At 40.6% G+C, this 288,358-nt stretch overlaps 1 protein-coding gene and 1 long non-coding RNA gene across 2 annotated transcripts; both read left to right on the top strand.

The window, feature by feature from the left end:
- The first annotated feature begins 45,440 nt into the window (after nt 1-45,440).
- LOC123377190 lies at nt 45,441-48,350 on the top strand. Its single transcript, XR_006582121.1, has 3 exons — nt 45,441-45,559; nt 46,058-46,227; nt 48,291-48,350. It is a non-coding gene; the product is annotated as an uncharacterized LOC123377190 (long non-coding RNA).
- Nucleotides 48,351-63,343: 14,993 nt separating this feature from the next.
- SI (sucrase-isomaltase) lies at nt 63,344-277,332 on the top strand. Its single transcript, XM_045029086.1, is given in 117 exon segments — nt 63,344-63,413; nt 63,517-63,590; nt 68,180-68,300; nt 70,020-70,129; nt 74,372-74,523; nt 81,529-81,700; nt 86,341-86,440; nt 87,584-87,696; nt 89,827-89,952; nt 91,044-91,175; nt 91,361-91,480; nt 94,264-94,377; nt 100,650-100,734; nt 105,322-105,439; nt 106,452-106,623; nt 108,407-108,523; nt 109,053-109,207; nt 109,729-109,813; nt 111,326-111,382; nt 112,068-112,192; nt 113,246-113,334; nt 117,128-117,177; nt 120,797-120,967; nt 121,960-122,109; nt 123,171-123,377; nt 124,373-124,527; nt 129,866-130,034; nt 132,013-132,109; nt 132,231-132,343; nt 132,445-132,570; nt 133,863-133,991; nt 136,206-136,313; nt 138,470-138,532; nt 140,032-140,166; nt 142,881-142,965; nt 144,061-144,199; nt 157,131-157,264; nt 157,821-157,855; nt 157,946-158,062; nt 161,198-161,346; nt 163,823-163,904; nt 163,986-164,042; nt 165,298-165,422; nt 165,718-165,806; nt 168,865-168,914; nt 171,900-172,070; nt 173,370-173,519; nt 175,025-175,231; nt 178,430-178,584; nt 182,949-183,117; nt 184,503-184,599; nt 184,706-184,818; nt 184,924-185,049; nt 186,728-186,856; nt 186,994-187,104; nt 187,521-187,583; nt 190,569-190,703; nt 192,681-192,765; nt 193,465-193,603; nt 194,642-194,775; nt 195,958-195,992; nt 196,092-196,208; nt 196,732-196,860; nt 196,863-196,882; nt 197,347-197,431; nt 197,542-197,598; nt 198,543-198,667; nt 199,409-199,497; nt 200,383-200,432; nt 207,017-207,187; nt 208,472-208,621; nt 211,677-211,883; nt 215,205-215,359; nt 217,042-217,210; nt 219,149-219,245; nt 219,352-219,464; nt 219,570-219,695; nt 221,379-221,507; nt 221,645-221,755; nt 222,170-222,232; nt 225,220-225,354; nt 227,063-227,147; nt 227,847-227,985; nt 229,024-229,157; nt 230,340-230,374; nt 230,474-230,590; nt 231,114-231,262; nt 231,727-231,811; nt 231,922-231,978; nt 232,923-233,047; nt 233,789-233,877; nt 234,763-234,812; nt 241,361-241,531; nt 242,812-242,961; nt 246,016-246,222; nt 249,541-249,695; nt 251,378-251,546; nt 253,484-253,580; nt 253,688-253,800; nt 253,906-254,031; nt 255,722-255,850; nt 255,988-256,098; nt 256,518-256,580; nt 259,749-259,883; nt 261,816-261,900; nt 262,600-262,738; nt 263,747-263,880; nt 265,066-265,100; nt 265,200-265,316; nt 265,830-265,978; nt 266,443-266,527; nt 266,638-266,694; nt 267,650-267,774; nt 268,514-268,602; nt 269,463-269,512; nt 272,070-272,243; nt 276,731-277,332. Coding segments are annotated over 117 exon segments (13,467 nt in total). The 3' UTR covers nt 276,809-277,332.
- The last annotated feature ends 11,026 nt before the right edge of the window (nt 277,333-288,358 follow it).

Here is a 288,358-nt window from a genome sequence, read left to right as displayed (position 1 = left end):
GAAAACTGGTGGGAGGAAGGTCAAAGGGGAGGAAAGCCCTGTAAGGGTCTTCTCACAGAGTTCCCCGCAGATCATTCTGTTGGGTAAACTCCCAAGGACTTCAGTGGGTCAGGCCTATATCTGGGAATGTTAATAGTCCCAGTGTAAACTGAAATTATGCCTAGATACTACAAAGAAGCCGTATGCAGAATCAGGATGTTGGGTTCTCCAAATAATAATAATTAATAATAAATACATTATTGTAAAATAGCAGAGCACAATGATACATAAAACATGTCAACAGTTCAGAATCATGCATTGCATTTTGAAGATAATAGTTGTCACCTCACTTTTTAAATTTACCTTCTTTTCCTAGTAGTAAAGTTCTTTAAATATTCTTAGAGTATTTCACATATTCTGTTAGTTCTAAAGAAACATTTTAGTGTAACTAAGGGTCAAATCCTCCCATGGCCTTCCACCAATTTCACAGGAAAATCCCGCTCACCTAACTATATATGTATAGCATATAATGTAGCACCCTTTCCAAAGAGAGATCCACTCTAGTGAATTTGGTTTGTAAGGATTGGAGTTTGACATGAATATGGATCACTCTGCCTGAGGTTCCTGATCTGTGCCCAGATGTGGAGTAGGCAATAAGAGTTTATTTATGAACAGGGTTGTACTCTTGTTTTTCCCAGTTTCACCTTAATAGGAATTTTGTAGCTACACTGAAGTTAGTGGGTATTTTATGTGCAGAGGAACTGCAGGATCAGTTAATGGTATTTGAACATAAATAATTTAAAGTGAAACAAATCTACTATAGAAGTAATTGTACTAGAGGTGAGATTGTTTACCTGGTAGGCTGTGCAAGTGTTTTTTTTAATTAAATTTTGCCAGCTATTTTCTTCATTATTATTTGCTATAAGGAATTTTGGATAATTGGGGTTCAGCTATTCAGGACTTACTTGTATTCATTTATTTGGTCTGTTTAAAACACACACACAAACAAACAAACAGAAACAGCCAGACCAGCATATTTGTAGTATAACATGTAAATCAAACAGCCTAACTAGTTTTAAGATGGACCTCAACAAGTTTATGAAAGGGATGATATGACTGGGTTGCCTGCGAAAGTGGGGGACCGGACTTGATGGCCCCGTGTGTGTGTGTGTGTGTGTGTCTTCTAGCCCTATGTTCCTAAATCCTCACCAAGAAACCATTTTTTTAACCTAGTGGTTCTTACTCTTTTCTTTGGAGACCTAAGGACCCGATTTGCATAGGAACATAGGAATTGCCACACTGGACCAGATTTGAGACCCATCTAGACCAGTATCCCGCCTCTGATAGTGAATACCATCAGATGCTTCAAAGGAAGGTGTAAAAACCCTGCAGTAGCAGATGTGGTGTAATCAGTCCCCATAATAGGTCTCATCCTGGATAGGTACACACCATGCTGAGCTCTTAGAAATCCCAGCCTGATGTCACAATGGGAACACTTCTTAAAAATCTGACCCTTATTTTGGTGCCTAGATGTAAGCTGAATTCTTTTGAAAATCTGGCTCTAGTTATGGTTGAAGAGCACTTAAAATGTTGTCCCTGAGCTCTTTGGAAAGCCTGTCACTATGTTTCTCTCATATTAGGACTGCTGTGCATGGGCATCCTAAAAATCTTCCTGACAACATCACTAAAAATATGCACAATCCCTGCATTTTTCTAGATTAGACAGCATGGATTTTTCTCTGATATAATTTTACTATGTTTGTCTGCAGTATCCCATAAAGCTTGCTTATATCTGAAAATGGGCATAATAGTATAGTAGCTGTGTCAGCCCCAGGATACTACAGAGATATTTTTTATTAGACCCAACTGCTGTTGGTGAGCTTTCAAAGCTTACACAGAGCCATTCTTCAGGTCTATCTCACCAGTGGAAGTTGATCCAATAAAATATTAAATCACTAATTGTGTCTGTCTAATGGGTATAATAGTCAGTCATAGAAATCTGGCATGTAAAGATGCTACGGTATCGGACTGTAAACAGGGCAAGTGATGCCTATTCTTTGCTAGCTAGGCAGCCTTCACTGAAAATATCTAAGGCTCTAATTATAATCACTCAAAAGCACCCACTAGACTTTCAGTCTTTTTTCAGTTTCCCTCCCATTTTTCAACCAGCAATGGTGAGGAATATGTGTATAATCGCTTTAGAAAACCTTCTCAATTTGAACACTAATGGACTGTGATCTTGCTGCTGTTGAGGTCAATGAGAGTTATGGCATTAATTCTATTGGTAGCTGGACCAAGCTCTGACTAACAGACAGTACCAAAATGCAAAATGTCAGCCTAAAAACAAAATTGTTGTTGAGTTATAAGACTATGAAAGTCTCTAATGAGACAATGTGAGTGAGGTAATATCTTTTATTGGATTAACTTCAAGCTTTCCAGCTACACAGCTCTTCAGGTCTGGGAAAGATACTCTCAGTGTCACGCTAAATCGAAGGTAGAACAGATCATTTAGTATAAGTAAGTTTACACACATTCTAAGGGACTATTCAAGGTGAAGTGGCCCATTCATACATCTGCAGTCATAGGACAAAAATGGGCTTGGTGTTACAGGCTGTTATAATAAGCCATAAATCCAGTGTCTTTATTAAAATCTTGATTTTTAGTGTTTAGCAAAGTTATGAATTTAAGCTCTCAGGTTTGTCTTTTGAAGGTGTTTTTCAGGTTTCCTTTGAGGACTAGGACTGAGAAGTCAGATAGAGAGTGATCATTTTTTGAAAAATGATTGCCCATGGGTGAAAGGATGTTTTTGTCTTTTATCATTTTTCTGTGTGAGCTCATTCAAGAGCATAGTGATTGTCTGGTTACACCCACATAGTTGTTACTGGGGCATTTAGTACACTGGATGAGGTACCTCACATGTTGTGATAGGCATGTGTAGAACCCCTGGATCTTGAAAGGTGTGTTGTGGAGGGTATTGATCATCATAGCAGTGGAGATACATCTGCAGGTTTTGCATCTATTGTTCTGGCAGGGTGTGGTGCTGCTGCTTTGAGTTGGTGTGTCCTGGTCTGTGGGGAGCTTGCTTCTGATGATGAGCTTGGCAAGGCTGGGGGCTCTTTGAAGACGAGAAGAGGGGGTTCAGGAAAGATTTCTTTCGGGATGTGGTCCCCACTGAGTCTGGGTTTTAATTGTTTAATGATACCGCATATGGGTTCCAGTGTGGGTAAGTGACAATCAGGGTTGTGCAGCTGAGGGTTTGTTTTTTCCGTATAGAAGCATATTATCTCAGGGTTATGGTATTTCCAAAATATCATGACCCATTCCATTCACTTCTCTAGTGAAGTGTCCTTGTTTGATGAAGGCAGTTTTAAATGTGTTAAGGTATGTATCCCATTTCATTTCAGAACATATTCTGTGATATCTGAGTGGCTGGTTGTAGATAATAGATTTCTTGATGTGTTTGGGGTGGTTGCTGGATCTGTGAAGGGGAGTGTGGTGATCCATGGGTTTCTTGTATATAGTTGTCTGTAGGGTTCCATTAAATCTGATTGTGGTGTTTGATGCTGGAGTGGGAGTGTTCTAGAGAGAGTTTGATGGATTGGTGGCGGTTGGTGAAGTTGTGGTAGAAATCTGCGAGGGAGTTTAGCTCATCTGTCCAGAGAATGAAAATATCACTGATGTATCTCAGATATATCATTGCTTTTGTGATGCATTTGTCCAGAAATTCTTCTTCAAGATGGCCCATGAAGAGGTTAGCCTATTTGAGAGCCATCCTAGTACCCGTGGCCATTCCCATCATATCTTGTAGATATTTGAGGCAGGCAGCAATGTCATTGTGAGGGAGATGACAGCCATGGTGGCAAGACGGAGGAGTTTGAGGGAGTTTGTTAATGTTGCAGAGTTCCTGGAGGAAATCAGTTGTGTCCTGGAAAAGGACCTCTGTTTCTTAAAGCAGGTAAGCAGATCTTCTTCCGTAGTCTGTAAAAAGAAACAGGTACAATTTTTCAAGCCAAATTTCCAGACACCTTCCAGTTTGTTTGTATTCAAAGCATTTCCATTTACATGCACAGATGAACATTTATAAATTTAGGTCAGGCAACGGCGCATCCAGTACCTTGATTTGCTCATGTAACAGGATGCATTTTTAAATTTGGCATGTGCAGAAAACAAGCCAGTTGAAAATATGACAATGCATGTCAGATTTTTTGGCAGAGTGGTGCTTTACATGAACAGACTCCATCCTGCAAGATGTATTAACTGGACTAGCTAGCCTATGCACTAGTTCTGGTGTGCAAGCAGGCTTCATAGGGCAGCAGTGGTAATTCCACATTTTACAATGCCTTATATGCTGCGAACACATCTGCAATCTATCCACGGTGTATTAGAGTATTCAAGGAACTATATGGGATATGCTGGATGTGTAAAAAGGATGTATCAGGAGCAAAGCAGAGATGCTTCAGTTGTTGTTGTAGACCCAGATCAGGAATAAGTGCCTCCTTTGTTGTTACCACTGATGGGGCTAATGCAGGTGAACATTCTAAGTGGTAACATATAAAATCTGTACCTACATATTGTATCTTTGTAAAACTAGAAATGGGCCCAACCTGTAAAGTCTGAGGGCTTGTCTGCACAATTGGGGTAATATGCATTATGGGGGTGTGATTTCTAAAGAGCACTAACATGTTGCACATTAATTGATCAGCGTAGGCCATGCTGGTGCACAATGCATCACGGACTATGAAATCTGGTCTTTTGTATGCGTTTACCCTATATTATACAGATTTCATGGGGGAGACCAGCGTTTCTCAAACTGGGAGTCCTGCCTCAAAAGGGAATTTGGGGGGGAGGGGTGTCACAAGGTTATTTTAGGGGGTCACGGTATTGCCACCCTTACTTCTGTGCTGACTTCAGAGCTGGGTGGCCGGAAAGCGGCGACTGTTGACAGTGCCCTGGCAGCAGCAGTGCAGAAGTAAGGGTGGCAATACCATACCATGCCACCCTTACTTCTGCATTGCTGCATTCAGAGCGGGGGGACTGGAGAGCAGTGACTGATGACTAAAAGCAGTGCCCTGCCAGCAGCAGCGCAGAAGTAAGGGTGGCAATACCATTCAATGTCATCCGTACTTCGGTGCTGCTGCTGGTGGCGGCTCTGCCTTCAGAGCTGGGCTCCCCGCCAGCAGCCGCCACTCTCCACCTGCCCAGCTCTGAAGGCAGCACCGTCGTCAGCAACAGCACAGAATTTGGTAGGCCCCTACCTATTGTGGTTTAACACAGTGCAGCATTAAAGCACGCTAATGAAACATTGTTAGGAATCAGGGCCTGCAGCAGAACTAATCTCCAGACAGCCTCATCAATACAGCTTGCCTGCAGCAGGCTGCCTGTTTAGCTATGCCACCTGATTGGTTGCAGAGGCCAGCAGGCTGACTCTTAAGCCAGCAGCAGCTACAGCTTGCTGGCTTCTCAATGTTCATACCCACCGCTGTGCCTTCTCCTGTGATATCTGGTTCCTGCTGCTCCTGCCTTTCCTCTGTCCTGCACCTGCCTTGAACCCCTCCTTGCCTGATACCCTGCTTACTTCAATTCTTGCTCTCCAATTTGACCCTGGGCTCTGGCTGTGGATTCTGACTCATCCCTCAGCCCTGGTATCTGGTTTCTGCCTTCTGGTTTGACCTTTGCTTTGTCTCCTTGCTACTGTCTATGGCTTTGACCCTGATCACTAGGCCAGCTGCCCTCTCTGACCACTAGGCTAAACTGCCCTTTTTCCAGTCAGCTGACAAACATTTAGTGTGTGCCAGCAGGATGCACTAGACCAGTTAATGCACAATATGTTTGTGTGTTTTAGGAATGACACCCCCACATTGCACATTACCCCACCATATAGACAAGCCCTGAGTGTAGAGATGAACTTTGAAAAGTTCTAGTATGTTCAAATCTGTGGTTTTGCTTTGGTGCGGTATAAATAGAGCTGTAAAGTTTGGATCTAAAGCTGAACATCTCCCGGGTTTGAATGCAATGTTCTGTTTTGCACCCATCTCTATTAGAAGCCTTACATTCCTAGTACATGTAGTATAGGAAATCTCTGAGACATACTAGCATTTGGGATTCTCACATAGCAAACATAAGAGTGATAATAGCAATACATTACATCTTCCACTGCTTTGGATTTCATCTCCATGGGTTCAGGGTGTTCTCCAGCCCAAAATGTGGTAGCCTTTCAACTGGCTTTGCAGCACTTAAAAATATGTATTTTTATATTGTGTGCTTATTTCTTTTCTTTTCATTTTAGGTATGACATTTGTTAGACTGTATTCCAGGTTAAATGGAGAAAATAAAATACTTTCCTAATAAGAGGGGTGTCCTAGTTAATTAGAGAGAGGATTTTCAAAGGCACAGACCTTATTGACTGTCAATAGAGTTGGGAACCTAATTATTCTTTGTACATTTGACAATTTCCCCCTTAACTTTTGTAAAGAGTTTTGATTATAAGTGCTAAATATCTTGATTATTTAGATTGTTGCAGTGCCAGGAATATGTTAAATGCTCTCAAAAACAGAGGAAAACAAAGTCCTTGCCTCAAAGTAAATGACCTGAAGTGTTGTTATTAAGGTACAGTGAAACAGGTAGGTCTGATTCTCAGATGATGTATATCAGTGGCACTCCATTGACTCTGCCCATTTATACTAGCTGAGTATCTGGCCCTTAAGTTGTGTTCCTTTTAAAATCATTGGAAAATGCACATGATGTACTCAAGAGAATTCCCAATTCGTCAAGGAACTGTCCTGGTCTCATTCAGGTCAATGGGAATTTTGCATTTGACTTCAGTGGAAGCTGCATCAGGCCCAGAGTTTTGCAGGATATACTAATGTGAAATGGTTCCCTAACTGTGGAGCAGTATTTAAATAGAGCTCACCAATAATAATGCTTGTGTAGTAAATTGAGAGCCTAAATAATGATTACAATATATTTATAGCAATGAGATTTTTTTAAACAGATTCTGTAGATGCAAGGAACTGACTAAAGGCCTCATCCTATACCATTGAATTAAGTCAATAGGAGTTTTGCCATTGATTTCAGTAGGAGCAGGATTAGGTGCTATAACAGCACACTCGGTTAATGCATTCATAATATGCTGCAGTTCAAAGGCAAGGCTGTGAAATAATGTTCTCTTCAAGCAGCTCCCTAAGCCATCTACTTTAAATGATTTCTGATCACTAAATTGCCATGTGCTTTATGTTGGATTAAAAGTAGGTCACAGTAATATGGATTTGTCATTGCAAGTTCAGCTCCTATGTACTAAAGTCCATGGCACAATCTAACCACATACTGTGGCATGCATAGCAGTCTTTGGGTAAGTGTCACAGACACAAAATATGCTTCTCAGCCTTTAAATAGAACAGACCTTCTATTTCATGGCTACTAGAGCAGCATGAAACTGTCATGCTGCCAATCTATCATCATTTGCAAAGTGTAATGTTATTAGTGGGGGTGGGGTGGGGGGAGGAGGAGAAGTGAGTTATTTCATTTTCAGTCTTATGCTCCATTCAGTGCAGAAAAAAACACAAACAAATTAATCACAGAGATGAAAACAATTACATGGGGTTTTAAAATATGTGGTATTGGGTGAAATCTTTCTTTCAAGTTTCTTGGTGATGCTTTACCTTATTAATCTATCTGAGGGAAGTAAGCATCTAATGGGAAAGCACTTTACAATCTGTTTTTACATAAATGTTACAGTGAAACTTTGTGTGATATTTAGCAGCCTTGTTCAGGTAAAAATAGGTCATTTCCATATACATGTCATGTTTTTATGCAGAAAATGTGCTGAATGCACAGTGTATATTTTGGGCAAGGAGAGTCATTTCCTATGTTTGTGTATATTTACCTGAGTGGGGACTGCTGCAGAAAGGGGGCAGAAAAATCTATTATTATTTAATCAACTCATATGTAAAATAGCACATTAACTCCTGAGTGCAGTATCTCGTGGCTATGCAAAGTTACATCATTTTCAAATAGGCCATTTTTTTTAGAGGGAAGCATCAGATGTATAGCATAGGGTTAGATGAGTGCTGCTCTGCTGAGCATCTAGGGTATTCAGAGGGTTTAGTAAAATGGTGGGCTTGTCTATTTTCTTTTCATTAAAGAAGGTGCATAAACTTCCATGTCCTTAGGAGGACAGTCACTTTCACAAGACGCTCAAGTTTTATGAGCCTGTTGACTGCATTCTAAAATTTGCAAATCTGATAGTTCCATGTGGTTAATTCTGCATCTCCCAAAGCCTGTACAAAGGAACCTGATTATGAGATGAAATTCACCTTTTTGCAGGAGCTCACAAACAAAGCCTATAGATCACTTAAATCCTGCTTAAACCCTGTTTTGAAAGCTTAAATAGTGCTTAGGTCTTGCAGGTGCACCATACAGGGGCAAATTAAATTCAATATAAATTTGGCTTATAGATAAATTGTTCAGTTAAAAATGCCTTGAATACAAGAGTCTTGCTGTTCTCTTTAATATTTAGAAAATATACAGTTTGCTTTCAAGATCAAACATACAAGACCCTTATCTGTTTGACATATAGGACCAGATCCATTGCTAGTATAGATCAGTGCAGCTCCATTGACAGGAGTGGAGCTATCCTGATTTACACTAGGGAGGCGCTGACAAAAAGACATTTAACATCAGTCGGGTATGTCTAGAGTAAGCCCAAGGTTAGTAGAACTCAAGTTAGACAACCCTGTGTTTTTTAAATAGGGCTTCAGTGTTTACACTCATTTGTAACCCCAAATTAGGAATTGTTGAACCCTGAGTTCCAACCTGGGGCTCCAGAATCTGTACTGCAGTATGCGGGAACAAGTCCAGCCACTTATATCCTGGTGCCCTCCCAATGTGCCCAGTCTAGCCCTTTGTTCATGTTGCAGTGTGGGAGAACTTACCGTATTTATCGGCGTATAACACGCACTTTTTTCCCCTGAAAATAGGGGGCAAATGATGTGTGCGTGTTATACGCCGATATAACCTTAACAGGGCCGGCTCTAGGATTTCTGCCCCAGGCAGAAAAGAAAAGCGCCGCCCCCCCCCAGCGGCGCGGAGCGGCACCCTAGCCCCTGCCCCACTCCCGAGCAGCGCGGCCCTAGCCCCCCCCCCAGCGGCCCGAGCCCCCGCCCTCTCCCCCCCCCCAGCGGCGGGGCCTGAGCCCCGAGCCCCGGCCTGCGCGAGCCCCCACCTCCCGAGCGGCGCGGCCCGGCCCTAGCCCCCTCCCGAGCGGCCCGGCCCGAGCTGCCTTAGCCCCCGCGCCCCTCCAGAGCGGCCCGAGACCCCGTCCTCCCTCCCTCCCCCGAGCGGCCCTGGCCCTAGCCCCCGCCCCCCTCCCGAGCGGCCCGGCCAGAGCCGCCTTAGCCCCCGCCCCCCTCCCGAGCGGCCCGAGACCCCCCCCCCGCCCCCCCCCCCCCCCCCCGAGCGGCCCTAACCCGCGGAGCACCGCCCTAGCCCCCGCCCCCCTCCCGAGCGGCGCGGCCCGGCCCGGCCCGAGCCCCCGAGCGGCCTTTTTTACTGTCCTTTTACATTATTTACCTTATAAGTGGTAATAATATTAATAAAACAAGTTCTGAGCTACCCTTATTTTGCTTCAAAGTCCTTTATTTGAAATTTAAGTTTTTTTCCTGAAATTTCCCCCTTAAAATGAAGGTGCGTGTTATACGCCTGTGCGTGTTATACACCGATAAATACGGTAAATGTCCATCAAACTTGACTGTCCAGAGGACAAAGAATGTCAGCCCATGGAATTGTGGGAAACTTTTGGCAGACTCCTAGAGCATGAGTCCAATGGGATTGCAGCTACACTACAAAGCGATAATAGGACTTGAACCTTAAGTCCTGGCTTGACTCAGGCTTGGACCCTCCATTTCGGTGGGATCCTGGGACCCTGGATCCGAACCTTGGGTTAGCACTATTTGTCTGTAGATGGAAGTAAGGATAGGCTTGACCCTGAGTTTGAACTGGGGGCTTTCATTGCAGTGTAACCATGCCCTCTGTCACTGTTAATAAGAGCCTGTTTGTCATTCTCACGGAATGATAGCCTTTTGAATTTGCATTACATTTGGGGAGATTTGATATGCAGCCATTGGTGTTCTTTGTTAAGGTGTTTTTATTTTTTAACAATTAATTATAAAGGAAGAAAGAGATGAAAGATTGTGAGCCAGATTCTCACTGGTGTAAATTGGCAAGTTAATGGAACTGATTTACACTAGCTGAGATTTTAACCCTGTAGGTGGCATTTCTCCCCGTACTACATTGGCGGTTGTTGTACTCGTGGGAATGCAGTAAAATAAAGCTTTAGTTGCTTTGTTGCCTACAGAATTGTAGAAATTTCAGCTATTGACTAGCATGTGAATAGCTCATTAATCCTCCACAAAGAGTGTACCAGGTTTATGTTTGATTTTTTGCAAGAGTATTCTCTCTGACTTAACCCTGCTCATGTCTTTCTGGGTAAAAATAAAATAAAAGAAATGCAAATTCTCGGATTCTTTCCTTTTACAAATGTTACGTATGCCAAATTTAAATTAGTTGTTAAAAAGTCCAGTGACATTCTAGTAGAATGTGCCATTGAAAAATTACAGGGATTAGAAATCGTATGATTTGTGTAAAGCAAGATGTCTCCAAGGCTGGTTTAAAATAATATTTTTTTGTTTAAAAACATTTAATGACTAATCAGGTTGAGTATTGGCCTCTGTTAAAAAAAATTATGTAAATGGTTATAACTCCTATCTGTAAAATAGAGTAGCATTAGATATGGGTCTTCTGGCACAGGAGCTGAACTCGTAAAACAGTTTTAATGGTTATAAAGGTAGCTAATGAGCAAAGACCGAAGACTAGGAAGTAACGAGAATATGGTGGGGCTAGCACAGAACTGAATGATATTCTGTATATGAACGTTGCCATCGTCTGTATCTGAAAACAGTGCTTATTTTTTCCCTATGTCCCTCTTGGGGCCCGGAAGAACCACCATTAACCACTTTCCACAGTTTTTTCAGTCTCTGATCTTGAGGCTAATGTTATGGTCAGAAGCCATTATGGTACAAAATATTTAATAATGCCGGTTCTCAGGCACTGATTCACCAATATAGCACTAAGTAAAACAAAAAATATAATACCAATTAAAGCAAAGTGACATATGTTGAGGTGTAAAACAAGATATCAGATTGTCAGTATAATAAAAATTAAAAAGTGGTATGTACCATTTCTCAGAAAATGAAGATGGTACAGTGGTTTGGGTGCTAGCCTGACTTCTTGTGTGACCTTGAGAAAGTCACTTACCCTGTATACCTCAGTTTCCCATCTGTAAAATGGGAATAATAACATTTCTCTACCTCACAGGGGTGTTGTGAGGATAAATACATTAAAAATTGTGAGGAGCTCAGATACTGTGGTGATGGGACCATTTAAGTACTATAGATGGAAAAAGTGTGTGTGTGGAGGGGAAATCTGCCATTTGTTTCCTGCTTTAGCAGGAGATTTTAAGTGGTGTGTAGCTTCTACATAAAGTGTATGTTGTATGAGTCCTAATGGTGCAAAATTGTGTGTGCATAAAGATGCATTTGGGGCTATGTAAAATATGTGAAAGGATTCATATTGCTCTAAAAATATGCTGAAGAAATATAATATTGAGAATGAGTGGGGAAAAAGCTTAGACATTTCAATACCATGGTGATGGCCACAGTATAAACCTGAATAGAATATAGATCATGTTAGAAAATGTATTTTTTTCTTATGGAAAATATTCATGAAGATGAAAAATATGTTTTCATTAATATTTTCAGTGGAAAATTTACACTTTTTATAAAAAAACTGACAACCCCAAAACTGAATTTTTTGAGACTTGGTTTTCCAACAGAAATTGAATATTTTTGAGGAAAGCAAAATCTTGGTCTTTTTTTCATTTTGTTGAAAACCCATTTTCTTTCAAAAAAAAGTTTCAGAAACTTTTCTACTAGCCCACATGGAATTTTTGTGCAGAACTACGATCAACATTACAAGTTGGCTATTACCCGGGTGAGGGGTGGGGAACATTAGTCCTTTTGTGCTTTATGGCACTTGTCAAATCAATAGTTGGCAAAGGGCTTGCAGATGCAAAAATCTAACGCACAGAGACAATGAATGTAGATATAGTCAATGGGTGGCTTATGAGTGCACACTCCAACTGGATGGATGTCAGCATCTTCATTGACTTTGTCCCTTACTACACTGGATTAGTCCCAAGGTAAACTATAATATGAACTCATCTTTCTTATATTCCATCTTGTCCCCATTAAAAATAATAATGCACATAAGAAAATTTAAGTATGTGACAAGTAGAGCTGTAGGAAAATGGCAGCAATTCTGGTTTATGAACAGCTTTTTCAGGTGATTAGAAACTATGAAACCAGAAACCTAATAACATTACTACTCTGTGCTGAGTGATCCATATAACTGTGGCGGGGGGGGGGGGGCGGAGGGATTGAGCAAATAAAACACAGACTCTTTTTCTTACATCTGCAAAGTCCAGATCTACCAGACATTGCAGGCTTTTATTGTTATTGACGTACCAGCATTCACTCTATATAATGGCATCCCACTGCAGACTTGAGCTGGCCTGGAGGAGCAAGGTAAGTCTGAATTTTCTTCAGTGTATCATGGTTTTGTAAGTCCTTTTAAAATATTATTATTTTACACAGTAAGAATCTATCCTGCAATGGCAAGGAGATGGACTAGATCACCTAGTAAGTCGTTTTCCATCTCTAACTTGTAGGCTTCTGTAATAATATTAAAATCTTTGCAAAACCACACAGGTCAAGATTTTCAGAGATGGATTTGGCCCTTCATTTGTGCATACAAATGATTCAGAATACAAATCGGGTATTTGCATATAGATACATTAGGTTTGTCATGGTCATGTGCACATGCAAATAACCATCTGCGTGTAAAAACATGGTATTTCCATGCACAAATTAGTCACAGCAAATGTACAGAGTTGCCCAATTAACTTTGAAAATTGGGGCCATGACACTGGAGAAAATTCAACCTGACATTATCCATGTAGGCCAACTCCAGCATGCAATGGGGTTCTTTTGCTAGAGTCATGTTCTTAGCAGTGTGTGCTTTTTTATTTGCACATTAAGCATGAATCAGCAATCTGCATCATGCTTGGACTTTGTAGAGCTGAAATTTAAAAGAAAGATAATTTTAATGTATTGAATTACCCTCATACCTTAGTTTATTGGCTGGCATTCCACACATTACTACACTTCGACTGTAGTGTTCTTTACAGTTACCTATCACTTTTAATAGCTGAATCAAGTTGCAGGGAAGTACTGGCATCATGGGCCACTGTAGAAGAGGGAGCCAGTGATGACAAATTGGGGGGGGAATAAAGGTTTAATGTGTTTGTTTTTTTTAACCTTTCAAAGTGGCTTCCCAACTTGTAGCTCAATATAAGAACAAATGAAGCTAACAAAGATAGGGGGAGTGCACCCCTTGGAATAGAGAGTTGTCTGAATGACAGCCTCAGATCCTAGCACTCCCCAGGTCTGGTTTTAAATTCAGACCTGTTTCCACTCCCAGTCCCTGATTTTTCAGATCTTTATAATAAGCTGAACCAAACCGTCAGACACCCTCAAATCCTGGTGTCTTTAAAATCTAGATCTAGTATTTTGCAGCTTTGGTCCCTCTTAATTTAGAAAGATGCTTGCCAGCCAAATGAATGATTATGATTAAGTTTTGAATATCTCAGTTAGTGTGTTAGCACAGCAAATATTACTATTTAAATAATATTATGCTTCTGAGACATAATTAGTTCTGTTTTCTATGATTTATTATTTATTTATTTTATTAATAATGCATGAATTTGGCTATGGGAAGTTTAGTCTTAAAAAGCAGAATGTTTTCATTCAAAGGCAAGCAATGGAATAGACCAGTGGTTCTGAATTGGAGGTACACTTACCCCTGGGGGTACGCAGAGGTCTTCCAGGGGGTACATCAACTCATCTACATATTTGCCTAGTTTTACAACAGGCTACATGAAAAGCACTAGCAAAGTCAGTACAAACTAAAATTTCATACAGACAATAGCTTTTTTTATACTGCTGTATATACTATACACTGAATTGTAAGTACAATATTTATATTCCAGTTGATTTATTTTATAATTATATGGTAAAAATAGGAAAGGAAACAATTTTTCAGTAATAGTGTGCTGTGACACTTTTGTATTTTTATGTCTGATTTGTAAGCAAGTAGATTTTAAGCGAGGTGAAACATGGGGGTACGCAAGACAAATCAGGCTCCTGCAAAGGATACAGTATCTGAAAAGAGTCAGAGCTACTGTAATAGACAGCCTTAAATAAAGTACATTTTTTCTACATTATTTTTCTAAACAATCTCAACTGCTATCCAAAAGGATCATCTTGGCTTATAGTTATTAAATCCACATTATTCTCATCTCATATAAAAATAGTTGTTTTAATTTTTATTGTAACCCTTTAAACCCATTAAAACTAGTTGCAGCCTTAGGTATGAGAAAATAAAAAAGCAGATACATGTGAGCTGTGGACATGCAAAAACATAGTGATTGATGGGTGGGTGCTAAAAGCAATGTTCAGTGTGGAACTAACTTATTTAAGTCTATTGAAAGTCTCCCATTAACTTCAGTGCAAATATGTTTGCTGAAGTCACGCACTAAGATTTTGGAGACAAGTCACTAATCTGTCTATCTTAAAGAGAGTAAAATTACGTCTTTGTGTTTATTTTTTAATAAAGGATAAAGAAATTTTTGCTTTCTATGATGTTTTGAGTCTTCCAACCCTCTCTTTGACATTGTTAGCTTTGGACATTGGGGCTTAGAGTATATTTGTTGATGTGTCTGTTCAGTTTTTCTGAATAAAACTGGTATGTGTTTGATATGAAACAAATTATTCTGCTCTTATGGGGTAAGATCCAAAGCCCACTGAAGTCCGTGGGATCCCTTCCTTGGACTTCACTGAGCTTTGAATCAGGTTCTTGTCGATTACTGTCAGTCTGCCTCTCCCTTTGAAAGGACTGGAACAAATAAAAAATGGATGTAATGTTACTTCTAAATTAAAGTTGCATTTCCGGGTATGAGGGGGTAAATTAACATGCAAGTTATTTAAGAAATCTTAGCAACAGTGGTAGCTTTTTGTTAAATTTGCTAAAATGGCCCATCAGAGAGATTATATTAGTGTGTGACAGCTGTGCTATATAGACAAGCTATCTTTGCTGGAGAATGCATTTGACTGAGTTATCCTGAAATGAAAATTCTGACATTTGGCTGCAACCTATAGTAGTGAACTGACAATTTCATCGATAAATCAGATAGGGAAGTATGCATGTCCAGGGCCTGATCCAGAGTCTTTTAAGGTCAGTGGATAGATTCCTCACAGAAAGCTAAATACAAGACTCATTTAGGTGTTTACAGGTTCTAGTACAGTAATTTATTACAATATAAATACCAGTGCAAAAAAATTGCTAAATCTAGTGACTAAAATAAAAGTGACTGAGGCATAAAGAAAGGTTTGGCATTATGAGCATAAACTTGGCTGGAAGATGACAATCACTGATAAAGATACTGCAAATGATTTGGAAAAACAGAAAGAAGTTAAGATACAACCCTATTTTTGGTGGCTGATGATTTGTTAGATCCTGGAAGAGAGGTTTAGGGAGATATTGGTGTAACACCAACAGACTCCCACTTGTCGGCGGGCGGGATTGAACCTCAGACTTCTGGAGCTTAGTGCATGAGCTTCTACTGTATGAGCTAAAAGCCAATTGGCCCTTACCTAAGGCTGTAGAGCAAACTCATTAATCTCTAAGTAGCTTCGGTGCCACTAGAGGGGACAGAACACCACACTCAGAAGGTGTGTGGGTTATATACTTCTCTTATCCAAGGAAGCACGTCCTGAGCTTCAGAGACTTCCCAGTTGAAATCCCGGACAAGCCCTCACTTGTAACACCGACAGACCCCGGTCGTCAGCGGGCGGGATTGAACCTCAGACTTCTGGAGCTTTGCGTGTGAGCCTCTACTGCATGAGATAAAAGCCAACTGGTCTTTAGCTGAGGCTGTAGACCAGACTCATTAATTTCTAAGTGGTCTCGGTGCCACTAGAGGGGACAGAACACCACACTCAGAAGGTGTGTGGGTAACACTGGCAAAATGTGGAGTCATTACAACTGGAGGTTGGAGATGTTCCAGAGAATAAAGCAGCTATATGACTCAATCAAGGTCACTTAATGAACACAGTGACTTGAGTGGAAAACATTAAAATAGTGTAATAGAACTCTAAAAGGGTTAGCATGGTTATAATGGGAGAATTTTGCTAATCAGAAATGGATTGGAGTTATTAGAGGGTAAAAAAAATGGTATATGTATATTTGCCAAGAGCCTGGATGGCTCAAGGAGAAGGTAATCAGATTCTGAGTCTTTCATTTGTAGATGACTTGAATTGAGTCTAGGTTGGTTAGTGACTGAAAGTCAATACCATCTGAAAGCTATTTGGTGGCCTATGTGAAATTGGTTGTCAGTTTTGTTTCATTTCCAACTAGTTAATAGACTGGCTCTGAAGAAAATGCAGGTTCTTAGTGCCTCTGAAGACAAAGTCCTAAGGGTCTCAAGTTGGGCACCCCAAATCAGTGACTACTTTGGAAAAAATGGTCCAAGCGTTCTATCCCTTTTAATTTGTGTTAATACACTTGAAAATATAAATCCACGTGGTTGAAAAGAACAAGTATTTGTGCTAGACTTCTACATTAGAAGGCTGTGGAGAGACTTAAAGATTGCCCCCCTCCCTCCATATACAAACAATGTAAAATGACAAGTTATATTTGTTGCGTGTCTCAATATATTTATGATAACCCTCTACAAAATCAGTAGGCCAACATTGTACATAAAGGTGCCGTAATAGAGGGAAACAATCTATTATGTCTGAGGATCAAGGGTCATCCGAAACTGGCAACACCAGCTTTTAATGTGGACTCAAAAAATATTTGATAAACAGATTGATTTACAGGAGAAGAATGCACAGTGTTTGAGAGAAACAGTGACATAGACTGAATATAGTCTTAGGAAGATGAAAGAGGAAGGGTCAGCAAAAGGAAAACATTGTGGTGATAGCGAGACAAGTGCTGAAAAGAGCTGCATTATTTCACTTTTATTCATCTTGTATAGTACTGAACTTAAAGGGGGTTGTATCATTTCCAAGATAGCTAGCATGGCTGATGACGAAGTTTTGGCATTAAACTCTGTAGCAGAACACTGAAAACGTTCAAAATTATATGCATAGATTGGGTTTATGGGTAGCTAGGTGACTCATGCAGTTCTTCCTAAAGAAGCATAAGGTAATGAATCTAAGGTAGAAAAATTAGAACAGAGACCTGGATTTTCTAAAGTTACTGGTGCTTTAGAGTGACTCCATTTTGCATGTCTAACTTGAGACAAAGTGCTGAGTACCCAGCATCCCAAAATCAGGCCCCAAATCAGTAGTCACTTTGGAAAATCTTGGTTAGAGGGAGAAGCTACCTTCAAACTATAAATTAGATGTAGAAGGAACCTGTGGAACTCTTCCTGTTTTTTTTCAGCAAATGAGATACTGGGGGGCAAGGCTGAGGTGTTAGGAAGGGATGTTGTCCATGGTTTTATAGTGTGGTCTGCAGAATACAAAGGCTGAAGAAACTTTAAAAAATGGGAAAGGATTAGGTAGTAATTGTGTACGAAAGCATAAATCAGGAATCATTACAGAGCTGTTAGGGTTAGGGGCTGGGACTCTCAAATTCTCATCTAGGTTCTGATACTGATTTGCTGTGTGGCTTTTGGCAAATCCCTTAATCTCATCTCCACAGTTTACCAATCTATAAAATGCTTATCTCACTACCTCAAAGGGGTGATAGAAATGTACAGTGATCTTGCCTTGAAATATCAAGGCAATTTTTGCTGTGCAAAATATTCACACAAAAACTCCAAACTGCACGAAAGTTCTAAACTTTTATTATGTTCACCAGAAGGTTAGCATCAGGGAAGATCTGAACCTGACCTGATGAATATCGTGAGCAACACTGAAAGAGGAATCACACACAGGAAGTTTTGCTCTGGACTGACCTTTTAAAAGCATACTGTTTAGCAAAGGAAATAAATTCCCATTGTTAGACGTTGAGGGAGGGCTAAATTCAGCTCACAAGGCCTGATCCTTCCAAGTAAGGATTCCAATGGGAATAGAGAGAGTTCAGCACCTCGCAGGATCTGACCCTGAGATACTTCCAATGTACCTGGCTGTAACCTAGAGCAGAATTTAGTTCCAATGCTTTTCATATATTAAAAAGGCAAAATTTGTAACCATTTAGGATTTGAGCTAGTCAAAAACGGCACCTGTGGCTGCTGCTCCTCAGAAGCCCTGTGGGACTCCCTACTATATAGCCATGCGGAATACATTCTGCTGAGAGAGGGCACTTCCATTATGTGACTGTTCAAACTGTGACTCACCCATCCCAAATGCCACCCAGAAAGAAAAGACTATGAGACCTAGTAACCCCCTATATGAGCTCTGATAAGGAGCTCTGTCAGAGAGAAGAGAATGGTAAAACCTCATTGAGGTGAAGGTCCTCATTGTGAATCTTCAGAAAACACACCGTTAGAGGGGAGGTGCGAATGGATGACAGGTTCCACCCCATCAACAATTGAGGTGGAAAGATCCTTCTCACTCTGACAGTTAGATGTGGGCCATACAGTGCTGGGTGAGGGCTCTCACCCCTCTCCAGAGACTGGGTCTTGGAGTCCCACCTCCACCAATTTTCCTAGGGTTGGAAGCGGAAGCCACCCCGCAGAACAACCATTTTTTGTTGTCTGAACCTGTTTTTCTTCTGTTCTTGGAGCTGCATAGGGGGTGAGGCCAAATAAGGGCATGTTTTTGTTTTAGGATAGTAACTGGCTTATACATTGTCAGCAGCAGGGAGAGGATGTAGCCCGGGATACAGAGTTGCATTGCTTGAGAGCCAGAGACCTCTCAACCACACTCCCCATCTTCCCAGTAGCCCCATTCTACATTCCAAGCAGCTCTATAACTGACCAGCATGGAAGTGTCCTGTTCATATTTATCAGCTTTATATAGCACGTCTACCTTTCTCCTAGATTGGTTGGCTTGCACTTGTGGCCTGGGACCTACATGGTATGGTAGGTGTGACCGGAGTCCTAGTGGGGAGCCAGCTGTGGTCACTCAATTAGAGTGAACTGCAAAGAATGGGGCAGACAATCCCCACAAAGCTGGTGGATATTTCAATATGTATACGCTGGCTTGGTGAATCTAACAGCTTCTTTATTACCTTACTGGTTACTCAGAAGTCCAAACAACACAGTTCCCTTAAAGTGATCCAGCCTCAGGCCTCCATCCAGGTACCCACATCAAATATGAACATTTCTGTAAATCTTACTTCATCATATAAAAGAAAAGGTTCTACCAGTCCCAAAGGATCGGACACATTACCTCACAGGTTAATGAATGTTTCAGATCTTACCCAAATAACACTACAGCCAATTCTTATTAACTAAACTAAAATTTATTTAAAAACATATGAGAGAGATTATGGTTAAAAGATCAATATACATACAGACATGAGTTCAGTTCATTGAGATTAAGATTAACAGCAGAGATGGTGAGGTTTGTAGTTGCAAAGAATTCCTTTAGAATTCAGTTCATAGGTCATAGTCCAATGTCCATATCTCATATTCAGGGCATACCAGCATAACTGGGACCTCAGGCTTGCGACTCAAACTTCCCCTGATGAAGTCTAAGCAGTTCTGAGATGACAGAATCAGGACCCAAGGATCGTTTATGCAATTTCATGTCTTTTGACAAGTTGGAATTCCTCAGAGAACAAAAGGTAATTAGGATGACTTTGAAGGAGGTCCATCACCAGTACTTAGTTATACAAATTAACATAAGGCCATTTGCTTGTTCCTCCACCATTCACAGTACATTTCAAAGAGAGATGAATACTAAGATACCCCATGTTTACAATTCATTTACATGATAGGATGTTCTTTTGACCTCTAAATTATCAGAATACAGCATAGACAGGGACTGTTGATCACATTGTCCATGCATATGTAAATACACAAAAACACAAACATTATCTCCCCACATGTCTTTTGTGGGTTATTTATTGTGCAGGATGTTTAACCCTTTCTAGCCATGCGTCACAGTAGGCTACATTTTATTTTGTGTGGATAGATTCCTTAAGATCTAGTTTAACAGGAGTATAAGAATTATTTTCTATTGTATTTTCTATTACAGTGTATTACTGGCAGTGTGTCTTTGTAGAACAGATGCATAATAGGTGAAGATTGAGTAACTGAAAAGAGCTCAGGAGTCCTGACTCCCAGTCCCCTGATCTAACCACTATTCAATACACCCTCACTGGGAATAGTCTCAATATACACAAATGTATGTAACCTGAATTCACTTTTCTATTTATTGTAGCAAAAGACACTTCATATTAAGAGTCACTTACTGTAACTGATCATAAAAGACTAGAGCTCTAGCAACACTATTGTGAACTGTCCTTTCTCTGCCTTTTATTAAATACAGACGTAGATACCATTTACAATTCAAAATACATGCAATATAGATTCATGAATTATAAAGGAAATGCTGCAGAGACATGTCATCGTGAGTTTCTGAGGTGGTAGCCGGAGCGGAATAATAGAGCTTTTATTTACTATCTCAGCAGCTGTACTTCTAGATAACAGCATGTCACTTTGCTTTACTCTGCAAATAGGAATAGAAACATTTCTTCATAAGAAGGAACATATTAAGAAAATAGCATGGCCCAAGAGGGCATAGGACTGAAATTCAGGAGACCTGTGTTCTGTTCCTGGCTCTGCCTTTGGCTTTCTGGGTGACCTTGGGCTTCACCTCTCTGTGCCTCAGTTTCACCATCTGTAACATATATCCTTTGTAAAGCACTTGGAGAGCAGCAGATGTGAAACTCTCTATAAGGGGTAAATATGAATAAGTTTAGCCTTGTTACAGGGTATGCTGGTATTTTATGGCCATAGGGGGAAATCTAAGGGGCTAACCTACCTTAGTCAAGGAGTTTGGGGGCAGTCAGAGACCCAGAGAATGGACAGAGACTGAGTGATAGAGTGGTGATGTGGTAGCAGTTGGGGCGGGGAGTGGGGGAAACAAACCAGACCACTGTTCCTTTTAGGGCCTTGGATCAGGAGCCTTGTAGTGGGGGGGGGCCAGGCTCCCCTCTCAGTGAACCAGGGCAGGTTCTGGAACAAGGGCAACATGTGAGCTGCTTCCTGCTTTCCCTCCCCCACCTCAGAAGAGGGCTACCTGGTAACCTCTTCCTGGTCAAGGGGAATGAGGGGCTATGGGGTTTTGTTTTGTATTTCTTTTTTCTCCCCCACTCTACTTCCAAGCTGTGGATGAGCACTGGAAAACTGCACCCTTGGGGGGAAAGTTCACTTTGTTATGAAGGTTTTGTTCCAAGTTTTGTCCATATGGGTGGCAGTAATTTAAAGAGTCAGCCAGGAGAAGCTAGCTCAGGGTCACATAACTTAACATTTGTTTGTAAGAATGTAACAATGTCTCTCTTGCTGACTGACTGACTCAAGTATTAGGAATAGCTCAGGATTGAAAAAAAAACAAACTCACCTTTCCAAGAAAACAGCACATACATGAAAAGCATTACCTTTTTAACACCATTGTGCATATTAACTGAGGGGTTAGGGTAGACAAGCCCTTAGCCTCCCCACCCGCTATGTCTGCCGGCTTCAAATATGGGCCAATATCATTACTGTTTTTGATGGTTATTTCATGATGTCTGTGAATAGCTGCTGGTCAGTCAAGTGTTTGTGAACAGCTGTCCACATCACAAAAAATACCATCATAATTTTGCACTGCTTGGTGCCCTTTGGGGCAACTTCAGCAGTGGTTAAAACTGAATTAGTATGGAAACTTCTGTCTCACCTTGAGTGAAATACACAGCCGTTGCATGGGCAGCCAGCACAAAGGTCCTGCTTTAGCTTTGAGTCCCACACATACAATGCGCCAAGCCAAGAATATTGGTGGAGCATTTTTTCTCTCAAATCATAATCTTTACATTAGATTACACATTTTTCACCGATACAGTAATATAGTCAATATAGCTCCAGTCTCTCAGTCATTCTTATTGCTCAGTTGTCTCAATTTATAATCCTGGACATTAGAACTTTCTGCGATAAAGCAAACAGTCTTATATAGAATTAAAGTGATTTTAACTTAAAAAAAAACCCAAAAAACCCTTTGCAAGAGCATTGGCTCTTCAGGGCCAAATTTTCCAAAACATAGTGTCTACTTATTAACTTGCCCTTTGCATGTGGAATGTTCAGTACACAAATGACCAAACATACAAAACTTGGTCTTGCATGTTGACCATGTGTTCAAAGCTCTTTGCCACAAATAAAAGCTGTCTAGAACAATTCCTGAAAGTGTGGCCCTTAAATCTCTGGAAAAAAAATTGAACTTTAATTTTCCAGCAGTGTAGCTCCATGTGGTCAGGATTAGAGACATCAGGGTAAAAATATCTTTGCCTTGTTTACACTACAGCTTTCACCATTGCTACCACCACTGTACTAGTGAATTACGAGTCCCAGTCTCCCCAGTGGAGGCACCATTAGTGGCTAAGTATGGTCATACATTTTATGGTAGCTCTGTTTTTTTTTTCTTTTTACAGTGCCGAATCAATATAGCAGTAAATAAATTTTGGAGGAGGGGATTCGGGTAGATGTCTAGTAACTATGCCATAAGTCAAAGAATAAAGTAGCGGCTGTGCAATTTTCTACCCTCAGTTCTGTTAGCAGACACAAATAAATGATTATTATTATTATAGCTAGAGCATGTGGCAATCTCATGCTAAAGGGTCATTCTCAAACTTTCTGAAATTATTCAAGTCTGTTGTCTGCTCAAGGATGATCAGCCAGTTTTGAGTATGGAAGCAGTAACAATATCTAAATTTTGGTCATATGCACTCTAAAAAAATTGAAATTGAGTGGAAGTTTCAATTTTGGGGAGTGCATATGAATTGCTTCATTTACTATAACCTTGGTGAGATTCCACTGGATGTGTGAAGGTGCACGTGGACTGAGGCAGGCCTCTGAGTGATCAGGCAGGTAATTTTGTTGTTAATTGGATTAATGATTTCTTGGAGGTCATAAAAAGACAGAAGAGCATGCCATTCCTGAGCACTCCTAATGGTTTTACACGGCCTTGGCAGCAGGAAGAGGACCTGATTCTGGATAGGAAACTGCAGTGCATAAGAAGGAGGGAGAAGTGCTGTCAGACCCTGAGGAGAAGGTTCTAGAAGAGCTGGAAAAGGGGCTGCAACCTGGCATACTTGATGTCAATGTGTGCCAGGGTCTCCTTTACACCACAAAAAGGGGCAAGAGTCAGGGATGGGGGTGAACTGCACCAAGTACACATCCATGCTCGCAGTCCTGTGGAGGAGCGACTGACTGATATCCCTGACGGGCCAAGGGACCAGGGTGGATTACAGCTGCTGAGGCAGAACAAGTGGCCACCTTGGGGTCTTGTTGCCTGGAACACCACAATATTTTGGCTGGAGACAGCTCTTAGGAGATCAGTTAAATGCTGTATCAGAAATATTTCATTGTTTTGTACTGCAGTTTGTAAGTGAGCATCTTGCAAAACAGGTGTATAAGAAACAAAGGTTGATAAAGAGAACAAAGAACCCATTCTCTTGCTATAGTCACTAGCCACTACTTTCTCACTAGGCACATATTAATATGCACAACTGTATGAGATCTGTATTGACCCATGTATTTATTGTGGCAGGACCCTCTTCCTGTTAAATGTCATTTCACTGTTACAATTAAAAAATACATCACCAACAGCATTGTTAACTGCACTCTATATGATTTTTACGTACATTAAGGGCACACCTGAACAATGAAACTGACTCATCCGTTACAGAAATGGCTGACCAAGCTGCACCTTTGTTACCCCTGCACAATTGACTCTAAACCCTTGGGCAGGAAGTCCTGGCAGCTGAAAGAGTCAGGAGCCCTCAGTTGTTTGCTGCTTCTCCCTTTCTTTCACACAGATACACCCATACAAGACATCCTGCATGGTTTCCCAACTGATCCACTATTCATGCCCCAATGTCTATAAGCAGTCCTTTGCTACTGCCCCCAGCAATTGGTGCCAACAACCCTTGTCCCTCAGTAGAAGAGATGGGATCATCCTGAAAACAAATCCTCATCCGCCAATATCAGGAATTGTTATTCTGTGTGAGGAAATGTGTCCCTGTCTAGCAACTGCTGCAGTGCCAGAAGACCTGGTAGATCTATAAGATGTTGATCCACTTTTGCCAGCGCCTACCTCCACAAGATGCTGCCAGTCGTCAGATTGTTTGGCATTCTCTATCCTTTTATCTGCCAACCATCCATCCATTTGGGACCAGAGATCTAGTTTAAAGATGCTTGAGAGCTTGTCTATTAGTCTTGGATATTAATGCACGGCAGGCCAGGGTGTGAATCTGCAGCATAGTAGCTTGCTGCACAGTAACAGCCCGTGTGGACACTGCTACAGTGCACAGAAAGTTCCATAGTGCACTTTGATGTACTTCCATTTTAAACAGCAGTATGTCAGAGTGCATTAAGTAACTTTTAATACACTGTAGCAGTGTCGACACAGGATGTTACCACACTGTTGATTCACACCCTGAGGGTCAGATAGTATCAGAGTTAAACAAATTCAGGGAAGTCAGAGACGTATGGCTAATGATCAGACACTTCATGGAGGAAATGAAATCTCCTCATGGCCGACCGCTTTCTTGGTTCTGACCACTGCAGTGGCCACAGCAATATTTTTGACTAAGGTGGAAGAGTGAGCTGGAAACAGATGATTTTTTTTTCAGGCTATGTCTACACTACAAATTACTTCAGTATAACTTACGTTGCTCAGGAGTGTGAGTAATCCATACCCCTGAGTGACATAAGTTGTGCCTACCAAATTCATGGCCATGAAAAACACATCACGGATCATGAAATCTGGCCTCCTGTTGTGAAATCTGGTCTTTTGTGTGCTTTTACCCTATATTATTGCAATTTTACAGGGGAAACCAGAGTTTTTCAAAGTGGGGGTCCTGACCCCAAAGAGAGTTGCAGAGGGGTAATGGTATTGCCACCCTTACTTCTGTGCTGCCTTCAGAGCTGGGCGGACAGAGAGTGGCGGCTGTTGGCTGGGCGTCCAGCTCTGCAAGCTACAGCGCAGAAATAAGGGTGGCAATACCATGCCCTGCCATGCCACCCTTACTTCTGTTCTGCTGCTGGTGGTGGCTCTGCCTTCAGAGCTGGGATCCTGGCCAGCAGCTGCCACTCTCCAGCTGCCCAGCTCCAAAGGCAGCACTGCCACCTGCAGCCATGCAGAAGTAAGGATAGCAGTACCACAACCCCCCTTACAATAATCATGTAACACCCTCACAATTCCTTTTTGGGTCAGGACCCTACAATTACAACACCATAAAATTCCACATTTAAATAGCTGAAATAATCAAATTTACTATTTTAAAAATCCTATAACTGTGAAATTGATCAGAATGTACCGTCAATTTTGTAGGGCCCTAGATATATGTTATACTTACCTAAGCACCGGTGTGAACAGCCCTATATTGGTGGGAGAACATAGCTACCGTCTCTCATGTAGCCAGGAGTTATTAAGCCAATGAGAGAACTCTTCACTAGAAGCACTACAGCAGCACAACTGCAACCGTGCCGCTGTAGCTGCAGTAGTGTAGACATAGCCTCGGTCTGGTTTGACGTATTTTAACAAGCATGGACTGGGTGAGAAGAGCATGTGCTCTATTGTTCAGTTATTTTCAGGCTGTGTTTGTGAGTGTCTCTGGTCACGCCCATGTGCTGTCATCCCCAAGTCATAGGGAAAGCCAAGATGGGCTCCATGAGGGCCCAGTGGATAATGCTGAGTCCAAGGATACAGACACTGATTAGTAGGATACCTGCTGTGTTTGTATTCAGACTGACAAGACCTATGAAAGAAACAGCACATTATAGAACGTAGGGGGTAGGTGTGGGAAAGGAGCGGGAGTGCCATTCAGAGCTGTCAGGGTTTGTGTTTATATTTGTGTGTGGGAAGGAGAGGGGGGTTGGAGGTAAGAAAACCATGGGGGCATACTTAAAAACTGAGGTGATCCAAAGTTCATTGGCCCAATGCTTGAACTCACTAATTAGATAGACCATCCACAGCTGTTGCCACCTAAACCTGGAACGAATGTAAATCAAGTGCACATGTGGAAGGCCAAAACCTTCCAAAGGAGTCACCTGGGTCAGAAAAGAATGAAAAGCTCCAGGGAGGTGTGAGCTGTTTGTGCTGGAGTGTCAAGAGACTGGGAAGTATAGGTAGTTTCACAAGACTATGATGTGATAGTTCTGTTCCTTTCAAGCAGGTTGAAGGAACAGAAGCAACTTTACCCTTCTGGAGCATGGGGGGTGGGAGGAGGAGGAGAAGTAAAGCACCAGGGCTTTGGTCCTTTAGAGTGGACCAAGGAGAGGGTCGGGGTGGCAGTGGCTTCAAGAAGCAGATAGATCCAAGTAGTATGCCTGCTACACAGAGATTGAAATAGTTTTACTGGTTGTAAGGGGAAAAGGAGAATCCTCAGCACAGCTGACCTTAGGAAAGGCTAATTGTGAAGGCAGGAGCCAACAGCTGGGCTCCTCCTGACCAAAAGAGAATTGCCATTGGCTGATGGATACCATCTGATGTGAGGAAGGCCAGGCATCACTTTTGCTGCTCTGCAATACAGCTACACTTCAGCTTCAGATGCAGGTACGTGTAGAGTAGAGCCATTAATTATATATGGAATGATTAAGAATAATGAGAGAGATGACATCTCTAGTCTCATATTGTATTCAGAGCTTAATGCATAATAGTGCAACTTCTATTTATTCACTCAAAGGCTGTGCTCCTTTTAGAGACTATCCACACTTAGCTTTTTGCCTTCAAATAGGAATAAAACAGAAAATGCTAAGAAACAAGCAGAGGTAGGTTTAGAAGGAGCATTACTGTTGATGTGATTAAAGCGGAAAACCTAATTCTAAGACCAACAACATAATAGTTGTGTGATAGTTCAAGGGATTGGATAAATAACTTTTCACCTTTTTTAATAAATTATATGATGCTTTGTTTTCAGATTACTATAGAAACTAATTAGACTGTGTAACGCACCGTGAAGTTAAACCTGACACAAAATTGATATTCTAGGAGACTGTTTCATGACCCAGTGCGGGGAAAAAATGGGTCTCTGTGCAATTCCTCCTCTACAGGTGTCTATGTCACAAATCCACCAATATAACTGTACATTTATACCTTATAATGGGTACCTGTTTGGAAGCTTCAGCAGAGGCTAAATATGGAATCAACATGGAGACTGAACTACCATCTCATTTTTAAAAGTATTCTGTCCAAGTCAGGGCTGAGGCATGATGGGGGAAACTTGTACTGTACCTGTTCTCTGTTTAAATGTTAAATTTCAGCATGCAGTGTTATCAGGTCAAAACCACTCATGAGCATTGGATTACTAGATTCATTTAACAAGTTACCTGTGCATAACCATTTTTTAAAATTAAAAATCATAATTACTAAAATCTTTCATATATATATATATATATATATATATATATATATATATATAAATTGTGTATATACAAAATCTTTCACATATATATATATATAATTGTGTGGTATCAGAAGCAACACTTCTTTACCATATGAAGAAGAGACATACAATTACCCTTTGTGAGAGTGTATGAGGAATACATTCATAACTGGTCTTTAACAATAGCCCCGATAGTCAGTGGATTTTGAGGCCTGCCACGTGGCCCTGACCTGACTCTTGAGACTGGCACCAGGAGGTAAAGCTGAATCTCGTACCACCATATGTTTGTTATAACATTTTGGTTCATAGCCTTTTCACGTGGTTCATTTGCTTTCATAGAGCTTCCTTTTGTTAACTAGGAAAAAATGTCCCATTTAGGAGCCAATTTCTGTGACCTGGGTATGAGTGAAGGTCACCAAAGATATTTCATAATGGAGGTCCATGTGATCATCTCTGGGTCACGACATGATCACTGCGTGATTACTCTGCAACTTATTTTGTTTTAATATAGCCATTGGACTCTAACCATGGTCTCTTATCTCTTCTTTGTAATACATATCAAAGCAATAATAAAAAATCTGTAGAGGAAAATATTCCAGGTTATACTGTTATCAAAATGGACTCTGACTCATCAATAGTAGTTTGCTTTTATGCTTTCACCTTTTAGGGAGCATTAAGAATAATCATAGCAAGCTGAAGTATCTTCCCCTTTATTAAAGCAGTGCAATCTCTAGAGTTAATATGAAACATAATTTTTGTAATTATATTGAAAATTTGTATTACCCTATTACACTGGACACCTTTACCATGGATACAGTTTTCCCAGAAGCTTTAATACTCAAGATTTTCAATTTTCAGTACAGTGAATTTTCTCTCAGGTAATTATTTCAAACTTCAACCAAAAACCAACAAACACAAAACTCTCCACAGAAAAGTAAATATAATTTTTCATGAAACATCATTTTCCCCCCCTAAACTGAAGTTCTAAACATTTTTTTTGGACAAATTGTATGCTTTACAGTTGATTATACACTTTACTTCAGTAACTGTCATATACATTAATCATGAAAAGTAACTTCAGTCTTCTTTTTTTAGTTTGTTTTTTGTCCTTTTAACTTGGTTGAAAATGAAGGCAACTTACAAGGCTTCTCCAGCCCTGTAAGGGCAATTCCATTCCACTTCCTGTTGAAAAGACACTGTTCCAGCAGGGCAGGTGACTACTTAAGGCTGATTTTTCTGAAAATCACCTCTGTTTATGTATGTGCAGCTTTGTGAGTGCAATGCTTTGTGCTGATACCTTTTGGCTCCAAAGGTAATTAATGTGTATGATAAGGTAAATAAGCATTTCAGACTCAAACCCACAATAAATACCATGGGGTAGATTTTATCGCTGTATGAGGCCAGGGCACAGACTTCCACCCTTTGGTACAAGACTCAGGGAAGAGCCAGCCACAGTCCTGGTGGGAGTGCAAGGCTGCATCCTGGATGCTTATCTTTAGGAACAGCTAACGAGTGGAGATGGGCAGAGAGTAGGCAGAGCCATAGCTTTGCCTCATCTCACCACGCCTCATCCTGTATACCTGGCTGGCTACACAGAGGAAGCATGTTGCACCATTTGTAGGAGCGTAATAAATTACTCAGTCACTTCTTTATTCACAGTACTAATGGGATCTTGGGAGGAACTTCCCAGTGTCCCCTGGTATACCGCCGTATAGAGTCCCTTATTGTGGACCATCAGGATAGGTGTGATTGAATCTGAAGCTGAAAGAGAGAATGATGAATCCATCTCTTCAGCATCCACTCCCAACTCAAATCCCAGCCAGAGTGTGCCCAGCTATAAGAGTGGCATTTGACTCTTACCGCTAAGCATGCTCTGAATCTTGGGACAGACTAAGGTTGTCATGGTAAACATGGAATTCTGAGCTTATCTAAAACTATCGTCATCTACGTGGATACTGAAGACACTAAGAACTGCATGGGGGGCTCCAATGCAGAGCTGCTGAGTGATGCTATGAGAAAATTCCTCAATCAGTGTGCCTCGTATAAGTTACATCACACATCCACCCTGAAATCTCAATTGGACAACTGAAGAATACACAGGTGGAGTTGCAATGATTGGATGTGACATTGTTATAGATCTGAGAGCCTTTGGCCTATTGGTCAATCCAACGATTGCCACCTCATGAAGAGCTTGATCTAAAGCCCATTGAAATAATTGAAAGATTCTCGTTGACTTCAATAGACATTTTCCCTGAACTGACTTCACAGATTGACTATTAAAACACAGATTAAAATATAGATTAAGACTAGTCTGAAACCTTATTTTCATGTATGACACAAATTAGAATTTGAATCCTGGTCTGCATCATGTGCTGCAGCTATGCATTTCTAATTTGGCTATAGAGTAGTCCCTCTTCTTTCAGTATAACTAGCCTACGTTTATATTACAAGTACCTAAAAGTCCTTTATTACATTCTTTAATCTAGGAGGATTGTATAAATAATCTTCTACTTTTTTTACAGGTGTCTTGCACTTCCTCAGTGATTAATGCACTACTTTCTTTCCCTATGGCACTTTTTATTTTCTGTGTACAAATCTGTCCACACACTCTAAGTGATTTTTTGACAGCTTATTTTGAGGACTTTTTGATTTTGCAGTTTAATGAATATGCTGAAATTCACTAAGACTAATAACTGTGTGATCCAGGTTCATCAACAGTTGCATCTTCTTCAGAATGCTTACTTCTATGGTGCAGAAAAGGGCAAACTTTTGCCTTCACACTTATAGGAAGTAAACCACTCTCAAATTAGATTATCTTTATTGCAAAAGGATTGTTCAGGAAGCTAAACTAAACCAAATACAATCTCCACTTCTCTTTACCTTTTGATCACCACTGAAAACAGAACTAATACCAGAGGGGAAGAAATTGTTAATGTATCTACTGCAATTGCCAAAAAAGAGGAAATGAGTTGGCTAAACTGAGTGATATGGTTAAGACCGCACAGGCTGCTAGAGAAAAATAGGATGAGTTGCTATAGCAGAATTTTCATTCAATGGGCTACAGTAGCTGCTTTTTACCCTCTTTACTTCTGCTAATAGCATGATGTAGGTAGAGAATCATTCCCTTTATAATGGGAAAAAAAAACCCTCAATTGTTGACTGGGTCATTTTTGATCCGTGTAGCTCACGTGGAATAAAGCAATGAGAATTAATTGCAACCAGAATGGTCTGAGTGTACTCATATTGAGCCAAATCATGCTCTCCTTACTTATGTGAGTAGTTCCATTGACATCAACAGGACTGCTTGGATGAATAAAGCAAGCAGGATTTGACCCAGAGCAGGCACCAGTAGGGAAGAGGACGAAAGGCAACAAGAGTGATGTTATGGATTCAGACTGTGAAGATAAAAGTCGTTAGTAGATGTGCATGCACAGAAGCAGCACAGAGGTACAAAAAGGAAATAAATGTCTTTGCAGTGAAGCATATTTGAAAGGGCTGATGTCATCAATGTAAGCCTGATTATGAATCAGTGAGGAGCTAGTGCACTGATTATATGAAGGTTTAGTTCTTTCATATCCCATATGTGAAACACCTGCAAGTCAGGCCACGATTGAAACAAAACAGAGGAATCTTTTCTTATAGCTTTTCCATATCAGTTGCTATCCTTTCAAAATGAGTGTGATGCTGATGTTATCTGGAGCCCATTTTCGCTCCCCATAATGTCTGCTCTAATTCCTTTCATGGTTTTTAATTTAAAGTTTTGAAATTGAAAAACTGAAGTGCTGCATTAAGGGCCTGATCCAAAGCGCCCCGATGTGCCTATTTTTACTCTAAGTCGTGGCAAAACTACCACTGATCAAAGTGGGACAAGGATCAGGACCCAGATGATTAAGTTTAACTCCTTATTTTTCACACTAATAAAACTGTTTTCAGAACACTATTTTCATCTACTGTCCAGGTGCATGTGGAGAACAGTGATCATAAGTGAGACCTGATGAGTCTCTCATCTTGCTCTGAAGCAACATAGTAAACAATAGGTTCATCCCTCCTGTCCTCCCCAACTCTAGTGGAAAAAATGTAGATGAAATCAATTTTCTGTCCTTTGCGTTATTAAAGGGAATTACTTACAAACTAAGCATATATCTTTAATTATCTTATTGTAGGGCCATGGTTTATTCCTTCTCGCTGTCATAATTGCATTCAATATTTTTGTTCCTAATTCTTAGCTGCTAACTTTTCATTTTATTTCCAGTTCTCCCTTCTGGAACCCATAATGAACACCCTGTGACCTGGTGTGGCTGGGGCAGCCCTCCCTGGAAATGCGTAGATCAGGGCAGGCTGCAAAAGGGAGCGCAGATATTCCAAAGACTGGTGGGTAACACTGAAGTTAACTCCCCAACCAGGGTCAAACTGTGCTTCTGATCCCCCACACCGGTTATCAAGAAGGAGAAAAGAAATCATACAGCCCCTTTTATTGCATTCCAGTTCTCTGGCTCTCAATCGGCACATGGACCCTGTACAGTGAGAAGTATGTTAAAAAAAACCTCTGCTCACTATACAAAATGTTCTTCTGACCCCACAGGGTCAGCCACATTACCAGGTTAGTATAGGTTTGGATCTTACCCAAAATATCAAGCTGCCAGCCAATCCTAAAACTAAAGATTTATTATAAAGAAAGAAGAAAAAACAAGTAGAGAGATGTTAAATGGTAAAGCAGTCCCATACATACAAAGATTCAAAGTCCATGAGGTTCCTAGCAGTATTGGTGAGTTTGTTGGCTTGCAAGTCCCTCTGGAACACATCCACAGCTTGGATGGGGCATTCAGTCCTTTGTTCAGAGCTTTTTGTTTGTAGAAAGGTTTCTCAAGAGGCAAGAAGCAGGAATGAAGATAAAATGGAGAAGATGCAGCTGCCTTTTTATAATCTTTTGCCATGATGCGGCTTGTGCTTCCTTTGTCCTAAACACAAGCTGCCCAGCACATGGCTTGGAAGCCTTAGCGTTCTGTCCATAGGCATGTCCCTGCCTGCCTTGCTGAGTCATAAGTAAGGCTGCAAGTTTGTCACGGAGGTCACCGATTACCTCTGTGACTTCTGCAGCGGCCAGTGTGCCTGGCTCAGGGGCAGCTCAGGTCCACCCCCAGCAACAGAGTTTGGGTGTGGGAGGGGGCAGAGGGTTGGGGCACGGGATGGGGTGAGGCGGGCTCTGGGCGGCACTTACCTGGGGGGCTTCTCTGAAGTGATGACATCCCCCTTGCTCAGCTGCTAGGCAGAGGGGTAGGGAACCTGCAAGGCCTGCCAAACCCTCCGCCCCAGCACCAGCTGCACTGTGTGCTGCTACCTGCCCTCCCCAAGTAGCCGAGCCACCCTCCCCCATCAGCTGTGGGGCCCCCAGGCACTCCACCTCCCCATTTTTATTCACTGGTATTTTTAGTAAAAGTCATGGCTAGGTCACAGACTATGAATTTTGTTTACTGCCCATGACCTGTCCATGACTTTTACTAAAAATACCTGTGACTAAAACGTAGCCTTAAAAGGTGTATCCCTTGCTTTATACTATTGACCCATTGAGAGAGTTGATGGTCCTTAATGGGCCATCAAGCAGGCTAGGCAGTGCTGAGGCCAGTGTCTGGGGGTGTCACCCAGAAGCATAGCAAAAGTTTTGTAATACAGAAATACATAAGTATCTATAACCAAAATACAAAGGTGATACTAACAAATAAGATGATCATATCTGGCAAATTATAACATTTTTGCAGATATCTTACATGGCATATCTGGCATCACTCATTGCAATTTTACAGTATTGGTGTTCATAATATCCTAAAGTCTCCCAGATTCCATACAACATCATACACCTCATTAACTGTTTTTAAGCAAAGGACATATTTTGACTCTAGTATGTTCTTTTCCTAAATAAATATGCCCAATTTGAATGAATTAATTTAATATAACTGTGGAAACTACATACTCTGCAGATGAACTTCCAAAGGCAGATGAAATACTGGATGGGTTGTCACTGTTAAAAGTTTGTGAATTGAACAGAGAAGCATTTTGGCAATGTTTGTTTTTGATAAAGCTATGAAGAGTCTAATTTACATAGTGATTTGCCCATGTTTACTTGCAATGATTTTTATTTTTTTAATGTTTACTTTTTATAATCATTATAACCTGAAGGGATGCAAAGATATTTCTTGACATTCTGTCGCAAACTGATAGCAGTTCAAAGAGAATATGAAAATATTGCCACATGTTTCCTGAAATACTTCCCTCCAGGAACTGAGGAAGTATTCTAGCATCCCTCCACAGAAGTGTCTTCTCAGATTCTTGCATTTTATTTCACGGGGGTCGGGGAACTCTCTGATAAATTTTGTGCAAAAACAAACTTTTATAACTATCCCCAAATCCTTCTAGTTGTTCAAAAATGTTGGAAAACATTTTCTTCACAATTATCATCCAATAATGACCCATCTGGTGGGGTGTGGGGGGGATATTTCTAATAAGAAAGTGTGCAAAAGTCCTCTGCCTTGTCCTCATCATGCTGCTGCTTTATAAATGCCATCCCCTCCCCCTACACACACACACTGTGCATTACAATAATCTGGTGGCTGCTCTAAATAACTCAGTCCCCTAATGCCCTTAAGGGGTTGGAAATGCATTGTGAACCAGGATCCCCATAGTCTAACGGTGTACTAACCACATGTCCTCTACCATAACCCTTCCACTCCCCACCCCCACCATGCTGATATGTGGTTTGAGCCTCTGCATCAGCTTTAAATCTCTGGGAGGGTTATATATCAGGATGCCTTCCTCTTCTATCCACCAAGGTGTTGCACAGGAGTTTACTAATGCCTTCGGCATGACATTGGCTGACATAGCAATAATCTCAATTGACATACCCCAGTTTTAGGCAAAATCACACTGATAGGGCTAGAGGATGGGCACAGTTACAACCTATGTTTTAAAATCATATTTTTGGCTGGGACATTGTGGAGATGGATTAGTGGGTGCAGTCATTTGACTATAATGATTTTGATGGTAATGATTTGGAAGTGTGCAAAGCAGGGATCAGGGAAGACTCCGAGGATGATTATGTGGTTGGTGGGTGACCAGGTCCTAGACAGCTCTCTCAGTTGTAGGGAAAGAAAACCAGACTAACATTTGACATGGAAGAATCAACAGGTTTTGGGCTTCAGGTGCATGGGGAGGAGGTGTAGCCACAGAAGAACCCTAGTAGTGTTCTTTGTGGAGAAGAGTTAAGCATTTCTCCTCCCTAATAACATTATATGAAGGTGTCAGGAGATCTTATTCTTTAATATCACTCTCATGAGCCCAAGTCCACTGTGAAAAAGGGAGCCCTTTGTAGGCAGGAAGGAAGGAGGTGCCTGGAGCGGCCAATAGAAAGGGGCGGCACTCCATCTGTTATTGGGGTGGCACGTCCAGGTCTTCGGCGGCAATTCGGCGGCAGGTCCTTCAGTCTCTCTCTTCCTCTTCTGCAGCAACACAATCACTCCACTTCTGTCTTCGGCAGCACTTTGGCGGCACGTCCTTCATTTCCTCTCTTCCTCTTCGGCGGCACTTCAGCGACAACTCAATCGGGTTTTCCTTTTTTTTTCTTTGCCACTTGGGGCGGCAAAAAAGCTGGAGCCGGCCCTGTTTTTAGGCTACAAGGGGACCTCTATTGGTTAAAGAGAAACTAACCTCTCAGGACTCTATAGCAGTGGTTTTCAAACTTTTTTTTTCTGGTGACCCAGTTGAAGAAAATTGTTGATGCCCATGACCCAGTGGAGCTGGGGATGAGGGGTTTAGGGTATGGGAGGGGGCTCAGGGTTCGGGCACAGGGTTGGGTGAGGGCAGCAGGATGGCGCTGGGAATGAATGGTTCAGGGTGTGGGAGTGGGCTCTGGGCTGGGGTAGGGGTGCAGAAGGGGGTGCGGGCTCTGGGGTGGGGTTGGGGATGAGGGGCTTGGGGTTCAGGAGGGGGCTCTGGGTTTGGGGGGCTCAGGGCTGGGGCAGGAGGTTCAGATGCAGGAAGGGGCTCTGGGGCAGGGGATTGGGGTGCAGGGTTGGGGCACGGGCTTACCTCCGGTGGCTCCTGGTCAGCGGCACAGCCAGGGAGCAGTCTTCCCTCCTGTCCTGGCACTGCAGACCGTGCTGCACCCCAGAAGTGGCCTGCAGGTCCTGATCCTAGGCGAGAACTGGCCAATGGGAGTGTGGAGCCAGTGTTCAAGGCAGGGGCAGCGCGCAGAGCCCCGTGGCTCCCCTGCCTATGAGCTGGACCTGCTACTGGCCACTTCCGGGTAGGGATTATTAGATTTACAACTAGTTGTTTTTGCTAGCCAGCTGCCAGGGTCCCTGGTGCTGAGCAAGGCAACCCAGTGCCTTGCATTCCACGACCCAATACTGGGTCGCGACTCAAACTTTGAAAACCACTGCTCTATAACTGCTAAAAACAGGAAACCCCTAATGTGTCTCAGAAGCAACAGCCACAGAGATAAATTTGTGTTGTGTCAGGCCTCAGATATGTTGTATCTGGATATATTGTCAGCCTTGGTTGTTAACCTTGAAATTCCTTGCTTTTATTAGCCGGGATAACAACCTTATTAACAAAAAGTACTTGTGGCACCTTAGAGACTAACACATTTATTTGAGCATAAGCTTTCGTGGGCTGCAGCCCACTTCATCGGATCCACGAAAGCTTATGCTCAAATAAACGTGTTAGTCTCTAAGGTGCCACAAGTACTGTTATACCAATATAATAAAAACCAGCAGGATCTTATTAAGAGGGATAAGGCAAAGATGCCACATTTATTGCAAATATAATAATAAAGCAAAAGACAAAAGTAAACAACGTTGTTTGACTAATTTCTATTACTACTTATTCCTTACACACACACACACACACACACACATTCACACAATCATTCATTCAGGTTCTGTATAGGTGTTATAGTTACCAGCCTAGAAGTTGCTCATGCCAAGTTACTGGCCAGGTCTGTGTCAGATGCACCTGATGCTCCTGGAGGTTGGCTGCAGAACCAGAGACTCAAAGTCCTCAGTTTTTAGAGTCCATTTTTATAGGAATTAATTCCTATGTTAGTCTATGGGAACCGTTTCATCCTGCTGTTGTTGGCTCAATTAGCAGATGACACATTCCTGGTGGCTCCACACTGTCTAAAGTGGCACATTCCTTCCAAGTGTTTGGGGTGGATCCCAGTTTACCTTCCGGGCGTTGTCTGGTGGTCCACTTGACACATTCTTCAGCCGATGGATCCTTTCCAGGCTGGCACCTCCCTAACCATTCACGTACATCAAACATTCATCAACATACATTCCATATTTTAACCATATTTTAATTTACTGTCTCCACCACTTTTGGGGTGTGTGTTAATTCCTATGAGATTCCCAGCCCTGTAATCACAGAGGGTGGCAGTCTGTTTATTTACATTGTATCAATTACAGCTTAAGGCTAGCATAGTTTTTACTTCAAGAACAAAGTCGATTAACTTGTTTGTAAGTTTTACATAGTAATAGAGTATCTTTCACAGGACACTTACAATCAGTGTTTTCTGTAGACAGGAGCGTACAAGTTTTAACATAAGAACTTAAAAGATTTTTGTACTTGGTGAACCTGGGGGGATTTTTGTACTTGGTGAACCTGGGGGGGGTCACTGTCACTTGGGGGAATCACTGTTAGTACCTTCTTTAATATCCCTACAGTAATCCTGTTCTTTTTGCGGTTACAGACTAACATGGCTGCTACTCTGAAACCTTATTAACATACATCAGAATGTATTTGGAGGGATCTGCTACTGTCTTTCCTCATCAGACTGGGAAAAATGTTCTCTAAAATATTTGTCCTGGGGCAGTTTCATAAATATATTAACTTAACTTAATTACCTAGCTTTTTATGTATTTTTAAATATCTTTATTTATCAATCAAGCAACATTCAAATGGTAGTGACTCATTATGGAGGCTTTCTATTTTCTTTGGTGTCAATTTGTTACATTTTCTATCTTCGAGTTATGTATCCCAATTTCTTACTATTTCTGCTCCTTTTTCTTGTCCATTCTTTTTCTCCTTCTTTTGCAAATACATGTTTCAGAAAATTATTAGAAGTGATAGAAAAAATTTTAATGGAAAATTCCTTTTTGACCAAAATGAAATTTTTTTAGTGCTCCCTCCCCCTGCCCCGCCACATTTAGGTCATTTTTTTTTCATTATTTCAATGGCAATTTTTTTTTATTTTTTTGTTTGTTTGTTTTTAAGAAACTTGGTTTTGACTGGGGAAAAATAACTTTCTCTCACTTTTTACTTCCCCCTCCATTTTTTTAATGGAGGAAAAAACCCTCTTACTTAAACAAGCCAGAATTACTTGAAATAGTTTGGAAAAAAATATTTGTTTTGATAAAAAAAAGAAATCATGGCAAATTTTGAACTCAACAAAATGTACAGTGACAGAGATTTTCAGCACAATATATTTTGCTTTTTATCCTTCCCCTGTTGAGCATTTGACTTTAATCAAGCTTTCACTATACTGTATGTAATCAGGGTCATAAATGCTGGTCCATTAAACGATGGTGATGAATGTGACTAAATTAGGGAAATATAGCGAGCACTGGATTGAGTTTTGTGCCAACGGGCTTGGCTACACTTGAAAGTTACAGCGCTGGTCATGCAGCTGTGCAGGAACAGCGCTGGTGTGTGGCCACACTCACAGCTACCAGCGCTGGTGTGTGGCCACATTTGCAGCATTTACAGCGCTGTTGGGAGTGCTGCATTATGGGCAGCTATCCCAGCATTCAAGTGGCAACAACGTGCTTTTCAAAAGAGGGGGGTGGAGGGTGGTGTACTGTGACAGGGAGCGGGGAAGATAGAGAGAGTGGATTTTTGGAGCCAACACTGTGTGTTAGCTTCCTGGATTGAAAAATCACAAAATGTTCGCAAACCCTTAGTCTTAATTGCAAACAGCCTGCATCCAACGCTGTTTCTCTGTCAAGCAAACATTCACTCCCTGCCTCTCATTTGATCGTTCACAGCCAGGTACAGATAGGTCCTGTTTGCTGTGATCAGTGTTTTTTTTTTAGATAAGCAGTTCAACGGAGCTCCGATCGGAGTTCACAACAAAACAAAGAGAGGCTGCATAACAAAACAAAGAGAGTAATTTAGTTAAAAGCATTCTGGGATATCTCCTTATTCCCTGGAGGACAATAAAAGCGCTGGTGTGTGTCCACACTTGATGAGCAGCGCTGGATCACCAGTGCTGCAATCGCTACACCCCAACCTGGCCAGGTGTACAGCCAGCGCTGCAGCCAGGGAGTTGCAGCGCTGGATGTGCCTTGCAGGTGTGGACGGTTACTAATTGCAGCGCTGCAAAGCCTCTACCAGTGCTGCAACTTGCAAGTGTAGCCAAGCCCAACGTCTCTATTTTCCCTGCTACCTGGTCATGATATAGTAGATGATATCTCCTTATTGTCAGGTGCATAGTTTGAATGTAGTTTTTAATGTTCTACATGAAGTTTCAAGTGCTTCAGAATAGAAATGCTACTCCATGATTCTAAATAGAAGGAAAAAGTACCTAGGAAGTTATTTGGAAGTAGCCCCCTCGTTCTCTATAGTCTGTATTTACTCCCCTGTTATATAAAAAGGTATTGCATACATTTGGAAGGTTGAATTCATCTTCATGCCTCTTATTTTTTTTAAAAAACATGGTTTTTTTTCTAGATGTATTTTTTTCAACAAAAACACCTTCCCGTACTTATGCAGTTATTTGTTTCCATCTTCCATAGGACACAACGGGCATCATTAGACTGCACAGATCATATACTAGATATGACAAGATATATCAGATTTTGCAAATTCAGCTCTTGATACCTCAGTTGAATATGCGACATCTTTGACTTAAAGACTCCACTGTGCTTTTAAACATACTATATTCAGAACAGGGGATTGGAGTAGATGACTTCCTGAGGTCCTTTCCGACCCTGACACTCTGATTCTATGAACGGTGTTCAAGCAAGAAAACCACAGAAGGAGCACAATGACAGCTGTTTTGAGAAATGAGCCATCTCAAATTGGTACAGGTCAACGAACCTATGGAAAGACAACATAAATGTACAGCTCACAGATTACTTACAGTTATGAAATGATTTGATAAGAATGGTGAACTTGGTGCCATTTGTCCAGGGGTGAAAGTAAAACTTCTCTCTTACCAGTACTGGGGTGGGGGAAGCGGAACAGCTTTGCAACCCCCCCGGAAGGGGTGGGGCCTTGGGTAGAAGGGGCGGGGCTAGGGGGGTCAGTGTCCCCCCCCCCCAGCCAGATCGCCTGTGTTGCCCGGTGCTCCAATGGCGATTTAAAGGGCCCAGGGCTCCGGCCGTTGACATGGTAGCAGCAGCGGCTGGAGCCCCGGGCCCTTTTAAATCACTGGCCCCAGGGTAGCAGCTCCTTTTGCCGCCCCCTCCCCCCTGTTGGTGGGCCGTGGGGGAAAAGGGGCAGGGATGTTAAAGCACTGCCATGGCAGCACTTTAAAGTCAGCGGTATGGGCCAGTACAGGCAGCCACCTTTTACCGATATGTCGTATCGGCCTGTACCGCCTTACTTTCACCCCTGCATTTGTCACAACTGCATCCCTTTCAGTAGCAGTGTTTAATCTCAGATTGTTCATTATGATAACCAGTATATTTCTGATGCTCCTGCAAATCAACATGGTGGTGAGATCCTGTTGTCCGAAGGATTTCGTCATAATCAGGTAGTCAATGACCTGCTGTCAATATTACCACAAGATATTACTCTTTAAGACTGTTAAGCACTTCTTAACTTACAACACATAAGAATCATGAGATATGGTGACTGAATATATAGGGTGAAATCTCCACTTGAGATTTTCATAACCAGTCGAGGAGCTTTCGCTATACAACCCTCATTTATTTCAATAGAAGTTGGGTGGCTAAATTCCATAGCTACTGATAAAAGTCCACTGAAGTCAGTCTTCTTTTGACTTCAACATGGCCTGAAGCAGGCCCATACTTGGCTTGGAAAATCTCAACCTCTACATAGGAAAATGTGCAGTCAACATGTATATGTGGTCTGGCTGGCTTATACAGTTTCCAAATTAACACGAAGACTGCAATAGCGTGTATTGATACTGAGACCCCTGATTTGAATGTCTGTTGTTAGTTACAATGAATGATAGCAATCTTTAAATGAGTTACATGCTCTCTGTGGTGGTGTATAATTTTTCTTCTACATTCTTAAACAGGTTTCTTCATAGAATTATAGAAGATTGGAATTGGAAGAGACCACAGGAGGTCATCTAGTCCAACCTTCTGCTCAAAGCAGGACTAATGCCAACAAAATCATCCCAGCCACAGCTTTGTCAAGCCGGGCCTTAAAAACCTCTAAGGATGGAGATTCCACTACTTCTCTGGTAACCCATTCCAGTGCTTCACCACCCTCCTAGTGAAACAGTGCTTCCTAATATCCAATCTAGACCTCCCCCACTGCAACTTGAGATCATTACTCCTTGTTCTGTCATCTGCCACCACTGAGAACAACCGAGCTCCATCCTCTTTGGAACCCTCCTGCAGGTAGTTGAAGGCTGCTATCAAATCCCCCCTCACTCTTCTCTTCTGCAGACTAAACAAGCCCAGTTCCCTCAGCCTCTCCTCATAAGTCATGTGCTTCAGCCCCCTGATCTTTTTTGTTGCCCTCCACTGGACTTTCTCCAATTTGTCCACGTCCTTTCTGTAGTGGGGACCCCAAAACTGGATGCAATATTCCAGATGTGGCCTCATCAGTGCCAAATAGAGGGGAATAATCACTTCCCTCAATTTTTCTGGCAATGCTCCTACTAATGCAGCCCAATATGCCGTTAGCCTTCTTAGCACCAAGGGCACACTGCTGACTCATATCCAGCTTCTCATCCACTGTAATCCCCAGGTCCTTTTCTGCAGAACTGCTGTTTATCCAATTGGTCCCCAGCCTGTAACGGTGCATGGGATTCTTCTATCCTAAGTGCAGGATTGCACTTGTCCTTGTTGAACCTCATCAGGTTTCTTTTGGCCCAACCCTCTAATTTTTCTAGGTCACTCTGGACCCTATCCCTACCCTCCAGTGTATCTACCTCTCCCCGCAGCTTAGTGTCATCTGTGAACTTGCTGACAGTGCAATCCATCACATCATCCAGATCATTCATAAAGATATTGAACAAAACTGGCCCCAGACCAATGCTGCTTGATGCCTGCTGCCAACTAGATATTGAACTGTTTTCTTTCTTTTTCTTTGTATTAAATAAAATTTATAAATAAACAAATCTAAACATTCATAAAGGGCCTGATTAAATTTTTTTTAGCAAAGCCATAAAATTTCAATTTCAATAAACACATCATTATTAATTCATAATTAGTATTGCTTAATTATAATTTGTGTTTTTGGCCTGTGCCTTAGGCTATGTCTACACTAGTGCTTATGTTGGTGTAACTTATGTCGCTCAGGGGTGTGAATAAACCATCCACTTGGGTGACAGATGTTGCACTGACATAAGTGCCAGTGTGGACAGCACAATATCGGTGAGAGAGCTGCTACCACCACACACGGAGGTGGTTTTATTATGCCAATGGGAGAGCTCTCTCCCATCGGCATAGGCAGACTTCACGAGACACGCTGCAGCAGCATCGTATGTGTAGACATGCCCTTAGTCTCCCTACCTCTAAACAGACATACATTTTTATTTGTTATAAATAGACTAATCAAATATGCTCTTAGCTTTATGTAAGAGTACACGGCTCCTTTCTGAAAGTTGCACTGCTGGTACACCTAGAAGAGAAGAAGAGTGAACTGTTGGGCATTTTCCATGTGCAGGACACCCAAAGAGCTCCTCTTTGGTGAATATCTGAATTTATGTGATTTTTTTTTATTACAAATGTTGTAAGCTCATCAATTTTGTTTGGTCTGACCTGGGTTATGTATGTGGGCATGTGGTAGGATATGGCCCACAATTGTCACCCTAACTTGTTGAGGATGGCAAGAAGGTGGAGTTTTTCAAGGGGGAAACACAAATGAAGTATTTGATGTAAGATATAGTGCAAATGGCTGTATCGAACATGTAGCAACAGTAGCTGCCCCCCACTACCATAAGGACTGTATGATGAGGAGCTGGACTGGTTTAGATCAGAAGATCATAACTACCTTGAAAGTGAGAGCCAGACCAAGCCAGACTTTTCTACAATAGAGGAGGCAGGTTCAGCCAACCAACTGAGTTTATGGAAAAGCTGAGTTCAGCCAACCATGAATTTATGAAAAAGCCTTTCCAAAGGCCAAACCTAATGGCTATTTCTGTAAAGGAGAAGAGGAATCTTGGTTATATTACATGAACGATTGTAGCAGTTAACTGACTTTGACATTTGAAGCCTGTAGGGTTAAAGGTTTATTCTGGTCCCCATCCATAATAGATCCAGTACCAAGGTACTGAGAGAGTTTTGTGGGTTTATTTCCCAGTAAAACTCTTGTTTTGTTCTGAGGGTATCCATGTATTCCTGGAGTGGCTTTAGGATAGAGGCCATTGCTTGGAATAAGGACCGCCACTCCAGCATTCCTCATTACGTTTATGGAACAGAAATCCTTTAAACTGAAGTTAAGGGGCAATTTTTCACAGGTGGCCTGTCCACCCCTTGTTCAGAGCCAGGATTTCTGAAACTGCTGATACCACACTGTCCACTCTATAGGGTTAATAATAGATCAAATCACTTCATTCAGTGAATGCTCTTAATGAAACAATACAGAATCTAAAAATAAATACTTCCCAATTTATTAGGTCCCTAGGGACCTGTTACTGTAGCCAGTATCATACTAATTTGAGGTATATGGGAACTTCCCCAAAAACAGGGTTGCCACTTGTATACAGGTGACCATAAAAAATACTTGCCACATTGCCTTAGATCTGGGTTAGCCTTTCCCATTCTCCCACTCCTGTTTGTTCTCCTCTTTGTAGGATGACTTTTATAATTGATCAAACCCTGATTCCTCTTAAAAGAGTTCCAGGTCAGCTCCTTATTTCCTGTGTGTTAAGTAAGAGAATCCAGCACCAACACACCATAGGAACGAAGTGCCCCCTACATACTTTACATTGGAAAGGCTCAAGTCTTGAGCTATACAAAATATGGTGTCTAGTTTGAGTAGCCACAATCTCCTCAAACATATACTCTGGGGGCACATTATATTGTTGTTATAAATAACGAGTCCATAAAAACCCCAGCAACTGTTTCAATGCCATTCATTGGCACATTAGTTAACATTTTGTTCAGGTTTTTCTATGCCTGATAGTTGGCATTAACAATTTCTTCCTTGGAGTCTCTTTAGGTGGGTCTTTATAACCCTTATCCAAACATACACACAAAAGGGAACAAGTATTGATTGTTCTTCCCTAGGATTACCCGTGATAAATGAGGCTAGCAGTAGTGTACATAAGAGGGGCGTAGGTGTTGCTTTGAAAAGTGAAAATAAACTGTTAATACAACTTTCTTTCTTTTCTTTTTTTTAATGTTACTGAATTCTACAGCTAAGAGCAATAACTTTATTTTTGCTGGTCTATGTTTCTGTTATGCAATTTGGTGTCAATCACAGCAAACACCTTTTGTATATGAAAGCAAGCTGGCTTTTAAAAGACACCTTTCCCCTCTATTTAATGTATCATAAACTCCTCTTTTTGAGGAGAGAAAAATTCTAGGACAAGGTAGAAAAATGTGAAGGAAAAAAATGAAAAAGACAGACTTGATTGATGAGCACTTTTAGATACCACCCCCCGTCCCCAATATATATATATAATATATATATATATACTAGGTTTCATTCTGAATACCCTGTGACATGACTGTCAAACCCATTTTTTTCTTCAGTTCCCCTTGCGTCCATTTCTGAGATCTATGTCATTTCACCTGTGTTTTAGTCTCTGTCTGTATGCTTGTATGGCATTTTCAGGCTCGGTTTTTAGTTCGAACTTTCATTAGTCTGCTTTTCTGGTCTGAGTTTATTTCCCTTTTCATTCTTTATCCATCTCTGTGTTATCCGGATTTTTCTGCTTCTGTTTCTGGGCCACTGCTCCAGCTCTCCACAGCCTGTGACACTCTGATCAGAGACTCAACTGGAGCATGAAGCCACATAAGTTGCAAGACCATTTAGCTGGCATGCTGGGTTCAGAGCCTCAGTCACCCAGCAAGCATGTGATGAAGAGAATATTGTTGGCTGGTAGCTATTGCATATTGTCAATAGAACATTTTCCCCTCCCCAATTTGCTCATTATAGTGGCTACTGTGAGAGTCTGAGGCATTTAATGTTAGAGTTGCTGTAGTTTGAATTCAAAGTACAGCAGCTCTGTATGAGAGAGAGGGGATTGGGCGGAGAGTCTGAAAATGAAAAAATGGGCTGATACCTCCTATAGCAAATAATTCATATAAGACTATACTTGCACTGAGAGATTCATTATATGGAAAGTGTAACGCTTGAACTGCTCAAGAATGAATAAGCCAGGCTTTAAGAGGGGGGTACAGCCATTTAGTTTATTTTATTATTCATTTATCTTAGTTGTATAAGTAAAGCATGGCTGAAACACAAGGCCTACACAGGCTGAGACCATAGCTTAGCCATACTAAGCCATAGGCTTAAAAATGCTGCACATGGATGACCTAGGAATAAGGTCACAAAGTTACAGAAAAGTAGATCACAATAGACTGTAATATATTGTCCAAGACCAAGAGATGCCTGATTGTAACATCTTTGAATGTCTGTCCTGACCACAGGTTACATGTGCCTAGATGCTAAGGAGAATAAGAACTATGAAAAAAGGGCATGCCAATATTCATGGGGTGTAGAAGTACAGGTAAGGAAAAGAGGGTTCACACCTTCATTCATGTACATAAGATGTTATGTGTAGTCAGAATTACAATATAAAGAGTTCCCTGGTTGGGTACAAAGTGGGAAGACCCATGGGAAACCCCAACAGGAATCATTCCTCTTCTGATGATTATCTGGTGAAAGATCCATCAGACCCTAGAATATCTTTGAGGATGTGAGTATGACTACAGTTATACCTCTTGCACTTTTTTTTGTAGAATTTATATATGCATGGATAATTGTAACTTTACTACAAATAACAATTTGTACTTGTGAGCATGTTTGTGGTCACTGCCCTTGGTCTTTGTGTTCCTAGAGTCCAAATTGGAGACAAGGACCAGTAGTGATTTTCACTCTGTTGAGCTTGAAACTGTAGCAATCAGTGGTATAATACATCACTAAATTCACTTTAAACAAATACAGTATGTTGATTGGATTATTGTAATGTTGGCTGTGTGCGTATACAGAGTTAATTCTATTGCAGGATTGTCAGGAGAAGCACCCAGGCAGAAAGGGAAGAACAATAGCCCAGCCTCTCAGCAAACACCCAGGACTCCTGATCTGAATGTCACCCAAATCCTTCTGAGATGGCTGAACTGGTTTAACCTGTCTCAGAAAGCACAGGAGAACCAAGGACTTAGGCTGGATTGAGAGGTATTTCCTGAAAGATAGGGGAGAGACATAAAAGGGAATTAAGTGGTTCAGACAGAGACCCAGACCCCCAGAGGATGGGGATCTGAGATAAGATAGGCCGATTTAGGACTATAGGTAGGGTACACGTGTAGATCTTTTTTTGTTTTAATACCTCTTTTTTTCTTATGTTTGGTTCCTAAATTTGGTTTGAGAAGGGTGTTGTAGGTCACTGATTTCACTGCTGACCACAAGCTTCTGAAGAACGGTAAGTGCCCAAACCCAGCTGGACCTGGTGGGGTAAGCATGGTGGATCCACAAGGTACTATAGGGCAGGACTTGGTGTAAGAGTAGGAGAATCACAGGATAAGGATTCCACCCTAAGGAGGTAAAGGAATGAGGCCTCATACCTGAGGGGATGGGCTAAGAGGTGCACCTAGCCCTGTAACTGTGACTCTGTAGAAAGTGAAAATTGATTCAAATCCAGGACAGTTCAGAAGTTGGTATGTAAGTGTGCTGTGAACATTCTAAACAAGGTCCTCAGCTGGTGTAAATGGGTGCAGCTCCACTGAAGTGAATGGATTTATGTTGATCGATATCAGTTGAAGATCTGGCCCTTTTTGTGCCTGGGCATAGGCAAAAAGACCTTTACCAATAGTTCTCAAAGTCCCTGTTTAGGCCATGATATGCTGATGTTACTCAATAACATTTGCAGAGTTACCAGCTCTGATGTTTTATTTAAACTCCCAGCTCCTGGAGATAAATGATTACATGAGAATCTCAGTGTTCATTTAATAAATTAATAAAACAAAAGTTTCTAGCCCTCATGCTTGCAGAGACAACCTTGAAAATGTAACCTGAATAGTACCTTAAAGGATCAAAAAACAGAAGGCAAATAAAAGCACCACCCTTGATTGGCTTAGAAATCTTCAGATCATTAAAATAATCTCATGGTTTTTGAACGTGTAGGGTGGGCAGTAATTCATGTGTACAGTCTGTGCTGAAGAGAGGAACCTCGATAGAGGCAAGTGCTACGATAGCTGTTATGAGTACAGTGGTGACCATGTCAATTAGACTGTCGCTATGAGAGTGACTATACTAATATAGGTGGTGAGCCTTTGAACATACCCAGTCCGAACTAGAGCAGAGGTTCTCAACCTTTTTCGTTCTGAGACCCCTTCCCCCCCGCCCCCCATGCTATTAAAATCTCCATTGCCCACCAGTGCCACAACAACTGGTTTTCTGTGTATAAAACCCAGGACCAGTGTTATGGGGTAGCAAGCAGGGCAATTGTTTGGAGCCTCACACCACAGGGGCCCCCATGAAGCTCAGGCTTCAGCTTCAGACTAGGTGGCAGGGCTCAGGGGCCCAGGCTTCAGCCCCCTGCGGTGGGGCTTTGGCTTTCTGCCCTGCATGGCAGCCCCCCTGAAACTTGCTTGTGCCCCCCCAGGGACCCCTGGACCCCTGGTTGAGAACCACTGAACTAGAGGTTTCCAGCAGCTTTATCAGTCTGGGCTTGTCTACGCTTACAGCAGCCGCTGCAGCCCTTTAGCACTTCAGTGAAGACATTATCTATGCTGATGGGGCAGCTTATCCTGTTGGGCAGTAGCTATGTAGACAGGAGATGCTCTCTCGTTGACATAGCACTTTCTACACCGGGGGTAGGTTGGTATAACTGCGTTGCTCAGGTATGGATTTTCCACGCCCCTGAGTGATGTTATTATACTTACATAAATTACTAATGTAAACCAAGCCTAAGTGTGAGCTGACTGCTCATGTAGTTAAAATCTTTGCTGTACCTTTTCTCCTGACCATGCTGCCTCCTGGGTGCTTACTAAATATTATAGAGACAGGAAAAAAGACTGAGTCCTGGCACTTACACTTAATGTCTTTCAACTGCTGTGTATTAAAAATACCGTTGTTCCACTGGCTTTCCAAACATTTGCATATTTTTAAATTATTTTTCATCAAATATTTGTCACTCCTGAAGAATTTTAAAGTAATGAAAATTATTATTAATGCTACTACTAATAAATGGCTGAGAATCAGTTAATAAGGGCTTTGTATCTGCTTTGTTTCCTTCTCAGTAGCAGCAAGCACAGGTGCTGCTGGAGGACCATCTGCAGCAAGGATGAGGAAAGTCAGAGAAAAAAGTAAGCTATGGAGCTTTGAGGAAAAAATGCAAAGGGTCAGAGCAGTGACTTCACCAAAAGGATTCAGTCAGAAATGTCTTTCCCTTACTCCAAAAGTGGGGGAGGGCCTGGGACACAGCTTGTTATTTCAGGTTTGGGGCAATAGTCACCAGAACATATACAGTAGCTTGCGTAATTATGATTCACAAAGATCCTTGAAATTAAGATTTACTAAGACATGTACCAAGTGCTATTTAAGCACCAGTTTTTGTTAAATCAAAGCAAGTCCTGTTAGAGTTGCCAACTCTTGTGAATATTATCTCACAAAATTTGCTGCTTTTCTTGAAGTCGTATCTTCTGGATGCATCTTGTGAGGCGAGACTTAGCTTTTATTATAAAAGAAGAATTAAGTATCTCAACCTTCATGGTTGGGGAGAAAAGGTTAAAAACTTTGACCCAAGTACATCCTAAATGCTTAAACCTATTCCCCACCCCCAGATACAGCATGATTTTTAAGCCAATCTCAGTTTCTGGGGCCTGATTCACAATTTATTAATGTTGGGGGTTTGTTCTGGGGGTTGTGTGAAACCTTATTGAATTTGGTGGGTGTGACATTTACCCTGAATGAAAGCCAGCTGTAAGAGGCAATTAAGCTCCTTTGTGAATAGATAGCTGAAACAATAGGTGCCAGCCAAAACATAGACTACATGCAAGACTGCTCAGGAATCTGAGTTGTGGGCAGAAGGATTTGACTGGGGATTGAATGCAAACACAGGAGCTAGATAATACTGGATCAAGCTCTGTGTGAGAGAGAAGCAGATAAAACACCACAGAAGTATGGAGTATTGAAAATGGTGTTAAAATTAAAAACTATCACTTAAACTTGTGATGGTTTTCCTGGTCCTGCTTGCAGGCTAGGGGGCTTTAGCAGGAAGTGTGTGATCAGAGTCAGACTGTGGAGAGTCAGCCTAGAATAAGGTAGGTTGAGTTGTACCTCTCTGTTTAGGGTTAATATGTGTTGTTGAATTCTAAGAAATAGCATACATTTCAACCTTCCACCAAAACTATTATATGTTTTATCTAATTTCTCACTGTGTATGCCATGAACATAGCAAGGAACCCCAGAGAAGCATTTGTTGTATGACCCTGAGAGGGAGCTTTTGGGTAGAGTGCTAGCTGGAAAGGGGCTTCGTACAGTGAGCAAATAAACTGTTTCCTGATTGATTTCTATGGTGTTCTGGGAAAAAGGACTTTGTACATTCTTTGTAAATAAATAGGATTGAATTAGAGAAATACCTGACTCCAGCATCAATTGCTCCTCCTAACGAATTCTTTTTTGACTAACCACTCAGGCCAAACAGTATTTATGTATCTACAATTCACAACATAACCATCTGTATTCCTAATAATTGCTATAATCAGCCTAGCAGCTTTAACTAAAATGAATGTATTATGTAACCTACAGGTTCAGGTTGTATAACAGTTTAAATGGACAAAGATCTATGCTAATTATATTGCTTTTTACAGTAGTCTGAACACCAGGTCATTTTTAATCACTATTGAGCTCTTTGTATCTTGTCTTTTAGCTCAGTCACCTGACCAGGAAGGACAGGGCAAAATTACCCACAGCCCTGTAACCCATATTCCTCCTCCACTGTGGGGTTGCCCCCAATAAGCACACAGATCAGTACTAATTATTTAATCAAAGGTCTGTATTGGCAGAGGGGCAGGACAAGATAATCTGGTTAGGTGGCTCTCATAAAACACAGATGCCTTCTCTCATTTATGCTGATTTCGAGCCCCTAGGATTGGAGGAGCACATGGTTGGTTTGGTCAGTTTTGCCCCCTCTTCTCCTACCCTACTGATTGTATCTCAGCTATAGTTGAGGATCTAGCCCTGTGTCTTTACTTTTCTCCAATGTAGTTCCATGTTCTGGTCTCTTTCTCTTGATTCTCTGCAGTTCTTGTGACTTGAAAATTCCCTCATCTGAGCACATTTTCAGGATGGCTGAGATCTCTAATAGTTGCTAGTATCTACTAAATCTTCACTCTACTTGGGTAAGTCCTCACAGTTTTCTTCTTGTCCCAAAGGGTTTTCCTTAACACTGTTTTTCAAGCCTTGTCTAAACAAAGCAATTTACTGGCATTATAATTACTAGTATAATTTCTCCTGTGGACAGTCATTTGGAATAAAAGTGGCCTATTTTTTGGTTTAGCTTAATTTACTTTGGAAGTTAATTAAAGAAACTGACCAAAGGCTGCTTTTATTCCAAATGACAGTGTCCACAGGAGTAACTATAGTGGTATGAATCCACATCTAACCTTATACTGGTTAGACAAATCCTAAGGCTGTGGCTGCCGCGGCAGCGCTTTGAAGCGCTAAGTGTAGTGAAAGCTCTCCCAGCGCTGTCCGTACTCCACCTCCCTGTGGGGAATAACGGACAGCGCTGGGAGCCGCGCTGCAATTTGCAGCGCTGGAGAGGGTGTTTTTTCACACCCTGCTGCAGCGCTGCAAATTTGTAAGTGTAGCCAAGCCCTCAGTCTCTTTCTTAGGCTATGTCTATACTATGGACTGTACTATGTACTGCTGCAGCTGTGCCACTCTAAGGTCTCCCATGTAGCTGCTATATTCCAGTGGGAGAGAGCTCTGCTGCCGGCATAATTAAACCACCTCTACCAAGCGGTGGGTGGTAGGAGAGTGTCTCCCGCTGACATAGCACTGTCCACACCATAGCTTTTGTCATTCAGGTGTTTTTTTCACAGACCGACAAAAGTTTTACCAACAAAATTTCTACTGTAGACAAAGCCTTAAAGTCTTTTTTGGTCCGTGCTGCAATTCAGTGGGCTCTTTACTGGGCATCAGGAGCAATTGTAAGTGTTGCAAAGCCAAGTGATGATTTTCCTGTACCATAAACCCTTTGAGTGTCTTTGTCACTGTATCCTCTCAATCTTTCTCTGTCAGAGTTCACCCATTTTATTTTCCCCTCTGCCTCCTCTGCTTCTCACCGTTTCTATTATTTCTCCTTTCTCCTGCCATCTCTCCTCACACATCCACACCCTTTTTTGCTAAAACAAAACAAAAGTTTGGGCATCTAGAGGGGAATGAAAGTGAGAAGTAGCAATCAGAGTGTTTCGGATCAAATGGCTTTCAGTTCTCCAGTGACGCATTGTTGCTTCTGTTGGCCTAAAGCAAGAGGGCACCTAATTACAGCTCACCAAATAAGGCACAGAACAAGCTGCACATTTAAATGTCTCTGATGTGCTGCAAGGTGCTAACAAGGGGATCCCACAAAGAAACATTTTCTTTTAGGCTATGGTAGACGTCATGTCCAGAGGCATGTGCTCACAGCAAGGGGTGTGTGATCACCGGGAATCTATCCCTCTGCCCCCGGCAAACACACTCTCATAACCACAACCAAAGAGGATAGGCAAATGTCAAGCTGCACTTTTTTCAGAGTAGCGGCCGTATTAGTCTGTATCCGCACTTTTTGATACTTTAGAAGCAGCAAAGAATCCTGTGGCACCTTATAGACTAAAAGACGTTTTGCAGCATGAGCTTTCGTGGGTGAATACCCACTTCTTTGGATGCACTTCTTCTTGCATCCGAACAAGTGGGTATTCACCCACGAAAGCTCATGCTGCAAAACGTCTGTTAGTCTATAAGGTGCCACAGGATTCTTTGCTGCTTCTACAGAACCAGACTAACACGGCTACCCCTCTGATACTTTGATACTTGATACTCTGTTTTATATGCTCTCCTAAGTGTACAGTCTGAGAGTGTGGGGGACATGTTTTGAAAATACCACCCCTTTGATGCAATCTACTCATTATGAAAGGGTCATATTAACTCTTTGGGGGAAGTTCTATGACCTGTGTTATACCAGAGGTCAGATGATCACAATGGTCCCTTTTGGCCTTGGAATCTATGAATTTGGACTTCCAGAAGTGTTTTTTTTAATGAAACACAGGAATAAATTCTCTCTGACAGGGATGATTGAGCAGTGTCAAGAGAGAGTCCATCAGAAACAGCAACATCACCTTCCCTTCAATTTGATGGTGGAATTTTATCAAGAGGCTCCCAGGAGTCCTGAACCAGTTTTCGTGCATCTTCCTCATTAATTTTCCAACTTGTCATTAAACTCTTTGGGCCAAATTCATGTTCAATATAAGTCATCCTGAAGGCGGTGGAGTTACAGCAGGGATGAATCTTGTCCATTGCCAGTAATATAGTCATTCATATAACCTACACGTTGAGTTCCAATAGCAATGTTAATTAGATTCCGTTGTCCACCTGGTACATTTAGCATATCTATTTTATGTCATGTAGAGTCATTTATTAAAGAATGCTATTGGGGTTACCTGGGCCATCAAGGCTAAGGACTAAAGGAGGTCCCATAGACACTGCACCATGGAAGCTGCAGAGCTTCCTGGAGTTCCAGAGAGGGCGGGGGAACTGTGGTTGCTGTGCTGTACCTCACTTTGGCTGAGTTCAACATGCCCTCCCTTCACACAGAGGACCAGCTCCTCTGCCAGTGGGGAGAGGGGCATGACCCATTATCACTAAAGCAGCTGTTTGTGCTTAAAGTTAACATGCACAATTGTTTGCAAGATTGGGGCCTGGGATTGTGTCTCCGTCTATAGTGCATGATAGGCTTTCAAACTTGATTATGGTCTTTGGGTGCTACTGCAATAATAATAATTAGAGCTGAGCCAAAACTTTTGACTTTTACTTTTAAAGAAATCTAGCTAAATTTCTAAATGAAACATCTCAAAATGAAAAGTCAAAATGTTTAATTTAGAAAATGTTTCAAAGAGCTATTTTGTCCCCCTTCCCATTTTATTTGGCTGAAACTATATGCCAAAATTGACCTGAATTCAGGAATGGTTTTGTTTAATCCAAAAAAAATGGGGAAAAAATTGGTGAATAAACAAATTGCCTAAATAAAAATTCGACTAGCTCTTCCACTACCACTATGAATAGTAGTAATAGCTCAAAAGTGCCTGAAATTATTTTGCAAAAATTTTCTACATTTAGTGTTTGTTTTTTTTTAATCACCTCTTGACAGACACCAGGCATGGAATATTTATTTGTGTGTGTGTGAGAGAGAGAATGTGTATATCGTTGCCCCTATATGTCTCCATATAGGTAAACTGTGGCACAGAGAGGGAAGATGTTTCAGCTTAGGCAGAGCTGGGACTAGACCCCAGGGGTCTCAACTCCCTGTCTGATACCAGACACCTCTGTGTTCTTGGGGAACCAGGGTGCAGTATCCAGCCTGACTCATGAAAGACCCCCCCCCCTTAAACCAAAACCTATCAGAGGAAAAAACTTGCGGAGAGCAGCGAAGGGCGTTGGGAGACACACCTAGACCCCTCCTGAAAAAGGGTGACAAGATTAAGACATCGCCATTAGCATACAGAATGGAGGCAACTCCCCTAGCCTCATCTGCGTGAAAGATGGGACAGGAAGACATCTCAATTTACATACAGAATGGAGAACAGAGAACCACGCTGAACTCTGGGACCAGAAAAAGCAGGGAAGCACTGCATCATGGGAATCTCTGCTCCATATGCTAATGAACACACTCAGCTCAGCAATTATCAGACCAATTCTAGTAATGAATCCTTAATTGATATCCAAATAGTGAAGCAGCCTAGTTGATTGTGAGTTCCCTAGAAGAAAACACCACCCATAGCCAAGAGTGATCAGCTCCTATTGTCTAGCCTAAAGAAAACCCTTGAATCATCAGCTTACCTAAAAACAAATCTAGTGTTCTCCCTTCAAGCATAGTAATTTATCTACAAAAATCCCCACTCACCCTCCAGTTAGTGTTCTGATGCTTCGATCCAAACTATGCATCAGTTCCACTGGGACTCCATATTCTCCTAACTGATCGTGCTGGGGACTATGCCTGTCTCCTGCCCTCAGGACCCTCAGCTACCACCATCATCTGGGAACCCCGACCAGTTCAAAGTTCAAGCTTCAGGGAGCGGTGAGATCCCCTTCTCTCTCTCTCTCCCTTTGTTTTCCTTTCTACCTTAGGTATTAACCTTTAATAATGTGTGTTATGTTGGTTTAGCCTCCTTGTGTAGTTATCACTATTATTCAATAAATAATTTTATGGTTAAGTTGGTTGCTTCTCTCTCTCTTGCTGAACTTTACTCTTTTGTGTTTTTAGCTTCCCCCATTCACTCTACAGCAACGCTTCTTTTACCTAAGCTAAAGATCCCTGCAGCACCCAAAATACTATGGGGTTTGCTCATCAAGCAGGTTACTGCCAGTACAATTGTGTTGTGAGCGTGGGGATAGGGATGTGCTGAATTTGGGATGCATAAGGGTAACAGTTTGAAAGTGCTGCTTGACCCAGTCCATGGAGCCCGGGGCATATAAGGAGAGTCAGCTTGAAAGTGCTGCTTCATCCAGCCCAGTGAGTCCAGAGACATATAAAGGGTCAGCTTGACAGTGCTGATTGACCCGGTCCGCTCAGACTTGCTCTGATAATGTGTGTGTGGGTGTTCATCCGGTTTTGGGGCTGGAGAAACCCAGCCCTGGGGAACCTAGGTCCTGCAGGATAGCTCCATTGGGAGGAGACTTGCAGGAGGGAGAAGTAGAGCTCCATATGAAAACACAGGTTTCAGAGTAACAGCCGTGTTAGTCTGTATCCGCAAAAAGAACAGGAGTACATGTGGCACCTTAAACACTAACACATTTATTTGAGCATAAACTTTCGTGGCCTACAGCCCACTTCTTTGGATGCATAGAATGGAACATATAGTGAGGAGATCTATATACCAATACAGAGAGCATGAAAAGGTGGCAGTTGTCTTACCAACTTTGAGAGGCCGATTACGTAAGAGGAAAAAACTTTTGATGTGATAATCAAGATAGCCCAGTACAGACAGTTTGATAAGAAGTGTACTGGCACATTACAAACATTGAATCTATCTCCCCTTGTAAGTATTCTCACACTTCTTATCAAATTGTCTGTACTGGGCTATCTTGATTATCACATCAAAAGTTTTTTCCTCTTACCTAATCGGCCTCTCAGAGTTGGTAAGACAACTCCCACCTTTTCATGCTCTCTGTATGTGTGTCTAGATATCCTCAATATATGTTCTATTCTATGCATCCAAAGAAATGGGCTGTAGCCCACTAACGCTTATGCTCAAACTTGTTAGTCTCTAAGGTGCCATATGAAAACACAAGTGACACAAGCAGTACAGTGATAGAATTACAGAATCCTCTTCCCCAGAAGAGTAACCCGAATAAGTGAGCATACCCCAAAGTAATGGGTAAATCTGGTAACATGTCCCTTGCTCCAAACACACACATAAAATGAGTATCTAGACAAAGAAAAATCTTCTGCTGATTTTGAAATGACACACAGGACCTGACTGGTGAGGCAGAAAATGGGTGGGGACTAGATTCTGCCGTTGACAACAGAGTTAATTGTCACCTATGCAGAACCCAGACAAAGCTTTCTTCTCTCTCCTGTGCTCCTGGGATGAGTCACTGAACATGGGGTTCTTCAGGACTGACTGCTGTAGGAAAGTGGTTAGCCATCTTCCTTTCTGATGAACCTTGACAGCACATTAACACTCTCTCTGCTGAATCAAGCTCCCAGTGTTTGTTTCAGTGTTACAGCTAGTGCTGCAGTGAGTAATTTGGCAGGCACAATATACATTAAAGGGTATCAGTCATATGTACCACATTATTGATCAAAGCGGCACTCCAGTAGCCATTCATCTTCATCCAAATGTGTTGCAACACCCAAGTAGTTGCTGTTGGAGGTACTTGAGTAAATGCAACCCGAGCTTGGACCGTAGCCAGCTGACAGGTTTGTAAAGGTGTTTAAAGCTGTTTACATTAGTTTTTAAAAATGTATTAGTTAAAGCATGCGAGCTAATACATTTTGAAACACAGCCTATTTTCCTACTCTAGATATACTCACAAAGTTCCAACAGTTCCAGTCACTGAATGATCAACTCTTAATTCCCTAAAACCAAATTAGGGCACAGCAGAGTCCATGTTATTCCAGTTCTCAGCTTCATTGCTTTCTCAGGGTTTTTTACTGTCTCAGTCTATCTCTATCTGTAATCTTCCCATTCCTGCAGCTCAACAGTGCATCTCAACCTGAAGTCCTGGCTTCTGTTACACTCTGTAGATTTATGGAAATATACTCTGCTGTGGATTCTGATTGGTTAGCCCTCTTTCAAGTCCTCTTTTTCAGTTCCTGCTGTGTTGCTCATGCCCTCAAATGGCTTGGAAAATGTTCTCCAGGAAATTGATCCTGCAAGTTACTAGCACTCTGTTCCAAGTCAGGAAAACACTTAGTCATAGGCTTAAATTGACTGCAGTGGGACCACTGACATGCTTAAAGTTAAGCACATGCTTGTGTGTTTTGGTGGATTGGGGCCAGAGTTCTCAGAATCTTGCAGGATCAATCCACATTCAGCTAAAATTAAGTTATACATCCAAACAGATATAGAGAACAAAAATCCAACTGTTATGCCCCAAAGCAGAGCAAAAAGTTGCATTTTTACTAACCCAAACAAAACTGCTTTGAAATGCCATATTGTGATGTTGTTGAGAGGTGCACATTAGAACCACCTTCACTGAGCTTATACAACTAATACACAGGAAGTGTGTTAGAATAGTACACACACAAAGAGAGGGCAAGACAGCTGAATGATTAAAACAGGCTGCATTTCAAAACCAGTGAATCCGTATGAGTGCTGACACTTTTAGATTGAGATGGATCACTACAGGAGCACCACTATGCTGTACGTGTACGATTGATTTTCACTAGCCAGCACTTAAAGAAAAGAAGCAAAGAGTCCTGTGGCTCCTTATAGACTAACAGACGTATTGGAGCATGAGCTTTCGTGGGTGAATACCCACTTCGTCGGATGCATATGCCACAGGACTCTTTGCTGCTTTTACAGATCCAGACTAACACAGCTACCCCTCTGATACTTAAAGAAAAGAGAAAGAGAAACGTTCCATTCGGGCTTCACTTTTCAGTGGTTGCCACTAGGAGGTGGAATGTTCAATAGACTGATTAAATAACACATTTTAATTTGCAATGTGGACTGCATTCAGTATGCACTGCAACGTATGTTTTAACAGACTAGAACAGGTGTTTGATTTCAAAGTGAGGCTTCTGTAGAGGGGGGGAAAACAAAAAACCTTCACATGTCTTCTCAGTAAGAAAAACAGGTAAAACTGTGTCCCCTACAAACATTTTAGTGCTTTTTCCCCCCGTAAGCTTTCATCTTTTTCTCACTCTTTGGATATATATTGTCTTCTTACTGCTATAATATTAATAGTAATGTCAATAATTACTTTACAGATGATTCCTGAAAAAGTTTTAATGGTCAAAATCGTATTAGCTTTGCAGCATTGTATGCAGCGTTGTAGCCATGTTGGCCGCAGACTATCAGAGAGACAAGGTAGGTGAGGTCTTATCTTTTACCAGCTTCTGTTGGTGTGAGAGACAAGCTTTGGAGCTACACAAAGCTCTTCCTCAGGCCTGGGGAAAGGTACTCAGAGTGATGCAGCTAAATACAAGATCAAACAGATAGATTCGCATAAATAGGTTAGAGGCACAACAGAGCCTGGGAACTTAAGTTCAAAATTTTGCTTGACACTAAAAATTGTAGTCTTAATAAAGACACAATCTGTAACCCATTAACCTCCCCTGCATTTTTTTGTCCTATGACTAACGGGGTGTTAACCGTGCCACTTCCTCTTGAACAGTTCCTTAACATATGTGCTAACTACTTATGCTAAACTATCTGTTTGATTTTGAACTTAGCTTAGTCTGAGTACCATCCCCAGACACGAGGAAGAGCTCCGTGTAACTGGAAAGCTTGTCTCTTTCACCAAGTTGGTCCGATAAAAGGTATGACCTCACACACTTTTACAGTGTGATTTTTAAATAGCTTTTTCCATTTATGGAACACTAAGTGGTTTATAATGTAATGAAGGCAGAAATAACAGATAAGAAAAATGAAGTTAGGTGAAAACAAATTGAATGGTGCAGCAAAAAACTGCAGGCATGTCACCTGATAATAGGTGTTGTCATCAGGTTGTTGCTACTCTTCTGCTTGTGTATAGTGACGTGAGTGATATCTCAGAGAAAATGATTATTAATTAACTAGCCATTCTCTGGCTGCAATATACATGCAATATCCATGGCAACCATTTTCAGTGCAAAGAGATTTTACAATCTGCCTCTGAGTATGTATTACCTTCCACTGATAGACTAGTTAACAAATAATGCAATAAACTGATAGGAGTTCAATATAAAGCTGGAGTTTTCAAGTTGAACCTTCAGTGCCAGAGGACTGGAACAAGAGCAATGCACAGACGGTGAAACAAGGAGGTTTTGAGGTATGTGCTTTTATTCATGGTTTTCAAGTTTCAAGAGTATATATCACACAATAGGATTTGTACTGTAAATCCTCATTTTCAACTTCTCAGTCCCGGAGAAGTGCAGAGCTCCAATACCTTGTTTTGTTCTGTGTTCTTTGGCAAAACCTTTAACCTTACTGTAGATCTCAAAATGCTGAATGTTGCCTTGCAATGTTCCTGATCGACATATTTGTGGAAAGGGTCAATTGAGAACTTCAGTCAGGAACAGCTGGATTATAATTTCTTTATTGCATTGAACAATATGGTTTTCAATATAGTAAAACAGTTGCAGGCTGAAAATACAATATTCCCTGGGAAGCCAACAATGTTATGGTATAGAAAATGTCTAGGAAACCTTATATGAATGTATTGTGCAGTGTATAAAAGTATCTTTGTTTGATTATATTCTGAAAATTGTATATTGAATTTTATCCTAGCTTTCACTTTCCCTTGAAGACTGCTGCTGTTTTGAGATTGGTCTTTCTAAATGAGTTAATAAACTACCTCTTCATTCCTATGACCTTGAGGCTATTGAGTGAGCGGGGGGAAGGGCAGGGCAAGTTACATGGAGGCTGCAGGGGTAAAAGCATCAAGTTTAAACTGTTCTGATGTCAAAAAGCTTTTCCCCCAGTACTGCTGATGATTGGAACACCCTGTCTAAGTGTTTTAAAAGATCAGTGCGATGAGCAGTACTATACTATTTCCACTGGCAAAACTGCATTTTGTTCTTATTTTATCTAAATAAAAGAAAGTTATTTCCCTGTATTTAAGCCAGTTTTGTCAGGCAAAATGCTTTTAAGCAAATGAAAAATGCAGTTACTGTTGCTGGAATATTGATCTGAAGGTTGGAGATGTTTTAATGAGTTTTATTGCTGGCATACAGTTAAACATTAATGGTACCATGTTGTTCTTCACATGAGATGGAGCAGTGGACTGTGTAGTAGCCTGAATATTTCAACAGTAAGCACTGATCTACACTAGAGAGTTAGGTCTAAGTAAAGCATCTTACATTGACCTAAATTTGTAAATGTCTAAACTAAAATGCAGCTTCCACTGATGTAACTCACCCACTAGATTGACGAGGCTTAGCGCTTAAGTCAATGTAGTTAGGTAGACTCGGTGTCAGTGTAGACGCTACATCAACTTGCTGTTTTTCAGAAGCCATCCCACAAATGCCCCACACTGACCATTAAATCAGTACAAGTGCTTCTGGTGAGCATGTGCGCCACCAATACAAGCAGCATAGTGTGGACATGCAAAAGCAGTTTAACTACTGTGGTGACTGTACATCGATGTAACTTAGTCGACTTAATTTTGCAGTATTGACTTGCCCATACCGTTTGTCAATGATGGCACTTTTCTAACTTTACTAAATGGACTGTCGCTCTGGGGATCTTGTCAGATCAGCTGGTACATTCACCCTTTGAAATCACATGCTAAAAGATCAGATATGCATACCAAAATATTAATACAAATTCTACAGATAATCATTTTGAATATTGCATACATCTGTGTCAATAGGCATGCCTTGCTCTGCCAGTGTGGACTGTCTGCAGTAAGGCAAACTTTGGATATAGAAACTGAGTCACACAAGGAAATACATGAATTTTATACAGTAGTTACTTCTGCCTTCTCAGAATTACACCACTTAAGTAATTACACCAGCTTAATTCACAATAGTTTCCCCTGACTTACTGATATGTAACTTACACCACCATTTATGTCACCATTGATCTGTAGTATAGTTGTTATTTCCACTATACAAGGCAGTATATAATAGAGCTCCTCGACATTTTTTGTCAATTTTTTTGGCAAAATACATCCTGACAACTTTTAAACTGAAAACCAAAATTTGGGGTGTTTTGTTTGTTGAAAGCTTTAACCAAAAAAAAGTTCCTGGAAAGTTCAAGGAAAAGCTTAAAAGTTTCATGGAAAAAATTGTATAAAATTATTTTTTGGGGTTTCCTAGAAATACACTTACTGACCAGCTTTAGTAATTTACTCTGTTTAATGGATCTGAACATCAGAATATTATTTTGTCTGTGAGGTGTGGTTGTATTTTAACTTCTTTGGTCAAAGGACACATTCTTAAAGCAATTATTTGCTAGATATTTACTTAAAAGCGCATTCCTGAAACTGTTTTTGTGTTTTGTTTTTTACAATGGTGTTTATCTGTGGCTAGATGGGAAAGAAGAAGTTCAGCGGATTAGAAATCTCCCTGATTGTCCTCTTCTGTTTGGTGGTGATTGTAGCCTGCATTCTGGTTGCACTTTTAGCAACAGGACTATCTGGACTCCAAGGTAACAGTTGTTATTCATCATGATTATTGTAGAACTCAAAGGTCAAGCCAGGAATAGTCTCTGAATTTGAATTGCTCAAGGAGCGAATGGATTAGATTTGATTAACAAAACGAACCAAAACGAGTCTAATCAATGCCCGCTGAAGTCAATAGGAGTCTTTCCAGAGGACGATGGATTAGGCTTATAAACAAAATTCAAGCATGAGGGCATGTAACGCTCCGTGTGTTCATATGGTGTCCTTCACAAAATCAGTGCTTTTGTGTGTAGATTGTAAACTCTTTGCGATACAGACTGCATCTTCCTGTGTATTGGTAGTGTCTAGCACAATGGGGCCCTGATGCTGACAAAGCACAGTGGTTGCTCCTTTTTTACAGATAACGTTAATATTTATAATGAGTAAAAAAAACTAGAAAGATTAAGAATTTAAAGCAGTTACAAGGAAATGGAACTTCTCTCCTCCCAACACCTGCACTGTGTATTTCTTCAAGTTACTTTTTTAATGAGGAAAGTGGAATTTCAATATTGCAAATAACAACCAATAGCTCTCCTAAAGAGAGAGAAAATTTAAGAGCTTCTGCTCCAGCCCATAAATCCATGAATATATACTGTGTAGGAATGAAACATACTTCAAATATTTTGACCCATTCGATAACTGTATTGATAAAATACATTAATATCTTATCAGATGATTAAATATAGTTTGGTCCTTTGATGTAAGTCTCCCCATGTTTTATACTTTTAATTAATTAGTTATACCATTTAGAATGGCTTGTAAACCCTAATTTGTAACTAAATCCAAACTGATTACTTTTTTCAGTGAGATTCTGTTAAGTGTGGAAGAAAAGATCGTAAAAGACAAGAGTTTTCTTTTAATGAATCAATAAATTAGAAAAAAAAATTGTTTAGAGGTAGGCTAGCATACAGAGCCAAATGTGCAAGGAGCCTCTGTTTTGACATGGTCACATTCTGCATGCATCCTCACGTACACGTGAAGACTGGGTAATCAAGCCCACAGTTTGTGCATGCAAATGGCAGTGTGTCTAAAAGGAAGTGATAAATTCTGACACAAAGTGAAATGTGCTCAGGTATTGCTGCTCAGTATTGCTGCTCACGGAGGCAGATATTTGCATTTATTTGTATCAGCTTTTGGACCTGAACATACCTACCTGGCCTAGCCATTAAAAAAAGAAACAAACAGATCCCCACTTTATAAGGCTCTAGCTGGAATAATATTTGTAGGCCTCAATTTCGAACCTAAATTAACTAACTAAACAGAAAAAAGGCCACAACTTCCAATGGGCACGTGCAACACCCCTTATGGTACTATCTGGCAGTGGAGGCTCTTGGACTCCTCATGTTCACTAGTGACTAGAGCCCAGGGGTGAAAGTAAGTTAAAGGACTTACTGGTACACCGGAGTCCTGAGCAGGGGTGTGGCCTCAACCGGAAGAGGTGGGGCCTTGAAATCAAGTTTTAAAGGCTCCAGGGATCCAGCTGTGGCTGGGAGCCCCAGGACCTTTAAATCACCTCTGGAGCTCCCAGCTGCAGAGGTGGCCGGGAGCCCCAGGGCTCAGGGGTGATTTAAAGGGCCAGGGGCTTTGGCCGCTGCGGGGAGCCTCGGGCCCTTTAAAGTGCTGCCTGAGCCCCACTGCCGGGGCCCTGAGGTAGCGATGGCAGGGCTCAGCCGGCGCTTTAAAGGGCCAGGGCTCCCCATAGCGGCAGGAGCCTTGGATCCTTTAAATCACTGCCGGAGCCCTGCCGCTGCTACCCAGGGCTCCGGCAGCAGGACTCAGGAAGCGATTTAAAGGACCCTGGGCTTCAGCTGCTGCAGGGAGCCCTGGGCCCTTTAAATCACCAGCCGATGGAAGCCGGTCTGGTCAGGATGCCGTACTGGACCATACCTGCTTACTTTCACCTCTGCTAGAGCCCCACAAATTTAATTATAAAAATCTTCATGGAACATCTTCATATCTCTGGGATATTCATGTCTCTGAGGATGCCCAAACTCTGGATACTGTGGAAGGAGGTATACCCAGGGTAGGAAGCACATATAAGAGCAGCAGAACAATATCATGAATATGGAGCAAAAGTCACTCCATTTTTAATACTGGGTGAATTTTAAATGAAGTGATGTGTGATGAGAGTTACAGGACTTCTTTGAAACTTTATCACATTCTGCATCTTTATTTTCAGCCATAACATTAAAAAAAGTCAGGCATACCTAAGAAGAATTCTGTGCTGTCTTGCGCCTCGTGTAGTTATATACACTTGAGAGAAGTAGGTCCCAACAATATGATTACATCAGAAGGGCAGTGTTTTATACCTATTTTGCTTAGAGGTACATGCCTGCACAAGTTTGACGGTAATGGGGAATCAGGCCTTTAGATTTAAATTATTTACAAATCTAATTAAGCTATTTCTATAATTCAGCACTATTAATAATAATCCATTCATTTCTTTAACAGACTTTTCTCCGAACTGTCCAGCAGTAAGCCTCTCAGAGAGAATTGACTGCATTCCTGATCGAGGGGCAACAAAGGTCTGAAACACATACATGGGAGGTTAATTAGAAAATGGGCCATATACAATGAAACTTGAGATTTGACGACAAAAACAACCTTGTGTACACAAGGAAAACTAAAGCCTGTGATCTGGGAGCTGTAGGATGGGATTTTCAAAATCTCTCAGTGCTGGCTTACCTCTGCTCCCATTGGAATCTGGGAGTTTTGCTACTGATGTCAGTGAAAGCAAAGGTAGATCCGAGCTGAGTGCTTTGGAAAATCTCACCCGTGATATATAATACAACCTTGCCCTGCTGAAACCATTTCTTCCTTCATTATCTGACATTCACATATTAAGATTTATAATGGCATAGTCCCTGGATAGGCTGCCCTACCTGGAACCCTTTTTCAGTTCTCCTCTCCCTGAGTGCAACCCTTTCAAGTGGCAGGCTTGTGCCTCCACTTCTCTTTGGGGTGGGATCCCACCATCACACCACTCTCCAACAGGGTGTCCAGTTTACACCCCCTGTTTGCTTGGCGCTAGCAAGAGTTCCCCTTCAGGATCCTGTAATCGGTAGCGATATGCAACTTCTCCAAAACAAAGCATGATTTATTTTGCCAGTGCTCAGACAAAGGGTGTTAAGATAACACAGACCTATGTGCATATACTGTCTTACCTACTCTTTAGAGACTAACAAATTTATTTGGGCATAAGCTTTTGTGGGCTAAAGCTCACCTTAATTGATAAGTCTCTTTAGAGTTGGTATGGCAACACCCATTTTTTCATGTTCTCTGTGTGTATATATATCTTCCTACTGTATTTTCCATTGCTTGCATCCGATGAAGTGAGTGGTAGCCCACGAAAGCTTATGCTCAGATAAATTTGTTAGTCTCCAAGGTGCCACAAGTACTCCTCATTCTTTTTGCTGATACAGACTAACAAGGCTGCCACTCTGAAACCTGTTACCTACTCTTGACATTCCTCTCCAGCCCCAGCTAGACTTGATTTAGCCTTGGTATCTCCTGTTCTCTTGGGGGCAAAGTTACAGCCTGGTTGCTGCAGTCAATCTGAGTAAGCTTTTGTAGCAGCTGACAACTTCTGCCTTACAGAGGAGGTAGGGGGGATCTTTTCACAGATCAGGGTCTTTTGATCTCCTCCTTCTCACCGGCAAAACAACCCTGTCACCTGGTTGAAACTGAGGAGTTCAGGATGATATTTCAGGGCTGTAAACCAGGTTAATGTGATTTGAGGGGAAGCTCCTTATCTAGGCCATTGTTTTACCCTTCCTGCCTATCTCTTTAACAATGTTGATCTAACTGTGCATTCAGTCAGGGTAGGATCACACAGATACACTGAGGGGCATATGAAATTTATAAAAAGTAATGCAAATATTTCCCAGTGCTCCACAAGCTACATATGAGATTTCTGAATCTGAATCCTTCCTATGTCATCAGATATCACTCAGAGCATGAACAAGGCTCCTCCCTCCCTGTTTAACATGCTGCTTGCCAGAATGGTTACCTTGTTGTGTTTCTATAACTTATCTTCTTTACAAGAATAGGTTGTTGGCCTGTCACTGAACCCCCAACCTGGAGGATCAATTGACTGCTTGTCATCTAGTACCTACCTTTTGCCCTATCTTTTGACCAGCCAAGCCTGGTCCTACCAGGAGCTAAATCTCCCACCCACCTAGCTCAGTCATTGGAACATACCAATCTTCCTACTGTGTCAAGGTGCAGTCCCAGGGAAGACTATTAACATCTGATTAACTATTAATCTTCTCAAGATGCACCAGATCTGCATCATGTGTGCCTGCATCTTGCCTCCATATCAAGTTTTTAGTCTCAATCTCTCTCTTTCTCTTTTTCAGACGAGCACAGAGACTTTCCTGATTAAGAATCTACTGTTCGATACTTTTCTTATGCAATGGAAATATTGTCGTTTCAATTTTTCTATCTTCGCCTTTAAACTCATGACTTTCACTTTTATTCCGCTTTAAATTATATGTTCTCTTCTGACAGAAGCTGGTGATTTGTATCTTCTTTCCCCTCTCTCCCTCCCATCCAGTGGGATTATTTTTGTATGTGATGGTTAATTCCAGCCATTCAAAATCAAAATATCACTAACATGAGAGAGTTCCGTGATGAGTCCCAAAGTTCACAGTTGCCAATGCTCTTGTCATTCGATAGCTTGTATTAGGCTATATGGTTCAATAATATCCTGCAGGTAAACATATTGTACTCCCCTGTTCTTTCAATGGGAACAAATTGGTTTCCTATCTTCCTCAAGAAGTAGTGCACAATATAGGTGCAGTCATGCAAGTCACTTGAATCTTTAATTGGTATCTTTTGATCTAATCTTCCCATGTTAAATGGTGCACTCATCCTTCAGTAGGAGATGAATGCATACATGAGTCCCATGGTAGGTCTAGGGTTGTATTTTCCCCCCACTGTGATTAGAAGGCTCTGTTTGAAAACTAAATAGAAAGGATTTGAAAGATGAGAACCAATGCTGAGCCAAAGATTTGGATGATTGTTGTATATGTGATCCTTAGGCTTCTCTAAGGTACAGACATTTTTTGATCTAATATCCTTTTATATCCCTAAAACTGGTGGTGGTGGTAGTAATAATAATAATAATAATAATAATATCAGAACAATTCATTTATTTTTCTATAGTACCCTAAAATGAAGTATCAGCAATAGTGTCGATCCACATTTTTTGTAATGTTTCATTAGGAAAGTGGCCTTAAAAAAAGGGATGTGGATTAAAAAAATTTCAGTCCACACCTTTGAGCAATGTAGTTACACTGACCAAAGTCCCTGTGCAGATAGTGCTATGTTGATGGAAGAGTTTCTTCTGTCGACATAGTTACAACTCTCAGGGAGGTGAAGTACCTATGTTGATAGGAGAAGCGCTCCAGTTGGTGTAGGTAGCGTCTTCACTAAGCGCTCCAGTGGCACAGCTGCACTGGTGTAAGTATAGACAAGTCCTTAGTTAATAACTGTACTTAAGTGAAGCAAGCTCAGGGAGAGTTTGAAAACCAACAGAGCTATTTGGATTCAGAAATGAATGGGAAGCCAGCAAAAGCAATAGAGCACTTGGTGATATAAACTCTGTTATATGGAATCGGGTCTAGCTATCATAACATTGCTGAGCTCTGCAGTGACAGCTGAAAAGTGTTCTAAAGGAAATTGTTAGATCTGGCTTGAAAACAGAAAACCACTTTCATAAAATTCTTTCCATGTTGTTTAATTCAAAATTCATTTTGTCAACATTTTTTCACGAGCTCTAGGATCTGTTAGGGTAGATGGGCTGTCTAATTCTGCTACTAATTTCCACTGAGATTAGTTTACAGTGTCACTAGTGCACTCTGACCCAAGTGGTCAGTTATATCTGTACTGAGAGAAAATATGTAGACGTCAGAAACAATATGAAGTTACCCCAAACTGCTTTTACTTACATATGTATAGCACTTGGCAGACAATCTGTAAAGAAATTAATTTCTAACAGAAAAGCTATAATATTCAAGCTAACATGCACACAGAGCTAGAGTATATGTTTATGCCACTGTGTTTTATTTTTAGTCAAATGAAAACATTACTTCACTGAAAAACTTTTTGGGGGGGGGAAGGTTAAGCTGAAACATTTTTTTTTTAATTCGGCCACCAAACTGTTATTCACACAACTCTACTCATGTCTCAGATCAAAGAAACAGACTTACATACTTATTAATTCACAATTTACTGTATGATGTGGGCTGATTGCTATCCACTCACATCTTATAGTAAATTAGGAACTAATAAGTCTGTTCTGTTTCTTGCCAAGAGTTTGCGTGTGATTGGTCCATGAACAGATGAGAAAATTGCCAATTGCCTGAATTATTTGTACATTTTTTTTCTAAATTTTGGAAAAGACCACTACATTAATGGAAGGCAGATGAACAGTGAAATATTGTGGAGTGAGTATTTTCTCATTTACGCCGATATCACTGTATTATTTAGCACAAATTTAACAACTGAAAGTTGTTGTTTATGTGAACTCTCCCATTAAAAAGTACAAGTCTTCCATATTAAACTATCAGTGGGGAAAGGTCAAGAAGGTTTGGAGTCTAGTTTTGGTCCAGAAGTACACGCAGATGTTTTGATATTTATCTGAACCATGAGTGAAACTATTGCATCTTCCTAAATGGATTAGAAATCTGATTTTCTTTTTTAAAAAAAAGCTTTCTTGAAATATTTCAATATGTCCACTTCTGGTCTTAGCTGAAATTTGGAAATAAATACAAAAAATCATTTAAAAAAATAGTATCCAAACATTTCAGAACCTTAAAAAAAGACTCCCTTTCAATGTGGTTTTCAGAATGGTTGAAAAGTCAGACTTCCTAGTTTTCCTGAACTAAATCACTGATTTCTACCTTAGATCTAGAAAAGCCATTCTTTGCTTCTATCATGTTCTTATACAGTCAAACAGCTATTGATTTCCCCAAAGGGGAATGCTTGTGAATGTTATAACAAAGTTTGCTGGTATTTGAAATACACATGATGCATGATTTTCCATCTAGATTGTTATTTGGTGCTAATCAGTGCTATTAATATAATCATGTTCTTCTTGCCCTTGAAACAGAGCTTATGTACGCTGCGTGGCTGTTGCTGGAGTCCACAAAATGAAACAAGCATACCATGGTGCTTCTTCTCCAAGAGTCATGGGTATAAGGTAGAAGGAGGTGTGACGCAAACAAATACAGGTAAGCAGCAAACTGAGCTCAAGCGGTAAAGTATGTCCTTGGTGCCCATTCTGCTTGTCTGCGTCAGTTACCTGCATCATGCGGAGGTTAGAAATACCCACCAAGGCAGAATCAAGCTGGTGAAGGATACTTCCCATCTATCCAGAGCAGGGGGAACTATTAAGCAAATTGTGTCCTGTTTCTGGAGCACTGCAATAACACATAGCCCCATACCCAGGGTTTGTGGCAAAGCCATAATTTAGCCCTGAGTAACTACATGACATGGTGGAAACCCTTGTCCTTTCTTGCCCAATCCCCTTCACTTGTTACTCTTACTAGTTTCTCTTACTTGATTAGTTTCAGAGTATCTTACAGTGTTAGTCTGTATCCTCAAAAAGAACAGGAGTACTTGTGGCACCTTAGAGACTAACACATTTATTTGAGCATAAGTTTTCGTGGGCTACCGAAGAAGTGGGCTATAGCCCACAAAAGCTTATGCTCAGATAAATTTGTTAGTCTCTAAGGTGCCACAAGTACTCCTGTTCTTTTCAGGATTAGTTATTGACTTTGATACATAGAATATCAGGGTTGGAAGGGATCTCAGGAGGTCATCTAGTCCAATCCCCAGACAGATTTTCACTCCAGATCCTTAAATGGCCCTCTTAAGGATTGAGCTCACAACCATGGGTTTAGTAGGGCAATATTAAAACCACTGAGCTATCCCTAGTCTTACTGTATCATGGGTAAAGTTAAATAGAAAGCTCCCTGGAGGAGGGGCCATCTCTTCACATTTGTGCTGTAAAGTTCCCTGCACCCTTTTGAGGTCTGAATAAACATTTCTATATATGAACCTACCATGTAGATCTTTATAGTACATGTAATGATTTTTATAGTAAGTTTTCAAAGGATGCACACCAAATGCATTAATCCAGGCGTAGGCAATTTATGGCATGCGTGCCAAAGGTGGCACATGAGCTGATTTTCAGGGGCACTCACAGTGCCCAGGTTCTGGCCAGGGGGCTCTGCATTTTAATTTTAAATGAAGCTTCTTAAACATTTTACAAACCTTATTTACTTTACATCCAACAATAGTTTAGTTCTATATTATAGACTTATAGAAAGAGACCTTCTAAAAAGGTTAAAATGTATTACTGGCACGCAAAACATTAAATTAGAGTGAATTAATTAAGACTCGGGATACCACTTCTGAAAGGTTGCCGACCACTGCATTAATCCTTAGGGATTCTATAGTAACTGCAAGGCGTAGCACTTGTTTATAATAAAAGGTTTAGAAATCCTGACCTGAGGAAAGTTTAAAACAACAAAAAAACTAGTCATGTTTAGTCTTGAGAAAAGAAGATTGGGATGGAGGTGTGAGGGACCTGAGAAGTCTTCAGATACATTAAGAGCAGTTATAAAAGAAGACTGTGATCAATCATTCTCCATGTCCACTGAAGCTAGGCCAAGAAGTATTGGGCTTAATCTGCAGCAAGAGAAATGTGGGTTAAATATTGGGGGAAAAGCTTTCTAACTTTAAGGATAGTTAAGCACTGGAATAGGCTTCCAAGGGAGGTTGTGGAATCCCCATCATCAGAGGTTTTGAAGAACAGGTTAGCAAAGCACCAGAGAGTGAGGGTCTAGGTATCCTTGGCCCTGCTTCCGGGCACTTCTAGCTTTACATTTCTGTGATTCCATGGTGCAATAAAGCAACATTGTAATATTATTTTTTTTCTTGTTAAGGTTTTGTAGCTAAGTTAACGAGGCTGCCTTCACCTTCCCTATTTGGAAATGATATTACCACTGTCCAACTCACAGGAGAATATCAGACAACAAATCGCTTCCGGTTCAAGGTTAAATTGTTTCTTATGCTGTTTAAGATTAGTATTTTACACTGCCTCATAACACAGGAGATGCAAATGGCAGAGGAGACTGGTAGTGGGATCATGGAGAGTTTCCTTTTCTCTCTAGTCTCAGCTTGTTCTAATTCACCCTGAAGACGGTCCAAGTGCTTTCCAGAATCAGAATGGGTGCTCTAGCTGTTTTACAGCACACCACAACACTACAGCAATGGTGGGAGAGGTAGTGAAGAACAATACCATATCTGATTAGAATCTGAATAGTCAGGATTATTATCCGTCTGTTTGACCAGGGCATTTGAGCAACTCCCACTCTCAACAGAGGCACCGGCTTCCTCATTTCCCTGGGGGTGTTCGACCCCCGCTCCACCCCAGAACCCAGCCGCCACTCAACTCTTCCTCCAAGGCCCCCGCTCTGCCTCTTCTCGCCCTCACTCTTCCCTGCCCCCTGTTCCGGCCCCCCAAGTGCACCCTACCCTCGCTTTGCCCCCTCCCCCCAGCACCTCCTGCATGCTGCTGAACAGCTGATCGCAGCAGGTGGGAAACACTGGGTGGGGGGGAGGGGATGGAGGAGCTGATCTGTGGGGCCGACACTGCTGAGCAGTCACTATGTTTTTTAAGCCCTGTCCCGGCCATCCCGACTTTTTTTTTCAAAAGGAGGCATTTGTCAGCTCTTGCTGACTTGATCAGTTGGCAAGAACAAACAGGACAAATGCCCACTTTTGTCAAAAAAGCGGGGTGCAGTGTGGAGAGGGCAAGCCAGCCCCCCATGGAGGGAGGGGGAAGAGTCTGCAGCATTCCAGCATGAGGAGCAGGAGACAGGGTTCCAGCCATGGGTGACAGCCTCCTGAGGGGGTCCCCACAGGGTTCCAGCCACGGGCAACAGTCTTCCATGGTGGGGGTACCTTGGGTAAGCAGCGGAGGGTGTCCTGTGTTTTTCTTTGGGAAATATGGTCATCCTAGCTAGAGGGCCCCTGAATTACTTAATTGGGGTTTTGGGAGAAGCTGGACCCCTTCGCACTACCTTACTTTATGCTAATCAGTGGGATTTTTTTCAAATTTATGTAATTGTATGCAATTTTTTTAAAAAAGTTGTTTTATTGTCACGACATGATGCCAAGTATGCAATTGTGCAGCACTGTTAAAATTGTTCTTTTTATTTGTATTGGGTTGTATCTCTTTCCCTTGGTTTCCAACATTAGAGGACCAACCTCTCTGGGTTATAGGAGCTCTGGAGAGAATCAAGTTCAAGGTCTTTCTGGTACTGCATATTCTAGAACTGCTGCAAAATTGATTTTTGGGTATCTGCAGGAGAGTCTTATAAGCCAAAGACCTTTTCTATTCATTAGTAAACCTTGGAGGCCCCTAAAATGATAATGTGACTGTACTGTGTTAACCTCATCCCCTTTAGGATTACATGTCAGTTTGGTATCAGATTGACTAGGAACAATATGAAAAGTGGAATCATTTTAGAATGAATGCCGCATTCAAAAATATTCTCAGGCGAATATCCTGCATATAAATTTGGATTTTATATAACAGACTGAAAAAAAATAAATCAGTGGTAGGAACTGTAGGGAAGCCTTTTACTTAAAACAGAATCCTACCTAACGTCTGCCCTCTGTTGCACTCACATGACTCCCTTTGAAGTGCATGCATGTAGTCAGGGGCAGCTCTATGTATTTTGCTGCCCCAAGCACGGCAGTCAGGCGGCTTTCGGCAGCATGCCTGCGGGAGGTCCACCGGTCCCACGCCTTCGGCGTACCCACTGCCAAATTGCCGCCCTCCGCGGCTTGCCACCTCAGGAACACGCTTAGTGCGCTGGTGCCTGGAGCCACCTCTGGATGTAGTCATGGGCATCCAGGGGCAGAATCTGGCCAGTAGTCCGTGGGATAAACACTTCCCTAGCTATGCAACTTTAAATCCATATAAATACTATGGCTGAGATTTTCAGAGCTGCTATGGGGATAGAGAGGCATAATACCCGTTAATTTCAATGGACTAGATCATCACTCTGCAATCTGCCTGGATGGACACATTCAGCCTCCTGGTCTCCCCACTACTCTAGGGATTAAGTAAATTGCATTAGGCTGATATTTGGCAGAGCATAGGTCACCTGATGCACGCTTGCAACTATATTGATGGACATTGAGGGGGCACAGCCCAGACTCCAGCCAGGTCCTGCCTCCTCTCACCCACCTGCACCTGCACCTCTTCAGGGTCCACTTCCCCTCCCACACTGCGCTGTATGGGTAGCCATGCAAGGGAGTAATGGGAAGCTTTGCATGGTCATATAGGAGAACCTCGCCCAATGGCAGTTGTGCCTCTAAGTCTTCTTGGTGTGTTTGGAAAATCTCAGCTTTTCTATCAGTGAATTATTTGTGCAAATTTTCCCCGGACACATTTAATTATGCTGAAATGGCTGTTTAATATAACTGGGTAGGGCAAATACTTTTAGTTTCAATTCATATTAATGATAGAATACTGGTGAAATATGATTTTAATTATTTCATAGAATGCTTAGAAAATCAGGAAAGAGAGATACATTCATGCATGACTGCTACAGATGTTTCCTAATGAATATGGTGTTAAATTCAACATCAGTCTAACATAATTAATTACATTAATAAAATCTGTAGCATAATAGACAGAGTTTGTAGGGTGACCTATAGTTAAGGTTGCTAGACACTTCCCATTGTAAGATCCTGTTTACATGTGCTTATAATGTTACTTTTTTTCAGTTGTTTCTGAGAATAAGGTTAGAGAAAAATGCATTGTTTTTCCCACATTAAAAAAGTTAGACATTTTGCTGGGACACTGAAGTAAGTCCATGGGCTGTCTCTTGCTGTTTCTGTGAAATTGGCCAAGTTCTATGCCTTTGAAAAATCTCAGTTTTGTACCTACACAGTAGAGAATTGCTTAAAGTTTGACAGCTAAATTCTCCGTAGATACCACCTGTGTTTAGTATGCTCCATCCCAGGGCTCTAGGCACTGAACAGAACTTTCCCTGCAATTGTTGCTATCCACAGCTGAGAGCCAGGTGACCATCTGTGCTGTGCTCTTAAATGCTCCCCCTGCTGGACCAACACAGTGTGGAGGGGAATAGCCAGATTCAAATGTAGAAGGGGAAAGAGCTGGGCTGGAGAGTGAAGGTGGGAGAGCAGCAGAGGCAGAGAGTGTAAATTAGGACAAGAAGCCTGGTGGAGCTGGGAATGGGACACTGGGATAGGGAGCTGGTGGGGCAAAGGACAGGTATTGCCTGTCTGGGCAAGACACTGGGAGCTGGAGCAGGGCCGCCCAGAGGATTCCAGGGGCCCGGGGTCTTGGGCGGCGAGGGGCCCCCGCTTCGGCGGTAAGTCGGTGGCGGGGGGGTCCTTCCGTTCCGGGACCCGCCGCCAAAGTGCCCCAAAGACCCACAGTGGGCCCCCCCCGCCGCCGAATTACCGCCGAAGCGGGATCCGCCGCCGAAGTGCAGCCCCCACCGTGGGTCTTCGAGGCACTTCGGCGGCGGGTCCCGGAACGGAAGGACCCCCCGCCGACGACTTACCGCCGAAGATCCGGCTGCACTCCGGCGGCGGGTAACGCTTCGGCGGTAATTCGGCGGCGGGGGGGTCCTTCTGTCCCGGAGAGGAAGGACCCCCCGCCAGCAAAGACCGGGAGCGAAGAAGCTCCGGGGGCCTGCGCCGGGCCCCGCGAGAGTTTTCCGGGGCCCCCGGAGCAAGTGAAGGACCCCGCTCCAGGGCCCCGAAAAACTCTCGTGGGGGCCCCTGCGGGGCTCGGGGCAAATTGCCCCACTTGCCCCCCCCCCCCTTCTGGGCAGCCCTGAGCTGGAGAGGGGGAAGAGTTGAGGGTGTGGACTGGGATCCAGTGCAGTGTTGGGGTTGGGTGGGAAAACAAGTAAAGGAGCTGATGGAGCAGGATAAGACTGGGACAGGCTGCACAAGGAGACGGGGACAATAAGCTACTGAATGAGAGAGTGGAATGAATAGTATGTGATCATATAGTTAAAGGCTGTATCAGAATCTATTCATATGGGGTGGCAAATTAAGGTTGCACAGGCAGTCTTAGCTCTGGCATTTCTTAACTTTCAGGTGCTTGACATTTCAAGGTGAACAGGCTTTTAGCATAGTTTTTGTGTTCCATATATATTGTGATTCAGGAAAATGTTCTAGTAGGAAAGTAGAAGTTAATTTTTGGACCTCTAATAATTCAAATGTAACTGTTTAATCTGTGCAGATCACTGATCCTAATAAAAAAAGATTCGAAGTTCCTCATGAGAATGTAAAAGATTTTGGTGGACCTGCAGCCTCCAATTTAAAGTATAAAGTCGATATCATTCAGGACCCTTTTGGTATCACTGTGACGAGAACAAGCGACAGCAAAATGTTGTAAGTAATTTTTGTGCCTTTTATAGATAACTCTACAATAGGTGTTCACGCTGAACATCATGTCATAAAATCATGTAATAAAATAATACCTGTTAGAGATGGAATGAAGACTCCAATTAGGCCATCTAGTCTGTTTCTCTGCCACTGTAGATTTGTTCCTTGTTTGTAGTAGTACTTTGTCCAGTTTAGCTAAGGATCAAATGTGCAGATAAGGAGGTGTGAGGTCTTTGTTCAAAAATACCCACACAACTGCACATTGCTGACATTTGTGTGCATAATTACATTCAATTACACACACAATCTGTGTACTCAGTCTAGTGATTTGCATGGGCAAATATAATCATGTACTTTTGCATAGTGATTTCAAACTTTTCTTTGAAAAATGTAGCTATATTTTCCACATTCATCTTTGTTTTTTTTTTTAATCCAGTTGAAGAATTTTCAGATTTGACTACAAGCTTGAACCAGGAAATGTAGGAACATTTATATGCAACTTACCAAGTTGCAGCTAGCATAATTTTCTGGGCTATATTATGTGGCCAGACATTGTTGTCTCACTTTTGGAGTAACACCCTTGAGCACTAGCACACCACAATTAAGAATAGATTCAGCAGTACAAGGATATCATATCTGTCTGATGGGAGGCTTTTAGAAGGGGAAGTGGACAGGTGCATCTTTTACCCCTGGTTGTTCAAAGGAAGATGGCTGGAAGACCCTTGCCTAAAAATGACAGTGTGCAGGACTGGTAATGAAATATATTAGTTCTTGGGGACAAAGCACCAGGTTTTGTTAAGTGACTGATCAAATAATTCTGTTACAGAGCTCAGCCTGGGAGATATCCTGAGGGCTTTTCTACACTTAACACGCTGCAGTGGTGCTGCTCTAGCACCTCAGTGAAGATGCTACCTATGCCGAGGGAAGGCTTCTCCCATTGGCATAGGTAATCCACCTCCTTGAGAAGTGGAAGCTAAATCAATGGGAGAATTTTCCCATTGACCTAGTGCTGTCTACACCAAAGGTTAGGTCAGTTTAACTATGTTGTTTGGGGTATGGAATTTTCACACCCCAGAGTGATGTAGTTATATTAACCTAATTTCCTAGTGTAGATGAGGCCTGGGATCCATTTAAAATTTCTCTCCTGGCTGACATTAAGCAAGGCAGGGAAGAAGCTTCCAGCCACTTCAGGACATAGGGTTGTAATCTGAATGGATGAAGTCATATGCGTGGGGGTAGGATTGGGTAAGCGGGTAATGCTGGTTTAAGGAAGCATCCCCTTGTTACAGGGTGTTTTCTTAGTATTGCAAGGGCTGGCAGACAGGATGGCTTTTTCTGGGTAGATAGAGTCCTAGCTTGGATACTATGGTGATGAGGGCTGAATAAGCATCTATACAGAGTAAGGATTCCTCAATCTCTTTTTAAAAATAGATTAAAGTTTATGAGCCAGACTTTTAAAGTCTCTTACATCTGTTTGCATGCATCTGTAACCAATGTGGTCTCTGTCCTCAGGGGATTACAGATACTAACTTCTTGCTTGGGCCCCAATCACTAAGGCATGTGGTTTGGTTTAGTATGTGAGTTATCCAGCTGACTTCAGTGGAGACTACTCACACTTAATTTTAAGCACACTCTGAAATGTTTTGCTGGATCCAGGGCCTGGTTAGACCCAAAGGAGACAAGGAAGTGTAGAGGGCCCTGCCACATTCCACATCAGCCTACAGAGCAGGCTTCCACAGCGGAGTGAGAATTTCTTTTGCACACAAAGCCGGGGGGGGGGGGGGGGGATGAAAGAAAGAAAGAACCAGCCTTTCTTATATGTCATAAGCAAAAAAGGGCAGAAACACAATTTTGTTTCCTTTCAGGTCACCCTTAAAGTGTCAAACAGAGGATGACACATCCACTGCCTTTTGTGTTAGCTGATATTCAGTTGAACTTTAACAATTTTGATTTGGGTAAAGGCAAATTAAGTGGGGGTAGGAGGAGATGGGAGTTGCAGAATTCTAAGTGATGCTGCAACAGCCTCGATATTTCAGAGGAAGCTCTGAGTGCAGGAGCTGGAATTGTGCAACCAGAAAAAGCAGGAAATGTACTACAAAATATAATATTCATAAGAACATAGCTGTCACCTCAAAGTTCTACAGTTGTATCATCAGAAGGAACTGAAGAGACTGGTTTACGTTTTGAGAGGCTCATTCAATTTATAAAACCTTTCTAGAGTTTTCTGGTTCAACAGTATTACTCATTTGCTCAGCGTAATATTTTGTCCAATATTACAAAGGTTCAGGCTCTGCATCATGCAACTTCCACTGGCAAAACTCCCAGTCAGGAAAGGAATTTTGTTTCCATAAGGTTTATGGGACCACCTCCTTTGTTTTACATCCACGTTAATTTATTTAATTCTCATTTAATTTACTGTTTTTATATTAAAATGTTTCACAGAAGATCTGAACAGATAAAAGCCACTAACATCCTTGGGTTCAGCAAAGCTGCGCTTGATGCAGACTGCAAGAGATGGCCATGAAAAGATGGACGTAAACTATTTTTGAACTCATGGTCCTGGCAGTGGATTGGCCCCTGGTGTAAATTTCATAGAGTTAAAGGCCAGAAGGGCCCATTAGATAACCTCGTCTGATCTCTTGTATATCACAGGCCATTAAATTTCACCCTGATAGCCCTAAATTGAGCCCAATAACTAGATTAAAAGGTTGTGTGCCACAGGCAGAGAACAGGAGAGACTGAGCGACCACCAATGCCTGAGGCCCCTGCAATTGCAGGGACTGAATAAGGTCAGATATGCCCAAGTGATTGATGCTCCAGACTGCATAATTAGGTAAAAAAAATGTCCAAGGTCCCTGCCAATCTGTCCTGGGGGGGAATCCTTTCCTGACTCCAAATCCAGTGATCAGTTTGACCCTGAGCATGTGAGCAAGACATACCAACCAAGCATCTTAGGCTATAGCTACACTACACCTGTTGCTGTGGCATGTAAAATAGCTACATGCTGCACTAAAAAGCAAGCTGGGTCACACTGCAGTATGTAGATATACATGTTAGTGAAAGGGTCCGGCAAGGGGGAGGCAATCAGGAAAGATTAGACTTTCCCCACTGCCTGAGTTGCTTCCTGTGGCAAGGAAGGGTTCCAGCAGAAGGGAGGCAGTAGGACACTACACACTACTAAAAATAACAGTGCAGATGGAGAGGCATGACTTGGGTGAGGATAGAGCCATGTAGGGGATGTACCTACATGTCTTCACTCTACTAGCCTAAGCAGTCCCTCACTGTCTACATTGCTAGTTATATACATGCTAGGGGGGCTATCTGTGTACATACTCTACATGCTGCCGAAAGAAGCAGGCAGTGTAGATGTACCTTAAGAAAGAGGATTCACGGTATCACCCCAGAGCGCTGGTCCACCTTGTCTGGCTTCCAGCCTCCAGCTGCGTAGCCTCAGGAGATCAGGGCTTCTCTAACCTATGCCTGCTAATAATTGTTCCCAAGGGAATCTAGCCATGTCTCCTCTTCCTCAACATAACCTCTCTGCTGAGGGGGAGATATACAGCTGGCTAAGCCAGCCCTATGTCCATAGGTGCTGGAAATAGGAGTGCTGGTGTTGCTGCCACACCGCCAGCTTGAAGTGGTTTCCATTATATACAGGATTTACAGTTTGGTTCAATGGTTCTCAGCACCCCCCACTATAAGAATTGTTCCAGCACCCCTGCCTATGCCACCTGGGGATTCTCCCATACAGGGAACCCTCATCTGCCCATTTAGGGGAGCTTTCCAACCATTTGTGCCACCAGTGAGAGAGGGCAACAACAGGGGCCAGCCCAATGCTTAATAAAATCACACGTGAACCCTGGAAACTGCATATTATGGAATGTGCTTGTTACAAATAGTTTGAAGTTCTGAATTACCAAATTATATTGCTGCTGAGCACTTGATATCTAGGAAAAGCTGGTGCCAGTCAACATTGACTAGGTGATATAAAAATGTAGATAAAATGTTTAAAAGTTCTTAAGCCTATAAACACATTAAATACTTCAATTCCCCCTTATTTTCTGAAAATGAAATTTACTGCCTAACTCTGAAATCCAGTAGTAGTAAGTGTCATGGCTAATGTGCTTATTAAATCAATCAAAGAATGAGTACCTGTCAGAAGCTGGGGTTGTTATCAGTTATGAGTTGAGGTTGTCATCAACTCTTCAACTTTAATTCATTGGCTATTAATCTTAGGCTATTATTAGTATGGTTTACCCAATTGAGGTTAAAATCCTCCAAAATGATCAATTCACCGCTATTCAATGCACAATAGGCGGATTTAATATTCGATGAATGGTTGATGACTGCTTGAATGGGGACATGGCGGGGGACTGTAAATCTAGTTCAGGGGAACCAGTATGGAAAAATCACATGAATTAAACGTTGCTGGAAGAATGCATCAATTGTCTTTCACTCTTTTTTTTTTTTTTTTAATACATACCACTGCATTTACCATAAGTACCCACAAAAAGCAGGAAATTCAGTTATAGCTGCTTCCTGTACATGATTATATAATCACAGGCCATTATTTAAAAAGGGGCAGCTCCTCAGGTGGTGTCAATTGGTGTAAATCCATTGAAATTCATGGAGCTCAGTTGAGTTACACCAGATGAGGACCTGACTCAATAATTAAAAATAAAAATCTTTTTCCTTGGAGGGGACCAACACTTGTGACTTGTAATTCACTTTTAAAATGAAAATCATTAGAGCTAGTAACCTAATAACTTCCATCATCTTTAATTACCATAATAAGTCCCACCAATTAATAACTGAAATTTCCTAGGCCAATAACTACCACTATTGTCCAAGACAAAGTGCACAGATCACTGGGCTAGTTCTTTAACAGTACATATTTTGTTCCCATGGAATAATTAATATTTATAAAAATCGGTGTATATATGTACCAGACCCTTACTGAAATCATTAAAGCTATGCCAAATTCTCCCAGCTAAGCATCTGGTCACAAGTGCCCTATATTACCACACAGGATTGTTATATTTTATTATTATTATTTATTATTATCTTTACTGACAATAGGGTAGAGGACAAAATAAAAGGATCAAAATTGAAAAAAGCCCAAACTCTGTCCATTGTACTCACTTATTATGCATCATTTATTCTTAATTGCTAATACATAAAGTCTACACATAAAGTACTGCTTTAACTATACCAGTATAATTAAAGCACTACTATCCCCTTATTGCAGGGGTAGGCAACCTATGGCATGCGGGCCAAAGGGGGCACGTGAGCTCATTTTCAGTGGCACTCACACTGCCTGGGTCCTGGCCACCAGTCCGAGGGGCTCTGCATTTTAATTTAATTTTAAATGAAGCTTCTTAAACATTTTAAAAAAACGTATTTACTTTACATACAACAATAGTTTAGTTATATATTATAGACTTATAGAAAGAGACCTTCTAAAAACGTTAAAATGTATTACTGGTAAGCGAAACCTTAAATTAGAGTGAATAAATGAAGTCTCGGGACACCATTTCTGAAAGGTTGCCGACCGCTGCCCTAGTGTGTAAGCACTTACACTGGTATGAATTACTTGACTTGTGCCTCTTCTTATTCCACGCGGAATATAGGCCCTTCACCACTGCCTCTATCTTAAGGCGGGTCCACACTACAAATGCTGCGAGAGGCGGTCACTACATCAGCGGGAAAAGCTCTCCCACTGACGTAGTACTGGGGGGGTTAAGGCTGGTATAACTATGTCACTCAGAGGTGTGGATTTTTCACACCCTGAGTGATGATGTTCTACTGAAGTAAGTGGGTAGTGTAGACCTGGCCTTAGACAGTCTCTTGATGCAGTCTTCCCTTCTTCCCATGTCATTTTGTTAGCTGTCAGTTCTGCTTCTGTTGTGCATTTCCATGTTATGCTAGGTCTACCTCATCACCTCTTGCCCTGGGGGTACCCATCCAATGCCTGCCTTTTTACGTTAGTCAGGTCTTTCCTCAATGTACGTCCTAGCCACCTTCGTTTGTGAGGGATTTTTGGCCTCTGATATTGAGGATTTGTCTAAGGCAGCTGTTTATGAAAACTTAGAGTTTAATAGGTCTCCTAGTTTTTGTGCCATGCAGTAAGACAGACTTTAAATATTCAAAGTGGGATGAGCTGGTACCTCTCCTTCTCCCAGCGGTCTCTCATTTTGCTAGCTATATCTCAACAGCTCCCCCACAAGTACTCCTGTTCTTTTTGTGGATACAGGCTAACACGGCTGCTACTCTGAAACCTGTCAATATTTTTAATGTTGTTTTAGAAATAAAGAGGCAAACTGAATAGCTTAGCTGCTGCTTTGGCCAAAAATTGCTAAGGGATTATGATAACAATCTAATGGATTTGGAGCATTTAAATATTAAGGAGCAAAATTTCATTTCATAATCTGCCCTGAGTAAGGAGCACACCAGGGAGGGAATTATGACTCTCAGAGACATAACTCTGACCCTGACCTGGTCCAGATTTGTACCAGTAGCGAATCATTTCCCCCTCCATGACAGCGTGGCTGCGCTGGCCGGCACAGCAGGGGGCAGAACCACAGCTCTGCCCATTTCACGCCCCTCCTGGCTGCTTACTCCATGCCCATCCGTGCAAGAAGGAGAATAGCAGCCCATACAGGTTGCTGTCCCTGTTCCATACCTGGACCTCCTAGGTACATAGTCCATAGAGGGGAATAGGTTCTCTGAACCTCAGCGAGTTCCTGGGGCTTGTGGCAAAGCCCCTAGTGATAGCTTATTTAAGACTGAGGTCTGTACTCTTTGTTAAATAATGTTTTTGTTTGTTTGGATTTACATATGTCAATTGTACTAAAAAAAAAAAGCCCTAGCGGGAGAAAACCCCATAAAACTGGTAGATAATACATGTGTATTATGGAGACATAGCACGCAGTTTTGCCATAGCAGTCCTTTCGTGTATCAGTAAGCTAATGTGGGGTTTTTTTGTTTTTTTTTATTACATTGTTTAATCAGGTTCGATACTAGAATAGGACCACTTCAGTATGCTGACCAGTATTTGCAGCTCTCAATCAAACTACCCAGCAGCAACATTTATGGAATCGGAGAACACGTCCACACACAATACCGGCATGATGTTAACTGGAGAACGTGGCCCATCTTTACCAGAGACGCTTTCCCCAATGGAGTAAGGGATGATTCATTTATTATGCTTTGGTCTTAGCAATTTCTGATTATGCATTAAACACATTTTAAAATGTTGTTAGTTTTTGCTCTCCACGATGGACTGGATATTTCTTAAAAGCCAGTGATTAGCAAGGTCTAGTTGAGCTTTTCTCTAAAGACTTGTCAGCTACACAATGCGGTTGCTAACTGCCAGATGTTACTGATTGGAAAAAAGCCTCACAAGTAACAGTTAGAAATATTTTGATTTATACGTTTATTTAAAATGCTGAGAATCAGTGGGTAAGTTGAGAAACAATATGAGTCTTCAGTTTCAAGTGCTAAACAAACCAGATAACCAAATGTTCAAAGAGGTGCATGCTGCTGCCACCCCGCACCCCAACTCCCTGCCCTGAGTCTCCTCTTGCACCCCAAACCCCTGCCCTGAGCCCCCCCTGCACTCCGCACCCCTCCTCTGCTCAGACCCTTGCCCTGAGCCCCTTCCTGCACACCGTACCCCCTCCCACACCCCGCACTCTCTCCCACACTCCAACCCCCTGCCCCGGCCCTGCATACAATTTCCCTACCCAGATGTAGCCCTTGGGCCAAAAAGTTTGCCCACCCCTGGTTTAATGTGAACAGAGTTAAGCACATAATAGTAAAGTTGCATTTAGTGGCTGAATCTTTGCAAGGTAAGTCGTGAATGTCAACAACTATCTGTTTCCAGTCCTCATTACTGTCTGCCCTGAATCTTGGTTTCCTGGACACCCATTTTCTCATAAATATAACAGAAAATTCTTGCTAGCAGCTTTGAAACCCTTCTAGGCTTTGTTCCAAGCTTTATTGACACTGGCACACAAAAGACGAACCATACTGCACTTTCAGATTCCTGACCCACAATGCCTTATTAACTAAAAGACTACTGAGTATCAGTGGTGTAAAGTCAGTTGTGCCAAATACGAGGTGCTGATTTAAAAAAAAATGCTATTCATTTTTGATTGTCATTTTTTTCTGACTGTATATTCCCACACTCAACCTCATCTGCTCTTCTGGGGGTGTAGATAATCACATCTCACGGTGCTGGTGGTGGTGGTGGTGGTTGTTGGTGTTTGTTCTCATTACCGGTGAAAGTCCAGTGTATACAAAGCCTACTAGGGGAAATGTCTGCAAAGGTTTGTAAGCCCTCTAATGAACTATAGTTGCAAATAAGCAGCTAAGGATCAGATAGGTGTTGGTATGTAGACAGATTTTAAACATTATGGATCAACAAAATATATATTATTAATGAAGGACTGTTTACTAACAACAAACATATCACTTGCCATATATAAAATCTTTTAGGCTTTGTCTACACTGGACTTTCACTGGTAAAACTTTTGTCGTTCATGGGTGTGAAAAAAAGACCCCGCCCAAATGACAAAAAGTGTGAGCAGCACTTTGCCAGCAGGAAAATTCTCCTGCTGACAAACCTATTGCCGCGTGTTGGGGCTGGAGGTTTTTTGTCAGTGTGAGAGCTCTCTCCTGCCAACAAAGAGCAGCTACACTGCGCACCTTTCAGCGGCACGGCTATAGCGGCATGGCCGTGTTGCTAAAAGATGCGTAGTGTAGACATAGCTTTATGGACCCTAAACTAGGTTATTTATAACTAATCAGTGTAACTTTTAAGGAAGTCCATTTATCATTTTGGCTCAATTCAGCAAAGCTCTGAGGCAGGTGCTTAATTTTAAGCATGTGCTTTGCTGAATCAGGGCCTCTAGCTCTTTGACCATCAGCCTTTAAGGAAAACTTCAGTGGGAGTTCGGTCTGAGCAAGGACTGGAAGATTGGGTTGCTATACAGCTAAATTATGGCTGTCCTGCATGAGTGTTCTAGAGGAAGAGTCAATGCATAGGGTCCCTTCCCCCGCATTGCACTGTACAGCTGGCAGCCATTATTTGGTCACTTAGGCCTCGATCCAGAAAGGGATTTGGGTGTTGCAATGCTGAGCTTTTTAAGCACCTGTACAATGCCTACGGAGAGAGAGAAGCCTGAGAAGGGGATTCACAAAAGCTAGCACACTATGTGGGGAGGTGCCCAGGCTATCCAGTGGGAGATGCCGAGGAGAAGGGTGTGTCGTAAGCTCTACCCCTCTCACAGAGTTTGCTGCCTATGTTTCCTTGCAGTCAACTGCTGGGAATCTCTCTACTGGAGTTAGGTGCTCTTGTGAGAATGGCTTAGGCACTAGAAACAGCCTCTGTGCCTGCCTAACTCCTCACAAAATAGTGTGTGTGGGGGGGAGGGAGGTCATGAAGGGTGAAGGAGGGAAATAGTGGCCTCCCTATAATTTTTAGTTTAGTGGTTAGGGTACTCATCCAAGATATGGGAGCCCCAGTTCAATTCTCCACTGTACCAAGGGATTTGAACAGAGGTTCGCACCTCTCAGGACTGGACTGTAGAGTCACACTCACTTTTTCTCTGGCCCAATAAACATTTAAATGGTTATTTAATACAAAATGGAACAACGGAAGATTGAGAGAGGCCCACCTCAGAATATCCCACTGTCCAGGCGTTACCGCTCAGATGAGTGCCCTAAGAAACTCCTGACAGAGTGAGGGAATTGTACCAGGGTCTCCCACATCCCAGCTCAGTGCCCTACTCACTGGGCTAAAGGTTATAAATGAGGTTGTCTCTTTCTTTCCCCCTCCTCCAGCTGTTTTGTGTAGGGTTAGTTGTGCTCTGAGCACATCTACTGAATCGGGCCCCACGGGCAAGATTGGGAGGGCAATGCCTATCTCCACCTTGTCTGTGAATCACAATAAGGTTTAGGCATGAGAGGCGCATCTGGAAGCCCACCTGAGGGCAGTAGTGCATCTGCCCACAAGCAGAAACTTAGGTATCTAGGGGATTTCTACAGTGGAAATGAAAGTGCCTGGTGAGTTTAGGCACCTAAGGGGTTAGGAGGCAGATGAGCAGGGGTTTTGTAGATCACAGTAGTACCTAAATTTGGGCCTTAGGCACCTAAATCCATTTGCTGATCTGGGCCTAAGGGACAGATTTCAAAAGGTGTTGAGGCACCAAAAGATGCATGTAGGTCCCAAGAAGTTGTTTCGAAAGCACCAGTGGAAGTTAGGGGCCTAAGTATTTTTGAAAATATCACTAGGCACCCAACTTCCATTAAAAAAAATCTGGTCCTAATTCTCTAGCAGAGGCAAGGGAAGGCCAGCCAGTGCTGACTTCAGCAACCAGGCCATAGAGAGGGTCTGTCTGGAGGTATGTCCACGGCCCCTTTCCCACTGTTCTGTAGGGAGTGTAGACTACATTGGCAGAACAAATATAGCCACTGCTTTTCCTAAGTATTATCTAGGACCAGCTCTGAGGCATGCCAGGGGTGGGGATGGTCAGAGGGCGGGGAACAGTGGGGTTGAATAGGGGCGGGGGTTCCAAGGGCAGTCAGGGAGCGTTTGTGTGTGTGTGGAGTCAGGAATGAGAGGAGGGATTGGATGGGGCAGCAGGAGGCAGTCAGGGGTGGGGGTTCCAGGAGTGGTCAGGAGACAGGGAGAAGGGGGTGTGTGGATGGGGCAGGAGTCCTGGGGGGGCAGTAAGGAAAGAGATGAGGGGTTGGATGGGCGGCAGGGGGCAGTTAGGGGTGAGGGGTCTGGGGGTGGTCAGGAGACAGAGAGCAGGAGGGGTGCATGGGGCAGGGGTGCCAGGGGAGGCTGTTAGGGGGGGCAAGAAGCAGGGGGGGTCAGATTGGGGGCGGGGGCCGGGCCATGCCTCGCTGTTTGGAGAGGCACAGCCTTCCCTAACCGGCCCTCCATACAATTTCTGAAGCCCAATGCAGCCCTCAGATCAAAAAGTTTGCCCGTCCCTGGTCTAATTACTAGAGACCCACTCTCTTTGCAAACCCACTCAGCAAAACCACAAGTCTTGATTTTGTTTTGTAAAACCAAAATCAAGGATAGTGCATGTCTCAGTCTGGCCCATTACAAATTTCAGTGGCAGCTGGATAAATGATTCTGGTTTTGGTCCATCTCTTCTGTGATTTGCTTCTCTTTGATTCTTGGTGGGTAGAGCTGTGGGGCCAGATCTTTACTTGTGTTAATCAGCGTAGCTCCATTGAAATCAAGGCAATCGCACAGATTTGCATTTCTTGAGGGTCTTATTCACAGTGCTGGTCTTTCTTTTGCAGGAAAGGAGGACTATGACAAAGTCTGTTATCACTTCACAAGCTCTTTTTGTTGCTAATGATAGAAGAAACAAATATTGATAGTAATGTCATTTAAGAGAATCAAAATTCTCTTATTTACATAGAATACATGGAAATATGTATGCCCTGAATGGCATATGAAGTATATTGCCTACTTGATGTGCACATTTAGCTCACAAAAAAATTATTGTGCTGCATGCACACTCTTCAAAAGGTCTGTCATATCTGTCTACCTATTTTATCTGCATGTTTTAAGCAACTGTCTGTGCACTGATTCTCCATTTACTGGTGAATAGAAAACATCCCTGGCAAGGAGAAAAATGCAAGAAAATATAGGAAAAATTCAGGGGTTTTGTTTGTTTCTTTAGCAGGTGTGATCAGCAGTTTCAATTTGTATCTCTCCAGGAAATTTTCACAATATATCAGTGTATGTGCCTATTGGGGTTTAATTTACTTCTTTTCCTTCTCTTTTATTTTAAGGGCACTCATAACTTGTATGGAGCTCACACTTTCTTCTTGTGCTTGGAAGATAAAAGTGGAACCTCTTTTGGTGTGTTCTTAATGAACAGTAATGCCATGGGTAAGAAAGACTTCTCTATAACTATTTCCAACTGCTACAGCTTAACGTTTTAAAAAAAATACACCTCTACCCCACTATAACGTGACCCGATATAACACGGGTTCACGTATAGCACAGTAGCAGTGGGGCTCTGGCGGCACTTTAAAGGGCCTGGGGCTCCCCGCAGCAGCTGGAGCCCGGAGCTCTTTAAATCAGTGCCAGAGCCCTGCCACCCCTACCCCGCTATAAGAGGGTTTCAGCTATAACACAGTAGGGATTTTTGGCTCCGCTCGACCACGTTATAGTGGGGTAGAGGTGTATCTGCTGGATTGCTACACAGTGAACCAAAAGTGAGTTGATTTAAAGATCAGAATCAGACATGTGTTTTAGCACAACTACACATGTAAAACTTGACAGGAAACTCTGTCTTTAAAAATATCAAGCAGCAGCTATATATATCATAAAGAAGCAATGTTAAATCTACTTAAGGTGAACAATGGCTACTCTAGAACTAGCTTTAGAATCACATATAAGGCCCCAGTTCCATAATGTATTTGTCCCTGGCTGGAGCCCTTTTGAAGTGTATAGTGCTCTGTGCAGCTGTAACCCACACACCTCCTGAGTGTGCTGTTCTGTGCATCTAGTGGCACCGAGACCACTTGAGAGAGTTAAATGAGTGCACTCTACAGCCTTAGCTAACAGCCAGTTGGCTTTTAGTTCATGCGGTAGACGCTCATGCACTAAACTGTGGAAGTCCCCAGTTCGATCCTGCTGACCAGGGCCTGTCGGCATTACACACGTATCTGCCCATGTGTAATGCATTGCAGGATCAAGGCCTCAATTGTAATGACAGGTCATGAAAGGGTCATAGTGTTGCTTTTCATTAGAGCAACATACACAATTGTCTCTGCTTACCAGAACCGTCTAAGCCTTTTGAGACTGTGAAGATGCACTGGCTTGCTAGAGATTCCCTTTTCTTTGCAAAGGCATATCAAATAAAATAAAATCTGAATATTTCACAACCTCCATTTGATTTCAAGGATGATTCAGGATGTCTTTGTTTTTTTCTGAACTCATTTTCTTATCCTTAATGTGAACATTGCATGGATACAGTGAGTGTTTAGCTTATGTTTAAACTTTCCTCTATAATTCCTTTTCTGACAGAATTTGCTCTCCAGCCTGCCCCAGCAGCAACTTACAGAACAACCGGTGGAATTCTAGATTTTTATGTCTTCTTAGGAGACACTCCGGAGCAAGTTGTTCAAGAGTATGTAAAGGTATGTTTATATCAGAGGAGGCAGTACTATTAAATAATGTAGGTTCTGATACATTGTGATCAGGCTATTATCAGTCATTTCATATTTGTTGTGATTATATTGCAATGAAACGTTTCAATGCATGCTTAAAGACAGCATGTATCAGTCTGTAAAGAGAGTGCTTCCCTTTGTTCCCTGGCCTTTTTCCCATAGTGTAGAGATTCCATTAGCAATGACAAACCGCCAGTGCTACTCGAAACCTCTCGAAATGCTAATGTATTTTTTGGTCAAACAATATTAGCCATTATTTTTATGTGGTTTCTCTTTGTTCAGGTCAACATCATTTCAGGGAATGCTCTCACATAACATAAAATGCCTTTTGAAAACTTAGGGTAGTTGTAGCCAAGTCACTCTCAGGATATTACAGAGACAAGGCGGGTGAAGTGGTATCACCTTGTCCATTTTGAAAACTTACTGAGGCAGTATAGCCTAGTTCACAGAGCTCTGGAACTGGGACTCAAGAGTGCTGAGTGAGCTTGGGCAAAGCACTGGACTATAGAGTCATTCTCCCTGTTTCTGTGGCCAGATTAATATTTAGTTCAGTTATTTCAAGTATTTAATTAAGGTAGAGCAACTTCAGTGGGAAAGATGGAGGGAGACTCACATCAGAATATTCCATAGCCCAATGGTTACAGCACTCACCTGAGAGGTAGCAGATCCCCATTCAAATTTCTTCTCATCATCAAACCGAGGGGGGACTTGAACCCATGGTCTGCCATATCCCTGGTGTGTGGAACAAAGGTTATAAAGAAGGGCTGCCTCCTTCCTCTCCCCAGCACTCTGTTTTGTGTTGAGTTAGGTGGGCATGCTATGGGATTGGGTACATATAGGCACCTCTCTGCAGCCTGGATTTAGGCAATTATCTTTGTGAGAGGGTTTGGGCTTAAAATACACCTCCCTCATGGCATCTTCCACTGGTTACTTTAGGCAGCTCCTCCCCTACCGTGCTGGCTTTGTGGATCACATTCTAATGCACCTAGGTGCCTAACAAAAGGGCTGGTCTACACTATACAGTTAGGTCGACATAAGGCAGCTGTTATATCCTTGGGGCAGCCAGTGTAGGAAGCAATCACTTGAGGCCAGAGAGCAGACAGCTAACCAAAACCTCCATTTTATTTACAGACACAGAGAGCTCACTCAGCCGGTTGAAACCGGCTGAGCTATCCCTTAATAGTCTAACTCAGTTGCCATAGTAACAAAACCCATGACAACCAAATACACAACAGCAGCCTTCCCCCCACTGATGTAAGTGCCCTACTACCCCGACATAATTCCTCTTCCACGAGAGGCGTAAGGCTTATGTCAGTGTAGTTAGGGTGACACAGTGTCTGTGTTACCTGCATGGGCTGTTGGCTGTCTTGTCAATTTCACGGCTTCTGGACAGCTGGGCAGCTGGACCTGCTCCCAGCTGGGAGCATTGCCATGCTGAGTGTTGCAACGCCTAAGTCCTTTGGTGGCTCTGGGCCCAAGTTCTATTAATATTACTTATCCACAGTATTTTTATGTATGCTTGCTGCCCTTTCCATAGTGATATTTCTTCCTCTATCGTTTGACTTTATGACTTAAGATCTGATATCCCTCTCCAATAATTGATTGGTTGCTTCTCAAATCATAGGTGTTATTGTTATAATTTGTACTGTGATAGTGCCCAAAGGCATAATTCAGGATCAAAGCTCCCACTTATTAGGTGCTGTATAAGCACATAATAAAAGACCATCTCTACCCTGTAGAGTTTACAGTGTAGTTTGAGATAGGAAACAACAAGTGATTGTCAAATGGAATAAGGGCTAGAGGGAGAAAGAAGATGAGTAATAGGTATAAGGATTATGTCGTCTCATAGTACTAGCAATATACACAACTTAATTGACTCAAATCATTTAAGTTTGTAGTTTTTAAAAGTAAATATGGAAAAACTTTACAGTTGTGACTGCATAATATCCATTATGGTTCCAAGTGCTAGACATGAATCAGAGTAATTTATAAGCAGTTTCAGAGAAGTAAAGAACTAGGTAATCTTGCACTGACAAATGACATACAACTTGCAAATGCAACACCCCTTTTTAAAATTAATTTTCATTTCTTAACTTTCAGCTGGTAGGAATGCCTGCAATGCCTTCATACTGGAGTCTTGGATTCCAACTTAGTCGCTGGAATTATACCTCTCTTGATGAGTTGAAAGTTGTGGTAGAAAGAAACAGAGCAATTGGGATACCCTATGTAAGTAAAATATTTTTGGGGGGTGAATGGAGGTGCTTAAGCCGGTCAGGAATAAATCATAGATTACGATCTACTTTTACAGTCCTGGAGTAATTTATTACAAGTTAGTTCTGGTTAACATATAGAAACTGCTGTTAACAAACCTTCAGTATCTTTTAGGACTTTTAAGGTTAGATTGAGAGTCAAAACTGGGGAGGTTACAGTTATTATTCTTTGTATTACCGTAGCTCAAAAGGTATGTCTAAACAGCCTCCCAGACTGGGTCGACAGACTCGGGTTCGCGTTAATAGCTGTGTAGACATTTAGACTTGAGCTTTCATGCTAGGAATGGAGGTGGACCTCAGAGCCTGAGCCACAACTTCAAAGCACTGTCTAAACAGCTATTTTTACTGCAGTGCCATGGGCCCCCTGTGGACCTGGCCTGAGAGGCTCAGCTGTGTAGACATACCCTTAAAGGCCCCAGTTGAAATCAGTACCCGTTTGTGCTATTTTAACACATACTAAGAGACAGTTAGTGTCTCAAGAGTTTACAATCTCAGTGCATGAGGCAGACAAGGAAGCAGTGTTATCCCCATTTTGCAGATGGGAAAGTGAGATACATGCTTACATGCTGTAGTACACCCAGAGCTAGTGCCTAGCATACTTGCCGCTCCTTTGCAGAGCATCACTGAAGTATGTTCCACAGCACATTCCCCATCACCACCCAGAGCTGTCTTACCCTGCAGTGTCAGAGACATACAGCCTTTACAGGTGCCTACTCTTGTTGAAGGATACTATTGTAAGGAGCGATCTTAAAAGGCAGAGATGGCAGTTAGGACCTAGGCACCTAACTTCCACAGAGTTTCTACGGTAGTTGGGTGCAAAACTGCCATTTCTGCCTTTGATAATTTCCCTGATAAATGTCATAGTTTGCATGATCTCTGTGCTGCTTCACAGTTAGTATGAAAATTATCCTAAGTTCTTACTGTCCATCCATAATAAAATAACACAAATAAGTTTGCTCCAGAGTAAACAGAACATAATCATATCAACAAACTCAGGGCCCCAGGCTATTGTTTCTAATGTACAAAATAAACTATGCTATCTTTCAGGAAATTCAATACACTGATATTGACTATATGGAGGAGAAGAAAGACTTTACTTATGACGAAGTGAAATTTAAGGATCTTCCTAACTTTGCTGTGGACCTGCATAACCATGGACAAAAATACATTATTATACTGGTAATGAACTAATTAACTATTTCACTTTACCGCTGAAACGTTGCTATCAGAATTACTTGTATATAATAATTGTTTATAATATTTTGTGTAGATTGTATGTAGTGTATATATCTATTGCTTAATTCTGCCATTCTTCAGAAAAATGGAAGAGTTTACCAACTCTCTTTTGTGTTTGTTTTCCTTAGGACCCCGCCATTGCAAAATCCTCTCGCCTTAATAATATTTCATATAAGTCCTATGATAGAGGAATGAAAATGAAAGTGTGGATAAATGAATCAGATGGACTAACAGAACTCATTGGAGAGGTAACTAGTTACTTATGGAAATTGCAACCCCCTATATCTGTACTATGTGTTGTCACAGCAGATAAGGTTGGGTCACTGTGTTTGTTATAAACTCCATTTTTAAAATTTTCAGTAAAATTAGCTGTTCACGGAAATTGTTTTATAAAGCTGTATCTAAGAATGTAAAATGTATTCGTTTTTACTGATTTTTTTTTAAGACTTATATTTACACGGTTAGGTGTTAAAAGGGAAACAATGGGATACGGGGAGATTTTTCTGAGGACAGTTTGGCAGCCAGCTCCTGTTGATTGTTCAATGGTATTTGGACACCTGACTTCCATTCTGTGCCTTTGAAAATCTCCCACATAATGTTTAACAATTTAAATTGCTTATTTGTACTTGTATAACTCAAAAATGACTTTGACTTAAAGATGATGAAAATTGGAAAGTAATTAACAAGGTCAGATACATTCTGGACTCGTTGTGAGTGCAGTTTATTGTTACTGTGGATTAGTTATAGGCAGAACCACCTAGAAGTCCCATCCAGATCAGGGCTCCAAAGTGCTAGAAGCTGTATGAAGATTAGTATGAAGCAGGGGTTTGTTCTGAAGAGTTTATAGTCTAATGCTCCAAACTTTTATCCAATTCAAGGTTTATCTAATTCAAAGCCTGTTGAAGTAACTTTGATTCTTTCTATTCAACAGGCTGATAATTAGTCCCCATGTGACCATATTCTCCAACAGAACCACACATGAGTAGACATACATACATGCAGAATAGGGATGAGAGTTTAAAGCCAGACCCAACAAGTGGGTGTACTAAGGCAGGGTGGGAGTTTAGTAGTGCCCGGGGTAACACTGATAGGAACGTGTTGGTACATGAGCCTCTCACACAGACTAAACCCCCAGTTAGTCTGCTTTAATCCATCTGCTTGCTTTTCTTCAGTGGCGAGGAGGTATAGGGAGGAGGTCTCAGAGTAGAAAGGGGCATCCCTGTGCTGGCAGAATGATCTCCAGGGGACCATTCCAATAAACTTGAGGTAGAAGAACTCTGTGGCTGCTCTAATTTGTGCTCTGGTGAGCCCCAGGATCAGGGAACCATGGAAGAGTCACTTAGAACCACCTTTGCCTCTTCCTCCAATTTGTGTCAAGTCCATGCTTAGGGCAACTGAAGACTGAGCCAATTGTGTGCACAACTTGATGGTTCCAACTCATTAAATTTTTTGCTTTAAGTCAATGTTAAGCAACTAAATCAACTACATATCAGGCATGTCAACATATTTTAAATAGTCTAAAGAAATAATAACACAACAAACCTTTGCAGTTGTTAGCCTCTATCACAAGAAAGAATATGCATTTTTAAATTGCCTGCATAACTATTTACTTGATATGTGTACCATTACATTCTATCAAGTTGATAATCTGGTTTTAAAAACTCCCTAAATTGGTATTTATATTGCAGACCCTAGTAATTCTGAGAGCTGTTTGAAGCAGTTGGACTGATGAATCACATTTAAAATACCTAACTAAGCATTTACATGAGCCTATAACAGCTATGATGTGACAACTCATATATTTCTATGAAACATTTTCATTACTTTGATGAAAAGACAAATATCAGTGAAAAAAATCAAAGGAAATTAAAACAACTTCCTCCCTCTAACTGTTTAAAATGTAAATAATATTAATGTTGTGATATAAGCTAGTGACAAATGTGATGCAAAATAAAGGACTGAATATCAGATTTAGCCTGATTTTTTTGTTTTTGTTCTGATTGGGTCCCAAACCTTAAAATACAGTAACTGAAAGACATTTTAGGAGAAATCCTTAATTCAGATAGTGAAATACATACGGTAAAAATATTAAGGAGGAAAAAAAAATTGTGAAGTGAGGTTTTCTTGGTTATATAAAATACAGTGTCAGACCCAATATTGTTCTCACTGGACTCTTGCCATTCATTTCAATGGAAGCGGGTTAGGGGCCAGATTTCTAAATTTTGCCTAAAGATGTAAAATTGGCTAATCAGACTGGTACCTAACTCCCATTGAAATCGATGAAAGATGCCTAACTTGCTTAGGCACTTTTGAAAATACCACTAGGTGACTATCTGCACCTTTAGACAGATACCTTTGCAGATATGGCCCAAAGTGCTTGGAATGTATATTATCCTTATTCTTTCTTAGTCTTTGAGGTCAATGCAGTTACACAGGCATAGAGTAAAAGTAGAATATGGCTTATTATGGTGAGGAAAAACAATTAGCTCAACTTCCACATCTAAATTGATGCAAGAACATGGATATTCTTAGATGCTAATGTTCTCCCTCACCAACTTAATTCTTGATGGCTGCATTTTAGGAAACTGCTCCCAGAAACTGGCACAAAACTGCTTCAAGTGTTTTTGCACTATTATTTAGAAGTACATTTCAAATGGAAGTGGACTGCCAGGCAAATGAGGTTGAAAAAATGTATGCACACACAGGCTTCAGTTCCAGCATCTGTTATAGCTTCTTTGAAATAAGAACTGAACAAAAAAAAAACCAAAAAAACCTACTAATCATTGAATGTAGAGCTTGAAACAGTTTTGAAGATTGCTGTGTAATCCCCCCCCCCACCTCATTTGGAGAACAAAAAATTCCATTGAGTTTTCTGAGATTCTTACAGGACTAGGTCGAAACATGGTTCAAATTATGTCTTGGAGAGAATTATTAGAAACTAATGGAAATGTTTGAAATAAATCATAAAGCTAAATCTTTCTTAATGGAATAGCCAGTTTAACCAATTGCTCTTTACTTTCTTACGCTGTAGGTGTGGCCAGGACTGACTGTGTTCCCTGACTACACCAACCCAGAATGTACCAACTGGTGGATAGAAGAATGTAAGCTCTTTTACGATCAAGTGAAGTATGATGGGATTTGGATTGTAAGTCATTCATGCTTTTTTTTTATATGAAGCTAGTGAGAGTTTAGGATGAAACATCTTTTCAATCTCATCACTTTGTACTGTAGTGATATGTCTTATTAAAAACTAAAATCAAAATTCTACTTATTTCCTAATCTTTTAGCTGGAGAACAAAACACATTGGGTGAAATCTGGGCCTCACTGATGCCATTGGACTTTGATGGGGCCAGGATTTCATCCAATGTATTTAGTGTATTTATATTTATGGATGTTGTTGCAGTGCAACTAAAGTAACTTGACTTAGCTCATAACTGTGTAAATGGGAGAGGAAGCTTCAATGTCTGCAAACAACAACAACAAAAAACCCTACCCTGCAAAAAAGTATTAAGATAATAAAGGAAGGAGAGTGAATGAGATTTCTTGCCCTTTTTAATAACTCTTCCAAACCAGTGTTATGAGTGTTACAATACTAACAATATTTTCACCTTTAGTGAAAAATATGGTAGCTGCTGAAAAACAACTTTTAACTGACCAAACTTGTTTTTTATACTCTGTCAGTCTAGGAATGAGCATATCAAGGTTTACTGAAGTAAATGGGAATCTTTCTATTCATTGACTTCAATGGGCTTTGGTTTATTAGGCACCAGTTTAGCTACAGTAAAATTCTCTCTCTGACCCAGCAAAGCACTTCAGCACGTTCTTAACTTCAAGTCTGTGAATACTCCAACTGAAGTGGGACCCCAGCCTCCAAACTTTGGCTCCAAAATAAACCCTCACTTCATTTGAACATTCAGAAATAATACTTGTTTAATCTTTCTTTCATTATTTCACACTTCTGCATCCTGTTTTCTGGGCAGGAGTGCAAACAGAAGTTACTATTAGTTATATTGCAGCACCCAACATTTTGCTAGGTACTTAGAGGAGCTTACAGTCTCATTTCATGCATGACCCAATGAAGGGGCAAAAAATAAAACACGGAAGTGAAAAGCAATCAAGCTAAATGTTAACATGTCGGTGGGTGTAGTATAGAATAGCAATGCTAGTCAATCCACTGTTTAAAGAGGAATATCCTTTTATCCATATTTGTTACTTTCAGCCGCAGGGATTACTGGAAAGTGGGTTCTTATAAAAACATTAAGCAACAATTTTAATCTTTCTCTTCCTTGCCCATAACAAGCTAGTAAACTTCAGAGAAAAGAGTCTAAGACATATTGCAATTATGACTAATGACCTTAAACTGCTGATTTCAAATTAGAATGGTTAATCAATATTTTCTAAATCAACAAGTGCTATTTCAATTTTCTTGCAAATCATTTTTTAGCCAAATTTCTACCTGGCAAATGATATAGTTCAAACTGGAATAGTGTATTTATTTGTGGAGATTCACTGAGAGTTAACACACTGCCAAGTTTATAAACCATTGACAAAGCCCAGAGCTAGTACGTAGGGATAATCGCCTATATAAACCCTGGGCAAATTCTGGAAACCTGTTTATATCATGATTGATTGGACAATGTGGAGCTGTCCTGCATTGGTACTGAAGGACTAAAATTCACACATGCCAAATCCAGGTAGGTCAGGGAGTTTCAACTCAGTCCTTCTGCAGTCACTATTTCAGATTAGGAGCGGCAAAAGTAGCAGAGAACCCTGATGCTCTCTCTGGAGGGGTTCGTCCGCCACAGAATCCATGCAAGTTTAGGTCCAGTTGTCAACTTACTGAAGTCAGGTAGAGCTGACAAAGGTTTGCCAGATTTGACCTCCCCAGATTAGTCTACTGGAGATAAATACCATAGAAAAACTTTTCAAACCTTAGGCTTCTACATCCATATTTAGGTTTGTAAACAAAAGTGACTTAATTTTCAAAAATGATGAACACCTCTAAAGCTTCTAATGAGGTCAGTGAGTTTTGTGGGGTGCTCAGCAGACCTGAAAATTAGCTCCAACTTGTATTTAGGTGCCTAAATATGGATGTTGCAATCTAACTTTAGGCACTCTAGGGCTGAAAATGTTGGCGTATATGTTTAATTAAATATGGTAATGCATATGTTCTGTATACCTTCCCCAGTTTTTATTCAGGTCTCATTCAGACAGGCTATATGGACTTCGAGTAGATTTGGGGCCCTTAGACTTGCTAAGTCTGATATACTCTCTCCTTACATTGTAGCTCAATTCATGTTAAGTTCTAAGACTCAGGAATTCACAACCTAAAATATGTTTAATAGCAAATAGATATCTGAGACCATCGTAATTCTAGTATATTGCATAATAGTTTCTGATTATCTAAGATGACTAGAAAATTATTGTACTTGCATGACTGGAATCAAATTTGCCGGAGATCGGGCTTTGCTGAGTCCCATGAATGGAAAAGAATGGGTAGAAATTGAAAAGGAAAGGATTGGACTATATTTCAATGTGGGAAGTCAGATCCCATTTGTTTTGGGGCCAATAATATTTCAGATTCAAGGGCCATTAGGCAGAATGAAAGAGAACCATGCTGGACAGACTTTCTTCTGAGGGACAGAAAAGGGTCTTCCTCCTGAGCATGACAAACCCAAATAGAACATGTGGCGGCAGCAGCATCAAAAGCTAATTGACTACTGTACTTCATGTGTATGAGTGCATGCACACGGGTTTCTAGCGTCTTTCAAGTTTAATTTGATACTTTTTATTTCGAAAATTATTTTTCTCCCTTTGGCACTCTACTGTCTTGCTACTTTGCATCTGATGAGGGAATGTGGAACTGTTGGCAGCCTTTTGATAGTTCATGGCGTGCACTGGCCATGCTTCAGATAATCCACTGCTAATGCTGGTGTAAGAACAGGTGTTTTTATCTGAATGTTCCTATTTCATAAACAGCTGAATTGTGATTCCTGTTCTCTATAGCAGCATAAACGCACCCTGGCATGTTATTTAGAAATAAAAAGGATTGTGAGACCATATTTTTTCTTTTTCTTTCTTTTTTTTTAATAAGCAACATTAATTTCAGGAAAAAAAAAAGATCCAACAAACATAAACAAATCCCCAAACTATTACAATTTTAAATGACTCGCTCTTAACCACTGAAAGAAACACCCTTTTCTGCTTCTAGGAGACAATATATTTTTCTTGTTTATTTTTGCTGACTCTGTGGTTCTGTTGCTCATTTGGGTCAAGTTAGCAAGTATAAATTGTATTGCTCTTTTCATGAGAGCAAAAAAATTCTGTAAAGGATTTGGCCACCAGAGTAAAGTTTCTCCAGTATAAATGTGCACTTTTCTTCCATGCGTACCTTTTACATAGTGTATTTAGGGATACATACGAAAACACAGTGCTATGATGTCAACTAAAAATCATGTCAGTCACCAGTTGTAGGAAATATTATCAGGGACATCTTTAACAATCTCTAGCTACACTGCAGAATTTGACAGACAATCACAAAATATCCCTTCTGACTCTTCATCTCTCACAAACTATATGGCAGGGAGCCAACACTTGTGCTGAAGGCACCATGAAGATTTATATATGGAAGCAAAAAGTTACCCTTAGACTGCAGTTATTCTTTCATGTTCCTATCTCAGGGTTCAGTTGTGCCACCTTTATTTGCCTGATGTAGTTCCCATGGCTAGATTCTGGTTGCTCTTTATGCAGGCACAGAGTGAAGAGAGGAGGCAAGGAGCTGCCTTTCAACACTAAAAAAGGGCCAGCTAAAATTATGCCCCTTACACATCAGTGAGCACAGGGCTGATTCTGGGATGTTCCTCCAAGGCAGGCACCCTATAGGCATCCACAGATGGGTGGGGAAGGGAACTGCTGAAGCCATGTCTCCACTCCCGTGTGCTGGCCTGTGGAGCTGGCTAGCCACATGGGTGTGGGAAAAATGCTGCACCCTCACAGGAGATAGCAGTTTGTGAAACACTCACAGCACACCAAGGGAGAAAACTGTGATCTGCCCCCAGTGGACCTCCCGGAGTAGTGAGATTCCATTCTGCTCGCCCGTGCAAGGCTCTGCCTTAGCTTTATGCATGTAGCTCCATTGATTTAAATAGAACTACTGAGATAGTGAAGCGGTCATCAAGGGGTTACCGGGGTTTTTCAGAGTATTATGGGTCGCACCCATGCTCCACCCCTCTCTTTATTTTCTGTTAGTGGGTGTACTGCTTTCCCCTCTCTGCTCTGTTAGGTAGCCGAATAAAATCATGGGTTCCCAGCCTGCAATACTGCAAGTAGAGTGTTTCTCTTATGCACTGAGCAGCCCCCGTACAAAAGCCGGCGGAGTCAAGTTCTACTCAAAATGAGAAAGGGTCAGTTGAATTTTGATTTTTGCCCTGCTTGAGCTATCACCCAGTGAGGTGTGCATAAACTTCTGCCTAAGATTATTACTGTACAATACTATATTAAAAATAAGCAAAAACCTTTTCTGATTGTACAGGAGGAGTGCTTAAATGAGGGCAAACCAAACGTTTGACAGAGGGTGCAGTGTGTGTGTGTGTAGAGGATCTGATTCCCATTATCTAGCGTTATATTTATAGTCTCTCTGCTAAGTAGTAGTAGTTGTCGGAACATTGTAGACCAGTCCTCTGATGGAGCAGAAATCTGTGAATCTGCTATTTTCTTAGAGTAAGTTATTTATTTAACATCATATACCCACCTGTCCTTGAACAAAAATGTCCAGAAAGGGCACACAAATGCTGCCTCTTTTAGCTCAAATTCAGTTCCTGGTTCTGAGGAATTAAGTCAGAGACCAAACCTGCGTGTGCTTGTAGCAACTGCTCCCCACCCCGCCCCCAAGAAACGACATCACAAATACTTACAACTTCACAGCATTTCTTCAAAGATGGCACACTAGGTACTCAACACATAAGGTCAAAACAAAGCAAAACAAACCACTCCCCCCAACAAAACAAAAACAAGAACAAAAAAAAAAAACCTTGTTAGACTATGTGTAACAGCACCATCTTCTGGTGACTTCCGCCATAATTCATTTTAGATATGCAGAAGGTTAATATGGTGGCAAATTGTTCCCAATATAAATTGGTCTATAATGCTTTATGCTCCTTTAGTGTTGTGGAACCAGTTCCCAATGATTCAGTGTCTGTAAAATCTTTGCATTCTGCAATCCCTTGAAACAAAGAGATGTTATTTTTGAGTAATTGATGAAAAAGAGACACTTTTTAATAATATACTTTTAAGTGTATGTGTGAAGGTATTTAAAGTCTCACTTTTAAGATTCCTTTACATTTCCAGAGAGTGGTGATGTGATTCAGGCCTTATAGGTTTACAAAATTGAGCCCTTTTCTTTGAATACATCCAGAGGTGAGAAAATAAATGGAAGAAGGATGGGCTCAATTGATAAAGCCTCGGAAAATTGACCTATTCTTTTTTCAAGAGAAAGTACAAATGTAAAGGGAATTAACCTGTGCACACTGCTATTTAATGATTCACAGAAACCTTTCCTTAATATACAGCAACATGCTAATATTTGATTTGGCTACAACTTGTGTAACTCCAATTAATGTCATAGAATAAGATAAAATTATACATGGCCTGATTTTTGATCTCACAGGCACCCATTTCACACTGGGGTTACTTTTGACTTTAGGTTCGTTGCCTTGTATTTATACCAGGATACGTGATATCAGAGACAGGTCCGCTATCTTTTGTATGTAGCAAAACAGTTGGGTTTATAAAAAAGATTGATGTGCTTTGATTCTGAATACTACTACATGAAAAAAACAACAACAATTCTTTATGAATGTCTTTAGTTCATACCTCTTAGGTAGGTTCGTGCCCAATTCTTTCAAATGTCTAGTGAGAGACTGTGCATTATGAAGTGTCATTCTGGGACTGAATCTGTCACAGCTTGAAGTGAAATATAATATGTACATACCATTTATATCAGAGTTTTTTAGCCTGTGGTCTGCAGACCCAAGGGCTCCACAGACTAAGATTTTCAAAGGGGCCGTCACTTGCATTTGAAATTTTGCAGGTGTCCGCAAGTTAAAAAAAAAAATTGAAACCCACTGTTTTGTACCGATCATGAGTGCAGTCCTGCAAATAAACAGCTGAGTACATTTGCACAAGATACTATGAGAGGGCTCACATGAATAAGTCTCTGCGGCATCAGGATCTATATTATTATGTGGATAAATGCGTATAATATTCTATCTATACTATCTATATGTTAGGTAGTGAGACTTTAGTTAAACTTTTTTTTTTTCCTTTCCTAAATGATTCGATGAATAAAATATAAGGATTTCATTACGGAAAGATATTTAAGCAAATCCTATCATAATCTACATCTTTTTCCCCCCCAGGACATGAATGAAATATCCAGCTTTATAAGAGGTTCAACACGTGGCTGTCAGCAAAACAACTTAAACTATCCTCCTTTCACTCCCAGTAAGTCTATAGTCTTTAATCATATGGCAAAAATCCTAGTGTGTGTGAGATATAAGTAATCAGTTATAATGAGATGAGGGAAATTTTTACCATTTTAAAATGTTTTATGTTTTAAACATTCCTAATGACAGAAAAGATGAGTATATAGTATGTTATCCTCAGTAGCTTAGGTACTATTTCCAGAACTCCTGAAGGCAAATGTCTTTTTTCCAGTAAAACGTTTCATCATTCTTCAAATTATTAGCTGCATTTGCTAAAGTAAATGTTGCCATTGCTTTAATTAAGTCAGGCAATAGTATTGATTTTCCTTTATCATTAATAGCTTTAGGCCCGTAAGCATAACTAAACTGGAATCCTAATGTTTTATCAAGCAATAACTTATGTAACCCTGTCGCAGTATCTTGCCAGATCCAATAGTCCAATAATTAAGGGTGAAGTTGTGCAATCTTTCCACATGCTTGTGAGCGGTTGCTCACAGGAGTAGTCCCCTTGGCATCAGTGTAACTGCTTGTACAAAGAAGTGCTCTGCAAGGTGATGGAGGGCTGCACAATCTAGTACTTAGTGCAGAATTTTAGATTCCATTGAAAGTAAAAAATATCTCTTTATTTTTTTCTGATCACACATAGATGTCAGGCTCTAATGAAGAGTGGAAAGATTTTGCTCTGTCAGAAATACAGTTGTAACCTGTGTGGGCATTTTTCCAGTGCAGTATTTAGGAGGTGGGAAAATGGGAAAGAAACACGGAGCAGGGAATGTCTGTACAGAGCTGATTGGCACTTTGCACTCTAGCTGAAGCAAAGGGCAGCGCATGGCTGTGCTGCTCTGTGAGCAAGGCCTAGTCTACACTGGGAGGGTGTGGGGGGAGTGTCGATCTAAGATATGCGACTTCAGCTACGAGAATAGCATAGCTGAAGTTGAGGTATCTTAGATTGACTTAGATTGACTTACTTCGTGACCTCATGGCACGGGATTGACAGCCGCCGCTCCCCTGTTGACTCCGCTTCCACCTCTCGCCCTGGTGGAGTTCCAGAGTCGACAGGGAGCATGTTTGGGGATTGATGTATCGTGTCTAGGCGAGACGCGGTACATCAATCCCCGATAGATCGATCCGGCGGGTAATGTAGACATACCCCAAGGCAGGACCCAGATTGCATCTCTGAGAGCTTACTTCTCCCTCTGTACTGAGGAGGCCACGCACCTGTGCTGGAGAAGGAGTACCAGCACAGCAGTGGGTCTTCTCCTCTTAGCAAGATTTAGCAAAGCAAATAACCCATGTAGGGAAATAAGGAAGCTCCTTATGCTTCCTTACTCCCCTACACAGGAATGCAATACAGGTGACAGTTAAGCCCATACTGAGCTACAGTTCTGAAAAATAAAGCAAGATTTAGTAAGAAAAGTGCTGGAAGGCAATGGCACCGAAGACAGGTGGTGGTTACTATTTAATAGCACCTACAGAAATATGATAAAATATTTAATAATTGTATGTCCCGGACAAACTTAATCAGATTATATATCAGGGGTCAGCAACCTTTCAGAAGTGGTGTGCCAAATCTTCATTTATACACTCTAATTTAAGGCTTTGCGTGCCGGTAATACATTTTAACGTTTTTTAGAAGGTCTCTCTGTAAGTCTATAATATAGAACCAAACTACTGTTATATGTAAAGTTTTCAAAATGTTTCAGAAGCTTTATTTAAAATGCAGATCTTACCAGTTTAGTGAGATCCTTGCCTTTGCTTTTCCTTGTGGAGTTTTCCAATGTCTGGAACATATTTGGATACTTTAAGCTGCACACAGGCTTCTGAGTGATCAGTTGTTAACCGCTCCGAGAGGGACAGAGGACAGATTTCAAGTGTGAAAATACCTGTTCTCACAGGTATGTGGATCCAAATGCTGAAAGCATTGCAAACTCAATTTTCTTCAAACAGTTGAATTTCACTGGCAGGGACGTCCAGAAGGTCAGAATAGAGGCCCCATGATTTCTCTTGGCAGCTTCAAGTGCGCTCCGCAGATCCACAAACTTTGATTCTGAGCTTTTTAACTGAATGAGCTGCATTTTGAAATCTTCAACACCCATCCACTGAAATACAGACAAATCCAAGTCGCTTTCATTGAACTTTTCAGGTTTAATTAGAAAAGAAATTATTAGGCCAAATCGCTGGAAATCTTGAAACCTGTCAGAAAATTCTGATTCCAGCTCATGCATGTACTTTCCAGTCTCATCGACACTGACAGTACAACGTGTCGATAGGTCTTTTATGAGTTGGAAGTAGCGGAAAGAACTGGAAAAAAACTGCTAGTTTCACAACAAATGCTTTCCAGGCTTCATAAAGATCCAGAACTGTTTGCCCTGCACCCTGGATGGTGTGTATTTGGTTGTCATGGTAATAGAATCTTGTGTTGCTATGGCAACTGAATTAGATTATTAGGGGATAACCCAGCCAGTTTTGGGTGGCTGTTGGTTAGTTCTGTGTGTGGCAATAAATGGCTGTTTCAAGGTTTACAGCTCTATGTGTCTCCAGTGATTTCTTCCTAAAACTGGTGCCCCCAAGGATATAACACTGGAGACAGAGGTTGAGTTCGTTTAGGTGAGTGGTGATATCAGTTAGAAACATGAGCTTACGCAGCCATTTGTCATCATCCAGTTCAGGGTAGTTTTGTTCTTTTTCCAACAAAAAGTTTACAAAGCGCACCGAAACCTTGCCACGACTTAGCCACCGAATGTTGCTGTGAAGTGGGATGTCGTTATAAGCACTGTCCATCTCTTCTAGCAGTGCTTGAAATTGTCTGTGAGTCAAAGCAGATCGAGCAACAAGGAAATTCACAATTCACACCACTGTATTCATCACATTATTAAGTTCTGAATTAGAAATTTTAGCACACAGGTTTCCTTTATGGATGATACAGTGAAATTTGACTGTTGGACGGCCAGTTTGATCTTCAAGTAACTTTACAAATCCCTTCAGTTTTCCGACCATGGCAGGAGCACCATCTGTTGTCAGACAAAACAAAATATGTTTCTGATGTCAACTCCCCGTTCTTCAAAATGGTTTACAAATCTTCCCCCTTTGTTGTACCATGCAGGGGTTTTAGGCAACAAAGTTCCCCTTGGATTTCACCGGAAGCACAATATCTTGCAACAACTGCCAAACGTGGAACGTCGTTTATATTCACGCTCTCAGCAACTGCAACACTAAACACTGCTGTGTCTTTCAATGCAGTCATCTGCTTTTCTTTAATGTTTTCTGCCATTTCACTTATGCGTCTCTCAATTTGGCAAATCATCGAACAAAATCTCCGAACTGCTGAGAAAAACTTCTTGTATATTTTCCCCATCTGTAAATGGCTTTCCCTTTTTTTGCAATGCACTGTGCAATCTTGTAACTTCCTTCTGTAGCTTGATTTTTACTTACACTTAAGCTTTTCAAAACACTGCTTTGCTTCTCATAGGCTGCTACTGCCTTTTTGATTGATTCAGTTTTGTCTGCTTCATCAAGAAAGGTTTTCTCATGCTTCGTTTCAATATGTCGTTGAACACTTGATGTGCAACAAACACTTTCATAACAGAAAGCACAAATAACACGGTCCTTCTTTTCAATAAATCCAAATGCGTCTGTCCAAGCAGGCTGAAAGATCGGACATCTAACTTCGCTTTCTTAGGAGCTGCCATTTTGTCAAACATTCCCTTCAACTCTCAGTGGGGAAAAAATGGCGATAGAAGGCAGTAACAAGGTCAAATGCAGTGTGGTCTGATATAAGCAATTTTAAGATGGGGGGCTGAGCTGCACCCCCTCTTGCCTCATGTGCAACCCTCACTGTCCCAGGCTGGGGACAGTGGGCGCAGCGGGGAGGCTGCAGAGCACTGATCCAAGGCCAGGAGCAGAGCCCAGGGTGGCCTGCGGGGACTCCAGGCAGGAAAGCAGGCTGAGCGAGGCTGGAGATCCCGACCCCGGCTGGCAGGAGGTCAGTGGCTGGAACCCCAGATTGGCAGCTGAGGTGAGTGGAGCTGGTGGCTGGTAGGGCTGAGCAGGGCCGGAGGCCTGGATCCTCTCTGGCAGGGGGCCTGTGCTGGAACTCCTACCAGAAGCAAGTTGAGTGGGACCGGTGGCGGGACCCCGGCTGGCAAGGGACCAGCAGAGGGAACCCCAGAGTGGCGACAGGCTGACTGGCTCAGCCTGCATCACATGCCATCAAAAATCGGCTCACGTGCCACTTTTGGTAGGTTGCCGACCCCTGTTACGCACTAAACTCCACTCTGATACAAAAGCTGCATTTATAGAAGTATTAGAGGTAATGGGTGAATTGTTCTGGGTTTGCATATTGATTGCCATGAGGTACAGGGAGCTCCAAAGCAGAAAAGTACCACAGTTTAAACACAGATGAATAAAGCCAGTGTACCTCAATCTAGCTTAACCTACTGTCATATGATATGATATTGACAATCACCCATTGTTCATTCTTGAAGCACTTTGGTGAATGTAAATACTAAACAAAAAGCACCCCTGCATTCAGTTATGTATTAAGATAAAAGATTGCAAATATTCAAAATAAATGCATACTCCAATGTTGTCATATCATTTTCTAAAGGTATTCTCGATGGACTCATGTATTCAAAGACACTTTGCATGGATGCAGTGCAATCTTGGGGAAAACACTATGATGTTCACAGTCTATATGGATATTCCATGACTCTGTCTACTGATAAGTAAGAACTGCTTTCTAATAATTGTTACATAAAGGTACACTAGAGTATGTGGCCTAAAGTTGCAAAAGTGATTAGTGATTTTTAGGTACCCATTTTGAAACTCTTTAAAGGAGTCTGATTTTCAGAGATTGTTGAGCATCTGCCTTCTGGGAATCAGGTCCTTCTATGGCTTCTGAAGCTGGGCATCCAACACTGAAGCACCAAAATTCACTAGCCTGTTATAAAATTTAGGACTATGTGGCCATGTGGACTATGGCTTGTAGAATCAGTTAATGGAAGGAAGACCCTGCATTACTATTTAAGTTCAACTCAAAAAAAAGTCTTAAAATTTGCATTGTCTTTAAAGTGCTAGTGAACTGCCAACCGTGTTTGAATAATTTTCAAACTTGGTGTAATTTCAAGACTATTTATTTCAATTAAGTTTATTTCTGTTTGAAGAACAAATAAAACCATGGTTCTGGTCCTGGCTAACACAGCCCACGGGACCACTATCCCGGTAGATAAGTGTCTTCACCTCATCCCATTTTGCATCTAAAGTTTCCAGTAAGTCACACATCTCCTGCATGACAGGTTCTGAATTGTGGAGTGTTAGAATAGAGGAGCTCTCTCTGTGCTTTGTTCTCCACTTCTCTAGGCAGTGGGTTTAAAAAAATCATAGGTTCCAACATTTCCTTTCTCCCAAACACTCAAACTGGTAACTAGCTAACGTGTTGGACCCTCAACAGATCTAAATTGGTGCAGCTGCACTGAAGTGTAAAGCCAGTATATTCCAATTGAGTATCTGGCCCAAAGTTTAGTGGGCTAAACAGTTTCAGAAAGAGAGCTTATTTAGAGTGAATATCAGGAGCTCAGCTAAAATACATCTGGCTAACTGGAAATGAAACAACATCCCTGGGCCTTATTATTTTTATGAATTAATGAATTTGAATCGGCAACGTGGAAAACAGATAATCTATCAGAGTTCAAGTACATTTACTATGTGGTATTAATTCCAGTTTTGTTTAATTTTCAGAGCTATACAAGCTGTTTTCCCTGGAAAAAGAAGCCTTACTATTTCTAGGTCTACTTTTGCTGGATCAGGCAAATACACAGGACATTGGCTAGGGGATAATGCTGCTACATGGAATGATCTGAGATGGGCTATACCAGGAATGCTGGAATTTAACCTCTTTGGGATACCTTATGTATGTTATAGTTATTTGGGATCACCTTTCAAAGCAACAGATTAAGAATTAACAATGCAATCTTTTCATATGGTTGCTTGCTATCTAATCAAAACCAATATAAATAATGACCTTGTTCTTTAAAACATAAATAGTCATTGGCAGAAGTCCAGAAAAAACAAACAAAGAACTCTCATCCCCCATGTACAGCTTTAGACAATTGGCTGGATTAATTATGGGGCTGTTGCTACTGATTTTTGATGTCCTCTGAAGTATCAGGTATAGGCCACTCCCATAGCTGGGTTTCTGACTAGATGGAATTATGGTGTGATCGAGTGTACTATGTCCTATGTTTCAAGCTATCTGTCACCCTTTATTATTGTTTTATCTTCAGTGATTAGCTCTACGAGCTGACATTATACAGTGTTTTGCCACTGCATTGGCAGTGGGATAGGATTGCTCATTTATAAATGAATGAAATGGCCAAATTCCATCTTCAGGATTTGCATTTCTGTGATTGTACTGTGCTGCCATCTTGCAGACTGCTTAATGTTATTTATTTCTTAATCATTTATTTATGGTAGCGCCCCCTGTGTGTTAATGTTTTCCAAACATTCACAAGTGGTGCTCCAAGGAGCTCATGATCTAAGGACAAGAAGATGGAGGTTAGGGAAAAGGATAATCATAATAGCCAATTTAGATACAACATGGGGGGAGGAATAGCTCAGTGGTTTGAGCATTGGCCTGCTAAACCCAGGGTTGTGAGTTCAACCCTTGAGGATGCCACTTAGGGATCTGGGGCAAAAATTGGTCCTGCTAGTGAAGGCAGGGGGCTGGACTTGATGACCTTTCTAGGAGATTGGCATATCTCCAATTATTACCTTTAAGTCAACTTCATTCACTGTAGGCTGACCAATGTGACTACAGATTGCACAGTAAAGCCCTATATGTGCAGGTACAAAACAAAAGTACTCAAATTAATTTATTTAACACCAAGTCATTCCTTTCCCCATCATGCCACTCTCTTCCCTTTTAACTTCCCGCTAGTCCCTTCTGATGCACCTTTCACACTGAAACAGGAAAAGGAAGGGGTTTTTTTTAAAAAAGGTGGACAAATTTCAGAGGTGATGTGCAAGGTAGAGCCCTTTACACTCAGTTGGGCTCCATCAGAGCTACTTGGAAAAATACTTTGTATTATTGCTACCCGTGTGCAAAAGAATGTAAGGGGTCGTACACTGGGGGTGTGAATTGCAGTGCACACTAAAATGTTTCACTGAAAGTGCCCTGTGTAGACTCTGAGAGAACTAAAAAGTACCCAGTTTGTGTTAACATGGTCCTGTTTGAAATGGGACTTAAGTTTCTTTATTACATTATAATATTTGGCATATAAACTTAAAATCAAGTTTAAAAGAAACTTTGAAAAATATTAGAGCATTTTTTTAAAAAGGAGATATACCTGACACTCCCCCCTTCAAATAATAATCTTTGATAATGTCTCTGTTATTCAGAACAGAAGCCATTTGGCAGCTTTGGGTCTGAGTGAAATTAGATCTGAAAGAAGAAAAGTGTCAGGTGGAAATATGCTGAACACCTCTCTCAGCCTGCCTCTTGTGGCAATTAAGGATATGTTGATTATTCACTGGAAATGTTTCCTTTCACTTTGTATATCATCTTTGTAAGTTTGGTAGTATGCCAATTAAAAATATGTGTACAGGCATATGTGTAGAGATGTGGTATGTTGTATAATACATATAGGGTATATACAGCATTTTGACACACATACTACTTGTGTATAATTTTTTAGATTGGTGCAGATATTTGTGGTTTCTTTGATAATGTCACAGAAGAACTTTGCAGACGATGGATGCAAGTTGGAGCATTTTATCCATTTTGCAGAAATCACAATGCTGAAAATTACGCGGTAGGTTACAAATACTCTTAAAGTTCCTTAAAGATATCCTTACATTACCAATTTCCTACTAGTGTTGTATCAATGAACTTACAAGTAGACTACTAGCACAAAAGAACTGGAACAAATCCACTGTAATGTAATTATTTCTGTTGTCCTTAGTTAATATTTACTCAGTCATTGAAACAACTGCTGTCCTACTGGCATAGTGTAGACATTCTGTCTCCTGCATTCTAATACTCTGTTCCATCAGGTTTTCTGGTCGAAGGGAGCTATATAGTTCACTGCATTGTAGCTGATATTTTACATTCATAGGCGGTCTTAATGAAATTCTAACTCCAAAAGAGTTACCTCCATTGGAAATAATTGTATGTACTGTGCCAAGTTCACCACTGGCATCAGCAGCTGCAACCTCATTGTGTCACTGTTCATGTGGACTCCAATGGAGTTGCAGCTGCTTATCTTGGATTTGGCCTACAGTGTTTGCCAAAACACGTTTCCTTCTTCATGACAACAATAACAATCCAACCTTTATTTTCAGCCTCAGGATCCAGCTGTATTTGGGGCAGATTCTGTTTTGGTGAGATCATCAAAGAACTACTTGAACATTCGATACACTTTACTGCCCTACCTCTATACCCTTTTTTACAAAGCTCATACACAAGGAGACACAGTAGTGAGACCACTTCTTCATGAGTAAGTTCACTGATCAAAATATGCATAAACAGTATTTTTTGTGGGAAAGAGGGAATTCAATAGGGCAGAGTTTGATGCTATTGTATACATCATATTTATACACATTTATAATACAATAGCTTTTTAAAAAGATCAATCATAAATCACATCTGGCTTCCTAAATTATTATAGTTTGCTCTAACACCTGCTATGAATGGTATGAAATGTCAGTGGTAAATAAGGAAATGACTTTTTGGCATGCTGCACATTCTAGAAGTTGCATGTCCTAGCTCTTAAACTCTTGAACAAATTATTTCTAAACAGGAAATACATGAAAAATATAATTATAAACTAAATAAGGAAACGCAGGAATGTATTTCTGGCATTGTCTGATTTTCTTCATATGGAAATAAAAACAAGCTATAGTGCTATAAATTTCCATTTATCAGTGTTGCCATTCTTCTGTGTTGATTCTGTGTTGTGTTACCCATGGCAATAATCAAACAAACAAAATAAATTCTGCTACTTTCTCCATCTTTTAGGTTCTATTCAGATGAAGCAACGTGGGCTATTGATCGACAGTTCTTGTGGGGGCCTGGTCTTCTTATCACTCCTGTACTGGACCCAGTATGTTTGATTATATATTAAAATCTATTTTTGAACTCTTTGTTGAGCACTGACATTCATATTATTTAGGGCTCAATTTTGCCCCAATCATCACTGCGTATCTCTAAAATTTGTAACAGCTAATACAATGGAGGGCACCCTATTGTCTTTACATTAGACCATTTGTCTGCGTGGATTCTTCTATGCTGCAAAGAATACATCTGACTTGTGGCTGTTCTCCTTGTAGCTGATAGCAGATCTCCAAAAAGATGTTTTAACCAGAGTGTATAGGTTTACCAACATACACATGTTGACCAGATAATTTCATCAAGTAACCAGTGAACCATGACCTAGCAGAGCGAACATCAGTTATAGCTAAACTAATGCAGAAACACTTATGAATATGACCATTCACAAGCAGGTAGTTAAGAGGGACAGGACATGATACAATTATTTGTCAAGCCGTGTTTCTAAAATTCACAAGCAGCTTCTCTTCATCTCTTTGTAATTTCACTGGAGAACACCAAGATCATGGATTATTCCTGTTGCAGTGATGACTCTTCGTTAATTCAAAATTTCCCCTTTGGCCCTCAGTCTCACATATGCAATCACATTTTTCAAGCTCTATCAATACATCTGTTAAATGTATAAAACAAGGCATATCTGAAAAGAAATATCTGGAACAAAGTAACACAAAAGGAGATTGGGGGGGGTAATTGTAAATATCAAATAAGACATGAGTTTGCAACATGATACAATATCAAAATGAGCCAGTGTGATTTTTGGGCTGCATATCACACAGAAGTATCATATCATGGAGCAGTGATGTAATAGTCCCTCTAAGGTTCTGATGTGACTTTGTTAGGATTATTATATGCATTTATGGGTACCTCCATTCTACTAACATTTTCACAAGTTGGTGGGATTCAGAGAAAAGCAACATTGATTAGGCGCTAGAAGGACTGATTTATGAAGAAAAGTGAAAAGCAAGAGCTGTGCATAGCTTAGCTAAACAACATTTAAAAGGAGCTATGATAATAGTCTACAAACATCTGAAGGTGTAGATACCCCAAAAGAATTATTTAGTTTCGTACAAGGGGATATGAATAGGAGAAATGGGATTTAAAAAAAAAAAGGAAGAATTAAGGCTAAATATCAGGAAAAATTTCTGATAGTGACAACTACTGGATTGTGGGACAATCTACAAGGAACATGACAGAAGCCTCATTGCATGACACATTTAAAATGAGACCAGATAGATCAGTAATAAGCCTACTTTAGGGCATAAATCTTCATTGCACATGGATGAACAAGGACATTTTTTTTCTATTCTAACTTCTGTGATACTGGGGGAAAAAGTCTTATACGTTGACCAGACCATTGTAGAGAAAGGTCCTTCTTCGTAAACAAAAATCAGAACAAATATAATTGAAATTCTCTTGTCAGCTTGAAATTGTCATTTTGGAAATGCTGCTTTACTTGCTCTTTGATTTGTCTTCAAATATGAAATATGTTTCTTTATTCTCATTTCAGGGTGTGGAAACAGTGACAGCATATATTCCTGATGCAGTATGGTATGACTATGAAACAGTAAGTAAATGCATATAATGATGCTGGGCTGAGTCCATGTCTGTGTGTTCTTCTCAACATTGTCCACTACGGGATGGGTTGTGATTGTTAGACCTGGTAGAGGAGATAAACATGAAGGAAGCAGAAAGTTGAGAGAGAGAAGGGAGGAATGGAGGAGAAGATGGGAGAGAGATAATTAAGGGAAGGAGGAGGAATAGATAGAGAGAAAAGAGAAGAGAGAGTTCGTAACAAATGTTAAGCAAGGTTTACATTTCTTCTACATTCTGTACAGTGCTGTTAACACCAACATCAGTAAATAAATAGTAAAATATAATACTTGCAGTCTCTTCTGGGCATTCAAACACTGGCATGATATCCTTATTTCTAAAGAAATTAAGTTCACCACTTCTGTGCCAATTCTTCTGCCTGTTGGCTGGAGAAGGAGGGTAAGATTCTACCCTGTGCCTGACACAGACAGTGTCTACTTTCAGCCTTCCAAGATGAATTGGCCTTTCTTTGTGTGTTGATTGATTTGTTTGGTGTTGTAATCTAGGGTGATTTTCTGTAGTAGTAGGCAGATAGTGTCTGAGTAGACATTAATGTATTATAACTGGAAGAACTGGAATGGAAGCTCAGGATGTGAGAAACCAGTCTCTGAGGTGAGTAATGTAAAATACCCATTTTCTCTTCCATTCCCATAAATTAGGGTGGAAGAGTAGTATGGAGAAAACAACAAGCAGAGATGTATCTCCCAGCAGACAAACTAGGACTTCATCTGAGAGGAGGCTACATTTTTCCTATTCAGCAACCAGCTAATACAACATTGTACAGGTACGTTTTAAGGCTGAGCACTCTGATCACACTACTCTGTAATGTGATTTCAGGAGTGGGCTCAGAATTGTCAGATTTCAAACCATTGGGTGTATCATACGGGAATGTCTGAAGCATTGCATCCAATGCTCTTTAGTCAGGCTAAAGTCCCACTGTAGCTGGGGGTGCAGGGTCACTACTTCAGTGGTATTTGGATCAGGTCCTGAAGCTCTACAGTCAAACATACAGCCCAGTTTGCTTGTCAGTTTGCACACACAGGGTTAAATTGTAGCTTTGTCACAAGTCCTGAGTAAGAGTCAACGTGCCCAAGGAACAAACTAGAAACCAGACTAAGACACAGACTCTCAATCTGGTCTCTGGGTCCCCCTTTGCTCCAGAGAAGTGGGGGTAAGTAGTCTGCACCAATGTGTTCCTCTCCCTACTAGCCCATATGTGTGATTAGCAGCACTGTGGCGAATACCGTCATCCATCTCTACTATTGATGAAAGGGATGCTCCCTTGTTGCCCTGTGTGAATATGAAGGATGAGTTGCTCAGGCTGATTATTGCCTGTGGGACAAAGTGTGGATGTTAGACCAAATTCCTTTCTCAGTGTATATCTGGAATAACAGATTGATACCCACGTAATTAAGAGGAAAAAATGGCCTGTTCAGTTTAGTATTTAAACTTTGAGATTGGTAATAGCTGAAAGCATTGATATACTTCCATGATTAATGAAATAATATGATTACTGGTTAATCACATGTTAATTTTGTGTAATAATTTTTAGTCCTGCCACATATTTTTATCCATTTCTATGAAAATGAAAGGCAATTTCTCCAGGAGAAAAGTAGCTTAGGGAAAATCTGTTCTGTTGTGAAATTATTAAAATCTCTCAGCCAAAAAATGGTGAAAGGAAATCTGCAACATTTCCTCAAAAACACAAAACCTCAGTTTTTAACATGAAGATTTTGGAAATGAAAATTGGTATAGTCAATATTTTTTCAAGATATATCAATATAAACAATGTCTAGATATCATTTATACTCTTCAGAGAAAGTCTTTCATTTTACAGCCGCAAGAATCCGATGGGACTTATAATTGCATTAGATGACAATAAACAAGCAGCTGGAGATTTATTCTGGGATGATGGAGAATCTAGAGGTAGGCACATTAGATACCTGTAACATTTGAAGTATTAGTATATTTGAAAATAATAATCCTAATTTTTTCATTGGTTTCATGGATGAAGAATTTTACATTATGCAAATTAGTGGTATACTTACAAATTATAAATGTTACAATCAGGGGGCCCAGTCTTGCAAATTCTTACTCATCTGAATAGTTCAGTGGGACATTAGTGAGGGTTTGGGTATGCAACCTCAAGTGGAGGAAATGTAATATCCTATTCACAGAAGGGACTGAAAGGCTTGTTAGAATTGTTGTTTGCTTGTTAATATGAAAAAAGAGGCTTATATTAACCTTTAAAAAAAGTCCAAAGTTGTACACCATATTACTGACATATTTTTAATACACTAAATTCTACTCTCAAATTTGCTGTTGTAAATCCAGATTAATTCCAATGGATGCAACGCTATCTTGGGTATGTCTACACATGCTACAGTCACACATCTGAATCACTGTGAACATACCCTTAGATGTGGGCATAAATACAGACAGTGATAAAGTTGGGTGCTAAAAGTGAGGCATCTAAATCCACAAACAAACAAACATTTCATCACTGATAATGTCAATAAACCTCATTGCCTTCTAGGGTTGTTGCTGTATTGTTGTTGTAGCACATGTAGCCACTAATCAGAGATGAGATTCCAGCTGTTCTGGATACTGTACACACACATACCAAAAAATAGGAGGATCTAAGTGCACCTATGTAGCAGGATTTTGTTTAATAAATTTAATCAAAATAATTTATAAATGTATTCATTTCTATCAAATGTCCAACTTAGCTAAATAAAATATCTGAGTTTTATCACTTTAAAATACTATAGTTAGTGATGATAAGGTTGAGATTAAAGCTAATTTGGAAAACAAAGGGAGTTTGGACTTTGACTTATAAAATAACTGGCTGTGATTTCTAGAGGCACCTAAGAAGTTATGCACCCAAATTCTGTTGAAATTTACTGGGATCTGGGCACCTAAATCCTTTCTTTGACAATCCCAGCCTTTGTCCTTTTTATTATACTTTTGTTAGACAAACCAGCAAGCAGTTTAAATATTTATTCCAAAATGACTTCCTGAGACCTTTTATTACACACTCAGGCTTTTATTAAAAAAAGATTTAAGGACCTGTATGTGATAGTTTTTATTGTTTGTAACCCATTGTAGCACCTTATTAAAAAAGCTAAGGGTTTGGTTTATGGCTATGCCCATTAAAACTAATGTATTTCAAGAATACCTGGTTTTCAGGAAGTTCTGACCTTGCATTTTGAATCTAACAGTCTCATGCTATCCATAGAGAGAAGGAACTAGAAAAAGAAATTGAGCATGATTTAACCATGCTGGATAAGTTTAAGAAGGAATTTAAGAAGAAATGTCTCAACAATAAGGGCTTATGCATAGTGGAGATGGTCAAAGCTCCACCGTGGTGGTCAAGAATAGATTACACTATGTCATTCCACTAAGGTTTCATCTCTAGTCCTGCAAAATATGGCCCTGATCCTGCAAAACACTTGTGCATTTGAGTGTTTTTATACACAATTCTCACTGAGTGAAATAGAACTTCTCTTGTGCATAAATGTTTTCAGGACTAAGATCTAAAGGTGGAGGGAAGGTTATATAGGATTACTTGTGTTAACTGTTCTGATTTCTGTCTATGATTCTGTAAGGTACTGACCGTCTAGTACTGAAATTCAGTAACCTCTATGTTCAGATATACACATCTTTTGATCAGTAAAACTGTTGAATAGATCATCTTTGACCTCTACAAATGTGCTCAAGTTGGAGAACTCGGAGAAAATTTAAATATAGTCTCCCTAATAAGCCTATCTGTAAAAAGATTCTGGGATTCTGCTACTGTTCCCCTGCCATCAACTCGCCTGTTTACAGATCAGTTTTTCATTGAGGGGGAGATGGGAGAGGTCCCAAAATGGTCCACACTAACCCTAAACTTCTGACTAAGTGGTAGAACTAATTGTGAGGAAAGACCTAATTGTGAGATGCTGCCCATCTGATTCTCCTGTTGTGGGACACCTGGCTGACTACATCATCCTAACTTCTCTCTCAGCCCCAATTCCAAGGTGCTGCCATCGTCCTAGGGAGTCTGCCTTCATTCACGTACTTTAGCTGTGAAGGACTCAGACTCTCGTCTGGGTTTTCACTGCTGTTCCTTTAAAGTATAAAGTGCCCAGTCTACAATTCCCTACGATCACACTGTACTCTGTAAATCTTAACTCAGAATACTGAGTCTATCTGTCCTGATATTGAAGAACTGGGGTATTTAAGGGGAAGTTATTTCACTACCTCAAGTAGGAGGGCACCAAGCTAGCTAGATGCCAAAAAGTGGGGCTGCTTGTGCTTCGAAGGCTTATGGTATGATGATTTTGCTTTATACCGTTGAAAGTCTTTTTTTAAAGATCTATGCAATAATAGATACGTACCCTACTTATAGAATCCAGTTCTTATTGTTTCGACTCTACCAGTCCTGAGTCATGCAAAACCTTTCAAACTGTCCATGCTCTTTTAAGTCTCATGAAACTCTGGGCTGCCTTAAAGAAAACGCGTTGTGGTTTGGCTGATAATTGCTGCAATAAATATTGAATGCCCTGGGCAGTTGCTGATATTTCTACAGAGGGAACGTGTTCATTTTCAAGATCTAAAATAACTCAGATTTTATTGTACTAATATTGAGAAACAAAATTATATGAGCTGTTATGATTTTTTTATCATTTTCTAAAACAAGTCTTCCTAAAAACTTATGAGTTGCAATCTTCCTTAGAAATTGTTCACAATTTACTAGCAACCACAACCTTCTTCATGTCTGTCTTTTTTTTTTGTAAATCCCACACTGCAGTGTTTAGTAATCAACTCTTACATTTGCTGCCAGTGAGGTATTTTATTCCCTGTTTCATAACTACATTAGAGTATAATGGAAACTCTTTGCATAATAGATGATTGTTCAAAATATTTCAAAGAGTTAACCTTATATCCATACTTCAAAGCTAAAAGAAAGTGTATGCAATCCTTCTGGCAAGTAGCATTTTAATTGCAATGTAGATGAATATCAAGTTTAGGCTCTCTTTATGTCAATTGCATGGCAAAGAACTATGATCAAGTAATGTTATTACTTTTGCAAAGTCAAGCACTCAAAAGTTAGGAAATATCAGAATTGAGATTGCGTGTATACACACACACATGCTGCACACACACATGCAGACTGCGCATGCTACACAGGCACAGTTACGTGCTGTTTTTTTCCACAGGACCCCCTGCCTTGTTTCTATCCAGATTTGGTAAAGCACTTAACCACAGGAAGACAGTGGGCTACTCATTTACTTACAGTTAAGCATGTGCAAAGTGCTTTGATTTCGTAGTATGTTTCCACAGGTTTGCCTTTATAACAGCTTTTACTGTAATCATTCTTTAACATTCTGCTCTTTAAAAGGAATAGAAAAGGAGCATAAGTTTAAAGCAGGTAGATATCCCCATAATGTAGAATCAGTTACATGGACATCAGGATGGGCAAAAGAGTTTATTAAATCTTCATTTGTCCCTGATTGGAAGCTATGAAAGACAGGAATTATGTCTTAATATCAGTTTGCACAGCACCTAGCACATTGGTGTCCAGATCTTGATTCAGACCTCTGGGTGTTACTATAATAATAATGTAGCAATCTATTGGTTTCTAATTGTGACACAATCCTATGCTCAACTTGTCATTAATGCTGGGTAATTTCTGCACTGTGCTTAGAAAGTGTTCATTTCTCTCTCAACATTTTAGGTACAGTGGAAAATAAAATCTACATTTATTACCAGTTTTCAGTTGCCAAAGTAAGTAATTTTTCATAATGTTATTTTCATTGTGTTCATATTAATCTGTAATGTTTTCAGTTAACCAGAGCATCGTGTTTTGTTGGTTGTTCATTCATTCTTTATCTAACTTTTAGATATCATAAAAGCACCCACATTTCCTGACAGATGATAAAACTGACATACAACTATTTATCAAGTAGTAGAACTGCAAGGTGGCGATTGCCTTCAGCTTTCATCAGACCAATGGGAGTTTTGCCTGAGTAAGGGAGGAGATGCAGTTCTATTAAAAATGCAGTAGTGGACTCTATAAAATGTATTTTAATTTATTTCTGCACAAGGTTTTTTGGATTTTAGACTCTCGACAGATATTCTGTCAGTAGAAATAAATGTAACTATCCCACACGTATTTGCTAACAAATAATACTTATATTAGGACAGCAATTCTATCATTTTGTACATATTAAAAAGTGTCATAAAGTCCGCATATAAGGCTGAATGTGTCCATTCTATGGGGATGAAGAACTAGGGTAGGGAAGGAGTGTTGCATCTACTGCATCATTGACTCCTTCCTTTGACCCCAAAGAAGCCCCTTCATGCGTTCTCTGTTGGACTTGGGTCTTTTAAGGGAGCGTTGGGCACAGGACCAGAACTACTGCATCCAACATTGTCCCCCTCAATCCATGGGGATTTCAAACTTAGATAATTCTGAATGGGTAAGAATTAATTCATGTTTCTTTCTCTGCTGTGCTGAAATTCACCCAGGGGAACAGCTGGTGGAGGGGAAACTCACAGGAAGCATAGGAGTAGAAGCGTGAATACTTTCATAGATCTGATTATCATTTTTCTTTTCCTTATTTTTAATCTATTTTCCCTACATCAGTGGTGCATAGTGAAACCAATGAGCTGGCATTTTAGAGGTGTCAATTTTTAATTTTTATTCTAAGGAGTGAATGTCAGCAATTTAATTCGGCTGTCAGTACGTAGATAGTTGATAGTCTCTTTTGTCTATTTTTTCTAGATTTAAACAAGAATTTTTAGCAGCTATTTAATGGTTGCATTCAATTCACTCAAAAAGAGAGTGAATAATGTTAAAAAATCCTAATTGTCTCATATAATACGTCTGTATTATTATTATTACAGCTACCATGACACTGACATGTATAGTATTTAGGTGACTGAATGGTTCAAGGGGCTTAGTAATAGGATATAGAGCCTTTTACTAGTGTGTCATCTGTTTGATACTAGCACAGCTCCGTTGTGACTGAAAGCTACTGACTGATGGTAATGTGATTAGTGTAAATATCTTAATGTTGGTCCATGACAGGAGTGGAGAAAGTTCACACCTAGTGCACTAAATGGTAACCTTGTTTGCATTCTTAGCAGAGAGACCAAGGACCTGATGTGTGCAGAGAATAAATTTATATAACTGATTCCTCCAGGTCATAGCTGAGACGCACTTGTTGGATGCTGTGGGGAAAATTTCTCTGTTGCTACTTGTGATGCACCTGTTCTCAGGATCACTGCATAACCACAGGCTTATGTACTGGGCTATCAGTCTTCCATTAGCCCTGTATCCACACACAAGCATTGTTGTTTTTTGATAAGTAATCAAAAGTTTATTAGTAATTAACATAATTTATTTCATAATCATTTACTCTTTGTGGTTACAAAGACATTGTAATCAAGGGCATATTTCCTGCTCTTATTGAAAGTCAATAAAGAAAGGTTAATTCAATGCATAAAGCTGCCATATATCAATTCAATCAATAATGGAGAACATCTATTTTTAACAAACAAATAACGGACATTTTAGTAAACAGGTAAATTGCTAAGAAAATATAGTGGCCTGTTCAAGAATGGAAAAAATATATATATTGCATCAGCTATCTTCATTTCCCTGGTACATTTGTGCTGTGGACCATAAACAAGGGGTGAAATCCTGGTGTCACTGAAGTTAATGAGAGTTCTGCCCTTGACTTCAATGAAACCAGGGTGTTTCCCTTTATAGGCAAGGTAAATACATCTGAACCAGAAATGCTCTCCTCCTCTCCACCATATGCTTTCCCAAAGTGAGCACGGAGCTTCAAGTAAATGGAGCTATGTGGGAATCTGGTCCTTTAATTATTTTAAAAAAAAAGATTAAAACTTTAAAGAATAGAGAACGTCTGTGATATTGATGGCTTTTCCCTCCCTTCTGAACTCAGACAGCTGGTTATACTCGGGTTAGGATTGAAGCTGAGAGGGTTGAGTATTATAGCCAAACCATTGACAGATCATGGTAAGGCTGGAGATTGTGAGATTAATTGTGCATTTCAACCTTCACAAGAGTGATGTTTCGGAGTGTATTTATGATTTCGTAGCTGCAGTGACAGCCATAGTGCTATCCTGGTGGGGGTTCCACAGCCACCTAGATCAGAGGTGGGCAAACTATGGCCCTTGGTCCACATCTGGCCCTCGGGACCGTCCTGTCTGGCCCCCGAGCTTCTGGCCTGGGAGGCTAGCCCCTCCCATGCTGAGCCCCCTCCCCCGCAGCCTCAGCTCGCTCACTCAGCTGCCGGCTCAATGCTCTGGGTGGTAGGGCTGTGAGCTCCTGGGGCAGCTGTGCTGCGTGGTGCTCTGTGCTGCATGGTGACGGCAGCATGGCCCAGCTCCAGCCACGCTGTGTGGCTGTAGCACTGCCAGCCACCGGTGCTCCAGGCAGCACGGTAAAGGGGCACGGTGGGGGGGTGGGATAGGATAGAAGGCAGGGGAGTTTGGGGTGGTGGTCAGGGGGTGGGGTGTGTGTGTGTAGGGGTTGGGGGGAGGAACAGGGGGTTGTATGGGGGCAGGGATCCAGGAGGGGCAGTCAGGAAGGAGAGTGGGGGTTGGATGGGGTAGGAGGGGGCAGTCAGGGAAAGAGGTTGCGGGGACGGTGAGGGGACAGGGAGCGGGAGTCGGGGGGGTGGATGGGGCAGGTGTTCTGGGGGGGTCGTCAGGGAATGGGGGGTTTGGATGGGGCAGGAGTCCTGGGGGGGCAGATAGGAAGTGGGGCCAGGCCATGACCCCCTCCCCTAACCAGCCCTCCATACAATTTTGGCCCTCAGGCCAAAAAGTTTGCTTACCGCTGACCTAGATGATGATTAAGCCATTAGATCTAATGTTTGTTTTCAATTCAGTGATTGTCAGTGGAAGTTGAAAGCTCTCGGCACCTGACAGAAGACACTTGGTACATCTCTGAATTGGGTACCTGCTCTGACTGAACAGAGTTCAGTTCAAAGTAAATAGGATACAAGTCAGAGTGCTACTTCAACGCTTCTCTGGCTCATGTCCCTCATTTGCTCTTTATTTATAAAAAAATATATATTTTTTTAAAAAGTAAAAGATACCATTGAAGTACATTGTACAAATTACAAGAATGAAACAGTGTCCATAATGTTGTAATTATTTATGTTAAACATATGTTATATTATAGATCATGGCCTTTAAGAAAGAATATTATCCAATTAAAGAAACTGCTAAGGGGAAGGGAAAAAAAAGTGTGTGCGTCATTTTATAAATTTTATTGTAAAGGAATGTTTAGAAACACACAAAGTGACTCTTTCCAGTAAATCGTACAAGACAGTGCGTGACAATATAATCTGAATATCTTATCTTTCAGAATAGCTTAAAAATTAATGTTTCGCACATGAACTACACCAATCCCAACAACTTAATGTTTGAGGAAATCAAAATCTTTGGATTGCCTCTTCAACCTACAGTTCTTACTGTGTCTGTAAATGGTGTGGTGGAGAATTCTCCTCATAATATCAGCTATAATCCTTCAGATAAGGTAAATAATATTTGAATTCAGGGACAGAACCTTCTTAAGAATTTTACAAACTTTCTTTCAGGTGCTTAATAGAATGAGATCATGGATGTAATAATGTATAGTAAATCTGTTTTGTTGCAGAATAAAGGCACTTAAAGCTACAATTGCGTTATGCTCAATAAAAATGTATAAAAAATGCATGCCAGTTTTGCCCTCAGACACACACTTACAACTCTCAGTAGCCAGTAGAAGTTGTGCATGAACCCCAGATGGCTGGATTTGACTTAGAGTAGAGTGTCATATTTACACAAGGTAAACAGTATTTGACATTAACATCAATGCTCAAAGAGTCCTTTTAAAAACTAAAATGTGTGTGCTCTGAAAGCTTCTCCGGCATCAGTGCCACAAGCACTCCTCATCAGGATGAGTTCTGAGTGGCAGCCACATGGCATGTATGTGCTAAATAAGCAGTCACTTTAAAACCCCCATTGAACTGCCATTCATGACAAATCTTATGAAGGAACTTGAGAATCCTGCCACTGCTGTGTATCTGGTTTCTGCACCACCTTTTAAATATTACAGGTGATTGCGTTAAATTAAAATGATAGAAATAAAACAAATAGACCCAATATTGATTATTGTAATTGTGTCTAAGATTAGACACTTAAATCCATAGTTAGGCACTTAATTAACAGTGGTCTGATATTCGCTCATTATAAACTTCAGTGGAAGCTGTCAGTACTCAGCCACTTTTATTTATTTGCTTAAGTATTAATTTAGGTGCTTGTTATAGAATTCAAGTCTGAAAATTTTAAATTTCACGCATTTTTAAAAATATTAATGAACTAAGTATTATGGGGTAGAGCCTCATCGGGAGTATGTTTTCATAGTTCTGTTAACATCAATAGAGCTCTGACAATTTATACTCAGTGAAAATCTGCCCCTATATGGGTTGAAGACAACATTGGTTGAGGTCAGTTTGAAAAATTGTTCTTTGTTCAATTTTTTTACAGGTTACCCATGTAACTGGGCTTCAACTTGAGCTAGGAAAATCATACTTACTGGAATGGAATCAAGAGTTTAATAACATTGAAAGATTTGATTGTCACCCTAGTCCCAGTGCAACACAACAGACATGCGAAGCCTTGAACTGTATCTGGAATGTGAGCAAAAATTATTTCTCTAACGGGGAATAGGAGTAAAATAAATAAGAAACTTTTATCTTTTTCTTTATAGTTTACTGTTGTGAGAAAGATGGATCAAGGCAATTTCAGAATGGAATTAGTCTGACAATATTCTCCTTTTACAAGACTTCTTTTAAACAAAGGGCCATATTGTCAGCTGCTGCATGATAGCATAGCACTGTTGACGTCAATGGAACCAGGACAGTTTGGAACAGCTGAGGATCTGGCCAACATATATTAAAAATAGGAGATGATGTGGTATTCTTAAAAGACAGGGACAAATAATACTTATAATTCTGCTTCCACATACAGCTCTTCCCCCGCACATCAGCTCAGAGTGCCTTTTGCAGGTCAATCTGCCTTTGTCAGCATTCCATACTCTCACTAAAACAGGTTCTAATTAAAAATTAGTTCTACTGGCACATAAGATCTGAAGAAACCCTTGAACTTTAGAGAAGTTTTCATCCAGTTTTTAACGTAATGACTTGGATCTGTCTTTGTAAAATGGATCCAGACAGGAACAGCTGATATGAAGTTCCTCAAACTTGGGTGACTTTCTTTTCCAGATCTAAATCTATGCTTTAAAACTTGGGTGCATCTCTAACTTTGAAGTCTAAGATTCTGTGCAAGCCACTCCTGAGAACAGAACAGCCATGATGGCTGATGAGCTTACCTCCACTCGCTGTACTACAAGTATCCAGTGTATAACTATGTGAAATGCTTTGGGATGATGACCATTTGAAAAGGGCTTTCTGTCTCTGTGTAAAATGAAATTTTTTTCCAGTTGTGAGCTGGGACTTTTTTTTAAAAATAGAGAAACTTAATCTTATCAAATTGTGCATTGTGCAGTTGATTAAATCTCCACTGGGAACTGGGATGTGCCCAGCAAACTTATTTTCACTTGAGAACAACTAGACAGAGTTTGAAGCTAGGTGAAAGATTACTGCATTAAGCTACATCAACAGATGTAACCACAAATAAAAATAAAATTCAGGCTCCCAAATACTGTTTACTGATCCGCAATATACTTGACTTTTCAGCCTGTCTCCACTGATAATGTTCCATCCTGTTACTACCCTTCTGACTATGGTTATTCTGTCAGTCAAATTACATACACCTCTTCAGGTTTATCGGTGAACCTCAACAGAAATGGTAATTATGCTAATCGTGCTACGACTTCTACTACCCCTATCAATACACTTCGCTTGGATGTGACCTATCATGACAACAATATGCTGCAATTTAAGGTAAATTCATTCTGAAATTGTTGTGAACTGAGATTATTCCTTTGGTTATATTCTTTAAAATCAGTTGTCTGCTTTTTGTACATTGGTTGACAACCCTGAATTTTCCACCTGATGAGGGAGGTTTCTTCATTTAGCTAAAAAGCTGTTATTTGGGTTCAAGCCAAATCCTCTCTTCTCACAAGAGTTTATGTACTAGTTCTTATAACTTAATCCTGTGTAATAGTGTATAAGCACCCAAACAACCAATCAGAATTTGGAGAATCTAGAGGAACTTTATCATTCGGGTGTAAGTATTATGCATTAGCAGTAAGTATTACTGTAGTTATGATAACTTTTGTGCTAATGACACTTATAAAACTATATTCTAAAAATAACTTTAATAATTTTTTCAAGTGATCATATTGCATATATTGAATTCACCTATTAAGACAGACTATAGAATAAAGAGAACATAGATTTGGTATGTAAGCATAGCAAAAAACATAAAGCATTAACAAAAAACTTATAAAGGTGGCTTAAAAGTGTGAAAAAGTGAAAATTCTCTTTACTATGTATAAAAATAAATTCAGGGTCACATTAACCAACAGTAATCTCTTGAACAAAACAAAAGATTCTTCAACATTCATTGCTTCTTATATACCAGTCCATATATCTATTATTTTAATTATAATGATATAAGTAAGAAAACTGATAGTGAAAGAGAATACCTCACCCAACACACTCACACTACAATTTTTTATCTGTTTTAGCTAAATGTTTGTTCAAGACTTTTAACTATATTGATTGTTTATTGATTGCATTTGAAAAAGTTTGTCAGAAATCTTCCTCTATTTAAGGTTCTACCAGACTGAGAGGCGTACTCTGTATTTAATATGGGGAATAGTGATTGAACTTGTAATATTTCTAAAAAGGGATTGAATTTTTAAGTGCCATCAATGTATGGATCTTTTTTATATTTTTATATGCTCTCAAGTGAACTGATTTCTGCTTTGTAGATTTATGATTACAGCAATAAAAGATATGAGGTTCCAGTACCACTAAATATCCCTAGCAGTCCTACAAGTACATATGAGAATCGACTCTATGAAGTAGCAATTCAGAACAATCCATTCGGCATCCAGATTCGACGCAAAAGCACAGGGACAATTATGTAAGTGACTCCTTTTCTTTTTTTGCTATAAGTAACTTTTTTTTTATTTTAGGTTGCGGCAAATCATGTTAGCTTCCACTGTATTGTGCTAGGTGAATTACCTCTTGTCCCCTCCCCCCCTTCCCCAGTGGCAGCAGTCAGATAATGACAGCCCCTCCTTTTGGGATGTGCCTAACCTTGACCACTTGTCTCAGTTAATAGCCTTATAGACTGATTGTTAATGGACTGAACTTCTGTAGTTAATAGCATTGTGGAACATCTCTTTTCCTCACCAAATGGCCAAGAAGTTTCCCTTATCACCTTACATCATTGGCTATTGTAAGTTTTAGATCTTGTGGTAGAGTGACTATAATGACAGTATTTTATTTCCCTCTGCAATCCGATGTTTCAATTGGATAGAATAATTAGCAGTTTGCTTTTGGTTTTGGCATGGGTAATTGTTGGTTATGACAAAAGATGTTCAGCAAATCTTATTGCTTGCCTGGTGCTGTGATTTACTTTTCCGCTTAACATCAAGGTTGTGATTGTAAGATATTTTTACTTGCAACTTTCATCTCTTGGTATGAGTTATGATTGATGGATTTTTGTTTGTTCTGTTTCTTTTTGTAAATGGATACCCATTTGCTTACTTTTTGTATGTGCTAGGGATTTTGTTTGTTTGGGCTTTTAAGCGACATGGTTTTTCAGTAGGTGTCCCCCCGCCCCCTCCCCTCCATCCTCTTTCCTCCATGATTGAAACTTTCAGAACAAAGGGCAAGTGGCCCTGAGAGCAGTGGTTAAAATTGCCTCTTCCTCTTCCAATAAGTGCACTGTCTGCCTTTCTATCCGTTTGTCTGCATGTTAATACCAGTCAATAGAGTATTTTAACTTCTCCCAGGGAATTCAGTGTGGTCTCTCCGCACCTGCAGCAGTTGGGAAATGGGGAGATGCCTGTCCAAAAGAAAGGCATCTACCTAAACATAGGCCAGAACTGATAGGGATGGGCGTGTGGAAAGACCAGACTCCCATCTTTCCAAATGAGAAGGAGGTGGTGACTGATGCTATTAGCCCTGGTCAGTAGGTGTGATTGTTTTGTGGGCCTTGTTACATGCAAAGTCTTCAGCAGGAATGTAGAATTTGCCTGAATTTCCCAGATGTGAAAGAAAGTTGAAGTAGCCTTTTGAGACCATCTGAGCATTCTCACTTTTTACAACTGCAGGACTTCCTGCCCTAGGGTTAGGAGTTATTACTTGGCCTGTAAGAGGTGATCAGATGAGCTATTCCAATATCTAGCCAGTCTGTGTCATCATTTGAGTGTGTGCTCTTTCATCATAGGTAGTAGGTGGAAATACCAAAAATGTTGGCTTATACCTGAGTAAATGGCCTTCTTCTAAAGTACCACATCTTCTGGTGAAAAGTTTTTTTGTTTTGTTTTTTTTGCTATATGTTGTTTTTTATGTTTGTATAATTTTACATGTTTTGTTGAAACCCTTTATTCTAGGGGGACCATTAGTATATCTGAGAGATTATCTTCAGGCACTTCCCCAGAAATTTGTTTGCACTTTGAATGCAATTGATTCCACTGCAAAATGTCAGGCTCATTCTTCTAATCAAATTCAGAAAAAAGAGAAATTAGCCTTGCATCCTGAGGGATTTTTGCTAATATCCTCTATCCTTTGAGTCTGGATTGCTTAAATCTTTTGGATTACGAATGCTGATACAGCTGTTCAAAGCTGATACACATTCAAATGGAGAGACCTTACACCTGAGAGTGAAACAGACCTAGATGTGTAAGAACTGAGAAGAGAGGAGAGGAGACTTTTTTAAGCAATGTTGCTTCTAGGGCTGTATTCTGGAAGATGCACACAAGTGTGATAACTAAGGACTTAGTCTAATGCTGTATAAGTGTAATGGGGTACACTGGAACTCTATGGTAGGGGAGGGTAACCCTCTTGGTCCACTACCCCATTTAACAGTTTTTTTCCCCCCAGGGTCATACCTGGGGGGGAGGGGGTTGCCTTTGGTGGTCAAAGGGAGGAAAATGTCTCAGGAGGACCCCAGGGATTGTAGAAAGCAACCCCAAACAGCTGCCTCTGTTCATGGTCTGAAGCTGGTGTTCCAAATGAAAGAGTGGGTTTCTGATCCCCTCCTTAACACTGAAGAATGTCTGGGGGTTTGCTGCTTTAGACTGTAGTTCAGACTCTGGCAGGGCTCTGGGAATAGGGTATAGTTCACATCAGACAGACTCTCTTCCTTGTTCCTAGCCGTTGCATTATATTAAAGACAGAGGAAAATACATTAAAATACTATTTTAATGTAAAAAAATTCTGTTGTTGCTACAAGGGTGTAGTATGCTTAAAAGGGGACACAAAAAGGACCCTGGGAATAAAGCCAAGTCAGTCTAACTTCAATGCCTGGAAAGATACTGGGACAAATTATTAAACAATCAGTTTGTAAGCACCTAGAGGATAATAGGTTTATAAGGAATTCTCATAAGCAAATTAGGGAAATGCAGTGTAGGTGAAATTATTATCAAGTTGGGTGCACAACCAGTTGAAAGACTGTGTTCAAAGAGCAGTTATAAATGGTTTGCTGTCAAACTGGGAGGCCATATCTAGTGGGGTCCCACAAGGGTCATTCCTGGGTCTGGTACTATTCAATATTTCCATTAATGACTTGGATAATGGAGCAGAGAATGTGCTCATAAAATTTGCAGATGACACCAAGCTGGGAGGGGTTGCAAGTGCTTTGGAAAACAGGATTAGAATTCAAAACAACCTTGACAAAATGAAGAACTAGTCTGAAATCAAGACAAAATTCAGTAAAGACAAATGCAAAGTACTTCATTTAGGAAGGATAAAATCAAATGCACAACTTCTAAATGGCTAGGCAGTAGTACTGCAGAAAAAATCTGGGGTTATGGTGGGCCACAAGCTGAATGCGATTCAACAACGTGGTGCAGTTGTGAAAATGGCTAATATCATTCTCAGTGTATTAACAGGACTCTGGTATTTAAGACATGGAAGATAATTGTTCTGCTGTAGTTGGCACTGATGAGGCCACAGCTGGAGTACTGTGTCCAGTTCTGGGCTCCACACTTTAAGAAAAATATGGACAAATTGGAAAGAGACCAGAGGAGAGCAACAAAAATGATAGAAGTTTTAGAAAATCTGATCGTTGAGAAAAAGTTTAAAAAACTGGGCATCTTATAGTCTTGAGAGAAGAAGACTGAGAAGGACTGATAAGTCTTCAAATATGTTAAAGTCTGTTATAAAAGAAGACTGTAATCAATTGTTTTCCATGTCCAGTGAAAGTAGGATAAGAAATAATGGGCTTCATCTGCAGCAAGAGAGACTAGGTAAATAGTAGGAAAAACTCTCTAAAGTATAGACAAGCTCTGGAATAGGCTTCCAAAGTGGGTTGTGGGATTCCCATTGTTAGAGATTTTTAAGAAGAGGTTGCACAAACATTTGTCAGGGATGGTCTAGGTTTACTTGGTCTGCCTCAGTGCAGGTGGCTGGACATGATGAGTTCTCGAGGTCTCTTCCAGCCCTAAGTTTCTATGATTCTATGATTTGTGAGTTGGAGGGAATGTGATCTGCATGATTGTGAATGGAATCAGAGGTGTTCATTGGATAGCCTTCATGCCAAAATGTGGTCCACTTTATTAAAAAGTTTGAGAACTCCTATAATTTAGACAATGTGGAAGACCAGAAAGTACAAATTAGAGGAGGAGGGGGAAGGGCTGGACTAGTTTGCATAGATCGGATAATAGGTTCAATTATTGTACACTTTTTAGTGAACAGGGTTTTTTGTTTCTTTGTTTGTTTTTTGGAGGGGGGGGATTAGAAATGGATATGGGAGTTTCTGAGCTAAAACCCCTGGAAATACTTTGATATAGTTTGAAGTTTGTAAGGGAATGCTTTATGAATTGAAGTGTCTATTCTGTTTATTTTATGATCAGCAAGTAATACGCTAAACTTAGCTCATTTAGGTGATCAGATACCATGATGAGAAATATATTTATAAGAAAGGAGATAAGTAGAAAGGTAGATAATATTTATGTTGCACCCATTGCTGTGGTTTCTAGGGTCAAACTGGCTCTTTCACCTCATTCATTTTTAAACTTTTTGCTTATCCCTAATTAAGGAGAATATTTGCATGTAAGAGGAAATCTTAAAGAAAAAGCAGTGCAAAGCACCAAGTACTTACTGGTGATAATTGAAGACTTCAGGAAAAATCTAAGGTCCTCCCCTGTGAAAATTGCCATCATGGCTAATACGTTACACATTGACCAGACAGAATCTGTATGAATGCTAAGCTTTTCCTTACCAGAACATAATTTTAAACACAAAACCAAATTCATTGTGGTTTTTCTGTTACTCTGGAAGTTGTTAAAATTGCAGATGCAGAAAAATATTTAATGGATTTAATGCCACAATTAATTTGCAGATAGATCTCAGTAACATGACAGTAAACACATTTTGTGGGAGCGTTCCCTCTTCCCACAATAACACATTAGTGAGGGATAAAGGAGAACGATGATGTGAGCACTTATATTACTTAAAATATATTTTACTTTCTCATTTATAAAAACCTATTTTGTAATACAATTTGTTCTTCTAAGGTACTTAAAATTGAATTGTACAGTGAATGCTTGGCCAACCAGGAAAAAAAACCCAAAAACCATTCATATCCACAGCTCACTCTCCTGGAACTGCATAATTATTCAGAAGATCTATTATCAGATCATAATTAAATGAACAATAAAGAATGAGTTGAATTGCACTTAATTTGCAGTGAATGAGATTCAGAGGTAGATTTTCAACACTGGGCAAAAATCTGCAATAAACAGTAATGACATCTCCTTGTTTAATAAATCACATGTGGCACCAGGTCTTGGACTGTAGAAGAGGCAGATGGGGAAGGTGATCATATTGTTTCAAGCATCTCCACCAAAATAATCTCTGCCCATACGTGTTGACAAAATGAGAGGACACTCACGATAAATTGTTCAAACGCCTCACTAAAATCGATGGCCTCTCAGAGCTGTTGTTTCAGGCTGTTTGCAAACTTTCGTACACATCTCTGCATCGGTTACATTTGGGTCACATTTTTAATGTTTTCTTTGCAACTGTAACAGTAAGAGATATCCTTCTTTTTTTGTAAATGGAAAGGTGCGTTACTGGAGGACAAGATGGAAACGTCAGTACAGTGCTAATGCAGTATAGGGGCATGTACTGGCTGTTTCTGAACCCTGCACAGCATTGAAAACCTCTATTCCTCAATATTCTCCGCTGCTGCTTCATTCTTTCCACTTTTTACTGATGATAATGGGATAATTCTCATTCTGTTTCAGTTGGGATTCTCAGGTACCTGGCTTCACCTTTAGCGACATGTTCATTCAGATTTCTACCCGTCTGCCATCACAGTATATCTATGGATTTGGTGAAACTGAACACACTACGTTTCGACATGATATGAACTGGAACACCTGGGGAATGTTCGCCAAAGACCAGCCCCCTGGTGTAAGTAGAAACAGATTTTGTTTTTTCGCTAAGTAGTTATGCTTTCTTTGCTTTATATGCCTCTGGGTCTTTGTAGCTTGCTATTCACTTAAACTGAATCAAGGCAGACACTTTTTGAGAACTTTAATATACATTCCGCTGATTTCTGCCTGGGGGTGGCAGGCTCATTTTGCCTACGACTTGTAGGACAGATCTAAATGAGCTACGCTTGATACAGAAACTGAGGAGAGGGCAAAGTGGCATTACATTATGTTTGCATTCCCCTGGCTTGGTGGGGAAGGATTAAATGCATGATTATATATGCAGGCAGGCCCAACATTGAGATCCCACATAGCCCTGTCAGTCCTGATTTGCAGGCTTCATATCTCAGTCCTAGGCCTTTGTTGAGTCGAGAGACCAGTATTTATGCTCATCCAAAGGTTATTGAAGTCAACGTAAGAGTCCCATTGGGCACTAGATCAGGCCCAGGATGTGGTGTAGTTTGTGATAGACTATCAGGGTTGGAAGGGACCTCAGGAGGTCATCTAGTCCAACCCCCTGCTCAACGCAGGACCGACCCCAACTAAATCCTCAAATGGCCCCCTCAAGTGTTGAACTCACAACCCTGGGTTTAGCAGGCCAATGCTCAAACCATTGAGCTATCCCTTCCCCCTATATGGAAAAATGTGTTTCAGGAATAGGCTATGGCCATCTCTAATCCTGTCTTTTTAGTTATGATCAAAGACCCTGACTGGAACTCAAGTCTTGATGCAGACCTGAAAAGTGGCAAATGCATCATATGCAATAGTACATTGCTGCTTTTCATGGTTTTCAGCTGTTTAGTTGCAAATGATTTTTAGAAAAGCTAAACAAGTGTGATGCCAATTTGCATATTATAGGATGTTTTAGTGTGTAATACAGATAGTCACATTTCCGAACATAAAGGTTGCACCCACAGTAATGCTCACATACCTGTTCTGCATGCAAAATCCCAGACCTGTGTGAGCAAACTAGTATCTTTAACAGGTAAATCAGTGTTAATGGATACTTGTGTATGCATATGTTGTTTTCTGCATGGTGATGTGAGGTTTGCAGCCCCTATAAAGTGAACAATGAAAGTGGTGGCATATTTATCTTAGAGCTGTCCACACAACAGATATTTTGGTTCCTTTGCAGTTCTGAAAAATCAGAAAAAAAATTGTTTCAGGTGAAACTTATTTTTTTTTTAAATTTTCAGCAAGTCTAAAATTGTTTTATTTTAAATTTGAGTCAAACTAAATGTTTTGTTAGACCTGAAACAAAACTTTTCAGTTTGATGAAGATTTTTTTTTACATTTTTTAAAAATAAAATGAAAGAAATGTATGAAACCAAGGTGCTGTAGACTGAAAAATCAAAAGGTTCTGCTTCAAAAATTTTGAAACACATATATTTTAATTTTTTAAATTAAAACAATTCAGTGAAACTGACATGAATCTGTGAAATGTTTTGGTTTGACGAATCTGCATCTCCCCCCCCACCCCAAATCAGCCAAAAATTGTAATCTAGCTTCAATTGCTCTGTACCATTTCTTTCCCGTATATGCTGCTTCTCCACAACTCCAGTCACCACAGTTATAATCTCCTGATCATTACAATTTCAGCTCTAATGCCTTTCAAATAAGAGAGTCACCAATGTGGATACTGATTACAAAAAAAACACTTGAAAACAGGAATGCTTTGTACTGGGAAAGGTGCTTCATGTTAGCAGGAATTTATCAATAGATATTCAGGGATCTAAAATCATACAATTATTTTTTTCATACTCAAATGCTCTCAAACATATTGAGTTCAAAAGTTTCAAACTAAAAATAATCTTTCCGTAGGAAACTTAAATATTTACCTCCGTCTGTTTTAGGTGTGTGGTGTGTGGGCAAAGGAAGAGATTCTCTGATAATTCTCTTCAAGTTATTTGTCCAATCATTTATTATGATCACTTACTTTATTTTTATTTATTTTGCAGTACAAATTGAATTCTTATGGTGTCCATCCTTTTTACATGGGCTTAGAAAATGATGGAAATGCTCATGGAGTCCTCTTACTTAACAGCAATGCAATGGGTAAAAAAAAAAAGCACTTTTTTTTTTAATTATTCCTGAAGTGTTTTCATATCTTGTGTCCTTTTCCTTAAGAGCGGATTATCTAAACATTCTCTTCTGCTTTCACTTTCTGGGTTTTCAGATGTCACATTCCAGCCAACTCCTGCTCTGACGTATCGCACTATTGGAGGAATTCTGGACTTTTACATGGTGTTGGGCCCAACGCCAGAACTTGTTGTTCAGGAATACACTGCAGTAGGATTGATATGATGTCACAATTAATTACATTTTTTAGTCTTGATATCTCTTTTCATCATATTTCAATACTATATTTTCCCCCATTTTGTTGTTGTTAGCTGATTGGACGACCAGTCATGCCACCGTACTGGGCTTTGGGATTCCAGTTATGCCGTTATGGATACAAAAATGACACAGAAGTCTCTGACCTGTACGAGGCAATGAAGAAAGCTCGGATACCTTATGTATGTTGTTCCAATTAAAGTGTATGCTACTGTTTGAACTCTGATTTTTCAGACTGTCCCCTGATGAAAAGGAGAACAAAAACAGCCACTGTAGAATAGAAACAACTGAATGCACTAAACTGTAATTCAACTTCTTTGTTTACTCTGAGTGAAATAACAATAGTGCTCTCTTTGCTTTTTATTAGCTGGACCTATTAGTGGAAGCTATTTTGTACTATTGTATTTCATATTTTAAAATCTTATTAGCTTATATATGGCATGGTTGCAATTAAGGAGCTGATGTAATTCAGTGGAATATGGACATACATTGCCCCCACATTGAGATCAGTCCTATATTCCTTATGCTTTTAAAAGTCTTACTGAGTCAGTGGGAGTAATGGAGGTGCAAGGAATGCAGGACTTGGTTCATGGGGCAGACAAATTGGGGTACTGCCTAGATTTAGCCTTTTGAAGGCAGGATCGTCTTGGGCTGGGCAGTGGTGCAGCTGGAGTCCCTGTTAAGAATTTTTGTTAACTCCCTTGGGCTCCACAAATTGAGACTTTGTTGATGCCATTGTGAAAATTATTCTGTGCCTCCCACGCAGACATGGCTTGTAACATTTTTAAAAAATGCTTTGAGACAAACAGCTTCGGCACATAGCTTATACCCCAACGCCCTAGCATTTTCTCATATAGTTATCATTTGCATTACAGTAACACCTGCAGGGCCCAGTCAGAAATGGGACCCCTTGTGCCTAGGCACAATGGTATAATGTTATAGAAACCAGTAGGAAGGATCAGGAGATGGAGGAGGGAAAATGCAAAATATATTCTGTGTTACATTTTTCCATCCTGAAGTATCATTGAAGGACCATGGCTGGGCACCCACCCAAGGAAATCTTCAAAAGGACCCACCATACTGATCCATCAAGCTAAAGGTGTTCCTTCACTTTATGATGCAGATCAATATGTGACACACTGATGTGCATAGCCATTTTCCTCACTATTTAATGGCATTGACACCCACCCACCTTCAATTAAAATGAGAAATCATTCTTCTCTAGTGTATAGCAATTTTTTCTAGTGATAGCAAACTTCAGAATGAGTTAGCTGATAAAAGGTCTAATTTCATAGTGGTCTTGATTTTGGGAGTGTGTAAGTATATTCATTTGACATCCTTTGTTTTAAGATGCAGCAGCTTCCAATTTTACTTAGAGAAAAGCAGCAGCTCTCTTAATTTGACTGCAGTGTTATAAATACACACCTAGCAAAAAGGATGATTGCTTTACATCCATTGTTTTTGTGCACTGCAGGACATACAATACACGGATATTGATTACATGGAACGGCAATTAGACTTTACTCTCAGCCCAGACTTTGCTGGACTACCAGCTCTGGTTGACAGAATGAAAACGGAAGGAATGCGATTCATCATTATCCTGGTGAGTGTTTTTTTCCCCTTTTTTCCCTGGCCACAGATCAAAAAGTTATATACTTCACATAATACTCTTGATGTGTATAAAACAGGACTGTCCAGTGACTAAAATAATTAATCGAGATTAATTGCGCAATTAAAAAAATTAATTGTGATTAATCACACTGTTAAACAATAATAGAATACCATTTATGTAAATATTTTTGGATGTTTTCTACAGTTTCAAATATATTGATGACAGGTTCTTCTCGATAATGATCCAAAATAGTGCAGACCGATGCATGTTAATTTTCATCATCTGAGTCAGATGCCACCAGCAGATGGCTGATTTTCTTTTTTGGTGGGTTCTATAGTTTCTGCATCAGAGTGTTGCTCTTTTAGGACTTCTGTAAGCATGCTCCATACCTCATCCCTCTCAGATTTTGGAAGGCACTTCAGATTCTTAAACCTTGGGTTTAGAGCTGTAGCTATCTTTAGAAATCTCACATTGGTATCTTCTTTTGCATTTTATTAAATTTGCAGTGAAAATGTTCTTAAAATGAACAACGTGTGCTGGATCATCATCCGAGACTGCTATAACATGAAATATTTGGTAGAATGTGGGTAAAACAGAGCAGGAGACGTACAATTTTCCCCAAGGAGTCCAGTTACACGTTTAATTAATGCATTTTTTTTTAAACGAGCATCATCAGCAAGGAAGCATATCCTCTGGAACAATGGCCGAAGCACAGAAAGGCATATGAATCTGTAGTGCATCTGGCACGTAAATACCTTGTAATGCCAGCTACAACAGTGCCATGCGACAGCTTGTTAGGGTGACCAGACATCCCGATTTTATCGGGACTGTCCCAATATGTACTTATTTGTCCTGCAAATTGTCCCAATAGTTTGCACTCCGGCTCACAGGTGGAGGGGGCTCGTGCCCCCAACCCAGCCCTGGCCCCGCCCCGACTCCGCCCCCTCTCTGCCTCATTGGATCCCTCCCCAAATCCCCACCCTGGCTCTGCCTCTTCCCCAAGCATGCCACATTCCTCCTCCTCCCCCTTCCCTCCCAGCAGGGCCGGCTCCAGACCCCAGCGTGACAAGCGCGCGCTTGGGGCGGCGTCCGGCGGGGAGGGCGGCAGGCGGCTCCGGTGGACCTCCCGCAGGCATGCCTGCGGAAGGTCCGCTGGTCCCGTGGCTTCGGTGGACCTCCCGCAGACGTGCCTGCGGAGGGACCAGTGGACCCCCTGCAGGCACGTCTGCAGGAGGTCCACCGGAGCCGCAGGACCGGCAACCAGCAGAGTGCCCCCCCGCGGCGCGCCGCCCTGCTTGGGGCGGCGAAATTACTAGAGCCACCCCTGCCTCCCAGGCTTGTGAGAATCAGCTGTATGGCGCTGCAAGCGCTGAGAGGGAGGGGGGAGAAGCAGGATGCAGCCTGCTCAAGGGAGGCGGAGGTGAGCTGGTGCAGTGGGGGGCGGGGTGGGGAGCTGCTGGTGGGTGCTCAGCTCTCACCAATTTTTCCTATACTCTGGTGGCTTTCTGTTTGTTTGTTTGTTTGTTTGTTGTTCTACCGCTGGCTCTCGTTTTTTTGCTCCGCCGCCAGCTCTCTCTTTTTTTATTCTCTGCTGACGAACATCTGTCCCTTGCCATGTCCTGATATTTCATGTCTCTCATCTGGTCACCCTACAGCCTGTTCTCACTTTCAGGTGAGATTGTAATTAAGAAGTGAGCAGCATTATCTCCCATAAATCTAAACAAACTTGTTTCTCTTAGCATTTGTCTGCACAAGAAATAGGACTGAGTGGACTTGTAGGCTGTAAAGTTTTACATTGCTTTGTTTTTGAGTGCAGTTTTATAACAAATAAACCTATTTGTAAGTTACACTTTCATGATAAAGAGATTGCACTACACTACTTTTATGAGGTGAATTGAAAAATACTATTTCTTTTTTTTATAGTGCAAATATTTGTAATAAAAATAATATAAAGTGAGCACTGTACACTTGTATCCTGTGTTGTAATTGAAATTGATATATTTGAAAATGTAGGAAAACATCCAAAAATGTAATAAATTTCAATTGGCATTCTATTGTTTAACAGTGCAAATAATCGTGATTCTTTTTTTTTAACCATGATTAATTTTTTTGAGTTAATTGCATGAGTTAACTGTGATTAATCGACAGCCCTAGTATTAAATTGTTCTCCGTACAAATGTAAAGTTGTATTATCTTTAATTTTAGGATCCAGCCATTTCAGGCAACGAAACCAATTATCTAGCCTACACAAGAGGTGTCCAGGAAGATGTTTTTATTAAGTGGCCCAATAGCAGTGAAATTGTGTGGGGAAAGGTACTGTTTTTAGATTACTTGATAACACCAAAGATGGTATTTCCAAATATGAATCATATTAGCATGCTTAAGAGGTGATTTGATCATGGTTTACAAGTACCTACCTGGGGAAGAGATTTCTTATAGTAAGCAGCTTTTTAATCATCTAGAAAAAAAGCATAAGATGATGCAGTAATTGGAAGCTGAAGCTAGACAAATACAGGCTAGAAGTGAGCTACACATTTTCAACAGTGAGGATAATTAACCAGTGGAACAACTTACCTTGGGACATGGTGGATTCTCGCTTGAAGTCCTGAATTTAAGACTGAAAATCTTTGTAAAAGATATGCTTAGCAGACAGAGAAGTTATGGTCTTCATTCAGAAATTATTGCGTGAGATTCTTCAGCCTGTGTTATGCACGAAGTAAGATTAGATGATCATAATGGTCCATTTTGGCCTTAAAGCTCTATTAATCTAACCTTGGAAGTAACAAATCAAAGAGAACAGTAAGCTATTCCATAAGTAGAAGAGAGAGATTATTTTCATCGGTTGCCAGAGTTTTCTTCAAATGAAAGTATTCCTCTTAAAACTTAAATCCGGTAGCAAATTAAATAGGAATTCTCCAACAATAGCCATTTGTATGACTTGTGCATGTTCTCACCCCACAGTATACCTGCAAATGTAAATTCCTCTTGGGAAAATTATCTACAAATATTAGCTAAGTTCAATGACTGGATTCTGCTGGTGGAAGCCAGCTGCAGGCATCCAGCAGCAGTAAGCCCACATGTAGCAAAATTGCATTGGAACAAGCTGTCAGCATCTCTGAAGCAACTGGAGGGCCCAGAGTTGGCCAGTGTAACTTGAAAGTGGATAGGACCATCCAGTGGGAGGTTGGGGCCAGGACACCTGAGATGCATTGATTCAATCAGTAGAGTTGGGTCTGCTATTTAAAGTTACCCTCCCGTTAGGGAGATCAGTGGCACTATTACTTGCCCTCTGATAGGGGTAATCATCATCTGGTGCATCTGCACACGAGAGGAGTGCAAATGTCACACCCATGTATCTGTGACCCAAACTGTTCCCTCCAGCTCTGTAGATAGAGAGCACAGCAGCAGATCTCTCTGGAGGGAAACATGCAAGCTGTAGGTAATCATGGGAGACAGCATAGCAGCTGCTGAAGGGGCAGGCCGAGCATAAGAGGAAATAGCTGGGTGATGGACAGTCTTCTGTGGATATGTCTCACTCTATAGCCACAGCAATTTCTTTCCTATTAATAGCTGACTGCCACAATATCAACGTAGGCACTTTTTGCCTCCACACTGTGGAATTATCCTATTGACCAAAATTTTCCAGTGCCATTGGCTTATTGAGAAGCCCTTGATCTGGTCAGGGAACTGGAGGGGCAGAGTAGGAAAGCTGGGAAGCAGCATGCAACTATATTGTTTTCATGATGATGGCTATGACCTCTAGTGATTTCCCTGAGAGCTGCATGGATCTGGAGGGATCTGTGGGCTTGGGTTTGTTTTGGGGAGTCTTTAGTTCTGAAGGGAAGTACTTTCCTATATCCTCTGTGAGATTTCCTTTGTAGGAGACACCATGGCACTCAGTATGCCTTGAATACTGTTTTTTCTATATATTACCACAGTTGCCATGCTCCATGCAGAGCCATTTATATATTATAAAGCCTAAGAGCGCCTTTTAAAATTCAATTTAAAAGTAGTCCCTGATAAACAAAACAGAAATAGCTGCATGTTGTGAGAAAGTCCAAATCTTCAGTGTTGGAAACAGCAGAGAACAGAACACAAATCGTGTTAATTATATACAATATTATGTTTCAAGTTTGAGTTTGGCTCAAATGAGGTTCATGTTTTTCTGATGAAAAATCATTTGCAGCAGAACAATGAAAAGGTGAATATGGTTATCCAGCAGCTTTAGGGATAATTTGCATGGAAAGGATCGCTGTTGTGGGACACGGTGGCCATGAAAGCAATTAGAGATGACGGGAGGATCAGAAAATTTTGTAGAAGGAGTGATTAGGGTATTGCTTTTGAGAAACAGCTGCTTTGTTTTTTAGAATTCCATCATAATATCTAAAACATAGTGTGTGTCATAAATTTTATACCAGCCTGTGTAATTTAGAATGATTGTTTTTTTAAAATGTCCTTCCTCTTATTAGGTTTGGCCAGATTTTCCCAATGTAGTTGTTAATGAATCGCTAGACTGGGACACTCAAGTGCAGGTAAGTGTATTGCATTGCTACAATGAAATGTTTTGATTGCTTACTGACAGCTATTGGCAAAACCAGAAGGGGTATTGAGTTATTCAAGGAAAGTAGCAAAGCAGTTATCAAATGTAATCTATTTTAACAGGTGAGGTAAAAACATAGAAAATGGGTAGCCAAATCTTCTATAGCATCTAAGAAAAAAACAAGACAATCTGGAGCCTTTTACAAGCCCCACAACATATTAAAGTTAGCAATGCTTCTTGTTCTACTGACAATCTTTGTCATGTATTGTAAAAGGGATTCATGTTGTGTCACTTTATTTCTTGTTTCTTTATACTTTATTGGAAAAAATAAGTCTTTGTCTAGCAAATCTTCATGCAGTTCATAAAATTCAGTGCCCTGAAGTGATGTTTGTTTCATTTAAATATTTGATAAAGCTTATCCTACCCCATCATGTGCTTAAGGCTCAACCCTACAACAATACCGTTAGTTGACTTCAGTAGGAGTTCAGGGCAAACAACTCCTTGTAGGATTTGAACCCATGCAAAATTAAGATCTATACTCAATTCAGTGTAAAATGGTGAACTAATGAAAATATTAAAATTAATATGATAAACACATATAACTGAAAAGCTCCGACCAAGTATTTGCTGTGAAATCTCCCATTTATATGGCTAGATTATAATCCTTTGTTGTCCTCGCATTCATTGAGAACATCATCTTTTTCCCTATTCAAGTATATGACATTAAGTTTTGCCGCTCTAGGCAAATTATCTCTCTGGGCCCCAAGTAACCAGTATGATCAGACACAATCTGATAAAAAGTGTGTGTTATCTAGGGGTTAGAGCAGAGGGTAGGAACCTGATTTTCATTTACATTAAGTCTAGTTATGCCATTCTATTTTTGGGGGGTTATACTACTGCCCATCCCCATAATATCTGAGCCATTGGTGCTCATTTAGGCTCTGGCAACGTAAAGGGGCTTAAATTGAGTGCACATTTATGATCTAAGGTCCCTTGTTACAGCTAGAGCATTGTAAAGAGGTCTTTGTGTAAATGCAAATCGGACTCTAAGAGTCAGAACTGCTGGGTTAGTTTCCGGGCTCTGCACCGATTTGGAGTGTTGTTTGTCACAATTCACTCTGCCTTTCTGTGCCTCAGCTTACCCATTTGGAAATTCCAGAAGGGGTTAAAAATGGAATAGTGATCCACATTTATTTTTAAAGAAAAACCTAAAATGCACATTGACATATAACCCTTCTTATTTTTTTATGTTCCTATTATAGTTCAAAAGTAACCACACCATTTCTCCAAATGTTACAACCCATATAAAATTAAAATCTCTTTTAGTCCACCAGCATGTTAAGAATCACAGAAAAGGGCATTTATAGTTAGAACTGTGCAAACCATTACCTAGGAAATCAGAAACCATGTAAAATTTGCATGGTTGGAAATCCCATAATTCCATCTCAATAATTTGTATCTTTCTCTCTATGTTGTCTGTTACTTTTACAGCTGTACAGAGCTTATGCAGCTTTCCCAGATTTCTTCCGCAATTCGACAGCACAGTGGTGGCAAAGAGAAATAACAGAATACCACACTAACCCAAATCAACCAGAGAAAAGTGTGAAGTTTGATGGCTTGTGGATTGTAAGTGGATTGTATTTTTTTTCTGTTTTATAGCTAAGCTTTTTGGTTACCTTTGGTTTTAATAATTATAGGAAAATCCTGCTGAAGTAAAAAAGTATTTTAAATTACTGAAATTCTTTTTTAGCATTTGTAGGAGTTGGTTCTAAGTCTTGAAGAATGTGGAGATGTGCCTGACTCTCAAAGTTCAGAGCCAGTTCTGGATCAAAACTTCCTGAAGTTTGGCCTGCCCATATTCAGGATTTAGGGTCTGCTCATTATAGAGATAGGGGCCAAGCACAATGTTCATACTCCAAGTCTACACTCCCTCCAATTTGGTGGGGCTCATGTCCATGGTTTTAGTTTGGACCCATTGAAAAATAACATGTTGTCTTGATATAGCTGTACCAGATTAGCTCTATAACCTCAGTGGCAGAGTCCAAATTACCATGGAAACCTGCATGTTAATCCCACCTGCAAATTCAGTGGGTTTGCTTACTTGCTGCTGTGTGTTAAGGACAGTGGGGTTGGAGAGACCTCCTCAGTTTGTGATGGATCTGCACCTGCCTCTCCTAGCTCCATTACAATGTTCTCTCATGCCAGGGTCTGGAGTGGTTGTTGCATGCTGCATATTTTGCTCTGATATGCAATAGAATGATCACCTCACACAATTATGAAGGTTACAGTCTCCCTCAGCATAAGAAATTAAAAATATGAAAGTTTATCTGACTGACTTTTCCCATAAATACCTTGTGATTCAAAGAATTCCGTGTTAAATCCAGTCATGCCTAACTCCTTTTCACATCCCTTTCCTCTCAGAAAGTAAGCATGAAGAAGTTGCTCAATTGAATTTATGAGGAATATGTTACTGATGGTCAAAAATTAATACAACATTATCTGCTGAAGAGCAAGTCCTAATTTTTTTATTAGTGATATATTTTAATTTCATTACCTATATAACATTATCTCGATTTTTCCCCCCTCCCCCATTTAAATATCGCTTTTAGGATGATTTTTCTTGTAAATACTTGTCCACAGCACAAGTCTCCCAAACACTTTGCTACAACCGCCATCTCTGCTGGACAACTGCAGAACAATGCTAGATGGAGTGTGTTGTTTGTTTCTAAAATGGAATAGACATGCAATAGCTGTGGGAGATATCTAATGTTAATATACTGTTGTCTCAAAGAAGAGAAGTACCTAGCCATCCAGTAAAATGTTTGGTATTTTTCAATAATGCCACCCTTGTTGTATTATTTTAACCAGTGGACAACATAATGTTCCAACCAAGGCCACACAAACTATTACACGTTTTGAAGGTCAGAGATGAATAACTTATCTATCTATGTACAAAATTAGCCTTTTCAGTTAATATATAAGAGTTTGTTTAAAAATTAGTCCAATACCTTCAATAATTACCATGGGCCACATCTCAAGGATCACATCACAGAATTTGTTATTTTCCTGGAGACTTTCTAGTTATACCTGTATCTATGCTTTCATTTCTAGGAAGCAGGATATTAAGGAAGTTTCCCAGCAGAGAGACTGTTTCTTTTTCAGCTGGCCCTCTGAAAAGAAACATTTAGGCTGGGATTTCTCAAAATACGTAAGGGGGAAGGTAGGAGCCCAAATTTCGATGGGAGTTGGCCACCCAACTCCATTAGAGTCCTTTAAAAATCACAGCCTTAACTCTAAGGGATGGGTTCATCTTGGGCTCTATACCTGTTTCTGCTGGCATAAACCCTTCCACAAGATCCTGACAGTCTGTCACTGGGGAACTTGCCACAAAGAAATGTGACTGTAATCTCTGCTCTGCCAGAGTCATGCAGAAGGGGGAACACATACCAAAAAGTATGCATTACTTGATAAGAAGAGAGGTGTCCGTGTTTGGAGGATGCATTGATCCACTGTATCAGATCATCAACCTCTGCAGGAAGCACTCCTGTGTATGCTCAGTAATAAACTATTGCACCACTTCTGGAAAGCACTTAAGCACATATTTGAATTTAAGCCCTTTCTCACAATAGCTGGGTGGTTAAGGCACTCACCTGGGATGTAGCAGACCCATGTTTATTTCATCTCTGTGTCTGATGTGGAAAAGGGATTTGAACCATCATCTCCCATGTCTCAGGAGAGGGGCACTAACGACTGGGCAGTGGGTTAGGTTTGCTCAAGCTTTCCTGATGACACTGTTCCACAATATATACATAATGAACTAGGCATTGGGTCAGAGAAAGAGTCTCTCTCGCTCTATAGCCAGGCCTCTGGTTAGGTCACTGATCTGGAATGTGGGAGACCCCAGTTCAAACCCTTGTTCCAATGACTAAGAAGGCGCTTCCCCAAAGTCTCTGTGAGTTCAGAGGATCTGCCATGGAGGACGCTATTCTGACAGTATCTTGGTATCTTGGGTTTGTCAGTAGATCCATTGTAACCTTGCATTTTCAGGGGGTTCTAAATTGAGCATAAACAAACTGTTGCAAGCTAGAGCCTTGCATATTAGATCTCAGTCAGGTGCATTGTTTTTCCTTTCCATTTCTTTTTTTACAAATATAAATTTTGATCACTATCATGTCAAGAAAATGTAAATTGGCTGAAATGCTAATGTTAAAAAATGCAACTGTAAATGCTCTTGAAGGAGTTTTATTATGCATCTCTTTGCAAAATAACATTTAATATGTCGCATCATTGAAACAAACAAAATTCATTTTAAAATGTTCGTTTTTTCTTTACGTTTTTAGGACATGAATGAACCAGCAAGCTTTGTTCATGGATCAGTCGAAGGCTGTAGAAACACAGAGCTAAACAATCCTCCCTATATGCCCAGTAAGTATAGTAACTATCTTGAACTTCTGTAAGTGACTCTGGTTATTGTATCATTCACTTAGATTTCATCTGGGCCCAAAATTGTCAAACTCTGATGCCTTATTTAGCAGCTAAATAAAAGAGGCTTGATTTTTTTCAGAGATTCTGTGCACACCCAACTCCTGATTGCAGTGAGGAGCTGTGCTTGCTCAGGAATTTTAGTTAGGTGCCTACATAACATGGATTTAGAGGCCAAGTCTAGACATGTTTGACAAAACGGCTCCAAGCATTTTACCCAAATTAACTGTAGATTACTTAGTTTCTTCACATGAACAGTGCAGTTTCAAGTATTTAGAAAATATTTTCCCTACGTCCTACCTTTAGCAATAGATTTGATTTAAACAATTCAGTTTAAAAATTACAGAGCCTGGCTTGGGGAAAACACAGAATTCATAATCAAATAAATTTTTTCTTCATTCCAGAGTTTAGAGACTTCAGGGCCGTAGCTTGCACACTATTGGCTGAGTTTATGCTAGAGCCATTATAAAATATGGGACTTTAGCAAAGAATAAACAAGTAGTTATCCAGGAGAATATTTTCAAAGACACAAAAAGGTAGTTAGGTGCCCAACTTCCTTCGAAAGTCTTTTGTGGTGGTCAAAATTTTCCTCCGAATGTTCTACTCATGTAGACTACTATCATGTGCTTACTTCTTCCTTCACGTCTTCCATACACAGTTTCTCAATATTAATTTGTGTAGTTGTCCCTAGCTTAATACTTACAGATATTTTTCCATTATTCAGGTTATATGGATGATGTGGAGAGATGCTGCTAAAGATCTGCAGCATCCTCTGAGTTAAGAGATCCTGTTCATACAGGCTGAGAACAGCATCTCCAGTGAGATTATTATAGTAATGTTGTAGTTCCAAATTAGTATACAGGATTATTGGGAACAGCCAGTATTCAAAATCTAAATGGTCAGAAAATTTAGAATGGTGTTCTTACGAAAAACAAAGCAAAACTAAACTAAACAAAAGCCCACTGCACAGGCAGTTAAATATGGTAAATGATTTGGTATGTTTTAATGATACAGATATTTAAACTTCCTTCTCATTAGGTTTGGAATCACGGTCACTTGGGTTGAGTCACAAAACCTTGTGCATGGAAAGTGAGCAGATCCTGCCAGATGGAACCCCTGTTAGACACTATGATGTGCATAATCTCTATGGATGGTCACATGTAAAACCTACCTATGAGTAAGTTCTTTTCTTTCTCCTCTTGAGAAGCTAGTCTCTTTGTTGTTCTACAATAATTCAGACACCTCTTTACTGACAGTAATACCTGGAAATAGTTAGCAACTGGAAACATTTTAAAATACAACAAAGTATAAACACCATCTCTAAAGTTTACAAACTTCTAATATTTTATTAGCCAAGTTTTCAAGGGCATACGGGTAGTCCTGCCTATATGTATTCAATAACTTTTGAAAGCCACATCCAATCAATTCCAAAATTTCAAGGAACATTCTAGGCATCAGTGAGAAATTTCTGGGGAAATTGAAAAACCAAAAGAGGGAAAATGCAGGGTACATGGAGCTTCTTTACTCTGTTTATCAGAGCCACAGCTTCAAGAACCTCTGCAAGAGTCTGTAGACCAAAGAACTGGTTGATGACACCCATTAATGCCTTCCAGCCCCATGTCATCTCTGCCTATCCTCCCAGTAGAGATTATCTTGTTGACACCCTGAAAGAGTTCTCTCCCAGACAGAATTAAGACAAATAATTGTGTGAGAGGAAGGGGTTTTGTGGGGGGAGGGGATGAAATGCAGGTATGTATACATGGTCTGGAGAGGGAGAATAGGGGGCCCTGGTGTCATGTGGATGGAAATAGGGGGAAGGAGGGAATGGTGGGTTCATGCAGAGCCCATGCCATGTGACAAGCGATAATGGGCGAATAGGGGCACACAGTCTTGGACATGGGGGATTGAGCAAGCCTGGTATGGGAAGACAGGGAGAATAGGGGCACATGCAGAGCTGCAGGCTCTGGGGAATGCTGGTGGAAAGGGGTAGTGAGGGAACACAGAGCCCCTGCCATAGAGGGAGGAAAAGGGGGACTCGGAGCCCCAGGCATGAAGGAGGGAGCAGAGGGAGTTGCAGGGATTCCATTCAGTAGAGAGGGATGGGAAGAAGGTACATAGGGAGCTTATGGGGGGCCATGGAGTGAAGCAAGGAGTCCCTAACATGTGCAATGAGCTCGGTCTACAGAAGCTATGAAGTGTGTGACCCTTTGTTTTCTTTTTACTTTGACTTGGGCAAAATGTGCTTCAAATTAATGTTTTGTGTCCAGCTATTTATATTGGTGACCCACCTTATCATATTTAATTGATACTCTCTTTTTTGTCTACTCCTCTTGGTTCCTGACTTGAAAGATTAATTGTTTCAAATATAAAAGGAGCATGACTGATTGGTGGTGTTGAGTTTAGCAGTAACCTGGAGACTTCTCTGACTTTAGTTGTGTCACCAGAGTAATATTATGAGCTCAATATTCACAGCCAGAGTAAGTGATGTTCTGACTTACTCTGGCTGGAAGGGTTTCCACTGTGCTTCAGCCCTGTCTTTAACATAGCCGTTGCCACACTGAAATGCTCTCTTCCCACCCCAACTCTGCCCTGACACATAACTTGCCTGTTTTCTTTTGTGTCCAGGAGGGACTGGCCCACAGGAGGGGATGGCATAAAGCTACTATGGCAGCTTTGCTAGGGGAAACTTCAGTTGTGCAAAGCAACTGTAAATTTGACGTAGTTGGTGCCTCTTTATAAGGGCATCCTCAGTGTGGCAACCTTGGCAAAGGGAAAGAGGGTACCCATAAGCCTGGCTAGCCCCAGCTGCTGTAACAGCCTTTTGGGGGCTGCTGACAGCCAGTGTAAGATAGATCATTCCTGCTTTTAATTTTAAAGTTGGGACCAGCATAGTATTTGAAGGGGTGTAGGATCAGGGTATTGTAAATGTGAGTTAAAGCCATTTTTGCATTCCTTACACCCACACTGGGCTGACTTTGGTATCCGTGGGAATATTAGCAGTTGAAGGTAGCTCTATAAGGGAAGAGTGGAGAAATACATTACAAATCACTGCTTGCATTCTGCATCCATTTTCAAGTCAACCCAATGCATGTATTGAGGATGAAGAATTCACAGTCATATGGCTGATTCTCTCACAACAAAAAGAAACACAGTCTAACGTGTAATGAAGTTTGCTTTGTTTTGTATTTCTCTCTTTTCCCTCTTCATAGTTTCCTTTATAGTTTTTCTCATATCTTTCTGTTTCACACATCACACTTCTGAAGTTTCTTGCTTGGCAGTATGCTTTTCATCTGACATGAGGTTTACGCAAAGGGCAGACTGAAAAGATCCTGAAACAGCTTGTAAGAGCACAGTTAATTGGAGTCAGAAGCTGGAAAATGTAACACATTTTTTAATGCAAGTACCATACATGTCAAGGACAAATGGACTAGGTTTATGTACTTGTCTCATGACAGTGTTTGCCTAGTGCTAATAGTTGAGAAAAGAGAGAAAAGCTGTAGGCTTTCAAGAAGTTGGGATCTCTTTTCTCTGAGCAGAATTTCAAGTGACACTGTTGTTGCTGACTTGCACTGTTTATTGGAAGAAAATAGTGTTCAACCAAAGCAGGTATTTAAATAGAAAACCAAAACAAACCTCTTTCAGTATCTTACATTTCTATGATCACCTGTGCCTTTAAACAAAATCTGGTCCTTTACCGTATACTGTACTTTTTTATTGCTGGGTGTTACATCAATGGGAAACAGTCTTACAAGTGTGTGTATGTGTGTAAGTACTGCGTGAAAGTTGTTTATTGCTGGAAAACGTAGCTGAGACATTAGGAGCATGGTAAAGTAGCTTTGTATTTCAGTATGCATAATGCATAACAGGAAATTGAAAACAAAAGATCAGATCTCATTAATAAAAATAGATACGTACACAAGGTTTACAGCGTCTACGCTCTGGTCTATACTAGAAAAATTACCTGTCTTGCCAAACTACATCCAGATCACTCGAGTCAGTGACCAACAACTTTAGGTCTCTATTTTTTCTCCTGGCCATTTGACAGGTTGACTTTTTTCCTAGTGTTTTTTTAAAAAGCATCCAGTCATACCATTTCCTTGGACAAACCTCTCTATTGCCTTTGTGTTCTCTTTCTAATTCTGTCCAGTCCATGACAGACCTTCTCTGAAATAACTGGAGGTTTTCCAGCAGAAACCAAGACCTCCTCAAAAATCTCTCTAGGAGATATAGATTTGCTATCTCCCTATCTTAGTCAGCCTCTCACAGCAAAGTTGATGACTCACTAGACCTCTCCATAGCAAGGTGGAAATGGTGGTGCTATTCTTTCTTTTCTCTGCAGTGACCATACCCGAGAGACCCTGTCTCCCTGAAAAGGTTTTCTCTCCTGTCAGGTGACCTCTGAAAGGTCATCAAGAAGAGTACTGGAAGAAGTGGTACTTTCTCTACCTGAGGGAAAGACAGCAAACAGAGCACTGCCTCTGTTCTTAGCTAGGGAGGGAACCAGCTGCACCCATAGCTTCCTCCCTATCATCCACTCACTCCTGAAACTCCTCGGACTCTCCTTTCCTTCCACCAACTCCACAACCTCCTTACTTAGGTCTTGTGTCCTGATAGACACATCTCATCTGCAAAATTGGGGACAATAGCACTTCTTTACCTCACAGGTATGTTGTGCGAATAAATACATTAAAGATTATGAGGCATTCAGCTGCTACCATGATGAAGGTCATATGAGTACCTATATAGATGGATGGTATTCTGCCACCCACTCACAGGGGTCCATATATACCCTTCTCTGCAACAGAGCGGTGTTTTAATGGAAAAGGAGAATCAGTCCCCCATATTGCTAGGCTAGGCTACAGAGTCTTCAAGCATGGAATTATATGGTTACTTGAGAACCTCAGCATTCATTTAAAAACAAATAAGTTTATAGCACTTATGGTTGCAGAGAACATATGAAATCATTAAGACTAAAAAAAGGCAAAAGCTCAAATTTATAATTTTTTGTAGATATTGGGATTTTAAAATAATTATTACGTCTTTACATAATATTTTTTTTAAGTGCAAGCTTTAGTCTAGCCTTGCAAGAACAGCTAAGTGGAAGATGATAGCAAGATTTTCTGAGTTTGTTCTAGCTCTAACTTCTCTCTCTCTCTCTCTCTCTTTTTCTCTCTCTCTCTCTCTCTCTGCCAACATGGTTTCTCCAACCAAGGGTTGCGTGTCACTAGTAATACCTACAAGAATGCCCAGCTCTTGCCTAACCAGCTTTGAGTAGAGAACAGTAAGCAGAAGGGGGTGACAAGATGGCTGCCATAAGGGCTTGTGTAATTCATAGTCAGTGGGTATGTCTGCACTGCAACATTCCCTTCCCCAACTCCGTGGGAGTGAGTCTCAAAACCTGGGTTCCAGCCCAAACAGGAATGTCTACACTTGTTATTTTCAGCCCCATAGTGTGAGCCCAAGTCAATTGACCCAGACTCTGAGATTCACCGCTGTGGGTTTTTTTCCTGCAGTGTAGACATACCTGGTGTATGTGGTGATCTCCTCTCTGCCTAATCTACAGAGGATATGGGTCTGTTAGAACCTTCTGCTAGTGAGCTTGGCTGTTTATCTCAAGCTGTAGAGACTTCTGCTTTTTATTTCAGGAGATCCCTGATTCAGTCTTTGATAGTGACCAAGAAGGCAGCTGTCATATTTGCTAAGAGGGAATTAAAGAGGTCAGGAGCTAAGGAGGAAATAGCTGGGGACTCAAAGGAGACAAACTAAAGTGGGGGCAGTGGCAGAATGGGAGACTCTAGGTGGCAGGAGCTTGTGATCCTCTTGGAGAGGTTTTCAGATCACTCTCTTTTTCAATTTGTGTCAGTCCTTCCACACTTTGGTAAGTTGTATTCACAGAAACAAGCAAATGCCTCTCACTGAAATGTGAGACAGTGAGGCTGTTATGAGTGTATGTACTTTTAGTGTGCCAGTATTTTACTAATAGCTGATATATATCAATATTGTCTCTAGCACAAGTGAAGGTGGGAACTGAACTCATTTGGACTTACAAAAGTGAGGCCTGATGGTAAAAAGGTTGAGAGCCACTGATACATTCTACATGTTGGACTCTTGATTGCTTTTATTCACTCATATTTTATTGCTCAGTTACTATGATGATTGCACCAGATAGATAATACTGACTGTCCTTTTCTTTTGCTCGCACCAACCACTTAATCGAGATCATGAGTGTGTCTTACCGAAGAGGATTCTGCTCTGATAATTGGAGTCTGAATTGTTTTGTGTCCTTCAGAATCTTTTTTTCAATTGCTGAATTTAATTCAACAGAAACTCAGTGTCTCAGTTTGAGTCCAGCAGTTTCACAATCACCGTCTCCAAGCAGATGCAATTTTCAAGTCACATTTTAAAAAAGAGTTTACCCAAGTCTGATATTACAGAAGATTATTTTCTCACCTACCTGGCAGAAATTAGTTTTACACAGATTCTAATAACTTCATCCATATAATTTTTATGTTGTGCAACCTTAATCGCTGCCTGGCTTTATCAGAGAAGATGGTCATGTTGCTATTTCTAATATAGTTTAATTTAGATGCCATCAAATGTTTTCTTGTCCCAACACATTCAGACACAACATGCTGCATTTTCAACTGAGTTATCTATTATGAGACAGCTACCCAAGGCCATCTTGGGACAGTGTTCTGCATTTAAACAAGATCAGTCAATCATAAAAGCGCACACTCTGCTGCTCATTTACAAGACTCTCCTCAGCATTTTGATCAGCTGTTAAGAGCAGTAATTACCCAACAATAACCTAAGTAATTAAAGTAATTAAAATATGAAATACCTTTTGCTTCCAGGTATAGCTATGATGGACTGTTTTAATTATAGCACTGATATTGTTTTGGTCTTATGGTTTATATCAGGCTATGGTATGTGAATTTGTTAAATGCAGGGCACCGTATATGCATTCTTGAATTAACATCCTTAACCAAAAATAAGATATAATATTAAACAGGGAAATTAGTGAACTTCTTATGTAAATGATATGCATAAGCCTTTCTCATTAACAATTTATTTTCTCAGTTCCAAGGCGAACTTTATTATATGTTAATTCCTTACTGAGTAATATCCTATCCTATTTTAGATAATGTCTGATCTAATGATAATATATCTAGGTTGTTTCATTTCCAATTCAATGAGCAAGCAAAGAACAGCATTTTTCTATGGGCCTTAATGACCTTAAAGCCCTTGGTAACTTTGATATTACCATAAAGAAAGAAAATATCAAGGCCACTTGAATTTTTGACTGAGTGGATGTTATATTTGGTAGTATGCCAGTGCATCACTGTCAGTCAAGGCACTCGCAGAATTGCTGACGGACAGCAAGGAATTTCTGATTCTTATACTGTCAGCCAAATCAAAGTAAAATTTGGAAATTGTCTGTAGAAGATAACTTAACACTGCTGGGTGTATTATCATTGCTTCTGAGTATTAAGGATAAAATTAAATCTAGTGATTTTTTTTCTGTTTTTAAAAGGTTCACCTGAACAGCAGAAATGACTAAGATATATGATAGTTTATTCAAACACTTCTTATACTTGAAAATATGGTCAAAACGTCTATTTAAAAATCTTAAATGTTCCAAATATATCTTCTATGCCAGCATTAAGATGGTATAATATCATAATTAAAGAAGTGCCATAGTAGTACACATTGGAGCAATCAGAGTCAAGAAATAATGATGCAAAGTACAATTTTCTTATCAGGAGGTGCAATATAGCTTACATATATGAACCTAATGAATGATGTTTTCTGGCCATCATTCTGGAATGGCTTCAAGTTAGACTATATTATACAGCATCTGCACAATCCAGGGGCAAAATTCTGACATTTTCTCAGGGAAAAGAATGGGATAGGAGACGAGTTATTTCCTGAGAATTTTGCCAGCACAGATCAGACACAGGCAGGAGGATTCAGGGAGAGGATGCTTATTGCTGTTTCAGAAATTGAGAGCATTTCCTCTTACAGGACCATCTGCTTGACCCCACCAGGTACACAGATGGATCAGGGCCCTGGCTATCCATGACCCCATGATATTCTAGTTGTCTCTACTCTATCCCTAATACTAAGGAAATGCTTGCTGCAGCATTCTTCCTTGGTCTTGTGTGATACAAGATGGGAAGGTAAAGCAGAGATGATCTTGGTGCCTTTCATACTCCATATGGCAGCAAGAAACTTCAGCATAACAAGCATTTCAGCAAAATGAACCTCTAAAACATATAGGCAATCAGTAATTATTTATACTAGTGTACTGCCTGGCAGTACTTTTTCAATAGTACTTCCCTAAAATGTAAGAACAAAAATACTGACAATCACAGCCCCCCTGTCTTAAAGATACTATCTTAAAAATGAATTCTTTTTATTTGCCTTCTGGTTTTTAAACCTTTGTGGTACACTCGGGTCACATTTTTTTAAAGTTTTCTCTGCAACCACAAAAGTTAAAAAGTACTTTTTTTTAACAAAAGCAAAGATTCTCAAGTAAGCACTTGTTTGTCAGAATTGGGTCTTTAAGTAAAATATCAAATATTCTGAGACTCACAGTAAAATCACAAGAGTTGGCAACCTTGGTACAAATACTTATTGAATGGAGCAGCAATATTGAAGTTCATTTTATCAAAAGATGAGAAAGATGGGGCTATAAAATCATATTTTCTGGATACCTGGGTCGTGCATTTTTAGTCACTAAGCAATAATTCCTAATATGTTACTAGTTCATGGAAGGATCTGCCGGCACATCGTTATTCAGGGATTAGAAAAATAATAGCATTATGTATATATGTATCTCACCTTCTTATTCTGAAAAACCCAAAGCAGTACACCAATGAAATCCTTCCACATTTGGTATGGAAAAGTGTAAGATTAATTGGTATACAGAGCAGTGCACAAAACTTGGGAGGCAACAGAGATGGAAGTGCCATGGGCTTATCAATGTCTGCGAAGAGCAGTCAAGATCTCTTTCTTTAAACTCGCATCTAAAAGTCCTGCATAAACTGTAAATTGCATGGAACTCAGTTTCTCTCTCGCGCGCGCTCTCTCACATCCATATAAGGGCTGAGCTGGCCCTTCGGGAAAGTTTAGGTATTTCAAACCTGAGTCTTAGACCCCCTAAGTCATCACCAAAAAGGACTCTAACTCTTGAAAAAAACTGAGGACAAGTATGCCTGTCCTCCACTTCACCATTGCCTCTGTGCAAGCTGTAACTGTTCTATGGGTAAACAAGAGACCTTAATCTCCATTCAACAGGACTCTCTAGGCGGTGGCCTACAAAACACAGTTTCCATTTATGATTTTGTAGAGCTCAAATTGCAATTTTTGTTTTTTGTAGTTTATAGATTCTAAGGCCAGAAGGAACTGTTGTGATCATCTAGTCCAGAGGTCAGCAACCTCTGGCACACAGCTCGCCAGGATAAGCAATCAGCCAAACCTGCGGATGCGGCAGGTAAACAAACTGGCCCAGCCCACCAGTGTGCTTACCCTGGCGAGCTGTGTACCAGAGGTTGCCAATCCCTGATCTAGTCAGACCTACAGTATAGCACAGGACATAGAGCTTCTCCAAAATAATTCCTGGAGCAGATGTTTTTGAAAAAACATCCAATCTTGATTTAAATATTGTCAGTGATGGAGAGTCCACCACAACCCTTGGTAAATTGTATCAGTGGTTAATTACTCTCACCATTATGAATTTGCGCCTCATTTCCCATCTGAATTTGTTAAGCTTCAACTTCTAGTCCTTGGATCATGTTATACCTTTCTCTGATAGATTGAATAGTCCATTATTACAGATATGTTCCCCATTTAGGTATTTATAGATTATAGTGAAGTTACCCCTTCTCTTTGTTAAGCTAAATTGATTGAGTTCCTTGACTATCACTATAAGGCAAGTTTTCTAATCCTTTAATCTTTCTTGTGGCTCTTCTCTGGACCCTCTTATCACCATCTTTCTTGAACTGTGAACACCAGAACTGGACACAATATTCCAGGAGTGGTCACACCAGTGCCAAATACAGAGGTAAAACAGCCACTCTACTCGAGATTCCCCTGTTTATGCATCCCAGGATCACATTTGTTCTTTTGGCCGCAGCCTCATGTTGGGAGCTCATGTTCAGCTGATTATCCACCACAGCCCCAAATCTTTTTCAGAGTCAGTGCTTCCTAGGATAGTCCCCCATTGTGTAAGTATGGCCTACATTCTTTGTTCCTAGGTGTATACATTTATATTTAGCTGTATTAAAATGCATGTTGTTTGCTTGCGCTCAGTCTACCAACTAATCTAGATCACTCTGAATCAGTGATCTTTTCTCCTCATTATTTACTACTTCCCCAATTTTTGTGTCAGCTGCAAACTTTTCCCAGGCCATTGATAAAAATGTTAAAATAGTGTAAAATCAAGAAAGGATTCCTGCAGGACTTCACTGGAAATAGATTTGCTTGATGACGATTCCCAATTGACAGTTATATTTTGAGACCCATCAATTTACCAGTTTTTAATCCATTTAATGTGTGCTATGTTAATTTTATATTGTTCTAGTTTTTAAATCAAAATGTTAGATAGTACCAAGTTAAATGCCTTACAGAAGTCTAAGACTATTATGTTAACACTGTTACCTTTATCAACCAAACTTGTACTCTCATCAAAAAAAGACATTACATTGGTTTGACAGGATCTATTTTCCAAAATCCCATGTTGGTTTGCATTAATTACATTACCCTCATTTATTTCTTCATTAATCAAAATCTGTATCAGCCACTTCATTATCTTACTTGGGACTGATGTCATTACCAGGTCATCATGTCTACCCTTCTTAAATATTACCACAACATTAGCTTTCTTCCAGTCTTCTGGAACTTTCCCACTGCTCCAAGGCTTATTACAAATCAGCAATAATGGTCCAATGAACTCCTCAGCCATCTCTTTTTAAACTCTTGAATGCAAGTGATCTGGACCTGCTGATTTAAAACTACCTAATTTTAGTAACTTCTGTTTAACGTCCTCTAGAGATACTAGTGAAATGGGAAGAGTGTTATCACCACCATACGATGACACTATATTATCTCTGTTTTCACCAAATATAGAACAGATATATTATTGGATATTTTTGCTTTTTCTGCATTACTAGTGATAATTCTACCATGTCCATCTAGTAATGACAAACACCACTGTCGGTTATTTTTGTTCCTAATATATTTAAAATACTTCCTAATATCCTTAGATTTGCTGGCTATAAATTTGTCCTTGTGTCTATTGGCTTTCCTTATCAGTTTTCCACAGTTTCTAACTTCTGATTTATATTCATTATTATCAGCTTCCCCTTTCTTGCATTTCTTATGTATTTCTGTGTTTTAGTCTTTCTTTAACAACTGTTTTCACTTCACCTCCAAACCATTTTTTAAAACTAGCACAGCCTTATTCCTCAGGTGTGGGATTGTGGCTTTTTAAGCATCTAGTAAGGTGGTCTTAGTGATTCCCAATTATCATTTACATTTTTCGGATGAAATTCTTCCCCCGGCTGATTTGACTCATATTTTTTCCCCAGCTTTCTGAAACTGGTACATTAAAGCACCAAGTAGATATAGTAGTAGTCTGGACTTTATTCTGCTTGCACATGATAAATGTGATCAAGTCATGATCACTTGTACCTAAGCTACCATTAACTAGGTCAGCCAAGGAGCAAATTCAGAAATCACAACATCTACATAGTTGCATAACCTCAACATGAACACCAGCTTTTTACATTACTTGACCTCCCTAACCTGTTTTGAGAATGTTTAGATAGTGTGGTAGTCTCTTGGCTGCCCTTTATTCCATCCATGTTGATTTACTGCAATCCTCTATTTACTAGACTTTCAGGCAGACTTAAAAAACAGTCTTTAAAAGTAAATGTAGCAGCCACTCAGAGGCTTCCAGGTTAAATTAGATTTTTGTTACATCACATATAACTGATGTTCAGGCATGTATCAGGATCAATCTTGCAAGGTACTGAGGACTCTCAACCTAATCCAGCATGGCAATTAAGCACACACTTAACTTTACACATTTGTAGTCCCATAAAGACATTTTTTCTTGACATATACTTCCTTTATGTTTACAGTGCTATGTGCAATTTCCAAGTCACTCTACAAATAGAGTAATACAAGCAGAGTATGAAAGTGTTTGATAATACATGACAAAGAAGTGGAAGATACTAGAAAACTTACTGTTTATCTTGAAAGAAATAATTACAATGCATTAGTCTAGTTTAATTACTATGGTAATTTAAGTGACTTGTGTGTTTTTACTGTAATTATAATGTCACTAAAGCTGTAAATCTTGCAGAAGAAAAAAAATAAACTGCCTTATTGAAGCAGCTGTTCAGGCTATTATTGTGCAGATAGCATTAGAAAGCAATGTGATTTTAAACTAGTAGGTTTTAAACTAGTACTTTATTATTTTTGTATAATGATTCACAGTATGTGTTTGTTCACAATGTTACATAGGATCATAGGAATTGTCCAAGGAGGTCAGACCTGTGACTTATCTACTCTGCTATCAGAACAGAGGCTAATATCTGAGACTTCAGAGGAATACTCAAAATGGACAGTTATGCAATAACCAACCCCTAGGGGAAATTTCTTCCTAACCTTGTCAGCTAGTAATTGGTCTGCTCTAATGCATCTGCGTTTAACACCGCAGCTGCTTGGACTCTATGATACTAAAGAATTTTAACACAGTAGTTTGCAGTGGCACAAGACTTTCTTTTACAGAAGTTTAGCCCCTTTTCAGTCTGAGTGGCTAGTCAAATTTCAGGGCCCTGGGTATATTCCAGTTGGAAGTGGAAATTGATGGAGGCTGGTATTCTCTTTGATGCAATCTTGTTTATTTTAAAAGTATGTAGCGTACAGTCTCAAGACTCTTTAGCCAACAATCCCAAAAGCTATCACTAGCTTTTCCAGGGTCACATTGTGCTCACAGGCTACTTCTTGGCTTTCTTGCATTTTGCCTCTGTCTTTCACTCTGTTCTTGTCTGTTGTCAGTTTCTGTGTTTTCTCTCACCCACCTCCACACCTCACCATGGATCAACACCCAGTGAAGCCCCTGCCCCTGGTTTTAGTTTCTAAGGGTATGTCTACACTACCCGCCAGATCAGCGGATACTGATTGATCTATTGGGGATCAATTTATCGTGTCTAGGGTAGACACGATAAATCAATCCCCGATCACTCTGCCATCGACTCCTTTACTCCACCACAGCGAGAGGCAGAAGCGGAGTCGACGGGGGAGTGGCGGCAGTTGACCCCGCGCCGTGAGGACACGAGATAAGTTGACCTAAGATACATTGACTTCAGCTACGCTATTCTTGTACCTGAAGTTGCATATCTTAGGTCAAGTGTAGACCAGGCCTAAGTAGATGCTAATAGGCTTTGTTTTAGGTGTAACAGCTTAACTGTCTCTCACAACTGTCTTAAATAAAGGGTCTGTGCACAGTACACACATCAGTTTGAACAAAGTTTTAACTCAATCCATAACAAGGTTTCACCCAGCTCTTGTCCTGATGTCACATCTGTCTGTGTATGTTTTCAAAGTTGTCTTTAATTATTGTTTCTAGTTTGCCTAATACTAGGTCACTGGTATGTATTTCTGCAGTGACTGTGCATCACCTCATACATTCAATTTTACAGTTATTCACAAGTTTTTCTTCCCTCCAATTCTTCTGAATTCTAGCTGGTTTTAGTGTGACATTTTATATTCTAGCATCTTCTCTTTTGGCATTTACGTTTCTGAGTATACCTCAGCTTTATTTGCACTTGATTTTCAGTTTTTAAATTTGTACAAGTTCATCAGTCTGAACCATGGTATATTCTAATGCAAAGGTGAACCCTTATAACTTCTGAAAACATTATTTTAATCTGGTGCTTATACTTATTCATAATACCAGTAACTACATGGTTTTAATTTAGATATCAAAATATAAGAAAATACTTTTATTTTCAAAGGAAACCTTATGTAAGTTGTTTTTTTTACTAGAACCGTTTCTTCCACATCTAATTTACTATTCTTTGTATTTTCATTTTTAGTGCTTTACAGAGCATCACTAAGGAACGTGGAATTGTTATCACCCGTTCAACGTATCCCTCTAGTGGAAAATGGGCTGGACACTGGCTTGGCGATAACACCGCAGCTTGGGATCAACTTTATAAATCTATAATTGGTATGTGGAAGCAATAGGATTTACAGTCAATTGATCCTATGCAGTAACTTGCTTCTGGACACGTTTGTCTTTTACTAGGCTTAGAATAAATTTAATTGTAGGCAATACAGGCTGCTCAGTTTAGCAATCAGCATTCGTGTTTTAATTGCTTGTTTTTTTAACCTTCTCTTAATGGCTGCTAAGCAACTCTTTAGGATTGTTGTGCTTACAAAATAGACATTGGGCTTGATCCAGGGGGTTGTTGAATGCTCCCAACTCCCACTGAAGTCAACTTCCCTTTCCCCCACAAAATGCCCACCCATTACTTTTTAGCCTTTTCCTGTTGACCCCTGGCCCTAGCGATTCTTTCTCTCTCTCTCCCCGTCCCTGCCCGGCTGCCTTTATCTGCTCCTGCAGAGCCAGCTGCCAGCATGCAGGGGGAAGAAGAACAATATGTTAGAGAAACTACAGAAATGTATTATTTTCATTCCTTTCTGCTAAATGAATGCTGCTGCAGGTGGCTATTAGACTACCAAAGAAAATAGCAACCAATAAAGTCACCTTACTTTTCTTGCAGGTATGATGGAATTCAGCCTTTTTGGAATATCCTATGTAAGTTAGTGTTGTTACTACACATTTATAACATCATTACCTAAGTGCAATAATCTACAGCATTCAAATGTATTCTTTTTAAACTTTCAGACTGGAGCAGACATTTGTGGCTTCTTCAATGATGCAGAGTATTACATGTGTGTCCGTTGGACGCAGCTGGGAGCATTTTATCCATTTTCCAGAAATCACAATACCATAGGCACAGTGGTGGGTCATAGATTATTTCTATTATTTACTATACATCAATAATGTGCTTGGGCCCACATAAGATACGAAGAGCCCCAAACTTGAAGAGTTCACAATCTAAAGAAAACAGATACAATCTAAAGAAAAAAGTAGAGATGGCACACTGTAGAAAGAATGTTTGCTTTTAAATGTTGTTGTCATTATTAACTCACTTATCAGAAGAGAAATAATTCTAGCTAATGCTAGTATTCTGTGCTCCGGTGCATTTCATTTTCAACATGTGTTTTCTGGGAAGTTGAAGCTTGACAAATTCAAACTGGAATGATTGTAATTAACCATTGGAACAACTTACCAAGTGGTGTGATGGATTCTCTATCACAGGCAATTTTTAAACCAAGATTAGATTCCCCGCACCCACTAAAAGATATGTTCTAGTTCAAAGAGGAATTAATACAAGGATGTCCTAATGCCTGAGTTGTATAGGATGTCAGACTACACAATCACAGTAGTCCCTTTTGGCCTTGGAATCTTGATCACAGTTTCCATGCTATTCTCCGATATGGCCTCTTGTCCCACTTATGGTTCCTGTGAACTCCTGTGACCATTCATTAAGCTGTTTTGGGTGTGGTTTGCATCAAGATTCAACTAGAAAAAATTAAGTCTATTTGAATACAAACCTTTTGGAAATTGTATTAAATGTTTTGCACACTGGTTCTGACACAAAATATTTGTGACCTAGCTTTCAACTAATCTTGGAAGATTTTGTGCCTTAGTTAATTTCGTTCTCTTTTTCTCCCTCCCAGTGTTGACCCATCAAAAGCTAGTGACTCAGGCAACCAGTACATTGGTATTTAATGTTAGCTACACTGAGACATTGCTGTGAGGATACAGCAAGACAGACTCTTAATGACACATAGGGTGACCAGACAGCAAGTGTGAAAAATCAGGACGGGGGTGGGGAGTAATAGGTGCCTATATAAAACAAAGCCCCAAATATTGGGACTGTCCCTATAAAAACAGGACATCTGGTCACCCTAATTTACACATGAAATGTGTTTCACTATGCCTGATATAGAATAACGTAAATGGCACTCTCATGTGTCAGCTGGGGCTACTGTGCTCATAGAGTGATTGAACCCCAAGGCTGCTATATGGTGTTTACACTGCCATCTTTCATGGGCCATTTGCCCAGAAAAGAGAGTTTTAAACTGCCGCTGGGTCCCCTGGGTGGTGCCTGGGCAGTGCTGCACATTGGATGTGCCCATTCTGGCTCCCTAGTCATGCTCTAATTTGCTGCATTTGTGGGAGCCCTGTGTGCGTGGCATCACTGCTCCCTTAATGCAGGTTTTACACCATTGAAGGGCCTGCATACTGATTTATGACAATGAAACTAGCATATTCTAGGACTGAAGGAAGCTCATACATTTTTTTTTTTTACTTGCATGCCTTTAAAAAAAAATCTGCACCTACGATGCTCAAGTAAAGTTTTTGTTTTGTTTGTTTTTTTCCTCTCTAGAGTACACTTAATGCAGTAAGAATGACCTTCGCATTCTCCTCCCCTAATAGTTCACAATTAGAGGACAAATCAGAAAATGGAATAGTTTAAGATTGTAGAGTGTGTGCGCAAATTTATTCTACTTTGCATATTCTGCCTCCATCCGCTACTGTTATTAAAGAATAAAAAACAAAATAATTGTCTAACTGTAGACTGTATTAGCTAAGGAATGTATTGTTGAAAGCTGCAAAACAAGATAAGTGGGAAAACAAAAAATAGAAACAGTACTTATGTTCTAGTTAGAGCTTCAGGTCTAGCAGAGTTGAGCTATTTATATGGCATATATCTAATGGATTAAAGTCTCCTTTTTAAAAACAGTGTGCTTTATCTTGCAGCAGCACACCTTTCAATAGGCCTTTTAAAGCCTTTAAAAATGCAGATTCAGGGTTATCATGTTGCTTCCATTCTTACCCAATTTGCCAAGGTATTGTTCAGTACATTTAATAAAGATTGAAAGTGCTCCCTGACATCACTCATTAGTGCTCTTTTTACTTTTTGAAAGTCCTGAGTGCTGCCCTGCAGGAAAGAAGGATAATAAATTATGTACAACACAACGTGTCATACATTCAGTGGAGTTTGTATTAAACTCCCCATCTCCCCACCCTCCCATTCCCCCACTAAGTTTTTCAAGCCCTCCTTCTAAGCCCACAGTGACACCTACTGTTATTTAATACCACTTTGTCCTTAGGAGTGAAAAGCACTGCAGTTTAGGGAGAAAAAGAGTTTAAATTACATAGTCTCAGAAAGATCTTTTCAGCTAGGAATAGTTCTTTATGTGGACTTTGATTCATATGTTCAATTATTGATGCTACTACCACACAGCTAATAAGAATTTACAATAAAAGTATAATATAAAAAAATAGGAAACAGGCATATTAGTCCATATGTAAATATTGAAATTATCTCAACTATTTTATTACTTCAGCTAAAAAACAAATGCTAGGCTTAAGTCAGGGAAATATCTGCAAAAGGTAAGGATGTTGAAAAATCATTTAATATTACTCTTTGGCAGAGAACTTTTCAACCAAATTTCAAGTTCGTGGCCAGTTAATAATAGTAATTTACAGCTCCCTCCAAAAAGAGAGTTGTCAATGGAAATGTTCACAGAATCAGAAATATAGCCATTCTCTCAGGTTCTAAAACAATAAAATACTACCAATATCATTGAAAGTGGCTGTGAAATAGGTGCTTTTATTAATAATTGTGGTTTTGATGCAAAAGCTGGATATGAATCAATATAGATATAACCAGAGGTTATAATAATTATAATTTAAATGTAATAAATTCAATGATGATTCAGTTCCTCTCACTCTCTTGTGAAAGAAAATGCAATCACTTCCATCATCTAGGGCCAAACTTTCCAACTGGCAACTGAAAAGTGTATGCCCCACAAATGCATATACATGTGTAAAAAGGAACTTGCAAGTGCAAATCAGGTAGTCAAGCATGCCTTATTTAGGATTTTCAGGAAATGCTAACGTACCTTGGAGGATCAGGTCCATAATGTACTTCTAAAATTAAATAAATGAATAATTAAAAACAAGGCGAAAAGGGACATTAGAGAATTCTGCAGTTGAGTAACAGTTTCTTTCCATTTTTAGAGGCAAGATCCTGTTGCCTTTGATGAACAATTTGAAAATATTTCCAGAGATGTACTCAATACAAGATACACACTGTTACCCTATCTCTACACGTTAATGTATGAAGCCCATGTTCATGGTAGCACTGTAGTACGTCCTGTCCTCCATGAGTAAGTATGAAAGGTTATATCAGTTTGACAACAATTTTTTTTTAACTTAAACTCATGAATTTTCCGGAAATTAGCTCAAACTGTATTCTTCAGCTTTATATCTATCTATCTATCTGAATGTTTATTCTAGTATGTAGGGATATTTGCTTCCAATCTTTTTTTTTTTTCTAGAGGGCAACCTGGTGGCATGTAACTCCACACCTTCAGGGATAGCTTGAAGGCGCTAAGTTCCCTCTCAGTTCCTATTGAAGGTGTCAGCAGTCATAGGATTGGGTCCATTTCTTGCTTTTACAACCCTCCCTAGACTCTAGTCTAACTCATTGACCGTTATCTATTCCTCTTCCTACCCCTTGTCATCTATAGTGATTTCCCTCTCTCTCTCGTCATACCATCTCACAACTAGTTGCTACTATAATTCTGCTACTGGCAGAGTCCTCTTCTACATATCTCCTACCACTTTTAATAGTTTTCCTGTTCCTTTCCTTCTGATGGACATACTTAATTCAAATCCTAGCTCTGTGAGCCAGACAAGAACCCATTATTTGGCTCTATGCAAAACTCTACATTTATATCTCCGTGTAATGTGTGTCTCAGTTTTAGGGGTCAGTCTTTACGGAGTTGATGGGAGTTCTGTCTGCTTTAGAGGGTGGACAAATGTAGTCAAAAATGTCTCAAAATGGTTAGTGATTTTGGATACCTCAGTTTTGGATGCTTAGCTTGAGAAACCTTAAAAGTGCCTGGTTTGCAAAGGGTGGGTGCTCAGCCCTTTCTGAAAATCAGGGTCCTTTAAGGTATCTCAAGTTAGCTATCTGATCACTGAGGTCTGGTGTCTACAACCAAAGTTACGCCGGTTTAACAAAAGGTGTGATTTTTAAACTGATTTTGCTTATCTTGTGCAATTGTTTGTGTGGACAATCTTATATTGATTAAAATCTGTAGCATTCACCTTTTAAGTTTACAGGTGCAGGCTAACTCAATATGACATAAGGGTGACCACACAGAGATTTGCCTGTTTTAACTAAATCCTTTTAAAAACAGATTTAGGTTAAAATGTGTGCAGACAAGTCACAGTGCTCTCCTGAAAATCATGGTCATGATTATTAAAAATGATCAAATTGAAAATCATGAAATTCACCATTGGCAGGAAGATTGTACCAGAAGCTGGTTGATTGTTCTTTTCCCCCAACCACCTCTGATACTACTATTGTTCTTGTTGCATTTGTTCTGAAAACACAATAGAGAAAAATTAAAAACAAAGTAAAGATCACATTTTATATTGTAAATTATCAATGGTTTATAAAGGGTTAATAGATGTTATAATATGATACAGATATGAGTTATATATCGTATCATTTGTTATATGCACATCAGTAGAAGGTTTATGATTCTAAACAACCGATTGACCTGTTGGACTCTGAATTATGTAATTATTGCAGTGTAATTATGTTTAAAGTATAGGACTCCCCTTGAGTTTTCAGATGTGAGTACATTTTGATTTTTTGGAGGGTGGGGAAAAATAAGGAGATTGATCATTTTGTAGCTTTCAGCCTTCACTGACAGTAATATACTCTCTCCTTAATACTGGATTTTCAGCATCTATCAGAATAGATTACTGAAGTTATCCATTCCCTTGCTTCAGCATTAATTTATGTCAAACACTTTATTATATTTCTGTGGAATCATCACAGTGAGGAAATTTGAGTCACTGTTTCTCCTGTTACAAACCTTCCAATCCCAGCATTAAAAAAAAAAATACATTATAGGAATCATTTCCAGGTTTAGCAATAGATTTAGCTGGTTTGCGTCAGTATTTGTAGATCCTTGGTTCTTACTGTTTCTTTGACCTCAAGATAAATGAATGTTTTCATTGGTGTCCTTTAGAGATGGTAAACTAGACTGAATACAATAAGAACTGACCTAAATCTTATTGTCAAAATCAAACTGCATCCCAGCTTTGTAAAGGTTTACAAATATTAGGGCGAGACTGTGACCATGTTATCCCCTTTGATGAGTATAACTCACTTGAGTAACTCCTTGACTTCAGTGGGGCAATTTATGTAAGCAGCTGTACAACAACATGAGGAAGAGATTCTCAGTCTGGCCCTTACATAATATTACTATTATTGTGTTAATTTATAAAGACCTAAAAATTAAAGTGACTAGAAGCAGACCCTTTTAGTTTCATGATCTAAACTACAACATATATGAATAGTGATACCTTACACTTCTATAATGTCTTTCAGCGGAGGATCTCTGTAAACCCTTGGCATACATGAATTAGGAAAAGTAAATTAAATGTTTAAAATTGGTCCAGTTTTAATAATCTGAGTTATTAAAAGAACTAACATAAATAAGGCTCTGTGTGTGTGTGTGGGGTGGGGATAGTTAAAAATTTTAACCACCCAGTGTGCTTTAAGAAGGAAACTCTTTTGAAAAGATTGATACATATATGTGGCAATGATTTTACTGCTTTAAGGTTTGTGGAAGACAAACAAACTTGGGATGTATACAAACAATTTCTGTGGGGACCTGCACTGCTCATTAGCCCTGTACTGGAGGTAAGAATTTAGATATTTAATTATATATGAGAGTACTTTTAGATATCCTTAGAAGATAACATGTATGTGTTTCAATTCCAGAATGCTACATTAGTGTTGGCTTATATACCCAATGCACGCTGGTATGATTATTACACGGTAAGTAACACAAATGTTTTCTATTGACCTTCTAACTAATAGTTAGAACTATTAGCAGAATAATCTGCCAAAGGTGGTGGTGGAATTCCTCACTTGTTGTGTTTAAATACAACTTTACACTATACTTTGTTCATATTTTTCATGCAAACTACATCCCCAAGTATTTTTTTTATAGATTTAAGTAGTACAAGCAGGTGAGAGAATTAAATGGAAGAAAAACATCTAGCCAATGACAAAAAGAGAGGAGTATGAAGGCTGTGAAAGTTGGCAAGAGATATAGACCTTAACATCATCAGCAGAATTATAGGAGCACATAGTTGTGAGATGGTGTGGAATGATAGAGGGGAGGCCACTGAGAGCTGAAGAGGAGCAGGAAGGGGAATATATATTAGCAAGGTGGTTGAGATAGGATATAGAGGCTTTTAAAACAAAGGTTTTGTTGGGAAATGACATCCTTCTGGAAATGAAGCTCTAGACCTTGGATCCAATCCAGTGAGCCACTGAGCATCAATAAGAATTAAGGGTACTTATCATGTCAACCTGCCCCTGAAGATGTCAAGATAGGAGTGGGGATTACAAGCCACCAGGTTCCCCCATAGAGAGATAAAGGAACTCGTGTAAGAGTTAGGAAGGCTCTGGTCTGACCTGAATTTTCTCTCAAATTCTTCCAAACTATTCACTCAGGTTTGCAAACCTGGTCAAAAAGTTCACACTAATATGGTGTGTTAGCTTAGTGTAACCTAACTTTGTTACAAAATTTTCACCCAGTGCCTACTTATGAGTGAGCTAAAAGCTCAGGGTGTTTGAAAATCACAAACATGTTACATTCTCAAACACCTTTAGCCCCAAAACACTTCTATTCATTTTTAATCCCTGAAATATTCTATCTGAAGTCTTTGGCAAGAGAGCAGAAGTTGGGCAGCTTTAGCTGCATCTGCCTTCTGCAGAGGCAGGGAAAAGCCTGGGAAGAAAGAAGCTGGAGAGAGAAATAGGCAGCAAAAAAGGCACCAACATTATAATTACTTCGTGGTTTAGCTCCTTGATCTGTGCCCCACTTTGTTGCACCTAAAGACCACAATTTTCATGTTCTTCAAAATGTGGAATAAAATTTTGAAAATGACAGCTCTGTTTATACATTTAAATCAGTATTTCTGTGGCAAAAAGTAATTAACATATTTAGGATCTCCTTCCTTGTTCATTTACATTAGTATGAATTAGAAGTAACTTGGTTGAAATCAATTATTTTTATTTATAGGAGGAATATATTGGTTTCAAGGGACAGTTCTACAACCTATCAGCTCCTCTTGAACATATCAATCTTCATATCCGCGGAGGTTACATCATCCCATGGCAGGACCCTGCTAATAATACCTTTTACAGGTACTATGAAATTAACTAGAAAATTTAAAACTGGTTTCTTTTATTTTTAATGGGAACTCTCTGAAAGCTGCATAGTGGTTTGGAATCTTAAAGACCCAGTTAAAATTGCCTAGAGGACAGATTGCAGGTGAGGTATGAGATGAATTCGATTGATCATATGGTTGATGAAAATGAGAGAAACAGAGGGGGAGAGTCAACCTAGTCTAAGGATGTTCCTATATAGCTTAAATAGTTACAACTCTGAGGAAATAGACAAATAGTAATGTGTTTGCTGACTTTTTTTTTTTTTTTGCAGCCGACAAAACTCAATGGGACTTACTGTTGCTTTAGATGATAATGGGTTCGCTCAGGGTCAGCTTTACTGGGATGATGGGAACAGCATTGGTAAGTTTTAATAGTAAATTGAAGTGAGAAGATTTACTTACATCAAGAGTAAAGTTTCCTAAATAGCATAATTTTTTTCTCCTTCTTGGTGCTGCTTATTTCTACGGTTTTAACTTTTGAATGTATAAATACTTTATAAAGTATTTGATGTGCAAACACTTGTAGATACATGTATTTCAGCATATACAACAAATCTGCAAACACTTACACATGTGCATAGTACTGGTGTGTTCAGAGGCGGCCACAGCACACCAAGCGTGTGCCTGGGGTGGCAAACCACAGGGGGCGCTCTGCCGGCGCCATGAGAGCGGCAGGGAGGTTGCCTTCAGCGGTGTGCCTGCGGAGGGTCTGCTGGTCCCGCAGCTTCGGAGGACCTCCCGCAGGCGTGCCTGCGGAAGGTCCGCTGGTCCCGCAGCTTCGGAGGACCTCCCGCAGGCACGCCTGCAGGAGGTCCGTCGAAGCTGCGGGACCAGCGGACCCTCCGCAGGCAAGCCACCGAAGGCAGCCTGCCTTCCGTGCTTGGGGCGGCAAAATGCCTAGAGCCGCCCCTGGGTGTATTCAATGGGACTATACATGTGAATATATGTACCTATGCATGTGTTTGCAGGATCTTAGTCCTAAATAAATTCTAAGATCCTGATAACACTGTCCTATTTACCATGCATGTCTGAATACCTGAACCTGCTCAGAGCCCCACTGAGGTCAGGGAACTCCGTATGAGCACAGGGGTCCCTCCCATACATATGCTATACATTTCAGGATCAGGGCCCCCAGCTGGAAAGCTCTAAAGAACAGTGCTTGAAAAACAAAAAGTCAAGTTAAACCTGTAGTACAGTACAATAATATTGATTTGTCTCACTGAAGTCCTATGACATTATTGCTTTCAGAATTCAGATTTTTCATACCTTAACTTATGTCATTAAACTTAGTCTAGCACGTGTAATAAGAGAGATCATGCTTTATCCTCAGACTTCTGCAAAATCTATGGGAAATATAACCATGTGAGTTAAGAATGGAGTGAGAAGTCAGAGTTGATTTTCCTAGCATTAGTAAATTTTAAAATTTATCCATCATATCAAGTGTGTATCTCACACTATCCACAGTAAGTCTCCTCTGAGCCTTCAATAGCTCTCAGTAGAAGTGCATGGGGTGCTGTCAGCGTGCTGTGAGGTGCACTGAAGTATGCCAAGCTTTGAGTGACTCAGATTTGGAACTATTTACTAAGTTCATAGTTTAATTGTAGCTTAATTAAATTAAACTAGCTTGCAAGGTGCACTTCAACCATCTCTCAGTGATCTATTTTTCAGAAATCAGGAAACTGCGCTGGCTGTGGTTATCAGCATTACCGTTTGGTAGTTTAGATCCCCAATCTGAGGCTTATAGAGAAAATAGACACTGATGTTTTCAAAAGAGACATTCCTATCCATCACGGTAATGTGTAAATGGATACTGAATAAAGTAGGAGGTGGGGAATTGCTGGCGTGCCTTGTGGGAGGCTTACAAACCGTTAAATCTCTGTTTGAAGGATTAGGAGCACTCCTCCCCTGACATTTGGTAGATGGCTGAGAAACAGGAGCCCATGTACTGATTCTCAGAGAGTTGTTAGCTTTACCTTTGATTTGAGGTCTCCATCTCCACAGCATGAGACTTACCAAAGGGAACATTAAAGCTCATATGCAATAGTCTTTTACAAAATATAGAGAGAAATAAGAAGCTCAGACTGAAGCCCAATCAAATATTAATTTACTGACCCTGACCCTGTATGTACTAAACTTCTTTCCCTCTGTCGAACGGAGTGGATAGAAATTTGGAGCTTTCGTTACATAAGTTCGCTCCACACAAGCATGGAATAAATTGTCTTCCCCGCAACTTATTGTTCTTATTGCTGGCCCTCAAATGGATTCTTCTTTTCAGTGCCCATCCTTCATGCAGACTCTTCCCCTGGCCCCTGATAGCCTTTTCCCCAGCACGTGCTTTGTTTCTCATTGAGTCACAGCTCTGCGTGATCCCTTCCAATCACCAGGCCCAGATCCAAAGGATCTAAGAATCCTCTTCAGGCCTTAATCCAAGAAAGTACCAGAAGCATGTACGTCACTTTAACTACATGAGTAGTCCCACTGAAGTCAGTGGAACTACCCAGGTACTTAATCCAGCCTCAGTCTGCCCTCACCCTTATGGCTAATAATTAAGGCTAAGATTTTGTCACAGATATTTTTAGTAAAAGTTATGGACAGGTCATGGGCAAAACAGAAAAATTCACGGAAGCTGTGACCTGTCCCTAACTTTTACTAAAATATCCCTGACAAAATGGGGATCTGCAGACCCGCACAGTACTTCAAGTGGGGCAGCTGCAGGGACTAGGAGCTGTCTGTAGCAGCTGGGGACTGCGGGGTACCCCTGCTGCCTGCAGCTCCAGGCATCCCCTGTGGGGGCTGGGAGCTTGGGGTTACCCACCACCCATGGCAGCCAGGAGCTCGGGTTCTTCTGCAGTAGCCCGGAGCTGCCTGCCACCCTGCGGATTCCCTCTGCCACCTGCCAGGAGCGGGGGAGGGGTGGTGGTGTCCCCACTGCCCTAGTGACAGGGAGCTGGGGGGTTCCCCTGCCACCTGTGGCGGCAGGGAGCGGGACACCAGAGGTAGCGGGGGTACGCTACAGCTTCCTGCCCCAGTGGGTGTCGGAGGACCCTGCAGCTCCCGACCACCACAAGCTGAAGTCACAGATTCTGTATGTAATCTGGGACAGAATAAAACAAACAAATTGAATTTCATTTGGCACAGATGATATTTAAAAATAGTCAAACTACATTTTGAACATTTGTACCACTTTTTTGTTGTTGTTAAGTTTTTTACAAACAGAAAACTTTTAGAGATTTTTCTCTCACTTATACAACATATGTTTCTATTGAGGGTTCTAAGTGTGTTTATTATGGAAACAGTGGCATGTTTTACACATTAACACCAGAATTGTATTTAGAATATATTTTTTTAAATGGTCATGAATATTGACCAAAATAAAATTATAGTAGGATACATTTTACTCTACCACTTTCTCGTTACAGATGCATATGAACAGAGTGCTTATCTATTAGAAACATTTAATGCAAGTCAGGTAAGTACTGGTTCTTGTGTTATGTGTAGGGGTTATTAACATTTCCTTATTGATTTTCTCCACACTGTTCATGATTTTATAAACCTTTGTCATATTCCCCTCCCTCCCCACCGCCACACACCATTAGAAATCTCTTTTCCAAGCTGAACAGCCCCAATCTTTTTAATCTCTCCTTTTATGCAAGCTGTTCCACACCCTTCATTGTTTTTGTTGCCCATCTCTGTACCTTTTCCAATTCTAATATATCTTTTTATGTAGTGTTCAAGGTGTGGGTGTTCCATGGATTTACACAGTGGTATTATGATATTTATTGTTTCATTATCTATCCCTTTCCTAATTGTTCCTAACATTAGGATAGGTGGTCATAAGTTAGTGTTCAGAAAACTCAAATGTAAACATGGGGTAATTTCCTTAACTCTGGGTGTTATAACAGAGATCTTTATATCTTTTACCTCAGTGGTTCTGAGTGTTATCACATCTGCAGTTCTGGTTTGAGCCCACCACGAAATATAAAAACTAGAGCTGCCTCTTGTTCAGGGAAAGCCCCTGGCGGGCTGGGCCGGTTGTTTACCTGCCGTATCTGCAGGTTTGGCCGATCGCGGCTCCCAATGGCTGCGGTTCGCTGCTCCAGGCCAATGGGAGTTGCTGGAAGGGTGGCCAGCACATCCTTCGGCCTGCGCCACTTCTTGCAGCCCCCATTGGCCTGGAGCAGTGGGAGCTGCGATCGGCCAAATGTGCGTACACGGCAGGTAAACAAACCAGCCCGGCCCGCCAGGGGTTTTCTCTGAACAAGCGGCAGCCCTAGTTTGAGAATCACGGTTCTACCTGATATTTAGTGGTGGGCTCAAACCAGAACTGCAGATGTGATTACACTCAGACTTTCAAAGAGAGAGATTGGTTCACAATCCAAACCCACATCCTGGTTCCTAATTTCACAGCTGGTCTCACTCTACAATGAGCTATATCAAAATCCCGGTTCTGAACACTTGTAGTTTCAGGGGGTTGGTGGTGTAGAAATCGGAGTGAGATAAGCTGTTGTATTGAGATTGTCTGTCATTGCATTTAACATGCTATATTTTATATGAATAAATTGTAAGAAATACATCTTTAAGAAGTATTGTGAAGATATTTTAAATACTCTGTTTGATAGTGAAACTATATTCCATAAAATTTATTTGTAAAACTTAAACATTTACATATGCAGAAATCAAAGTAACATGAAGCTAATAGTATCATTTTGTCAGCTGCACTTTTGCTGTCATTTTACCAATCTATTTAAATGAGGACTTTATAGCTCATCATCTCATGCATATTTTTAAAAACAACATGCCATTAAACACACACATATCTACAAATTCCCTGTGGTATAGAGAAAAGCAACATGTATTATAAAGGAACTCATCCAACTTGAAATATAGTCACATTTTAAAAAAAAGTTCTAGGTGGTTTCTGGTAATACGCTTGCCCCTACACTCATATGCCAGCTTTTATTGTTTGCTGCTGTCCGTTGTGGTAGTTTATAATGTCGGAGGAGGGGAAACGACTTATGGAATCTTCCCTCACATAACCTGAAGGACCAGACAAAATTGCTAACCCTGTATTTCCAGAGTACAGAGATGGCTCCTTTCCAGCATCATCTGAGGCACAATTCAACCCGTATGTAGTGGGGAGGGGACGTGTAGGTACATGGTTCAGACCCCCCCTCCACACTGGTTTGCAGGGCTGAACAGCCCTGGTGCAGGGATAGTGATCTGTGCACATTCCCTCTGAGACGAGGGAGTTCTCTGTCACCTTGTGCAGGGCTGTAGTTGCACAGAGGAGCCGAGGATTTGGCCCCCTGATTTCAACAAGAATTTTGCCTGATTAATGGTTGCATGAAAAGTGAATGAGCTATTTGCATACAGGTGTCTGTGGCAGAGCAGGAAATGAACCTAGGTCTCTTAGATCCCAGTCCAGTACCCTAACTGGGTCATTCCTCCTCCTTGGAAGAAAACAAAAGAGAAGCACACAGATGTACAACTACATTGAAATTAATCAAGAACATGAGGTTACTGACCTTCCATGCTTTCCCTCACCTTTGGGTCTGGATTTTACCTGTTCTTACAGACTGTACTAAAGGCATGTGTATATTGGAGCTGGAGGAGTAATTTTCAGCTCAGGTAGACACCCCGTGCTAGCTCTGATCGTGTTTATACACTCTAAATAGCTGTATTAGCTGCAGCCGCTTGGGGTGTTGGAGAGGCTAGCTGCCCCGAGTATGTACCTGGGTTTCAAACAGGACTGTACTTGTGATAGCTAACCTGTCCTGCTGCTCATGCAGCAGCAACTATGCTGCTACCTTTAACACACTAGCTCAATCAGAGGCAGGGTGGATACGTCTACCCAAACTAGAAATGAAACCTCTAGCTCTACTGTAGTCTCCTTAGTGGCGTGTGTGCAATCTGACTCAGCTGGAGCAGCAGGCATCATTGTGCAATGCCTCCTGGTGCGCTGCACGTGCAGCAGATAATGCGTTTACTGCTCCACCTCTCACCAGGGTGTACCAAGTGTTCCTTTCTCCATCGGGTGGGTGAGGAGGAAAGGAGAGCCCAAGACCCTGCTGCTTCCATGCTTCTTTGGGGTTGGTTTTTCAACAGGGATCCCTAGCAAGGAGCAGTCTATACTTAAGGGGGGACTGCAGTTGTGGCTGACCTCTGTGCATGTACAGAAGGGAAGAGAAAAACGCTCCTCCTGCTGTCTCCCTTAACATGCAGTCCTACCTGGAGAAGCTACATTTTGATGCATATGTGTGTTATATACAGGTACCTGTTGCATAGCCATCCAACATAAGAAACACATACGTGGGTCTGGAAAGAAGGAGCCGCATGATTTTTAGTGTGATAATCAGGGATAAATGATCATACTATAAGACACTATGACATCTAAACATCAACTTGATGGCAAGTTGGGACAATATGAATCTAATATACTTTGTTGTCTTTTCAGAGTGTTTTAGAGATTAAGGTTGTGCACAATGGATACACTGACCCAAACAATTTAAAATTTGAAGAAATTAAAGTCTTGGGAGTTGACAGAGTACCTTTAGCTGTTACAGTAAAACAAAATGGTGTGACCGTTCCATCTCTCCATAACGTCAACTACAATGCTACAAAAAAGGTAAGCAGCTAATTCAAGGATATTAAGCCATCTGCTGAATAATGTAACTTTTCTTCCTTAAGCTTGACATTGAATCAGATCTCAGTTGCAATATTAAGTCCTATATTTTGTAATAAATACAAGAATGTACCACTGGAAATAATTGCATTGCGAAATCAAACAAACTGGAATTGTTGTATGATGTAAACAACACAAAATGTAATCAAACATGGTTTCAATTTGAGAAGATAAAAAAGCAAGACAATATGACAGCGCGTATGTGCAATGTGGCTAAGTTATTGCTGCAGTAAAAACCTTAATCTTTGGTAGTTCCTAACTGAGTGCTTGATTTTTTTTAAACCCTCCTAAAAGCTTATTTAAGCCATAAGAGAACCGAGAGGGAATATAGTATCTTCAACAAGTACTTACTGAGAAGCTAGATGATTCTGTTCTTGCCACCCATTTCTTTCCTCCTCCCTTCCCCTGTCCCTGTATAATTATTCACCTTTTTTGTTGTGTTTTATCTAATATAGGCTATATGCAGTTCAGGGCAAAGACCCTATCTCTATGGGTTAAATCTTGGCTCCACTGAAGCCATTGGCAAAACTCCCAATGGGCCATGATTTGACCTTGCATGTTTTTGTGAAATATCCAACACATTTCTTCTTCTTAAAATAATAAAAAGATTTCTTAGGAGTAAAAAACCTCCCCTGTGACTCTATCATGTATATAATTATGGGGAAGAAGTCAGTATTAACTATAAATCATAATTGAGTCAAGCACTCCTAAATGCAATTGAAACAAATCCTGATGATCATGGTGGCCTTCAAGACACGTTCCTCTGGACTGCCTTTCAAATATAAATATACCTCCTGTAGCTGCTTTTAGGGTTGCTACTCTTCTGATGGAAAAATGCAAAGTTATTGCCACCCCCAGCCTCTTCCAAAGGCTTTCTACAAAACTGTATCCTTTATTAAGTCTCGTGCCTTTCTGCCTTGCGCCTGAAACATACAAAAAAACTCTATTGTATTTAGCTGTGCTATCATTCCTTGGATGGGAAAGTGGGAATTCCTGTGCACAGGTGAAATCAGAATGGACTCCAAGCTTATAAAAAGAAAGAGCAGGATTCTGATCTTTACAGGGTCCCTGGGAAGCCCATAGATTGGAATTCAATGTTAAAATAAGTCACAGATAAATTGTTTCAAATTTGAATTAGGGGAAAAAGACAAAAAGAAGAAACTATCTAATAAGTAGTGTGAGAACTGAAAAATGCAATGGCCTCAGGTAGATTTCTTGTTGTTTTTTTGTTTCCTTTCGAAGCTGCTGCATATTACTGGGCTTCAGCTTGAACTAGGGAAACCCTACTCAGTGGACTGGTCTTCAGTGGCTGAAGACAATGAAAAATTTAACTGTTATCCTGACTCAGGTGCATCAGAAGAAAATTGTATTGCTCGTGGCTGTATCTGGCAGGTAAGCAGAAATGATTTGTGTGAAGGAAGAATAAGGACACTACTTTAATGACACTAACTTAATTTATCTAAACTAAAAGAGTTGCTGACTAGGGGTTTTAGGTATTTGATAAGCTTGCAGAATTGTTTTAGCAACACAACAAAATGTTTGAGAGATGAAAATAAGTATGCCTATATGGATCAAGGTTGCCACACATTTTGGACATTGCTTCTCAGGGGATCACTTAGCAGCTTGCTTATGGATGGCAGGCAGAATTCATCATGCTTACCACTATAACCATCACCACCACAACTGGAACTCAGGCATTTGACATTTTGCCACTGGGCTCTCTTTTTCCTGATCTGAAAAGACCAGACAAGAAGCGGAAATTGGCTGATATCAGCATCCCCAGAGCTGGGTCTTGAGCAACTCCTAAGATGTGAACCTAAGATTTCTACATTTAGTACCCTCTCAAGTGTCACTTCATCCCTATTTTATTTTTCTCTTTCCCATACTTCTCTTTAGCTGTTTATTTGATTCTACGCTTGTTTAGGATAAGGAGGACAATGGTAATCTGTGTGCCAGGCAAAGATTTCACTTGATTCTAATGAAAGTAAGGTTGAGTCCTCAGTGAAAAGATCTTCTCGGTATGCTCAGTCAATAAAATTAGTAAATAAATAGGCGAATTCTCTGCCATTTCCTCCTGAACAATAAAAGGCACTTCTCAACATTTAGGGCTACTTGGTGCATGCTTGATTTCACCTCTCAAACCCTGTTTGATTGTACACCTGTTCAGAGGAAGTTGCAAGGGTTTTTGTTGTCATTGTAATTTTTCTTTATAATGGTGAATAATATATATTCCCTGTCCATGTATTCAATAAAAGGTGGGCTTGCTTATCCTCAAACTTTCAAGCAGAGAAAAAAACCCTGGGCATACACAAAGCATGAAAAAAATCTCACTCTGAAAATGAAAATACCAGAAAAACCCAAGGAATTTGACAAGGGGATTTAGAATAGTGACCGCTAAGCAGCTGCATTAAATGCAGTGTTCCTTGCCACTGCTAATATAATATAATTTTATAAACAAGTGAGAGATGCTTCTATTAAAATACACTTAAGAAAAGGAAAGCTAAAGTTATCAAGCGCTGTTGTTTTTTAAATGTAAATAAATGATGACGAATCATAAATAAATCCAAGGGAGTTCTTTTCATCATTTTTCTAAACCTACTTAAATTCTCTGCATTGAAATTGTCAAGTCAAATGCTGTATATCTGTGTAATTGTAATGGGATGTCCTCCTCCAAGGGACACCACTGTAATGTTGGAAAGTTTTCTCCGATCTTAATTGCATAAATCATTGTGTTCTTTGTTAGGATTTGTTTTCACACTGTTCAGCATTGTTGCAGTAACCTTTCCAACCAGTTGCTCATGTAATGAATTACCTGTTAAAAATGGGACTTTTCTGGAATTGTCTTTTAAAATGAATGACCTCACATGCTGTTTTCTAATCTGCAATATATTTTTCAGGTTGCCTCTAACTCCCTTGTACCATCATGTTACTACCCAAGTAATTATGGTTATTCTGTCAGTAACATTCAAAACACCGCTTCAGGTCTTACGGCCGACCTCTCCAGAGATCCTAGTATCCCTGACCGCTATGGGGATCGTTCTCCCCCTATCAACACACTTCGCTTGGAAGTGAAATATCATGACAACAACACGTTGCAGTTCAAGGTAATTTGAGTCTGAATCTGTTAGGACAATCTATGATGAGATTAGTGATAATTTTTCATGTTTTGTGAGCTAGAATGTGAGACTAGGCCATACATGGCTACAGAGGAGAGTAGGAGAGAGTAAGAATTGAGCCATCTTTTGAATGGCTTATGTAAAGGCCACCACAGTTGAAGCCCTGGTGCTCAGGGGCTTCCCCTCAGATGCATCTTTCTGGGAGCAACTACACATCTGACTCCTTCTAGAGAAGTGGCTCTCAACCTTTCCAGACTAATATACCCCTTTCAGGAGTCTGATTTGACTTGCATACTCCCAAGTTCCACCTCACTTAAAATTTTCTTGCTTTCAAAACGTACAAACACAAAAGTGTCACAGCACACTAGTATTGAATAATTGCTTACTTTCTCATTTTACTGTATAATTATAACATAAATGAGTTGGAATATAAATATTGTACACCTCTACCCCGATATAACGCGGTCCTTGGGAGACAAAAATTCTCACCATTTTATAGGTGAGACCACGTTATATGAAACGTGCTTTGCCCCCGTTCCTTGTTCCTGACCGCCCCCTCCATAGACCCCCATCCCTAATCACCCCCAGGATCCCACCTCCTACCCAACCCCCCTGTCCCCTGACTGCTCCAACCCCTATCCACCCCTCCCCGCCCCCTGACAGGCACTCACCGGCAGCAGCGGGAAGCAGAGCAGCCCAGCCCAAGTCCGCTTCACCCTGCCTGCTCCCAGCCACGGTGCTCCGCTTCCCACCATTGGTGAGTGCAGAGAGATTGGGGAAGGATGCCCCCCCGTACTCATCTGCGGTGGGAATCAGAGTGACGCGGCCCCAGCCTGATCCGCTTTCGTTGCCCTGGCGCCAGCCGTGTCATTGCGGGGCGGCTGGGGAAAGGTCCTGCACTCACCTGCAGCGGGAAATGGAGCGCCACGCCTGGGAGCTGGCGGAGTGGAGCTGGCTGGGGCTGGGCTGCTCTGTTTCTCGCCACGGGTGAGTGCGGGGAAGTTGGGGAAAGGATGCCCCCCATACTCACTGGTGGCGGGAAGCAGAGCAACCTGGTCCCCGCCCAATCCACTCTGCCACCTCCCAGCTGTGGCGCTTCGCTTCTCACCGCAGGTGAGTGCAGGGAGGTTGGGGAAAGGACGCCCCTTATACTCACCTGTGGCGGGAAGCGGAGCACTGCGGTTGCAAGCTGGCGGAGTGGAGTGGGCTGGGGCCGGGCTGCTCCGCTTCTGCCGCTGCTGGTGAGTGCAGGGGGGGAACCCTTCCCCCAAGATCCCTCTCCCGAGCGACACGACTGGGGCTGGAGCGAGGGAAGCAGAGCGGGCTGCTCCTGGCGCCCCACTAATCCCCTGGGCCACTCTGGGACTACGGGACCCCCAAAAGTGCCCTCCCACAGCTCCTGCCCCCCAGACCCTGGAGGGAGGAGCCCCTGACCGCCCCCGAGACCCTCTGCCCCTTATCAAACCCCTCAGCCCCGGCCTGGCCTGACACCCTTGACACCCGTAACACACTGCTCAGAGCAGCGTGTCAGAGCTTTACTGTGTTGTATGCGAACCCGCGTTCTATCGGGGTAGAGGTGTACTTACATTTCAGTGTACAGTATATAGAGCAATATAAACATGTCATTGTCTGTATGAAATTTTAGTTTGTACTGACTTGGTTAATGCTTTTTATGTAGCCTGTTGTAAAACTAGGCAAACATCTAGAAAAGTTGATTTTCACCTGGAAGACCTCTGCGTACCCCCAGGGGTACCCTTAACTTTTTTTGAGAGCCGCTGTTCTAGAGACTATTTCATTATATTTTGTTTTATCATTCAAAGAGAGTGATCACCTTTTCTCCAAACTGCTAAAGATGGCTTGCTGTGCAAATAAGTGGATAACGCTGCTTCGTTTCATACTGTTGCAGTAGCATGACATATTGATTACTGAGCAATTAGACCTATTCCATATGTAATGTCACATCACATTGTGTCTCATGTCTGACATATTGATTATCAGAATTGGTGTGAGGTTCCAGAGTGCTAATTCTCACCTCTTTTTGGGATTTCTTTTTTTGTAAGGTGTACAAGAGCTTGAGCAGGGAGTCTGCAGCCACTTATTTTTCACAGTTCAACCACATGTGCGGCATCGTCTTCCTTAGCTGAACATTCTACTAGCTTAATTCTATGTAAACAATTACAATAATTACCAGCTATATACAAATATATATTCAAAATATAGCATACAAGAAAATAGTATAAATAGTTGAAGCAATATATAAGTTATAAAAGCTTCATGTCAGAGCTTGCATAGCAGATGTTTGGATGTTTTATGGCCAAGAGTGGTATCCGTTTTGACAGTTTGGGAGTGTGTCACTAGTTTAGAGGAAGCAGAAGCCTCCTGGAATTAGCCTTACATTTCATTTAATAACATATGTAACCAAAATATAAACAGATATTATTGCATTTTCCAAGCATGATGGGCATAAAAATAATTGTAAGTACCTTTTAATATTCATTTAACAGAGAAAGCAAATGGTAATAAACCAATATTCTAAGAATTAATTAGAATACCTTTATTAATAATCTCTATAGAGTTCTATCTCTTACACTGGCCTAATACTCTTAGTGAGTTAAGCCTGAAATCTTAAGGTGATAATTAATTATCATTGATTATTTTAGCAGAAATGTCCTGCTAATATGCTTTATCCCACAATCAAAAGCTACCTCCCACTTCCCCCAGCCTCCAACTATCCAATACCTAGGAGCCAAAACCTTCAGACTGGCCTCTGACATCTTCTACAATGCAGTTATTTAAGGCCAGTGCAGAAATTTTCCAGCATATTGAAAACTAAAAATGTAGAGGCAGCGTAAATAAACGAAATTTAACATCAAAATAAACAAGATGAAGGCTACTGTGCTGGTTGATTGTGTTTTTCATATGTAAATAAAGTGGCCACACATGGCCACAAAATCCAGGAAAAATAGCCACAGAATTTAGGTCCTAATTGTTGTACAGTACAGGGACCACAACTATAATGTTTGCTGTTACTTCCACTATGATGTTAACTTACATTCTTGAACATGACCCCACACACAAATAATTTTTATCGCTCTTTGACTAAGGAGAACTTTTTAAAAAAACAACAGTCGCAAGAAACAGTTCTTATGCATTACACTTTCAAGACTACTGCCTTTCTTTTCATAGATTTATGATGCCAACAATCAGAGATATGAAGTTCCAGTACCACTATTCCTCCCTAGTACTCCAACAAGTACAGAAGCAGGTCGACTCTATGAAGTGACCATTCAGAACAATCCATTTGGTATTCAGATTCGGCGCAAACTCACTGGAACAATCATGTAAGTGAAAACATGGTTTGCTATAGATGACATTTTTATTTTAACCTGTATGTTTGGTGGAAATCCCTAAATACTGGCTTAGCTTTGAATAGGCTGCATTTACTAAGCTGCCATGGTGTTACTGGTGAAAAGTACTTGATGTTAAATTAATTAACTTGAAACGTTTCAGGAAGACCTATTTATTATTTTAGCATATTTCTCCAGTGGAGTTGGAAATGTAAACAAAAAATAGAAGTGTATCTGTGGCACCTATAAATGTGGGACAGGCTGGTGGCCTTGAGTACAATCCCATATGAAACACTAGGTATGTAGCTAACCTGTCCTGTTGCTAGCATCGCTGCCGCTACACTTGTAGTTTTAACATGTTAGCTTGATGAGTACTAACATAGGTATGTCTGTCTGAGCTGGAAATCACACCTCAAGCTCCAGTGTAGACATATCCTTAGAGAGAACATTACATCCTCAAGAGCTTCCAGAGCAATTAATTCTCACTTAGAACTAAATCTATTGCAAAATATCAAACTAATTCTCTAATCAAATTCAGAACAAAAAGAATATGGTTTACAGATGCTGATTCTGAGCTGATACCTAGCTTAAAAGAGAGGCTATCCCACTGATGTTGGAGCTGTGGCATAAACAAAATGAAGATAGCTAAACATTCTCCTTTGAGTGACTGGTTGTGCTCGTATAAATTCCACTGAAGGTGTATGTGCACCCAATGCACTTGAGTACAAGACTTCTGCCAGCAGTACCACTAGTCAGTATGCGTGCCCCTGCCCTTCTCGTGCATGGACCTGAGGCCATAAAAGGGACATGGCTGCCCCCCTCTCTCTCAGTTCCTTTGCACCATCTGTGGTGAGAGCTAGAGTTCCCTGTCGCTCTTGAGCCTCAGTTAGCCATCTGTGAAAAAGATTTTCTGATTTGTACATACTTACAGTTCACTTCATATAGTTACAAGTTAGTTAGTTAGCTGATGGTTTAAATCCAGGGGATTTTTGCATGGCAAAAAAAGCCAAAACATCTGTGTTCCACATGCACAGCTGTCACTGAGAATTTCAAATGTTGCCTAATTTGTGTAGGAGAGGGACAAGTGGGGAACAAATGTCCTATCTGTACCTCTTTCCCCAGGAGGATGAAGAAACAAAGGAATTCCTGTCTTAAAGTTAGTCTTCCTGAAAAGGCAACACGTCCCTCTTAAGAGTCCGACCCTGACCACGAGAGAGCAGAGCATTCCTCCACAAGGAGTGCCTCTCTGGGTGCCATGGCTCCAAAGCCTGTTTTGGAAGAGAAATGTAGGTTCCTAGATTTAAGATCTAAGAAAATTTAACAGATTAACCAAGAAAACAAAGAACAGAATGGTTCCCCTATCATCTGTTATCCCTTCCTTGAAGGTGGGGAATTAGTACGTTGCCTCCAGCTGCAGGATACATACATACTTTCTGTGGCTAGGATGTATTGCCACATGAATTTTTAGTTCATGGTAGGCCATATGCACTATCAGGACATGGTGCTGCCCTTCAACCTAACACATGCCCTGAGGGTGTTTACCAAATGTATGGCAGTAGTGGCAGTTCATCATCAACATTTAGGCATTCAGATATTTCCTTATTTGGACGACTGGCAGTAAGGAAAGTTTGTTCTCAGGATGTCCTAGCCATGTTGGTGTGCATAGCAGGAAGGGCACAACCAGAGCCACTTATCAATGAAATGGAAAAGGTTCTCAATCTGGACTGAGTCTCACCGGTTGTCACCAAGTAATACAGATATTACACATATATTAGATTACCTGCTAAATTTTAAATCTGATGGTTTTCCCATCAGTGTTTTCTAAGGGTGCACTTAGCCTCCATCTCTGTGATACATCCACTGGTAGATGGGATTGTCTGTCTTTTCGCATCTGTCGATGCCTCAGTTCTAAAAAGTCCTAATTCACATGTGCCTTCCCGTCTCTGATCCACTAAATAAATTTAGTTTTGTCCTGTTTGATGGTTCCCCCTTTTTTATCTTTTAGCAACATCATCTTTATAATTGTTGCTATCAATGAAAACGGCATTTCTGGTAGCAGTCAGGTACCATCTGCCAAACGGGAGTCTGAGCTTCAGGCATTGTTAGGCAAGCCCCCTTTAAAGACATTTCACAAAAACAAAGTTTCTTTTTGGCCACATCTTGTTTATGTTTGAAGTTCCACCTCAATCAAATCATTCATCTTCTGGTGTTTTTTTCCAAAGGCTCACTGTCGTAAAGCCAAAGAGAAGCTTCATACTTTGAACATTCTTTTAGATTATCTCCTATACACTTTGTAGGAGTACAGGGCAGCTGGTTAGAGAACTCTATACATCTCATTGGATTTCTGACTGCATCAAACTCTGCTATTATCTAGCAAAGATTGCTCTCCCTCCGAGGATAATGGCCCATTCCACAAAGGTTCATTCCACTTCCTCAGTCTTCTTGAGTAACATACCAATAGTGGATATATGCAAGGCAGCAACATGTTCACTAGCATATACCTCTTCCGGTCCCTGGGCTATCACTCAAGCTTTCTGAGACGGTGCCAGTATTGGCAAGTCATTGTTGCAATCTCTCTTCAAGTGATCCAAAGACATTCTACTGCAGGTGACATTTGCAAACAATCACTTGGAGGAGAAAAAATGGTTACTTACCTATACAGTAACTATCCTTCTTCCTGTTGTGTTGTGCACATACATGTTCCACGACCCTTCCCTGCTATTTAGTGTATTAGTTGGACGGTGGTATGAAGGAATGGAGAGGGAGGCAGTGGTCAAGCTCCTTTAAAGCCCTTGGCTCCTTGAATGAGGAAGGCAGGGGTGCGTGTGCCAGAAGTGGTACTGCTGGGATACATCTTTGATTTAAATGAATGCGGCGCGCATACACTTTGAGCAGAATGTTTGTATTCACAACGCTATTTAACATTTTTATTAATGACCTGGAAAAAAACATAAAATTGTCACTGACAAAGTTTGCAGATGCCACCAAAATTGGGGGATTGTTAAATATTGAAGAGGACAGGTTCCTGACTCAGAGTGATCTGGTAAACTGAGCTTAAGCAAATGGACATTTTAATATGGATAAATGTAAATGTATATATGTAGGACCAAAGAACAAAGCCCATACTTACATGATACGAGATTCTATCCTGGGAAGCAGTGATTCTGAAAAAGATTTGGGGTCATGGTGGAAAATAGGACTTCTCAGTGTGATGCTCTGGCTACAAGAGCTAATGCATTTCTGGGATGCATAAAGAAGAGGCTCTTGCCTAGGAGTAAAGAGGTTATTTATTTTATTTCTATATTTGTACCGGTATGACTGCTGCTGGAATACTGTGTCCAGTTCTGGTGCCCACAATTCAAGAAGGATTTTGATAAACTGGAGAGGGTTCAGAGAAGAGCCACATGAATGATGTAAACGAATAGAGAACATACCGTATAGTGATAGACTCAAAGAGCTCAATCTGTTTAGCTTAACAAAGAGAAGTGACTTGATTGCAATCTGTACATATCTACATAAGGAACAAATAGGTAAGAATGGGCTGTTCCAACTAGAAGAGAAAGGTATAACACAATTAATTGCTGACAGCTGAAGCTAGACAAATTGAGACTGGGAAGTAAGGCATACATTTTTGACAGTGAGGGTAGTTTACCATTGGGACAACTTACCAAGGGTCGTGGCGGATTCTCCATCACTGACAATTTTTAAACGAAGATTGCACGGTTCTCTAAAACAGATGCCCTAGGCATTATTATGGGCAATTTCTATGGCCTGTATTATACAGGAGGTCAGACTAGATTATCACAATGTTTTTTTCTGGTTTTGGAATCTTCTGATTCTATGAAAACTTTTTTTTCTCCTGAGTAGCAGCAGAAATTACACAAGAGACCTAAAATTTTCACAATTTGATTTGTGTTTGAAAGTTCAGGTCCTTATCCAAGCCAACAAAACTGTCTTCAGCCTTGACTTCACAAATCATTCAAACCTTAATCATCAGCCTCTAGAACATCTCCTTTGCTTCCCGATATGTCATCATTACTAAGCATGGAATACACTGGGTTTAAAAACATCATTAAAATTGAAATTAATATATAGAGTTTCCTTCAGTTCTAGGAAACTTCTTAATACGTATTTAGTATTCATTTTATCTAAATTCCAGAGTGTATTCAATAATACCCAATTTCCTTACACTCTGACACAGATAGTCTTCTAGCAGTCACCTTGTACTTCATTAATAAAAGCAATTACATGGCTACTACCCCAAATATTCTCGGTAACTTTCAAAATTCTCAGCAACTCTTATTTGTGTATCTTTCCAGCTCTTTCCTTATGAAAGTTGGGTAATTCTTCTGTTTCAGTTGGGATTCTCAGGTACCTGGCTTCACCTTTAGCGACATGTTCATTCAGATTTCTACCCGTCTGCCATCACAGTATGTCTACGGATTTGGTGAAACTGAACACACTACGTTTCGTCGTGATATGAACTGGCACACCTGGGGAATGTTTACGAAAGACCAGTCTCCTGGTGTAAGTAGAGATAAAATTTGAATTAGATTCTTTTCTAAGCAGCAGCTATGTTCTTGGTACACATTACTTTGAGGGTTTTTTTCCAGGGTGACTATAGTATATTTTGTTTTAAAACAATGCAGGCAGTAACATTGGTGTAAGATATGCCCTGGTCACAGATATCATTATCATTATTACAACAAACCAAAAGAAAGTTTAGTAACAGTTAAGGTCCTATCAGGTCACTTGGAGTTTGGAAAAAAAACTTCTCTTAAAATAGGTTAGAAATGGTGAGGAACATAAGCACAATGGTTCCACCTCCAAGAGTGAGACGGGTTAGTACCAGGTCATGCAATCCCAACATCCCCCCACTACGCGGGCCACCCTGAGGCACGAAGATGTCAGCAGCAAGAAGCAGGGAGCAAGGAGAATGCAATTGTCAGATCTCCCTGTGAGCAGGGCAGGCATGAGCTCACATGGAACCAGCCTGATATCACTTTCAGGCTGCTCCTGTAAATGTGACTAAATGCTGGAGGACTTGGACATAATCCTGGGTGATCTTTTCTGGCAAAAAATGTCCACTCTTCCAAGTTCATAGTCTGGGGCTGCTGCCCAAGTTAGCCCCAGTCCCTGAGAAGATGTAGAAGTATGCCGAGGTATGGCTTCTGCCTGCAAACAGAAAGAGAAGGAAGTGGGTCTGTCTGGGGCCTCAAATGTAAATAATAATTTCTATATATACACATACGTAAACCGACTAAGACTGATCACTGACTTACCCTGACTTGTGTTTTTATGAAAAGTGGTTCAGTGATGAGAACTGTACATTAATGTTACACACATCACATTGCAGTGGGAGCAATCACAACAAGTATTCCAGCAAGCCACAGTATGGAGAAATGTTTGTGACGGAATTCTGTGAAACTACAGAGATGAAAGTTCAGTGGATTAGCAAACTACATGACTTGACCCTTTAAAATGAGTGCTCCATAATCATTGGTTTTCTAGTTGTAAAGTGCTGAGCTGTCATTGTTAAAAATGCGTGATAGGAAAATACATGGGTGGATCATGTTCTAGACTGTTACATGTTTCTCTCCTTTATATGCTGCTTCATCAGTCTAGTCATTAAATAACTTGCTGTCTTCTATTTACATAGCTGTACTCTCCTGACCTTTACAATCACACCTTTAGAACTTTTTGTACAAAACAAAAATGTCAAAAGACCATTTGAATCTATCAGTACAATACAACAAAAGTGCCTAAAAGATGAAAATGGTGGGAAAGTTGTTTTACGATAGTGGATTTATCAGTAATCATTTAGGAATATCAGACTGTTTACTTGCCAGTAGAATGTTCACAAATATGGTCACCTCCAAAGTGAAACCATAACTTTTTTCTTGTTTTTGCAGTACAAACTGAATTCCTATGGTGTCCATCCCTTTTACATGGGCCTGGAAAATGATGCAAATGCTCATGGAGTCCTCTTGCTTAACAGTAATGCAATGGGTAAAAAAAAAATTACTTTCACAAATAGTTTCCTTTATTGTGCACTTTCTGATTAAAATAGTTTATTCAACTACTTGGTTCCTGAATGTATGCTCTGCATTTGCAGATATCACATTCCAGCCAACGCCTGCTCTGACATATCGCACTATTGGAGGAATTCTGGACTTTTACATGGTGTTGGGCCCAACGCCGGAGTTGGTTGTTCAGGAATACACTGCAGTAGGATTAATTATGTTAAAAGTTATACAATCAATTGTATTTTTGTCCTGTTTTCCATATTACCATGATTAAATGTTTTCTTCCCCCCTATTTTATTGTTGTTAGCTGATTGGACGACCGGTCATGCCACCATACTGGGCTTTGGGATTCCAGTTATGCCGTTATGGATACAAAAATGACACCGAAGTCTCTGACCTCTATGAGGCAATGAAGGCAGCTCGGATACCTTATGTATGTTGTTTGCAGTTATAATTAGTGAGGTTATTTGAATTCTCTAATCACAGATTTGTTCTCTAGGGAAAAAGAAATGAGAAATAATTATAGAAATGAAAGCACATACTGTACTGAAACAGTATTCTTTGTATGCTGTAAGCCCTTTTATGCCCTGTTCACAGATGATATTATCATTACACTAAACAAAAACTAAATTTAGTCCTATCAGGACCAACTCTTGCTACTCAACGTGGAAAGAATGAAAGAAGTTAAGGGAAAAGTCTGCACCATTCCTTGTCAGCTTCTCATCCCCTACAGTGTTGATAAGATTGTCCAACATACCATAAGGCATTCGCTTCCATCTCCTACAGATTCTGAAGACCAACACATTCTCTAACTTTATCCATATTTTGTCCTCATGTAGAACCTTAATAGTAGCCTCATATTGCTTGTATCCATGCAGCTGGCTGTCACAGAGTACATTTATTTGGAAAATTATTCTTCCTTAACATTGCTAAGATCACTGTTCAGGTTTTGTGTAAGAGCAGAAGATGGATGAAGTCCACAGTAGGTCATATCCCGGTACGAGCCACCGTTTGTAATGATACCCTTTTTCAAGTAGTCTGCAAGGATGGAACCCACATCTCTGGATTTAAAAGCACAAGCCTCTACTTTTTGAATTAAAGGACCAAGCACATTATCTTAGAGAAAGTAGCAAACTCATAAAACTCTATACGTGATCACTAGGGGATGCATCTTTTTTAAAAAAACACATTGTGTGTTCTTGACTCAATTTTCACTCTGTTGGTGGCTAGTGGTTTACTTCCACCTAATGTGTGGAAACTACAAACTGCCCTGTCTTCACTATGAGTTTATCTAGTATTAGTTAACTTGAATTAGATAACCTGAGTTAAGAACACCTCATATTGTCCAAGAGCTGACAAGGCCTATAGTAGGAAAAATAGCTACTGATGTTAGCGTGGTTTATACCCTTCTTCTGGGCAGGGAAGTTTATCCCAGATGTCAGAGGGCTACAGCAGTTCATCTCCATTTATGTATAGCCCCCACTCGTAACAACAACTCTGGTCAGTTTATGTACAGGATTGAATTCTTGATCTCAGGTATTAACAGCATAAACTACTGCTTAAGTTAAAGGACCATAGAATTTTCCCACCATGTCACAATGCTACTGTTGCACCATACTGTTCTGTTTTCATGGCATTCTCCCTGCATGATATAAAGTTCCAATTTATATATCTCTTTACTTAACTGTATTAGCTGCTATATAAAAACATTGTAATAATATGTACCTAGAAAACGGTGCTTCCTTCAAATCTTAAATTGTACCTCTATATAAATATTTTGAGCCAACGTCTTCCTGGTGCAAATCCACTAAATGTATAATATGGATGAATATATAGAACATACTGACGAATCTAGCCCAATGTCTTTGCTTTAAAATACAGTATTTTTTCATTTTTACTTTTGTTAAAGCCAGCTCTTCTCTTACTTTGACTGTTGTGTTTTAAATATTAGTTAGGAAAACTAATTCAGAAAAAAATAAGAACCCCAGAGGATACCATTTGAACATTCTGAAGCTAATCCAGTCTGAATCAGACTTTGTTAAATTTAATTATGCCTTTGACTTCTAAAATAATTTCTAACTTTTTTTGTGTCTTGTTTTCACTTATTGCAGGATGTACAGTATACAGACATTGATTACATGGACCGGAAGTTAGACTTTACTCTCAGCCCAGACTTTGCAGGACTTCCTGCTCTGATTAATCGAATAAAAGAAGAAGGAATGAGATTCATCGCTATTCTGGTCAGTAGTTTGGTGCTTTTTTCTTCACTTAGTCTACTTCTAGTTAGTGAAATACCATAATTCACTTAATGAATTAAATAATGTACATATTTGCTTTCTTAAAATAAGGGTAAAACTGGATTCTCTCTGTATTTTAGGACCCACCTATCTCTGGCAATGAGACAAATGCTTATACACCATTCACAAGAGGTGTGCAGGATGATGTCTTCATCAAATGGCCTAACAGCACTGAGATTGTCTGGGCAAAGGTACTGTTGTGAGAACTACAGTTTAAAAATGAGGAGTGGATTTCAAAGGCAAAAATGACTGTTCTGAATAAATTGTATTTTTTTTTAATTGAGGACTTTCTTATGGCTTTGCCAGCCACCCCTCTTGTTTAGTGTGTCTGTGATACCTCTGGGAGAGGTAGTGCGATCACTATAATAATGATATTCAGCTCTATATCTTTTCTTAGGGGAGGGGTGAGAATGTGGCGCATAGAAGGAATTTATTTTGTACAGTGCTAAATGTACGTAGACTGCAAAACATGTAATATTTTCTTTGCAGTTGAGAGTGCACTGTGACCTGCAAAGAGTATATTTTAAAAGCTGTAGTAGGTCTTGGAAACTACATAAAAATCAATTCAGTGTATTTTAATTTCTTTTCTTCCCTCCATTCTCTTTAGGTTTGGCCAGATTATCCTAATGTAGTAGTTAATGAGTCTTTAGATTTAGAAACACAGATCAAGGTATGTACATTTAACTCTTCCACTAATCTTCCCTTCAGCCCCCTCTCTCTCACAGTCTCTCCACCTCAGCCTACTTTACGTTTCTTCCTTCCTTCCCCTGTCCCTCTTCTCTTCTTCCCTTCTGTGAATGATCTCCCTTTCCTTTTGCTAATCCCTCCTAGCACACCCCCACACCACAGATTTATTTTTTTAATAAGGGGAAAAAATCATGGAACTAAGCTAATATTTCAAAAAGTCCCTCTCCTTGTGTGTTATATCCTTCCTCCCACCCTTTGTCTTATGGACTTAAACTGTAAGATCTTCAGGGCATTGACTGTCTAGCTCTCTGTGTACTGATAAAACCATGTTCCCAGTTGGTCTGTAAAGCTGTAAAAAGAAACTGTAAATAATAAATAATAGTTATTAAATGTATTTTATAAACTAGTCATCCTACACCTACACTTCGTATAATAAAACAAGAGTTGGATAATGAAATCTTACAAAATTGAGAGCGTTGAACAGCCGTAGGATTTTCAATGAGCACTATTGCTAATAACACACACTGTTGACTATTAAATGCCCCAACCATTCATATGATGTAATCCCTAGTGTTCCTCACACTCCATTCATTTAGATTTTGGTTCCCCCAATTGTACTAATGCTGGATAGAATCCTAAGGAAACATCCTGGCTCCACTGAAACCAGTGGCTTAGAATATGTCTGCACTAGAGCTAGGAGGTGTAATTTCCAGATTAAGTACACATAGATTAAAAACAGAAGTGTAGCCACATCAGCACAAGCACTGGGAGGAGCTAGGAGCCTACGTACATCCCTAGAGTCTCAGACGGGATCATGCTCTGATCTGTTAGGCACTTCTGCGGCTTTCACCATGCTTCTATTTTTATCACACTAGCTCAATCAGAGCTGCTACTGTTCTGTCTACCCAAGCTGGAAATTGTACCTTCTACTCCAGTGAACACATAGGCAATGAGACAGCATTTCAACTTCTGTCCCTATTATCTTATAGCAATCCCACAGATACAAGCTGTTCAAACCCGGCCTACAAGTGTGGCCAGGCACCAGCAAGAAACATAAGACATCCTTTGCATGGAGTCTTAAGCAGCATCCGATTCCCCTGAAGCCAATATATGGAATCAGGCCCTGAAACTGTCTCAGGCCTTCTACATCTGCCTTTTTTGTGATAGGTTATGTGTAGTACTGGTTTACAAGTCAGTCCTATATGAAGAATTGAGTCCTGTGAGAAGTGAATGGTTCATCCTCTCCTTAAGAGTCATGCTGACATGACTTAAGAACATAGGACCTGGCATCGTGGGTCAGACTGCTGGTCCATCTAAACCCACCATCCTGTCGCCAACAGTAGCACGTACCAGAACTTAAGGGGGAGAGTAGAGAACAGAGCAAAAATGTACATCCTCTTGTTTGTATTAAAACTGTTGCCTATTAATTTCCTTTGGTGATCCTTGGTGTTTGCATTGTGTGAAAGTGTAAATAACACTTCACTTTTTCTACACCATTTATTACTGTTTAGACTTCTATTATATCCCCCTTAGTCATGTCTCTCTTAAGCTGAATAATCGCGGTCTTTTTAGTCTCTCCTTGGATGGAAGCCATTCCATACCCTTGATCATCTTTGTTGCCCTTCTCTGAACCTTTTCCAGTTCCACTAAATCTTTTTTCCCCCGAATGAATGCTGTGTCCAATTCTGGTCGCCTCAAGGTATCAGTGTACCCTAGATTTGTTTAGTGGCATTGTATCTGTAAAGCTGGGATTCTTTCTTCCAATGTGCATTACTTTCCAAAGTTGATTTCGTCTGGCATTTTGTTGTCCAGTCACCCAGTTTTGTGAGATCCTTTTATAATTCCTCAGTCTCCTTTGGACGTAACTATCGTGAATAAGTCTCTATTGTCTGCACACTTTGCCATTTCACTGTTCATCACCCCTTATAGTTCATTAATGAATTTTTTGAACAGCACAGGTGCCAGTACAGACCCTTGTGGTCTCTGCTGTTCACCTCTTTCCATTGTGAAAACTGACTTTATTCCAACCCTTTGTTTCTTTTCCTTCAATCAGTTATTGGTCCATGAGACAATCTTCTCTCTTATCCCATGACTATTTGTTTTGCTTAAAAGCCTTTGGGGAGGGACATTGTCAAAGGCTTTCTGAAAATCCAAGTGCACTATATTGACTGGATCTCCGTTATCCATATGCTTGTTGAGACCCTTTAAGAATTCTAATGGAATGGTGAGGCATGGCTTACTTTTACAAAAGTCTCTTCCCCCCCCCCCCCAAATATCTTTATCCAGATTTGTTGCCCCAAAAGAATAGCTTTATTGTGGGCCTTTCCCCAACCTCTTTGCAGTGAAAACTGATGCAAATCGTTCATTTAGTTTCTGTGCAATAGCCTTGTCTTCCTTGAGTGATCCCTTAACACTTTTGTCATCCAATGGCCCCACTGCCTGAATGGCAGGCTTCCTGCCTCTCATATACTTAAAAAATCTTACTGTTAGTTTTTATGTCTTGAAGAAGTTGCTTCTCAAATTCTTTCTTGGTTTCCTTATGATACTCTCATAATAAACTTGCCAGAGTTTGTTCTCCTTCCTGTTTTTTGTCACTTGAATTTGACTTCCAAATTTTAAAGGATGCCTTTTTGCCACTAATGGCCTCCCTTACTCTGCTGTTTAGCCATGGTGGCATTCTTTTGGTGCTCTTACTGTCTCTTTTTGATTTGGGTTATACATTTAGTCTAATGCTCTATTTACCGGAGACTATTTACTTTAGTCTGAGACATGTTTACTTGAACAGTTAACAAAGAATATGAGTTTTAGGATTGAGTTTCACACCACTATAGGTTGATATTAACAATAGATTTCTGTAGTTTAATTACAATCTTAGCCAGTGTTTAATTTGTTGAGGTTGTTAAAGCAGTTGAATACATTGTTATCCAAACCTGTGTCTCTTTTCATATATTGTATGCTACTATTTTAGCTGTACAGAGCTTATGCAGCTTTCCCAGATTTCTTCCGCAATTCGACAGCACAGTGGTGGCAAAGAGAAATAGTAGACTTCTACACTAACCCAAATGATCCAGCGAAGAGTGTAAAATTTGATGGCCTGTGGACTGTAAGTGCATGCCTTCTCTTGGTTTAGTAATACACCTTGTAGGACATTTGTTGCCGGTTTCACAAAATTCTTACTATTCTAAGAAGGTTTCAGTAACTTGTATGCTACTAAGTAGTTCATTATCTTGAATACCATGTTGACTGCCTCTTCATCTCAATGGCTGAGCCCACAATGTGGAAACCTGAGTGTTAGCCTCACCAATAACTTCAGACATGATGTATGTGTTTAATGCTGTTTGTTTTGGGGACTCTGTGCCTGACGGCCACATGACATTCTGCTTTCTGTGGGAGTTCAAGGATCAGGTCTGACTTTGTGGTGAGCCAGTATAAACAATTGTGGATGAAATGCAAGTTAGCAGAAAGGGAAATCAGAGAACTAGTTCTAGCAAAGTAATCTAATGCATGCCCCTGCAAGGGTATTTCCCAGTTGTGTAATCTTTATGAGTCAATTTAGTGTTCAAAACAGTTGGGGTTAAAAGAAATTGACTTCAGTGAGTTATTGTTTAGTTGGGCAATGTGTAAGCTTCGTCCCATCACTATCCGTGCACTATGGCCATATTTATGGATTTTCAGTTAATGTTTCTGTGAGTTAATCCGTGCACATTTGTCCATGTGGAAAAGTTAAATTTCAGGTTATGAAATTGCCTAAAAAGCAACAATGTAGACCACATAGACAATTAATGGAATATCTTTAGAAGTGATGAGTGTACCATGTATATCCACATACACCAAATGTGCCATATCAGTCAGCATTGTTTTGACAAATAATGTTCTCTTAACAACTCCTCCCAAAATCACTGCAAAAGATCACCTTGCTTTCTAAGTAATTGTTGCCATCCGATGTAAAATAACTGAGTTAATGAATTGCCACCATGAGGGAAAACCTTCTGTTAAGAAAATCTGTGTTCCTGCAGTATGTTTTATCCAAATGGCTGATATACGAAATGTTTGGGTTAAGTTTCAAAGTAGTCTAGAGGATTATGACACACACTAGTTTTATTAGAAGATATGACTAAATTCCCTAGACTCCTTTGAAAATCTCAATTTCAAGAGATTGCAATATGCATGGCTTTCATTTACAGAAAATGTTACTCTGTATCCATCTCCTAAAGATATATGTCAACATAGAGATTTCTGAGCTTATTAATACAGTACAATAATGATATGCCCATTAAGATAAACACCATCAATATCATGATACTGTACTTTGACAAGCATTGAAAAAAATCTATTACTGTTCTAGTCTGTGTTTCTGAATCCAGCACAAATGTCTGTCGGTTAGCTCGTATAAAACAAATGAAGGGGTAGGATTTTGGATGGCTCGAGTAAAATATGCAAAGTGGAGCCTGTTGAATAGTAAAATGCTTGACTGGTGAAGACAAGCACAGAGTTCAGATTGCAGTGATCTGTGGGGACATTTCAATGGGCATATGGTGCTACTCAGCGTGCATATGGATAATAGAATTCGAGATGTGTGAGAAACATGAAACACAAGCAGCTTCTAGGCTTAAAGAGTGCACCCCTCTGCCCTACCCTGTGTAGTGATTTCCTCTCTTCCCCATGCTGATTCAGAAATGACACAGATGTACTCCATAGGGAGCTATACAGCCACGTCCATAGCTTCTCAGCCAGAAGCCTGAGAAGCAGGGGCCTTTAGTGTATGGAAATAAAAGGCAAGTTTGGGGGAGCACCCTAATTAATTCAGTCAGAGCTCGGGGAGACCAACAGCTAGTGAGGAAATGAAATAACATTCATAACAGCTCAGCATTTGTCAGCAGAAGGGTTCTGATGAATTTTCCATTTGTATTCAATTTGTGTGTATATTTGCTCCCTCGTTCACAAATAGATGGCATATTTTCCCCTTAGAATTGAAACACATTTAGGAAAGTCTAGCTCATTGAATATGTGAATTGACATTGGTTCAGGGCAAAGTTACTGAATATTTGTGTTCTTTTCTTTAAAAAAAAAAAAAAAAAAGGACATGAATGAACCAGCAAGCTTTATTAATGGAGCGGTTGATGGCTGCAGAGAACCACTTCTAAATAACCCACCTTATATGCCACGTAAGGAATCTTATCTGTACTTTGCATTCTTATTATCACACAGATTGTTATTAAATCATACCCTGTGTCACCCAGGAGAAAAGATTTGTAAACTAGCTCCTTTATTATTAATTATTCTCTGTGGGCCAAAATAAGAATGTTTATTTGGTCCAACCTGGCATAAAATATTAAGCATTAATTTATGTTTTCATATTAAAATCCATGCTGCAAGGAAAGGGATGTAAGCATCAACAATATTCTTTTATTTTAGATTACTTCCTGTGATATACTTTGGGGCTGTAGTTAAAAATCTAAGGAGAACTTGCAAACTAAGGTCCTGATTCCACATACTAAAATAGCACTTTTGTAGTGAGGACAATGATAGTCGGTACATGCTCCTATCCAGATTGTAATAATATTGTGGCCGTGAATTAGTATACAAGAGTGTTGGACATAGATAGTATTTGGAGACAAATTCTCAAAAAATTGGAGTGATACCATCAAGGGATACATCATGCCATCATTCTACTTGAGGAACTACTGTTGCAAAGTTGCTGGGAACTCATGGCCCTAAATGTTCTTGCCAAAGTACATCAGGACACAGGCAGTTGAAAGAGGGCAGTAGTAAAGGAAAAATGGAGGTTTAAAGAGTGAATGACTTACCTGGTTCCTTGTTGGCACTAAGTTTAATGGTTTGACTTTTCATCTCTACCTCATTAGCTTTGGCAGAAAAGGAGAAAGGGCTGGATCTTGTGACCTTGTGCATGGAAAGTCAACAGTTCCTGCCAGATGGGACCCCTGTCAGGCACTACGATGTACATAGTCTGTATGGATGGTCACAGGCAAAACCTACCTACGAGTAAGTCATTTTCACCTTTTTCTTCTCCTCAAAAAACTAGTGTCTTTGTAGCCAGATTGTGGCCTCAATTACTCAGATGTAAACCCTGAGTAATTTCCATTGATATCAATGGAAGTAGCTTCAGTGGAATAATTGAGCCTCACCCTCGATGATCTGCAATTGGATCATTAATAGTTTGTAGACTTCAGTGGGCTTTGGATCAGGTCCAAAAAGCTGGTTGCCATTTTCTAATACCGCTACCTTGGACATCTGAAATGTGGTCCCGGCAAATACAACTTGCTTTACCAGGGTAAAGGGTGACCATTGAGTTTCTTTTTGCAGGTCAATGATATAGCAGATCTGTAATAATTAAATTGCCTCCCCTGTTTGTGTTCTTGGAAGAGAGAAATGATCTAATTCATACCAAAATATGAAACTTTTGAAGTCTGTATAACTCTAACTTGCAAAGCTCTTTGAGAACCTCAGATGAAAAAAATACTACAGAAGTGCAAGCGATTAGCACTGTTATCATTTCATTGTGTAGTACATAATATAACAACAATATAACATTTCTAAAATATTAATCTAGTGTGAAAACTATTAAGGGCCAGAATGGGCAAGATGTGGGAGTGCAAGAAATTCTGCCCCTTTTTGCAGTCAGTCCCAGGACAGTCTGTATCCTTGTGCTCCCAGTGCTTCATCCTGAGAAGGGCTGAGCACTTCACAGGTTTGTTCTGGAGAACTCTGATGCTGACTGCAAAGGCAACAGTCTCAACTTTCTCCCCACTGGCAAGTAGTTCTGATTTAGGTCCTCATCCGCTAAACATTTATGCACATAAATGACTTTTCTCATGTGACTAATTCTTCTTAACTCCATTCGCAGTAAAGTTAAACATGTGCATACATGGTTATAGATCAAGGCCTCAGAAGCTAAGAACTACATTTTCCGTAGAAATGTGGTCTCTCCATTTGATGTCTCCTAATTAGGTATTTTGTAGAAGGGATTTTTTTCTATGGTTGCCACATCTAATGTGCTTATGTTTGTATTTTTGATATTAGTGCTGTACGCAATGCCACAGGGGAACGTGGAATTGTTATCACCCGATCAACATATCCCTCTAGCGGACAATGGGCAGGTCACTGGCTTGGTGATAACTATGCAAGATGGGACCAGCTTGAAAAATCTATTATTGGTAGGAGGAGTAACTTTTAATGCCCTCACGCTTTAAATGATCACAAAGGAAAAAAGTCTGCTGAAGCACAATGGCGGAACTAGGAGTTAATGTTGTTTTTAGAGCTATTTCTGATGTTATCACTCTTTTCAGTAGAGGGAGTAGCCCTGAAGCCTGAATGAACTTCTTAGGATTGCCCAGTGTAGACCATCTCTCCTCACTGATGAATAACCGGAGCTACCTTTAAACATGTTAAGTTGTATCCAACCTGAGCTATTGTTTTAAACAGAATTAAACGTCTTTGTCAGATAGACTAAGACAGCTAAGACTGGCTGTTCAGTTAATGCTACACGTATTTAAAAACACACTAATGAAGGTACAACGTAAAGAGCTGAAATATCAAGAATCTCCAAATTAGCATGACCAAAAGATCACAGGGCATTCAGAGAGGTGATTGATGAAGATCAACTGCATGAGCTTACCACAGGTCTACAGGAAATGACATTTCCTGTGACATACAGCACACGGTTCAATGCCATATAGTACAAAATCAACATTTGGAAAACCACTACGTAATCAGTGGAACACTGGCTAGTCTCCAGAGGCTAACAGCCATGGGAAAATTGCTAGGTGGTTTTGTACTGAGAGATGAGAGGGTTTCAATAAGAGAGGGACAAATCCTTGGAGGTTGAATGGGGATGCAGAACTCTTTTAATTGAGTCATCCAGACACTGGGTGATTGAACCATGCATAAAGAGGCAACGGTATTTTTGCTGAATCACTGTAAGGTTGTATTAAGTGTCTGATTAGCTTCAGTGTAGGAGTGTAAACTCCAATCTATGGAGCTTTCTCAGGTATATGGATCTAGAAGCAAAGAGGGAGAAGACCTATAGGGAAAACCCTAGAACCATTCAAGCTTTAAGGGCTTAGGCTGAGGTTTATGTTGGGTTGTCATGCAAACTACCAGGAAAAGCAACTCTCAGTGATGGTGTATGTTTGGATGATATCACAGCAAGAAAGTGGAATGGTGCCATTTTACAGTTTTGTATCATGAGAAAGTGGGACCAAGGCAGTATCCTTGTCTGTAGTGAATCCCACTACAATGGGCCCACTTCCCCTGCTAAGAATCCCTCCTCATTTGGCCTGACAGAGAAAGATGCAACTGAAAAGCTTGTCTTATTTATATTTTGGATTTTTTGGCAGGTATAATGGAGTTTGGCCTCTTTGGAATATCCTATGTAAGTTAAGTTACTAGTTTAAATTCCTATTCTAAAGGTTTTTATACCATTCTAGTAATCTACAGTATTCAGATCTAATTACCTTTTAAATGCTTTTAGATTGGAGCAGATATCTGTGGCTTCTTCAATGATACAACATATGAAATGTGTGTCCGGTGGATGCAGCTTGGATCATTTTACACCTATTCTAGAAATCATAATGTGATAGGAACTCAGGTGAGTTGACGGTTCTTTGTAAATTATATGCCACTGAGATTAGTCAATTCCAATAGCATTAGCTGCAGTTCCTTCCCAAGGTAGTGCTCCATAATAACGAGAACCCTAAACTAGGTCCTGATGGAGCATCCATGGACATCACTGGAAACAATCCCATTGACTTCATTGGGGTTTGGATCAGAACCTAAATTACAGTGTCCATTACCACAGTATCATGCCTGCCGTTTGGGTGTGTGGAAGGGAGCGGACTTCACTTCCCAGGAAGTCAGCAGAGCAGACTTCAGCTACAACCAGCTTTATTTGGACTTGATTTGGACCCACAAAGATGCATGCTTTACTCTCAGTTTATTGGAGTTCTCTAAATGTGCCAGTTTCTAATTGCCTAAAACTCTTCGTTTGAACTTTAGTCAATAAAGCCAAATTCTTCTATTGGATGCCCACATGCATTTCCCATTGGCAGAAAGGTGGTGACAAGAGAGATTTTACAGTACAAATAGTAACCCTGTTTTATCTTTATTTTTAGAGGCAAGATCCTGTTTCCTTTGATGAAAAGTTTCAAAATATTTCCAGAGATATACTCAATACAAGATACACACTGTTACCTTATCTCTACACTTTAATGCATGAAGCCCATGTTCTTGGTAGCATTGTAACACACGTCCTCTGATTTTCGAGTAAGTATTAAGTGTTGGACAGCAACATTGATACAGAATAACTGAATTGTCATGAAGCAGGAATTCAGTCTTTGCCCAGTCATAAACCTCACATATGCTTTTTCCCTATGACCTATATGAGACTATGAGTATACCCCTTTCCATAGTCCTTTGTCCTTCTCTGTTCTGACTGGCCCTTCCCCACCTCTGACTGATCGGGTATGCAAAAGCAGGCAATCTGTCCCTTCCTGTAGGGAAGTGCAATCTAGGTGGCATGAGCTGAAAAAGGGAGCTTATCCAGCTAATGGTGCTCTTTCAATGGCACGTCAGTAACCTTAACCACATAGAAAAATGGTGTTTCACTTCTGTAGGGGGGCCTCCTGGCAAGTGGAATTGATTGGTGGCATTAACCTGAGTGTGTGCCCAGAATTAAAAATAAGACTGAAAAGATTAAGCCATGATTGACAATGTTTTCATTCTTTTAGGTTTGTAGAAGACAAAAATACGTGGGATGTATACAAACAGTTTTTGTGGGGCCCAGCACTGCTGATTAGCCCTGTATTGACTGAAGTAAGCATTTCAATATTTATGTTCTTTATGGAATGAACATTTAAAAGGAAGTGTATATAAACATTGATTTAAGTTTGAATTCTTCTTATAAGTGTTCTTTCACATTTCAGGGAGCTACAGAAGTGAATGCTTATATACCCAATGCACGCTGGTATGATTATTACACGGTAAGCGACTTAAGAGTGTTCTCAGTACAATAGACCTTTTTAAAGAATTGGATCCTAGAAGGTGCTGAGCACTTCCTTAGAGATACCGTGCACCTTTAATTCCCATTGACATCAATGCCTCTCAGAATGCACTCAGCAGCTTGCATGGTCAGGCCTTAATATTATATTCCAGTTATTTTTAAAAGATACTAAACTCTAATTGAGCACCCAAAACTTAGGAAAGGGTCAAAGAATTGTGATCAGATAGGATTGATCCAATATTATTTTCAATAGTTGCCATTTTTAATAGAAAACTTTGATTCATCAAGTAAAGGTTTTTTTTGCATGCAACCAGTTCTGCTGTCACCATTTTAAAATGGAAATGCCAGTATACAGAGTAGCAGAGGTGTTTCGGAATGACTGTCTGGTTTTCCCTGGTTAACAAATCATTTTATTTTGAGTTTCTTCATTACTTTGCCTAATTAAGTAGCAATGATACAATGAGCACATTGCATGATAACAGCTAGCTCATGCACCTGGTATATCAGACACAAAGCGTACCTCCTCTTTGTCCTGTGGCTGAATTGTCATCCCTGAAGTGTGAATATTTTGCAGTTAAAGCACCAGAAAAGTTAAAAAAAAACAAACAAAAAACAAACAAACAAAGAATGCAAAACCAACTTGTAGCCAAAGTATAGCGCTCCTTATGATGTAGCACATGAACCAAATGTTTACTTAAAGCTATAGCACAGTTTATTAATATTGCATCACAGATGGATTTGGAAATGGCCATATTTATGGATTTCAGTTAATGTTTCTGTGAGTTAATTGTGTAAAATTATGTGTATGTGCATCACTACTTGACTTCTCAGGCAGAGGAAAGATGTATTGTACATTTGTAAGCAAAATTGCATTCAACACAATTTTTTATGCCTTCCTACTCAAAAAAAAATCTTCCCTTCTAGGGAAAATATCTTGAAGTAAGGGGACAATTCCAGACATTGCCAGCACCTCTTGAGCATATCAATCTTCATATCCGGGGCGGTTACATCATCCCCTGGCAAGAACCTGGTCTTAATACCAATCAAAGGTAAATGAAGTAAATTGGAGTGTTTCCTTTAAAACAATTTTACAGTAATTTTTGAAAAACAATGCTAATTGTCTACATGGAAATTAGAACTGATCTGTTAATTTGTAGCTTGGAAAGTGAGTGAGGTTTATTTACTCAGCTTTTGAGACCTCAGTGAAATGGATGAGATTTGTATCTTCTGTAGGACCCTTATTAGCAATAATACAGTAAGAAAAACATATTTGTTTGTTTCCTTATTTTACGGCATCTTTTTCTTTTTAAAGGACACACCTAGCACTCCCCTGCTTCCAACCATGTAAACCCACTGATGTGTAAGGGAGTTGTGCATGCAGAACAAAGGCTGCATGAGCTCCCACTTTGGTTTTTCTTTATTGTTTTTCCCCATAATTCTGAGTTTGGAAATTATGGCAATGATCCTGCATCTCTTGAGTGAATAATGTTGATATTCATAAGTAACCCACTGGCTTTACTCACGTGTATAAGATTACTCAGATGAACAGGAGTTGATAAGAATTAGTCCTAAATAAGAATCATATTGCTACTTCTTTTTAAGTACACAATGCCTGCTCAGTCTGATGATGTAATGGAAAAGTATATTGACACTGAGAATCGAGCATCTATCTGTGAGTGTGTGTCAGGGAATCCAGAAGTCAACTTCCAGTTGTCACAATCTGTACAGCTGTGACTGCAATGAAAGGAGGAAAATGAATGTGCTTTCTGGCTTCCTTTTTATTTTTGTAGCCGACAAAACTTTATGGGACTTACTGTTGCTTTGGATGACAACGAGGTCGCTCAAGGTCAGCTTTACTGGGATGATGGAGTAAGCATTGGTAAGTGTGATCACTTTTGGTATAAGATCAAAGACGGGCTCCACTCCTGCAAGTGACAGCATACAGGTGAAACAGGATCAGGACCAAACTGATTTAAACAGTTAAAAAATTTAAATTAAGATGTTTGAAATATTAGGTGCCATCTCTCAGAGGTGTCTGAAGGTGGGAGTATAGGTGGCTTTCTGCTCCCTCCTTCCAGAGGGTGATTCTAGGCTGTTCCTAACATGCACCAGTTGGAACAGCCTCCATGCTATTTGCTGCCCCCAAATGGTCCGAGAACACAGTGTGCTCCAGCCACAGTCTTTTCTGGGCATTACCCAAATACCAACTGTTCACAGATCGGTGTGCAGGGCCAGGAGTATGTTGCTTAGATTTGGTTTATAAACCTAGGGCTAGTTTGTACCCAGCCCTGCACAGATGCCTAAGGCAGGTGAGTGCAAGGAGCTATCCACCCATCTCTCAGATATTTGCACATGATTTTTACGTAGTGGACCATGAGGATCCTCTAATTTAATTTGAAATAATTAATTGCCAAATATCCCTAAGGGCAGTTGGTTGTAATTATTTCCTTATTTAAAAATCTACAAACAAGTTTCTTTTGAAAATTTATGCAGAATTCTAGGTCTGTCAGCTGAAATACTATAGTTCAAACTTGGAACAAATTTGTACAGTAATTGCATAACACTAATGAAATATGTTATTTATAGAAATATGAGAACAGCAACAGGTGTTGTGTGATCATTTGATTGTAAAGTTTAAACTGAAAACAGCAAAGAAAACTTTGGGGAAAATATTGGTTTTGTAAAAGGTTAGGTGCATTATTGTTGTATCTTTTTTTGGTAGTAGAATAGATTTCATTGTACTGATTTTTTTCTTCTTTTATAGACACATATGAAAATGGTAATTATTTCTTAGCAACATTTGCCGCAAACCAGGTGTGTATTTATATATATATATATAGTGATTTTAAAGTTATTTTTACCTCCCAATGAAATTTTTTCAAGACTCAATAGTTTTATTTAAAATTATATCTACAATCATTCTTTTTTCCCCATTCAACTGTTTCCCATTGTAATCCATACCATTCATTGCAACATTCCTGAATGTTAATTATATCATAGAAATGTAGGGCTGGAAGAGACGAGAGCTCATCCAGTCTGGCCTCCCATGCTGAGGCAGGATCAAATTACCTAAGCCATCCCCGACAGGTGTTTGTCTAATCTGTTCTTAAAAACCTCCACAAATGCGGATTCCACAGCCTCCTGTGGAAGCCTATTCCAGTACTTGTATTAGAATTGTTTTCCTAATATCTACCCAACCTCTCTCTTGCTGCAGATTAAGCTCATTGCTTCTTGTCCTACTTTCAGTGGGCATGGAGAACACTTATCACTGTCCTCTTTATAACAGCCTTTAACATATTTGAAGACTGTTATCAGGCTTCCCCTCCATCATCTTTTCTCAAGATTAAATAAGCCCAGGTTTTTTTAACCTTTCCTCATAGTTCAGCTTTTCTAAACCTTTTATCATTTTTGTTGCTCTCCTCTGGACTCCCTCCAGTTTGTCAACATCTTAAAATGTGGCACCCAGAAACTGTACACAGCTGAGGCCTCACCAGTGCCAAGTAGAGCAGCACAGTCACCTTCTGTTCATACACCACAGAATGATTTAGGCTTTTTGCAACTACGTCACGCTATTGGTTCATATTCAACTTTTGATCCACTGTTACCCCCAGATCGTTTTCAGCAGTACTACTGCCTAGCTAGTTATTCCACTTTTGATATTTGTGAGACTGATTTTTCCCCCTTTCTAAATAGAGTACTTTGCACTTGTCTTCATTGAATTTTATCCTGTTGAATTCAGACCCACTATCCAATTTGCCAAGCTCACCTTGAATCCTAATCCTGTCATCAAAAATACTTTCAACCCTTCCAAGCTTGGTGTCATCTGCAGATTTTATAAGCATACCCTCCACTACATTATCTAAGTCATTAATGAAAATGTTGAATAGTGCTGGTCCCATGTAGGACCCCACTAGATGCATCCTTCCAGTTCAACAGCAAACCATTGATGACTACTCTTTGAATATGACTACTCTTTCAACAATTTTTTCACTCACATTAGTGTTTCAGCTAGACCGCATTTCCCTAGCTTGCTTGAGAGACTGTCATGGGGGACTGTGTTAAAAACCTTATTATAATCAAGCTGGATTACTTCTACTGCTTCTCTCCATCCACGAGACCAGCAATTCCATCAAAAAATGAAATTGGGTTGGTTTGGCATGATTTGTTCTTGACAGGTATTGAAGTTAGGCTGACTGGTCTATAGAATCATAGAATCATAAAATATTAGGTTTGGAAGGGACCTCAGGAGGTCATCTAGTCCAACCCCCTGCTCAAAGCATGACCAGTTCCCAACTAAATCATCCCAGCCAGGGCTTTGTCAAGGCTGATCTTAAAAACCTCTAAGGAAGGAGATTGCAGCATCTCCCTAGGTAAACCATTCCAGTGCTTCACCACTCTCCAAGTGAAAAAGTTTTTCCTAATATCCAACCTAAATCTCCCCCACAGCAACTTGAGACCATTACTCCTTGTTCTGTCATCAGGTACCACTGAGAACAGTCTAGATCCATCCTCTTTGGAACCCCCTTTCAGGTAGTTGAAAGCAGCTATCAAATCCCCCCTCATTCTTCTCTTCTGCAGACTAAACAATCCCAGTTCTCTCAGCCTCTCCTCATAAGTCATGTGCTCCAGCCCCCTAATCATTTTTGTTGCCCTCCGCTGGACTCTTTCCATTTTTTCCACATCCTTCTTGTAGTGTGGGGCCCAAAACTGGACAGAGCACTCCAGATGAGTCCTCACCGATGTCAAATAGAGGGGAATGATCACATCCCTCGATCTGCTGGCAATGCCCCTACTTATACAGCCCAAAATTCCATTAGCCTTCTTGGCAACAAGAGCACACTGTTGACTCATATCCAATTTCTCGTCCACTGTAACCCCTAGGTCCTTTTCTGCAGAACTGCTTCCTAGCCATTCAGTCCCTAGTCTGTAACAGTGAATGGGATTCATCTGTCCTAAGTGCAGGACTCTGCACTTCTCCTTCTTGAACCTCATCAGGTTTCTTTTGGCCTAGTCCTCTAATTTGTCTAGGTCCATCTATATCCTATCCCTACCCTCCAGCGTATTTACCACTCCTCCAAGTTTAGTGTCATCTGCAAACTTGCTGAGGGTACAGTCCACGCCATCCTCCAGATCGTTAATGAAGATATTGAACAATACTGGCCCCAGGACCGACCCTTGGGGTACTAAAGGTAATAAAAGGTAATAATTGGAGATATACCAATCTCCTAAAACTGGAAGGGACCTTCAAAGGTCATCTAGTCCAGCCCCCTGTCTTCACTAGCAGGACCAATTTTTGCCCCAGATCCCTAAGTGGCCTCCTCAAGCATTGAACTCCCAACCCTGGGTTTAGCAGGCCAATGCTCAAACCACTGAGCTATCCCTCCCCCCTCCACTTGAAACCGGCTGCCAACTAGACATCGAGCCGTTGATCACTACCCATTGAGCCCAGCGATCTAGCCAGCTTTCTATTCACTTTATAGTCCATTCATCTAGCCCATACTTCCTTTAACTCGCTGGCAAGAATACTGTGGGAGACCGTATCAAAAGCTTTGCTAAAGTCAAAGAATAACACATCCACTGCTTTCCCCTCATCCACAGAGCAAGTTATCTCCTCATAGAAGGCAATTAGGTTAGTCAGGCATGACTTGCCCTTGGTGAATCCATGCTGACTGTTCCTGATCACTTTCCTTTCCTCTAAGTGCTTCAGAATTGATTCCTTGAGGACCTGCTCCATGATTTTTCCAGGGACTGAGGTGAGGCTGACTGGCCTGTAGTTCCCCGGATCCTCCTCCTTCTCCTTTTTAAAGATGGGCACTATATTAGCCTTTTTCCAGTCATTCGGGACCTCCCCCGTTCGCCATGAGTTTTCAAATATATAATTCTCCATGTCCTCCTTCCTCCCTTTTTAAAAGATAAATACTACATTTTTCCTTCTCCTGTCCTCTGGGACCCCACCCATCCTCCATGAGTTCTCAGAGATATTTGCTAAGGGTTCCAAGCTTGCTTCAGTTAATTTCTTAAGTACCCTGCGGTGAATTTTGCCGGGTTGGGGTGACTTGAATACATCAATTATCTTGTGATCTGTGCTGGGAAGTTTGGATTAGAACCTTCAGAAAGAGCAGCTCAGTCTTGGGACGAACTGTCCTGTTAGGAAACAAATATTTTATGTTCCTTTTGTTCAAACACGATGATGCCGAGGTCTGATAGGATAAATGCTCCCTAGCCCTCCCTCAGACTTCTGCTTTAGTAGCCTTATGAGACTCGGAGTGATGCCAATGAGGAACTTGCACAGTATCTCCTGGTCTTGAAATTCAAGACCTGAAGAATAAAGCTATCAAAGTCAGGTAAAGGACAAGGAGAATTGCCATCCTTCATGCAGACTCTTCCCCTGGCCCCTGATAGCCTTTTCCCAGCACTTGCTTTGTTCCTCATTGAGTCACAGCTCTGTGTGATCCCTTCCAATCACCAGGCCCAGATCCAAAGGATCCAAGAATCCTCTTCAGGCCTTAATCTAGGAAAGTACCAGAAGCATGTACGTCACTTTAACTACATGAGTAGTCCCATTGAAGTCAGTTGAACTACCCAGGTACTTAATCCAGCCTCAGTCTGCCCTCGTCCTTACGGTTAATAATTAAGGCTAAGATTTTGTCACAGATATTTTTAGTAAATGTTACGGACAGGTCATGGGCAAAACAGAAAAATTCACGGAAGCTGTGACCTGTCCCTAACTTTTACTAAAATATCCCTGACAAAATGGGGATCTGCAGACCCGCACAGTACTTCAAGTGGGGCAGCTGCAGGGACTAGGAGCTGCCTGTAGCAGCTGGAAACTGCGGGGTACCCCTGCTGCCTGCAGCTCTAGGCATCCCCTGTGGGGGCTGGGAACTTGGGATTCGCTGCCACCCATGGCGGCCTGGAGTTTGGTTTCCTCTGCAGCAGGCCGGAGCTGCCTGCCACCCTGTGCAGCCCCAGAAGCCGGGAGCTTGGGGGTTCCCTGCTGCCACCCACCAGGAGCTACCGCATCCACAGGTTTACCTGATCACTGCTCCCAATGGCTGCAGTTCGCTGCTCCAGGCCAATGGGAGCTGCTGGAAGGGTGGCCAGCACATCCCTCGGTCCGCGCCACTTCCTGCAGCCCCCATTGGCCTGGAGCAGTGGGAGCTGCGATCGGCCAAATCTGCGGACGCGGCAGGTAAACAAACCAGCCCGGCCCTCCAGTGGTTTTCCCTGAACAAGCGGCAGCCCTAGTTTGAGAATCACTGTTCTACCTGATATTTAGTGGTGGGCTCAAACCAGAACTGCAGATGTGATTACACCCAGACTTTCAGAGAGAAAGATTGGTTCACAATCCAAACCCACATCATGGTTCCTAATTTCACAGCTGGTCTCACTCTACAATGAGCTATATCAAAATCCCGGTTCTGAACACTTGTAGTTTCCGGGGGTTGGTGGTGTAGAAATTGGAGTGAGATAAGCTGTTGTATTGAGATTGTCTGGAATTGCATTTAACATGCTATATTTTATATGAATAAATTGTAATAAATACATCTTTAAGAAGTATTGTGAAGATATTTTAAATACTCTGTTTGATAGTGAAACTATATTTCATAAAATTTATTTGTAAAACTTAAACATTTACATATGCAGAAATCAAAGTAACGTGAAGCTAATAGTATCATTTTGTCAGCTGCACTTTTGCTGTCATTTTACCAATCTATTTAAATGAGGACATTATAGCTCATCATCTCATGCATATTTTTAAAACAACATGCCATTAAACACACACATATCTACAAATTCCTTGTGGTATAGAGAAAAGCAACATGTATTATAAAGGAACTCATCCAACGTGAAATATAGTCACATTTTAAAAAAAAGTTCTAGGTGGTTTCTGGTAATACGCTTGCCCCTACACTCATATGCCAGCTTTTATTGTTTGCTGCTGTCCGTTGTGGTAGTTCAGAATGCGGGGGGAGGCGAAACGACTTATGGAATCTTCCCTCACATAACCTGAAGGACTAGACAAAATTGCTAACCCTGCATTTCCAGAGTACAGAGAGGCTCCTTTCCAGCATCATCTGAGGCACAATTCAACCTGTATGTAGTGGGGAGGGGACGTGTAGGTAGATGGTTCAGACCCCCTCCACACTGGTTTGCAGGGCTGAACAGCCCTGGTGCAGGGATAGTGATCTGTGCACGTTCCCTCTGAGACGAGGGAGTTCTCTGTCACCTTGTGCAGGGCTGTAATTGCGCAGAGGAGCCCAGGATTTGGCCCACTGATTTCAACAAGAATTTTGCCTGATTAGTGAATGAGCTATTTGCATACAGGTGTCTGTGGCAGAGCAGGAAATGAACCTAGATCTCTTAGTTCCCAGTCCAGTACCCTAACTGGGTCATTCCTCCTCCTTGGAAGAAAACAAAACAGAAGCACACAGATGTACAATTACACTGAAATTAATCAAGAACATGAGGTTACTGACCTTCCATGCTTTCCCTCACCTTTGGGTCTGGATTTTACCTGTTCTTACAGACTGTACTAAAGGCATGTGTATATTGGAGCTGGAGGAGTAATTTCCAGCTCAGGTAGACACCCCTGTGCTAGCTCTGATCGTGTTAATACACTAAATAGCTGTCTTAGCTGCAGCCGTTTGGGGTGTTGGAGGTACTAGCTGCCCTGAGTATGTACCTGGGTTTCAAACAGGACTGTACTTGGGATGGCTAACCTGTCCTGCTGCTCATGCAGCAGCAACTATGCTGCTACCTTTAACACACTAGCTCAATCAGAGGCAGGGTGGATACGTCTACCCAAGCTAGAAATGAAACCTCTAGCTCTCCTTAGTGGCGTGTGTGCAATCGGACTCAGCTGGAGCAGCAGGCATCATTGTGCAATGCCTCCTGGTGCTCTGCACGTGCAGCAGAGAATGCGTTTACTGCTCCACCTCTCACCAGGGTGTACCAAGTGTTCCTTTCTCCATCGAGTGGGTGAGGAGGAAAGGAGAGCCCAAGGCCCTGCTGCTTCCATGCTTCTTTGGGGTTGGTTTTTCAACAGGGATCCCTAGCAAGGAGCAGTCTACTCTTAAGGGGGGACTGCAGTTGTGGCTGACCTCTGTGCATGTACATAATGGAAGAGGAAAACGCTCCTTCTGCTGTCTCCCTTAAAATGCAGTCCTACCTGGAGAAGCTACATTTTGATGCATATGTGTGTTATATACAGGTACCTGTTGCATAGCCATCCAATATAAGAAACATGTAGGTGGGTCTGGAAAGAAGGAGCCGCATGATTTGTAATGTGATAATCAGGGATAAATGATCATACTATAAGAGACTATGACATCTAAACATCAATTTGATGGCAAGTTGGGACAATATGAATCTAATATATTTTGTTGTCTTTTCAGAGTGTTTTAGAGATTAAGGTTTTGCACAATGGATACACTGACCCAAACAATTTAAAATTTGATGAAATTAAAGTCTTGGGAGTTGACAGAGTACCTTTAGCTGTTACAGTAAAACAAAATGGTGTGACCGTTCCATCTCTCCATAATGTCAGCTACAGTGCTACAGAAAAGGTAAGCAGCTACTTCAAGGGTATTAAGCCATCTGCTGAATAATGTAACTTTTCTTCCTTAAACTTGGCATTGAATCAGATCTCAGTTGCAATATTAAGTCCTATATTTTTTAAGAAATACAAAAATGTACCACTAGAAATAATTGCATTGCGAAATCAAACAACCTGGAATTGTTGTGTGATGTAAATAACACAAAATGTAATCAAACATGGTTTCAATTTGACAAGATAAAAAAGCAAGACAATATGATAGAGCGTATGTGCAATGTGGCTAAGTTATTGCTGCAGTATAAACCTTAATCTTTGAAAATTCCTAACTCTGAGTGCTTGATTTTTTTTTTCAACCCTCCTAAAAGCTTATTTAAGAGAACTGAGAGGGAATATAGTATCTTCAACAAGTACTTACTGAGAAGCTAGATGATTCTGTTCTTGCCACCATTTCTTTCCTCCTCCCTTCCCCCGCCCCTCTAAGTTATTCACCTTTTTTGTTGTGTTTTGTGCCTGCATAGGCTATATGCAGTTCAAGGCAAAGACCCTATCTCTATGGGTTAAATCTTGGCTCCACTGAAGCCATTGGCAAAACTCCCAATGGGCCATGATTTGACCTTGCATGTTTTTGTGAAATATCCAACACATTTCTTCTTCTTAAAATAATAAAAAGATTTCTCAGGAGTAAGAAACCTCCCCTGTGACTCTATCATGTATATAATTATGGGGAAGAAGTCAGTATTAACTATAAATCATAATTGAGTCAAGCACTCCTAAATGCAATTGAAACAAATCCTGATGATCATGGTGGCCTTCAAGACACGTTCCTCTGGACTGCCTTTCAAATATAAACATACCTCCTGTAGCTGCTTTTAGGATTGCCACTCTTCTGATGGAAAAATGCAAAGTTATTGCCACCTCTAGCCTTTTCCCAAGGCTTTCTACGAAACTGTATCCTTTATTAAGTCTCACGCCTTTCTGCCTTGCGCCTGAAACATACAAAAAAACTCTATTGTATTTAGCTGTGCTATCATTCCTTGGATGGGAAAGTGGGAAATCCTGTGCACAGGTGAAATCAGAATGGACTCCAAGCTTATAAAAAGAAAGAGCAGGATTCTGATCTTTACAGGGTCCCTGGGAAGCCCATAGATTGGAATTCAATGTTAAAATAAGTCACAGATAAATTGTTTCAAATTTGAATTAGGGGAAGAAGACAAAAAGAAGAAACTAATAAGTAGAGTGAAAAATGCAATGGCCTCAGGTAGATTTGTTGTTGTTGTTTTGTTTCCTTTTGAAGCTGCTGCATATTACTGGGCTTCAGCTTGAACTAGGGAAACCCTACTCAGTGGACTGGTCTTCAGTGGCTGAAGACAATGAAAAATTTAACTGTTATCCTGACTCAGGTGCATCAGAAGAAAATTGTACTGCTCGTGGCTGTATCTGGCAGGTAAGTGACCCTGCCAGCAGGTAGGGGATCTTGGGGGACAACTACTGCACTGGTGGGGTGCAAAATAAACTTAATTAAGAAAATGCAGAAACAGGGAATATTCAATAGTGAGTGGTATGGGGTTTGTTAAGGTAGACAATTGGGGAGGGGTTTCTTTTGGTGAACAGTATAGGGGGTTTCAATAGTGGGGTACAATACAGTGGGGTACAATACAGCTGGTAACCAATTAACACTGAAATATAAATGTAACAGGTAGCTAACAATTTCTATGTAAAGGGTGTGTCACAGCAGCATATAACCAACTAACAGTTATGGATAAGATATGTTAAATAGCAAACAATTTTAGGTAAAAATGTGTGACAGTGGTGTAAATGTAGAATGTGAGGTGTATCAGAGAGAAAAAGGGTAACCAATGGGGTTTTATGCTAGATTGGGATGGGGGAAGAGAAGCACGGGGTGGAGCAGAGAGCAAAAGCAGAGGCGCTGCGGAGGGAGATTTAAACTCAGGGAGACACAGAGAACAAACAAGCTAGCGAGATACAGAGAACAAACAGGCTGTAAGTGACTGGGGAAGCCCGGGTGGGGGGGCTGACAGTGGGAAGACAGACTTAACCACACAATTATACAGAACACAGCAAAATCTTATCTATGATCTAACTTCACCAAGACTACACAAATTAGCAAGTAACAAAACACAGTGCAACAATTCTCTAAGCCTAACTTACAGAGTACAATGCAAACAATTTATCTAGACTAAAGGCTAAACCTAACCTAATGGGTGCACCTTATACTAGGGGTAGTTCCAGAGGGCAGAGTGGTGTGTGCCCAGGATACAGCTCGGGGGGGGGGGGGAGGTTTAACTAGTGGTGGCTGCAGCAGTGGGGCGGCTGCAAGCAGGCTTATTTCTAGCAGCAAAGGCGCTGCAGAGCTAGAAGCAGATTACAGATACAGACCAAAGAGTTAGCTTGGGTCTGCCTGCTGGGAAAAGAAACCCAGCAGCTAGGACAGGGGGAGTTTGCAAGAGGGAGTTCTTACCAATCCCCAAAGCAGCAGCAGGAACAGCAGTTTCAGCATCAGAGGATGCAGAGCGGACTCGATTTGCTCACAATAATCAGGAGATCTCCAGGCAAAATTCGTTGTTCATGGGAGGGGAGTTTAAAAATGGGGGTACGCTCAAAAACAAACGAGAGCGGGGAGAGGGCCCCCCAAAGACCCCTAGCTGATCAGACCAGGTGGCAAAGCAAGGACCTTCTCCGAGGTCTGATCAGAAAATGTCTGGTTATAAAAGCAAACTCAGGCAGCTTCCCGCCAGTAACTTTGATTGGTTCCCCTTGTTAGAGGGGAGGAGAGGAGACTTCAGGTGAGCACAGACATGCCTGGGCAAGTTTCTGAGCCACAGGCATGACTCATATGCTCAGCTATTTGGCCATTTTAGGTCTTGCATTCTGGGCAGTGCCCCTTACACCGAGCCCGGGTCTGAACAAAGGAGCCAAACAAAGAAGCAAGAAGCCCCCTCCCTAGGCAGAGCAATGGCTCCAGTTAGTCTGCACAGGCCATTCCTATGAGCAGGGCCAGGCTGTGACTTTAGTCAGTTCCATGGCCGGGGGGGCGGCCACTCAGCAAAAACAGAAAGGAGAGGGGAAAAAGGAATGCAGCAGGGGGACAGCTGTAACAGACAGTAAGCAGAAATGATTTGTGTGAAGCAAGAATAAGGACACCACTTTAATGACACTAACTTAATTTATCTAAACTAAAAGAGTTGCCGACTAGGGTTTTTAGGTATTTGATGAGCTTGCAGAATTGTTTTAGCAACACAACAAAATGTTTGAGAGATGAAAATAAGTATGCCTATATGGATCAAGGTAGCCACACATTTTGGACATTGCTTCTCAGGGGATCACTTAGCAGCTTGCTTATGCATGGCAGGCAGAATTAATCATCCTTACCACTATAACCATCACCACCACAACTGGAACTCAGGCATTTGACATTTTGCCACTGGGCTCTTTTTCCTAATCTGAAAAGACCAGACAAAAAGCGGAAATTGGCTGACATCAGCATCCCCAGAGCTGAATCTTGAGCAACTCCAAAGATGTGAACCTAAGGTTTCTACACTTAGTATCGTCTCAAATGTCACTTCAGCCCTATTCTATTCTTCTCTCTTTCCCATCCTTCTCTTTAGCTGTTTGATTCTAAGCTTGTTTAGGATAAGGAGGACAATGGCAATCTATGTGCCAGGCAAAGATTTCACTTGATTCTAATGGAAGTAAGATTGAGTCCTCAGTGAAAAGATCTTCTCAGTATGCTCAGTCAACAAAATTAGTTAGTAAATAGGCAAATTCTCAGCCATTTCCTCCTGAACAATAAAAGGCACTTCTCGACATTTAGGGCTAGTTGGTGCATGCTTGATTTCACCTCTCAAACCCTGCATGATTGTACACCTGTTCAGAGGAAATTGAAAGGGTTTTTGTTGTCATCGTAATTTTTCTTTATAATGGTGAGAAAAAGTGTATTTTTTACCTGTCCATGTATTCAATAAAAGGTGGGCTTGCTTATCCTCAAACTTTCAAGCAGAGAAAAAAACCCTGGGCATACACAAAGCATGAAAAAAATCTCACTCTGAAAATGAAAATACCATAAAAACCCAAGGAATTTGACAGGGGGATTTAGAATAGTGACCGCTAAGCAGCTGCATTAAATGCAGTGTTCCTTGCCACTGCTAATATAATATAAATCCCAGGGAGTTCTTTGAGTCATATTTCTAAACCTCCTTAAATTCTCTGCATTGAAATTGTATATCTGTGTAATTGTAATGAGATGTCCTCCTCCAAGGGACACCACTGTAATGATGGAAAGTTTTCTCTGATCTTAATTGCATAAATCATTGTGTTCTTTGTTAGGATTTGTTTTCACACTGTTCAGCATTGTTGCAGTAACCTTTCCAACCAGTTTGCTCATGTAATGAATTACCTGTTAAAAATGGGACTTTTCTGGAATTGTCTTTTAAAATGAATGATCTCACATGCTGTTTTCTAATCTGCAATATATTTTTCAGGTTGCCTCTAACTCCCTTGTACCATCATGTTACTACCCAAGTAATTATGGTTATTCTGTCAGTAACATTCAAAACACCGCTTCAGGTCTTACGGCCGACCTCTCCAGAGATCCTAGTATCCCTGACCGCTATGGGGATCGTTCTCCCCCTATCAACACACTTCGCTTGGAAGTGAAATATCATGACGACAACATGTTGCAGTTCAAGGTAATTTGAGTCTGAATCTGTTAGGACAATCTATGATGAGATTAGTGATAATTTTTCATGTTTCGTGAGCTAGAATGTGACTAGGCCATACATGGCTACAGAGGAGAGTAGGAGAGAGTAAGAATTGAGTCATCTTTTGAATGGCTTATGTAAAGGCCACCACAGTTGAAGCCCTGGTGCTCAGGGGCTTCCCCTCAGATGCATCTTTTTAGGAGCAACTACACATCTGACTCCTTCTAGAGAAGTGGCTCTCAACCTTTCCAGACTAATATACCCCTTTCAGGAGTCTGATTTGTCTTGCATACTCCCAAGTTCCACCTCACTTAAAATTTTCTTGCTTTCAAAATCATACATACAAACATAAAAGTGTCACAGCACACTAGTGTTATAGGTGAGACCACGTTATATCAAATGTGCTTTGCCCCCATTCCTTGTTCCCTGACCGCCCCCTCCAGAGACCCCCATCCATAATCACCCCCAGGATCCCACCTCCTACCCAACCCCCCTGTCCCCTGACTGCTCCCACCCCTATCCACCCCTCCCCGCCCCCTGACAGGCACTCACCAGCAGCAGTGGGAAGCAGAGCAGCCCGGCCCGAATCCGCTCCATCCTGCCTGCTCCCAGCCACGGCGCTCCGCTTCCCACCATTGGTGAGTGCGGAGAGATTGGGAAACGATGCCCCCCCGTACTCACATGTGGTGGGAATCAGAGTGACGCGGCCCCAGCCTGATCCGCTTTCCTTGCCCTGGCGCCAGCCGTGTCATTGCGGGGCGGCTGGGGAAAGGTCCTGCACTCACCTGTGGCAGGGAGCGGAGCGCCACAGCTGGGAGCTGGCAGAGTGGAGCTGGCTGGGGATGGGCTGCTCCGCTTCTCGCCACGGGTGAGTGCGGGGAAGTTGGGGAAAGGATGTCCTCCGAACTCACCGGTGGCGGGAAGCGGAGCGACGTGGCCCCCGCCTACTCCACTCTGCCACCTCCCAGCTGCGGCGCTTCGCTTCTCACCACAGGTGAGTGCAGGGAGGTTGGGGAAAGGACGCCCCTTATACTCACCTGTGGCGGGAAGCGGAGCACTGCGGTTGCAAGCTGGCGGAGTGGAGTGGGCTGGGGCCGGGCTGCTCCGCTTCTGCCGCTGCTGGTGAGTGCGGGGGGGAACCCTTCCCCCGAGCGACGCGGCTAGGGGCTGGAGCGAGGGAAGCAGAGCGGGCTGCTCCTGGCGCCCCACTAATCCCCTGGGCCACTCTGGGACTACGGGACCCCCAAAAGTGCCCTCCCACAGCTCCTGCCCCCCAGACCCTGGAGGAAGGAGCCCCTGTCCGCCCCCGAGACCCTCTGCCCCTTATCAAACCCCTCAGCCCCTGGCCTGACACCCTCGACACCCGTAACACACTGCTCAGAGCAGCGTTTCAGAGCCTTACTGTGTTGTATGCAAACCTGCGTTCTATCGGGTCGCGTTCTATCGGGGTAGAGGTGTACTTACATTTCAGTGTACAGTATATAGAGCAGTATAAACATGTCATTGTCTGTATGAAATTTTAGTTTGTACTGACTTGGTTAATGCTTTTTATGTAGCCTGTTGTAAAACTAGGCAAATATCTAGAAAAGATGATTTCCCACCTGGAAGACCTCTGCATACCTCCAGGGGTACGCTTACCTTTGTTGAGAGCCGCTGTTCTAGAGACTATTTCATTATATTTTGTTTTATCATTCAAAGAGAGTGATCACCTTTTCTCCAAACTGCTAAAGATGGCTTGCTGTGCAAATAAGTGGATAACACTGCTTTGTTTCATACTGTTGCAGTAGCATGACATACTGATTACTGAGCAATTAGAACTATTCCATATGTAATGTCACATCACATTGTGTCCCATGTCTGACATATTGAATATTCGAAGTGGTGTGAGGTTCCAGAGTGCTAATTCTCACCTCTTTGGAATTTTTTTTCCTCTGTGATCTCTTTTACAGACAGCTCAGCGTGTCAGTTGAGCTACCTAAGTTTCAACAAACATAAATGATGAACATAGATGTGCAGGGTTTTATTGAAGCACTGAGGTAATAATTGATGAGGAACCATTTCAAGCTGTGAAAAATCAGCCTCCACAGCTATAACCCTCATAAGGTGCCTCAGAGATGGCTCATATTTATTTTCCTTCTAAAGGACACAGGGATTGAGAGTGGACTCCTGTACATTATGTAAGGTGTTCAAGAGCTTGAACACGGAGTCTGCAGCCACTTATTTTTCACAGTTCAACCACATGTGCGGCATCGTCTTCCTTAGCTGAACATTCTACTAGCTTAATTCTATGTAAACAATTACAATAATTACCAGCTATATACAAATGTATATTCAAAATATAGCATACAAGAAAATAGTATAAATAGTTGAAGCAATATATAAGTTATAAAAGCTGCATGTCAGAGCTTGCATAACAGATGTTTGGGTGTTTTATGGCCAAGAGTGGTATCCGTTTTGACAGTTTGGGAGTGTGTCACTAGTTTAGAGGAAGCAGAAGCCTCCTGGAATTAGCCTTACATTTCATTTAATAACATATGTAACCAAAATATAAACAGATATTATTGCATTTTCCAAGCATGATGGGCATAAAAATAATTGTAAGTACCTTTTTAATATTCAGTTAACAGAGAAGGCAAATGGTAATAAACCAATATTCTAAGAATTAATTAGAATACCTTTATTAACAATCTCTATAGAGTTTTATCTCTTACACTGGCCTAATACTCTTAGTGAGTTAAGCCTGAAATCTTAAGGTGATAATTAATTATCATTGATTATTTTAGCAGAAATGTCCTGCTAATATGCTTTATCCCACAATCAAAAGCTACCTCCCACTTCCCCCAGCCTCCAACTATCTAATACCTAGGAGCCAAAACCTTCAGACTGGCCTCTGACATCTTCTACAATGCAGTTATTTAAGGCCAGTGCAAGAAATTTTCCGGCATATTGAAACTAAAAATGTAGAGGCAGCGTAAATAAACGAAATTTAACATCAAAATAAACAAGATGAAGGCTACTGTGCTGGTTGATTGTGTTTTTCATATGTAAATAAAGCGGCCACACATGGCCACAAAATCCAGGAAAAATAGCCACAGAATTTAGGTCCTAATTGTTGTACAGTACAGGGACCACAACTATAATGTTTGCTGTTACTTCCACTATGATGTTAACTTACATTCTTGAACATGACCCCACACACAAATAATTTTTATTGCTCTTTGACTAAGGAGAACTTTTTAAAAAAACAACAGTCGCAAGAAACAGTTCTTACGCATTACACTTTCAAGACTACTGCCTTTCTTTTCATAGATTTATGATGCCAACAATCAGAGATATGAAGTTCCAGTACCACTATTCCTCCCTAGTACTCCAACAAGTACAGAAGCAGGTCGACTCTATGAAGTGACCATTCAGAACAATCCATTTGGTATTCAGATTCGGCGCAAACTCACTGGAACAATCATGTAAGTGAAAACTTGGTTTGCTATAGATGACATTATTAGTTGGACAGTGGTATGAAGGAATGGAGAGGGAGGCAGTGGTCAAGCTTCTTTAAAGCCCTTGGCTCCTTGAATGAGGAAGGCAGGGGTGCATGTGCCAGAAGTGGTACTGCTGGGATACATCTTTGATTTGAATGAATGCGGCGCGCATACACTTTGAGCAGAATGTTTATATTCACTACGCTATTTAACATTTTTATCAATGACCTGGAAAAAAACATAAAATTGTCACTGACAAAGTTTGCAGATGCCACCAAAATTGGGGGATTGTTAAATATTGAAGAGGACAGGTTCCTGACTCAGAGTGATCTGGTAAACTGAGCTTAAGCAAATGGACATTTTAATATGGATAAATGTAAATGTATATGTAGGACCAAAGAACAAAGTCCATACTTACATGATACGAGATTCTATCCTGGGAAGCAGTGACTCTGAAAAAGATTTGGGATCATGGTGGGAAATCTGGTGGAAAATAGGACTTCTCAGTGTGATGCTCTGGCTACAAGAGCTAATGCATTTCTGGGATGCATAAAGAAGAGGCTCTTGCCTAGGAGTAAAGAGGTTATTTATTTTATTTCTATATTTGTACCGGTACGACTGCTGCTGGAATACTGTGTCCAGTTCTGGTGCCCACAATTCAAGAAGGATTTTGATAAACTGGAGAGGGTTCAGAGAAGAGCCACATGAATGATGTAAACGAATAGAGAACATACCGTATAGTGATAGACTCAAAGAGCTCAATCTGTTTAGCTTAACAAAGAGAAGTGACTTGATTGCAATCTGTACATAGCTACATAAGGAACAAATAGGTAAGAATGGGCTGTTCCAACTAGAAGAGAAAGGTATAACACAATTAATTGCTGACATCTGAAGCTAGACAAATTGAGACTGGGAAGTAAGGCATACATTTTTGACAATGAGGGTAGTTTACCATTTGGACAATTTACCAAGGGTCGTGGCGGATTCTCCATCACTGACAATTTTTAAACGAAGATTTCACGGTTCTCTAAAACAGATGCCCTAGGCATTATTTTGGGCAAGTTCTATGGCCTGTATTATACAGGAGGTCAGACTAGATTATCTCAATGCTTTTTTCTGGTTTTGGAATCTTCTGATTCTATGAAAACTTTTTTTTCTCCTGAGTAGCAGCACAAATTACACAAGAGACCCAAAATTTTCACAATTTGATTTGTGTTTGAAAGTTCAGGTCCTTATCCAAGCCAACAAAACTGTCTTCAGCCTTGACTTCACAAATCATTCAAACCTTAATCATCAGCCTCTCGAACATCTCGTTTGCTTCCCGATATGTCATCATTACTAAGCATGGAATACACAGGGTTTAAAAACATCACTAAAATTGAAATTAATATATAGATTAATTAGAGTTTCCTTCAGTTCTAGGAAACTTCTTAATACGTATTTAGTATTCATTTTATCTAAATTCCAGAGTGTATTCAATAATACCCAATTTCCTTACACTCTGACACAGATAGTCTTCTAGCAGTCACCTTGTACTTCATTAATAAAAGCAATTACATGGCTACTACCCCAAATATTCTCGGTAACTTTCAAAATACTCAGCAACTCTTATTTGTGTATCTTTCCAGCTCTTTCCTTATGAAAGTTGGGTAATTCTTCTGTTTCAGTTGGGATTCTCAGGTACCTGGCTTCACCTTTAGCGACATGTTCATTCAGATTTCTACCCGTCTGCCATCACAGTATGTCTACGGATTTGGTGAAACTGAACACACTACGTTTCGGCGTGATATGAACTGGCACACCTGGGGAATGTTTACGAAAGACCAGTCTCCTGGTGTAAGTAGAGATAAAATTTGAATTAGATTCTTTTCTAAGCAGCAGCTATGTTCTTGGTACACATTACTTTGAGGTTTTTTTTCCAGGGTGACTATAGTATATTTTGTTTTAAAACAATGCAGGCAGTAACATTGGTGTATGATATGCCCTGGTCACAGATATCATTATCATTATTACAACAAACCAAAAGAAAGTTTAGTAACAGTTAAGGTCCTATCAGGTCACTTGGAGTTTGGAAAAAAAACTTCTCTTAAAATAGGTTATTCCATTTTGGATTAATTGCCCTTTTCTCTGAAGCATCTAATATTTAGCACATCTGGAGATGGGATAGCAGGCTATATGGGCCACTGATCTTATCTGTTGTGTCAATTCCTATGTTTCTATGGAGTACATTGGGTTCTACAAGAACTGAGCAGAACTGGAGAACTATTTTTGGCCTTCCTTTTATCAGTTTTCTCTCATCCTTCCCAAGTTCTGGAAACGTAACTTTTATTAACTTTTCAAGGTTTGATGATTTTGTTGAAGGCCACTTTGTGAAATCCACTTCTAGCCTGAAATACTGTGGTTTTAATATTTCATAGAGACATGTCTTGGCAGCAGTTTTATCCACTTTGCAAATGTGGCTAGTGTAAAGAGGACAGGGAGCGGGAGAGCAACCCATAGACAATCACTCTCACACACGTAGTTAAAATACATATTGGCCAGGTTTCCTGCAATGCTGGATGCTGAGAGCTCTCGTTGACTTTAATGGGAATTACGGGAGAGTGCCCAGCAATTCTGAAAGCACACACCAACTCCGCAGGGGATGTTGGGGCAGAAATGGCGAGGAACATAAGCACAATGGTTCCACCTCCAAGAGTGAGACGGGTTAGTACCAGGTCATGCAATCCCAACATCCCCCCACTACGCGGGCCACCCTGAGGCACGAAGATGTCAGCAGCAAGAAGCAGGGAGCAAGGAGAATGCAATTGTCAGATCTCCCTGTGAGCAGGGCAGGCATGAGCTCCGATGGAACCAGCCTGATATCACTTTCAGGCTGCTCCTGTAAATGTGACTAAATGCTGGAGGACTTGGACATAATCCTGGGTGATCTTTTCTGGCAAAAACTGTCCTCTCTTCCAAGTTCATAGTCTGGGGCTGCTGGCCAAGCTGGCCCCACTCCCTGAGAAGATGTAGAAGTATGCCCAGGTAGGGCTTCTGCCTGCAAACAGAAAGAGAAGGAAGTCGGTCTGTTTGGGGCCTAAAATGTAAATAATAATTTCTATATATACACATACGTAAACCGACTAAGACTGATCACTGACTTACCCTGACTTGTGTTTTTATGAAAAGTGGTTCAGTGATGAGAACTGTACATTAATGTTACACACATCACATTGCAGTGGGAGCAATCACAACAAGTATTCCAGCAATCCACAGTATGGAGAAATGTTTGTGACGGAATTCTGTGAAACTACAGAGATGAAAGTTCAGTGGATTAGCAAACTACATGACTTGACCCTTTAAAATGAGTGCTCCATAATCATTGGTTTTCTAGTTGTAAAGTGCTGAGCTGTCATTGTTAAAAATGCGTGATAGGAAAATACATGGGTGGATCATGTTCTAGACTGTTACATGTTTCTCTCCTTTATATGCTGCTTCATCAGTCTAGTCATTAAATAACTTGCTGTCTTCTATTTACATAGCTGTACTCTCCTGACCTTTACAATCACACCTTTAGAACTTTTTGTACAAAACAAAAATGTCAAAAGACCATTTGAATCTATCAGTACAATACAACAAAAGTGCCTAAAAGATGAAAATGGTGGGAAAGTTGTTTTACGATAGTGGATTTATCAGTAATCATTTAGGAATATCAGACTGTTTACTTGCCAGTAGAATGTTCACCAATATGGTCACCTCCAAAGTGAAACCATAACTTTTTTCTTGTTTTTGCAGTACAAACTGAATTCCTATGGTGTCCATCCCTTTTACATGGGCCTGGAAAATGATGCAAATGCTCATGGAGTCCTCTTGCTTAACAGTAATGCAATGGGTAAAAAAAAAATTACTTTCACAAATAGTTTCCTTTATTGTGCACTTTCTGATTAAAATAGTTTATTCAACTACTTGGTTCCTGAATGTATGCTCTGCATTTGCAGATGTCACATTCCAGCCAACGCCTGCTCTGACATATCGCACTATTGGAGGAATTCTGGACTTTTACATGGTGTTGGGCCCAACGCCGGAGTTGGTTGTTCAGGAATACACAGCAGTAGGATTAATTATGTTAAAAGTTATACAATCAATTGTATTTTTGTCCTGTTTTCCATATTACCATGATTAAATGTTTTCTTCCCCCCTATTTTATTGTTGTTAGCTGATTGGACGACCGGTCATGCCACCATACTGGGCTTTGGGATTCCAGTTATGCCGTTATGGATACAAAAATGACACCGAAGTCTCTGACCTCTATGAGGCAATGAAGGCAGCTCGGATACCTTATGTATGTTGTTTGCATTTATAATTAGTGAGGTTATTTGAATTCTCTAATCACAGATTTTTTCTCTAGGGAAAAAGAAATGAGAAATAATTATAGAAATGAAAGCACATACTGTACTGAAACGGTATTCTTTGTATGCTGTAAGCCCTTTTATGCCCTGTTCACAGATGATATTATCATTACACTAAACAAAAACTAAATTTAGTCCTATCAGGACCAACTCTTGCTACTCAACCTGGAAAGAATGAAAGAAGTTAAGGGAAAAGTCTGCACCATTCCTTGTCACCTTCTCATCCCCTACAGTGTTGATAAGATTGTCCAACATACCATAAGGCATTCGCTTCCATCTCCTACAGATTCTGAAGACCAACACATTCTCTAACTTTATCCATATTTTGTCCTCATGTAGAACCTTAATAGTAGCCTCATATTGCTTGTATCCATGCAGCTGGCTGTCACAGAGTACATTTATTTGGAAAATTATTCTTCCTTAACATTGCTAAGATCACTGTTCAGGTTTTGTGTAAGAGCAGAAGATGGATGAAGTCCACAGTAGGTCATATCCCGGTACGAGCCACCGTTTGTAATGATACCCTTTTTCAAGTAGTCTGCAAGGATGGAACCCACATCTCTGGATCTAAAAGCACAAGCCTCTACTTTTTGAATTAAAGGACCAAGCACATTATCTTAGAGAAAGTAGCAAACTCATAAAACTCTATACGTGATCACTAGGGGATGCATCTTTTTAAAAAAAACACATTGTGTGTTCTTGACTCAATTTTCACTCTGTTGGTGGCTAGTGGTTTACTTCCACCTAATGTGTGGAAACTACAAACTGCCCTGTCTTCACTATGAGTTTATCTAGTATTAGTTAACTTGAATTAGATAACCTGAGTTAAGAACACCTCATATTGTCCAAGAGCAGACAAGGCCTATAGTAGGAAAAATAGCTACTGATGTTAGCGTGGTTTATACACTTCTTCTGGGCAGGGAAGTTTATCCCAGATGTCAGAGGGCTACAGCAGTTCATCTCCATTTATGTATAGCCCCCACTCGTAACAACAACTCTGGTCAGTTTATGTACAGGATTGAATTCTTGATCTCAGGTATTAACAGCATAAACTACTGCTTAAGTTAAAGGACCATAGAATTTTCCCACCATGTCACAATGCTACTGTTGCACCATACCGTTCTGTTTTCATGGCATTCTCCCTGCATGATATAAAGTTCCAATTTATATATCTCTTTACTTAACTGTATTAGCTGCTATATAAAAACATTGTAATAATATGTACCTAGAAAACGGTGCTTCCTTCAAATCTTAAATTGTACCTCTATATAAATATTTTGAGCCAACGTCTTCCTGGTGCAAATCCACTAAATGTATAATATGGATGAATATATAGAACATACTGACGAATCGAATCTAGCCCAATGTCTTTGCTTTAAAATACAGTATTTTTTCATTTTTACTTTTGTTAAAGCCAGCTCTTCTCTTACTTTGACTGTTGTGTTTTAAATATTAGTTAGGAAAACTAATTCAGAAAAAAATAAGAACCCCAGAGGATACCATTTGAACATTCGGAAGCTAATCCAGTCTGAATCAGACTTTCTTAAATTTAATTATGCCTTTGACTTCTAAAATAATTTCTAACTTTTTTTGTGTCTTGTTTTCACTTATTGCAGGATGTACAGTATACAGACATTGATTACATGGACCGGAAGTTAGACTTTACTCTCAGCCCAGACTTTGCAGGACTTCCTGCTCTGATTAATCGAATAAAAGAAGAAGGAATGAGATTCATCGCTATTCTGGTCAGTAGTTTGGTGCTTTTTTCTTCACTTAGTCTACTTCTAGTTAGTGAAATACCATAATTCACTTAATGAATTAAATAATGTACATATTTGCTTTCTTAAAATAAGGGTAAAACTGGATTCTCTCTGTATTTTAGGACCCACCTATCTCTGGCAATGAGACAAATGCTTATACACCATTCACAAGAGGTGTGCAGGATGATGTCTTCATCAAATGGCCTAACAGCACTGAGATTGTCTGGGCAAAGGTACTGTTGTGAGAACTACAGTTTAAAAATGAGGAGTGGATTTCAAAGGCAAAAATGACTGTTCTGAATAAATTGTATTTTTTTTTAATTGAGGACTTTCTTATGGCTTTGCCAGCCACCCCTCTTGTTTAGTGTGTCTGTGATACCTCTGGGAGAGGTAGTGCGATCACTATAATAATGATATTCAGCTCTATATCTTTTCTTAGGGGAGGGGTGAGAATGTGGCATAGAAGGAATTTATTTTGTACAGTGCTAAATGTACGTAGACTGCAAAACATGTAATATTTTCTTTGCAGTTGAGAGTGCACTGTGACCTGCAAAGAGTATATTTTAAAAGCTGTAGTAGGTCTTGGAAACTACATAAAAATCAATTCAGTGTATTTTAATTTCTTTTCTTCCCTCCATTCTCTTTAGGTTTGGCCAGATTATCCTAATGTAGTAGTTAATGAGTCTTTAGATTTAGAAACACAGATCAAGGTATGTACATTTAACTCTTCCACTAATCTTCCCTTCAGCCCCCTCTCTCTCACAGTCTCTCCACCTCAGCCTACTTTACGTTTCTTCCTTCCTTCCCCTGTCCCTCTTCTCTTCTTCCCTTCTGTGAATGATCTCCCTTTCCTTTTGCTAATCCCTCCTAGCACACCCCCACACCACAGATTTATTTTTTTAATAAGGGGAAAAAATCATGGAACTAAGCTAATATTTCAAAAAGTCCCTCTCCTTGTGTGTTATATCCTTCCTCCCACCCTTTGTCTTATGGACTTAAACTGTAAGATCTTCAGGGCATTGACTGTCTAGCTCTCTGTGTACTGATAAAACCATGTTCCCAGTTGGTCTGTAAAGCTGTAAAAACAAACTGTAAATAATAAATAATAGTTATTAAATGTATTTTATAAACTAGTCATCCTACACCTACACTTCGTATAATAAAACAAGAGTTGGATAATGAAATCTTACAAAATTGAGAGCGTTGAACAGCCGTAGGATTTTCAATGAGCACTATTGCTAATAACACACACTGTTGACTATTAAATGCCCCAACCATTCATATGATGTAATCCCTAGTGTTCCTCACACTCCATTCATTTAGATTTTGGTTCCCCCAATTGTACTAATGCTGGATAGAATCCTAAGGAAACATCCTGGCTCCACTGAAACCAGTGGCTTAGAATATGTCTGCACTAGAGCTAGGAGGTGTAATTTCCAGATTAAGTACACATAGATTAAAAACAGAAGTGTAGCCACATCAGCACAAGCACTGGGAGGAGCTAGGAGCCTACATACATCCCTAGAGTCTCAGACGGGATCATGCTCTGATCTGTTAGGCACTTCTGCGGCTTTCACCATGCTTCTATTTTTATCACACTAGCTCAGTCAGAGCTGCTACTGTTCTGTCTACCCAAGCTGGAAATTGTACCTTCTACTCCAGTGAACACATAGGCAATGAGACAGCATTTCAACTTCTGTCCCTATTATCTTATAGCAATCCCACAGATACAAGCTGTTAAAACCCGGCCTACAAGTGTGGCCAGGCACCAGCAAGAAACATAAGACATCCTTTGCATGGAGTCTTAAGCAGCATCCGATTCCCCTGAAGCCAATATATGGAATCAGGCCCTGAAACTGTCTCAGGCCTTCTACATCTGCCTTTTTTGTGATAGGTTATGTGTAGTACTGGTTTACAAGTCAGTCCTATATGAAGAATTGAGTCTTGTGAGAAGTGAATGGTTCATCCTCTCCTTAAGAGTCATGCTGACATGACTTAAGAACATAGGACCTGGCATCGTGGGTCAGACTGCTGGTCCATCTAAACCCACCATCCTGTCTCCAACAGTAGCACGTACCAGAACTTAAGGGGGAGAGTAGAGAACAGAGCAAAAATGTACATCCTCTTGTTTGTATTAAAACTGTTGCCTATTAATTTCCTTTGGTGATCCTTGGTGTTTGCATTGTGTGAAAGTGTAAATAACACTTCACTTTTTCTACACCATTTATTACTGTTTGGACTTCTATTATATCCCCCTTAGTCATGTCTCTCTTAAGCTGAATAATCGCGGTCTTTTTAGTCTCTCCTTGGATGGAAGCCATTCCATACCCTTGATCATCTTTGTTGCCCTTCTCTGAACCTTTTCCAGTTCCACTAAATCTTTTTTCCCCCGAATGAATGCTGTGTCCAATTCTGGTCGCCTCAAGGTATCAGTGTACCCTAGATTTGTTTAGTGGCATTGTATCTGTAAAGCTGGGATTCTTTCTTCCAATGTGCATTACTTTCCAAAGTTGATTTCGTCTGGCATTTTGTTGTCCAGTCACCCAGTTTTGTGAGATCCTTTTATAACTCCTCAGTCTCCTTTGGACGTAACTATCGTGAATAAGTCTCTATTGTCTGCACACTTTGCCATTTCACTGTTCATCACCCCTTATAGTTCATTAATGAATTTTTTGAACAGCACAGGTGCCAGTACAGACCCTTGTGGTCTCTGCTGTTCACCTCTTTCCATTGTGAAAACTGACTTTATTCCAACCCTTTGTTTCTTTTCCTTCAATCAGTTATTGGTCCATGAGACAATCTTCTCTCTTATCCCATGACTATTTGTTTTGCTTAAAAGCCTTTGGGGAGGGACATTGTCAAAGGCTTTCCGAAAATCCAAGTGCACTATATTGACTGGATCTCCGTTATCCATATGCTTGTTGAGACCCTTTAAGAATTCTAATGGAATGGTGAGGCATGGCTTACTTTTACAAAAGTCTCTCCCCCCCCCCCCCCCAAAATATCTTTATCCAGATTTGTTGCCCCAAAAGAATAGCTTTATTGTGGGCCTTTCCCCAACCTCTTTGCAGTGAAAACTGATGCAAATCGTTCATTTAGTTTCTGTGCAATAGCCTTGTCTTCCTTGAGTGATCCCTTAACACTTTTGTCATCCAATGGCCCCACTGCCTGAATGGCAGGCTTCCTGCCTCTCATATACTTAAAAAATCTTACTGTTAGTTTTTATGTCTTGAAGAAGTTGCTTCTCAAATTCTTTCTTGGTTTCCTTATGATACTCTCATAATAAACTTGCCAGAGTTTGTTCTCCTTCCTGTTTTTTGTCACTTGAATTTGACTTCCAAATTTTAAAGGATGCCTTTTTGCCACTAATGGCCTCCCTTACTCTGCTGTTTAGCCATGGTGGCATTCTTTTGGTGCTCTTACTGTCTCTTTTTGATTTGGGTTATACATTTAGTCTAATGCTCTATTTACCGGAGACTATTTACTTTAGTCTGAGACATGTTTACTTGAACAGTTAACAAAGAATATGAGTTTTAGGATTGAGTTTCACACCACTATAGGTTGATATTAACAATAGATTTCTGTAGTTTAATTACAATCTTAGCCAGTGTTTAATTTGTTGAGGTTGTTAAAGCAGTTGAATACATTGTTATCCAAACCTGTGTCTCTTTTCATATATTGTATGCTACTATTTTAGCTGTACAGAGCTTATGCAGCTTTCCCAGATTTCTTCCGCAATTCGACAGCACAGTGGTGGCAAAGAGAAATAGTAGACTTCTACACTAACCCAAATGATCCAGCGAAGAGTGTAAAATTTGATGGCCTGTGGACTGTAAGTGCATGCCTTCTCTTGGTTTAGTAATACACCTTGTAGGACATTTGTTGCCGGTTTCACAAAATTCTTACTATTCTAAGAAGGTTTCAGTAACTTGTATGCTACTAAGTAGTTCATTATCTTGAATACTGTGTTGACTGCCTCTTCATCTCAATGGGTGAGCCCACAATGTGGAAACCTGAGTGTTAGCCTCACCAATAACTTCAGACATGATGTATGTGTTTAATGCTGTTTGTTTTGGGGACTCTGTGCCTGACGGCCACATGACATTCTGCTTTCTGTGGGAGTTTAAGGATCGGGTCTGACTTTGTGGTGAGCCAGTATAAACAACTGTGGATGAAATGCATATTAGCAGGAAGGGAAATCAGAGCACTAGTTCTAGCAAAGTAATCTAATGCATACCCCTGCAAGGGTATTTCCCAGTTGTGTAATCTTTATGAGTCAATTTAGTGCTCAAAACAGTTGGGGTTAAAACAAATTGAGTTCAGTGAGTTATTGTTCTCTTAACAACTCCTCCCAAAATCACTGCAAAAGATCACCTTGCTTTCTAAGTAATTGTTGCCATCCGATGTAAAATAACTGAGTTAATGAATTGCCACCATGAGGGAAAACCTTCTGTTAAGAAAATCTGTGTTCCTGCAGTATGTTTTATCCAAATGGCTGATATACGAAATGTTTGGGTTAAGTTTCAAAGTAGTCTAGAGGATTATGACACACGCTAGTTTTATTAGAAGATATGACTAAATTCCCTAGACTCCTTTGAAAATCTCAATTTCAAGAGATTGCAATATGCATGGCTTTCATTTACAGAAAATGTTACTCTGTATCCATCTCCTAAAGATATATGTCAACATAGAGATTTCTGAGCTTATTAATACAGTACAATAATGATATGCCCATTAAGATAAACACCATCAATATCATGATACTGTACTTTGACAAGCATTGAAAAAAATCTATTACTGTTCTAGTCTGTGTTTCTGAATCCAGCACAAATGTCTGTCGGTTAGCTCGTATAAAACAAATGAAGGGGTAGGATTTTGGATGGCTCGAGTAAAATATGCAAAGTGGAGCCTGTTGAATAGTAAAATGCTTGACTGGTGAAGACAAGCACAGAGTTCAGATTGCAGTGATCTGTGGGGACATTTCAATGGGCATATGGTGCTACTCAGCGTGCATATGGATAATAGAATTCGAGATGTGTGAGAAACATGAAACACAAGCAGCTTCTAGGCTTAAAGAGTGCACCCCTCTGCCCTGCCCTGTGTAGTGATTTTCTCTCTTCCCCATGCTGATTCAGAAATGACACAGATGTACTCCATAGGGAGCTATACAGCCACGTCCATAGCTTCTCAGCCAGAAGCCTGAGAAGCAGGGGCCTTTAGTGTATGGAAATAAAAGGCAAGTTTGGGGGAGCACCCTAATTAATTCAGTCAGAGCTCGGGGAGGCCAACAGCTAGTGAGGAAATGAAATAACATTCATAACAGCTCAGCATTTGTCAGCAGAAGGGTTCTGATGAATTTTCCATTTGTATTCAATTTGTGTGTATATTTGCTCCCTCGTTCACAAATAGATGGCATATTTTCCCCTTAGAATTGAAACACATTTAGGAAAGTCTAGCTCATTGAATATGTGAATTGACATTGGTTCAGGGCAAAGTTACTGAATATTTGTGTTCTTTTCTTTAAAAAAAAAAAAAAAAAGGACATGAATGAACCAGCAAGCTTTATTAATGGAGCGGTTGATGGCTGCAGAGAACCACTTCTAAACAACCCACCTTATATGCCACGTAAGGAATCTTATCTGTACTTTGCATTCTTATTATCACACAGATTGTTATTAAATCATACCCTGTGTCACCCAGGAGAAAAGATTTGTAAACTAGCTCCTTTATTATTAATTATTCTCTGTGGGCCAAAATAAGAATGTTTATTTGGTCCAACCTGGCATAAAATATTCAGCATTAATTTATGTTTTCATATTAAAATCCATGCTGCAAGGAAAGGGATGTAAGCATCAACAATATTCTTTTATTTTAGATTACTTCCTGTGATATACTTTGGGGCTGTAGTTAAAAATCTAAGGAGAACTTGCAAACTAAGGTCCTGATTCCACATACTAAAATAGCACTTTTGTAGTGAGGACAATGATAGTCGGTACATGCTCCTATCCAGATTGTAATAATATTGTGGCCGTGAATTAGTATACAAGAGTGTTGGACATAGATAGTATTTGGAGACAAATTCTCAAAAAATTGGAGTGATACCATCAAGGGATACATCATGCCATCATTCTACTTGAGGAACTACTGTTGCAAAGTTGCTGGGAACTCATGGCCCTAAATGTTCTTGCCAAAGTACATCAGGACACAGGCAGTTGAAAGAGGGCAGTAGTAAAGGGAAAATGGAGGTTTAAAGAGTGAATGACTTACCTGGTTTCTTGTTGGCACTAAGTTTAATGGTTTGACTTTTCATCTCTACCTCATTAGCTTTGGCAGAAAAGGAGAAAGGGCTGGATCTTGTGACCTTGTGCATGGAAAGTCAACAGTTCCTGCCAGATGGGACCCCTGTCAGGCACTACGATGTACATAGTCTGTATGGATGGTCACAGGCAAAACCTACCTACGAGTAAGTCATTTTCACCTTTTTCTTCTCCTCAAAAAACTAGTGTCTTTGTAGCCAGATTGTGGCCTCAATTACTCAGATGTAAACCCTGAGTAATTTCCATTGATATCAATGGAAGTAGCTTCAGTGGAATAATTGAGCCTCACCCTCGATGATCTGCAATTGGATCATTAATAGTTTGTAGACTTCAGTGGGCTTTGGATCAGGTCCAAAAAGCTGGTTGCCATTTTCTAATACCGCTACCTTGGACATCTGAAATGTGGTCCCGGCAAATACAACTTGCTTTACCAGGGTAAAGGGTGACCATTGAGTTTCTTTTTGCAGGTCAATGATATAGCAGATCTGTAATAATTAAATTGCCTCCCCTGTTTGTGTTCTTGGAAGAGAGAAATGATCTAATTCATACCAAAATATGAAACTTTTGAAGTCTGTATAACTCTAACTTGCAAAGCTCTTTGAGAACCTCAGATGAAAAAAATACTACAGAAGTGCAAGCGATTAGCACTGTTATCATTTCATTGTGTAGTACATAATATAACAACAATATAACATTTCTAAAATATTAATCTAGTGTGAAAACTATTAAGGGCCAGAATGGGCAAGATGTGGGAGTGCAAGAAATTCTGCCCCTTTTTACACTCAGTCCCAGGACAGTCTGTATCCTTGTGCTCCCAGTGCTTCATCCTGAGAAGGGCTGAGCACTTCACAGGTTTGTTCTGGAGAACTCTGATGCTGACTGCAAAGGCAACAGTCTCAACTTTCTCCCCACTGGCAAGTAGTTCTGATTTAGGTCCTCATCCGCTAAACATTTATGCACATAAATGACTTTTCTCATGTGACTAATTCTTCTTAACTCCATTCGCAGTAAAGTTAAACATGTGCATACATGGTTATAGATCAAGGCCTCAGAAGCTAAGAACTACATTTTCCATAGAAATGTGGTCTCTCCATTTGATGTCTCCTAATTAGGTATTTTGTAGAAGGGATTTTTTTCTATGGTTGCCACATCTAATGTGCTTATGTTTGTATTTTTGATATTAGTGCTGTACGCAATGCCACAGGGGAACGTGGAATTGTTATCACCCGATCAACATATCCCTCTAGCGGACAATGGGCAGGTCACTGGCTTGGTGATAACTATGCAAGATGGGACCAGCTTGAAAAATCTATTATTGGTAGGAGGAGTAACTTTTAATGCCCTCACGCTTTAAATGATCATAAAGGAAAAAAGTCTGCTGAAGCACAATGGCGGAACTAGGAGTTAATGTTGTTTTTAGAGCTATTTCTGATGTTATCACTCTTTTCAGTAGAGGGAGTAGCCCTGAAGCCTGAATGAACTTCTTAGGATTGCCCAGTGTAGACCATCTCTCCTCACTGATGAATAACCGGAGCTACCTTTAAACATGTTAAGTTGTATCCAACCTGAGCTATTGTTTTAAACAGAATTAAACGTCTTTGTCAGATAGACTAAGACAGCTAAGACTGGCTGTTCAGTTAATGCTACACGTATTTAAAAACACACTAATGAAGGTACAACGTAAAGAGCTGAAATATCAAGAATCTCCAAATTAGCATGACCAAAAGATCACAGGGCATTCAGAGAGGTGATTGATGAAGATCAACTGCATGAGCTTACCACAGGTCTACAGGAAATGACATTTCCTGTGACATACAGCACACGGTTCAATGCCATATAGTACAAAATCAACATTTGGAAAACCACTACGTAATCAGTGGAACACTGGCTAGTCTCCAGAGGCTAACAGCCATGGGAAAATTGCTAGGTGGTTTTGTACTGAGAGATGAGAGGGTTTCAATAAGAGAGGGACAAATCCTTGGAGGTTGAATGGGGATGCAGAACTCTTTTAATTGAGTCATCCAGACACTGGGTGATTGAACCATGCATAAAGAGGCAACGGTATTTTTGCTGAATCACTGTAAGGTTGTATTAAGTGTCTGATTAGCTTCAGTGTAGGAGTGTAAACTCCAATCTATGGAGCTTTCTCAGGTATATGGATCTAGAAGCAAAGAGGGAGAAGACCTATAGGGAAAACCCTAGAACCATTCAAGCTATAAGGGCTTAGGCTGAGGTTTATGTTGGGTTGTCATGCAAACTACCAGGAAAAGCAACTCTCAGTGATGGTGTATGTTTGGATGATATCACAGCAAGAAAGTGGAATGGTGCCATTTTACAGTTTTGTATCATGAGAAAGTGGGACCAAGGCAGTATCCTTGTCTGTAGTGAATCCCACTACAATGGGCCCACTTCCCCTGCTAAGAATCCCTCCTCATTTGGCCTGACAGAGAAAGATGCAACTGAAAAGCTTGTCTTATTTATATTTTGGATTTTTTGGCAGGTATAATGGAGTTTGGCCTCTTTGGAATATCCTATGTAAGTTAAGTTACTAGTTTAAATTCCTATTCTAAAGGTTTTTATACCATTCTAGTAATCTACAGTATTCAGATCTAATTACCTTTTAAATGCTTTTAGATTGGAGCAGATATCTGTGGCTTCTTCAATGATACAACATATGAAATGTGTGTCCGGTGGATGCAGCTTGGATCATTTTACACCTATTCTAGAAATCATAATGTGATAGGAACTCAGGTGAGTTGACGGTTCTTTGTAAATTATATGCCACTGAGATTAGTCAATTCCAATAGCATTAGCTGCAGTTCCTTCCCAAGGTAGTGCTCCATAATAACGAGAACCCTAAACTAGGTCCTGATGGAGCATCCATGGACATCACTGGAAACAATCCCATTGACTTCATTGGGGTTTGGATCAGAACCTAAATTACAGTGTCCATTACCACAGTATCATGCCTGCCGTTTGGGTGTGTGGAAGGGAGCGGACTTCACTTCCCAGGAAGTCAGCAGAGCAGACTTCAGCTACAACCAGCTTTATTTGGACTTGATTTGGACCCACAAAGATGAATGCTTTACTCTCAGTTTATTGGAGTTCTCTAAATGTGCCAGTTTCTAATTGCCTAAAACTCTTCGTTTGAACTTTAGTCAATAAAGCCAAATTCTTCTATTGGATGCCCACATGCATTTCCCATTGGCAGAAAGGTGGTGACAAGAGAGATTTTACAGTACAAATAGTAACCCTGTTTTATCTTTATTTTTAGAGGCAAGATCCTGTTTCCTTTGATGAAAAGTTTCAAAATATTTCCAGAGATATACTCAATACAAGATACACACTGTTACCTTATCTCTACACTTTAATGCATGAAGCCCATGTTCTTGGTAGCATTGTAACACGTCCTCTGATTTTCGAGTAAGTATTAAGTGTTGGACAGCAACATTGATACAGAATAACTGAATTGTCATGAAGCAGGAATTCAGTCTTTGCCCAGTCATAAACCTCACATATGCTTTTTCCCTATGACCTATATGAGACTATGAGTATACCCCTTTCCATAGTCCTTTGTCCTTCTCTGTTCTGACTGGCCCTTCCCCACCTCTGACTGATCGGGTATGCAAAAGCAGGCAATCTGTCCCTTCCTGTAGGGAAGTGCAATCTAGGTGGCATGAGCTGAAAAAGGGAGCTTATCCAGCTAATGGTGCTCTTTCAATGGCACGTCAGTAACCTTAACCACATAGAAAAATGGTGTTTCACTTCTGTAGGGGGGCCTCCTGGCAAGTGGAATTGATTGGTGGCATTAACCTGAGTGTGTGCCCAGAATTAAAAATAAGACTGAAAAGATTAAGCCATGATTGACAATGTTTTCATTCTTTTAGGTTTGTAGAAGACAAAAATACGTGGGATGTATACAAACAGTTTTTGTGGGGCCCAGCACTGCTGATTAGCCCTGTATTGACTGAAGTAAGCATTTCAATATTTATGTTCTTTATGGAATGAACATTTAAAAGGAAGTGTATATAAACATTGATTTAAGTTTGAATTCTTCTTATAAGTGTTCTTTCACATTTCAGGGAGCTACAGAAGTGAATGCTTATATACCCAATGCACGCTGGTATGATTATTACACGGTAAGCGACTTAAGAGTGTTCTCAGTACAATAGACCTTTTTAAAGAATTGGATCCTAGAAGGTGCTGAGCACTTCCTTAGAGATACCGTGCACCTTTAATTCCCATTGACATCAATGCCTCTCAGAATGCAGTCAGCAGCTTGCATGGTCAGGCCTTAATATTATATTCCAGTTATTTTTAAAAGATACTAAACTCTAATTGAGCACCCAAAACTTAGGAAAGGGTCAAAGAATTGTGATCAGATAGGATTGATCCAATATTATTTTCAATAGTTGCCATTTTTAATAGAAAACTTTGATTCATCAAGTAAAGGTTTTTTTTGCATGCAACCAGTTCTGCTGTCACCATTTTAAAATGGAAATGCCAGTATACAGAGTAGCAGAGGTGTTTCGGAATGACTGTCTGGTTTTCCCTGGTTAACAAATCATTTTATTTTGAGTTTCTTCATTACTTTGCCTAATTAAGTAGCAATGATACAATGAGCACATTGCATGATAACAGCTAGCTCATGCACCTGGTATATCAGACACAAAGCGTACCTCCTCTTTGTCCTGTGGCTGAATTGTCATCCCTGAAGTGTGAATATTTTGCAGTTAAAGCACCAGAAAAGTTAAAAAAAACAAACAAAAAAAAAAAAAAACAAAGAATGCAAAACCAACTTGTAGCCAAAGTATAGCGCTCCTTATGATGTAGCACATGAACCAAATGTTTACTTAAAGCTATAGCACAGTTTATTAATATTGCATCACAGATGGATTTGGAAATGGCCATATTTATGGATTTCAGTTAATGTTTCTGTGAGTTAATTGTGTAAAATTATGTGTATGTGCATCACTACTTGACTTCTCAGGCAGAGGAAAGATGTATTGTACATTTGTAAGCAAAATTGCATTCAACACAATTTTTTATGCCTTCCTACTCAAAAAAAAATCTTCCCTTCTAGGGAAAATATCTTGAAGTAAGGGGACAATTCCAGACATTGCCAGCACCTCTTGAGCATATCAATCTTCATATCCGGGGCGGTTACATCATCCCCTGGCAAGAACCTGGTCTTAATACCAATCAAAGGTAAATGAAGTAAATTGGAGTGTTTCCTTTAAAACAATTTTACAGTAATTTTTGAAAAACAATGCTAATTGTCTACATGGAAATTAGAACTGATCTGTTAATTTGTAGCTTGGAAAGTGAGTGAGGTTTATTTACTCAGCTTTTGAGACCACAGTGAAATGGATGAGATTTGTATCTTCTGTAGGACCCTTATTAGCAATAATACAGTAAGAAAAACATATTTGTTTGTTTCCTTATTTTACGGCATCTTTTTCTTTTTAAAGGACACACCTAGCACTCCCCTGCTTCCAACCATGTAAACCCACTGATGTGTAAGGGAGTTGTGCATGCAGAACAAAGGCTGCATGAGCTCCCACTTTGGTTTTTCTTTATTGTTTTTCCCCATAATTCTGAGTTTGGAAATTATGGCAATGATCCTGCATCTCTTGAGTGAATAATGTTGATATTCATAAGTAACCCACTGGCTTTACTCACGTGTATAAGATTACTCAGATGAACAGGAGTTGATAAGAATTAGTCCTAAATAAGAATCATATTGCTACTTCTTTTTAAGTACACAATGCCTGCTCAGTCTGATGATGTAATGGAAAAGTATATTGACACTGAGAATCGAGCATCTATCTGTGAGTGTGTGTCAGGGAATCCAGAAGTCAACTTCCAGTTGTCACAATCTGTACAGCTGTGACTGCAATGAAAGGAGGAAAATGAATGTGCTTTCTGGCTTCCTTTTTATTTTTGTAGCCGACAAAACTTTATGGGACTTACTGTTGCTTTGGATGACAACGAGGTCGCTCAAGGTCAGCTTTACTGGGATGATGGAGTAAGCATTGGTAAGTGTGATCACTTTTGGTATAAGATCAAAGACGGGCTCCACTCCTGCAAGTGACAGCATACAGGTGAAACAGGATCAGGACCAAACTGATTTAAACAGTTAAAAAATTTAAATTAAGATGTTTGAAATATTAGGTGCCATCTCTCAGAGGTGTCTGAAGGTGGGAGTACAGGTGGCTTTCTGCTCCCTCCTTCCAGAGGGTGATTCTAGGCTGTTCCTAACATGCACCAGTTGGAACAGCCTCCATGCTATTTGCTGCCCCCAAATGGTCCGAGAACACAGTGTGCTCCAGCCACAGTCTTTTCTGGGCATTACCCAAATACCAACTGTTCACAGATCGGTGTGCAGGGCCAGGAGTATGTTGCTTAGATTTGGTTTATAAACCTAGGGCTAGTTTGTACCCAGCCCTGCACAGATGCCTAAGGCAGGTGAGTGCAAGGAGCTATCCACCCATCTCTCAGATATTTGTACATGATTTTTACGTAGTGGACCATGAGGATCCTCTAATTTAATTTGAAATAATTAATTGCCAAATATCCCTAAGGGCAGTTGGTTGTAATTATTTCCTTATTTAAAAATCTACAAACAAGTTTCTTTTGAAAATTTATGCAGAATTCTAGGTCTGTCAGCTGAAATACTATAGTTCAAACTTGGAACAAATTTGTACAGTAATTGCATAACACTAATGAAATATGTTATTTATAGATATATGAGAACAGCAACAGGTGTTGTGTGATCATTTGATTGTAAAGTTTAAACTGAAAACAGCAAAGAAAACTTTGGGGAAAATATTGGTTTTGTAAAAGGTTAGGTGCATTATTGTTGTATCTTTTTTTGGTAGTAGAATAGATTTCATTCTACTGATTTTTTTCTTCTTTTATAGACACATATGAAAATGGTAATTATTTCTTAGCAACATTTGCCGCAAACCAGGTGTGTATTTATATATATATATATAGTCATTTTAAAGTTTTTTTTACCTCCCAATGAAATTTTTTCAAGACTCAATAGTTTTATTTAAAATTATATCTACAATCATTCTTTTTTCCCCATTCAACTGTTTCCTCATTCTTTTTTCCCCAATCCATACCATTCATTGCAACATTCCTGAATGTTAATTATATCATAGACATGTAGGGCTGGAAGGGACGAGAGCTCATCCAGTCCGGCCTCCCATGCTGAGGCAGGATCAAATTTACCTAAGCCATCCCCGACAGGTGTTTGTCTAATCTGTTCTTAAAAACCTCCTGTGGAAGCCTATTCCAGTACTTGTATTAGAATTGTTTTCCTAATATCTACCCAACCTCTCTCTTGCTGCAGATTAAGCTCATTGCTTCTTGTCCTACTTTCAGTGGGCATGGAGAACACTTTTCACTGTCCTCTTTATAACAGCCTTTAACATATTTGAAGACTGTTATCAGGCTTCCCCTCCATCATCTTTTCTCAAGATTAAATAAGCCCAGGTTTTTTTAACCTTTCCTCATAGTTCATCTTTTCTAAACCTTTCATCATTTTTGTTGCTCTCCTCTGGACTCCCTCCAGTTTGTCAACATCTTAAAATGTGGCACCCAGAAACTGTACACAGCTGAGGCCTCACCAGTGCCAAGTAGAGCAGCACAGTCACCTTCTGTTCATACGCTACAGAATGATTTAGGCTTTTTGCAACTACGTCACGCTATTGGTTCATATTCAACTTTTGATCCACTGTTACCCCCAGATCGTTTTCAGCAGTACTACTGCCTAGCTAGTTATTCCCCTTTTGATATTTGTGAGACTGATTTTTCCCCCTTTCTAAATAGAGTACTTTGCACTTGTCTTCATTGAATTTTATCCTGTTGAATTCAGACCCACTATCCAATTTGCCAAGCTCACCTTGAATCCTAATCCTGTCATCAAAAATACTTTCAACCCTTCCAAGCTTGGTGTCATCTGCAGATTTTATAAGCATACCCTCCACTACATTATCTAAGTCATTAATGAAAATGTTGAATAGTGCTGGTCCCATGTAGGACCCCACTAGATGCATCCTTCCAGTTCAACAGCAAACCATTGATGACTACTCTTTGAATATGACTACTCTTTCAACAATTTTTTCACTCACATTAGTGTTTCAGCTAGACCGCATTTCCCTAGCTTGCTTGAGAGACTGTCATGGGGGACTGTGTTAAAAACCTTATTATAATCAAGCTGGATTACTTCTACTGCTTCTCTCCATCCACAAGACCAGCAATTCCATCAAAAAATGAAATTGGGTTGGTTTGGCATGATTTGTTCTTGACAGGTATTGAAGTTAGGCTGACTGGTCTATAGAATCATAGAATCATAAAATATTAGGTTTGGAAGGGACCTCAGGAGGTCATCTAGTCCAACCCCCTGCTCAAAGCATGACCAGTTCCCAACTAAATCATCCCAGCCAGGGCTTTGTCAAGGCTGATCTTAAAAACCTCTAAGGAAGGAGATTGCAGCATCTCCCTAGGTAAACCATTCCAGTGCTTCACCACTCTCCAAGTGAAAAAGTTTTTCCTAATATCCAACCTAAATCTCCCCCACAGCAACTTGAGACCATTACTCCTTGTTCTGTCATCAGGTACCACTGAGAACTGTCTAGATCCATCCTCTTTGGAACCCCCTTTCAGGTAGTTGAAAGCAGCTATCAAATCCCCCCTCATTCTTCTCTTCTGCAGACTAAACAATCCCAGTTCTCTCAGCCTCTCCTCATAAGTCATGTGCTCCAGCCCCCTAATCATTTTTGTTGCCCTCCGCTGGACTCTTTCCATTTTTTCCACATCCTTCTTGTAGTGTGGGGCCCAAAACTGGACACAGTACTCCAGATGAGTCCTCACCGATGTCAAATAGAGGGGAATGATCACATCCCTCGATCTGCTGGCAATGCCCCTACTTATACAGTCCAAAATTCCATTAGCCTTCTTGGCAACAAGAGCACACTGTTGACTCATATCCAATTTCTCGTCCACTGTAACCCCTAGGTCCTTTTCTGCAGAACTGCTTCCTAGCCATTCAGTCCCTAGTCTGTAACAGTGAATGGGATTCATCTGTCCTAAGTGCAGGACTCTGCACTTCTCCTTCTTGAACCTCATCAGGTTTCTTTTGGCCTAGTCCTCTAATTTGTCTAGGTCCATCTATATCCTATCCCTACCCTCCAGCGTATTTACCACTCCTCCAAGTTTAGTGTCATCTGCAAACTTGCTGAGGGTACAGTGCACGCCATCCTCCAGATCGTTAATGAAGATATTGAACAATACTGGCCCCAGGACCGACCCTTGGGGTACTAAAGGTAATAAAAGGTAATAATTGGAGATATACCAATCTCCTAAAACTGGAAGGGACCTTCAAAGGTCATCTAGTCCAGCCCCCTGCCTTCACTAGCAGGACCAATTTTTGCCCCAGATCCCTAAGTGGCCTCCTCAAGGATTGAACTCCCAACCCTGGGTTTAGCAGGCCAATGCTTAAACCACTGAGCTATCCCTCCCCCCTCCACTTGAAACCGGCTGCCAACTAGACATTGAGCCGTTGATCACTACCCATTGAGCCCAGCGATCTAGCCAGCTTTCTATTCACTTTATAGTCCATTCATCTAGCCCATACTTCCTTTAACTCGCTGGCAAGAATACTGTGGGAGACCGTATCAAAAACTTTGCTAAAGTCAAAGAATAACACATCCACTGCTTTCCCCTCATCCACAGAGCAAGTTATCTCCTCATAGAAGGCAATTAGGTTAGTCAGGCATGACTTGCCCTGGGTGAATCCATGCTGACTGTTCCTGATCACTTTCCTTTCCTCTAAGTGCTTCAGAATTGATTCCTTGAGGACCTGCTCCATGATTTTTCCAGGGACTGAGGTGAGGCTGACTGGCCTGTAGTTCCCCGGATCCTCCTCCTTCCCCTTTTTAAAGATGGGCACTATATTAGCCTTTTTCCAGTCATTCGGGACCTCCCCCGTTTGCCATGAGTTTTCAAATATATAATTCTCCATGTCCTCCTTCCTCCCTTTTTAAAAGATAAATACTACATTTTTCCTTCTCCTGTCCTCTGGGACCTCACCCATCCTCCATGAGTTCTCAGAGATATTTGCTAAGGGTTCCAAGCTTGCTTCAGTTAATTTCTTAAGTACCCTGCGGTGAATTTTGCCGGGTTGGGGTGACTTGAATACATCAATTATCTTGTGATCTGTGCTGGGAAGTTTGGATTAGAACCTTCAGAAAGAGCAGCTCAGTCTTGGGAGGAACTGTCCTGTTAGGAAACAAATATTTTATGTTCCTTTTGTTCAAACACGATGATGCCGAGGTCTGATAGGATAAATGCTCCCTAGCCCTCCCTCAGACTTCTGCTTTAGTAGCCTTATGAGACTCGGAGTGATGCCAATGAGGAACTTGCACAGTATCTCCTGGTCTTGAAATTCAAGACCTTAAGAATAAAGCTATCAAAGTCAGGTAAAGGACAAGGAGAATTGCCATCCTTCATGCAGACTCTTCCCCTGGCCCCTGATAGCCTTTTCCCAGCACTTGCTTTGTTTCTCATTGAGTCACAGCTCTGTGTGATCCCTTCCAATCACCAGGCCCAGATCCAAAGGATCCAAGAATCCTCTTCAGGCCTTAATCTAGGAAAGTACCAGAAGCATGTATGTCACTTTAACTACATGAGCAGTCCCATTGAAGTCAGTTGAACTACCCAGGTACTTAATCCAGCCTCAGTCTGCCCTCGTCCTTACGGCTAATAATTAAGGCTAAGATTTTGTCACAGATATTTTTAGTAAACGTTACGGACAGGTCATGGGCAAAACAGAAAAATTCACGGAAGCTGTGACCTGTCCCTAACTTTTACTAAAATATCCCTGACAAAATGGGGATCTGCAGACCCGCACAGTACTTAAGTGGGGCAGCTGCAGGGACTAGGAGCTGCCTGTAGCAGCTGGAAACTGCGGGGTACCCCTGCTGCCTGCAGCTCTAGGCATCCCCTGTGGGGGCTGGGAACTTGGGATTCGCTGCCACCCATGGCGGCCTGGAGTTTGGTTTCCTCTGCAGCAGGCCGGAGCTGCCTGACACCCTGTGCAGCCCCAGAAGCCGGGAGCTTGGGGGTTCCCTGCTGCCACCCACCAGGAGCTACCGCATCCACAGGTTTACCTGATCACTGCTCCCAATGGCTGCAGTTCACTGCTCCAGGCCAATGGGAGCTGCTGGAAGGGTGGCCAGCACATCCCTCGGTCCGCGCCACTTCCTGCCGCCCCCATTGGCCTGGAGCAGTGGGAGCTGCAATCGGCCAAATCTGCGGACGCGGCAGGTAAACAAACCAGCCCGGCCCTCCAGTGGTTTTCCCTGAACAAGCGGCAGCCCTAGTTTGAGAATCACTGTTCTACTGATATTTAGTGGTGGGCTCAAACCAGAACTGCAGATGTGATTACACCCAGACTTTCAGAGAGAAAGATTGGTTCACAATCCAAACCCACATCATGGTTCCTAATTTCACAGCTGGTCTCACTCTACAATGAGCTATATCAAAATCCCGGTTCTGAACACTTGTAGTTTCCGGGGGTTGGTGGTGTAGAAATTGGAGTGAGATAAGCTGTTGTATTGAGATTGTCTGGAATTGCATTTAACATGCTATATTTTATATGAATAAATTGTAATAAATACATCTTTAAGAAGTATTGTGAAGATATTTTAAATACTCTGTTTGATAGTGAAACTATATTTCATAAAATTTATTTGTAAAACTTAAACATTTACATATGCAGAAATCAAAGTAACGTGAAGCTAATAGTATCATTTTGTCAGCTGCACTTTTGCTGTCATTTTACCAATCTATTTAAATGAGGACATTATAGCTCATCATCTCATGCATATTTTTAAAACAACATGCCATTAAACACACACATATCTACAAATTCCTTGTATTATAAAGGAACTCATCCAACGTGAAATATAGTCACATTTTAAAAAAAAGTTCTAGGTGGTTTCTGGTAATACGCTTGCCCCTACACTCATATGCCAGCTTTTATTGTTTGCTGCTGTCCGTTGTGGTAGTTCAGAATGGGGGGGGAGGCGAAACGACTTATGGAATCTTCCCTCACATAACCTGAAGGACTAGACAAAATTGCTAACCCTGCATTTCCAGAGTACAGAGATGGCTCCTTTCCAGCATCATCTGAGGCACAATTCAACCTGTATGTAGTGGGGAGGGGACGTGTAGGTAGATGGTTCAGACCCCCTCCACACTGGTTTGCAGGGCTGAACAGCCCTGGTGCAGGGATAGTAATCTGTGCACGTTCCCTCTGAGACAAGGGAGTTCTCTGTCACCTTGTGCAGGGCTGTAATTGCACAGAGGAGCCCAGGATTTGGCCCACTGATTTCAACAAGAATTTTGCCTGATTAGTGAATGAGCTATTTGCATACAGGTGTCTGTGGCAGAGCAGGAAATGAACCTAGATCTCTTAGTTCCCAGTCCAGTACCCTAACTGGGTCATTCCTCCTCCTTGGAAGAAAACAAAAGAGAAGCACACAGATGTACAATTACACTGAAATTAATCAAGAACATGAGGTTACTGACCTTCCATGCTTTCCCTCACCTTTGGGTCTGGATTTTACCTGTTCTTACAGACTGTACTAAAGGCATGTGTATATTGGAGCTGGAGGAGTAATTTCCAGCTCAGGTAGACACCCCTGTGCTAGCTCTGATCGTGTTAATACACTAAATAGCTGTCTTAGCTGCAGCCGTTTGGGGTGTTGGAGAGGCTAGCTGCCCCGAGTATGTACCTGGGTTTCAAACAGGACTGTACTTGGGATAGCTAACCTGTCCTGCTGCTCATGCAGCAGCAACTATGCTGCTACCTTTAACACACTAGCTCAATCAGAGGCAGGGTGGATACGTCTACCCAAGCTAGAAATGAAACCTCTAGCTCTCCTTAGTGGCGTGTGTGCAATCGGACTCAGCTGGAGCAGCAGGCATCATTGTGCAATGCCTCCTGGTGCTCTGCACGTGCAGCAGAGAATGCGTTTACTGCTCCACCTCTCACCAGGGTGTACCAAGTGTTCCTTTCTCCATCGAGTGGGTGAGGAGGAAAGGAGAGCCCAAGGCCCTGCTGCTTCCATGCTTCTTTGGGGTTGGTTTTTCAACAGGGATCCCTAGCAAGGAGCAGTCTACTCTTAAGGGGGGACTGCAGTTGTGGCTGACCTCTGTGCATGTACATAATGGAAGAGGAAAACGCTCCTTCTGCTGTCTCCCTTAAAATGCAGTCCTACCTGGAGAAGCTACATTTTGATGCATATGTGTGTTATATACAGGTACCTGTTGCATAGCCATCCAATATAAGAAACATGTAGGTGGGTCTGGAAAGAAGGAGCCGCATGATTTGTAATGTGATAATCAGGGATAAATGATCATACTATAAGAGACTATGACATCTAAACATCAACTTGATGGCAAGTTGGGACAATATGAATCTAATATATTTTGTTGTCTTTTCAGAGTGTTTTAGAGATTAAGGTTTTGCACAATGGATACACTGACCCAAACAATTTAAAATTTGATGAAATTAAAGTCTTGGGAGTTGACAGAGTACCTTTAGCTGTTACAGTAAAACAAAATGGTGTGACCGTTCCATCTCTCCATAATGTCAGCTACAGTGCTACAGAAAAGGTAAGCAGCTAATTCAAGGGTATTAAGCCATCTGCTGAATAATGTAACTTTTCTTCCTTAAACTTGGCATTGAATCAGATCTCAGTTGCAATATTAAGTCCTATATTTTTTAAGAAATACAAAAATGTACCACTAGAAATAATTGCATTGCGAAATCAAACAACCTGGAATTGTTGTGTGATGTAAATAACACAAAATGTAATCAAACATGGTTTCAATTTGACAAGATAAAAAAGCAAGACAATATGATAGAGCGTATGTGCAATGTGGCTAAGTTATTGCTGCAGTAAAAACCTTAATCTTTGAAAATTCCTAACTCTGAGTGCTTGATTTTTTTTTCAACCCTCCTAAAAGCTTATTTAAGAGAACTGAGAGGGAATATAGTATCTTCAAGTACTTACTGAGAAGCTAGATGATTCTGTTCTTGCCACCATTTCTTTCCTCCTCCCTTCCCCCGCCCCTCTAAGTTATTCACCTTTTTTGTTGTGTTTTGTGCCTGCATAGGCTATATGCAGTTCAAGGCAAAGACCCTATCTCTATGGGTTAAATCTTGGCTCCACTGAAGCCATTGGCAAAACTCCCAATGGGCCATGATTTGACCTTGCATGTTTTTGTGAAATATCCAACACATTTCTTCTTCTTAAAATAATAAAAAGATTTCTCAGGAGTAAGAAACCTCCCCTGTGACTCTATCATGTATATAATTATGGGGAAGAAGTCAGTATTAACTATAAATCATAATTGAGTCAAGCACTCCTAAATGCAATTGAAACAAATCCTGATGATCATGGTGGCCTTCAAGACACGTTCCTCTGGACTGCCTTTCAAATATAAACATACCTCCTGTAGCTGCTTTTAGGATTGCCACTCTTCTGATGGAAAAATGCAAAGTTATTGCCACCTCTAGCCTTTTCCCAAGGCTTTCTACGAAACTGTATCCTTTATTAAGTCTCACGCCTTTCTGCCTTGCGCCTGAAACATACAAAAAAACTCTATTGTATTTAGCTGTGCTATCATTCCTTGGATGGGAAAGTGGGAAATCCTGTGCACAGGTGAAATCAGAATGGACTCCAAGCTTATAAAAAGAAAGAGCAGGATTCTGATCTTTACAGGGTCCCTGGGAAGCCCATAGATTGGAATTCAATGTTAAAATAAGTCACAGATAAATTGTTTCAAATTTGAATTAGGGGAAGAAGACAAAAAGAAGAAACTAATAAGTAGAGTGAAAAATGCAATGGCCTCAGGTAGATTTGTTGTTGTTGTTTTGTTTCCTTTTGAAGCTGCTGCATATTACTGGGCTTCAGCTTGAACTAGGGAAACCCTACTCAGTGGACTGGTCTTCAGTGGCTGAAGACAATGAAAAATTTAACTGTTATCCTGACTCAGGTGCATCAGAAGAAAATTGTACTGCTCGTGGCTGTATCTGGCAGGTAAGTGACCCTGCCAGCAGGTAGGGGATCTTGGGGGACAACTACTGCACTGGTGGGGTGCAAAATAAACTTAATTAAGAAAATGCAGAAACAGGGAAATTCAATAGTGAGTGGTATGGGGTTTGTTAAGGTAGACAATTGGGGAGGGGTTTCTTTTGGTGAACAGTATAGGGGGTTTCAATAGTGGGGTACAATACAGTGGGGTACAATACAGCTGGTAACCAATTAACACTGAAATATAAATGTAACAGGTAGCTAACAATTTCTATGTAAAGGGTGTGTCACAGCAGCATATAACCAACTAACAGTTATGGATAAGATATGTTAAATAGCAAACAATTTTAGGTAAAAATGTGTGACAGTGGTGTAAATGTAGAATGTGAGGTGTATCAGAGAGAAAAAGGGTAACCAATGGGGTTTTATGCTAGATTGGGATGGGGGAAGAGAAGCACGGGGTGGAGCAGAGAGCAAAAGCAGAGGCGCTGCGGAGGGAGATTTAAACTCAGGGAGACACAGAGAACAAACAAGCTAGCGAGATACAGAGAACAAACAGGCTGTAAGTGACTGGGGAAGCCCGGGTGGGGGGGCTGACAGTGGGAAGACAGACTTAACCACACAATTATACAGAACACAGCAAAATCTTATCTATGATCTAACTTCACCAAGACTACACAAATTAGCAAGTAACAAAACACAGTGCAACAATTCTCTAAGCCTAACTTACAGAGTACAATGCAAACAATTTATCTAGACTAAAGGCTAAACCTAACCTAATGGGTGCACCTTATACTAGGGGTAGTTCCAGAGGGCAGAGTGGTGTGTGCCCAGGATACAGCTCGGGGGGGGGGGGGGAGGTTTAACTAGTGGTGGCTGCAGCAGTGGGGCGGCTGCAAGCAGGCTTATTTCTAGCAGCAAAGGCGCTGCAGAGCTAGAAGCAGATTACAGATACAGACCAAAGAGTTAGCTTGGGTCTGCCTGCTGGGAAAAGAAACCCAGCAGCTAGGACAGGGGGAGTTTGCAAGAGGGAGTTCTTACCAATCCCCAAAGCAGCAGCAGGAACAGCAGTTTCAGCATCAGAGGATGCAGAGCGGACTCGATTTGCTCACAATAATCAGGAGATCTCCAGGCAAAATTCGTTGTTCATGGGAGGGGAGTTTAAAAACGGGGGTACGCTCAAAAACAAACGAGAGCGGGGAGAGGGCCCCCCAAAGACCCCTAGCTGATCAGACCAGGTGGCAAAGCAAGGACCTTCTCCGAGGTCTGATCAGAAAATGTCTGGTTATAAAAGCAAACTCAGGCAGCTTCCCGCCAGTAACTTTGATTGGTTCCCCTTGTTAGAGGGGAGGAGAGGAGACTTCAGGTGAGCACAGACATGCCTGGGCAAGTTTCTGAGCCACAGGCATGACTCATATGCTCAGCTATTTGGCCATTTTAGGTCTTGCATTCTGGGCAGTGCCCCTTACACCGAGCCCGTGTCTGAACAAAGGAGCCAAACAAAGAAGCAAGAAGCCCCCTCCCTAGGCAGAGCAATGGCTCCAGTTAGTCTGCACAGGCCATTCCTATGAGCAGGGCCAGGCTGTGACTTTAGTCAGTTCCATGGCCGGGGGGGCGGCCACTCAGCAAAAACAGAAAGGAGAGGGGAAAAAGGAATGCAGCAGGGGGACAGCTGTAACAGACAGTAAGCAGAAATGATTTGTGTGAAGCAAGAATAAGGACACCACTTTAATGACACTAACTTAATTTATCTAAACTAAAAGAGTTGCCGACTAGGGTTTTTAGGTATTTGATGAGCTTGCAGAATTGTTTTAGCAACACAACAAAATGTTTGAGAGATGAAAATAAGTATGCCTATATGGATCAAGGTTGCCACACATTTTGGACATTGCTTCTCAGGGGATCACTTAGCAGCTTGCTTATGCATGGCAGGCAGAATTAATCATCCTTACCACTATAACCATCACCACCACAACTGGAACTCAGGCATTTGACATTTTGCCACTGGGCTCTTTTTCCTGATCTGAAAAGACCAGACAAAAAGCAGAAATTGGCTGACATCAGCATCCCCAGAGCTGAATCTTGAGCAACTCCAAAGATGTAAACCTAAGGTTTCTACACTTAGTATCGTCTCAAATGTCACTTCAGCCCTATTCTATTCTTCTCTCTTTCCCATCCTTCTCTTTAGCTGTTTGATTCTAAGCTTGTTTAGGATAAGGAGGACAATGGCAATCTATGTGCCAGGCAAAGATTTCACTTGATTCTAATGGAAGTAAGATTGAGTCCTCAGTGAAAAGATCTTCTTGGTATGCTCAGTCAACAAAATTAGTTAGTAAATAGGCAAATTCTCAGCCATTTCCTCCTGAACAATAAAAGGCACTTCTCGATATTTAGGGCTACTTGGTGCATGCTTGATTTCACCTCTCAAACCCTGCATGATTGTACACCTGTTCAGAGGAAATTGAAAGGGTTTTTGTTGTCATCGTAATTTTTCTTTATAATGGTGAGAAAAAGTGTATTTTTTACCTGTCCATGTATTCAATAAAAGGTGGGCTTGCTTATCCTCAAACTTTCAAGCAGAGAAAAAAACCCTGGGCATACACAAAGCATGAAAAAAATCTCACTCTGAAAATGAAAATACCATAAAAACCCAAGGAATTTGACAGGGGGATTTAGAATAGTGACCGCTAAGCAGCTGCATTAAATGCAGTGTTCCTTGCCACTGCTAATATAATATAAATCCCAGGGAGTTCTTTGAGTCATATTTCTAAACCTCCTTAAATTCTCTGCATTGAAATTGTATATCTGTGTAATTGTAATGAGATGTCCTCCTCCAAGGGACACCACTGTAATGATGGAAAGTTTTCTCTGATCTTAATTGCATAAATCATTGTGTTCTTTGTTAGGATTTGTTTTCACACTGTTCAGCATTGTTGCAGTAACCTTTCCAACCAGTTGCTCATGTAATGAATTACCTGTTAAAAATGGGACTTTTCTGGAATTGTCTTTTAAAATGAATGATCTCACATGCTGTTTTCTAATCTGCAATATATTTTTCAGGTTGCCTCTAACTCCCTTGTACCATCATGTTACTACCCAAGTAATTATGGTTATTCTGTCAGTAACATTCAAAACACCACTTCAGGTCTTACGGCCGACCTCTCCAGAGATCCTAGTATCCCTGACCGCTATGGGGATCGTTCTCCCCCTATCAACACACTTCGCTTGGAAGTGAAATATCATGACGACAACATGTTGCAGTTCAAGGTAATTTGAGTCTGAATCTGTTAGGACAATCTATGATGAGATTAGTGATAATTTTTCATGTTTCGTGAGCTAGAATGTGACTAGGCCATACATGGCTACAGAGGAGAGTAGGAGAGAGTAACAATTGAGTCATCTTTTGAATGGCTTATGTAAAGGCCACCACAGTTGAAGCCCTGGTGCTCAGGGGCTTGCCCTCAGATGCATCTTTCTAGGAGCAACTACACATCTGACTCCTCCTAGAGAAGTGGCTCTCAACCTTTCCAGACTAATATACCCCTTTCAGGAGTCTGATTTGTCTTGCATACTCCCAAGTTCCACCTCACTTAAAATTTTCTTGCTTTCAAAATCATACATACAAACATAAAAGTGTCACAGCACACTAGTGTTATAGGTGAGACCACGTTATATCAAATGTGCTTTGCCCCCATTCCTTGTTCCCTGACCGCCCCCTCCAGAGACCCCCATCCATAATCACCCCCAGGATCCCACCTCCTACCCAACCCCCCTGTCCCCTGACTGCTCCCACCCCATCCACCCCTCCCCGCCCCCTGACAGGCACTCACCGGCAGTAGTGGGAAGCAGAGCAGCCCGGCCCGAATCCGCTCCATCCTGCCTGCTCCCAGCCACGGCGCTCCGCTTCCCACCATTGGTGAGTGCGGAGAGATTGGGAAATGATGCCCCCCCATAGTCACCTGTGGTGGGAATCAGAGTGACGCGGCCCCAGCCTGATCCGCTTTCCTTGCCCTGGCTCCAGCCGTGTCATTGCGGGGCGGCTGGGGAAAGGTCCTGCACTCACCTGTGGCAGGGAGCGGAGCGCCACAGCTGGGAGCTGGCAGAGTGGAGCTGGCTGGGGATGGGCTGCTCCGCTTCTCGCCACGGGTGAGTGCGGGGAAGTTGGGGAAAGGATGTCCTCCGAACTCACCGGTGGCGGGAAGCGGAGCGACGTGGCCCCCGCCTACTCCACTCTGCCACCTCCCAGCTGCGGCGCTTCGCTTCTCACCACAGGTGAGTGCAGGGAGGTTGGGGAAAGGACGCCCCTTATACTCACCTGTGGCGGGAAGCGGAGCACTGCGGTTGCAAGCTGGCGGAGTGGAGTGGGCTGGGGCCGGGCTGCTCCGCTTCTGCCGCTGCTGGTGAGTGCGGGGGGGAACCCTTCCCCCGAGCGACGCGGCTGGGGCTGGAGCGAGGGAAGCAGAGCGGGCTGCTCCTGGCGCCCCACTAATCCCCTGGGCCACTCTGGGACTACGGGACCCCCAAAAGTGCCCTCCCACAGCTCCTGCCCCCCAGACCCTGGAGGAAGGAGCCCCTGTCCGCCCCCGAGACCCTCTGCCCCTTATCAAACCCCTCAGCCCCTGGCCTGACACCCTCGACACCCGTAACACACTGCTCAGAGCAGCGTTTCAGAGCCTTACTGTGTTGTATGCAAACCTGCGTTCTATCGGGTCGCGTTCTATCGGGGTAGAGGTGTACTTACATTTCAGTGTACAGTATATAGAGCAGTATAAACATGTCATTGTCTGTATGAAATTTTAGTTTGTACTGACTTGGTTAATGCTTTTTATGTAGCCTGTTGTAAAACTAGGCAAATATCTAGAAAAGATGATTTCCCACCTGGAAGACCTCTGCATACCTCCAGGGGTACGCTTACCTTTGTTGAGAGCCGCTGTTCTAGAGACTATTTCATTATATTTTGTTTTATCATTCAAAGAGAGTGATCACCTTTTCTCCAAACTGCTAAAGATGGCTTGCTGTGCAAATAAGTGGATAACGCTGCTTTGTTTCATACTGTTGCAGTAGCATGACATACTGATTACTGAGCAATTAGAACTATTCCATATGTAATGTCACATCACATTGTGTCCCATGTCTGACATATTGAATATTAGAAGTGGTGTGAGGTTCCAGAGTGCTAATTCTCACCTCTTTGGAATTTTTTTTCCTCTGTGATCTCTTTTACAGACAGCTCAGCGTGTCAGTTGAGCTACCTAAGTTTCAACAAACATAAATGATGAACATAGATGTGCAGGGTTTTATTGAAGCACTGAGGTAATAATTGATGAGGAACCATTTCAAGCTGTGAAAAATCAGCCTCCACAGCTATAACCCTCATAAGGTGCCTCAGAGATGGCTCATATTTATTTTCCTTCTAAAGGACACAGGGATTGAGAGTGGACTCCTGTACATTATGTAAGGTGTTCAAGAGCTTGAACACGGAGTCTGCAGCCACTTATTTTTCACAGTTCAACCACATGTGCGGCATCGTCTTCCTTAGCTGAACATTCTACTAGCTTAATTCTATGTAAACAATTACAATAATTACCAGCTATATACAAATGTATATTCAAAATATAGCATACAAGAAAATAGTATAAATAGTTGAAGCAATATATAAGTTATAAAAGCTGCATGTCAGAGCTTGCATAACAGATGTTTGGGTGTTTTATGGCCAAGAGTGGTATCCGTTTTGACAGTTTGGGAGTGTGTCACTAGTTTAGAGGAAGCAGAAGCCTCCTGGAATTAGCCTTACATTTCATTTAATAACATATGTAACCAAAATATAAACAGATATTATTGCATTTTCCAAGCATGATGGGCATAAAAATAATTGTAAGTACCTTTTTAATATTCAGTTAACAGAGAAGGCAAATGGTAATAAACCAATATTCTAAGAATTAATTAGAATACCTTTATTAACAATCTCTATAGAGTTCTATCTCTTACACTGGCCTAATACTCTTAGTGAGTTAAGCCTGAAATCTTAAGGTGATAATTAATTATCATTGATTATTTTAGCAGAAATGTCCTGCTAATATGCTTTATCCCACAATCAAAAGCTACCTCCCACTTCCCCCAGCCTCCAACTATCTAATACCTAGGAGCCAAAACCTTCAGACTGGCCTCTGACATCTTCTACAATGCAGTTATTTAAGGCCAGTGCAGAAATTTTCCGGCATATTGAAACTAAAAATGTAGAGGCAGCGTAAATAAACGAAATTTAACATCAAAATAAACAAGATGAAGGCTACTGTGCTGGTTGATTGTGTTTTTCATATGTAAATAAAGCGGCCACACATGGCCACAAAATCCAGGAAAAATAGCCACAGAATTTAGGTCCTAATTGTTGTACAGTACAGGGACCACAACTATAATGTTTGCTGTTACTTCCACTATGATGTTAACTTACATTCTTGAACATGACCCCACACACAAATAATTTTTATTGCTCTTTGACTAAGGAGAACTTTTTAAAAAAACAACAGTCGCAAGAAACAGTTCTTACGCATTACACTTTCAAGACTACTGCCTTTCTTTTCATAGATTTATGATGCCAACAATCAGAGATATGAAGTTCCAGTACCACTATTCCTCCCTAGTACTCCAACAAGTACAGAAGCAGGTCGACTCTATGAAGTGACCATTCAGAACAATCCATTTGGTATTCAGATTCGGCGCAAACTCACTGGAACAATCATGTAAGTGAAAACTTGGTTTGCTATAGATGACATTATTAGTTGGACAGTGGTATGAAGGAATGGAGAGGGAGGCAGTGGTCAAGCTTCTTTAAAGCCCTTGGCTCCTTGAATGAGGAAGGCAGGGGTGCATGTGCCAGAAGTGGTACTGCTGGGATACATCTTTGATTTGAATGAATGCGGCGCGCATACACTTTGAGCAGAATGTTTATATTCACTACGCTATTTAACATTTTTATCAATGACCTGGAAAAAAACATAAAATTGTCACTGACAAAGTTTGCAGATGCCACCAAAATTGGGGGATTGTTAAATATTGAAGAGGACAGGTTCCTGACTCAGAGTGATCTGGTAAACTGAGCTTAAGCAAATGGACATTTTAATATGGATAAATGTAAATGTATATGTAGGACCAAAGAACAAAGTCCATACTTACATGATACGAGATTCTATCCTGGGAAGCAGTGACTCTGAAAAAGATTTGGGATCATGGTGGGAAATCTGGTGGAAAATAGGACTTCTCAGTGTGATGCTCTGGCTACAAGAGCTAATGCATTTCTGGGATGCATAAAGAAGAGGCTCTTGCCTAGGAGTAAAGAGGTTAATTATTTTATTTCTATATTTGTACCGGTACGACTGCTGCTGGAATACTGTGTCCAGTTCTGGTGCCCACAATTCAAGAAGGATTTTGATAAACTGGAGAGGGTTCAGAGAAGAGCCACATGAATGATGTAAACGAATAGAGAACATACCGTATAGTGATAGACTCAAAGAGCTCAATCTGTTTAGCTTAACAAAGAGAAGTGACTTGATTGCAATCTGTACATAGCTACATAAGAAACAAATAGGTAAGAATGGGCTGCTCAAACTAGCAGAGAAAGGTGTAACACAATTAATTGCTGACATCTGAAGCTAGACAAATTGAGACTGGGAAGTAAGGCATACATTTTTGACAATGAGGGTAGTTTACCATTTGGACAATTTACCAAGGGTCATGGTGGATTCTCCATCACTGACAATTTTTAAACGAAGATTTCACGGTTCTCTAAAACAGATGCCCTAGGCATTATTTTGGGCAAGTTCTATGGCCTGTGTTATACAAAAGGTCAGACTAGATTATCTCAATGCTTTTTTCTGGTTTTGGAATCTTCTGATTCTATGAAAACTTTTTTTTCTCCTGAGTAGCAGCACAAATTACACAAGAGACCCAAAATTTTCACAATTTGATTTGTGTTTGAAAGTTCAGGTCCTTATCCAAGCCAACAAAACTGTCTTCAGCCTTAAGTTCACAAATCATTCAAACCTTAATCATCAGCCTCTCGAACATCTCGTTTGCTTCCCGATATGTCATCATTACTAAGCATGGAATACACAGGGTTTAAAAACATCACTAAAATTGAAATTAATATATAGATTAATTAGAGTTTCCTTCAGTTCTAGGAAACTTCTTAATACGTATTTAGTATTCATTTTATCTAAATTCCAGAGTGTATTCAATAATACCCAACTTCCTTACACTCTGACACAGATAGTCTTCTAGCACTCACCTTGTACTTCATTAATAAAAGCAATTACATGGCTACTACCCCAAATATTCTCGGTAACTTTCAAAATACTCAGCAACTCTTATTTGTGTATCTTTCCAGCTCTTTCCTTATGAAAGTTGGGTAATTGTTCTGTTTCAGTTGGGATTCTCAGGTACCTGGCTTCACCTTTAGCGACATGTTCATTCAGATTTCTACCCGTCTACCATCACAGTATGTCTACGGATTTGGTGAAACTGAACACACTACGTTTCGGCGTGATATGAACTGGCACACCTGGGGAATGTTTACGAAAGACCAGTCTCCTGGTGTAAGTAGAGATAAAATTTGAATTAGATTCTTTTCTAAGCAGCAGCTATGTTCTTGGTACACATTACTTTGAGGTTTTTTTTCCAGGGTGACTATAGTATATTTTGTTTTAAAACAATGCAGGCAGTAACATTGGTGTATGATATGCCCTGGTCACAGATATCATTATCATTATTACAACAAACCAAAAGAAAGTTTAGTAACAGTTAAGGTCCTATCAGGTCACTTGGAGTTTGGAAAAAAAACTTCTCTTAAAATAGGTTATTCCCTTTTGGACTAATTGCCCTTTTCTCTGAAGCATCTAATATTTAGCACATCTGGAGATGGGATAGCAGGCTATATGGGCCACTGATCTTATCTGTTGTGTCAATTCCTATGTTGCTATGGTGTGTGTGGGTTCTACAAGAACTGAGCAGAACTGGAGAACTATTTTTGGCCTTCCTTTTATCAGTTTTCTCTCATCCTTCCCAAGTTCTGGAAACGTAACTTTTATTAACTTTTCAAGGTTTGATGATTTTGTTGAAGGCCACTTTGTGAAATCCACTTCCAGCCTGAAATACTGTGGTTTTAATATTTCATAGAGACATGTCTTGGGAACAGTTTTATCCACTTTGCAAATGTGGCTAGTGTAAAGAGGACAGGGAGAGGGAGAGCAACCCATAGACAATCACTCTCACACACATAGTTAAAATATATATTGGCCAGGTTTCCTGCAATGCTGGATGCTGAGAGCTCTCGTTGACTTTAATGGGAATTACGGGAGAGTGCCCAGCAATTCTGAAAGCACACACCAACCCAGCAGGGGATGTAGGGGCAGAAATGGCGAGGAACCTAAGCACAATGGTTCCACCTCCAAGAGTGAGACGGGTTAGTACCAGGTCATGCAATCCCAACATCCCCCCACTACGCGGGCCACCCTGAGGCACGAAGATGTCAGCAGCAAGAAGCAGGGAGCAAGGAGAATGCAATTGTCAGATCTCCCTGTGAGCAGGGCAGGCATGAGCTCCAATGGAACCAGCCTGATATCACTTTCAGGCTGCTCCTATAAATGTGGCTAAATGCTGGAGGACTTGGTCATAATCCTGGGTGATCTTTTCTGGCAAAAAATGTCCACTCTTCCAAGTTCATAGTCTGGGGCTGCTGCCCAAGCTGGCCCCACTCCCTGAGAAGATGTAGAAGTATGCCCAGGTAGGGCTTCTGCCTGCAAACAGAAAGAGAAGGAAGTCGGTCTATCTGGGGCCTAAAATGTAAATAATAATTTCTATATATACACATACGTAAACCGACTAAGACTGATCACTGACTCACCCTAACTTGTGTTTTTATGAAAAGTGGTTCAGTGATGAGAACTGTACATTAATGTTACACACATCACATTGCAGTGGGAGCAATCACAACAAGTATTCCAGCAAGCCACAGTATGGAGAAATGTTTGTGACGGAATTCTGTGAAACTACAGAGATGAAAGTTCAGTGGATTAGCAAACTACATGACTTGACCCTTTAAAATGAGTGCTCCATAATCATTGGTTTTCTAGTTGTAAAGTGCTGAGCTGTCATTGTTAAAAATGCGTGATAGGAAAATACATGGGTGGATAATGTTCTAGACTGTTACATGTTTCTCTCCTTTATATGCTGCTTCATCAGTCTAGTCATTAAATACCATGCTGTCTTCTATTTACATAGCTGTACTCTCCTGACCTTTACAATCACACCTTTAGAACTTTTTGTACAAAACAAAAATGTCAAAAGACCATTTGAATCTATCAGTACAATACAACAAAAGTGCCTAAAATATGAAAATGTTGTGAAAGTTGTTTTACGATAGTGGATTTATCAGTAATCATTTAGGAATATTAGACTGTTTACTTGCCAGTAGAATGTTCACAAATATGGTCACCTCCAAATTGAAACCATAACTTTTTTCTTGTTTTTGCAGTACAAACTGAATTCCTATGGTGTCCATCCCTTTTACATGGGACTGGAAAATGATGCAAATGCTCATGGAGTCCTCTTGCTTAACAGTAATGCAATGGGTAAAAAAAAAAATTACTTTCACAAATAGTTTCCTTTATTGTGCACTTTCTCATTAAAATGGTTTATTCAACTACTTGGCTCCTGAATGTATGCTCTGCATTTGCAGATGTCACATTCCAGCCAACGCCTGCTCTGACATATCGCACTATTGGAGGAATTCTGGACTTTTACATGGTGTTGGGCCCAACGCCGGAGTTGGTTGTTCAGGAATACACTGCAGTAGGATTAATTATATTAAAAGTTATACAATCAGTTGCATTTTTGTCCTGTTTTCCATATTACCATGATTAAATGTTTTCTTCCCCCCTATTTTATTGTTGTTAGCTGATTGGACGACCGGTCATGCCACCATACTGGGCTTTGGGATTCCAGTTATGCCGTTATGGATACAAAAATGACTCCGAAGTCTCTGACCTCTATGAGGCAATGAAGGCAGCTCGGATACCTTATGTATGTTGTTTGCAGTTATAATTAGTGGGGTTATTTGAATTCTCTAATCACAGATTTGTTCTCTAGGGAAAAAGAAATGAGAAATAATTATAGAAATGAAAGCACATACTGTACTGAAACGGTATTCTTTGTATGCTGTAAGCCCTTTTATGCCCTGTTCACAGATGATATTATCATTACACTAAACAAAAACTAAAGTTAGTCCTATCAGGACCAACTCTTGCTACTCAACCTGGAAAGAATGAAAGAAGTTAAGGGAAAAGTCTGCACCATTCCTTGTCACCTTCTCATCCCCTACAGTGTTGTCAACAGTGTTGATAAGATTGTCCAACATACCATAAGGCATTCGCTTCCATCTCCTACAGATTCTGAAGACCAACACATTCTCTAACTTTATCCATATTTTGTCCTCATGTAGAACCTTAATAGTAGCCTCATATTCCTTGTATCCATGCATCTGGCTGTCACAGAGTACATTTATTTGGAAAATTATTCTTCCTTAACGTTGCTAAGATCACTGTTCAGGTTTTGTGTAAGAGCAGAAGATGGATGAAGTCCACAGTAGGTCATATCCCGGTACGAGCCACCGTTTGTAATGATACCCTTTTTCAAGTAGTCTGCAAGGATGGAACCCACGTCTCTGGATCTAGAAGCACAAGCCTCTACTTTTTGAATTAAAGGACCAAGCACATTATCTTAGAGAAAGTAGCAAACTCATAAACCTCTATATGTGATCACTAGGGGATGCATCTTTTAAAAAAAAACACATTGTGTGTTCTTGACTCAATTTACACTCTATTGGTGGCTAGTGGTTTACTTCCACCTAATGTGTGGAAACTACAAACTGCCCTGTCTTCACTATGAGTTTATCTAGTATTAGTTAACTTGAATTAGATAACCTGAGTTAAGAACACCTCATATTGTCCAAGAGCAGACAAGGCCTATAGTAGGAAAAATAGCTACTGATGTTAGCGTGGTTTATACACTTCTTCTGGGCAGGGAAGTTTATCCCAGATGTCAGAGGGCTACAGCAGTTCATCTCCATTTATGTATAGCCCCCACTCGTAACAACAACTCTGGTCAGTTTATGTACAGGATTGAATTCTTGATCTCAGGAATTAATAGCATAAACTACTGCTTAAGTTAAAGGACCATAGAATTTTCCCACCATGTCACAATGCTACTGTTGCACCATACCGTTCTGTTTTCATGGCATTCTCCCTGCATGATATAAAGCTCCAATTTATATATCTCTTTACTTAACTTTATTAGCTGCTGTATAAGAACATTGTAAAAATATGTACCTAGAAAATGGTGCTTCCTTCAAATCTTAAATTGTACCTCTATATAAATATTTTGAGCCAACGTCTTCCTGGTGCAAATCCACTAAATGTATAATATGGATGAATATATAGAACATACTGACGAATCTAGTCCAATGTCTTTGATTTAAAATACAGTATTTTTCCTTTTTTACTTTTGTTAAAGCCAGCGCTTCTCTTACTTTGACTGTTGTGTTTTAAATATTAGTTAGGAAAACTAATTCAGAAAAAAATAAGAACCCCAGAGGATACCATTTGAACATTCTGAAGCTAATCCAGTCTGAATCAGACTTTCTTAAAGTTAATTACGCCTTTGACTTCTAAAATAATTTCTAACTTTTTTTGTGTCTTGTTTTCACTTATTGCAGGATGTACAGTATACAGACATTGATTACATGGACCGGAAGTTAGACTTTACTCTCAGCCCAGACTTTGCAGGACTTCCTGCTCTGATTAATCGAATAAAAGAGGAAGGAATGAGATTCATCGCTATTCTGGTCAGTAGTTTGGTACTTTTTTCTTCACTTAGTCTACTTCTAGTTAGCGAAATACCATAATTCACTTAATGAATTAAATAATGTACATATTTGCTTTCTTAAAATAAGGGTAAAACTGGATTCTCTCTGTATTTTAGGACCCACCTATCTCTGGCAATGAGACAAATGCTTATACACCATTCACAAGAGGTGTGCAGGATGATGTCTTCATCAAATGGCCTAACAGCACTGAGATTGTCTGGGCAAAGGTACTGTTGTGAGAACTACAGTTTAAAAATGAGGAGTGGATTTCAAAGGCAAAAATGACTTTTCTGAATAAATTGGTTTTTTTTTTAATTGAGGAATTTCTTATGGCTTTGCCAGCCACCCCTCTTGTTTAGTGGGAGAGGTAATACTGAGATGGTTTAGACTGTAGTGCGATCACTATAACAATGATATTCAGCTGTATATCTTTTTTTAGGGGAGGGGTGAAAATGTGCATAGAAGGAATTTAGTTTGTACAGTGCTAAATGTACGTAGACTGCAAAACATGTAATATTTCCGTTGCAGTTGAGAGTGCACTGTGACCTGCAAAGAGTATATTTTAAAAGCTGTAGTAGGTCTTGGAAACTACATAAAAATCAATTCCGTGTATCTTAATTTCTTTTCTTCCCTCCGTTCTCTTTAGGTTTGGCCAGATTATCCTAATGTAGTAGTTAATGAGTCTTTAGATTTAGAAACACAGATCAAGGTATGTACATTTAACTCTTCCACTAATCTTCCCTTCAGCCCCCTCTCTCTCACAGTCTCTCCACCTCAGCCTACTCTACGTTTCTTCCTTCCTTCCCCTGTCCCTCTTCTCTCCTTCCCTTCTGTGAATGATCTCCCATTCCTTCGCTTTCCAATTTGCTAATCCCTCCTAGCACACCCCCACACCACAGATTTATTTTTTTTAATAGGGGGAAAAATCATGGAACTAATATAATATTTCAAAAAGTCCCTTTGCTTGTGTGTTATATCCTTCCTCCCACCCTTTGTCTTATGGACTTAAACTGTAAGATCTTCAGGGCAGGGACTGTCTAGCTCTCTGTATACTGATAAAACCATGTTCCCAGTTGGTCTGTAAGGCTGTAAAAACAAACTGTAAATAATAAATAATAGTTATTAAATGTATTTTATAAACTAGTCATCCTACACCTACACTTCGTATAATAAAACAAGAGTTGGATAATGAAATCTTACAAAATTGAGAGTGTTGTCAATGAGCACTATTGCTAATAACACACACTATTGACTATTAAATGCCCTAGCCATTCATATGATGTAATCCCTAGTGTTCCTCACACTCCATTCATTTAGATTTTGGTTTCCCCAATTGTACTAATGCTGGATAGAATCCTATGGAAACATCCTGGCTCCACTGAAACCAGTGGCTTAGAATATGTCTGCACTAGAGCTAGGAGATGTAATTTCCGGATTAAGTACACATAGACTAAAAACAGAAGTGTAGCCACATCAGCACAAGCACTGGGAGGAGCTAGGAGCCTACGTACATCCCTAGAGTCTCAGACGGGATCATACTCTGATCTGCTAGGCACTTCTGCGGATTTCACCAGGCTTCTATTTTTATCACTCTAGCTCAATCAGAGCTGCTACTGTTCTTTCTACCCAAGCTGGAAATTGTACCTTCTACTCCAGTGAACACATAGGCAATGAGACAGCATTTCAACTTCTGTCCCTATTACCTTAACAGATACAAGCTGTTCAAACCCGGCCTACAAGTGTGGCCAGGCACCAGCAAGAAACATAAGACATCCTTTGCATGGAGTCTTAAGCAGCATCCGATTCCCCTGAAGCCAATATATGGAATCAAGCCCTGAAGCTGTCTCAGGCCTTCTACATCTGCCTTTTTTGTGATAGGTTATGTGTAGTACTGGTTTACAAGTCAGTCCTATATGAAGAATTGAGTCCTGTGAGAAGTGAATGGTTCATCCTCTCCTTAAGAGTCATGCTGACATGACTTAAGAACATAGGACCTGGCATCGTGGGTCAGACTGCTGGTCCATCTAAACCCAACATCCTGTCTCCAACAGTAGCACGTACCAGAACTTAAGGGGGAGAGTAGAGAACAGAGCAAAAATGTACATCCTCTTGTTTGTATTAAAACTGTTGCCTATTAATTTCCTTTGGTGATCCTTGGTGTTTGCATTGTGTGAAAGTGTAAATAACACTTCACTTTTTCTACACCATTTATTACTGTTTGGACTTCTATTATATCCCCCTTAGTCATGTCTCTCTTAAGCTGAATAATCGCGGTCTTTTTAGTCTCTCCTTGGATGGAAGCCATTCCATACCCTTGAGGAGGGGAAGGATAGCTCAGTGGTTTGAGCATTGGCCTGCTAAACCCAGGGTTGTGAGTTCAATCCTTGAGGAGGCTGCTTAGGGATCTGGTGCAAAAATTGGTCCTGCTAGTGAAGGCAGGGGGCTGAACTCAATGACCTTTCAAGGTCCCTTCCAGTTCTAGGAAATTGGTATATCTCCAATTATTACCTTTTCATCTTTGTTGCCCTTCTCTGAACCTTTTCCAGTTCCACTAAATCTTTTTTCCTCCCAAGAAATACTGTGTCCAATTCTGGTCGCCTCAAGGTATCAGTGTACGCTAGATTTATTTAGTGGCATTGTATGTGTAAAGTTGGGATTCTTTCTTCCAATGTGCATTACTTTCCAAAGTTGATTTCGTCTGCCATTTTGTTGTCCAGTCACCCAGTTTTGTGAGATCCTTTTATAATTCCTCAGTCTCCTTTGGACTTAACTATCGTGAATAAGTCTCTATTGTCTGCACACTTTGCCATTTCACTGTTCATCACCCCTTATTGTTCATTAATGAATTTTTTGAACAGCACAGGTGCAAGTACAGACCCTTGTGGTCTCTGCTGTTCACCTCTTTCCATTGTGAAAACTGACTTTATTCCAACCCTTTGTTTCCTTTCTTTCAATTAGTTCTTGGTCCATGAGACAACCTTCTCTCTCACCCCACGACTATTTAATTTGCTTAAAAGCCTTTGGGGAGGGACCTTGTCAAAGGCTTTCTGTAAATCCAAGTGCACTATATTGACTGGATCTCCGTTATCCATATGCTTGTTGAGCCCCTTTAAGAATTCTAATGGAACGTTGAGGCATGGCTTACTTTTACAAAAGTCTCTTTCCCCCCCCCCCAAAATTATCTTTATCCAGATTTGTTGCCCCAAAAGAATAGCTTTATTGTGGGCCTCTCCCCCACCTCCTTTGCAGTGAAAACTGATGCAAATCATTCATTTAATTTCTGTGAAACAGCCTTGTCTCTCTTGAGTGATCCCTTAACACTTTTGTCATCCAATGGCCCCACTGCCTGAATGGCAGGCTTCCTGCCTCTGATGTACTTAAAAAATCTTACTGTTAGTTTTTATGTCTTGAAGAAGTTGCTTCTCAAATTCTTCCTTGGTTTGCCTTATGATACTCTCATAATAAACTTGCCAGAGTTTGTTCTCCTTCCTGTTTTTTGTCACTTGAATTTGACTTCCAAATTTTAAAGGATGCCTTTTTGCCTCTAATGGCCTCCCTTACTCTCCTGTTTAGCCATGGTGGCATTCTTTTGGTGCTCTTACTGTCTCTTTTTGATTTGGGTTATACATTTAGTCTATTGCTCTATTTACCTGAGACTATTTACTTTAGTCTGAGACATGTTTACTTGAACAGTTAACAAAGAATATGAGTTTTAGGATTGAGTTTCACACCACTGTAGGTTCATATTAACAATAGATTTCTGTAGTTTAATTACAATCTTAGCCAGTGTTTTAATTTGTTGAGGTTGTTAAAGCAGTTGAATACATTGATATCCAAACCTGTGTCTCTTTTCATATATTGTATACTACTATTTTAGCTGTACAGAGCTCATGCAGCTTTCCCAGATTTCTTCCGCAATTCGACAGCACAGTGGTGGCAAAGAGAAATAGTAGACTTCTACACTAACCCAAATGATCCAGTGAAGAGTGTAAAATTTGATGGCCTGTGGACTGTAAGTGCATGCCTTCTCTTGGTTTAGTAATACACATTGTAGGACATTTGTTGCCGGTTTCACAAAATTCTTACTATTCTAAGAAGGTTTCAGTAACTTGTATGCTACTAAGTAGTTCATTATCTTGAATACTGTGTTGACTGCCTCTTCATCTCAATGGGTGAGCCCACAATGTGGAAACCTGAGTGTTAGCCTCACCAAAGCTTCAGACATGATGTATGTGTTTAATGCTGTTTGTTTTGGGGACTCTGTGCCTGACGGCCACATGACATTCTGCTTTCTGTGGGAGTTCAAGGATCGGGTCTGACTTTGTGGTGAGCCAGTATAAACAACTGTGGATGAAATGCATATTAGCAGGAAGGGAAATCAGAGCACTAGTTCTAGCAAAGTAATCTAATGCATACCCCTGCAAGGGTCTTTCCCAGTTGTGTAATCTTTATGAGTCAATTTAGTGCTCAAAACAGTTGGGGTTAAAACAAGTTGAGTTCAGTAAGTTATTGTTTAGTTGGGCACTGTGTAAGCTTCATCCCATCACTATCCGTGCACATTTGTCCATGTGGAAAAGTTAAATTTCAGGTTATGAAATTGCCTAAAAAGCAACAATGTAGACCACATAGGCAATTAATGGAATATCTTTAGATGTGATGAGTGTACCATGTATATCCACATACACCAAATGTGCCATATCAGTCAGCATTGTTTTGACAAATAATGATCTCTGTAACAACTCCTCCCAAAATCACTGCAAAAGATCACCTTGCTTTCTAAGTAATTGTTGCCATCCGATGTAAAATAACTGAGTTAATGAATTGCCACCATGAGGGAAAACCTTCTGTTAAGAAAATCTGTGTTCCTGCAGTATGTTTTATCCAAATGGCTGATATACGAAATGTTTGGGTTAAGTTTCAAAGTAGTCTAGAGGATTATGACACACGCTAGTTTTATTAGAAGATATGTCTAAATTCCCTAGACTCCTTTGAAAATCTCAATTTCAAGAGATTGCAATATGCATGGCTTTCATTTACAGAAAATGTTACTCTGTATCCATCTCCTAAAGATATATGTCAACATAGAGATTTCTGAGCTTATTAATACAGTACAATAATGATATGCCCATTAAGATAAACACCATCAATATCATGATACTGTACTTTGACAAGCATTGAAAAAAATCTATTACTGTTCTAGTCTGTGTTTCTGAATCCAGCACAAATGTCTGTCGGTTAGCTCGTATAAAACAAATGAAGGGGTAGGATTTTGGATGACTCGAGTAAAATATGCAAAGTGGAGCCTGTTGAATAGTAAAATGCTTTACTGGTGAAGACAAGCACAGAGTTCAGATTGCAGTGTTCTATGGGGACATTTCAATGGGCATATGGTGCTACTCAGCGTGCATATGGATAATAGAATTCGAGATGTGTGAGAAACATGAAACACAAGCAGCTTCTAGGCTTAAAGAGTGCACCCCTCTGCCCTGCCCTGTGTAGTGATTTCCTCTCTTCCCCATGCTGATTCAGAAATGACCCAGATGTACTCCATAGGGAGCTATACAGCCACGTCCATAGCTTCTCAGCCAGGAGCCTGAGAAGCAGGGGCCTTTAGTGTATGGAAATAAAAGGCAAGTTTGGGGGAGCACCCTAATTAATTCAGTCAGAGCTCAGGGAGGCCAACAGCTAGTGAGGAAATGAAATAACATTCGTAACAGCACAGCATTTGTCAGCAGAAGGGTTCTGATGAGTTTTCCATTTGTATTCAATTTGTGTGTATATTTGCTCCCTTGTTTACATGTAGATGGCATATTTTCCCCTTAGAATTCAAACGGGCACATTTAGGAAAGTCTAGCTCATTGAATATCTGAATTGACATTAGTTCAGGGCAAAGTTACTAAATATTTGTGTTCTTTTCTTTAAAAACAAACAAACAAACAAAAAGGACATGAATGAACCAGCAAGCTTTATTAATGGAGCGGTTGATGGCTGCAGAGAACCACTTCTAAACAACCCACCTTATATGCCACGTAAGGAATCTTATCTGTACTTTGCATTCTTATTATCACACAGATTGTTATTAAATCATACCTTGTGTCACCCAGGAGAAAAGATTTGTAAACTAGCTCCTTTATTATTAATTATTCTCTGTGGGCCAAAATAAGAATGTTTATTTGAACCAACCTGGCATAAAATATTAAGCATTAATTTATGTTTTCATATTAAAATCCATGCTGCAAGGAAAGGGATGTAAGCATCAACAATATTCTTTTATTTTAGATTACTTCCTGTGATATACTTTGGGGCTGTAGTTAAAAATCTAAGGAGAACATGCAAACTAAGGTCCTGATTCCACATACTAAAATAGCACTTTTGTAGTGAGGACAATGATAGTCGGTACATGCTCCTATCCAGATTGTAATAATATTGTGGCCGTGAATTAGTATACAAGAGTGTTGGACATAGATAGTATTTGGAGACAAATTCTCAAAAAATTGGAATGATACCATCAAGGGATACATCATGCCATCATTCTACTTCAGGAACTACTGTTGCAAAGTTGCTGGGAACTCATGGCCCTAAATGTTCTTGCCAAATAACATCAGGACACAGGCAGTTGACAGAGGGCAGTAGTAAAGGAAAAATGGAGGTTTAAAGAGTGAGTGACTTACCTGGTTTCTTGTTGGCACTACGTTTAATGGTTTGACTTTTCATCTCCTCCTCGTTAGCTTTGGCAGAAAAGGAGAAAGGGCTGGATCTTGTGACCTTGTGCATGGAAAGTCAACAGTTCCTGCCAGATGGGACCCCTGTCAGGCACTACGATGTACATAGTCTGTATGGATGGTCACAGGCAAAACCTACCTATGAGTAAGTCATTTTCACCTTTTTCTTCTCCTCAAAAAACTAGTGTCTTTGTGGCCAGATTGTGGCTTCAATTACTGAGATGTAAACCCTGAGTAATTTCCATTGTTATCAATGGAAGTAGCTTCAGTGGAATAATTGAGCCTCACCCTCGATGATCTGCAATTGGATCATTAATAGTTTGTGGACTTCAGTGGGCTTTGGATCAGGTCCAAAAAGGTGGTTGCCATTTTCTAATACCGCTACCTTGGACATCTGAAATGTGGTCCTGGCATATACAACTTGCTTTACCAGGGTAAAGGGTGACCATTGAGTTTCTTTTTGCAGGTCAATGATATAGCAGATCTGTAATAATTAATTTGCCTCCCCTGTTTGTGTTCTTGGAAGAGAGAATTAGAAGTTTGTATAACTCTAACTTGCAAAGCTCTTTGAGAACCTCAGATGAAAAAAATACTACAGAAGTGCAAGCGATTAGCACTGTTATCATTTCATTGTGTAGTACATAATATAACAACAATATAACATTTCTAAAATATTAATCTATTGTTAAAACTATTAAGGGCCAGAATGTGCAAGATGTGGGAGTGCAAGAAATTCAGCCCCCTTTTGCACTCAGTCCCAGGACAGTCTGTATCCTTGTGCTCCCAGTGCTTCATCCTGAGAAGGGCTGAGCACTTCACAGGTTTGTTCTGGAGAACTCTGATGCTGACTGCAAAGGCAACAGTCTCAACTTTCTCCCCACTGGCAAGTAGTTTGGATTTAGGTCCTCATCCGCTAAACATTTATGCACATAAGTGACTTTTCTCATGTGACTAATTCTTCTTAACTCCATTCGCAGTAAAGTTAAACATGTGCAGACATGGTTATAGATGAAGGCCTCAGAAGCTAAGAACTACATTTTCCATAGAAAAGTGGTCTCTCCATTTGATGTCTCCTAATTAGGTATTTTCTAGAAGGGATTTTTTTCTGTGGTTGCCACATCTAATGTGCTTATGTTTGTATTTTTGATATTAGTGCTGTACGCAATGCCACAGGGGAACGTGGAATTGTTATCACCCGATCAACATATCCCTCTAGCGGACAATGGGCAGGTCACTGGCTTGGTGATAACTATGCAAGATGGGACCAGCTTGAAAAATCTATTATTGGTAGGAGGAGTAACTTCTTTTAATGCCCTCACGCTTTAAACCATCACAAAGGAAAAAAGTCTGCTGAAGCACAATGGCGGCACTAGGAGTTAATGTTGTTTTTAGAGCTATTTCTGATGTTATCACTCTTTTCAGTAGAGGGAGTAGCCCTGAAGCCTGAATGAACTTCTTAGGATTGCCCAGTGTAGACCATCTCTCTTCACTGATGAATAACCGGAGCAACCTTTAAACATGTTAAGTTGTATCCAACCTGAACTATTGTTTTAAACAGAATTAAACATCTTTGTCAGATAGACTAAGACAGCTAAGACTGGGTGTTCAGTTAATGCTACATGTATTTAAAAACACACTAATGAAGGTACAATGTAAGGAGATGAAATATCAAGAATCTCCAAATTAGCATGACCAAAAGATCACAGAGCATTCAGAGAGGTGATTAATTAAGATCAACTGCATGAGCTTACCACAGATCTACAGGAAATCACATTTCCTGTGACATACAGCACACGGTTCAATGCCGTATAGTACAAAATCAACATTTGGAAAACCACTACATAATCAGTGGGACACTGGCTAGTCTCCAGAGGCTAACTGCCATGGGAAAACTGCTAGGTGGTTTTGTACTGGGAGATGAGAGGGTTTCAATAAGAGAGGGACAAATCCTTGGAGGTTGAATGGGGATGCAGAACTCTTTTAATTGAGTCATCCAGACACTGGGTGATTGAACCATGCATAAAGAGGCAATGGTATTTTTGCTGAATCACTGTAAGGTTGTATTAAGTGTCTGATTAGCTTCAGTGTAGGAGTGTAAACTCCAATCTATGGAGCTTTCTCAGGTATATGGATCTAGAAGCAAAGAGAGATAAGACCTATAGGGAAAACCCTAAAACCATTCAAGCGATAAGGGCTTAGGCTGAGGTTTATGTTAGGTTGTCATGCAAACTACCAGGAAAAGCAACTCTCAGTGATTGTGTAAGTTTGGATGATATCACAGCAAGAAAGTGGAATGGTGCCATTTTACAGTTTTGTATCATGGGAAAGTGGGACCAAGGCAGTATTCTTGTCTGTAGTGAATCCCACTACAATGGGCCCACTTCCCCTGCTAAGAATCCCTCCTCATTTGGCCTGACAGAGAAAGATGCAACTGAAAAGTTTGTCTTATTTATATTTTGGATTTTTTGGCAGGTATAATGGAGTTTGGCCTCTTTGGAATTTCCTATGTAAGTTAAGTTATTAGTTTAAATTCCTATTCTAAAGGTTATTATACCATTCTAGTAATCTACAGTATTCAGATCTAATTACCTTTTAAATGCTTTTAGATTGGAGCAGATATCTGTGGCTTCTTCAATGATACAACATATGAAATGTGTGTCCGGTGGATGCAGCTTGGATCATTTTACACCTATTCTAGAAATCATAATGTGATAGGAACCCAGGTGAGTTGACGGTTCTTTGTAAATTATATGCCACTGAGATTAGTCAATTCCAGTAGCATTAGCTGCAGTTCCTTCCCAAGGTAATGCTCCATAATAACGAGAACCCTAAACTAGGTCCTGATGGAGCAGCAATGGAAACAATCCCATTGACTTCATTGGGGTTTGGATCAGAACCTAAATTACAGTGTCCATTACCACAGTATCATGCCTGCCGTTTGGTTGTGTGGAAGGGAGCGGACTTCACTTCCCAGGAAGTCATCAGAGCAGACTTCAGCTACAACCAGCTTTATTTGGACTTGATTTGGACCCACAAAGATGCATGCTTTACTCTCAGTTTATTGGAGTTCTCTAAATGTGCCAGTTTCTAATTGCCTAAAACTCTTTGTTTGAACTTTAGTCAATAAAGCCAAATTATTCTATTGGATGCCCACATGCATTTCCCATTGGCAGAAAGGTGGTGACAAGAGAGATTTTACAATACAAATAGTAACCCTGTTTTATCTTTATTTTTAGAGGCAAGATCCTGTTTCCTTTGATGAAAAGTTTCAAAATATTTCCAGAGATATACTCAATACAAGATACACACTGTTACCTTATCTCTACACTTTAATGCATGAAGCCCATGTTCTTGGTAGCATTGTCACACGTCCTCTGATTTTCGAGTAAGTATTAAGTGTTGGACAGCAACATTGATACAGAATAACTGAATTGTCATGAAGCAGGAGTTCAGTCTTTGCCCAGTCATAAACCTCACATATGCTTTTTCCCTATGACCTATATGAGACTATGAGTATACCCCTTTCCATAGTCCTTTGTCCTTCTCTGTTCTGACTGGCCCTTCCCCACCTCTGACTGATCGGGGATACAAAAGCAGGCAATCTGTCCCTTCCTGTAGGGAAGTGCAATCTAGGTGGCATGAGCTGAAAAAGGGAGCTTATCCAGCTAATGGTGCTCTTTCAATGGCACGTCAGTAACCTTAACCACATAGAAAAATGGTGTTTCAGTTCTGTAGGGGGGCCTCCTGGCAAGTGGAATTGATTGGTGGCATTAACCTGAGTGTGTGCCCAGAATTAAAAATAAGACTGAAAAGATTAAGCCATGATTGACAATGTTTTCATTCTTTTAGGTTTGTAGAAGACAAAAATACGTGGGATGTATACAAACAGTTTTTGTGGGGCCCAGCACTGCTGATTAGCCCTGTATTGACTGAAGTAAGCATTTCAATATTTATGTTCTTTATGGAATGAACATTTAAAAGGAAGTGTATATAAACATTGATTTAAGTTTGAATTCTTCTTATAAGTGTGCTTTCACATTTCAGGGAGCTACAGAAGTGAATGCTTATATACCCAATGCACGCTGGTATGATTATTACACGGTAAGCGACTTAAGAGTGTTCTCAGTACAACAGACCTTTTTAAAGAATTGGATCCTAGAAGGTGCTGAGCACTTCCTTAGAGATACTGTGCACCTTTAATTCCCATTGACATCAATGCCTCTCAGAATGCAGTCAGCAGCTTGCATGGTCAGGCCCTAATATTATATTCCAGTTATTTTTAAAAGATACTAAACTCTAATTGAGCACCCAAAAGTTAGGAAAGGGTCAAAGAATTGTGATCAGATAGGACTGATCCAATATTATTTGTCAATAGTTGCCATTTTTAATAGAAAACTTTGATTTATCAAGTAAAGTTTTGTTTTGGCATACAACCAGTTCTGCTGTCACCATTTTAAAATGGAACTGCTGAATATATGGAAATGCCAATATACAGAGAAGCAGAGGTGTTTCGGAATGACTGTCTGGTTTTCCCTGGTTAACAAATCATTTTATTTTGAGTTTCTTCATTACTTTGCCTAATTAAGTAGCAATGATACAATGAGCACATTGCATGATAACAGGTGGCTCATGCACCTGGTATATCAGACACAAAGCGTACCTCCTCTTTGTCCTGTGGCTGAATTGTCATCCCTGAAGTGTGAATATTTTGCAGTTAAAGCACCAGAAAAGTTAAAAAAACAAACAAAAAAACCAAAGAAAGCAAAACCAGCTTGTAGCCAAAGCATAGCGCTCCTTATGATGTAGCACATGAACCAAATATTTACTTAAAGCTATAGCACAGTTTATTAATATTGCATCACAGATGGATTTGGAAATGGCCATATTTATGGATTTCAGTTAATGTTTCTGTGAGTTAATTGTGTAAAATTATGTGTATGTGCATCACTACTTGACTTCTCAGGCAGAGGAAAGATGTATTGTACATTTGTAAGCAAAATTGCATTCAACACAATTTTTTATGCCTTCCTACTCAAAAAAAAATCTTCCCTTCTAGGGAAAATATCTTGAAGTAAGGGGACAATTCCAGACATTGCCAGCACCTCTTGAGCATATCAATCTTCATATCCGGGGTGGTTACATCATCCCCTGGCAAGAACCTGGTCTTAATACCAATCAAAGGTAAATGAAGTAAATTGCAGTAATTTTTGAAAAACAATGCTAATGTTCTACCCAATACTAACAATTGTCTACATGGAAATTAGAACTGATCTGTTAATTTGTAGCTTGGAAAGTGAGTGAGGTTTATTTACTCAGCTTTTGAGACCTCAGTGAAATGGATGAGATTTCTATCCTCTGTAGGACTCTTATTAGCAATAATACAGTAAGAAAAACATATTTGTTTGTTTCCTTATTTTACGGCATCTTTTTCTTTTTAAAGGACACACCTAGCACTCCCCTGCTTCCAACCATGGAAACCCCACTGATGTGTTAAGGGAGTTGTGCATGCAGAACAAAGGCTGCATGAGCTCCCAATTTGGTTTTTCTTTATTGTTTTTCCCCATAATTCTGAGGTTGGAAATTATGGCAATGATCCTGCATCTCTTGAGTGAATAATGTTGATATTCATGAGTAACCCACTGGCTTTACTCATGTGTATAAGATTACTCAGATGAACAGGAGTTGATAAGAATTAGTCCTAAATAAGAACCATATCGCTACTTCTTTTTAAGTACACAATGCCTGCTCAGTCTGATGATGTAATGGAAAAGTATATTGACACTGAGAATCGAGCATCTATCTGTGAGTGTGTGTCAGGGAATCCAGAAGTCAACTTCCAGTTGTCACAATCTGTACAGCTGTGACTGCAATGAAAGGAGGAAAATGAATGTGCTTTCTGGCTTCCCTTTTTTTTTTATAGCCGACAAAACTTTATGGGACTTACTGTTGCTTTGGATGATAACGAGGTCGCTCAAGGTCAGCTTTACTGGGATGATGGAGTAAGCATTGGTAAGTGTGATCACTTTTGGTATAAGATCAAAGACGAGGCTCCACTCCTGCAAGTGACAGCATACAGGTGAAACAGGATCAGGACCAAACTGATTTAAACAGTTAAAAAATTTTAAATTAAGATGTTTGAAATATTAGGGGCCGCCATCTCAGAGGTGTCTGAAGGTGGGAGTACAGGTGGCTTTCTGCTCCCTCCTTCCAAAGGGTGTTTCTTGGCTGTTCCTAACGTACACCAGTTGGAACAGCCTCCATGCTATTTGCTGCCCCCAAATGGTCCGAGAACACAGTGTGGTCCAGCCACACTCCTTTCTTGGCATTACCCAGATACCAGGGCCAGGAGTATGTTGCTTAGATTTGGTTTATAAACCTAGGGCTAGTTTGTACCCAGCCCTGCACAGATGCCTAAGGCAGGTGAGTGCAAGGAGCTATCCACCCATCTCTCAGATATTTGTACATGACTTTTACTAGTGGACCATGAGGATCCTCTAATTTAATTTGAAATAATTAATTGCCAAATATCCCTAAGGGCAGTTAGTTATAATTATTTCCTAATTTAAAAATCTACAAACAAGTTTCTTTTGAAAATTTATGCAGAATTCTAGGTCTGTCAGCTGAAATACTATAGTTCAAACTTGGAACAAATTTGTACACTAATTGCATAACACTAATGAAATATGTTATTTATTGAAATATGAGAAAAGCAACAGGTGTTATGTGATCATTTGATTGTAATGTTTAAACTGAAAACAGCAAAGAAAACTTTGGGAAAGATATTGGTTTTGTAAAAGTTTAGGTGCATTATTGTTATTTTTTGGTAGTAGAATAGATTTCATTCTACTGATTTTTTTCTTCTTTTATAGACACGTATGAAAATGGTAATTATTTCTTAGCAACATTTGCCGCAAACCAGGTATATCTTTATATATCATTTGTCATTTTTAAGTTCTTTTTTACCTCCCAATGAAAATTTTTCAAGACTCAATAGTGTTGTTTAAAATTATATCTACAATCATTCTTTTTTCTCCATTCAACTGTGTCCCATTATATCTATACCATTCATTGCAACATTCCTGCATGTTAATTATATCATAGAAATGTAGGGCTGGAAGGGACGAGAACTCATCCAGTCCGGCCTCCCATGCTGAGGCAGGATCAAATTTACCTAAGCCATCCCTGACAGGTGTTTGTCTAACCTGTTCTTAAAAACCTCCACAAATGCGGATTCCACAGCCTCCTGTGGAAGCCTATTCCAGTACTTGTATTAGAATTGTTTTCCTAATATCTACCCAACCTCTCTCTTGCTGCAGATTAAGCTCATTACTTCTTGTCCTACTTTCAGTGGGCATGGAGAACACTTATCACTGTCCTCTTTATAACAGCCTTTAACATATTTGAAGACTGTTATCAGACTTCCCCTCCATCAACTTTTCTCAAGATTAAATAATCCCAGTTTTTTTTAATCTTTCCTCATAGTTCATCTTTTCTAAACCTTTTATCATTTTTGTTGCTCTCCTCTGGACTCCCTCCAGTTTGTCAACATCTTAAAATGTGGCACCCAGAAACTGTACACAGCTGAGGCCTCACCAGTGCCAAGTAGAGCAGCAGTGTCACCTTCTGTTCATACGCCACAGAATGATTTAGGCTTTTTGCAACTACGTCACGCTGTTGGTTCATATTCAACTTTTGATCCACTGTTACCTCCAGATCGTTTTCAGCAGTACTACTGCCTAGCTAGTTATTCCCCATTTTATATTTGTGAGTCTGATTTTTCCCCTTCCTAAATAGAGTACTTTGCACTTGTCTTCATTGAATTTTATCCTGTTGAATTCAGACGCACTATCCAATTTGTCAAGCTCACCTTGAATCCTAATCCTGTCATCAAAAATACTTTCAACCCCTCTAAGCTTGGTGCCATCTGCAAATTTTATAAGCATACTCTCCACTACATTTATCTTAATCATTAATGAAAATGTTGAATAGTGCTGGTCCCATGTAGGACCTCACTAGATGCCTCCTCCCAGTTCAACAGCAAACCATTGATGACTTAGGCTTTTGCAACTACGTCACGCTGAATATGACTACTCTTTCAACAAGTTTTGCACTCACATTAGTGTTTCAGCTAGACCGCATTTCCCTAGCTTGCTTGAGAGACTGTCATGGGGGACTGTGTCAAAAGCCTTATTAAAATCAAGCTGTATTACTTCTACTGCTTCTCTCTATCCACGAGACCAGCAATTCCATCAAAAAATGAAATTGGGTTGGTTTGGCATGATTTGTGCTTGACAGGTATTGAAGTTAGGCTGACTGGTCTATAATTCTCCAGGTCCTCCTTGTTCCCTTTTTAAAAGATAAATACATTTTTCCTTCTCCTGTCCTCTGGGACCTCACCCATCCTCCATGAGTTCTCAGAGATATTGGCTAAGGGTTCCAAGATTGCTTCAGTTAGTTTCTTAAGTACCCTGCGGTGAATTTTGCCGGGCTGTGGTGACTTGAATACATCAATTATCATGTGATCTGTGTTGGGAAGTTTGGATTAGAACCTTCAGAAAGAGCAGCTCAGTCTTGGGACGAACTGTCCTGTTAGGAAACAAATATTTTATGTTCCTTTTGTTCAAACATGATGACGCCGAGGTGTGATAGGATAAATGCTCCCTAGCCCTCACTCAGACTGCTGCTTTAGTTGCCTTATGAGACTTGGAGTGATCCCAATGAGGAACTTGCACAGTATCTCCTGGTCTTGAAATTCAGCCACTTAAGAATAAAGCTATCAAAGTCAGGTAAAGGACAAGGAGAATTGCCAAGGATAATACCATGCTTGTCTCCTGTCTTAAACTTCCTTGGGGTCATGGAAACAACAGTAATATGGTGAATGTGAAGTTTTTGCAAACTGCAGCAGAAACAATACTTTTGTTATATGCCTGGAACAATGAAATAAAAAGGCTGCCTCTCCTATAAGGTATTTTTATCACCCGGTTACAAAAAATGTTTTACATGTGATGAGCACACTTCATAAAACCAGTGAATAAAGGAAGACTTGATGGCAACCTTCCACTTTATTAAAGCAACTAGTGAAAAATTATCCATATGGTAAGGAAAGAAGAGTGAGATGGAGATGACTCTTATGGCTGAGATGCTCAATTCCTTTTTGAATTCTGCCATTAGCCAAGAAAATAAGAAGAAATAAGCATTAGGAATTAATTATGGGATTGTGAACACATCTGTCAGCTCCTGTTTCTGCAGCTTAAATAAAGGTTTGTGCTACAGAGTACTTGAAGGCCAAATCAGAAATGAAATTAGTAGATCCTATTCTATTGGCAATGAAATTGCAGAAGGTGTGAATTTTGCCCATGGTCCCCAGATGCTTGGATTAAATTGCTGTACATTACTCTATTTGGAAGATTAAATGTGTTACTGTTTTGATATTACTACATTTGATTATTCTCCTCTATTTTTGTCAATTTTTTCAGAGTACCGTTAATATGAGTGTGGTGCATAACAACTTCCTAACTAACACAAATCCATTGAAATTTGGCTATATGAACATCTTGGGAATAGGAAACCAACAGATTACAAATGTTACTGTCATTTATGATGGACAGACACATACGATTACTAACTTCACCAGTAACCAAGGAAATCAGGTAGGTGAAAAATTTAAAGGTTTTGGTTACACTATGTTCCCAAGTACTGTTATAATAAACCCTTTCTTTTTAGTCTGTACATTTCTGCATATTCTCATTTATGCATCTTAATGTATGTTCCAATAATGTAAAGTGATGGATATAAACCCAAGCCATAAAGATACTAATTTTAGATTGAAACTGCATTGTTAAACCTCACTGTTATGCCTAAGCAATGCAAATAAGCTCTTCCAGGCAGGGACTGTCGGTTTTCATTTTGCACACTCCTAAGCATAGCGTCAAGGCTTACATAGTGAATTACATCTCAAAAAAACTACATTAAAAGAAAGTTAACAGAAATGCCAGAATTAAGGCTGATCTCACAACCTTAATTTGATCCTATTTTTATTTGCATTATGATACGGCCTTTAATTACAGAATCACATACTGGTTTTCTACAGGACCCCTGCCTCATTCACTGAATGGTTAGTTATTCAATATTTCTCTTTAATCCTCCATATTCAGAGTGTGCCCTCAGACCTATTTAATGCACATGACCCAAACTCTGAACTGAATGCAAGATTATTTATTTCCTCATGGCATTTCTGTGGTGCTGTCGCCAGGGTATTTGAGGGCCCAGCATCACACACAAATTTGGTGGCAGAGAGGGATAGACTCCAATTCCTCAGGATGGGAGTTGCAGTTGTGAGAGCCCAGCTCTTTTCCAAATCTGGCCCCAGGTATCTCTCACTGGACATCCAAAAAATGGAGGAATACACATTTAGTGGCTCGCTGAAAATGTTTGTTTAGGTGATGACCAGCATCACACAGGAATTCGGCACGTGAGAAAGGGATGGAATCAAGTTTTCCAGGATGACATTTAGCTACCTTAACCATGGAACCATCCTTTCCCTTCCTGCAGTCTCCTGCCTAAACGCCTTCAAACTTCTGCAATTCTGCAACAAATGAGGCAGCGAGTCTACACACCATCACCTCACTCACTGTACAGATAGCACTGTGCATCTTGTGCAATGAATGAGGCAGAATCCTGTGTGATCATGTAGTCAAACTATATCATAATGCAGGTGTACAAGTGGGCTGAATTAAGGCTGTCTTAATTCTGGCATTCCCTAACTTTTTGTGCTGGACTTTGCAACCTTAAGGTTTTGGGGTGATATTATATAAAGAAAAGGTTAACATGGTTCTTTGGATATAATTTACTAATTTCAAGCAAGCAAACAAACAAATTGGAAAAACAGAAAATCCATGATGTGGAACCAAATGGCCTATAATTTGGATCATCAGCAGGGCTTGGACCTTTTGATCAACAGATTATTGGAGCTCACGGAGTAATTGTAGCAGTAATAGGCTCTTGTCCTCTTTTGTCAACCAGTCACTAAGGAGGGGATGATATGTATGCCTTGCCAATGGATTTCACAGCTATTTGCTGATAGCAAAGAAACGTAGTGACTCAAGAATCTTGGGTTCAATTCCAGGTTCTGTAGAGGAGTGTGTTTTAGTGGTTATAAAGTTGTCTGCCCCTGTGCCCATAGTCTCTCTGCTTCTATTCACCCCAACTCTGGACTCTATCTCCATCTCCTCCTATGGACTTCCCCATCCTGGTTCCTGATTTCCTGCATCCCCACCTACTGTTCCTGCCTCTCTTCTCAGTCTGTCTCACCTCCTTTCTGGCTCCTGCCACTCTGCTCCCATCTACTCCCTCTTCCAGCTCCTATAGAGGCTCAGATATTAAAACACACATTCAGGGTTGGTAACTACCCCCTATTTGGATTTATTTGTGTTCAAATGACATCTTTGATTTAAGGCCCTGATTCAGGAAAGCACTTTGATTTTTTTTTTAAGCATGTGTTTAATTTTTAACACATGCTTAAGGGTTTTCCTTAAGTAGGGACAAAATAAATCCAAGCTATTTGTTTTTCCTTTTAAAAATACTTTTCCTCATATTAGAGATCAATTAAAAGAAAGTAGAATTCCATTTCATTACCCTTAGATTCATTTGTTTAGGTCTAGTATTCACCAACCCGTTTTCTATGCAGTGACTGCTAGGCAGAATGTTTTGTTGTTTGTTTATACCAGGCCGCTCTTGCTTCCTCTACAAGTTTTCATTTGATTCCTTTAATCTAATACCTCTCTCAACTGAGCTAAGCTCTCTTTCAGCTCCTTCTTTTCTCATTTTCACTGACAGCCTTTGCCGCCTTCTGTTCATCCCATGCTGCTATCAGTCATGAGAAAATGCTTTTAAGGGTTCTACCCTTTCCATCTCTTGAACTACCTTTAGAAAACGAAATATTTTCATGCCACCTCTATACACAGTAATTTAAAATGGATCTAATCTTTCCTGCTCTCTACTTTCTTATAACTAGAGACATTTTCAAATGAAAATAGAGATATCCTATCCTTTAGGGATAACCTAATCTCTCTCACTCTCTTCCCATATAACATTTCAAGCAATAAATAAAGTTCTCATGACTTTGAGAACTTACCATAGCGCAGAGGCAGTTTCCAAGAGTTTTAATTAAAGCTAAGCATTTATTTAGGTTACAGTGTCCTATCTTCAACTTGAATAGAATCATTTCTTTTTTTGTATTTAATCTTTGATCATCTACCTACCTTTGAACTTGGATGACTATCCTTTCCTTGTCCCATTTCTGCTGTCACTCTTGCATAACTTTAACCTTGTAAGACACAATAGAATTTCACACAAGTAAGGCAACCTTTTTCAAACAAGGGTGTTTTTACTTGCTGTGTTGTTAAATATAGCCAGTGGTACAGGAGCCTGGAATATAGTGGTGCACTAAATGTATAAATTTTCTAATTAAAATACCTTAAGGAGAAAGAGATACAACTTCTGAACCTAACTGATCTTCCAAACTGCTTATTACTTAAAAATGAAAAGTCAGTTAGACTGCTATTGCATACCTAGTTTTCTATCTAAAACTGAATATTAAGCCATAACTAATATTGTTTGCAATGTTGTTGTAGCTGTATTGGTTCCAGGATATTAGAGAGAGAAGGGGAGTCAGGTAAGATCTTGGAACAACTGCTGTTGGTGAAAAAAACAGGCTTTCAAGCAACAAAGAGCTCTTCTTCAGGTCAAGAGAAGAGCTCTGTATAACTTGAAAGCTTGTCTCTTTCACCAATAGAGGTTGCGCCAGTAAAAGATATTACCTCACTCACCTTATAACTAATGCTGACAGTTCAATGGGAGATCTGTTTAAATGATTAGTTATCCTGTGTAATTTTGAAGTATGTAAACTTTAAAACAAAAAAATGCTTTTGAAAACTTAGCCTTTTGGGTTCATTAGGAAGCTGTATCCTTTCCTAGGCTCTTCCATTATAAGTATTTTACACAACATACAGTCATGTCTTTTAGACCAAGGTCCTGCAATGAACTCCAAATGGGCATAACTTCTGCGTAACTCTGAGTGAAAATCCTGAGTGAAAACACATGTCAATAGACCAAGGACTAGTTCCACAAAGGGGACTGAGTCTCAATGTTGCAATGCCTGACATTTAGGCACCCTGCAGTCAAGTGGACTCTATAGCCCCAAGTTAGGTACCCATGCTCCCTATACAATGCATGGGGAGAGTTAGGTGCTGAAGAACGGAATCTACAAAAGCCAGCAAATTGAATGTAGAGCCACTTAAGCTAGCCAGTAGGAAACGCTGAGGAGAAGGGTGAGCAATTAGGTTCCCTCCAACCTAAACTTAAAATACCTACCTCCCTTTTTGGGGGAAGAGGGAAGTGCTGCCCTCTACTTTGGATTCTCAGATCTGAACTCTCTCCTAGAATTAGCTACCTTAGCCATTTCTCACCAAAAAGGAGGAGGAAGTAGTGGTGCCCCCCCTGTACTTTTAGCCAGTGGTTGGGCACTTACCTCGGCTGAGAGAGACTCAGGTTTATATAGACAAAGGAATTGAATTTTGGATCTTCACCCCCGCCAGGTGAGTGCCCCAACTATTGGCCCAGGGGTATTCTGGGATGGGTTTCTCCCAATCTCTCCTGTTGAAGTTATTCCAGTGTATAATAGTCACTGGGATAGAGAAAGTATGAGAATGAGGCACTCAGGTGAGACTTTAGAGACCAAGGTGCAAATGAGTTAGGCAGGAAAATGCTTAGTTTAAGAATCCTGTTGGGACTTAGACATGAGCTGGGAGCCAGGCATCTAGAGTAAGGCATCATATAATCACTGACAGATTTTTAAATATCTAAGACACTTTACTAATGAAATTGTAGGCACCGAGGGGAGTTTACCAGTGGAAATCTAGGTGCATGAGGACTTCAGACTTAAGTGGCAGCTGAAGGGTTTTTTTTGAAGAACTAAAATTTAGATTTTGGTGCCTAAAGTGGCAATTTGGTCACTTACATCCTTTTGTGGATCTAGCCCCAAATCCCTAAGAATGACTGGGCTGCTCTCCCCTCCATTGTGATTTGTTATAATAGACTCATACCGATTTTCTTCCTTTGGCCTCTTCTCTACTTGCAGGTGCTACAAATTGATTTTACCGAGAAAATATTCAGCATTGAAAAATTTACACAACTTATATGGACAACAAGCAATTAACCATCTGTGGACAACAGGCAGTTTTAAAGCATCTCTAGAGGCATATTTTCATCAGCTGTTGTATTTTGTTCAGCTATACTAATAGCGAAAAAACAAAGAAATAAAAAAGGTCTATTGTGCATACTACTGCACTAAGACATGTAATTTTGCCTGTGCCACTTAATTCTGACATGATTAGTAGGGATGTTTGTTTAGCTTGCACACATGGGTAGGAGCCCATTTTGAAACATACATGTCATATTAATGAAAACATATGTTAAGATTTCTCTGAAATCTTTTGCTGAGTAATAAAGAGAGCTTAATTTTTTCAGATTATTGAGGTGGAGAAAAAAGCCAGTGAAATATAATATGACACTATGAAAATGTTCTTTACCTTGCCATTTTAAAATTTTTATATGCATTGTGTTTTATACAATACAGTACATCTTTTCATGTAATTTATCCTACTGTATGCAAAAGAACTGAAGTTATGAAGTTACTATGCATTGAAAATAAAAATGTATAAATAAATAATTTTGATTTATTTTGGATGTAACTTAATTTTTAGTTGAATTGAGCTCGAACCAGAATATGCACTTTAAATATCCCAATCCATGGGGCCGGACCTAATCTGAATGCAGATCCTGAGCTCACGTAGTATCCTGCAGATAGATGTATTTAGTGTGGACCCTTTCAGCCAGGCTTAGCTAAATTGACTGTGCGTGGTCTGACACTTCTGCATCTGTTTGGAGGACGCAGCATATATCCTCTCTATATAATGGTCTGAATCAATTTTGGATATCAGGTTAATCTTTTACAAATATTCAGTTAAATAGGATATTGCTCTTTCTGCTGCTGTGTCCACTTTAACTAGTGGAGACAATACTGTAGTTTTCAACTTGATGCAGTGAGTCAGCAGAGATCCTGGAATAATCGTTCTGAAAGGTGGGAACTGCTACATTCAGCTAAGCCCCTTGCTGGTAACTTTAAACTGTTTCATTCCTCACATAAAAAAGGAGAGGGAGGGTTTCAGAGCTTCACGGCTGTCTATGAGCAACATTTCATTTTGATGCTACACGTGGATGGCATTTGGCTGAGCTCCGTTGCTTCTTTGTTTCTGCCAGCTCAGGACAGAGCCAAATGAAAGGCAATTAGCAGAGCCCACGGGCACGTTCAAAGCTGCACTAGAAATCCAAACTCAAAGAGCTCAGAGCATTTTGGCAACTCAGATGGGTGGCTCTTAGTTTGTGCCGCTCTTAGAAGCGCACCTCCATCTTTTTTTCTTCTGTTCTCCCTCCCAATGAGGAGCCAAGAAGAAAGAGGGACAGAAAGTGTTTGTGGCAGTGGTGGAGGGGATTGGAAAGAGAGAAGAGCATCTTTTAGAAGATTTCATTAATGTGAGGCATAAATATTAAAGAGGCAATCACTGATTATTAAAGATATTTCACAAAAAGATTATTATTAATAGTAGAGACAATGCACTAAAGAATTGAGAGAGAGAGAGTGTGTCTTTTTAAAGGCTAAATTCATAAAAGGGACTTAATCATTGCAATGTCTAACTTTTAGGAGCCTTGCTAGGTAGTGGAATTCATAACCCTGAATCAGCTGTGCAGGCTCCCTATATAAGGCCTGGGAAGAGTTAGGTACCTACAAATGAGATTCACAAAGGCCAGCCTAAGCCTGACAGTAGGAAATGGGGGTGTGAGCTAAGCCCCTCCCCTCAGGGAATTAGGTGCTTATTGCCTCGTGGGAACTACAGTCTCCTGGAGTTAGTTGCTAAAGGCATCACTGCAGAGCAGCCAGGGTAGGGAGAGAAAGTAGCAGCACCTGCTTCCCTTACAACCTTTAGCACATGGTGTTAGAACACCAGTTGAATTCCCCACTCTGCCTGATCTGGAGCAGAGGGATTTGAAGGTGGGTGGCCTACCTTTCAGGTTTGTACAAGCCTGGTTCAGTGGCACCTGGACTGGCACCTAAGCTCCATAAAGATGCACTCTAAGACTTTGTCTTGGTCAGCAGGGTAATTAAGGGGGGAATAAAGTGCTCCCCTTTGTGATGGCTTCCATGTGGCAGGTGTGTGGGCAAGTGGCACTGAGGTAAGCCATTGGCCCTGGTCATCTAAAAAAAGACCTATCAATCACGTTCTTCCAGTCTAAGCTGCCACCCTCACACTCCGACCCAAACCCAAGTGAGTGTCCACTGCAGATTCCCGGAGGGGTTGGGGGAGATGTCAGTTCCCTGATAAACCAGGCTCAGCTGTGGACATTGGAGAAGGCATTTCCTAAAAAGTGGAGATTGGGTCTGGGATCCTAATGTCTGGTACAGTGAGGTGAGAATCCGGTCTGTCACAATCCTTTAATCGTAATGCCAATGGAGGGGTGAGGTGGGAGGTCCCAGCAATAGGATTGGACCAGTTGTGGAGGGGATGACGTGCACTTTATGGCCTAATAGTTCTCCAATAAGTGAAGGTAATAAAGTTGTGACCTCTTTAAACCACTTTCCATGCATCTTGTCTTTCTGCCCAGCTGTCAGGGACAAAAGGAATATTTGAGCTAAATATCAAGAAAAACTTAACAGTAATATCTGTTAGACTGAGGAAACGTCACTCAAGAAAAGTGGTAGTGCTCTGGCCCATGGCAAATTTAAAACTAAACCCAAAATAACACAAGTAAATATACAAGACAGAAAAGGCTTCCATTGCTGGATGAACGATATGCCCACTTGACTTGTATGATTCTTTGTTATTGCTTGCAAGTGAAAACACATTATGGAGGCTCTTCTTTCATGCTAGGCATCAGACACTTCAAAATAAAAAAAGAGACACAACCATAAAAAGCTTGCATGGTGACTACTTAATTGACATTTCCATTCTGGGAGTTTCAAGTGCCTATTTCCCTTCTTGAACTCCTACTGATACCACAAACTCCTCTGTGGTAATGTAGGGGGAAGAAAAATGCCAATCACAGCCTTTTGAGAGTCATCACCCTTTATTTACAGATCCAAAATATGAGCATCCCACTCACAAACAGCTGATTGAGTGTTGCTACACAAAGGCACCAGATATAAATACAGCTATTCACTTGCTGATGATTTTAACAGATGCAATCGTTAGCATAACGGCAATATGATACAAATCTCTGACAATTTACTGCCTGAAGCTATATAACTTAGTGACTGATCAAACTCTGCTTATCCAGCATGGCTGCATAAGGGTCTTACTTTGGTGGGCAAGTGGTATTCAAGGTCCCTGTACAATGTGTAAGAAGAATTAAAAATGAAGGAGCGGTGAAGGTGCTAGTAGCGCTTATAAAGTTGAAGTTAGAAATTATAGCAAATTGATATGGAAAGCAAAGGGATACAAGGAGAAATCTGTGCCCAACAGCATAAAGATTAGTGGGGTCAAGGAGAGTAAGACTGAGGATAGTGTGTGCGGGGGGGTCATGAAAGGTTCAGTGAGGGCACGTATTAAAGACGGGGCCATGGAGCACAAGCCTGACGAGTTGGGAGGGGGAATCAAACAGGCATCACTGGTGATATGGATGCAGTCAGCGTCACGGAGTCAATCAGGGGCTCTGGCGAAAGAGGGGCATGCAAGGTTCAGTAGGCCTAAGTATCAAGGGAGAAGGGGTGTTCACATATGGGCATGGCGAGCAACAGTTGAGGCTCACACAGGAGTCACTGATTATGTCTGGTGGCAGTCAGCATCCCGTGGGGGTGGGGGTGGGGCATCATTTAGGAACTGTCTGGCAAAAGTAGGGTCATGCAGAGGACACTGAGACTATCATGTCAGTGAGGGGCACAAAGATCATGGAGAGCATGGCTGAGGGTCAATGGGACTCCATATCAGGGCAGAGAGGGTCAAACAACGTTGCGGAGAGGGGAGGGGAGGGTGGTCACTCATGGTAAGTGTTGAGGGAGTCAGGCAAAGGGTGGGGGTCATGCGGGGTGTGTGTGTGTGAATGGGCCTGCATATCACAGCAGTGTGATCATGCAGGACAACACTTGTGACAGTGTTCACTGATGATCCATTTGGAGGCATATGGTGTCAGGGTGCATGTGTGGGGGGGGCAATAATGGAGTATCTGGCGGAAGTGCGCAGATGCAGAAGTCAATGAGGCCACCTAGCAAGGTGTGGGGGGAGTCACGGAGGGCAACAGGTGTGAGGCTCACACCGGGAGCTCATGGAGCTCAAGGCTGGGGGCGGTGGGGTGGAGGGAACATTAATGATGGCCAGTAGCAAGTATGGGCTCACCCAAGGTCATGGATAGCATGGCTGGAAGTACAGGGGGTTCATTGGCGGGCGCGGGTCACTGATATGTTTGGAAGCAGGCATGGTCACAGAGGGGTCAGTTAGGGAATGGCTGAAGAAAGTGGGGTCATTCAGGCACCAACGAGGCTATCGAGTCGAGGAAGGGCACATGGAGCCATGGAGCATGAGACTGAATGTAGTGGGAGTGTCAATAAGGCTGCGTATCATGGCACTGTGGTTGCATGAGGGTCAGGCAGGGGTGGTCACTATGGTACCTTTGGGAGAAGCTGGGTAGCAAAGGGGTCAGTAGGAGACTGCCCAATGTGTGTGTGTGTGGGGCGGGGGCTTAGCAGGGGGTAACTGAGGCTGAGTATCAAATCAGTGGGGTCGTGGCAAGCAAACTGATTGGGTGTCATGCAGAGAGGCAGCCAGTGAGGGCCAGGACGTTGGGGGTGGGGGTCTCCCCAGGAAGCAACACTTGTGGTGGTCAAGACACGGTCAGGATCACTGCTGAGATGGTTATAGGTTGATGGGGTCAGTAAGGGAGTTTCTAGAGAAAGAACAGTTATGTGGAGAGATCAAAGAGATTGAGTAGCAAGTCAACAACGACACACACACTTATGGAGCACAAGGCTGAAGGTAGCGGGTATGGGGGCTGTCATGCATCAGTCAATGGGCTTCAGTATCAAGGTGGGGGGGGTGTCAAATGAGGTCCTCGAGCACAACAGTAGTGAGCGTGAGGATCACACAGGGGTCAGTGATGTTAAGTTTGGAGGCAGTCAGGTTCACAGGAGTCAGAGAATCGCTGGGGGAAGCAGAGACATGCAGGAGTCAAAGAAGATGCCTAGCAAGACAGTGGCGGGGGGGGGGGGTCATGTAGCTCAAGGATGAAGCTGGGAGGACTAGAGAGGGCTAGTAGCAAGTAGTGGGGGGTCACACCTAGCATGGTTGGAGGTAGTAAGGGGTCATGCAGTGGGGTCACTGATAAGTTTTGAGGCAATTGGAGGAATGTCTGGAGGCTGTCGAGTGATGCAGGGGGCAATGAGGCTATGTCTGATGTCAGTGTGGTTACGTGGGTCATGGAGAGCAAGGCTAAAGATACAGGGGGGTCATGCAGGGTCATTGTGTCTGAGTATCATGGCACTGTGGTGACAGAGCAACACTGGAAGCAGTGAGTGTCATGCAGGGTCACTAATTATACTTTAATCAGGGTCACAGATGGGGGTCAATTAGAGAAAGGTTATATCTGGAGGAAGAGGGGTCAAGAAGGATGAGTATCAAGTCGGTGAGGTCACACAGGGTCATGGAGAGCAATGCTGAATGTAGTGGGGGGGGGTCAAGCAGGTGTCACTGGGTCTGAATATCAAGGCAGTGTGGTCGCACGACTTCCCAGGGAGCAACATGTGGGGTAGTGAGTATCACACAGTGGTCACTGATAAATAATACATTTGGCCGCAGACCGGTCAATAAGGGAGTGTCTGGAGGAAGAGCATTGAGGCTGAGTATCATGCCAGTGGGTCACACAGGGTCTTACAGAGCCAGGCTGGAGGCAGTAGGGGGTCACTGATAAGTTTGGAGACATTCAGGGTCAATGTCAATTAGGAAATGTCTGGAGAAAGTGGGGTCAGTAAGGGCCACTATCAAGGTACTGGGGCTCTCACAAAGAAGAAGGCTGTCATGGGGGTGATGGCAAGCAAGGCTGAAGATAGTAGGGGGTCATGCATCAATGTCATTGAATTCTTTCCAATTAATCAGACGAGCTCTGCCGTGTTCTTGAAAATCAAGCTAATTAATTCAGGGCTGCCCAGAGGGAGGGGCAAGTGGGGCAATTTGCCCCAGGCCTCGGGCCCCACAGGGGCCCCCACGAGAATATAGTATTCTATAATATTGCAACTTTTTTTTAAATGGAAGGGACCCCCAAAATTGCTTTGCCCCAGGCCCCCTGAATCCTCTGGGTGGCCCTGAATTAATTTCTTCTTTGACAGGTAACTGGTCTGGTGGATAGGGGACTGTGCTGGACAGAATATACCTGGACTTTAGCAAGGCTTTTGACACAGTTCCCACATGACATTCTGCTAAGTAAGCTGGAGAAATGAGGGCTTGGCCGAACTACAATTAAATGGACACATAATTGGCTAAACAACTGCAAACACAGTAACTATTAATGGAAGGATGTCTGATTGGAGGGAGGTCGTGAGTGGGGTTCCACAGGCATCTATTCTGGGTACTGTGTTGTTTAACATCTTTATTAATGACCTGGACACAGTGATCAAATTTGCAAATGATACAAAGCTAGGGCGAGTTGGCAACACTGTGGAGGATAGAATTCTCTAAAATTCAAAGGGATCTTGATAAATTGGAGAACCTGGCTATCACCAACAAAATGAAATTCAACAAAGACAAAGTAAGGTGCTACATTTAGGGAAGAAAAAAACAAATGCACAAATACAGAATAGGAGATTGGCTTGGCAGCAGCACTGCAGAGAAGGATCTGGGAGTTGTGGTTGATCACTGCCTCAACATGAGTCAACAATGTGATGCTGTTGCAAAAAAGCAAATGCAATTTTAGGTTGCATTAAGTGAAGTATAGCATACAACTCACGGGAGGTGATAGTACTGCTCTACTTGGTGCTGGTTAGGCTTCAGCTGGAGTAGTGTGTCCAGTTTTGGTCACCAATGTACAGAAAGGATGGAGCAAAACTGGAAAGGATTCAGAAGCAAGGAACAAAGATGATCAAAGGGATGGAATGAAAGCCACATGAACAAAGGCTGAAGGATGAGTATGTTTAGTATGGAAAAGAGGCGATTACGGGGGGCATGATAGCAGTCCAAATACTTGAAAGACTGCCATAAAAAAGATGGAAAAATTGTTCTCTCTTGCCGCACAGGGCAGGACAAAAGGCAATGGTTTCAAACTACAGCACAGCGGATTTAGATTAAATCGCAGGGCAAATTTTCTAACTGTAAGAACAGTAGGACAATGGAACAGACTGCCTAGGGAGCAGGGCCGGCTTTATGAATGGTGGGGCCCGATTCAAATACCCAGCGGCGGTCCGGGCTTCGGTGGCACTTTGGCAGCGAAGGACCCCCCCGCCTCCAAAATGCCACCGAAGACCTGGAGCGGACACCACCACCCCCACCCCACCCCTGGCCGCCGGGTGAATAAAAAATAAATCAAAAAATAAAAAAGTTGCCTAAGGCGCGAGGCCCTCTTAGACGCGGGGCCCGATTCCGGGGAATCGGCTTAAAGCTAGGGAGGTTGTGGTGGCTCTTTCTCTGGAGATTTTCAAAAGGCGGCTGGATAGCCATCTGTCTTGGATGGTTTAGAAACAACAAATCCCTCTGTATCTTGGCAGGGGATTAGACTAACTGATCCTTGTGGCCACTCCCAGTGCTATGATTGTATGATTCTAGCTACCAGTGAAGCTCCATACTCACCTGAGTACTCAGTTACTCAATCTGATAATATCTCTCTGCTTTCCAGATCTTCATTAACAGTACTGCCCTCTGCTTTGTCAGACACTTTGAATTTGCACCTCTGCTTTATCTGCAGATTGCACACTGGAGAAAAACTGTGCTAGTCTCTGCAGCTAGCAAAATCAAGAAGTAGTTTCTCAGTAGAAATCATGTGTAAAGCACATTAGCACATGGCTTCAGTACCACCCAAAGGAACTATGGTGGTTTCTAATTGGTTTTGATTTGAAATATTGATTTCATTGAAACTAAAACTTGAGATAACATTTAAGAAAGTTAATAAAGAAGCAAACACACACTGATTAGAAATATTGACAGAAACCCCAGCAGAGCAAATTCATCAATTTTCCTGGCTCTAATTTTAAGCTGTAGAAATACATGTGATTTTCATAGGTTTAATAAAAAATCTATCAGTATTTTCACAGAGAAAATTTTGTATTAATTTTTAGTGGTTGATTTTCTTATCTCAGAATAAATCAGAAATGCCTCTACTAAAGTCAATAAAATTACACTGATGTAAAACCCACCATAAAAGGAAACTCAGGCTGCCTATTTCCTTCCTTACTGAGATGTAGCTTAACTTTGCCCAAGAATTGGCATGCTCTCATCTATATAATGATTAAACTTCTCCCTAAGGTCAATATTTTCATTACTGGAACCTATGCTATAGCATGTTAATCAATATTTGAATAGGCTGAAGCTTTTCATATTTCTTTAGCCATTTCTATGTCTCTGTAACTTTCAAAAAAATAAAGGCCAGCCTGATGAGCCAGTATGTTTTCAAACTTCCCTTGCTAGCAGAATCAGATGGAAAAATGGAGTGACTTCTAAATACTTTCAGAGTATCTTGAAGAGAGAACTCTCCATCAAAACTGGCATTGTAATCTCAAGACAGACTTGGATTTGATTTATTGCCTCTCACCATTGCACTGCAATTTACTTGTGATTGAGTCATTCATTGCTGTTAAACGGGGGTAGTTCCTCCTACCCCTGAGATTAAGTAGGTCCTTCCAAGACAAGAATACAACTGGAATAGTCTATTTATTACTAACTGAGTCTTATGGTTTTGTTTTAATTTCAATTATTAGAATTACATAGTCACTAACTACAATGTACGTGGCGCAGAGTAAATATAAATAAACAAAAATTATATCAACCAAAAGGGATGGCATCTGTGTGAGTGTGTGCGCGTGTGCCTCATATATGTGAATTCTTTCCTCCTGTAACTAGGAAGAAAAATAAGTGATATAACCATTTTTATATTCTGGTGAAAGTGTATGGAGGAATTACCCTTTGCAGACAATATATTCCAACCTACTTTACTGAAAGCTCTTGGACTGCTTGGCTTGTGAGTGGATTCATATCACTCTATATGTGGATTTAAATGAGTTATGATGGAGACACTCAGCAAAGGAAATAGTTTTCTTCTGCTATATATTTATAAACTACAAATGTGGCCTTCATGGGATATACATATGTATGTAAAGGGCTAAATCATCCATACACTTCCATCACAGCATGAAAGTGTTTGTAGCTAGCTTTTTTCTCCCATGCTCATTACTGAAGGGAAGATCTCACTTCCCTGTTGATCCATACATACAAATGATCCATATATAATCTTTACTCCAGCAACTAGAAAGAGGGGGGGAAAACAATCTGGTTACAAACATTTTTATGCATATGGTGAAAGAATATGGCTGTTTAACTCATTGGAGAATGTAGATATCTATATTTACAGAGAAAGGTATATATACAAAAATACTATATATTCATATTCACCTTCACAGCTTCCCAAGCATCAGTCTGAGTTTACAAAAAAATGTATTTTCAGGGATAGCGGAACTTTTTGGGGGTAAACTACCAAAGTTAACAATCTGTGTATCTGCAGAGTAAAGGCTCAAAACAGTACACTTGACCATTTGTGATAGCTCTGACTGTTCTCAGGAAAAGATTACAAAAATATATAAAATGTAAAAATTAAGAAGTATTTTCAAAAGCCATTTTGATCCATAAGGATCACAAGTATTTTTTTTAAAGTTGCTGTTATTTTCTACAAAGTCTTTTCCTGTCTCTCCCCCCACCCTCAAATTCTAATACCCCATTTGACCTTCAAAGTCAGAAGGTAATTTTAATTGACAATAGGGTTGGCTACATTATTTTGTTCCTCTTTCTCAACAGAGTGGACTTTAGCTTGAGAAAAAATTGTTACCATCCAGGGCACAAAAGTCCCAGGACATAAGTCAGACTATTGTCAATGGCAAAATGTTAGAAGGAAACACGGCTCTGCAGCCAGAAGGTCCAAAGCTACTCAACAGGAAAGGGGGTAACATACAAAACCTTCTTACATTCTGAGTTCTCCAACTCTTATCTTTCGTAACCCCCACTGACAGTATTTGCTACAGTCACACTGAAGGGGAGACAGAGGGTTCCTATCCGAGTCCTTTTTTTAAATTTCAATAAAACATTTCTTTTATATGAGGATGAAGATGGAGGGAGGAGTTAAATCTCAAATTACCTGGCACTCCATCCCTTATTATTGTTGATGTTTGGATTTCTTGCTGATTGAAGTGGGAATGCTGGAAATGAATAGGGGTTCTTTAAATTCAGAGATCCTCTCCGTGGGCAGATCTACACTACTGCTTAAGTTGCTCTAACTTACATCACCCAGGGTGTGAAAAAGCCCCCCCCTTCCTGCCTCTCGAGCGACACAATTTTCGCGCTGTCCATACCAGCGCTATGTCGGTGGGAGATGCTTTCCTGCCAACATAGCTTACGCTTGTCGCTGAGGTGGATTAATTATGCCAATGGGACAGCGCTGTCCCGTCGGCATAGCGTGTCTTCAGCAGACATGCTACAGTGGCACAGTTGCATCAGTGCCAATGTAGTGCTGCAGTGTAGACTGGCCCTGTATGTTGTAAGTCATTAGCCTTATGCTATCTGAACTTCATTTTGAATGCATTGAGCAGGGGAAATTTCCTCCTTGGGAAGGTCATGCAAACCTTCCATGTTTTTTTTCCCCCTGCTGGATGTCTTGCAGCAGTAGGGGAAAGGTGGTCTTGCTTTACGGAAGCTGCACTCTATCCCTGGCTTTGCAACAGGCTGGTATCTGCCATTGAACAAAATAGACTGGATTCTTAAAAGCAACTTTGCTGGGAGCAGAGTTAGGGTGATGCTGAATGCTTTTGAAAACCGCACTCTTTGCACTTCAGTTTCCTTACCCATAAAATCTGAATAGTACAATTACTTGCCTACCTTACTGAAGTATTGGCAGACTAATGCACTGATGTCTGTAAAGTGTATACAAAACTTCAGATGAAAGGAATTCAATAAGCACACTCTTTCAATAGTTCATACTGTACAATTTGATATGCCAGGTTTAAAAAAATGTTGAATAAAATAGCTGTAGCTTTTGTTTATTTGTTTGTATGGCTACATTGTAAGAGGAGGTAGAAATAGAGATTATTTTAATCGTTTATAGGGGATACTCAGAGAAGGCTATATGTACTGTACAAATGTAAAGTTTTATATATACACATTACATATTATAGTATTAATTATCATTATTTTTATTAAGGACCAGAGATAGTATTCTATATCAGAGATAAAAGAAAAGCTGTTGTAAAGTAATAGAATATACTTAAGAAAGCATAGTCCCTTAATCCCTTGACTAGCAGAATCCTAGCTATGGTTGACTAGTTTATTTTTATTTGTTCTTGGCCAATACAGTACAGTAAAAATGTCACGGTTACATGAGCTCTGAAATAAAATAACATGTGAGCTTTTAGTGGGGGATGACTAACAGAGGATATTTGGTTTAACTTTCAAACACAATTAAAGTTTTTAGTGCC

This window comes from Mauremys mutica, chromosome 9 (assembly GCF_020497125.1).
Source record: "Mauremys mutica isolate MM-2020 ecotype Southern chromosome 9, ASM2049712v1, whole genome shotgun sequence".
Classification (NCBI taxonomy): Eukaryota; Metazoa; Chordata; order Testudines; family Geoemydidae; genus Mauremys; species Mauremys mutica.
Note: the sequence above shows the minus strand (reverse complement) of the source record. Positions and strands in the feature narration are given on the sequence as shown.